The sequence below is a fragment of the Salmo salar genome, chromosome ssa13, assembly GCF_905237065.1.
Source record: "Salmo salar chromosome ssa13, Ssal_v3.1, whole genome shotgun sequence".
Classification (NCBI taxonomy): Eukaryota; Metazoa; Chordata; class Actinopteri; order Salmoniformes; family Salmonidae; genus Salmo; species Salmo salar.
This window is the reverse complement of record NC_059454.1, coordinates 30,292,104-30,523,608: the sequence shown is the minus strand read 5'-3', so window position 1 is coordinate 30,523,608 and position 231,505 is coordinate 30,292,104. Positions and strand designations below refer to the sequence as shown.

The window sequence follows — 231,505 nt, the reverse complement described above, 5'->3', positions numbered from 1 at the left end:
ATACTGTCTGAAGTCACTATGTGGTAGGGATTAACCAATGATGTGTATATAAATCCTGATTTGCTGATGCTATGTATGGGCTACTGAGATGCTTTGGCACTCCCCAGAAGAAGCAGTCCTTCATGTAGATGCGTTAGCTGACAATGTCATGAAAACAAAGTGTACGTTTGTTGTAATTCTGGATGGCCAGATAACCCACATGGCAGTTTCTTGTCATTGTTTCTATCTTAAGTGGCTCATTTCATCTTGTTCATGATACCATGCCGTGTTTTGAGGTGTTTTTACTGATTTCATGTCAATATGGCTAAAATTCATTAGCTAGCTAACCAACAACTGTGTCAATGTATTTGAGAGAAAAGTGTTATATGCCTACCCTGTCTGTTTTGCCCCATAGTTGCGCATGCATCTGTTTTGTTGCTAAACAACCAACCCCTCTATTCATGTATGTGGTAAGGATTAACCAATGTATATAAACCCTGGATTGCTGATCTTATGTATTGGCCAATGAAACGCTTTAAAGCCACTAGTCGGCCATTTTGGCACTCCGCCAAAAAAGCAGTCCTCATCTTTATGGTGCGTTGGCTTCAAAACAGTGCCCCCTGTCAGTCTAGTCAGTGTATATACAAATTATGACAGTGCTGCAGTATGAGTCGTAATACTTATAAAACCTAGCGGTCAAACGGAAATGTTCCAATTGTTTTTCAACCATTTCCCATAGGGGATTTGAAAAACTCTTAAAATAAGGGCTGTGTTTCATGTAGACTTACCCTGGTGTGATGTTTTGATAACCATGTAAATTTCTCTAGGACAAGGTGAGTTTTATCAGTATATTCACCTGTATTTACCTCCCAAAAATGAAATGCTAAATTCCTGCTAATTTGGCTATCATAAAGAACTACAAATTCCATGATGATCTGGACAAGCGTGCCAAATCAAGGCAAAGTTAAGAATCTCTGGATGAACTATCTGTTAGCTAAATGTAGTATTGAATAAATTAGCAACATTTCTTTTTGAGTAGACAATTCTGTCTTGTGCACTTTTTAAATTGACACAATACATGTTAGCAAAGGCGTCAGCTAGAGATGACGGAGGGATTTTGTACTTTTGCATGATGTCTACTTTGATGCTAATTAGCATTTTCCAGTCAGAGTACATTAAATATATATATAATTTTTATTTAACCTTTAACAAGGCAAATTTACTAAAAAGAGGAGAATATATTGATAAAAATCATGTCCGAGAGAGATTTACATGGAAATCAAAACGTCACGCCAGGGTAAGCCTACACGTAACCACCCTGATTTAAAGTTTTTCAAAAATCCCATATGGGGACAAACGATTTAAACCATATTCCTGTTTGACCGCTAGAGTAGTTGAGGACTTGGTGGACTGTATATTCTTTAGGGTTAGGTTTTAATTGGCACTATGTGTTCTCTCCCAGGTGCTTGTAAGAGCACAGATGACAGACCGGTAGGATTCCAGTTGAGGTGGTTTAATGATGTTGATTCACATAGAGCAGCACAGTGTATGGCTTGACAATTGTGTTAACCAAGGGGATGTGTGGTTTTGAAAAGGGGGAAATTAAATACAATAGTAAATGGCAGGTATAGGCTTAATACAAACTCAAATTACATAACCTATTGTAGCCATATTATTTATAGCTTATCTGCTGCACAGGGCAATACAACCCTACAACATGGCTGTGACTTCACGAATGATCAGAGGAGTGCAACCACAGCACTACTGCGCAGTACCATCATCCTCACACAACTGCATGAACTTGAATGTATAATGCATCCACAAGGCTCATTGCTAAAAAAAAAAAAAAAAACACCCACATAATCTATACAGTATACATCCATATAACCACAGGGAATATTAGACTGGACACTGAAATGCTAAACGTCTGAAAAGAGTTGACAGAAACAACAGGGTTAGCAAGCTTAGTTGCTAGCTCATGGTAAAAACGCTAATTAGCCTAAGAAGGAAGTGCGTTCACAACACATGAATTGTAAGAACTATGACCTCACATTTCTGAAGGATGCATACCGGCCTTGGCTAAAACAAAGAATGCTAACTAATGGTAATCACAGGAGAGATGGCTGGATCTTATCATGGCTTCTGTACTTTCTCTACTTACTTCCTTTTTCTCAGTTAGAGATTGCCCAGCATGCTCTGCTCCACATCACCAGTGGGCGGAGCTACAGCTCTCCTATGATTAACTAATATTTACTCTGAATAGTCTTTCATACTGCCGCCCCCAAATTGCAACGTCAATTTGCTCCTGAGAAAGGCTAACGGCTTTTGAGAGGGGTTACTGCAGGCGTACTGTCATCGTCTTCTCTGTCCGGGAGAGCTGGGAGGACTACCAATGGGACAACAGGACGGGTGTATGTTCTGTCCTTGATCTTGACCTCGGCAGACTTCACATGACCATCAGCTCTTGGGTGAACTTTAATGATACGTCCGATAGGCCAGAGGGCTCTCAGAAGCTGGGGGTCCAACAACATAACCACCACATCCCTTTTGAGTTCGTCAGGGATGGCATGCCACTTCTGTCGGGCTTGCAGGCTCAGTAGTTAGTGCCTGATGTAGCTGGCCCAGAAGTGATCCATCAGTATCTGGCAGTGTCTCCATTGATGTCTGCTGAGGAGCTCAGTCTCCGGGTACACCACTTGTGGCAGGGATTCGTCTGGCTGCCCCATCAACAGGAGGTTAGGAGTCACAGGTTCCAGGTCTGCGATACTGCAGTGCACGTAGCCCAAGGGCTTCGAATTCAGGACACCCTTCACTTCAATGAGGACAGTTCTGAGCACTTCTTCGGTCACTGACTAGGCACCCACTGTAGTTATGAGGGCAGTGGTAACGGAGCCAATCTCTCTCTCTCCAAAACTCCTCCGAAGTGCAAACTGCAGGGGACTTAAAGCGAAAGGCAATCTTCTGTTTTGCAAGCTGCTCTTGCAGGTTAGGAGACAAATCAGCGAAGGCCTCACGCAGCTCCTTCTCTCCTCCCTGGAAGTTCATTCCCTGGTCAGAGAACAGCTCAGGTGGCGTCCCCCGGTGGGCGATGAATCTTCTAAGGGCCATCAAAAAGGAGTCAGCATCGATGTTGGTCATGAAGTCCAAGTATACAGTCGTGGCCAAAAGTTTTGAGAATTACATAAATATTAATTTCCACAACTATTGCTGCTTCAGTGTCTTTAGATATTTTTGTCAGATGTTACTATGGAATACTGAAGTATAGTTACAAGCATTTCATAAGTGTCAAAGGATTTTATTGACAATTACATGAAGTTGATGCAAAGAGTCAATATTTGCAGTGTTGACCCTTCTTTTTCAAGACCTCTGCAATCCACCCTGGCATGCTGTCAATTAACTTCTGGGTCACATCCTGACTGATGGCAGCCCATTCTTGCATATTCAATGCTTGGAGTTTGTCAGAATTTGTGGGTTTTTGTTTGTCCACCCGCCTCTTGAGGATTGACCACAAGTTCTCAATGGGATTAAGGTCTGGGGAGTTTCCTGGCCATGGACCCAAAATATCGATGTTTTGTTCCCCGAGCCACTTAGTTATCACTTTTCCCTTATGGCAAGGTGCTCCATCATGCTGGAAAAGGCATTGTTCGTCACCAAACTGTTCCTGAATGGTTGGGAGAAGTTTATCTCGGAAGATGTGTTGGTACCATTCTTTATTCATGGCTGTGTTCTTAGGCAAAATTGTGAGTGAGCCCACTCCCTTGGCTGAGAAGCAACCCCACACATGAATGGTCTCAGAATGCTTTACTGTTGGCATGACACAGGACTTATGGTAGCGCTCACCTTGTCTTCTCCGGACAAGCTTTTTTCCAGATGCCCCAAACAATCAGAAAGGGATTCATCAGAGAAATTACTTTACCCCAGTCCTCAGCAGTCCAATCCCTGTACCTTTTGCAGAATATCAGTCTTTCCCTGGTGTTTTTCCTGGAGAGAAGTGGCTTCTTTGCTGCCTTTCTTGACACCAGGCCATCCTCCAAAAGTCTTTGCCTCACGTGCGTGCAGATGCACTCACACCTGCCTGCTGCCATTCCTGAGCAAGCTCTGTACTGGGGGTGCCCCGATCCCGCAGCTAAATCAACTTTAGGAGACGGTGCTGGCACTTGCTGGACTTTCTTGGGCGCCCTGAAGCCTTCTTCACAACAATTGAACCGCTCTCCTTGAAGTTCTTGATGATCCAATAAATGGTTGATTTAGGTGCAATCTTACTGGCAGCAATATCCTTGCCTGTGAAGCCCTTTTTGTGCAAAGCAATGTTGGCACGTGTTTCCTTGCAGGTAACCATGGTTGACAGAGGAACAACAATGATTCCAAGCACCACCCTCCTTTTGAAACTTCCAGTCTGTTATTCGAACTCAATCAGCATGACAGAGTGATCTCCAGCCTTGTCCTCGTCAACTCACACCTGTGTTAACGAGAGAATCACTGACATGATGTCAGCTGGTCCTTTTGTGGCAGGGCTGAAATGCAGTGGAAATGTTTTTGGGGGATTCAGTTCATTTGCATGGCGAAGAGGGACTTTGCAATTAATTGCAATTCATCTGATCACTCTTAATAACATTCTGGAGCACATTGCCATCATACAAACTGAGGCAGCAGACTTTGTGAAAATTAATATTTGTGTCATTCTCAAAACTTTTGGCCACGACTGTACACCCTTCATGGTGAGACACTTGAAGATTATCCCCCATCTCTTCTCGACGCGCCATGTGGTGTACTGGCTCACATCTGGGTCTTGGGGACCAGCAACTGCAGTGACACGGCAGAAGGTGGGCTTCTGGGAGCAGACGTGTTCTCTTCACAATGAACGTTTGGTTTAGCTGGCCACTCGTCTGGACTTTGAATGAGAAACGGTGGTCCTTGGCTCCATCTGTTGGACTCCGCAAGGTCTTTCAGAGTCTTGCCTCTTGTGATGTCATCAGCGGGATTCCTCGCCAAATCCACATAGCACCATGCACGGAGGTCTATAAGTTCTTGAATCTCGGCCACCCGGGTGCCTACAAAAACTTTAAAGCTTCAGGATTTCCTCTGCAGCCACATCAGAAATGTTGTGGAATATGTCCACAGCGTGGTCTGGTCTATCTTCAAGGTAAGCTCTTTCTGTCGCAGCTTGGCAAGCTGGGCTCCAGTGACGGCTGCACAGAGCTCCAGTCTTGGCATGGAATGTAGTCGCTAAGGAGAAACTCTGGATCTGGCCATCAGGAATGACAGGTAGGTCTTGTTGTGACTATCTTCTGTCCTCAGGTATGCGACAGACCCGTAGGCCTTCTCTAATGCGTCACAGAACACATGGACCTCTCTGGTGACACTCGACTGGTAGACATCTGCAGGTACGTAGCACCTAGGCAGGGTGATGCGTGGCAGGATCTGTAGCTCTCCTTCCCAATTGTTCCAAGCCTGGAGAAGATATTGAATAAGAAGAGGGTCATCCCAGTCCCAATGTTTATGCCAGAGGTGCTGGACCAACACTTTGGCTCAGGTGGTGTACACCCGGAGAACCCAACCTCACTGGTTCGATGGGGATGATCAAATGAGGATGATCTGCACCAATGAGGACTAGAGTCATGGCTTTGATGAACAACTGTAGGGGGAGACCAACCAAGTGCTTGTACCTCTTCTGAAGTTTGGTTACTGGATAGGAATGGTCTGCTAGTCCAAGGCGGGTTGCGGTGAAAGCCCTTTGATTTGGAAACTGGTCTTGGATTGCGAGGCAGGAGTTACCACAGAGGGTATGGATGTCCAGGCGAATGGTTCTGAGGGCTAGTTATTCTGTGTTCCCCTGTAACCCAAGCTTCTGTGCAACATCTGGAAGGAGCATGGTATGCTCGGACCCGTCGTCCAGAATAGCGATCACCTTCAGTAGGATGTGATTACAATCAGCTGGTCTGTCCAAGTAGAGCACCTCTGTGACTGTGCTTACCAGGCAGCTCTCCTCTTTTGGTGCCTCTTTGGGGGTTCTGGCAGTGACCTTGTGAAGGACTTGTAGATGTGTTTCCTTGCAGAGACCGCAGGACTTGTTGTGGGTGCACTAGGACGCCTGATGGCCCCTTCCACAGTGCCAGCACTTCTTGTTGGTCTTGATCATCCACTCTGTTACTTGCTCCTTGGTGAGCGTCTGGATGGCTGAGCACTGGTTGAGATAGTGCTCAGGGTTGTTGCAATAAGGACAGTATATTTCTTCTTGCAGCCAAACTATTGAAAGCTGAGGCAGCGGATCCACTCTCCGGGTTCTCTTTAGTTCCGTGAAGAATGGATGTTGCACGTTTCGCCCTTCTGACTTCTGCCCAAGTCTGTCCTTATGCACTTTTCTTGATGACTGGCCATCATATTCTTGACACCAGGACATACTGTAACCACTCTGAGACCTCAAGTAAGGTGTATGTAGTACCTGGCTGATGAAACATGTGACAGCGGAAGTCTGACCTCATCTCGGATGGTAGCTTGCTGAGTAGGCATGCCACATGAGACTCACACATCAGCTCGATGTCGCCATCTGGACCCAGTGTCCGGAGCATGCCCACTGAGGATTAGACCTGTAGTTCAAACTTCTCAAAGGCAGCTGTATCTCCAAGGCGTACATCGGGAGAGTCCATGACACTGGCTATCTTCTTCAGAGTGACATGGTGTGGCTGTCCAAACTTCTCGTTCAGGACTGCCATGGTGTCTGAGTAAGGCATGGGGGAGTTGAGATATGAATCTACCACTAGGCAGGCTTCTTCTAGCTTTAGGTGATCCACTAGGATCTGATACGTGAAGAGCTTGTTCCCGTCAGCTGGCAGGATCTGACTTGGGTCTCGGCAGTTGAAGTTAGAGTTGGTTGGCCTTGGCCCTCTGTAGGTCTGCACTGCTGCTGCGGCAGTGGAGCCTCTAGAGGGCTGCGGATGGGGTTGAGGTTATGGCCCAGGTATCCATGGAACTTGACCTGTTCAGTGACCTGGTGGGTGCTCTGGTTGCATTTGGCTGGCATCTCTTCATGGCTCATAGGCTGCTGCTTGAGGGAGAGCCCTTGGAGGAAAAGACTGCTGGGTCACTGCACCGACGTAACGCTGTGAGGGTGCAGCACTGGCCTGGTGAGGAGGTTGATTATAGTCCACATCAGGGTGGTAGCTTGACTCTCTGGGACACGGTAAAGGTGTAGCCGTTCTTGGAGGGTGGCCTGGAGTCTTGACTACTGATGCTGGTCTGCTCTGCTTAGCAGCAGCGGAAGTAGCCTGATCCCTCATGACTTTGAGCTCACTCATCATCTTATTCCCTCGTCTACCAGCAAGCTCCTCGCGCAGTGGCAAGGGCCGAACCTAATCGGGAGGAAGATGGGCCCGGTGACCTACGAGGTGCTGCACCCGGACAAGGGTAAGGAGAAGCAAACCTACCATGTAAACCTCCTCAAGGCCTGGGAGGAGAGAGAAGAACTGTCCAAGGGGATGTCCCTCCTGGTCCACAGAGTAGAAGAAGAGGACTTGTCGGATGGGGTCCCAGAGGCATGGAAGGGACGAGTAGAGGTCATACACTTTAAAGCAAGATGAGCTGAAGCAGCTGTTTGGCAAGTATCCGGCCCTCTTCAGTTAGAGGCCAAGAAGAACAAAGGTCATGGAACACGTCATCCGTTTGAAGCCTGACCAGAACCCTGTGCGCCAGCATCCTTACCCTGTGCCTGAGAGGCTGGTGGTAGCCCTCAAGGAAGAGGTCCACACCATGATAGAAATGGATGTTGTCGAGCCATCGTCAAGTGAATGGAGCAGCCACATTGTCAGTGTCCCAAAGAAGGATGGCTTTTTGCGCGTCTGCGTGGACTTCTGTAAGGGGAATGCCATCTCCCAGTTTGATGCCTACCCCATGCCCCACATTGACAACTTACTGGAGAGAATAGGTAGAGCTCATTACATCACCACATTTGGATCTCTGCAAAGGGTACTGGCAGGTGCCCCTGGACGAACACTGCCTTCTGGATGCCGATGGGCCTGTTCCAGTTTAAAGTTATGCCGTTTGACTTTCCAGAGGCTGATGGACAAGGTCCTCCAGGACTGTGACGATTGCTGTGCTGGCCACTTGGACAACGTGGTGATCTACAGCCATTCCTGGGAGGAGCACATACAGCATCTTAGCATAGTCCTGGGGAAGATCCATGATGCGGGCCTCACGCTTAACCTCCTGAATGTCAGTGGGCAAACCAGGTATTTGAAAATCAAGGAGGAGTGCCTGGCTATAAAGTGGGCACTAGATAGCCTCCGGTACTACCTTCTTGGGATAGAATTTGACCTGCACACGGACCACAGAGCCCTGACCTGGATCCAGACCATGAAGGACCGGAATTCTCGCGTGACCAGGTGGTATCTAGAGCTCTGACCCTTCTGGTTCTGTGTACATCACAAGAGAGGAAAATAAAATGTCAAGGTGGACTATTTCTCCCTGCTCCCGAACTTGGTCGCTTCGGGAGTGGAGGAAGGTAATGTGACGGAGAAGTCCGTCACTGGCCCCGAGCAGCATTTGGTAAGCTAACACACCCACACACACTCATCTCCCCGTCCTTGCTCCGTTTTCAGCTACCTTAGCAATGTGGGTCGACACACAAGTTAACTTAGAGATCTTAATTCATACATTACACACATTATTTTTACCTCCCTTCAGTAACAGTTTGGAATAGTGTAAGGAATACGCAGACGAGCTTTCATTTTTAATTTAAGTGCCGTTTATTGTACTTACCAATGTTATGGATGAGCGAGCTGTTTGTTTGTATCTGATCCTCTGTCTTTGTAGCTTCCGGGTATGCTGAAATAAGGACTTGAACTATCGGCAATCGGGCTTGGTTTGTAGTGCCTGTCCCGAATGCCATTCATGTGAATGGGCGTATTGGAAGACTCCATGTCAGTAGTGATGGGATTCTGTAAATGTGTTATTGTGCTATATTGTATTATGATAAACCGATTGCAATGGGTCAATGAAGATAATTCATGATATGTTTAGCTGAGTGGAAAATCTAGGCTTTGGAATCACGTGGTCGATGCATTATACACTCAAGTTCATGCAGTTGTGTGAGGATGATGGTGCTGCTCAGTAGTGCTGTGTAGTTGCACTCTTGATCATTCATTAGTGAAGTCACAGCCATGTTGTTAGGTTGTATTGCCATGTGCAGCAGAACCTATTGTAGCCATATTATTTATAGCTTATTTATCTACAAGATTACGAGGTAGGCTATGTGAGCCATAGATGGCACTCTTCACCACACCATAGCACAGCATGGTATGATGTACAGTATTACTAAGACATCAAAACTATGAAATAACACATATGGAATCATCTAGTAACCAAAAATGTGTTAAACAAATCAAAATATATTTTAGATTCTTCAAAGTACTCACCATTCGCCTTAATGACAGCTTTGCACACTCTTTGCATTCTCTCAACCAGCTTCACCTGGAATGCTTTTTCCAACACTCTTGAAGAGTTCCCACATATGCTGAGCACTTGTTGGCTGCTTTTCCTTCACTCTGCGGTCCAACTCATCCCAAACCATCTCAATTGGGTTGAGGTCACGTGATTGTGGAGGCCATGTAATCTGATGTAGCACTCCATCACTTTCCTTCTTTGTCAAATAGCCCTTACACAGCCTACAGGTGTGTTGGGTCATTGTCCTATTGAAACACAAATTCTACTCTCACTAAGCGCAAAACAGATGGGATGGTGTATCGCTGCAGAATGCTGTGGTAGCCATGCTAGTTAAGTGTTTCTTGAATTCTAAATAAATCACTGACAATGTCACCAGCAAAGCACCATCACACCACCACCTCCGTGCTTCACAGTGGGAACCACACATGTGGAGATCATCCGTTCACTTACTCTGCGTCTCACAAAGACACAGGGGTTGGAAACAAAAATCTCAAATTTGTACACATCAGACCAAAGGACAGATTTCCACTGGTCTAATGTCCGCTGCTCATGTTTCTTGGCCCAAGCAAGTTTCTTCTTATTGGTGTCCTTTAGTAGTGGCTTCTTTGCAGCCATTCAACCATGAAGGCCTGATTCACGCAGTCCCCTCTGAACAGTTGATGTTGATGTTTCTGTTACTTGAACTCTGAAGCATTTATTTGGACTGCAATTTCTGAGGCTCGTAACTCTAATGAACGTATTCTCTGCAGCAGAGGTAACTCTGGGTCTTCCTTTTCTGTGGCGGTCCTCATGAGAGCCAGTTTCATTATAATGCTTGATGGTTTTTGCGACTGCACTTGAAGAAACTTTCAAAGTTCTTGAAATGTTCCGTATGACTGACCTTCATGTCTTACAGTAATGATGGACTGTCGTTTCTCTGCTTATTTGAGCTGTTCTTGCCATAATATGGACTTGGTCTTTTGCCAAATAGGGCTATCTTCTGTATACCACCCCTACCTTGTCACAACACAACCGACTGGCTCAAACGCATTAAGAAGGAAAGAAATTCCCCAAATTAACTTTTAACAAGGCACCTGTTAATTGAAATGCATTCCAGGTGATTAGCTCATGAAGCTGGTTGAGAGAATGCCAAGAGTGTGCAAAGCTGTCATCAAGGCAAAGGGTGGCTACTTTGAAAAATCTAAAATATATTTTGATTTGTTTAACACTTGTTTGTTTACTACATGATTCCATATGTGTTATTTCATAGTTTTGATGTCTTCACTATTATTCTACAATGTAGAAAATAGTAAAATAAAGAAATCCCTTCAATGAGGAGGTGTGTTCAATCTTTCGAGTGATACTGTGTATAGATAATCGTTTTTTTTATTTTTTATATACAGATGGTTCAAAGGATCCATGCAGTGGTAAGGTGGGGGCAGGGAAGTATATACACAAACAAAAAGGTGTAATGGGTTCAGACTCAAAATGTCACATAAAGCTTGCTTCATTATTTGATGTTAAAGATCATGTTAAATATTGGACCCGCTATATAGACGATTGCTTTATGATCTGGACGGGTTCCTAAATTAAATGAATTTCTTAATTACATTAACTCTAGAGTACAATCCATTTCCTTAACTATGGAAAATAAACATACATTTCTTAGATTTGTTACAAAGAAGGGACAATATCTAAGTTCTAGAGTTTACAGAAAACCTACAGATAAAAATACTATATTGACAGCTGATAGTTATCACCCTCTCCCCTAAAAATAGGTTTACTAGTAAACCAACTTCATAGACTGCGTCGCATCTGTGACACAGAGGAAGAATATGTTCCGGAACTCCAATTTGAGCAGCAGCAGATGAAAAATGAGCTCCTACAAATATTGAAATTTACATGGTTTTTAGAGTGAAGTACATCGGAAAAAAGCAAAAGAAAACTGCAAGACTGAATAGGAGAAAAAACAAGCAACAAACAAAGAAGATAGGCTTTTGAAAAATAACTATTTTTCATAAAATTGTAGTTATCTTAGCTAGCTGAATTGTTTACCAGTTGCTAAGCAGTTGCTAGGGACTCTTTTGGAAGAAGCTAGCTAGCTAACGAAGAACAACAAAGAATATCTAGTTAACAGAAGAAAAGAAAGAGAAAATCAGGACAGAAGAAAAAGGATATCAAAGTGAAACAGTTCTCTAAAGACACAAGAGACAATAATACAAGAAACAACACTTCTGTAGCTTGTCAACTATGTGTCTGTCTATCCCTGTTCTCTCCCCTCTGCACAGGCCATACAAACGCTTCACACCGCGTGGCCGCTGCCACTCTAACCTGGTGGTCCCAGCGCGCACGACCCACGTGGAGTTCCAGGTCTCCGGCAGCCTCTGGAACTGCCGGTCTGCAGCCAACAAGGCTGAGTTCATCTCAGCCTATGCTACCCTCCAGTCCCTAGACTTCCTGGCGCTGACGGAAACATGGATTACCACAGATAACACTGCTACTCCTACTGCTCTCTCTTCATCTGCCCACGTGTTCTCGCATACCCCTAGAGCATCGAGCCAGCGGGGTGGTGGCACTGGAATCCTCATCTCTCCCAAGTGGACATTCTCTCTTTCTCCCCTGACCCATCTGTCTATCTCCTCATTTGAATTCCATGCTGTCACAGTTACCAACCTCTTTAAGGAATACCTAGGATAGGATAAAGTAATCCTTCTACCCCCCCCCCTTAAAAGATTTAGAAGCACTATTGTAAAGTGGTTGTTCCACTGGATATCATAAGGTGAATGCACCAATTTGTAAGTCGCTCTGGATAAGAGCGTCTGCTAAATGACTTAAATGTAATGTAATATGATAGACAATCAAATTCTCTCCTTGAGCGTTTTGGCTTGAGAAGATACTCGATACCTGACTTGATAAAGCTCAAAAACAACTTAAGTTTGAACAGTTACTTAATAAATCCCAACAAAAACATACACTTTTTTCTATAAACTGTATACTTACTTTCAATGATCGCCATCATGGCATTGTCTATTATCAATAAACATTGGCACATATCATCAGACTCCTCTTTAAATTCTGCCTTCCAGAATCCACCTTTACTCACCTATAAAGTATCAAGAAATCTATCAAATATATTGGTTAAATCCGATGTGGTCAGAGAGAGAAAAGAGGCATTCAGAAAAGGATGCTTCCCCTGTAGATCTTGTATCTCTTGTAGCACCATAAGGAAATGTTCTAACTTGGTATGCACTCAAGACTTCTAGGACCTATGAGATAAAGTAATGTGTAAATTGCAATACGAAATTAGTTATTTATATGTTAGTGTTCTTGTTATAAGATTTATATTGGAAAAACATCCCGTGCCTTGGTGCTCGCTCCCATACCCTATAATGATTTATTTCTTTGTTACTAATTTGTCTACAGGTAGACCAGAAAAGCCACATCCCTGATTGGCAGATGAGTGGCAACAGGGATTAAAAGCACCTGCTGCTCATCTGTTCTCTACAAATGCTGTTTTGAATTAAAATCAAATTGTACCTACACTGAAGAAGGCTGTAAAGTCGAAACGTCTGTGTATGCTATCCCCAATGCAGTGAAAATAATTAAGAACACTGAATAATGAAGTAAGCTTTGTGACATATTTTTGAGTGCGAACCCAGTACGCCTTTTTGTTTGTCTGAATTTGCAGGTTTTACGTACCAGCCAAGGTTCTTGGAGAGCGCGATGGTTCTCTTTTGATTAGGCAGGGGTGTATATCCCAGATTTCAATGTTAGATTATATGTCAGTGTATGCGGCTGAGTTGATGGCCATGACTATAGGTCTGAGATGGGTGGAGGAGGTGAAACCACTCAGTGGTGATCTTCTCTGATTCGGCTGCAGTGTTGAGTAGTGTGAAGACGGGCAGGTCGGATAGGGGAGACTTGTTTGTGGAGATGATGGTGTTGTTAATGGGATTGGAGAGGATGGTAGTGGTGGGAAGTTTTTGCTGGGTTCCCGCCCATATGGGTGTGGAGGTAAAGGAGAAGGCCCATGTGGTGGCTAAGAGTGCTGTGAGGAGAGAGAGGGTAGATATTCAGGTCCCGCTGGGCCGCATGGAAGTCAAGTCCTTGATCTAAGCAGAAGCGCTCGATCTTTGACAAACGGACTGGGACGTTAGTTGTAAGGGGAGGCAATTTTATCAGGTGCACAGGTCAGTAAAGGAAGAGATAAGGAGTATGCGATGTAGGAGAGAGGAAGTTGTGTGGAGTAGACTATGGGTTTGGCACACAGGTTTGAATGGCACATTGTGAATGATAAGGAGACATGAAACATGTCTGTGTGATGAGTGTTTGGTGGAGGAAACAGTGGAGTATGTGTTGATATTTTGTGAACTGTATGATGTAGAAAGGGTTATAGAGGGTGGTGTAGTGGGGGGATGGAAGTGGTGTCTTAGGCTCTTTCACTTAGAGGAACAGGACTAAAGATTATTTAACGTTGGTAGGCCGTGACTGGCCTCACACTCCAGTACAGTAGGTGGCGGTGTATGCACCTTAAAAGTTGGATGCGATCCGCCAATCCAATCCCAAAGAAGAAGAACCACTACCAGTAGATGGCGATAGGATTGTTGTTAATGACAGGGTAGTTTTCGTCACAGGCTGGGAGAACAGACAGCTGTTGTAAAGATGGCGTTGGAGAGGTTGCACAGGGAGAAATGTTTGGAGAACGGGAGTGATTGGAGAAGGTGGCGGAAAGGGAAATAAGGAAGAAAGTGGAGCATATTATGAGTAAACATGGCGTGTGGGATTACACAGGCCTTCTGAAAGATCTGGTGAAGGAGAAGATGATGGACAAGGAAAAAAGGAGGACAGTGGAAATGGTTATGAGGGAATTTGGAATGAGGGATTTCACAGAACTCTTGGAAGAACTTGAGGAAATTGAGTGACGAGAGTGAGGATGAATTAGATGTGGTGGCAGATGCAGTGATGACTGAGAAGAAGTTGAGTGTAGAGGGAAGCAATATGGCGAGGAAGGTTGGTGTCAAGGTGCAAAAAGAGGGATACATGTTCCAGTAGCTCAGCTATGGAACCTGACAAGAGTGTGGATGAAGTTCCTGCAGTGAGGACCGCTGAGTTCGGGCCTCGGTCCGAGGATGTAAAGGATGATTCTGGCCCCGTGGGAGTAAGATTTGTGGAGAGAATGGACCCTTGCATTTTGGTTGATCCATAAGTGGTGGTAGGTTGGGTGGAGAAGAGGTTGGAGAATGTTGAGTTGGTGAGAGTAACTAGGAGTGGACTAGTGATGATTTATTGTGTTTTTTCAGTCCAGAGGGAGCGATTTTGGACAATAAATGTGACTTGCTTTGCTCTCCAGAGCAGGGCACCATTGAAAGGAGTGATAACTGGGGTGGCATTAAATGTTAAGGAAGATCAGTTGAAAGTGAAGATTTCCGGTGTCTGTGACGCTCGCCGTTTGATCCGGTGGAGAGTGTGGGTAAACGGAGAAGACGTTGTCTGTCCTGTTGAGTTTTGATGTAAGGTCTTAACAGCAGGTAGCCTAGTGGTTCTCGAGCATTGGGCCAGTAACCGAAAGGTTGCTAGATCGAATCCCCGAGCTGACAAGGTAAAAATCTGTCGTTCTGCCCCTGAACAAGGCAGTTAACCCACCGTTCCTAGGCCGTCATTGTAAATAAGAATTTGTTCTTAACTGACTTGCCTAGTTAAATAAAGCTTTAAAAAAATGTAAATGTTTTACCTTATCTGGAAAATGTAAGTTATCCCGTGAGAGCGTTTGTTCCTAAAATACTTTGGTGTTTTAGGTGTCAGGTTTATGGGCATGTTGCAGCACTATGAAGGAGGGAGAATCCTTGATGTGAGAAGTGTGCAGGAGGGCATGAAACAAAGAAATGTGTAGTGTCGGTGGAGAAAGTTGTGGGGGTGCCCATGGGTCTTGAGATGGGAGGTGTCCGGTGAGAGAAAGGCAGGTTGAGGTTGCTAGGGTCAGAGTAGTACAGAAAGTGTTGTAGAGTTATGGGAAGAATATGTGCTTCAGTAAGGTAGGTTTATTGGCATTCATAGCTATGGTTGCAATTGCATTGCAGAAGTGGATCAAAAGTCACAGAAAATAGAGGTTGTGGGGCCGTGGCAGAGAAATGCTTGGGATTGCGAGGTTTTACTTCAGAACAGTTGCAGGGGGTGTTGAGTGGTCTGGAGTAGGATTAGATGGATTAGATGGGGTAAATAGTGGAATGAGGTGTTTTTGTATTTTGTTTTTAGAGAGGGCTAATAGTTGGCAGGGTAACTTTTCCTTTTCCCCAATTGTATAGTACCGTATCACAAATAATTTAATATAGGAAGTTCCCTGTGGCTCAGTTGGTAGAGCATGGTGTTTGCAACGCCAGCATGGTGTGTGCAACGCCAGGGTTGTGGGTTTGATTCCCACAGGGGGCCAGTACAAAAAAAAAAATGCATGAAATGAAATGTATGCATTCACTACTGTAAGTCGCTCTGGATAAGAGCGTCTGCTAAATGACTAAAATGTAAAATGTAGGAAGGCCGTGAATGGCCTCACACTCCAGAACAGTAGGTGGCGGTGTATGCAACTTAAATTTGATGCGATCAGCCAACACTATCCCGAAGAAGAAGTCACAGGCCGCTGCAGGGATACAGCTGGATACTATTGAACGTCAGACAGTTTTCTACCAGGAAGCCGAAGATCGTATAAGTGAAGAAGAGGCAGTTCGAGGGAACAGTAATGGAGAAGCTTTGATCCAACGTTTCCCACGCCACTTCGACACGAAGTGATTTTCATAGCAGGTTAAGAGAGCATTTTCGGCCCCAATTCTTCGTGGCATATCATAACGGCGTGTTACCTCAAACGGTGAGCTACCTTGAAGGCGTTGATGTAAAGTAGCTAGCTAGGCTAGTTTGCTTGATAGTCATCAGACACGCTAGCTAGCGCTTAAAAGTTAGCTTGGACAGCTAGTCCGGCTTTCTCCGTTGAAGCTGGTTAGTTAGCTACATTTTTAGCCTGACAGATATGCTATCAGATAGCTCACTAGATAGTTAGCCTGAACTAGTTAGGTAGCATGCTTAACTAGTTAGCATGCATAGCTAGCTAGGTACATGTTGTGTTGCTGTTAATTGAACTAACGTTTAGGTAAATACAGTAGGTTGTAAACCGACGCCGAAAAGTGGTTGCTCGATCTACGTCGAGGAAGGAGAGTATTGTTTAGTAATCGACAATGAAATAAGCTTATGGTTACTGTTGAATTTGTTGGCACCTTAAATTCTTGAACATTTTCTCAGAAAAAGTAACAAGTTCCAACTCTGTCTGCTCAGGCAAAAACGTGTAAACTTGGAACCAATCAGTACTCCCATACGTACCTCTCATGATGAAGGCAACCAATGGCCTGCTTCTACCTAGCTAAAATGGAAATACAGCCTCACATGAAATAGTGATCCGTATGTCAGCCGTCTGTGTGTTAAGTCAGAGGGACTAACTAACTTTAGCTCCCAAAGACCGAAGGAAGTAAGATAAATATTATTTTGAGTGCACTTGAAATATGCAGCATGCTATACGAATGGTCTTGATGTGCCTGCTTCCGAAGCTAGTGTTTCATGAGCTATTTCTCAGTGAATTCAATTTTGAATCATGTTTTGGCATAATTGTTTAATTTCAAGTAACTAGTTGCAGGCTCAAATCAAATGTATTTGTCACATACACATGGTTAGCAGATGTTAATGCGAGTGTAACGAAATGCTTGTGCTTCTAGTTTCGACCATGCAGTAATATCTAACAAGTAATCTAACCTAACAATTCCACAACAACTACCTTATACACACAAGTGTAAAGGAATGAATACGAATATGTACATAAAAATATATGAATGAGTGATAGCCGACCGGCATAGGCAAGATGGTATAGAGTACAGTATATACATATGAGATGAGTAATGAAGGGTATGTAAACATTATATAAAGTGGCATTGTTTAAAGTGGCTAGTGATACATTTAATTACATCAAGATGGCAAGATGCAGTAGATGGTATAGCGTACTGTATATGCATATGAGGTGAGTAATGTAGGGTATGTAAACATTATTTAAAGTGGCTAGTGATAAGTTGATGAATTTTTCCATTATTAAAGTGGCTAGAGTTGAGTCAGTATGTTGGCAGCAGCCACTCAATGTTATTGATGGCTGTTTAACAGTCTGATGGCCTTGAGATAGAAGCTGTTTTTCAGTCTCTCGGTCCCCGCTTTGATGCACCTGTACTGACCTCGCCTTCTGGATGATAGCGGGGTGAACAGGCAGTGGCTCGGGTGGTTGTTGTCCTTGATGATCTTTTTGGCCTTCCTGTGACATCGGGTGGCGTAGGTGTCCTGGAGGGCAGGTAGTTTGCACCCGGTGATGCGTTGTGCAGATCTCACTACCCTCTGGAGAGCCTTCCGGTTATGGGCGGAGCAGCTGCCGTACCAGGCAGTGATACAGCCCGACAGGATGCTCTCGATTGTGCATCTGTAAAAGTTTGTGAATGTGTTTGGTGACAAGACGAAATTCTTCAGACTCCTGAGGTTGAAAGCATTCATTCAAACAGCACTCTCGTGAGTTTTGCCAGCAGCTCTTCGCAATGCTTGCTGTTTATGACTTCAAGCCTGTCAACTCCCAAGATTAGGCTGGTGTAACCGATATGAAATGGCTAGCTAGTTAGCGGGTGCACGCTAAGAGCGTTTCAAACGTCACTCGCTCTGAGACTTGGAGTAGTTTCTCTTGCTCTACATGGGTAACGCTGCTTCGAGGGTGGCTGTTGTCGATGTGTTCCTGGTTTGAGCCCAGGTAGGAGCGAGGAGAGGGACGGAAGCTATACTGTTACACTGGCAATACTAAAGTGCCTATAAGAACATCCAATAGTCAAAGGTATATGAAATACAAATCGTATAGAGAGAAATAGTCCTATAACTACAACCTAAAACTTCTTACTTGGGAATATTGAAGACATGTTAAGAGGAATCACCAGCTTTCATATGTTCTCATGTTCTGAGCAAGGAACTTAAACGTTAACTTTTTTACATGGCACATATTGCACTTTTACTTTCTTCTCCAACACTTTGTTTTTGCATTACCAAATTGAACATTTTTCATTATTTATTTGAGGCTAAATTGATTTTATTGATGTATTATATTAAGTTAAAATTAGTGTTCATTCAGTATTGTTGTAATTGTCATTATCATAAATAAATACAAATCGGCCGATTAATCGGTATCAGCTTTTTTTTTGGGCCCCCCAATAATCGGTACCGGCGTTGAAAAATCATAATCGGTCGACTTCTAATTGAATATGTCCGTAAACACACCAGCCAGCTGGTCTGCGCATGCTCTGAGGACGCGGCCCGGGATGCCGTCTGGACCTGCAGCCTTGCGAGGGTTAACATGTTTAAATGTTTTACTCACGTTGGCTACAGTGAAGGAGAGCCCGCAGGTTTTGGTAGCGGGCCGTGTCAGTGGCACTGTATTGTCCTCAAAGCGAGCAAAGAATTTGTTTAGTCTGTCTGGGAGCAAGGCATCTTGGTCCGTGACGGGGCTGGTTTTTCTTTTGTAGTCCGTGATTGACTGTAGACCCTGCCACATACGTCTCGTGTCTGAGCCGTTAAACATTCAATCATATAATTTTCATATAAATCCAAACAAAATAATGTAGATAGAAAGATGGCATGTATGCTAGAATGGAGGTTTAAAAACGACAGCTGCATATGTATATTAGCCAATACATATGGCATAACATAAGCGTACCTTGCAATGCGAACTTTTCTAAAAACAGTTGTACAATGCACTCTGCAATTAAATGACAAGAGTTTGATTTCTAAACCAGATACTTTCTCAAATAGAAACTGCCCAATACTAGGGCTGGGAATTGCCAGGTACCTCACCATATAAACTCAGCAAAAAAAAGAACTGTCCTCTCACTGTCAACTGCGTGTATTTTCAGCAAACCTAACATGTCTAAATATTTGTATGAACATGAATCAACAACTGAGACATAAACTGAACAAGTTCCACAGACATGTGACTAACAGAAATGGAATAATGTGTCCCTGAACAAAGGGGGGGGGGGTCAAAATCAAAAGTAAGTCAGAATCTGGTGTGGCCACCAGCTGCATTAAGTACTGCAGTGCATCTCCTCCTCATGGACTGCACCAGATTTGCCAGTTCTTGCTGTGAGATGTTACTCCACTCTTCCACCAAGGCAACTGCAAGTTCCCAGACATTACTGGGGGAAACGGCCCTAGCCCTCACCCTCCGATCGAACAGGTCCCAGAGGTGCTCAATGGGATTGAGATCTGGGCTTCTCGCTGGCCATGGCAGAACACTGATATTCCTGTCTTGCAGGAAATCACGCACAGAACGAACAGTATGGCTGGTGGTATTGTCATGCTGGAGGGTCATGTCAGGATGAGCCTGCAGGAAGGGTACCACATGAGGGACCCTGTAACGCACAGCGTTGAGATTGCCTGCAATGACAACAAGCTCAGTCTGATTATGCTGTGACACACCGCTCCAGACCATGACGTACCCTCCACTTCCAAATCGATCCCGCTCCAGAGTACAGGCCTCTGTGTAATGCGCATTCCTTCAACGATAAACGCATTCCTCACCCCTGGTGAGACAAAACCGTGACTCGTCAGTGAAGAGCACTTTTTGCCAGTCCTGTCTGGTCCAGCGACGGTGGGTTTGTGCCCATAGGCGACGTTGTTGCCGGTGATGTCTGAGGACCTGCCTTATAGCAGGCCTACAAGCCCTCAGTCCAGCCTCTCTCAGCTTATTGCGGATAGTCTGAGCACTGATGGAGGGATTGTGCGTTCCTGGTGTAACTCGCGCAGTTGTTGTTGCCATCCTGTACCTGTCCCGCAGGTGTGATATTTGGATGTACCGATCCTGTGCAGGTGTTGTTACACGTGGTCTGCCACTGCGAGGACGACCAGCTGTCCATCCTGTCTCCCGTAGCGCTGTCTTAGGCGTCTCACAGTACGGATATTGCAATCTATTGCCCTGGCCACATCTGCGGTCCTCATGCCTCCATGCAGGATGCCTAAGGCACGTTCACGCAGATGAGCAGGGGCCCGATGAGAAAGGCCTCTTTAGTGTCCTAAGTTTTCATAACTGTGACCTTAATTGCCTACCGTCTGTAAGCTGTTAGTGTCTTAACGACTGTTCCACAGGTGCTTGTTCATTAATTGTTTATGGTTCATTGACCAAGCATGGGAAACAGTATTTAAACCCTTTACAATGAAGATCTGTGAAGTTAATTTGTAAAAAATCCAAATATCTTTGAAAGACAGGGTCCTGAAAAAGATGGGTTTATTATCAAGATACTTAGTTGAAGTCGGAAGTTTACATACACCTTAGCCAAATACATGTAACCTCTCTAGGGGGTGTGGGACGATAGCGTCCCACCTGGCCAACATCCAGTGAAATTGCAGAGCGCCAAATTCAAAAACAGAAATACTCGTTATAAAAATTCATAAAACATACAAGTGTTATACATCGGTTTAAAGATTAACTTCTTGTTAATCCAACCACGGTGTCAGATTTCAAAAAGGCTTTACGGGGAAGCATACCATGCGATTATCTGAGAACAGCACCCAGCAGACAAATCATTAAAAACAGTTACCAGCCAAGTAGAGAATTTACACAAGTCAGAAATGGCAATAAAATGAATCACTTACCTTTGATCTTCATATGGTTGCACTCACAAGACTCCCATTTACTCAAATGTTCGTTTTGTTCGATAAAGTCCCTCTTTATATCCAAAATCTCAGTTTTGTTCGCGTTTTGTCCAGTAATCCACAGGCTCAAAGGCAGTGACAAAAGGCAGACGAAAAATCCGAAAAGTATCAGTAAAGTTCGTAGAAACATGTCAAACGATGTTTATAATCAATCCTCAGGTTGTTTTTAGTCATAATAATCAATATTTCAACCGGACAAAAGCTTCTTCAATATAAAATGAAAACAAGAAATGCGTGCTCTCGGTTGCGCACATGAAAAACCTCGGACACAGTGTCCACTCATTCAGTGGTCTTACACCCTCATTTTTCAGAATACAAGCCTGAAACAATTTCTAAAGACTGTTGACATCTAGTGGAAGCCATAGGAAGTGCAATTTGAGTCCTAAGTCGATGTAATCTGTATAGGCAGCCAATGGAAAACTACAAACATAAAAAAAAATCCCACTTCCTGGATGGATTTTTCTCAGGTTTTCGCCTGCCATATCTGTTATGTTATACTCACAGATATTATTTTAACAGTTCTGGAAACTTTAATGTTTTCTATCCAAATCTACCAATTATATTCATATCCTAGCTTCTGGGCCTGAGTAACAGGCAGTTTACTTTGGGCACGCTTTTCATCCAGAGGTGAAAAATAGTGCCCCCTACCCTAGTGAGGTTAAACTCAGTTTTTCACAATTCCTGACATTTAATCCTAGTAAAAATTCCCTGTCTTAGTTCAGTTAGGATTACCACTTTATTTTAAGAATGTGAAATGTCAGAATAAAAGTAGAGTGATTTATTTCAGCTTTTATTTCTTTCCTCACTTTCCCAGTGGGTCAGAAGTTTACATACACTCAATTAGTATTTAGTAGCATTGCCTTTACATTGTTTAACTTGGGTCAAACATTTTGGGTAGCCTTCCACAAGCTTCCCACAATAAGTTAGGTGAATTTTGGCCCATTTCTCCTGACAGAGCTTGTGTAACTGAGTCAGGTTTGAAGGCCTGCTTGCTAGCACACGCTTGTTCAGTTCTGCCCACAAATTTTCTGTAGGATGAGGTCAGAGCTTTGTGATGGCCACTCCAATACCTTGACTTTGTTGTCCTTAAGCCTTTTGCCACAACTTTGGAAGTGTGCTTGGGCCATTGTCCATTTGGAAGACCCATTTGCGACCAAGCTTTAACTTCCTGACTGATGTCTTGAGATGTTGCTTCAATATATCCACATAATTTTCCCATGTCATGATGCCATCTATTTTGTGAAGTGCACCAGTCCCTCCTGCAGCAAATCACCCCCACAACATGATGCTGCCACCCCGTGTTTCACGGTTGGGATGGTGCTCTTCGGCTTGCAAGCCTCACCATTTTTCCTCTAAACATAACAATGATCATTATGGCCAAACAGTTCTATTTTTTTTTAGTCAGACCAGAGAACATTTCTCCAGAAGTACGATCTTTGTCCCCATGTGCAGCTGCAAACCGTAGTCTGTATTTTTTATGGCGGTTTTGGAGCAGTGGCTTCTTCCTTGCTGAGTGGCCTTTCAGGTTGTCGATATAGGACTCGTTTTACTGTGGATATAGATACTTTTGTACCGGTTTCCTCCAGCATCTTCACAAGGTCCTTTGCTGTTGTTCTGGGATTGATTTGCACTTTTCGCACCAGGAGACAGAACACGTCTTGTTCCTGAGCGGTATGACGGCTGCGTGGTCCCATGGTGTTTATACTTGCGTACTATTGTTTGTACAGATGAACGTGGTACCTTCAGGCGTTTGGAAATTGCTCCCAAGGATGAACCAGACTTGTAGAGGTCTACAATTCTTTTTCTGACATCTTGGCTCATTTCTTTAGATTTTCCTATGATGTCAAGCAAAGAGGCACTGAGTTTGAAGGTAGGCCTTGAAATACATCCACAGGAACACCTCCAATTGACTCAAATTATGTCAATTAGCCTATCAGAAGCTTCTAAAGCCATGACATCACTTTCTGGAGTTTTCCAAACTGTTTAAAGGCTCAGTCAATTTAGTGTATGAACTAATGACCCACTGGAATTGTGAAATAATCTGTCTGTAAACAATTGTTGGGAAAATTACGTGTCATGCACAAAGCAGATGTCCTAACCGACTTGCCAAAACTATTGTTTGTTAGCAAGAAATTTGTGGAGTGGTTGAAAAACGAGTTTTAATGACTCCAACCTAAGTGTATGTAAACTTCCGACTTCAACTGTAGGTCCCGATACAATATGTATTGCGATTCTATATGTATTGTAATTGATACTGTGATTTTGTGATTTGATGTTCCAAACATATTTCTCACCATATGTCTGCTGCAGAGAGACTAGAGCCATGAGAAAATGAGTTTTGATCAGTCATGGAAAATGTGTCTTGAAAAGAAATGGTTTCCCTATTTAAAAAGATGGATAACAAGCTATGTAGGAAAAATAAGGGTTTTGATGCAGGATACAGCCAACTAGCGCAAAAATAATTTACGATACCGTACTGTTGAGATTAGTGTTTTTTGAGGTCGGTTCTAATAAAAAATAATCACTTTTTTTAGACATGAAATGCATTGTTGGTTTAACGCTATAACACAAAATACAACATTAACAGTCCCATGGTGGTAGTGACAGCCAATTTATGCACATTACTTATTAACCATTTTTTTATTCACATTACTTTAATAAAATCTTTCAGTTGTGTATATTACATTTGTTTTATTTGATGACTATTTCATTCCAAGTCATCTCTATAGAGTTTCTGTCTGACAAAATCACTATTTTGTAATTCTCCAAAGTAAATAAGGCATACTTTCATGGCTGCTGAATACCAACTATCAATCACTTACATGTAATTTCTGCTAGTGATAATTTGCGACGCAACAGCTGTTCTCTGTATCCCCTCACAGTTGTGCATTCTTCTCTCTTTTTCGTAGCAGTTGTAAAAGAAACACAGACCAGACGCGCAATGCATTATAGTCAATTACCACATTTTATGCGCTATGTAGAATATTGGCCTGTTGAAAACTACAACTCCCTACTACATCGCACTGTTCAGGCTGGATCTGATTTATCTCCAGAGAAACTGTGCTGTCTGCACATTGAACTCGTAGAAAAACCTGAACAAAACGGAATTCAAATAACTGAACTGTCAATTTATTATATATATTTTTTTACTAATCACCAAAACTTAGATTAGTGCTGAGCGATTAACCAATCATAAAAAATGATATCCCGATATGCAACATATTTTTATCACTGCCCAATACCATAGTTGGCATGCATTGGAATATAAGGTATGGAGAATGATAAAGACCTTATAGGATTATAGAAAAAGCAGTTGGGAAATTAATGTTTCTTTTGGTTTTAGATTAACTTTCATTATGCGGCGCACAATTAACCAAGCGTCGTCCGGGTTAGGTCAGGGTTTGGCCGGACTTAACCCAGCGTCGTCCGGGTTAGGTCAGGGTTTGGCCGGCCGAGATGTCCTATCGCGCTCTAGCTACTCCTGTGGTGGGCCTGGCGCATGCACGCTGACACGATCGTCAGTTGTACGGCCTTTCTTCCGACACATTGGTGTGGCTGGATTCCGGGTTCGGCGAGCAGTGTGTCAAGAAGCAGTGAGGCTTGGCAGGGTCGTGTGGCTCTCCGTACAGGAGTTACAGCGACAGGACAAGAATTTGGATATTGGGGAGAAAATTGGGTAAAAAGTAAGAAGAAAAAAAACACTTTCATACTCATCTTCTAAGAGTTGATGGTGCCAATCCAATCATTGTTCTGCTAAATATGACTGAGCTTGAGACATGTTTTTCATAATGTACGTTTTATGCATATACATTCGAACAAAGAACACAATCACAAATAGTGTTTCACCATTTATTGAATATGTAGACCAAAAGCAAAGGTGTCTCAGGCAGCATTTGAAATATCTAAATATACCAATCAATGTATATCAAGTGCAGTGGAGGGCACAATCTTAGTGTTGCAGTCCAGAAATGAGATCATTACCATTTGTCAAAAGCCTGGGTCTCTGATGGAGGCTGTAGAACTGTCATCAACGAGTGCTTCAGTATTTCCCCCTTCTCTCTAGGAGAATTTGTGTGCCCAGGCACCATAGGCATATCGAAATGATCCCACCCTGGTCACCGATGTAGAGAGGGACAAGTGCCTTAGCAGAATGCAATCTAAAGCTTGTGTGGTCCAAAGATGACAACTCTACCATCTATGGCAAAAGCCTGGAGGGACAATATAATTCTCACCACTGCATGTAACAATAGTAGAATCTGTTTGTCACTTGTCAGACTGATTCTACATTGAATTTGAGATGCTCATAAACAAGCTTGTGTATCTGCAGTTGGTGGTGTTCAACTTTAAAATGCACTATACTGTGAAAGACAACAGGAAAATACATGTGGTCCCAATGTCTAAATAGGGAGGGCAGAGCTTGTTCAAACTGCAGTAGGATAGTTCTCCTCACAGGTGAATGAATCAGCCCATGCTTGGTGAATAGCACTTGGTTGATCTCTGGGAGCAGGACACAGGAGAGCTGGATAGATCATGTGAGACAAGAATAATTCAAATAAATCACCACAGCAAAGGAATGTAGTTCGTGATCTAGAAAATGTACATCCTGGCAGTCTGAGGCAGGGTGCTCTGCAATCATCCTCCAACTATTGACTGGGATAATGTGGCATATCTTGTCATTATGAATTTAATTAGTGGGTCCTGCCTTGACGACTGTATTAGCTTTACAATACTTGTCCTATAGATTTTTGTAATCTTAAATTATTACTTGGAATAAACTGACAGCTAAAATGCTCCTTGTCCCGGAATGACATGCTAGCTAGTGATAAAGCTATCTTCTCCTGCTAGCTAGCAATAGATCTACTTGTTGTAATTAGCTAGCAAGATAGTAAAGTAGCTAAGGTTGTTTGGAGTCATTTTACAGCTTGCATTGATGGTATAATGATTCTGTAACTACAACTAAATAAAATACTTTACCTGATAGAGCAGTTTGTCGAACGGAGATCTCTCGAGCAGTCACCAACTGTCTACTGCCTTTGGTATGGATCATGTCATTGGCAGACGTGATTAGCAACAATAGTACCATGGATAGTACACGTGTTGTGATTGGTTTACAGTGTAGTACTCGGCAGTGTTTGCCTGTCCAGCTAGCAAACATAAAATGTAGGTATTTAGGAAAAATTTGGAAGAATTGACATTGCCAACCAACAGAAATGTGTTAAGAAGAAATAAATACACACTTGTGTAAAAACCAGCTCCTCCATTGACAGTGATCAATCATCTCAAAAACGAAAGCGGGGTTTAATAACCTTGCCGTAGAGATGCACTAGTACTAGCCAAGTTACTTGTCATACCAGCAGTGGTTAGACTATTTTGGAAAAGCGAGCTAGCTAACTTAGCTGTAACAGATAGCTAGCAAGGTAGCTATATCTCGCTATTAGTACTGCAGTAGCTAGCTAGCAAGTAAACAATGTGTTGACTGGATTGCGATCATACTTCACTTTATATGTAACTAGCTAGCTATCTAGCTAACGTAATGCTGAAAGAATGATCAACGCAATATGATATGTAGCTAGTAATACTTCATGGGTAATGTAATCTGCACAGTCGGTGTTTCTATGCAATTTCTTGAGCCTCCATACATACAGATACAAGGTCTTTTCAAAGTTTGTCATATACCACTGACTAGCTTGATACTTTGTATGCTAAATGTTGCACATACATGCTATAACGTTACCAAAAAGACAAAATGCTTAAGTTTATCTTGCATGAGTACTAGGTACACTGACCTTGCGTTCTAAGCTAGCCGCTGTATCATTTGGCGTTTGTCAACAGTAGCCCAAAGCTGAAGCTTATAGACTCATATCATATAAGGTTCAACTCTGGGCTATGTGAACAGTAAAAGAGACACACTTTTGAAGGCAACCGGTTACCCTGCCTTGTTGACTGTGTAGACCTGACGCCTCCATTTCTGTCCCCTCTTGGCCTGTGTTTCCTATCAGACTGTGAGCTGAGATGGAAACTGGAGAGCAGGTTGGAGTGGAGGCTGTCCCCTACTGCTGTTCTGACTTCGATGGTGGGGAGACCCCTGCCCGTGGCCTGGCCATCCGCACCAGAAAGACCCGCAGCCTGAGCACCTCATCTGCCACTGCTTGCGACTACAGGTACCGTATTATCACGTTTTCACTTCACCGTGTAGAATACTAAAATAAACGATGAAACAATCAAATTTAAAGTCACTCTTGGTTTTCTCAATACCCTATTTTTTGGTTATTCACTTTGACTTTTTCATTTTCAATGTGTATGCGCAAATTGTATATGCACACTTCTGGGAGTGCAAGGTTTCTCCCCAAAGAATGTAACTGTAGCACTGCGCCACCCTGTGGATTGGCTGCACCACTATGTATATATATATATATATAAAAACGCAACATGTAAATTGTTGGTCCCGTGTTTAATGGGATAATATTAATGACCCCAGAAGTGTTCCATACGCACAAAGCTTATTTCTCTCCAATTTTGTGCACATTTGTTTACATCCCTGTTAGTGGCAATGTTTCCTTTGCCAAGGTAATCATCCACCTGACAGGTGTGGCATGTGAATAAGCTGATTAAACAGCATGATCATTACCCAGGTGCAGCTTGTGTTGGGGACAATAAAAGGCCACTCTAAAATGTGCAGTTACGTCACACAACACGGTGCCACAGATATCTCAAGTTGAGGGAGCGTGTAATTGGCATTCTGACAGCAGGAATGTCCACCAGAGCTGTTGCCAGAGAATGTTACTTTCTCTACCATAAGCTGCCTCCTCGCTGTTTTAAAGAATTTGACAGTACGTCCAACCGGCCTCACAACCGCAGACCACACCACCCCAGGACCTCCACATCCGGCTGCTTCACCTGCGGGATCGTCTGAGACCAGCTGCTCGGACAGCTGATGAAACTGAGGAGTGTTTCTGTCTGTTGTCAAGCCCTTTTGTGGGGGAAAACTCATTCGGATTGGCTGGGCCTGGCTCCCCAGTGGGTGGGCCTATGCTCACCCATGCCTGCACTGCTGCCTAGTCATGTGAAATCCATAGATTAGGGCCTAATGAATTTTAAATTGAATGATTTCCTTATATAAACTGTAACTCAGTGAAATTGTTGCGTTTTATATTTTTGTTTTGTGCACAAGTTTTTGTACTGTTCATTTTAGGCCAGGCACCACATCCCAATAGGGTAAAAACAATTGCTCTAGTATGGACAAAATAGCAGATACAGGCAGTTACAAACTTTTAGCCCCCCCTGTGCCGTTCTCAGCAGCACCACTACCTTGTTTGAGAATCCTGCATGCTACAACCATGACTGAACATCTGGTGTTGGCAAAAGGTTACTGTGTGTTAGTGTTTTAGCGACTGAGAATGAGGCATCTGTCGTATGGTAGTGAGTATGACAGTTGAATCAACATAAGAGATTTCCTGGTGAGCAATACTTTTCAGATAACACACAGACCCATAATTGCCACTTTCACACTTAATTTATTCCGTCTTGGTAGGCCTAAATGTGCTAGCCTCTCCTTTGCAGTGTGGTTTGAGGTTGACAGAGTCCATATACGCAACCCATTACGACATGTCCGTGGTTTGAAATTGCACCATCTCAAATGTGAAATACTGTACAGTCCCTCAGACAACCAGAGCAGAGGGTTCCAGGAAACGACACATCAAGTGTGCTTCCCCACGGTGGATGATGCAAAGAGTGGAGGGAGTGTGTGTGATGGCAACTACCAGCTGAGCCCTCCGTGAATTATCATTGTCTTAAGCCTCACACACACACAGTGTGTTTGTCTGCAGCCTGTAGTGTAGTAACAGATGGCAAACTTTTAGAACCAGACAGCTAATAGGATTTGCTAACCTGAGTCACGTGACCTGACTGACCAGACGGCCTTCTGAGAGGGGAGGGTCCTCTTATCCAGCGCCATCAGAGCAGGTGAACTCTTAGCCCAATTGGAAATGGCCTTTCACCCCTAATACAATCTAAGTTCTAAAACAAGTACTGGTATTTTAATGAATTTTAGAAAATATGAGTTCAGGATTTTTCCACTGCTGCACTCGAGGCTGGCTGGTCTATCTGTATTTGAGAACTTAGATAAAAGGTCACTGTGTGTGAAACTGAATGTTTCTTTGGTTGCAGCCTAATTTATTATGTTCCTATTTCATTATTTGCTGTTGCATTATTTCCAAAGCTGAGGTTGGACATTAAAGTTTTAATCAGTGTTTGAGATAAATAGTATTTCTCAATTGGTATAGCTTAGAAATTTCAGATGGGTGATGAGGGTGTTGCATAATATCAAATTTAATTTGACTTCCTTCCTAAATAATGTGTATTACCAGCCCTAGAAATTAATCCTACCTGTATCTGAAGACATGTTAATAGCTTCCAACATCTCCTGAAAATTGCCCCCCCCCCTTAACAACACAAAATGTAAGTAGAATTGTCAAAATATAATACTTAGAGCGGCAATTATTTTGCAACCTCTCATGGTAAATCAAAGGGTATGAAAGGGTATCCTGAGGCGTCTCGGCACATTTACACTACCGTTCAAAAGTTAACACCTACTCATTCAAGAGTTTTTCTTTACCATTTTCTACATTGCAGAATAATAGTGAGGATATCAAAACTATGAAGTAACACACGGAGTCATGTAGTAACCAAAAAGTGTTCAACAAATTAATATATTTGAGGTTCTTCAAATAGCCACACTTTATCTAAATGACAGCTTTGCTCACTCTTGGCATTTTCTCAACCAGCTTCATGAGGTAGTCACCTGGAATGCATTTCAATTGACAGGTGTGCCTTGCTAATTTAATTTGTGGAATGCCTTAATGCGTTTGATCCAGTCAGTTGTGTTGTGACAAGGTAAGGGGGGGTATACAGGGAGAGCCCTATTTGGCAAAAGACCAAGTCCATATTATGGCAAGAACAGTTCAAATAAGCAAAGAGAAACGACAGTCCATCATTACTTTAAGACATGAAGGTGAGTCAATACGGAACATTTCAAGAACTTTGACATTTTCTTCAAGTGCTGTCGCAAAAACCATGAAGCACTATGGTGAAACTGGATCTCATGAGGACCGCCATAGGAAAGGAAGACCCAGAGTTAACTCTGCTGCAGAGGATGTTAGTTACCAACCTCAGAAATTGCAGCCCAAATAAATGCTTCAGAGTTCAAGTAACGGACACATCTCAACATCAACTGTTCAGAGGAGACTGCATGAATCAGGCCTTCATGGTCGAATTGTTGCAAAGAAACCACTACTAAAGGACGCTGAAAAGACTTGCTTTGGCCGAGAAACACGAGCAATGGACATTAGACCGGAGGAAATGTTTCAAAATTTGAGATTTTTGGTTTCAACCGCCATGTCTTTGTGAGACGCGAGAGGTGTGTGTGTGTGTGTGTCTGAACGGGTGATCTCCTCATGTGTATTTCCCACCGTAAAGCATGGAGGAGGTGTTATGGTGTGGGGGTGCTTTGCTGGTGACACTGATTTATCTGTGATTTATTTAGAATTCAAGGCACACACAACCAGCATGGCTACCGCAGCATTCTGCAGCGATACGCCATCCCGTCTGGTTTGCACTTAATAGGACTATCATTTATTTTCAACAGGACAATGACCCAACACACCTCCAGGCTGTGTAAGGGCTATTTGACCAAGAAGGAGAGTGATGGAGTGCTGCATCAGATGACCTGGCCTCCACAATCACCAAACCTCAACCCAATTGAGATGGTTTGGGATGAGTTGGACCACAGAGTGAAGGAAAAGCAGCCAAGAAGTGCTCAGCATATGTGGGAACTCCTTCAAGAATTTAAATATAAAAGCTTCACTTATTCAAAAGTTTTACTTGAACCCTAAATGGTTCTCAAGTAGATTACTAAGAAAAGCTCATCCGTTGTTTAAAAATGCCCTTTTTGCCTTTGTACAGATTGCCATGTCTCATTTTCGATTAATTGAAAATTATATACTTTGAAAAAAGTCTCTTTTTCAAACAAGCTTTGCAGACCTGGCTACAATTTAAATTTCATCCCCCTGAAAAGATAGAAGAAATAAACTCAGCAAAAAAAGAAACGTCCCTTTATCAGGACCCTGTCTTTCAAAGATAATTCGTAAAAATCCAAATAACTTCACAGATCTTCATTGTAAAGGGTTTGAACACTGTTTCCCATGCTTGTTCAATGAACCATAAACAATTAATGAACATGCACCTGTGGAACGGTCGTTAAGACACTAACAGCTTACAGACGGTAGGCAATTAAGGTCACAGTTATGAAAACTTAGGACACTAAAGAGGCCTTTCTACGGACTCTGAAAAACACCAAAAGAAAGATGCCCAGGGCCCCTGCTCATCTGCGTGAACGTGCCTTAGGCATGCTGCAAGGAGGCATGAGGACTGCAGATGTGGCCACGGCAATAAATTGCAATGTCCATACTGTGATACGCCTAAGCCTGCGCTACAGGATGGACAGCTGATCGTCCTCGCAGTGGCAGACCACGTATAACAACACCTGTACAGGATCGGTACATCCGAACATCACACCTGCGGTACAGGTACAGGATGGCAACATCTGCCCGAGTTACACCAGGAATGCACAATCCCTCCATCATTGCTCAGACTGTCCGCAATAGGCTGAGAGAGGCTGGACTGAGGGCTTGTTCTAAGGCAGGTCCTCACCAGACATCACCGGCAACAACGTTCTCTATGGGCACAAACCCACCATTTCTGGACCCGACAGGACTTGCCATTACAGGCAATCTCAACGCTGTGCGTTACAGGGAAGACATCCTCCTCCCTCATGTGGTACCCTTCCTGTAGGCTCATCCTGACATGACCCTCCAGCATGACAATGCCACCAGCCATACTGCTCGTTCTGTGTGTGATTTCCTGCAAGACAGGAATATCAGTGTTCTGCCATGGCCAGCGAGGAGCCCGGATCTCAATCCCATTGAGCACCTCTGGGACCTGTTCGATCGGAGGGTGAGGGCTAGGGCCGTTCCCCCCAGAAATGTCCGGGAACTTGCAGGTGCCTTGGTGGAAGAGTGGGGTAACGTCTCACAGCAAGAACTGGCAAATCTGGTGCAGTCCATGAGGAGGAGATGCGCTGCAGTACTTAATGCAGCTGGTGGCCACACCACATTCTGACTTACTTTTGATTTTGATCCCCCCCTCCCCTTTGTTCCGGGACACATTATTCCATTTCTGTTAGTCACATGTCTGCGGAACTTGTTCAGTTTATGTCTCAGTTGTTGACTCTTGTTATATTCATACAAATATTTACACATGTTCATTTTGCTGAAAATAAACGCAGTTGACAGTGAGAGGACGTTTCTTTTTTTGGTCAGTTTGTTATGGCTGAACTCAAATGTGCTGTTTGATAAAATACCTGTTATGGGAAAGATGTTTGAAAAGGGTATTTTGTTCTTAAATTATATTGTAAATTGTAATGGTAGAGTTATGTCCTTCATGGAGTTATCAGAATTGTACAGGAAGGTCTGCTCATTCCAAGAGTACAACCAATTGATTACAGCGTTACCCCAAAAATGGAGGATGCAGGTGGCAGTGGGAGGAGGTAGGGAACTGGTCTGTCTGCCCAATATAAAGGATCAAAACTGGCGGAGGATACTTCCCTAGCATAAATAGGGAAGTATACCAGTTTCATTTGAGGACCAGGATGTTGACAACTGTGCCACAGATTGCAAAATAGTTGGGAAGAGATTTTTTATGTACCTATTCCATGATACAAGGTGTATGAGTTGATATATAAAACCACGCCAGATTCAAGACTTTGTGCTTTTCAGCTAAAATTATTAAATAGAATTCTTGCCACCAGCAAAATGTGGAATATTTGGGGCATAAAATCATCGAAGCTTTGCAGATTTTGTTGTGAGGATACAGAATCAATAGACCGTTTATTTTGGTATTGGTCTCAGGTTCAGGAATGGCTGAAAATGCATGGCATTGATCTAAAATTGACCCTAGAAATCGTACTGTTAGGAGATCTGGAGAGATCGGGTCAGTCAATTACTAAATACTCTTAATAAAAGTATTTATCTTCAACTCGCAATCTATGGTTTCAATTAGATAGAATGGAATTGTACGTTAAACATCACAGCACAGTTGAAAGGTATGTGTTGCGTATAAATCCGAAGAAGGTGGCCAGCAGAGATAGGTGGGATGGGCTGAGGGTTGGGATGTGGAATTGGAGACAAGTGGGAGTGGAGTTGCAGTGCGGGAGATGGAATAATGGTCAAAGATAAAAGTAAAAAAAATTATGTTTGAATGACATTGGGGGGCAGTGTTTTTACAGCTAATGCCGGTTTGCCTGAGGCTGATGCTGTGCAGGTGTTTATACACATGCAAATACATACTCTCTCATTCAAATAAATGCTTGAATGGTTAGTCTGTTGGATGACTGGTATAGTGTAGTTGTTGAGCGGCTTCACTGCAAGTATATTGTATGTTTCGGATAATGATTATATAAAAAAAAAATAAATTGAAGTCTGTTGGAAAAGCATTCCAGGTGAAGCTGCTTTAGAGAATGCCAAGAGTGTGCAAAGCTCTCAAGGAAAGGGTGGCTACTTTGAAGAATCTCTTTTTGTTTAGCACTTTTTTGGGTACTACATGATTCCATATGTGCTATTTCATAGTTTTGATGTCTTCACTATTCTACAATGTAAAAAATAAAGAAACCCTTGAATGAGTAGGTGTTCAATACATTTTTGATTGGTAGTGTATAGTTATTACTTTCTGATTTATTTTTTTTAATTTTTTAAGTAGCTATTTTCACCTAAACACAGGGAAGGAACAAGAAGGGTTTGATTTGAGGAAGAAGTCTGGAATTATTTTCATTTTGGTTGTTATCAGTATAAAAATAATCACTTGCCTTTTTCTCTTTGTCATTCAAATGTTTCAGGAGAAATCAATCTCTACATGGACCAAGTCCTGTGACCACTTTTGGACCGAAAGCATGTATGCTGCAGAATCCACACGCAGTCATGTAAGTCCCTAACAACTGAAGTTTTTAAATTACACATGGTGCTTGTGATTCTTACCAACTGTGGGGAGGGAAGAGTCACTTATTTTCCACACAGTTAATTAGCATGTATTGAGTAATTGTTTAGTGCATGCTTTTTCGAGCAGTAGTTCAATCAATTATTAGTCAAAAAATCTAAAATTGACTTCACTCCACCCTGACTTGATATTTCATTAAGAATATTTTATATATTCTGGATAAAATCTCTTCCTGCTAAATGGTTATTGAAAAAAAAAAACTAATTTTGTTAACATCGCCTTAGAAGGAAGTCAGAACCATGCCACGCTTTTGTCTGCTGCTATTGATTGGCGCAATTTCCTGTGCTTAAGATTTATGTGTATCATAACATATTTGAATCCAACCCATAACTCAATATAAATTGCCTAAGGTAAGAAACTTGGATCACTTTCATTGAGGGCCAAAATAGTTTGAATGACTCCTAAATGGTATGTGGACTCAAGTGGAAACTTTTTTCATTTGTAATTACACTGAACCAGTCAGACAACATGGACTGTTAAGCTGCACCCAATAAGTAAATTCTTCTCCATTCCATTGGGGTCAAGCTAGGCTTTGTTTGTCAACCGACATAACATGGTTAAGGTTATACTCTGCAGCTTTCCCATGCTGAAGATGGATCTATGACAGAACAGAGAGCCGGTGAAGTGATCAGCACGCTTCTGTATACATCTGGCCCTTCTTTTGACACTGTTAACAAACCTCCAAACGAGCTTTAATGCCATACAACACTCCTTCCGTGGCCTCCAACTGCTCTTAAATGCTAGTAAAACGAAATGCATGCTCTTCAGCCGATCGCTCCGCCCGCCTGCCTGACTAGCATCACTACTCTGGACGGTTCTGACTTAGAATATGTGGACAACTATAAGTACCTGGGTGTCTGGCTAGACTGTAAACTCTCCTTCCAGACTCACATTAAGCATCTCCAATCCAAAATTAAATCTAGAATCGGCTTCCTATTTCGCAAAAAAGCCTCCTTCACTCATGCTGCCAAATATACCCTTGTAAAACAAGACACGTTCATCTGTACAAACAATAGTACGCAAGTATAAACACCATGGGACCATGCAACCGTCATACCGCTCAGGAAGGAGACGCATTCCGTCTCCTGGTGCGAAAAGTGCAAATCAATCCCAGAACAACTGTAAAGGACCTTGTGAAGATGCTGGAGGAAACGGGTACAGAGGTATCTATATCCACAGCAAAACAAGTCCTATATTGACATAACCTGAATGTCCGCTCAGCAAGGAAGAAGCCACTGCTCAAAAACTGCCATAAAAAAGCCAGACTACGGTTTGAAACTGCACATGGGGACAAAGATCGTACTTTTTGGACAAATGTCCTCTGGTCTGATGAAACAAAAACAGAACTGTTTGGCCATAATGACCGTCGTTCTGTTTGTAGGAAATAAGGGGAAGTTTAAAGCTTGGTCGCAAATGGGTCTTCCAAAAGGACAATGACCCCAAGCATACTTTCAAAGTTGTAGAAAAATGGCTTAAGGACAACAAATTCAAGGTATTGGAGTGGCCATCACAAAGCCCTGACCTCAATCCTATAGAAAATGTGTGGGCAGAACTGAAAAAGCGTGTTTGAGCAAGGAGGCCTTCAAAACCTGACTCAGTTACACCAGCTCTGTCAGGAGGAATGGGCCAAAATTCACCCAACTTATTGTGGGAAGCTTGTGGAAGGCTACCTGAAATGTTTGACCCAAGTTAAACAATTTAAAGGCATTGCTACCAAATACTAATTGAGTGTATGTAAACTTCTGACCCACTGGGAATGTGATGAAATAAATAAATAAAAGCTGAAATAAATCGTTCTCTCTATTATTCTGACATTCCACATTCTTAAAATAAAGTGGTGATCCTAACTGACCTAAAACAGGACATTTCTACTAGGATTAAATGTCAGGAATTGTGAAACTGAGTTTAAATGTATTTGGCTAAGGTGTATGTAAAATTCTGACTTCAACTATACAGTGAGGGGGGAAAAGTATTTAATCCCCTGCTGATTTTGTACGTTTTCCCACTGACAAAGAAAGGATCAGTCTATAATTTTAATGGTAGGTTTATTTGAACAGTGAGAGACAAAATAACAAAAAAATACAGAAAAATAAACCTACCATTACCATTTCTTTGTCAGTGGGAAAACGTACAAAATCAGCAGGGGATCAAATACCTTTTTCCCTCATTGTGTGTATACATACATACATACATACATACATACATACATTTTTGCTATTTTATACAAAATAGAAAACTGAAATTACATTTACATAAGTATTCAGACCCCTTACTCGTACTTTGTTGAAGCACCTTTGACAGTGATTACACCCTCCAGTCTTCTTGGGTATGACACTACAAGCTTGGCACACCTGTATTTGGGGAGTTTCTCCCGTTCTTCACTGCAGATCCTCTCAAGCTCTCAGGTTGGATAGGGAGTGTCGCTATTCAGCTATTTTCAGGTCTCAGATGTTTGATTGGGTTCAAATCCATCCCCTGGCTGGGTCACTCAAGGATATTCAGAGACTTGTCCAGAAGCCACTCCTGCGTTGTCTTGGCTGTGTGCTTAGGGTTGTTGTCTTGTTGGAAGGTGAACCTTCGCCCCAGTCTGAGGTCCTGAGAGCTCTGTAGCAGGTTTTCAACAAGGATCTCTCTGTACTTTGTTCCGTTCATCTTTCCCTCGATCCTGACTAGTCTCCCAGTCCCTGCCACTGAAAAACATCCCCACAGCATGATTCTGCCACCACCATGCTTCACCGTAGGGATGGTGCCAGGTTCCCTCCAGATGTGACGCTTGGCATTTAGGTCAGAGTTCAATCTTGGTTTCATCAGACCAGAGAATCTCTTGTTTCTCATGGTCAGTCTTTAGGTGCCTTTTGGCAAACTCTAAGTGGGCCTTTTACTGAGGAGTGGCTTCCGTCTAGCCACTACCATAAAGGCCTGATTGGTGGAGTGCTGTAGAGATGGTTGTCATTCTGGAAGGTTCTCCCATCTCCACTGAAGAGCTCTGCCGGTGTGACCATCGGGTTCTTTGTCACCTCCCTGACCAAGGACTTTCTCCCCCTATTGCTCAGTTTGGCCGGGCGGCCAGCTCTGGGAAGAGTCTTGGTGATTCCAAACTTCTTCCATTTAAGAATGATGGAGGTCACTGTGTTCTTGGGGACCTTCAATGCTGCAGACATTTTTTGGTACCCTTCCCCAGATCTATGCCTCGACACAATCCTGTTTCGGTGCTCTACGGACAATTCCTTCGACCTCATGGCTTGGTTTTTGCTCTGACATGCACTGTCAACTGATCTTATATAGACAGGTGTGTGTGCCTTTCCAAATCATGTTCAATCAGTTGAATTTACCACAAGTGGACTCCTATCAAGTTGTAATAACATCTCAATGATGATCAATGGAATCAGGATGCACCTGAGCTTAATTTAGTCTCATAGCAAAGGGTCAGAATTTCTTTTTTACGTTTGCAAAAATTTCTAAACCTGTTTTTGCTTTGTCATTATTGGGTATTGTGTGTAGATTGCTGAGGATTTAAACATTTTTTTAATTGATTTTAGAATAAGGCTGTAACGTAGCAATGTGGAAAAAGTCAAGGGGTTGGAATACTTTCCGACGGCACTGTATACCGAAGTATGTGGACAACCCTTCAAATTAGTGGATTCGGCTATTTCAGCCATACCCGTTACTGACAGGTGTCTAAAATCGAGCACACAGCCATACAATCTCCATAGACAAACATTGGCAGTAGAATAGCCTTACTGAAGAGCTCAGTGACTTTCAACGTGGCATCCTATACCTTTCCAACAAGTCAGTTCGTCAAATTTCTGCCCTGTTAGAGCTTCCCCGTTCAACTGTAAGTGCTGTTATTGTGAATTGGAAATGTTGTTGCACCTAGACATCTCGGCTGCAAAGTGGTAGGCCACACAGGCTCGAAGAATGGAACCACAGTGCTGAAGCAGTGCTAAAAATCGTCTGTCCTCGGTTGCAACACTCACTACCAAGTTCCATGCAAGGTTCATACAGAAATGTTTTGTCAAGATCGGTGTAGAAGATCTTGACTGGCCTGCACAGAGCCCTGACCTCAACTCCATCGAACAGCTTTGGGATGAACTGGAACGCCGACTGCAAGCCAGGCCGAATCGCCTCCAACATCAGTGCCCGACCTCACTAATGCTCTTGTGGCTGCTGTGGGGACTTGCCTCCATTCAGTGTTCCAACATCTAGTGGGAAAGCCTTATCAGAGGAGTGGAGGCTGTTATAGCAGCAAAGGGGGGACCAACTCCATATTAATGCCTGTGATTTTGGAATGAGATGTTCGACGAGAAAGTGTCCACTTACTTTTGGTCATGTAGTGTAAAACACAGGACAATTACTTTTTTTAGACTACACTGGGCCTTTAAGACACTGGTCAGACACTCTGAGCCAGGAGTAAAAATCTATTCATCAAAGTTTCTCAGCTGGTGAACAAGACAATTTGAGATTGTGGAAAATGTGATTATGCTCTATGACATTGTTGCAAATTATGGGGAATAACCAATCTCGAGGAGGCATCGCCGGCTGTAGATTTGTTTTGTGATTTTGCGTTCCAAAGGGACAACTTGAAATAGTGATACATGGTGTAGTTTAATTAAATTGAAACGAAAGTGTGATGTGACGGTATATCATGTGAAATAGGCCTTCAAATCATTGTCAAAACTGCAGGATATTATGTTGCATGTACATTACTGTTAAAAAGTTTGGGGTCACTTAGAAATTTTCTTTATGGGTTGATCATTCAGAAATATACAAATATTATTCCAAATCAATTGTTGGTATTGCACGGGAAACGCTCACTTATTGCCTTATCGATAATCAAGACTTCTGCTTGTTACTCTTCATGGACAGCTCATGAGGTCTCCTCAATATCTGCCGAATAGGCTTCAGGTTTAGTTTTTATTTTTACCCATAAGAGTATAAGTAAAATATCTCTATTCTCAGCACTTACGACTGGTTTTCTACTCTGAGGCGCTTTGTGGATACAGGCTGAGATCACACATTGTGGGATAGTCTGCGTACAGCACATGAAAGACTCTTACCAAAGCAGTTTGGCTGCCCCTTAGAGATTGGCCAGAGCCTCACTTGGCCCTTGACTCGGGCCATCATGTAACTTGGTTATTATACTGTCTGCTTTAAGCAGCAATAATAGATGGATTGTGACTACATACGTTCACACACACACATGCATATTAACTCCACACACTTACATAAATACACTTTCACACTCTTTACATGCCATGCTGCTACTCTATCTATCCTGATTGCGTAGTCACTTTTACCCCTACCTACATCTACATATTACCTCAACTACCTCGTACCACTTCACTTCGTCTCATTATTGTTATTTTATACTATTTACTTATTTTGTAGCAAATTTGTCTAAATGCTCTTAACTCTGCATTGTTGGGAGAAGGCTCGTAAGTAAGCGTTTCAAGATAGTCTACATCTGTCGTATTCGTCGCATGTGACAAATAGAATTAGATTGGATCAGCATCTTCAGGTGCAAAGCCTGTGGGCTGGCTATAAGTAGCAGAGAGAGCCTATAAAACCGATACAGCCTGCCTATCAGCAGTGTTGGAGAAAGAACTCAATTTCTTGCGTAAAAGTATAGATACTTTTACTTGAGTAACGTTCTATTAAAAAGCTGAGTCACCCAATAAAATACTACTTGAGTAAAAGTCTAAAAGGATTTGTTTTTAAATTTACTTAAGTATCAAAAGTATACATTTCAAATTCCTTATCAAGCGAACAACACGTGATCATCATTTTCTAATTTTTACTTATAGCCAGGGGCACACTCCAACACTATTTACAAAAGATGCATTTGTGTTTAGTGTGTCCGCCAGACCAGAGGCAGTAGGGATGACCACGTGTTCTCTTGATAAGTGCATCAATTTCAGTTTTCCTGACCTGCTAAGCATTCAAGATGTAACTAGTACTTTGAGTTGTCATGGAAAATGTTTGGAGTAAAAAGTACAATATTTTATTTAGTAATGTAGTCAAGTAAAAAAAAGAATATAAATGAAGTACAGATACTTAAGTACTTTACACCACTGCCTACCAGTACTCCTTGATAAATACATAACTGAGTAGCAGTGTAGGTTGATGGTGTGCTTTAGAGGGAAGACAAACATGAGCGGGTGGTCATCCTTTCCTCTTACCACAGAACATCAGACTGCATTTTCTATTCATTTCCCGGCTTTTCTACATGTTGATGAAACTCAAAATATGCTATTCTGTTCTTTTGAAATATATTTTTATTAGCATAATAATGTCTTACTTTATGATGGTGTAGGCTTATATTTAAATTGAATCATAAGATGCTCTAAGGGTGTGGCTATTGAACTCGTTTAGGCCTGGCTATTCTAGTGTTTAATTGGTTCTTTAGCCATGACTGGGAATGAAGGAGGAATTTCTCTTGCAGAGGTGAACGTGTGTGTGTGTGGTCTCTTCATTCACTATTTGACAATTGATTATATTGTCACCCCTCAGACTATTATAAAGGTAATCTTGTCTTTAGATAACATCTGTTATTAAATGTGTGAAATTTGTTTAGGTTTAGTTTCGATGGGCCATTATCAGCTGGACAGGCAACTGACGTCCTCCTAAAAATGCTTAACACATTCTGTTTATCTCAATTCTTACAATGTCAGTGTGTTAAATAGACTTATTTAGGAAAAGTCAAGGACTGGGGGAGATATGACTTAGAAAATGGCAGAGATATTACATTTTCAAAATGGAATGAAGTTCAGAAGATGTTGGTGGGTGTAGGGTGAATTAGTCTGTTCATGACTCAATGCTATAAGCAATAAGACCTTTAACTTTTTCCTGGTAAGCCATTTCCTTGTCTGGGTGGGTGTGTCCATTTTAAACTATGTAAGAGAGATCGACATAGTGACACTGGGGACTGTGTAGTGATGGACTATAGAGAGAATCCACGCCCAGAGAGATCCACACCCTTAATATATCTGGTATGACAAAGAGCAGTCTTTGACAGGCACTTGTTTTGGGATGGCCCTTTTATGTAACAAAATATTTGTTTACAATTTAACTCTTCTAAAATGTGTATTTGAATACAATGCTTAAATTTAGTTTTTTTTCTTCAACATAGCAGTATGTGGTAGTTGAAAGTATTTTGTTCTTACTGTATATGCCCTAGGAAACCTTTTTAGGTTGGCCTACCTGGGGAAAATCCACTTGACAATTGGCTAGCTGTGTTATGATATAGAACAATGAGAGGGTAGTCTTCCCTTAAAGGGGCAGGTCTGTAGTGGTTGTGGGCGTTACTTGTGATGTCATCTTTCAGGTCTGTCTTAAGATGAGTGAGCGGTTTGGGTCACTGGCAGAATAGAGATTTAGCTTTAAGACGTTGTTGTGTGGACAAATATAGACACAGCAATTCAAGAAGAATTAGTGACTAGTGTGGCTTTCCTGGTGTTTTGATGAGGGGGAGCGATTGAAGACAGCTCATGGGAAGACTGTACAGAGCAGAATGAATTGTTTTGCTTTAGATAGTGGAATCGGTAGACTGAAGAGCAGGTAGCAAGGCAAAACCTGGCAGTTATTGCCCTCCCCTCATCACATGCAGACAGACATGAAATTCAACCAGTGTGTGCAACAGCAAGCTCTGGAGAACAGCAACAACAAAGTGTGGAAATGGTAAGAATATTCTCGTTCCTCTCTCGGTCTGCTGACAGCGTTTCTCAACAGGAACATGGTGGTGCCAGTAATGTTTGACTGAATTTTTAACCTGCATTGTCTTCTATTGTTAGCAGTAAGTTTTGTTTTAACGCATTTTCTATGTGAAACATCTATCTCAAAAGAACACTTTGATCTCACACAAGGTCTACAGACCACCTAACCACAGAACAATGAGACAGATATTTCACTGGCTGTGTAAATGTGAAGCATCCGCTTGGCGTTTCTACTCACTACCAAATATGGTAGTGAGAGGAAGCCCAGTGGCCGGCAGTGGTGGAAGGAGATGGATTTTGGCCGACATTCTGCGCATTTTCTCATCGACTTAAACATTTTATCTTAATACAGTTTTCTGTTCCCAAAGCTAGAATCCGTTATGAGCAGAGTGGATTAAGTTTTGTAGACTTTACCCTTTGCCAAATTTAAAAATAATTGTTTAGGAGTGCAAAGGTGAATTGAGTCGTATCACACGTGTACATCAGAGTAGTCATTCCCTAACAGAAATATGCAGTTGCATGCTAGAACGGGCCAATAGGATTTCGCTTGCTCGTCCACTTCCTTGTTAGTTCTGCACACTGACTAATTTGTTCCCATTGGAAACGACAGGCTGTGGTCTATCTTGGCTTAGTTATAAAAACATCTTTGGTCTAACTATGGTTTTCCCTAAATTAGGCTACTTTGTAGATTAGTTTGGGTTTTTGTTTGAATCGGCCATTTGAGTTTTCAGTTAAGGTAATGTCTAATCAGCTCACAAAGTCTACAATGACTGATAAAGCCAATCACAGGCAAGTGAAATGATAAATTACAAGTGCAAGTTCTACCGCTTACCAATTGATAAAGTATTTGAGTGTATCTGTAAACCTTCAAAAATGTACATGACATTGGAAATGTGAAACAAATACAACAGTGGAAATTGACAAGAAAAATACTTCCTTATTATGTAGTGATGGGGGAATCATTTTTGACTATGTATCGTTTTGACTATCGCAATATTATTTTTTAGCTTGTTGGCTGTACCTGCACCAAAACAGTATTTTTCCTTCATAGCTTGTTCTCCATTTTATTTTTAAATAGGGAGCCAATACGTTTTCAGCACTTATTTCCATGACTGATCAAAATCGTTCTCATGGCTCTCTCTTGTCCCTCTGCAGCAGACATATGGTGAGCAATATGTTTGGACCATCGTATAGCAATACATATTGTATCAGCACCTTAGTACCGTGATAATATTGTATCGTGAGGGCCCTGGCAATTCCCAGCCCTAGTATTATGACACCAAAGCATTTAAAATCTGAAACCCTTAATCAGGGTGTTACTCCTGCACCTTGGTTGGAACGCAAGGTCCCTGTGATGAGTGTAAATGTACTGGTCCCTGTCTTGACCCTTTTGAACTCTGATGTTGCTAGACTAAGCCCTGGCCAATAATAGTATAGGTGTTAAGCAGCCCTGCCTCTTATCCAACTGGGCAAACACAAACCGTATGAAGTAACACTGAGCCAACAAGAGCTCGAAACATAGCTATTGAGAGCTCACCGTGCCCAAACCAGAAATGTTCCACAGCCGCAAAGCTTACAGGTTACAGTAGTGTGCAACCATGATATAATTACAAATGTGCTAACTATTTATTTATTTACATACTGTACCTCAAGATGTCAAGGTGAACAATGACTTGATAAACTATTGCTCTTAGCTGTATGTTTACAAATGGTGCTCCACCAAAATTGTATAATTTTGGAAAGCCCGATTGGGTCAATGAGTCATGCATGTCTCTCTATTAAGGAACAACATTTCAATGTTGCTCTTTATTGCTGCAATCTTTTTGATCAAATGATGAGTGATCAAATTGTCCAGTCAATTATTACCATTTGAAAAGATATTGATTAAATGTGGTCGTTCTCGCCATGTAGGCACATTCAGGACCCAGCCAGTCAGAGGCTGACGTGGAACAAGCCTCCCAAAAGTGTCCTTGTCATCAAGAAGATCCAGGATGCTAGTCTACTGCAGCCTTTCAAAGAGCTCTGTGTGTTCCTCACAGAGGTAGGACATCTGCACCTTTTTCTTTTGCTGAGTCCATCTAGTCTCATGTTATAGCTTCCTGCACCTTAGCGGCCTGTGTGGTATATTACTTCCGTTTCATGAGAAAGTCTGCAATGAAGTCCCTGAAAACAGAAGTATTAGTGACTGAGAATTTGTATACTTTTTTTACCCCACTAGAAAGGAAAGCTGCTTGTAAACTGTAGTCGGAATATCCTTTCAACCGATTCTTCTTCTAAAGGGTGATTGCGTGTTGCTAATGCATGTGTTTATACTTGTGCGTTGTTCTAGCAGAAAAACATGATTGTTTATGTGGAGAGCAAGGTTCTGGCGGACACAGCCATTGCGGGCGATGAGAGCTTTGGGGCCGTCATCCAGAAGTTCTGTACCTTCAGAGAAGGTGAGGAGACCACTAGCCATCAGAGGACTGGGTTGTATTGATTAGTGCACACCGTAGCACTTTTATTTACATCAGAAAACGAGTAGGCATTATCTTATGGGAGAGGTTTAGGGGCGGCAAGTAGCCTAGCGGTTAAGAGCATTGGGACAGTAACCAAAAGGTCGTTGGTTCGAATCCATGAGCTGGCAAGGTGGAAAAATATGCAAGACTGTTAACGCCCAACAACAACTGTTCCCTGGGTGCCGAAGACGTGGATGTCGATTTAAGGCAGCCCCCTGCACCTCTGGTTCAGAGGGGTTGGGTTAAATGTTGAAGACACATTTCAGTTGAATGCATTCAGTTGTGCAACTGACTAGGTATCCCCTTTCCCTAGTTCCTTCCTATTTTAGTCAGTTTTCTTCCATTTGGTGCCTAGTGAATACGATCCTGATTGATGATAGATTGATCTGTGTGACTCTCTAGCTAGTGATGTAGTCAGGATTGTCTATGGAGCTCTAACTTTAAGTAGAATAGCTTTCTCTTACGGACATGATCCTAATGTGTTTGTATGCACTGTTCAGATCTTGATGACATTTCCAATCGAGTGGATTTCATCATCTGTCTTGGTGGAGATGGGACCTTACTTTACGCATCGTCACTCTTCCAGGTATACATTTACAATATTAACATCTTGTGGTATAGTAAACACATTCATTTATACATTTTTGAGTGTACTCTGTGTGAATTGTACTAGAATAATTCAGCAACTTGGTTGTGTATTGATTTGTATCAATTTAGCTTATTCCATAGCGTGTGTATGCTCCTGTGTTTTCAGGAGAGCGTTCCACCTGTTATGGCCTTTCACCTGGGTTCTCTGGGCTTCCTCACACCTTTCAAATTTGACACCTACCAGTCTCAGGTCACCCAAATCATTGAGGGTACGTTGAGTGTTTTTTTTCCCTTCTTTAGCCTCTGCCTTATCTAATTTCAATAACAGGAGCCATGCTCTCATAATTTCTAGCAGGTAGGTTAACCTCTTTGTGCTACTCTTGGTTTAACGTGTGTGTGTCTCTTTCGGTGTGTGTGTTTCTGCTGAGCAGGTAACACCGCCATCATCCTGCGCAGTCGCCTGCGGGTGAGAGTGGTGAAGGAGAGCCGAGAGAAGAAGAGCATCATCATGACGAACGGTGACAGTGAGGGCAGCCGCAAATCCATGCAGTACCAGGTGAGGTCTGCACCATACACCTGGCTGGTTATGAAATCCTAGTTTTATGGTTCGTACCACAATAGGTTCCTAGCGTCATGATGACTTGGCACATCTCATGCTTATTGTCTTTACTGTGTGGTCACTGGGTGTTCACCTATTGTTGCGGCGTGTTGAACAAACATGCAGTCATCGGGTGCATGTAGCAGACATGAGGCGTTTCCTCTGGTAATGTTCCCACTGCCACAGGCCTGGCCACAGATCCCAGTGGGATGATAAAACACCAGGAAGGTTCAAATGTACCACCTTTTCTGGGGTGTGTAGGGTGGCAGCAGTCAGGTCTTGTTTCACTTCCTCCTTATTTGTTTGATGTAATCCGTCACAGGGATTTGTTTTTCTGAAGGTTCTAACAATCCACGCTTTTTGCTTCCATTTTGGCCTATGGTGCTATCACATCATGGGGTTGATGTACGTGAGCTACGTGGGATGTTTGAGTTGTCATCGTACACACAGTCCCTACTTCCAACTAAGTGGACTTTGACAAGTCATAACATATGGCTGTGTTGAAAAAGGGTTCCCAAAGTGACTAACAACTTGGCTAGTGCAGTATCTCTGGTTAACATGGCTCTGGGTGTCTTGGTCCAACAGGTGCTAAATGAGGTGGTGGTGGACAGAGGCCCGTCGTCCTACCTTTCCAACGTGGACCTCTTCCTAGACGGACACCTCATCACCACGGTACAGGGAGACGGTGAGTAGTAAATTCCTCAACCTGCTGCTACTGGGTTAAAGGATTACACCCCATCCGTTTTGGCTGCTTCACTTTTATTTCCCTCTTAGATGTTTCACTAATATAAATACACTTTTATTGTTAATGCATCTCTGACTTTAAGTTGTACTTGAGTTTAGATGATGTAACTGGTCGCCATACTATTGTTTGTGCTACTGCTTACTGCCTGTGTTCAAGCCCAGAGTGCAAACAAGCACCAGTGGTACTGATGGTCTATTAGTGCTGCAGACTGTTGGACTGCAGCTTGCCTTGTTAGTAGAGCATAGACTTAACTCTACCATCTGTCCTTGACTACTGCCTAGTAACTCCCTCTCTGGAAGCCTCAGGGTCTGATGTCAGAAGTATTTCCCTTGTCTTCGGGAACGGTTTACTGAGTTTTGGAACTGCTTTCAGCTCCTTGGTGTTTTTAGGCGTGTGTCACTTGAGTGTTTTAGGGGGTGTGCTCAAAGAAGTGTCTGTGTGTTGTCTCAGGTGTGATAGTGTCCACTCCCACGGGCAGCACGGCATACGCGGTGGCGGCTGGAGCCTCCATGATCCACCCCAACGTGCCGGCCATCATGATCACCCCCATCTGCCCCCACTCATTGTCCTTCAGACCCATCGTAGTGCCTGCTGGGGTGGAACTCAAGGTAAACACACACGCATACAGAACCAGTCAAAAGTTTATTTTTACTGTTTTCTTTATTGTAAAATAATAGGGAAGACATCAACTATTAAATAACACTTATGAAATCATGTAGTGACCAAAAGTGTTAAACAAATCAAAATATATTTGAGTTTCTTCAAAGTAGCCACCCTTTGCCTTGATGACAGCTTTGCACTCTCTCAACCAGCTTCACCTGGAATGCTTTTCCAACAATCTTGAAGGAGTTCCCACGTATGCTGAGCACTTGTTGGCTGCCTTTCCTTCACTCTGTGGTCCAACTCATCCCAAGCCATCTCAATTGGGTTGAGGTCTGGTGATTGTGGAGGCCAGGTCATCTGATGCAGCACCCCATCACTCTCCTTCTGGGTCAAATAGCCCTTACACAGCCTGGAGGTGTGTTTGGTCATTGTCCTGTTGAAAATAGATGATAGTCCGGATGGCGTATCGCTACAGAATGCTGTGGTAGCCGTGCTGGTTAAGTGTGCCTTGAATTTTAAATAAATCACTGACAATGTCACCAGCAAAGCACCATCACACCTCCTCCTCTATGCTTCACAGTGGTAATCACACATGCAGAGATCATCCGTTCACCTACTCTGCGTCTCACAAAGACACCATGTTTAGAACCAAAAATCAAAAATTTGTACTCATCAGACCAAAGGACAGTTTTCCCCCAGTCTAATGTCTGTTGCTCGTGCTTGGGCCAAGAAACAAGTCTCCTTCTTATTGGTGTCATTTAGTAGTGGTTTCTTTACAGCAGTTCGACCATGAGGGCCTGATTCACGCAGTCTCTTCTGAGCAGTTGATGTTGAGATGTCTGTTACTTGAACTCTGGGAAGCATTTATTTGGCCTGCAATTTCTGAGGCTGGTAACTCCAATGAACTTATCCTCTGCAGAGGTAACTCTGGGACTTCCTTTCCTGTGGAGGTCCTCATGAGAGCCATTTTCATCATTGCGCTTGATGGTTTTTGCGACTGCACTTGAATAAACGTTCAAAGTTCTTGAAATGTTCCGTATGACTGACCTTCATGTCTTAACCTCTCTGGGCGTCCCACCCTAGTCAACAGCCAGTGGAATGCCGTGGCGCGATATTCAAATACCTTAGAAATGCTATTACTTAAATTTCTCAAACATATGACTATTTTACACCATTTGAAAGATAAGACTCTCCTTTATATAACCACACTGTCCGATTTCAAAAAGGCTTTACAACGAAAGCAAAACATTAGATTATGTCAGCAGAGTACCCAGCCAGAAATAATCAGACACCCATTTTTCAAGCTAGCATATAATGTCACAAAAACCCAAACCATAGCTAAATGCAGCACTAACCTTTGATGATCTTCATCAGATGACACTCCTAGGACATTGTTATACAATACATGCATGTTTTGTTCAATCAAGTTAATATTTATATCAAAAAACAGCTTTTTACATTAGCATGTGACTAGCATGTGACTAGCATTCCCACCGAACACTTCCGGTGAATTTACTAAATTACTCACGATAAACGTTCACAAAAAACATAACAATTATTAAAAAATTATAGATACAGAACTCCTTTATGCAATCGCAGTGTCCGATTTTAAAATAGCTTTTCGGTGAAAGCACATTTTGCAATATTCTGAGTAGATAGCCCGGCCATCACAGGCTAGCTATTTTGACAGCCACCAAGTTTGGTACTCACCAAACTCAGATTTACTATAAGAAAAATTGGATTACCTTTGCTGTTCTTCGTCAGAATGCACTCCCAGGACTTCTAATTCAACAACAAATGTTAGTTTGGTTCCAAATAATCCATAGTTATATCCAAATAGCAGCGTTTTGTTTGTGCGTTCAAGACACTATCCGAAGGGTGACGCGCCCGGCGCGTATCGTGACAAAAAATGTCAAAATATTCCATTACCGTACTTCGAAGCATGTCAAACGCTGTTTAAAATCAATTTTTATGCGATTTTTCTCGTAAAATAGCGATAATATTCCGACCGGGAGTCGTTGTTTTCGTTCAAAGACTGAGAAAGTAAAATGGACTCTTCACGTGCATGCGTGCGCCCGTCTCATTGTTCTCAGATCGACCACTTACCAAATGTTTTTGGTAAGTGGTCTACTGTTTTTCAGCCATGGACTGCAAAGTCATCATTCAACGTTCTGGCGCCTTCTGAGAGCCTATGGGAGCCTTAGAAAATGTCACGTTACAGCAGAGATCCTCTGTTTTGGAAAGAGATGACAAAGAAGGCCAAGAAATGGTCAGAGAGGGCGCTTCCTGTTTAGAATCTTCTCAGGTTTTGGCCTGCCATATGACTTCTGTTATACTCACAGACACCATTCAAACAGTTTTAGAAACTTTAGGGTGTTTTCTATCCAAATCAAAAAATTATATGCATATTCTAGTTACTGGGCAGGAGTAGTAACCAGATTAAATCGGGTATGTTTTTTATCCGGCCGTGCAAATACTGCCCCCTATCCCCAACAGGTTAAAGTAATGGACTGTCGTTTCTCTGCTTATTTGAGCTGTTCTTGCCATGATATGGACTTGGTCTTTTACAAAATAGGGCTATCTTCTGTATACAACCCCTACCTTGTCACAACACAACTGATTGGCTCAAACGCATTAAGAAGGAAAGAAATTCCACATTAACTTTTAACAAGCCACGCCTGTTAATTGAAATGAATTCCAGGTGACTAGCTCATGAAGCTGGTTGAGAGAATGCCAAGTGTGCGACGCTGTCATCAAGGCAAAGGGTGGCTACTTTGAAGAATCTCAAATATAACATTTTCATTTGTTTAACACTTTTTTGGTTACTACATGATTCCATATGTTATTTAATAGTTTTGATGTCTTCACTATTATTCTACAATGTCGAAAATGGTAAAAAATAATAACACACACACATTCAACGTAGATATTATCTATTTACCGCTCCTCTCCACAAGCCATTAGCATTTACTGCTCCTCTCCAGAACACATTTGCGTAAGACAACACAGGCAATAACCGGTAAGAAATGACCAGTCTGACACACAGCTAGCACAATGCGTACCCTTCAGTTGTCACAGGTGATGGGAATTTGGAATGAGGGAATTGCTTGTAATACACACACACTTTAACAGAGCATTTTCTGCTGAAGACTTTTTGTTGTCTTTGACTGGTTGTTTTTCTGCTCCGTCTGTCACGCTCAGATCATGCTGTCACGTGACGCCAGAAATACGGCCTGGGTGTCGTTTGACGGGAGGAAGAGACAAGAGATCTGCCATGGAGACAGGTGGGCAACCTTTTGACCCCTCAATCACTGCAATCACCACCGAACATCAAACAAATGCTGATGAACATAGCCTGACACACTTCCGCAAGTCGCCTGAATACACACACTTATGTAATTATATTGACCCGTTTCATGGACTCAAGCCAAGAAGGTCATGTCACACGATGTTCAGTACAGGTTTTCCTTTATTTAGGCAGAGAGAATTATTCCTTGTTGCTGAAATGCTCGCAGCCCATGTCATTGATTTACCTGTAACAGCGTCAGTCTGTCATTTTCAAGTAATTCTTTGGGTGATTGTGAATACCTGGCATGCCTCCCACTCAATACTTGACTGCCTTTGCTCTTTATCTCCCTATTGTCTCATCTCCAGCATTACCATCACTACTTCCTGCTTCCCTGTTCCCTCCATCTGTTTCCGGGACCCCGTGAACGACTGGTTTGAGAGCCTGAGCCAATGTTTACACTGGAATGTGAGGAAGAAGCAGAACTACCTCAGCTCAGAGGAGGAAGAGTTCTGAGGCCAACAAACTCGCCTCCCGGTGACGCTATGTTGACCTTTTGGGTGCGTTCCAGATATACAGATTCTGCACAGTTCTTCACGGATGAAATCCGATCTTTATAATACCTGGACAAGTGTTTTAACATACTAGGATACGACGTCAACATGATATTTTGATATCCTATATCTGGAATGCACCCATTTACTTCAGTTGGATTCCATCAGGTAAATTTGCAACTAATATCCTCCGGAGATGATTTGCATTATTTTGTTTTGGTTCTAGAATGAATCATACCTTACTGTTAAGAATTTCACGCCCTTTGAAAAAGATTGTCGAAATTGCCTTTTTATGCCAACAACCAGATAGTCTCACGGGTTAACTTAAACCTGGATTGTTTTCAGTCAGACATGCGACACAGTAATACTGAGCTAGGGATCAAAACCATGATATCAAACCTCCTGATAATGATTGTTAAACTTGGCCGATGAGATATAATGTGGTCTGTTTTATCACTTTGTCTATTGTTTCGTGGCGTCTACAAGCTATCGGGGACAAACCTCGGCCCTCTTAAACCATGGACGTTGTTTTGTTTAGCTTGAGCGACGTGAATGCTAAGGGGCTCCCAAGCTCCTCAACATATAAAACAGATATCGTGACTATTGTCAGTGGGGTTGTTCGTCAAGAACCAATGTTCTTGGAGATGATGGGGATAAGGAATTAAATGTATGTATTTTTTTTATACAATCCCTAACAAAATTAGGTATTATTATTATTATTATTATTATTATTATTATTATTATTATTATTACTACTACTACTTCAGGAATAGCAGAATAATTGCATCTACTCTGCAATAATGAACTAAATGTGTAGATTGTGCCTTCAACTCGTAACTATTACATAGATAATTGCTTATTAAGGTTTACATAACTTTAATTTTCTTAATGGTATTTACAGCTTAGTGCAAGTGTAGCATAACTATATCTTCAGTATTCCTCTCTCTGCAGTTTGTCTGCAGTGCAAGCCATTTCAGAAGCTTCAGTACATGTTCATCTTACGTTAACTACTTTGTCTACAGCAACGTTGTAGTTTCTGACCATTTTAAATGCCAGAACATTATGGAACAAACATTAAGAACTAAAGTCCATTCCAGGTGAGATGAGACCACAACTTGATTGTATTCATAGCCTCACTGTAAAGCCATAGATCTACTATGTCGTTCATTTCAAGGTAATTCCGTTGTTCACAATGAAGGCAATTGTGATTCTACAGGGTTTTACCACCCAAGGCAGGGGTAGGGCAACCCTGGTCCCGGAGTGCCGTGGATACCTCAGGTTTTTTAGTTTACGTATTTATTTTTGCTTTAGACTTGGGAGGACAGGTAGATGGAATTTAGCCCATCAATGATACTGAATAATTAGCTCAGTTGGCGAGGTGATGAGTCTGGTGTGGTGCCTGGATGGACCTAAACCCTGCTGTGCCTGTGGCACTCCAGGACCAGGGTTGTCCGCCCCTGACCTATGGTGTCAGACTTATTGCAGTATGATGAGAGATTGAAGGCATTCATATACCAGTAGTAGGTGTTGGCCTACCTTACCAAATGAGACTAATTCTCACCCCCTCTGACTGCCCAGCTCAGAAATACCGACTTGATAATATAATAAAATATGTTATGATGGTTTGAGGGTTTTTCTTCTATCCTAATTGGCTTTTCGGGGGGTGGTAAAAGATACGATGTGATAAAATGGACATGTTTTTCATATAACATTTTCTCAAGGAGTTATAATCTTGAACTATCAGATGCTCATTTTAGAGACAACCAATTATAGTTTATATGAATTTAATACCTTGTGAATTTGCGTGCTAAATGTACTTGTTCGATGAGCAAGTGACATTTCCCCCAATGGAAAAAGTGGTTTAAGCTCTGGATACCAGCGCACCACACTCTGCAAGAGGACCAGCTCATTCTAACTAGTCAATCAATCATTCCTTTATTTTCTCATTTATGATGCTTCAATAAGATGTTTTTTTTATATAACCTATATGTTTATTAACCAGTTTGCACTGTATCATTGCTGAAATATAAATCTCTTTGGTACTTTTTCTATATTGATATTATTGATTGTCTTAAGGCTTCAGTGCAGGTTAGTTTCACAATCTATTCTCTTAAAGTAGAAAAATATGAATTTCCTCTAACAATTGAATTTGGAGTGGAGTCTGTTCATCAAGATTGAATGACAGTCCCTTCAGTTGTTAGGGGATATCGTTTTATAAGAGCAAACATTTGAAAGAAATGTGTTTTTCTTTATTTGCTACTATACTTTGTTTTTCAGTGAGTACAGTATCCTCTACTGAAGTAATGGCAGTCGTGGACTTTGCCTTACAAACCAGCCGATAGATAACGAAAGAACCAAGATTTTTACACTGAAATCATTTAAGCTTCCCCAATGTGTGATACCTTTATGGTTCCTTTTGATGCTTTCTATGTCAAGTCTAATCTTCAAGTGCTTCTCACTGTGTTTTGTAGACTTCTACATCTCTGTGGTCCTATAACTCTTTTGTAATGGTACGTTTTGTAAATATTGTTTCTGAAATGAATTCTGCTATTTTTCCAGAGCACTTTAATAAACCGAGAGCCAATGAATTGTCGGGAAAGTGTGAATTTATTTGTTTGGTATTATTGGTGTGCCTTGTTGAGACATTAATTTGCTGCATATTGGTTTCATCTGATGAATTTTAACCCTTTTGTAGGTGTCCAGGAACAAGGAAATAGACAACACAACCTACGATTTATTACCCATTGAATATTTGAGGAAGTAATCTCTTTCCCAACAGTGCACTCCTCTTCCTGTATTTCTTTTTTTTTTTTAATTAAGCAATAAAGGAGTTTACTGCAACGATTTTGTTTTGTAATTTTGAGAACCTGTAGTTTACAAAAACACAATGGGTGGTCAACCAAATGTATTATAGTGCAGCAAAAAACCTAAATAGATGATCATGTCAACTGGCTATCAACAATGTGAGCAACTTTTAATTGATATAAGGATTAATCAACTTCAGTCAATATATTTCCTTTTAAGAGCATAGAAAATTGAAATGTCAAATAGTTAATACATTAACGTATATAAAAGAATAGATCTTATCCACAAACGGATACATCTCAAATGCTAATAAAAAGTTGGCCGTATAAAACTTAGCAATCAATTACATAGATGGGGCTGTATTACAATACCACTCTGAATAATTTTTTGATTTATATTACTACAAGCACGCTAAGGTAAGTGATCATTTGCTAAAAGGATTATGGTAAAAGCAGCAGACCCTAAAAATAAAATAATTGTGCTGAATAACTGCACTGATTTAGTATTTCTGTAATTCTTTCAGTGATCAGAAGTTGGATTGTGCATGCTGTGGCCGAGCATCTCACTGTATGTGTTGTAGGCACACTGAAGGGTAAGCGTCAGCCACAATCCTCCAGAAGTAGGTAAAATGTGATGAAAAAGTGACCGTGTGTAGTACACTAGACTCGCATAATAAATTATAACCAGTGGTGATGCTCATCAGCTTTTATAAAATAATCAGTTTACAATATTTTGCATGACAGATTCTTGTCTGTCACAGGCAGTGGAATCATCCAGTAAAAACAGACCAGTCAGATGGCCATTTGAGTGCATTTCTCTCCAGTTCCTAACTTCAAACATTGGTTAGAACCAGAGTTGTTACAAAATGATTGAGAAATTTACAAACAGCTAATCCGTCCTGTGTAACCGTAGCCATTTCCTTCTCACAAAGGCAATTTACACTTGTCCGTTAACACTGGAGAGAGAGAGAAACATAAGTACCCTGATTAGTTAGTCACACAAACCATGTTTCAATCCAGTTTTCATACCCTAAATAAAAAAAATCCCCACAGCTGTGAAGGAAACAGGAAGTGTCGGTACAATTTTATACATGTTGACCGAATTTGTTCGTTTGAAATGGTGGCATTTTTGTGTCGGTAAAATGTAATTATACAACAAACTGCGGTGGAAACGATTTATTGCGCAATTGTTCATAGAATAACCATGTCGAGGTCAATTTGCAGTCACACGATGCTATGATGTGGTCCTCCAACTACGATTTGAAAAAGCATACACACATTATTAGATGAAATAAATTATGAACTTCACAGGGCGATGAAAGTGTAAGGGGATGTGCTTGATGCTACTTTCCAATAAATATTAATACAATTTATAGTTTGAGGTTAATACATAAGTTGGAGCTATTTACTTTTTTAAATATTGTCCCATGAACATTGTGTAATTTACTGATGGTAACTAGCCCCATAGGGATATCGAATGTCAAACCAACTTGACCATGGGCATTACAATCGGATTGTGTGCAGCTGCACTCGGATTTGATTATTACTTGGATGCTGTGGGCATGTGGAAAGGTTTGAAAGAAACCAACCCAAGGAAAACTTACTTTACCCTTCATTCCGTGACCATTGTTTTTCCAACTCCGTTTTGGACAAGACTGACTTTATGATCCAAATGATCTTCTTTACACTTTGTGGTCAATTTTGACACTATTAAATGTTAAGTAATGACTAGAATTGATGCCATACAGGCCGTTTTCAAAAATAAGTTGCTTTTTAGGGGCAGTCGCTCTAAGCCAGAAGTGTTTATGTGCACTATGTCATCACGCACAGCCTTCTATCCGCAACAAGTCAGTTTGATGGAAATAAACCTCTAGTGGGAAAATTAACTTTTTTTATGCAGATTTGATAATAGCATGAAATTCTGTTGCAAATTGGATGGAAACCTTCCAACAAAAACAAGTAGTTGGTCTATTTTTCGATTTCCGTCAGAAGTTCTTGGAATGACTTTTACTGTGCCCATAACAAAAATGTGTTTCTACAAATGATCCTTAAATGTGTCAAAACATTGTTTGAAGTTATGTTTGTGTGTCATCTATGAGCCTTGTTCTTGTCTAGCCTGAATATCCTGAACTTCCAGTGACTTCTCGTAAACAAGCAATGGATCAGGTGAAGGAAAAATAAGCTATACTCTACTCACTCCTCTCCAGGCCCTGGCCAGAGCTGCGCGCCAATCGGAAGAGAGCCCAGAAGAGCACGCCCTTGATCAGCACTGAGATCACTGCTCCTGTCACAGCAGCGGTCTCCAGTGTGTACATCTTGTCCTGCCCCCAATGTGTACTGATCTGAAATCAGAAGACTGGTCATTTGAAGTGGATCTCTGAGCCAACCACCCACCACACTTCCTCCAAAGACCTGATTCGGGATCAGTTCAACCATTGGCTTTCACAGCTCACCCTGTACATCAGGTACAGGAAGTAGGCTACCTCTGGCACATTCTGAAGGATGAAGACCCAGACCAACTGCTTGGGTTCTTTTAAAACCTGGAACAAAGGATGGATTAACCTGTTATTGCGCCATACTTGTTTTACATGAAGTATGCACCTCATAAGTGGAACTCCAGTCTCCTTTTCACCTCTGAACACCTGATTTTCTTAACAAAAGGCACATCTTAATAGGTGGTACAGGTAAGTCATGACATAGCACAAGTGTGGGGGGTGGGGCTTTCCTCTTTTGTTCTCTATAGTGCTTCTATTGTTCCTCAAGCAAGTGGGGAGGCCGATGACATCACAGATTCCCATCAGACCAACTCCTTGAATGCCCTACTCATTGAAATTGTCTAAACACTTTCTTGCTCAAAATGTTTTTTTGTTTTTTTTTACCCTTTAGTGTGTGTACTTTACTGTATTTATACTTCGAATAAATGTAAATGTAATGTAAATGAATATCACTGGAGGACATCTTTAAAGGTTAACATTCTTTCCTTCTATTGAGTTCACATGCTTTATGCATAGTATTGTGTAATATTGTATTGTGAGTTATTTCTGTACTATTCTTCACATACTCATACTGTTTATGCACTTGTAGCTACTCATATTTTCAGTGCACACCAATGATTCCTTTTTTAAATTTGTATTCTCTTGATACTTGTTACCGCAGTCGTGGGGGCTATCGCAGTGAGTAAGGCAGGCCCAGACCACTCCAAAGCCGAAGATGATGTGGTTTGTGAGGGACATGGTTGTGCCTGACATCATGATCAGGATGCAAAGGCACAGCTGACAGAGAAATGTCAAAACCAGCCAAAGGTTAAACCAACTACCGATCCAGTACACCTCCATCCCAAATACCCTGGTACCCTGAAGTCAATCACATATATCTGCACCACAGATCAAGGCCACACCTCGTTAGAATGACACCATCTGTCGGAAGACAACGGCCTTCGGGTGCCAGACGTGTTATGATTAATGTGGAATGCGGCAGTGCCTGAGCGTGTAGGTAAAATGTAACCATGGAGAAGCACAGGTTGAGCAGGAAGTACTGCTCCTGGATGGTCTCCAGAGCTCCGCCCACCCGGAAGGCCATCATGTTGGGCCTCTGGATGAGCAGCGTGGCGCACAGGACATGGGCCACCACGACCACACACAGGATGCATACAAACTGCACCTTCCACAAAAGCGCACACACAGGCCTTTTCTTAATTGCATACTCCTTGACCATCACTCCTCGTCTCCTCAAAACCTATTGGAGGAGAAGGTAAGAGGGGCGGTACCTCTGGATTTCTCATCCAATGGGTTTTTCAGAAGGAGATGAGAGGCCATCGAGTCACTACTGCCGCTACCAAAGCAGTACCTGTGGCATAAAGACATGCACAGTCATATATATGGTCATTATTGAGCTGTGTTCAATAGGAAGAAACGTTTTGAAACAAGGAGTTACTACCTGAACTTGTCCAATGAGCGCTCAGATTGTTATTTTCTGTTGAAAAACGTTTTGCTATGGTGTACCGTACTGAACATGACCCTTTAAAAAGAGGTTGGTTTAATTTTGTAGGTCCACATGCAACATACCACAAGCAAGTTCTTTTTATCCTGGACTGGAAGCACCATGAAGTTGACCACAGAGCGCATCATGACCATCAACACACTGAGGACAAACACTATCAGCCTGTTCTCCTGCAGGATGCCCCTGGTGATGTAGTACAGTGGGGGGAAAAAAGTATTTGATCCCCTGCTGATTTTGTACATTTGCCCACTTACAAAGAAATGATCAGTCTATAATTTTAATGGTAGGTTTATTTGAACAGTGAGAGACAGAATAACAACAACAAAATACGGAAAAACGCATGTCAAAAATGTTAAAAATGGATTTGCATTTTAATGAGGGAAATAAGTATTTGACCCCTCTGCAAAACATGACTTAGTACTTGGTGGCAAAACCCTTGTTGGCAATCACAGAGGTCAGACGTTTCTTGTAGTTGGCCACCAGGTTTGCACTCATCTCAGGAGGGATTTTGTCCCACTCCTCTTTGCAGATCTTCTCCAAGTCATTAAGGTTTCAAGGCTGACGTTTGGCAACTCGAACCTTCAGCTCCCTCCACAGATTTTCTATGGGATTAAGGTCTGGAGACTGGCTAGGCCACTCCAGGACATTAATGTGCTTCTTCTTGAGCCACTCCTTTGTTGCCTTGGCCGTGTGTTTTGGGTCATTGTCATGCTGGAATGCCCATCCACGACCCATTTTTAATGCCCTGGCTGAGGGAAGGAGGTTCTCACCCAAGATTTGACAGTACATGGCCCCGTCCATCGTCCCTTTGATGCAGTGAAGTTGTCCTGTCCCCTTAGCAGAAAAACACCCCCAAAGCGTAATGTTTCAACCTCCATGTTTGACGGTGGAGATGGTGTTCTTGGGGTCATAGGCAGCATTCCTCCTCCTCCAAACACGGCGAGTTGAGTTGATGCCAAAGAGCTCCATTTTGGTCTCATCTGACCACAACACTTTCACCAGTTGTCCTCTGAGTCATTCAGATGTTCATTGGCAAACTTCAGACGGGCATGTATATGTATTCTTGAGCAGGGGGACCTTGCGGGCGCTGCAGGATTTCAGTCCTTCACGGCGTAGTGTGTTACCAATTGTTTTCTTGGTGACTATGGTCCCAGCTGCCTTGAGATCATTGACAAGATCCTCCCGTGTAGTTCTGGGCTGATTCCTCACCGTTCTCATGATCATTGCAACTCCACGAGGTGAGATCTTGCATGGAGCCCCAGGCCGAGGGATATTGGCAGTTCTTTTGTGTTTCTTCCATCTCCGAATAATCGCACCAAATGTTGTCACCTTCTCACCAAGCTGCTTGGCGATGGTCTTGTAGCCCATTCCAGCCTTGTGTAGGTCTACAATCTTGTCCCTGACATCCTTGGAGAGCTCTTTGGTCTTGGCCATGGTGGAGAGTTTGGAATCTGATTGATTGATTGCTTCTGTGGACAGGTGTCTTTTTTACAGGTAACAAGCTGCGGTTAGGAGCACTCCCTTTAAGAGTGTGCTCCTAATCTCAGCTCGTTACCTGTATAAAAGACACCTGGGAGCCAGAAATCTGATTCAGAATTCTGATTCAATTCTGATTGAGAGGGGGTCAAATACTTATTTCCCTCATTAAAATGCAAATCAATTTATAACATTTTTGACGTGTTTTTCTGTATTTTTTGTTGTTGTTATTTTGTCTCTCACTGTTCAAATAAACCTACCATTAAAATTATAGACCAATAATTTCTTTGTCAGTGGGCAAACGTACAAAATCAGCAGGGGATCAAATACTTTTTCCCCCCACTGTATATGCAGAACACTGGAGGAACGGAAAGAAGACTGTATCACACAGTCTTTGGTGTAGGCGGCATAATCAGGATTTCACCATAGCACACAATGTTGACATGGGGGATGATCTGAGTCGGGGGTTGCATTTCTTTTCTCTGGACATTTCATCATGTGTTCATGCCTGGACACTTCTGCTTTCAGGAGGGGCAGGGGTGGCTGTTGATTAGGTCATACGTTTCCAATCTGTTGCTATTGCCACTAATGTAAGTCACGCCACTTACAAATTCCAACCAGTTGGATGAGGGATACAGTGAAGTCGTCCTCATAGCTGTACTTTGCCTATAGATGTTTGTCAGTGTGAGGGCCAGAGTGCCATCAAAGAGGCGATGATGAAGCAGAAGTAAAACTTCAAGCATGAGAGCTCTGACTAAGGCTTTATCTCTAGGGTCAAGAGAAAGCAAAGCATATTGGCTTTGTTCACTGACACCTAGGCCCTATTCAATCAAAACCTGGAAAATTCCTGAGTAAGACAGTCATTCTTGTGCTGTGAAAATTCTGATTTATGATTCATGTGATAATACAAAAATGTGGCACTAAAAGGAACTTATCCAAAGCTTTTCTTGCAGTTCAGGAAGAATGTTGAACTGAATAAATAGTTAAATGTGACAAAAAGGTCTCTCTACTCCGTGTATAAGGAGAACAGGTGGGACGTATACTGACCGGGCCACGTGGTGATGGGATCAGTTCCTGGTGCCTTGGTCTCAGGTTTGGGGATGGAAGATCTGAGCCCTCCCATTGCTAAACAATGGACTGAAATAGGAATATACAGTATGTGGATATTAGTTACAGTACAAGATGGTAACAAGTTCACATGTATATTGTATGGCTGATACATAATAATATGTTAATTGAACCATGATATTACTTAAATAAACATATGACTGTATGCTTTTATTCTGGGCTTGGAGAAATGTGCACTGATTTGCCCAATTTTGGGGAATTTTACTCACTAGCACTCCTAGAGCATAATGTGTTGCGGAATACACCTTCAACGCCTTGATTACACCGTTAGCGTCATTGTGCAAAATAGTATGCAGCATCATCTGGATATTTGTGCAACAAAAGTTCAACATTCACCTTCTTCCACCATTTCTGTCAAGCTATCTACACATACAGTTTGACACATACGTTTGATAAATCCAACAAATGCCCCACACAGAGCGTGCGACAACTGTCTCTGCGACGAAATGCTGTAAGGCAAACACAGCGTTCCATTGGAATGATGATCGAGGCGTAACTCCGCAGTTTACATAGGGGTACACACCTTGTAAATAAACACACCTGTGTGCACATGACTGCAGTACTGTATGGAGGTGTAAAAAAAAACTTGTGACTTGAGGACGCTGGACACAATTTCATAGATGTGATGTTAGTTTTATGTTGATAAGATGAGTATCTCCATTTCTAAGTGAAACAGCAGCTAGAGAATCTTATCTTGTTCTTGATGTTTCTATATCTCTGCAAGCACTCAGGCCCACATTTTCTTCTGAATAAACATTTCTTTTTTGGGGGGTTCTGTAGCACCGCTAGTACCCGTGGCTATGGTTGGGGACCACAACAAAATTTGAACTCATCATGGGTGGCTGCATTGGCTCGCAGGTCTGCATACCCACAACTATACTGTTACGTTCCCCAGTTTCTGTGTTGTGGTTTGTGTATTTTCATGTATGTATTTCAGGAAATGGCTTCCTGAAATTCTCCAAGCAGCTGATTGGTCGGCCCCCATTGTTAATTGGAGAGCTGACCCCGCCCCCTCGTCAGGACGCAGCTGTCTCCAATTACCAACTCCTTCTGAAGCTATATAAGCCAGTGTTTTGAGCGTGAGCGCGAGAAAAAAAATATGTTGGTTGTTACTAAGCGATTTGGTATGTACTATGTTAGTTGTTGCTGAGGGAGCTGATTGGTTATGTCTGTTATGTGTCAAATAGAACTGTTTTTGATTATTGGAATTGTTACTTACATTTGTTATTCTGTTTCATTTGTTCCCAGGGGGGAAGGGGAAGGCACCTAGGGAGTGCTTAGGCAAGAGGCCCGCGGCCATACATAACCTGTAGTAGTTTGTCTATGCACACTAGGAAAGACCTGGGTGGACCATCCCCTGTATTTATGTTGGTGCACCAGGTGGTGCTAGTTAGGTAAGTAGTGGGTAGGCAGGTAAGGTAGGAGAGGGGGCTTTGATATTTACTTTCTTTGCTTTGGTTCCGTCCAGCCCCTTTTCCCCAAACTTACCGTGCGACGGAATAAATTCCCTGTAAACGGTATTCTCTGCCTTTTGTCATCCTTACTCACACCTACAGTCCCATACCTTTCACACCACGGAGAGTTGAGTTGTAGCAGGGTGTTGCGTTCCCTCTTCCGAGAGGCGTGCGTAACATATACCCACACATATATTTTGCCATGAGGCAGAGAAAAATGTAGCAATGTTATAACTAATTTCATGCAGTTCTATGAATTTTGCCATGGGGCACAGAGAAATGTTCCTTTTACAGTTCATTTCCTGCAATTCTACACATTTTGTCATAGGGTGGAAAGAAAGGTTTGCAGTTTTTATTATGATATCTCACTGGGTGACTAACAAAATCAATGATGGCCCCCAGGTTGGTAACTTGACCATGATTACAGCAAATTTAGCTAGCTGGCTACAAGATTAATTTACAATCTAAAAAATGTTAGCTAATTGTGTGACTAAGTGACTGACAAGAAAACTGCTGAAGCACAACCAAATTTTGAAATTGCATCTTGTGTATTCTTCTATTCTAACTCTAAACAAGTTAAAATAAAAACTCCACTTTGTCCATGATAGCCAACAGATGCTCATCATAACACACCCCTTCTTACATGTGTCTCATGGACAATCAATGGACCTACAAAATGGGGGTCGGCCGCCAGTACAATAAAACATTTTTTTAGCACAACCACTTAAAGAGATTGAACTTGTAACATATTCTACAAATTGAAATTAATAACATGTCATATGAATTTAAAAAAAATACCCACATCATACAAATTGAAAATATACAGTGCATTCGGAAAGTATTCAGACCCCTTGACTTTTTCCACATTTTGTTACGTTACCGCCTTATTCTAAAATGAAGTAAGTTGTTGCTGCTTAATCTACACACAATAACCCATAATGACAAAGCAAAACCGGGTTTAGAAATTTTAGCAAATGTATTAAAAGTAAAAAAATGTAACATTTACATAAGTATTCAGACTCAGTACTTTGTCGAAGCACTTTTGGTAGCTATTACAGCCTCGAGTCTTCTTGGGTACAACGCTACAAGCTTGGCACACCTGTATTTGGAGTTTGTACATTCTTCTCTGCAGATCCTCAAGCTCTGTCAGGTTGGATAGGGAGTGTTGTTACACAGCTATTTTCAGGTCTCTCCAGAGAGATTAGATCAGGTTCAAGTACGGGCTCTGGCTGGGCCACTCAAGGACATTGAGTGTTGTCCCGAAGCCACTCCTGCGTTGTCTTGGCTGTGTGCTTAGGGTCGTTGTCCTGTTGGAAGGTGAGGTCCTGAGCGCTCCGGAGTAAGTTTTTATCAAGGATCTCTCTATACTTTGCTCCGTTCATCTTTCCTTCAATTCTGACTAGTCTCCCAAAATTAAAAAAAATCCCCACCGCATGATGCTGCCACCACCATGCTTAACCATAGGGATGGTGCCAGGTTTCCTCCAGACTTGGCATTCAGGCCAAAGAGTTCAATATTGGTTTCATCAGACCAAAGAATTCAGAGACCTGAATCTTGTTTCTCATGAGAGTCCTATATATGGCTTTTGGCAAACTCCAAGCGGGCTGTCATGTGCCTTTTACTGAGGAGTGGCTTCCATCTGGCCACTCTACCATAAAGGCCTGATTGGTGGAGTGCAGCAGAGATGGTTGTCCTTCTGGAAGGTTCTCCCATCTCAGAGAAACTCTGGAGCCCTGTCAGTGTTACCATCGGGTTCTTGGTCAAGTCCCTGACCAGGGCTCTTCTTCCCCCCCATTGCTCAATTTGGCCAGGTAGACTCCAATCAAGTTGTAGAAACATCTCAATGACGATCAATGGAAACAGGATGAACCTGAGCTCAATTTCGATTATCATAGCAAAAGGTCTGAATACTTATGGAAATAAGGTATTTCTGTTTTTAACTTTAAATAAATGTAGAAAAAAGTCTAAAAACATGTTTAGGTTTTGTCATTATGGGGTGTAGATTGATTAGGATTCTTATTTATTTAATCCATTTTAGAATAAAACTGTAACATAACAAAATGTGGAAAAAGTCAAGGGGTCTGAATACTTTCTGAATGCACTGTATATATTTGTTGGCAGAACATAACATATCATATGAAATGGTGTACCATTGAGAATGATAGAGGCCTATAGTGGCCAAAAGGTGGTAGTAGTATGGGCAGCGCCATTGATGACTTCCACCATTTTAATGCAGTCAACTGGGTGGGACTTCCAACCTCACTGGTTGATCCCTCCAGGTGACCCTGTTGGAGTCATGTCCAACCTGGTCATCAGGAGGGATCAGCCAATTTTGAAGAAGAAAATGGATTACTTAAAAAATGGTAATCGCCTTAATGGCGCTGCCTATGCTGTCACAGACACTAAAATGGCACAGATACAAAGATGAGTCCTCTTTATCTCTATGTGTTACACACTTTTTAGGGACCAGTTTTGAGTGCTGATTTCAAAGCCACTGGCTGAAATTATACAAAACCTTTGTATTGTCTTTGTTTACATTGTCAAATGCACTGATCAGTGGATTGGGGAGTCATTATGCCCCCTTGTGGTCAAACATTTCCAGTGGAACCTCATCAGAGTTGTGTTCAAGATTAAACCAAAGATTTATAACTAAACCAAGATAGATCACTGTCTGTCGTTTCTAATGGACAGAACAAGGAAGCAGATGGGCAGAGCCCAGCACACGCTAGCAAGATCCTATTGGCGCGTTCTAGTCTGTGTCTGCATATTTCCATTAGGCCTACTCAAATCACAATGCAAATAGTCCGGGTAACCATTTGGTTACCTGTTCAGGAGTCTTATGGCTTGGGGGTAAAAACTGTTGAAGCCTTTTTGTCCTAGACTTGGCACTCCGGTACCACTTGCCATGTGGTAGTAGAGAGAACAGTCTATGACTGGGGTGGCTGGGGTCTTTGACAATTTTCAGGGCCTTCCTCTGACACCGCCTGGTGTAGAGGTGCGCATGTGCAATAACAAAATTCGCCTTTGCACTCCTTCTACACTGCACAATTTTTTTACACCTTTTGCACAGGGTAAAGTCTACATAACTTAGCCCACTATGTTCATAGCAGATTTGAGTTTTGGGAACAGAAAACTGTATTGAGAGCAAATGTTTCATCGATGAGAAAATGTGCAGAATGTCGGTCAAAATCCATGTCCTTCCATCTTCTCCCACTGCTCGCCACTGGGCTTCCTTTCACTACCATATTTGGTAGTGAGTGGAAACGCCAAGCGGATGCTTCATATTTATACGTCCAGTGAATTATCTGTCTAATTGTTCTGTGATTTAACGTTTCGCAAGTTGAGATGAATGCAGAGTTTGCAAATGCAAAGTGTCTTTTAAATGTACGTTATAAACATAGACAACTTCCACTATTAACATGCAATTTCGCTCTGGTCCTTGTATTATCTATTCAAAACGATATTTTAAGGACACCTTTGTTATTTTTAAGGTGGGAAATGCTGCAGCTGAGTTGTGGTTTCGATAGTCGGCTCAAACCAACGATAAACTCTGCGAAAGTAATTGGAAGTCCAACAAGCCGTGGGTGGTGTCGGATTCCACTAGATACCACAGCCACAAGTCAGGTTCCACAGCCAACAAAATTGGCTTAAAAAAAGTAGCCTTTTGGTCTTCATTTAATGTTAGACATAAGGTTAGCAGTGTGGTTAAGATTAGGTTTAAAAGATAAGTTGTAGAAATGGGCTGGGTTTAGCCATAATTATGACTTTGTCGCTGCGTTAACTAGTGTCGACCGGTGGTGTCCTTATGCTAGCGATTGTTTTGAATTTACAGTAACAACTGGAAATCGGAGTTGCATAGATGTGACCACTTGGTAAGGTAATTCCTAATTCCCATATTTACTGCATCTACAAGCTGATTTTTAAAAATTATTTTACCAATGAAGAACGCGTTCATGTAATGAATGAGTATGTTCACGAGCTGGCTATTTGACAGGCACAAGCGCATTCACATTTAAGCTAACGTTAGCTAGCACTGGTTAATTTTGCTTGTCAACTATACTGAACAAAAATATAAACGCAACAATTAACGATTTTGCTGAGTTACAGTTCATTTAAGGAAATCAGTCAATTGAAATAAATAAATTAGGCCTAGTCTATAGATTTCACATGACCGGGCAGGGGCGCAGCCATGTGTGCGTGCGTCTACAGTGGCTTGCGAAAGTATTCACCCCCTTGGCATTTTTCCTATTTTGTTACCTACAACCTGGAATTAAAATGGCGGGGGGGTTTGTTGTATCATTTGATTTACACAACATGCCTACAACTTTGAAGATGCTAAATATTTTTCATTGTGAAACAAACAAGAAATAAGACAAAAAAACTGAACTTGAGCGTGCATAACTATTCACCCCCCCCTAAAAAAGTCAATACTTTGTTAGAGCCACCTTTCGAAATAATTATTGCTGCAAGTCTCTTGGGGTATGTCTCTATAAGCTTGGCAGATGCAGCCACTGGAATTTTTGCCCGTTCTTGAAGGCAAAACTGCCCCAGCTCCTTCAAGTTGGATGGGTTCCACTGGTGTACAGCAATCTTTTAGTCATACCACAAATTCTCAATTGGATTGAGGTCTGGGCTTTGACTAGGCCATGTCCTGTTGGAAGGTGAACCTCCGTCGCAGTTTCAAATCTTTGGAAGACTGAAACAGGTTTTCCTCAAGAATTTCACTGTATTTAGCACCATCCATTATTCCTTCAATTCTGAGTTTCCCAGTCCCTGCCGATGAAAGAAACCCTCACAGCATGATGCTGCCACTACCATGCTACACTGTGGGGATGTTGTTCTCGGGGTGATGAGAGGTGTTGGGTTTGCGCCAGACATAGCATTTTCCTTGATGACCAAAAAGCAAAATTTTAGTCTCATCTGACCAGAGTACCTTCTTCCATAAGTTTGGGGAGTCTTCCACATGCCTTTTGGCAAACACCAAATGTGTTTGCTTATTTCTTTCTTTAACCTCTCTGGGCTAGGCGGGACGAATTCGTCCCACCTACGTAACAGCCACTTGCAGCCTGTGGCGCGATTTTCAAAACCTTAAAAATCCTATTACTTAAATTTCTCAAACATATGACTATTTTACAGCTATTTAAAGACAAGACTCTCGTTAATCTAACCACACTGTCCGATTTCAAAAAGGCTTTACAACGAAAGCAAAACATTAGATTATGTCAGCAGAGTACCAAGCCAGAAATAATCAGACACCCATTTTTCAAGCCAGCATATAATGTCACCAAAACCCAGAAGACAGCTAAATGCAGCACTCACCTTTGATGATCTTCATCAGATGACAACCCTAGGACATTGTTATACAATACATGCATGTTTTGTTCAATCAAGTTCATATTTATATCAAAAACCAGCTTTTTACATTAGCATGTGACGTTCAGAACTAGCATACCCCCGCAAACTTCTGGGGAATTCGCTAACATTTTACTAAATTACTCACGATAAACGTTCACAAAAAGCATAACAATTATTTTAAGAATTATAGATACAGACCTCCTCTATGCACTCGATATGTCCGATTTTAAAATAGCTTTTTGGTGAAAGCACATTTTGCAATATTCTAAGTACATAGCCCAGGCATCACGGGCTCGCTATTTAGACACCCGGCAAGTTTAGCACTCACCATAATCATATTTACTATTATAAAAGTTTGATTTACCCTTTGTTGTCTTCGTCAGAATGCACACCCAGGACTGCTACTTCAATAACAAATGTTGGTTTGGTCCAAAATAATCCATCGTTATATCCGAATATGGGCGTTTTGTTCGTGCGTTCCAGACACTATCCGAAATGGTAAAGAAGTGTCGCGCGCATGGCGCAATTCGTGACAATAAAATTCTAAATATTCCATTACCGTACTTCGAAGCATGTCAACCGCTGTTTAAAATCTATTTTTACGCAATTTTTCTCGTAGAAAAGCGATAATATTCCGACAGGGAATCTCCTTTTCGGCAAACAGAGGAAAAAATCACAAAGGCGGGGGCGGTCGGGTCACGCGCATAAGCCCAGAGTCCCTTGATCGGCCACTTGAGAAAGGCGATAATGTGTTTCAGCCTGGGGCTGGAATGACGACATTCTGTTTTTTCCCGGGCTCTGAGCGCCTATGGACGACGTGGGAAGTGTCACGTTAGAGCAGAGATCCTTAGTAAATGATAGAGATGGAAAAGAAGTTCAAGAAATGGTCAGACAGGCCACTTCCTGTAAAGGAATCTCTCAGGTTTTGACCTGCCATTTGAGTTCTGTTATACTCACAGACACCATTCAAACAGTTTTAGAAACTTTAGGGTGTTTTCTATCCATATGTAATAAGTATATGCATATTCTAGTTACTGGGTAGGAGTGGTAACCAGATTAAATCGGGTATGTTTTTTATCCAGCCGTGTCAATACTGCCCCCTAGCCCTAACAGGTTATGCAATGGCTTTTTTCTGGCCACTCTTCAGTAAAGCCCAGCTCTGTGGAGTGTACAGCTTAAAGTGGTCCTATGGACAGATACTCCAATCACTTATGGATTTGATGGTGCTCCGTGGGATGTTCAAAGTTTCGGATATTTTTTTTATAACCAAACCCTGAGCTGTACTTCTCCACAACTTTGTCCTTGACCTGTTTGGAGAGCTCCTTGGTCTTCATGGTGCTGCTTGCTTAGTGGTGTTGCAGACTCTGAGGCCTTTCAGAACAGGTGTATATATACTGAGATCATGTGACAGATCATTTGACACTTAGATTGCACACAGGTGGACTTTATTTAACTAATTATGTGACTTCTGAAGGTAATTGGTTGCACCAGATCTTATTTAGGGGCTTCATAGCAAAGGGGTTGAATACTTATGCACGCACCACTTTTCCTTTTTTTTTTTATTTGTAGATTTTTTTTTAAACACGTTTAAAAATATATATATATAATTTCACCAATTTGTACTATTTTGTGTATGTCCATTACATGAAATCCATTTAAATTACAGGTTGTAATGCAACAAAATAGGAAAAATGCCAAGGGGATGAATACTTTTGCAAGGCACTGTGGGTTTGTGTTGCTTCACAATCCCCGCTGTTCAGTAAGGTGTATTTTTGTCAGGGTTTTTAAAATCGAATTTTACTGCTTGCATCAGTTACTTGATGTGGAATAGAGTTCCATGTAGTTATGGCTCTATGTAGTACTGTGCGCCTCCCATAGTCTGTTCTGGACTTGGGGACTGTGAAGAGACCTCTTGTGGCATGTCTTGTGGGGTATGCATGGGTGTCCGAGCTGTGCGGCAGTCGTTCAAACAGACAGCTCGGTCCATTTCAACATGTCAATACCTCTCATAAATAGAAGTAGTTAAGAAGTCGATCTCTCCTCCACTTTGAGCCAGGAGAGATTGACATGCATATTATTGATGTTAGCTGTCTGTGTACATCCAAGGGCCTGTTGTGCTGCCCTGTTCTGAGCCAATTGAAATTTTCCTAAGTCCCTTTTTGTGGCACCCGACCACACGACTGAACAGTAGTCCAGGTGCGACAAAACTAGGGCCTGTAGGACCTGCCTTGTTGATAGTGCTATAAAGAAGGTAGAGCAATGCTTTATTATGGACAGACTTCTCCCCATCTTAGCTATTGTTGTATCAATATGTTTTGACCATGACAGTTTACAATCCAGGGTTAATCCAAGCAGTTTAGTCACTTCAACTTGCTCAAGTTCCACATTATTTATTACAAGATTCAGTTGAGGTTTAGGGTTTAGTGAAAGATTTGTCCCAAATACAATGCTTTTAGTTTTAGAAATATTTAGGACCAACTTATTCCTTGCCACCCACTCTGAAACTAACTGCAGCTCTTTGTAAGGGTTGCAGTCATTTCAGTAACTGTAGTAGCTGACGTGTATTGTGTTTAGTCATCTGCATACATAGACACACTGGCTTTACTCAAAGACAGTAGCATGTTGTTAGTAAAGATTGAAAAAAAGTAAGGGGCCGAGACAGCTGCCCTGGGGAATTCCTGATTCTACCTGGATTATGTTTGAGAAGCTTCCATTAAAGAACACCCTATGTGTTCTGTTAGACAGATTATGATCGATAATGGCAAAAGCCGCAATGAAGTCAAACCCCACAATCCTTTTTATCATCAATTTCTCTCTGCCAATCATCAGTCATTTGTGTAAGTGCTTGTTTAAAGTCCTTCCCTATAAGCGTTTTGAAAGTCTTTTGTCAATTTATTTACTGTAAAATAGCATTGTAACTGGTCAAACACAATGTTTTCCAAACATTTACTATGGGTTGGTAACAGGCTGATTGGTCAACTATTTGAGCCAGTAAAGGGTGCTTTACTATTCTTAGGTAGCAGAAGGGCTTTTGCTTCCCTCCAGGCCTGGGGGCACACACTTTCTAGTACAGTAGTTCCTCCTTTAAAAGTTGCGACCTTGCACCCAGCGTCACAGCTTCATTGCTCCAGACCACCACAAGGGGGAGCTAGAGCACTCATTATGCATTTGGGTCCCAAGGTTTTTATATGACCAATCATATCGAGTGGTTCCAATTACGAATTTTGACGCGAGCCACCCGTCCCAGGGTGAAGATGGCTGACAAAATGTACAATTGAGAGGAATATGTTAGTTAATGTAGAGACAAACGTTTGTGCATATTTTTTTGTCATGAAGTTAATTTACGAAAATCGCTATTTAGCAAGTTCTCTGACTAGCTAACGTTAGCCAGCTAGCTAGTGTTGGGAGAATGAATTTGTAATTTGTGCTGTTTAATGTTTTAGGGACTACTGAGAAAACCAGCAAACCATGCTGTCGTCTTGTGAAACAGTGGATGTAAAGAATCTAGCTAGCTAAAGCATTTACTGCAAATTGAATGTACAATTGTGTAAGCTTGCCTTGCAATGCAGCTGAAGTAGCTAACTATTTATTTGCTTATTGTGTAGTGGAGGATAAAAAATAACTGTATGCCTATGGATGTGTAGCTAGCTACAGTATGTAGCCCGATCTGTGTATGGACTAGAGTTCGACCGATTATGATTTTTCAACACCGATACCGTTTATTGGAGGACCAAAAAAATCCGATACGATTAATCGGCCGATTTATTTATTTATATATATATATATATATATATATTTGTAATAATAACAATTACAACAATACTGAATGAACACTTATTTTAGCTTAATATAATACATAAATAAAATCAATTTAGTTTCAAATAAATAATGAAACATGTTCAATTTGGTTTAAATAATGCAAAAACACAGTGTTGGAGAAGAACGTAAAAGTGCAATGTAAAAAAGCTAACGTTTAAGTTCTTTGCTCAGAACATGAGACCAGAAGTTTTAGGTTGTAGTTATTATAAGACTATTTCTCTCTATACCATTTGTATTTCATTTACCTTTGACTATTGGATGTTCTTTTTTTGTTGTTGAATATTTTATTTTTGCATTTTCCAATTAAGAACATTCAAAACAAAAGTGAAAAGATATTAGACAACAATAGGACAAAGTGACAGTAACAGACGAGCGTAACAAAAAAAAAAAAATATATACAAACATACAATAAATAAATCATAATAAAGAGTAAAATAAAAAATAATAATAATGAGACATTGGATCATATGGTCACCTGCCGTTAGCTACATATTATGCATTACGTGTGAACATTATATAAGGATTATATAGAGATTCAATCAATGTGATGTGGGGGGAGATTCTCCATATAGTCAATAAAAGGTTGCCAAATTCTGTAAAATGTCTTTAACTTATTCCTCAAGCAGTAAGTGATTTTCTCCAGTGGGATACAACTAACTTCCGATAGCCACATTGCAACTGGCAGGGAGGAATCTGATTTCCATTTCAAGGCAATACATTTCTTGGCAATCGCTAGCAATATTTCTGTTAGCTTTATAGTATGGCTTCGCCTAAGATTGGTGTTACTAAAGTTACCCAGTAGACAGACCTCCGGGTCTAAAGGGAATGCAACCCCGTGAATAGAGGATATGGTATCGCATACCCCCTGCCAGAAACTGTGTAGTTTTGAATGTTCCTTCATCTGAGCCACATCTAAAACATAGGGAGGAGATATCAGGGTTGAACTTGTGCAGTCTAGATGGGGTGATATAGAGCTGATGGAGGAAATTAAACTGGATCAGTCTGTATCTGGAGTTCAATGTGGATGTAACACCATCCCTGCATAGGTCACTCCATAGACCCTCATCAAGATCAATACCCAGATCTTTTTCCCATCTAAGTAGGGGTTTATCTAGCTCAGGCAGTGTTAGTCCTGACATAAGAGCATCGTCAACACAGGAAATGGTCTTGAATAGTGGTTGGTCTACATGGCAGAGTTGTTCAATAGGTGACATCTTAGGTGGGTTCCATTGTCCCTCGAGTCACCCTAATAAAGTTTTGTAGTTGTAGGTAGCTAAAGAAGTCCCTGTTAAGCAAGTGGTATTTCTGTTTCAGCTGATCAAAAGACATACGTTCTCCCTCCTCATAACAATGTTCCAGAAGAGTGATCCCCTTATCAGACCATGGTCTAAAGTTACTATTCTGGAAAAACATAGGAATCAATCTATTGTTCCATAAAGGGGTTTTAGGGGAAAGGAATCCCCCTCGTCTGAACAGCTCATGCAGTTTGCACCATGCCAGGACAGGTTGTCTGTGATGGTTTTTATAGATTTTCTGTCCCATTTGTAAAACAATTCTGTCCCAGTGTCATCATTTACCTCAAGCTTTTCAATGTTCAACCATGAGGGAGAGGGACCATTGTCAAACATCTGAGCCAGAAACCTAGACCAGTAGTACATTCTAAAATTGGGGAGGTTTAAGCCCCCTTGACCGTAATCAAGGGTCAGTTTATCCAGGCCAACCCTAGGGGTTTTGCTGTGCCAGATAAACCGTCTGGTCAGCTTGTCGAGAGAGGAAAATAATGCTGCGGGAACAGGGATGGGGAGAGATTGAAACAAATATAGAAATCTGGGCAGGATATTCATTTTAATTACATTTATTCTACCCAGTAGAGTGAGAGGCAAGTCCATCCATTTACACAGGTCACCCTCCACCTTTTGCAACAAGCTGGCCAGATTGAGTTTATAGAGGTTGTTCAGATTACCATCCACCATTATGCCCAAATATGTGAAGCCCATAGCCGATCATCTAAAAGGAAACTTGTGCTTGATGGTATGATGGTCAAAGACAGACAACGGTAAGATTTCGCTTTTATCAAAATTGACCTTATATCCAGAGAAAGAACTATAACACTGTAGTACGATCTGCAAGTGAGAGAGGGAGTGTTCTGGGTTTGTTAGAAATAAGATAAGGTCGTCCTCAAAGAGTGATAACTTATGGGTATGGGGGCCCACCTCAAAGCCATGTATGTCAGGGCACGTTCTAATAGCCTCAGCCAACGGTTCGATGGCGAAGGCAAAGAGGTGGGGGCTAATTGGGCAACCTTGTCTGTTCCCCCTATAGAGAGGGAAAGAGGAGGAAGTAATCCCATTGGTAGAAATCCTAGCTTTAGGAGATTTGTAGAGTGATTTTTATCAAATTTACAAACACGGTACCTAAACCAAACTTTTCCAAGACGCGAAAGAGGTATGGCCATTCAACCCTATCAAAGGCCTTTTCAGCGTCGAGGGAGACTGCGACTCTAGGTATTTTATTTCTGTTAGCAAGGTGAATTATATCAAAGAACCTTCTGAGATTATTGGAGGACAATCTATTAATTATGAAGCCAGTCTGATCTGGGTTGACCAACATGGGAAGACATGACTCCAGTCTCTTAGATAGCATCTTGGTGACCATTTTACAATCTGTGTTAAGGAGAGAGATTGGTCTATAGGAGGCGCACTTTAGCGGGTTTTTCACTTTCTTGTGGATTACAGTAATCACTGCTTGAGAGAAAGACTCTGGAAAGCAGTTGTCTTCCCCGGCTTTTTAAAGTACCTCCATAAGGTAGGGGACCAACAGCTCCCTAAATTCTTTATAGAACTCTGGAGGGAAGCCATCCTCCCGAGGAGATTTATTAGAAGGTAAGGATTTAATGGCCTCCAACAATTCAGGAACTGAGAAGTGTTCAGTCAGGCGCTCTCTGTTTTCCTCTTACAGGCATGGGAGGTTGAGAGAGGAGAGAACGGAGTCGATCTCTGATAGATCATCGCTTGATTGGGAAGTGTAGAGGTCTTCATAGTATTTCTTAAAAGTATTATTAATTTCAGTAGGGTTGAAAGATATCTCAGCACTCAGTTCCGCACCGTGTTTTCTCTTCAGCCCTTTAGTATAGGAAATTATCTGTCACCTCAGATATGCTTTCAATGTGTCCCAAAGAATGAAACTGTCAGGAGCGGAGGGTTTGTTTGTCAAAGTAAAAATATTGATCTGCTCTTTGATGAATGCACAAAATTCAGGTTGCTTTAGGAGTGTAGAATTTAGTCTCCATCTATATGCTCCATTTACCTTGGTAGGAATGGAGATTGATAATACCAGAGGAGAATGGTCACTAAGCAATCTGGGGAGATACTCCATATCTAACACTCTCTGAAACAGTTGGGTCGATAGTAAAAAGTTATCTATGTGTGTGTGTGTTGTGTGAATAAAAAGAGTAGTCCCTATCCTGTGGGTGCAACTGTCTCCAGATGTCTAGTAAATTGAGATCTTTCATGAATGACATGGTGAGCTTGCCGGCTTTGGTAAGAAGTGAGGGTTTATCAGAGGATCTATCAAGAACTGTATCTAAACAAAAATTGAAATCTCCTCCAACCAGTAGCCATCCTGGTGTTGCTTGAGCGACCTGAAGGAAGACATTCTGTATAAACATATGGTCATCGAAGTTAGGAGCATAAATATTCAACAGGGTCCAAGACTCTGAAAACATATGCCCCTGCACCAAAACAAACCTGCCCGAGGGATCAGAGATGGTGTTGTTGACGCAGAAGGGGATGTGTCTACTTATCAAAATTGCAGTTCCTCTTGCTTTGGAGTTAGAGGACGCAGAAACTTGTCCTACCCATCCCCTCTACAATTTCTTGTGTTCACTGGCTGTAAGATGTGTTTCTTGTAAAAACACAATGTCAGCCTTTAATTTCTTAAGGTATGTATAGACTATTTTCCTTTTAATCGAGCTGTTAAGACCTTTTACGTTGAATGTGACATATTTTAGTGGTTTAAGCATAGGTTGGGTTTCAAATATGTAACTGAATGGAAATCTCTCATATGTAAATAGTCAGGAAATGTTTCAACTTTGGTTTGAACACAGAACTGACCTATGTGTCTCTTTAGGAAGGAAACAACAGTAAACATGGAAAAAAGAAAGAAGAAAAAATCCCACCCACCCCGATTGTTAGACTAAAACAACAATCCCAACAATCAAACGTGAATACACTTGTAGAGATACGTTGCTGCTCGCTTTCCATCTTGCTCTTACTAGCTAAACCTTGGCGTAAACTAAAACCTGCGAGCTCTCAAAGTTGAAAACAAATGTTGTGAATAGACATTTATGGCTGAATATTTACTGCCCACGGTAAGGGCTGCTTGAGTCTCTTTTCGGGAGAGGAGAAACATAAATGGGGGGGAAAGCAGTGGGCCTAAGCCCACTTATTTGCTTCGCCCAGTGGATATTGACTAACCCAAAATATACTCTCCTGTAAATGTAATAGAACTCACCCCGGGGGAAAAACGGTTAGTTGAAAATGTACAAATCAATTATAGCGACCGGATAGCGGGGTAAACGGATCCAAATACCAAGAAGATATCAGCAGTTCAGTCCGGATAAGAGAGAACAAACAAACTGCATCTTATCCCCCAGAGAGACCGTCCTGGTTCAGACGCGGTTCAGTTCTTTGAGAAAAGTGAACACTTCTCCCGGTGTGTTGAAGAGATGGCTTCGGCCTTTGTACTGAACTTTCATCCTCGCAGGGTGGATGAGGTAGCCGGTGATGTTTTTCTCCTTCAGTGCTTTGGCGGCAGGTCTGAACTGCTTGCGACGTCTGGCGAGATCCGCGCTCATATCCGGGAAAAGGCTGACCCTCTTGCTATCGATGGTGATGTCCCCTTTGGCTCTTGTGAGTTGCAGTATCTTCTCTCTGTCTTGGAAACGGAGGAACCTGATCAGGACGGCCCGTGGGGGATCATCTGGCCGGGGTTTCGGCGCTGATGTTCTGTGGGCGCGTTCGATTTCCAGCGGCTTGGTGAAGTTGATTATGCCTAGGACATCCGGGATCCATTGAGTGAAGAAACGGACCTGGTCACGGCCCTCGCTGTTCTCTTTCAATCCCACCACACGGATATTACTACGTTTGCTCTGGTTCTCCATCTGGTCTACCTTGTTTTTGAGGTAGGCATTGTCCCTCTGTAGTTGTATCATAACCTGGTCATGTCGAGCGATGGTATCTTCAACTGTGCTAATGAGCAACTCAGCCTCAGTCGTTCTCAAAAGGAGATCATTCATTAAGGATTTCAGGTCGTCAATGGAAGAATGGAGTTCAGCCGATTTCTTGTCAATTTTCATAGAAAGACCTTTGTTACCAACCTGAATTTCCCGGAGGAGATTAGCCAGCATGTCGGCAGGCTCGCAAGAGGCTGAGAGCAACAGTCTGGAACTGTCATCTGAGTTATGAGGGCTAATGCTAATCTTGCTAGCTGTAGCGTTATTGTTATCTTGGGAATCAACAACGTTTTGGTCGTCCTTCTTGCCTCGGTCGGAGGTCATATTTAGGTTATTTAGGTAATAATAGAATAACTTTGAAGAGCTCGGTTTGTCAACGTCTGCTCAGCTCCAACACCCACTATTGGATGTTCTTATAGGCACTATAGTATTGCCAGCCTTATCTCGGGTGTTGATAGGCTTGAAGTCATAAACAGCGCTGTGCTTCAAGTATTGCGAAGAGCTGCTGGCAAATGCAGGAAAGTGCTGTTTGAATGAATGCTTACGAGCCTGCTGCTGCCTACCACTGCTTAGTCAGACTGCTCTATCAAATATCAAATCATAGACTTAATTATAATATAATAAACACACAGAAATACGAGCCTTAGGTCATTAATATGGTCAAATCTGGAAACTATAATTTCGAAAACAAAATATTTATTCTTTCAGGGAAATACGGAACCGTTCCGTATTTTATCGAACGGGTGGCATCCCTAAGTCTATATATTGCTGTTACATTGCACAACCTTCAATGTTATGTAATAATTATGTAAAATTCTGGCTAATTAATTACAGTCTTTGTTAGGAAGAAATGGTCTTCACACAGTTCGCAAAGAGCCAGGCAGCCCAAACTGCTGCATATAATCTGACTCTGCTTGCACAGAACGCAAGAGAAGTGACACAATTTCCCTAGTTAGTATTGCCTGCTAACATGAATTTCTTTTAACTAAATATGCAGGTTTAAAAAAACATACTTGTGTATTGATTTTAAGAAAGGCATTGATGTTTATGGTTAGGTACATTGGTACAACGTCAGTGCTTTTTTCGCAAAAGCGCTTGTTAAATCATCACCTGTTTGGCGAAGTAGGCTGTGATCCGATGATAAATTAACAGGCACCACATTGATTATATGCAACGCAGGACAAGCTAGTTAAACTAGTAATATCATCAACCATGTGTAGTTAACTAGTGATTATGTTAAGATTGGTTGTTTTTTATAAGATAAGTTTGATGCTAGTTAGCAACTTACCTTGGCTCCTTTCTGCACTCGCGTAACAGGTGGTCAGCCTGTCACGCAGTCTCCTCGTGGAGTGCAATGAAATCGGCCATAATTGGTGTCCAAAAATGCCGATTACCGATTGTTATGAAAACTTGAAATCGGCCCTAATTAATCGGCCATGCCGATTAATCGGTCGACCTCTAGTATGGACACTAAAACGTTTAGTATGAATATTAGTTTAGTATGAATATTAGTTCAGAACCTATCTATGAACCTCAGCTATCTTAGTTGTTGTATCAACTTCAAGTCTGAATGGCATTAATGAAGCCTATGTGTAACCGGTGTGAAATGGCTAGCTAGTTAGCGGGGTGCGCGCTAATAGCATTTCAACCGGTGACGTCACTCACTCTGAGTCCTTGAAGTAGTTGTTCCCCTTGCTCTGCAACAGCTGCGGCTTTTGTGGAGCGATGGGTAACAATGCTTCGGGGGTGGCTGTTGTCGATGTGTGCAGAGGGTCCCTGGTTCGAGCCCAGGTAGGGGTAGGGGCGAGGAGAGGACGGAAGCTATACTGTTACATATGGATAGAGTAGAATATAATAACTTTGTTGTGCCAAAGATGCAAGTCCTATATACATGTACTGTAGTTATTACCACGCATGAGATTCCCACATTGTAGCCTGTACATTGAATATATTCAATGATCATGTACTCTTCCTTGGCAAATAAAGATGCAGTTCAGGTATGAATCTCTGAGACATTCTTTTTCAGTCACATCAAACTGTGTCTGCATGTATGTATTACAATTATACACCTCAATAGTGTTTACCGCTCCTGGGATATCAATGATTACACATTGTAACTATGCAATAGACTAGAAACCTGATTGATTTGTAATTCATATAGAAAAATAACTATGCATATTGAACTCCCTTCATCTACATTAATCTGGGGACACAGGATAGTATTTCAATAAGATACTTAATTTCAACTAGTGGAGAATGTGAAACGCTTTATTGAAAGAAGTTAATTATCCAGGTGTTATAAATGCATTATAATTATGATAATTGTAATATTATAAATACAAGTTCAATCTGTACTTCAATGCACATATGGTGTGCATTATAAAACGAGGAAGAAAGATGAGGTGGGGAGAGAGGTGTAGGAGACAGAAAGGGAAAGTGGTAAGAACAGCGGCAGACAGCATATGATTAATGAATTACAGTGCTACCCTAATATTCTCTCAGTTCATCACAATTGTGGTGTCTCCTAACCAACCTTGGGCCCCCAGTTGGCCCGAAGGTTATCTTAACCTCTATGGGCTAGGCGGGACGAATTCGTCCCACCTACGTAACAGCCACTTTAAGCCTGTGGCACGATTTTCAAAACCTTAAAAATCCTATTACTTCAATTTCTCAAACATATTACTATTTTACAGCTATTTAAAGACAAGACTCTCGTTAATCTAACCACACTGTCCGATTTCAAAAAGGCTTTACAACGAAAGCAAAACATTAGATTATGTCAGCAGAGTACCAAACCAGAAAAAACCAGTTCATATTTATATCAAAAACCAGCTTTTTACATTAGCATGTGACGTTCAGAACTAGCATACCCCCCGCAAACTTCCGGGGAATTCGCTAACATTTTACTAAATTACTCACGATAAACGTTCACAAAAAGCATAACAATTATTTTAAGAATTATAGATACAGACCTCCTCTATGCACTCGATATGTCCGATTTTAAAATAGCTTTTTGGTGAAAGCACATTTTGCAATATTCTAAGTACATAGCCCAGGCATCACGGGCTAGCTATTTAGACACCCGGCAAGTTTAGCACTAACCATAATCATATTTACTATTATAAAAGTTTGATTACCTTTTGTTGTCTTCGTCAGAATGCACTCCCAGGACTGCTACTTCAATAACAAATGTTGGTTTGGTCCAAAATAATCCATAGTTATATCCGAATATGGGCGTTTTGTTCGTGCGTTCCAGACACTATCCGAAATGGTAAAGAAGGGTCGTGCGCATAGCGCAATTCGTGACAAAAAAATTCTAAATATTCCATTACCGTACTTCGAAGCATGTCAACCGCTGTTTAAAATCAATTTTTACGCCATTTTTCTCGTAGAAAAGCGATAATATTCCGACAGGGAATCTCCTTTTCGGCAAACAGAGGAAAAAATCACAAAGGCGGGGGCGGTCGGGTCACGCGCCTAAGCCCAGAGTCCCTTGATCGGCCACTTGAGAAAGGCGATCAAGTGTTTCAGCCTGGGGCTGGGATGACGACATTCAGGTTTTTCCCGGGCTCTGAGCGCCTATGGACGACGTAGGAAGTGTCACGTTAGAGCAGAGATCCTTAGTAAAAGATAGAGATGGAAAAGAAGTTCAAGAAATGGTCAGACAGGCCACTTCTTGTAAAGGAATCTCTCAGGTTTTGACCTGCCATTTGAGTTCTGTTATACTCACAGACACCATTCAAACAGTTTTAGAAACTTTAGGGTGTTTTCTATCCATATGTAATAAGTATATGCATATTGTAGTTACTGGGTAGGAGTGGTAACCAGATTAAATCGGGTATGTTTTTTATCCAGACGTGTCAATACTGCCCCCTAGCCCTAACAGGTTAAGAGCGGGTGAGGTGGCGATGATGGGACTCGCTTCCTCTCTCACATCAAAACATACCTGCTTATTTTTTATAGATATGAAAACAATAACTGAGATATGACTGTTCAATCTAAAGCAGCGGATGTCATTTTTAGAATACGTCAATACAGCCCAGTGCTGCTTACCTGAGATGCCATCTTCGTAGGTGTCCGCTTTGACTTCCTTTGTGTCGGAAAAAAGTTGCTTTCATAACAATTATTTTTGATTGAAAATATAAAAGGTTTTGCTCTTGACAAAAATACACAAATGTACCTCCATAGCATATAACAATTTGCCTGTGAATAACCACACCTTCATACAAACGTGCTACTGTATGTAGAATTCTTGACGCACAACCGAAGATGCTGCCATATCCTGCCAGCACGCCCACAAGCGAACCACTCAGGAGCAGAATGATGACACGTGGAAGAGGGAAAGGAATGAGATGGGAACAACAATTTGTTGCAAATTGGGGAGGGGGGCTAATAACTGAACAATAGACTATTCAACCTTTTACTAAAGAATAGTCTAATAGCCAACTAGGTGTGAACCCCCCTCCCCTCCTATCACAGACCAGATTTGCCATAACGACCAAGGGGAGCTTGCTACTCAATGTAATAAAGTAATGACTTTTCAAATAAGTTACCTTACACGTTATGTTGGCTGACAATTTGTTAGCTACGCTGTCCTTACGAACCACATAGCATATCATTACAGCAGTATGTACCAGTATGTTAGCTAGCTACCTACCTAACGTTAGTAGTTATACATCAAACTTGCCAGTATATTAACTATAGGCTATCTTAACTACCCAATGTTTATTGACTTGATTACTCTCATCATTCTTAGCTAAATGGTATAGTCGTTGTGCTTTCTCAATGGACATTCGGGTGCTTTCGTAAATTCGCTATGTCTATCTATAGGCTGGACAATAGAACGAGTCAAAATTCACCCCAAGGTTGAAAAATGGCTTCAGCTAGGGGGCAGTATTTGCACGGCCGGATAAAAACGTACCCGATTTAAACTGGTTACTACTCTTGCCCAGAAACGAGAATATGCATATAATTAGTAGATTTGGATAGAAAACACTCTAAAGTTTCTACAACTGTTTGAATGGTGTCTGTGAGTATAACAGAACTCATATGGCAGGCAAAAACCTGAGAAGATTCCATACAGGAAGTGCCCTGTCTGACAATTTGTTATCCTTCTGTTGCATCTCTATCGAAAATACAGCATCTCTGCTGTAACGTGACATTTTCTAAGGCTTCCATTGGCTCTCAGAAGGCGCCAGAAATTGGAATGTCGTGTCTCCTGTCTCTGGGCGAAGAACAGCAGGATAATTTGTGAGTGGTCAGGCTGGGAACAGGGAACAGCGCGTTCATAAGAATTCTCAATTTTTTTCTTTCAGCCTTTGAATGAATACAACGTCGCCCGGTTGGAATATTATCGCTATTTTACGAGAAAAATAGCATAAAAATTGATTTTAAACAGCGTTTGACATGCTTCGAAGTACAGTAATGAAATATTTTGTCACGAAATGCGCTCGCGCGTCACCCTTCGGATAGTGACTTGAACGCACAAACAAAACGGAGCTATTTGGATATAACTATGGATTATTTGGAACCAAAACAACATTTCTTGTTGAAGTAGAAGTCCTGGGAGTGCATTCTGACGAAGAACAGCAAAGGTAATCCCATTTTTCTTATAGTAAATCTGAGTTTGGTGAGGGCCAAACTTGGTGGGTGTCAAATTAGCTAGGCCGGGCTATGTACTCCGAATATTGCAAAATGTGCTTTCCCCGAAAAACTATTTTAAAATCTGACACCGCGATTGCATAAAGGAGTTCTGTATCTATAATTCTTAAAATAATTTATGTATTTTGTGATCGTTAATCGTGAGTAATTTAGTAAATTCACAGGAAGTTTTCGGTGGGTATGCTAGTTTTGAACATCACATGCTTATGTAAAAAGCTGTTTTTTGATATAAATATGAACTTGATTGAACAAAACATGCATGTATTGTATAACATAATGTCCTAGGAGTGTCATCTGATGAAGATCATCAAAGGTTAGTGCTGCATTTAGCTGTGGTTTTGGTTTTTGTGACATATGTGCTTGCTTTGAAAATGGCTGTGTGATTATTTTTGGCAGGGTACTCTGCTGACATAATCTAATGATGTTTTGCTTTCGCTGTAAAGCCTTTTTGAAATCGGACAATGTGGTTAGATTAACCTGTTAGGGCTAGGGGGCAGTATTGACACGGCTGGATAAAAAACGTACCCGATTTAATCTGGTTACTACTCCTGCCCAGTAACTAGAATATGCATATAATTATTGGCTTTGGATAGAAAACACCCTAAAGTTTCTAAAACTGTTTGAATGGTGTCTGTGAGTATAACAGAGCTCATATGGCAGGCAAAAACCTGAGAAGATTTCATGCAGGAAGTGGCCTGTCTGACAAGGTGTCGTTCTTCTTGTCTCTGTTTATTGAAGAGTGAGGATCTTAGCTGTAACGTGACACTTCCTACGGCTGCCATAGGCTCTCAGAAGGCGGCAAAATGCTGAATCGTGGCTTTGCAGGCTCTGGCTGAAAAAAAAGTAGCGCGTTTGGGTAGTGGCTGGTTACAGTACTGTGAGACTCAGGCACGTGCCCGCGTCGACCGAAAGCTTTGTTTTCTTTCCTCTGTTTAGCTAAATGGAGATTCCCGGTCGGAATATTATCGCTTTTTTACGAGATAAATGGCATAAAAATGGATTTTAAACAGCGGTTGACATGCTTCGAAGTACGGTAATGGAATATTTAGATTTTTCTTGTCACGAATTGCGCCATGCGCACGACCCTGATTTACCATTTCGGATAGTTTCTGGAACGCACGAACAAAACGCCGCTATTCGCATATAACGATGGATTATTTTGGACCAAACCAACATTTGTTATTGAAGTAGCAGTCCTGGGAGTGCATTCTGATGAAGACAACAAAAGGTAATCAAACTTTTGTAATAGTAAATCTGATTTTGGTGAAGGCTAAACTTGCCGGGTGTCTAAATAGCTAGCCCGTGATGGCTGGGCTATGTACTTAGAATATTGCAAAATGTGCTTTCACCAAAAAGCTATTTTAAAATCGGACATATCGAGTGCATAGAGGAGTTCTGTATCTATAATTCTTAAAATAATTGTTATGCTTTTTGTGAACGTTTATCGTGAGTAATTTAGTAAATTGTTAGTAAATTCCCCGTATGCTAGTTCTGAACGTCACATGCCAATGTAAAAAGCTGGTTTTTGATATAAATATGAACTTGATTGAACAAAACATGCATGTATTGTATAACATAATGTACTAGGGTTGTCATCTGATGAAGATCATCAAAGGTTAGTGCTGCATTTAGCTGTGGTTTGGGTTTTTGTGACATTATATGCTAGCTTGAAAAATGGGTGTCTGATTATTTCTGGCTGGGTACTCTGCTGACATAATCTAATGTTTTGCTTTCGTTGTAAAGCCTTTTTGAAATCGGACAGTGTGGTTAGATTAACGAGAGTCTTGTCTTTAAATAGCTGTAAAATAGTCATATGTTTGAGAAATTGAAGTAATTGCATTTCTAAGGTATTTGAAAATTGCGCCACTGGATTAGACTGGCTGTTGCGTAGGTGGGACGAATTCGTCCCGCCTAGCCCCGAGAGGTTAACGAGAGTCTTGTCTTTAAAATGGTGTAAAATAGTCATATGTTTGAGAAATTGAAGTTATAGCATTTTTGAGGTATTTGTATTTCGCGCCACGCGATTCCACTGGCTGTTGACTAGGTGGGACGCTTTCTAAATAATTAGAAAGAGGAGATTCTCATGATTAAAATGGCGTCTGACTTGAATAAAATCTAAATATATACATTGCGAGATATTTGGCAAAATAGACAGACATGCCTATATTTCCCCCATATTTTTGTTGTTTACATTTTAACTATAAAATAACGTGAGCAGGTCTCATTGCCAACAATAGTGAAGCAGGCATTGTGACGTTGAACAATAAGCTGGGAATAGAACTTTCGGAAGGCGAGTTGGTGCCACGGTCCTCAATAGAACTAATAGGAGCTGGCAGGGTGAAAAATGCACTAAAATAAGGCCTGTTTTTTCACGATTAGTTCAAAACGACGGCAAGCAGCTGGGAAATATGGTCATATTATGAAACTGGGCTCCACGGCGGATGCAATGAACTAGTTTTTATCAGAAAAGAACGTTGTTAAAAATGTCATGTGTCAAGCCTACTATCTACACGGATTTCAGAGCACTCTTGTCTGAGTGTACCAGAGCACAGTAGCCTAATAAACAAATAACCACATTTCTTTAATAAAATTAAGATAAAAAAATGCTCTTTCAAAATGCAGATGTTGATTTAGTTATGGATCTATAGCAAATTACTATGGGAATAAATATCACTGATTTACAGAAATATTTGAACAAAGTTGTCTAATGAAGGCAAACAATTTAGAATCCTCCAATCCTGTAGCCTACTCCCGACAATCGCGTTGTACACCGCCGTATTTTCCATTCCATCCTAACGAAAACCCTTAGGGTTTCGTTTTTTCTCTGAATGGAAACACCATAATATGAATCAAATTAATTAAGCCACATTTCTTAAAATCAATCCCATATACTATGTTATTACAAAAAAGGTTTTACATTCTCTGGTAATGCCAATATAGAATACTATCAAATGCTTCTCAAAGATGCCCTCTGGTGGTCAAACTAGCACTAACTTGCAGTAACAGAAGAAATGGCTGAGAATTGCCACAGAATGCTGCAGCAGCACGCAGGGTGTGCCTCAGTATGACACAACTTTTAAAGGAGGAACCACCGTAGGCTTAAATTGAAAATATGGTAAATAGGAGTGGAAATATTGTTCGCTATTATCCTCAGTAATTTTCCATCCAAGTTGTCAGATCCCCGTGGCTTGCAGACAACAGTATTTTTTTCACTTCTTCCACACTCACTTAAACAGAATTCAAAATTACAATGCTTGTCTTTCATAAATTGATCAGATATATTTGGATTTGTAATGTCAGCGTTTGTTGCTGGCATGTCATGCCTATGTTTGCAAATCTTGCCAATTAAAAAATCATTAAAGTAGTTGGCAATATCAGCCGGTTTTGTGATGAATGAGCCATCTGATTCAATGAATGATGGAGCTGAGTTTGCTTTTTTCCCAAAAATTTAATTTAAGGTGCTCCAAAGCTTTTTACTATCATTCTTTGTCATTTATCTTTGTTTCATAGTGTAGTTTCTTCTTTTTATTCAGTTTATTTACATGATTTCTCAATTTGCAATATGTTTGCCAAACGGTTGTGCAGCCAGGCTTATTTGCCATTCCTATTGCCTCATTCCTCTCAACCACACCATTTTTACATTTCTCATCAATCCACGGGGATTTAACTTCTTACATCTAGACGTTCCGCTAGCGGAACACCTGCTCCAATATCCAATGATAGGCGTGGCGCGAATTACAAATTCCTCAAAAATACAAAAACTTCAATTTTTCAAACATATGACTATTTCACAGCATTTTAAAGACAAGACTCTCCTTTATCTAACCACACTGTCCGATTTCAAAAAGGCTTTACAGCGAAAGCAAAACATTAGATTATGTCAGCAGAGTACCCAGCCAGAAATAATCAGACACCCATTTTTCAAGCTAGCATATAATGTCACAAAAACCCAAACCACAGCTAAATGCAGCACTAACCTTTGATGATCTTCATCAGATGACAACCCTAGGACATTATGTTATACAATACATGCATGTTTTGTTCAATCAAGTTCATATTTATATCAAAAACCAGCTTTTTACATTAGCATGTGACGTTCAGAACTAGCATACCCCCCGCAAACTTCCGGGGAATTTACTAACAATTTACTAAATTACTCACGATAAACGTTCACAAAAAGCATAACAATTATTTTAAGAATTATAGATACAGAACTCCTCTATGCACTCGATATGTCCGATTTTAAAATAGCTTTTTGGTGAAAGCACATTTTGCAATATTCTAAGTACATAGCCCAGCCATCACGGGCTAGCTATTTAGACACCCAGCAAGTTTAGCCTTCACCAAAATCAGATTTACTATTATAAAAGTTTGATTTACCTTTTGTTGTCTTCGTCAGAATGCACTCCCAGGACTGCTACTTCAATAACAAATGTTGGTTTGGTCCCAAATAATCCATCGTTATATCCGAATAGCGGCGTTTTGTTTGTGCGTTCCAGAAAATATCCGAAATGGTAAATCAGGGTGGTGCGCATGGCGCAATTCGTGACAAAAAAATTCTAAATATTCCATTACCGTACTTCGAAGCATGTCAACCGCTGTTTAAAATCAATTTTTATGCAATTTATCTCGTAAAAAAGTGATAATATTCCGACCGGGAATCTCCTTTTCGGCAAACAGAGGAAAAATCACAAAGACGGGGGCGGCCAGGGCACGCGCCTAAGCCCACAGTCCCTTGATCAGCCACTTGAGAAAGGCGATAATGTGTTTCAGCCTGGGGCTGGGATGACGACATTCAGGTTTTTCCCGGGCTCTGAGCGCCCATGGAAGATGTAGGAAGTGTCACGTTAGAGCAGAGATCCTTTGTAAAAGATAGAGATGGCAAAGAAGTTCAAGAAATGGTCAGACAGGCCACTTCCTGTAAAGGAATCTCTCAGGTTTTGACCTGCCATTTGAGTTCTGTTATACTCACAGACACCATTCAAACAGTTTTAGAAACTTTGGAGTGTTTTCTATCCAAAGCCAATAATTATATGCATATTCTAGTTACTGGGCAGGAGTAGTAACCAGATTAAATCGGGTACGTTTTTTATCCAGCCGTGAAAATACTGCCCCCTAGCCATAACAGGTTAAGTCATTTTCTTAATGGTTGCATGCTTATCAGTTTTTCACAATTCCTGACATTTAATCCTAGTAAAAATTCCCTGTCTTAGGTCAGTTAGGATCACCACTTTATTTTAAGAATGTGAAATGTCAGAATAATAGTAGAGAGAATGATTTATTTCAGCTTTTATTTCTTTCATCACATTCCCAGTGGGTCAGAAGTTTACATACACTCAATTAGTATTTGGTAGCATTGCCTTTAAAATGTTTAACTTGTGTCAAATGTTTCGGGTAGCCTTCCACAAGCTTCCCACAATATGTTGGGTGATTTTGGCCCATTCCTCCAGACAGAGCTGGTGTAACTGAGTCAGGTTTGTAGGCCTCCTTTTTCTATAGGATGAGGTCAGGGCTTTGTGATGGCCACTCCAATACCTTGACTTTGTTGTCCTTAAGCCATTTTAAGCCATTTTCCACAACTTTGTAAGTATGCTTGGGGCCATTGTCCATTTGGAAGACCCATTTGTGACAAAGCTTTAACTTCCTGACTGATGTCTTTAGATGTTGCTTCAATATATCCACATACTTTTCCTTCCTCATGATGCCATCTATTTTGTGAAGTGCCCCAGTCCCTCCTGCAGCAAAGCACCCCCACAACATGATGCTGCCACCCCCGTGCTTCATGATTGGAATGGTGTTCTTCAGCTTGCAAGCATCCCATTTTTTCCTCCAAATACAACGATTGTCATTATGGCCAAACAGTTATATTTTTGTATCATCAGACCAGAGGACATTTCTCCAAAAAGTACGATCTTTGTCCCCGTGTGCAGTTGCAAACCGTAGTCTGGCTTTTTTATGGCAGTTTTGGAGCAGTGGCTTCTTCCTTGCTGAGCGGCCTTTCAGGTTATGTCGATATAGGACTCGTTTTACTGTGGATATAGATACTTTTGTACCTGTTTCCTCCAGCATCTTCACAAGGTCCTTTGCTGTTGTTCTGGGATTGATTTGCACTTTTCGCACCAAAGTACGTTCATCTCTACGAGACAGAACGCGTCTCCTTCCTGAGTGGTATGACAGCTGCATGGTCCCATGGTGTTTATACTTGCGTACTATTGTTTGTACAGATGAACGTGGTTCCTTCAGGCATTTGGAAATTGCTCCCAAGGATGAACCAGACTTGTGGAGGTCTACAATTTATTTTCTGAGGTCTTGGCTGATTTTCTTTTGATTTTCCCATGATGTCAAGCAAAGAGGCACTGAGTTGGAAGGTAGGCCTTGAAATACATCCACAGGTACACCTCCAATTGACTCAAATTATGTCAATTAGCCTATCAGAAGCTTCTAAAGCCACTTTCTGGAATTTTCCAAGCTGTGTAAAGGCTCAGTCAACTTAGTGTATGTAACCTTCTGACCCACTGGAATAACTTGTGTCATGCACAAAGTAGATGTCTTAACCGTCTTGCCAAAACTATAGTTTGTTAACAAGACATTTGTGGAGTGGTTGAAAAACGAGTTTTAATGACTTCAACCTAAGTTTATGTAAACTTCCGACTTCAACTGTAAGTAGACATAATTGCAAATGATTACATCCTTCCAATAGAAAAAAAAACTATTTAGTTACGAATTGAACTTCATATGGGATGATTTCACTGAACAACAAAAGAAAGGGAATATTGAATGATCCCCAATGATCCATCGCATCTCCCAAAAACATTTTCAACATACATCTGTAGAATGATAGTCTAGAAACTAAAGATTTCGTTGTCTTCCTCTCAGGCTTCCATGTCTTCTTCCTGGACCTCCTCAATGTCCACCTCTTGAACATCAGACTCTGAGGGCTCATCTTCACTGTCACTTTCCAACCGTGTTGAGGATGGCTCATTGTCAGGCTCAAAAAGTCTCAAATTTGCCTGGATGGCCACCAATTTTTCAACCCTTGTATTGGTCAGCCTGTTGCGTGCTTAGGTGTCTGTGTTCCCAAACAAGGACCAGTTGCGATCTGAGGCAGCTGATGTTGGTGGGATTTGGAGGATGATGGAGGAAACAGGGGAGAGAGCCTCAGATCCACAAAGTCCCTTCCACCAGGTGGCTGATGAGATATGTTGGTACGACTGCCATATTGCATCTCCATCCCAAAGCCCTTGCTTGGAAGTGTACTTCGCCAGACTGCCAAGAACCTTGCCCTCATGTAGGCCAAGGTGGCGAGACACGGTAGTGATGACACCATAGGCCTTGTTGAACTCCGCACCAGACAGGATGCTCTTGCCAGCATACCCTGTGGTCCAACATGTACACTGTGGTGTGCATGGGCTTCAGGCAGAAGTCTTCACGCTTTTTTATGTATTTCAGAACTGTAGTTTCCTCTGCTTGTAGCAACAGTGAAGTGGGAAGGACAGTATGGATTTCTTCTCTTACATCTGCAAGCGGAGTCTGAACATCAGACAGAATGGCATTGTCTCTCTCAATCCGCACAATCGCTACTGCTATAGGTTTCAGGCTGCTTTACAACTCTCTCCCAAAATACATCATCCAGGAGGATCCCTTGATGGGGCTGTCCATATCGGCAGACTGTGATATGGCCATTTCTTGGAGAGACTCCTTCCCCTCCAGGAGGCTGTCAAACATGATGACAACACCACCCCAACGGGTGTTGCTGGGCAGCTTCAATGTGGTGCTCTTATTCTTCTCACTTTGCTTGGTGAGGTAGATTGCTGCTATAACTTGATGACCCTTCACATACCTAACCATTTCCTTGACTCTCTTTAGAGTGTATCCATTGTTTTCAGTGTCATGATGTCCTTGAGGAGCAGATTCAATGCATGAGCAGCACAGCCAATGGATGTGATGTGAGGGTAGGACTCCTCCACTTTAGACCAAGCAGCCTTCATGTTCGCAGCATTGTCTGTCAACAGTGCAAATACCTTCTGATTCCAGGAGGACCGTGGTGTCTGATTCATCATTTTCACCTCAAATAGATGTAGAGGGACTTTTTTCAGAGGTTGCTTGTTGTGAGCGCTTGAGGGAACCTTATGCACTTGGCCTGATGATTCTGCATCTTTGTTGCATTCTTCACATATGATTTGGCCCAGTATCTGCAAATATACACAGCTTTTCCTTCTACATTATCTGCAGTGAAATGTCTCCATACATCAGATAGAGACCCGTGGCGTTTTCCTGTGAAGATTGGAAAAGTTAGATTAAACAACTCCTTTGTAAGATAAATGTTTTACAATGAAACATGTATGGAAACAGGTGAATTAACACTCATCAGTTAGCAGGCTCAAGCAAGCTAAAACCCACATGGTAGCAAAAACTAACTAGCAGAAATTGTTAACAAATTAGAAATGATTTAAACACACTTTGCTGTAGGCTACTATTTACTAGTTAACAAAAAAATCATGTATGTCATATAAAATATATTCACCCCACCCAGTATTGTAATCAAAACGAACCAGAAAGCATGTAGTCCTTGGCTCAGACAGTGTAGTAGTGTGGGCTCAATAGCATCTCATTAGTGTGCAAGATCTTGAGAGTGCACTGTACATGTGATTGAAGAGTGCACTGCACATGCAGAGGGTTGAAATTTCATTTAATTGGGGTTAGTTTAACCAAAATATGCCACAATAATTGCCTTATGTGTATCCCACATAAAAGGTTGTTATAAGCTAACTTTTTGATGAATTTAAGTAAAATTCCCCAAATTCCAGTGCTTAACTTTCCATGGAAAATTTCCCGGAAAGTTTCCGACCCTTTGCAACCCTACTCACCACTCATGGCTTTTAATAGCCATGTCTTGTGGATAGGTAGACCAACTCTTGGTTTGCGTTGTTAGAAGCTTGTGCCCGGCAGTATTGCCTTTAATGTCTAGTGTATCATTTTGAAAACCAATAAAGACTGTATATGGGTTAAGTAACTTTTGTCCCTTTTAGGATGATTTAAAAATGGCATAATGCTAGAAGACTGTCAACTATATTCATTCCTTGTGTTTTAGCTGTGTTGCAGAGACCACCACTTCTACAGTCATGCTGAACACACTGTTGGATAGACACACAGACTGACGATGGACTGACCAGTCCTCTCCACCAGTCCCCTCCCCCTCATCTCTGTATTTGTGCTTGCTGGATCCTGGTCAGTGGATCCTCGGGCGCTGTGCATCATGGCGTCCAACGGTTGGGCTGGAAGACATTCCCTGTGGCGGTTCCTTTCTCCGTTTCGAAGCAGGCAGGAGCGTGTGGTGCTGGCACGCAGCGATAGCATGCCGGGGGAACACGTGCTGAAGATCACCATCACAGAGACCACGATAATCGAGGCAGATTCAGGGGTGTGGAACTCCAAGTCGCTGGTCTACCTGGGCCTGTGGTACTTCTTCAGCTTCTGCACACTTTTCCTCAACAAGTACATCCTATCTCTGCTAGAGGGGGAGCCAAGCATGCTGGGTAAGGAACAGGCATCCACACACACACTCAATTTCAAATTGTCAATACTCCAATCAATAGATGATAGTTGGTTGATTCTAATCAGTGTACTAAGGGCCTCAGGGGTAGAGGACTCAATTCCTACATGTTGTTGTACCATGGTTTATTGGTTTTAATTGATTTGTAGGCGCTGTTCAAATGGTCTCCACCACCATCATAGGCTTTCTGAAGATGTATGTGCCTTGCTGCCTATACCAGCACAAGTCCAGGACTGAGTACCCCCCCAACTTCCTCATGATCATGCTGTTTGTGGGGCTCATGAGGTGGGTCTGCACTCTGACTCTACTTTCAGCTGCATTGTTGAAGTTATTTGGTTGGTTTGTTTCCTTTTGTTAAGTTGGACTAATACATAACTAGCTTTTATTTCCATAATGACTAATGTTAATTGATCAATGTTTATTTTGTGATCATTTGAGTGTTGTTTCCATAGTAGGAGTATCAGTGCTACCAAAATGGTTGTTGAACTTTAATGGCCACTAAATGGGTATATTTTAGGGAAGTGAGATGCTGCACCTCAATATCAGCTCCTCTATCATTACAGATAAACAGTTTGACAATCTGGAAAATTGAAACGGACTTTGTGTAGCAGAGGTTCAGGTTCAGAGTGGATGTAGTGTGGGATTGTCTTCTGGTCTGAATGCCACTGACCTGTTCCGTTCTGTAGGTTCACCAGTGTGGTGCTGGGTCTGGTGAGCCTGAAGAATGTGGCCGTTTCCTTTGCCGAGACGGTGAAGAGCTCTGCGCCCATCTTCACTGTCATCATGTCAAGGCTGATCTTGGGGGAATACACAGGTAAAGCACATACACACAGTGAAGTGTCTGGCTGAGTTCCAATCCAGAAAACCCTTCACTATCCCCTTATATGCACCCTTCATTATGTTCTTAGGATTCGGTCAGGGTTTCATTCTGTAAACATTCCCGTCTCTAGTATCAAATCAAATTGTATTTGTCACATGTTTCGTAAACAATAGGTGTAGACTAACAGTGAAATGCTTACTTACGGGTCCTTCCCAACAATGCAGAGAGAATTTTTTTTAAAGATAATAACACAAGGAATAAATACACAATGAGTAACGATAACTTGGCTATATACACGAGGTACCAGTACCGAGTTGATGTTCAGGGGTACGAGGTAATGGAGGTAGATACAGTGCATTTGACATTGTTCCACATTTTGTTCATTACAGCCTTATTGTGAAATGGATTAAATAAAAAAAATCCTCATCAATTTACACACAATACCCAATAATGACAAAGCGAAAAAATGTTTTTAAAAATGTTAGCAAATGTATTAAAAATAATAAACATATACCTTATTTGCATAAGAATTCAGACCCTTTGCTATGAGACTAAATTAAGCTCAGGTGCATCCTGATTCTATTGATCATCCTTGATATGTTTCTACTACTTGATTGGAGACCACCTGTGGTAAATTAAATTGATTGGACATGATTTGGAGAGGCACACACCTGTCCATATACGTGCCTGTCCATATCAGTGCATGTCAGAGCAAAAACCAAGCCATGAGGTCGAAGGAATTGTCCGTAGAGCTCCGGGACAGGATTGTGTTGAGGCACAGATCTGGGGAAGGGTACCAAAAAATGTCTGCAGCATTGAAGGTGCCCAAGAACACAGTGGCCTCTATCATTCTTAAATGGAAGAAGTTTGGAACCACCAAGACTCTTCCTAGAGCTGGCTGCCTGGGCCAAACTGAGCAATTGTGGGAGAAGGGGAGGTGACCATGAACCCGATGGTCACTCTGACAGAGCTCCAAAGTTACTCCGTGGAGATGGGAGAACCTTCCAGAAGGACGACCATCTCGCCACACTCCACCAAACAGGCCTTTATGGTAGAGTGGCCAGACAGAAGCCACTCCTCAGTAAAAGGCACACGACAGCCTGCTTGGAGTTTGCCAAAAGGCACCTAAAGATTCTCAGACCATGAGAAACAAGATTCTCTGGTATGATGAAACCAAGATTTAACTCTTTGGCTTGAGTGCCAAGCGTTACATCTGTAGGAAACCTGGCACCATCCCAACGGTGAAACGTGGTGGCAGCATCATGCTGTGGGAATGTTTTTCAGCGGCAGGGACTGGGAGACTAGTCAGGATCGAGGCAAAGATGAACGGAACAACGTACAGAGAGATCCTTGATGAAAACCTGCTCCAGAGCGCTCAGGACCTCAGACTGAGGCAAAGGTTCACCTTCTAACAGGAAAATGACCCTAAGAACACAGCCAAGACAACACAGGAGTGGCTTTGGGTCAAGTCTCTGAATGTCCTTGAGTGGCCCAGCCAGAGCCTGGACTTGAACCCAATCTAACAATTCTGGAGAGACCTGAAAATAGCTGTGCAGCAACGCTCCCCATCCAACCTGACAGCGCTTGAGAGGATCTGCAAAGAATGGGAGAAACTCCCCAAATACAGGTGTGTCAAGCTTGTAGCGTCGTACCCAAGAAGACTCGAGGCTGTAATCGCTGCCAGAGGTGCTTCAACAAAGTACTGAGTAAAGGGTCTGAATACTTATGTAAATTAAATTTTTCTGGTTTATATTTGTAATAAATTAGCGAATTGTTTTTTAAAAACTGTTTTTGCTTTGTCATTATGGGTTATTGTGTGTAGATTGAGGAAGGGAAAAAACTATTTCATACATTTTAGAATAAAGCTGTAACGTAACAAAAATGTGGAAAAAGTCAAGGGGTCTGAATACTTTCCGAAGGCACAGTATATTTTATATATACAATATATATATATATATATATATTCACACACACTACTGTTCAAAAGTTTGGAGTCACTTAAAAATTTCCTTGTTTTTGAAAGAAAAGCAAAAAATGTTGTCCATTAAAGTAACATCAAATTGATCAGAAATACAGTGTAGACATTGTTAATGTTGTAAATGACTATTGTAGCTGAAAACGTATGATTTTAGTGGAATATCTACATAGGTGTTGTTAGGTTCTTATTTTTAGAGTAAATAACTCGACGGACACTAGAAAAGCTTAACCAAGTGTAATTCTTCCCAAAGGGTTGATACAGCTGCATTCAGACATCACGTTTCCAGTACTCCAATTTAGACACTCCTTCTCTCCAATACTTATTTTTTATGGTATGACAGGAAGACGAAGTGATAGAGTAATAAACCGTTCTGTCTCCCTTAAAACCTCTCTGGGCTAGGTCGGACGTTTGCGTCCCACCCTAGTCAACAGCCAGTGGAATCGCGTGGCGCGAAATACAAATACCGTAATTTCCGGACTATAAGCCGCAACTTTTTTCCCATGCTTTGAACCTCGCGGCTTATACAATGACGCGGCTAATATATGGATTTTTCACGCTTTCAAATTTTTTCTCTCCAAAAAAACACATTCTGTTACATGCTCAGTTTTTTGGCGGCATGAAGCTTTCATTAGACCAATGAAATTGCCGAACGGGTTAAGGTCAAACAACTTTTTTGTTTACTGTTTAGATTAAATCGAGCGCTCTCAAACTTCCCATCATTCTGATTACGGTAGTCATTTTGTCACCCTCATCATGGCAAAGACACAGAGAAATGCATATGATGGAGCTTTCAAGTTGAAGGCGATTGATCTGACTGTTGGAATAGGAAATAGAGCTGCTGCACGGGAGCTTGGTCTTAATGAGTCGATGATAAGACATTGGAAACAGCACCGTGAGGAATTGACTCAGTGCAAAAAGACAACTAAAGCTTACTGCAAATGTTTTATTTTTTGTTATAAGCCGTGTTTCGTTAAAGCCCATTTATTTTTGTTACAAGCCGTGTTTCGTTAAAGCCTGTGTAAAGTCCATTTGTTTCAATGTACCGGTAGGCACCTGCGGCTTATACACATGTGCGGCTTATTTATGTTCAAAATAATATATATTTTTTAATTCAGTGGGTGCGGCTTATATTCAGGTGCGCTCAATAGTCCGGAAATTACGGTACCTCAAAAATGCTATAACTTCAATTTCTCAAACATATGACTATTTTACACCATTTTAAAGACTAGACTCTCGTTAATCTAACCACATTGTCCGATTTCAAAAAGGCTTTACAGCGAAAGCAAAACATCATTAGATTATGTCAGGAGAGTACCCTGCCAAAAATAATCACACAGCCATTTTCAAAGCAAGCATATATGTCACAAAAACCAAAACCACAGCTAAATGCAGCACTAACCTTTGATGATCTTCCTAGGACATTATGTTATACAATACATGCATGTTTTGTTCAATCAAGTTCATATTTATATCAAAAACCAGCTTTTTACATTAGCATGTGATGTTCAGAACTAGCATACCCACCGAAACCTTCCGGTGAATTTACTCAATTACTCATGATAAACGTTGACAAAATACATAACAATTATTTTTTAAATTATAGATACAGAACTCCTTTATGCAAACGCTATGTCCGATTTTAAAATAGCTTTTCGGCGAAAGCACATTTTGCAATATTCTGAGTACATAGCTCGGACATCACGGCTAGCTATTTTGACACCCACCAAGTTTGGGGCTCACTAAACTCAGAATTACTATTAGAAAAATTGGATTACCTTTGCTGTTCTTCGTCAGAATGCACTCCCAGGACTTCTACTTAACAACAAATGTTCTTTTGGTTCCAAATAATCCATAGTTATATCCAAATACCGCCGTTTTGTTCGTGCGTTCAGGTCACTATCCGAAGGGTAATGCGCAAGCGCATTTCGTGACAAAAAAAATCAAAATATTCCATTACCGTACTTAGAAGCATGTCAAACGCTGTTTAAAATCAATTTTTATGCTATTTTTCTCGTAAAATAGCGATAATATTCCAACCGGGCAACGTGGTATTCATTCAAAGGCTGAAATAAAAAAATGGAGTAGTCTCGTGAACGCGCATCTCAGTCTCACTGTCCCCAGGGCTGACCACTTACAAACTCTGCTGCTGTTCTTTGCCCAGAGACAGCAGACACCCCATTCCACTTTCTGGCGGCTTTAGTGAGCCAATGGAAGCCTTAGAAAGTGTCACATTACAGCACAGATGCTGTATTTTCGATAGAGATGCAACAGAAGGACAACAAATTGTCAGACAGGGCACTGTATGGAATCTTCTCAGGTTTTGGCCTGCCATATGAGTTCTGTTATATTCACAGACACCATTCAAACAGTTTTAGAAACTTTAGAGTGTTTTCTATCCAAATCTACTAATTATATGCATATTCTTGTTTCTGGGCAAGAGTAGTAACCAGTTTAAATCGGGTACGTTTTTTATCCGGCCGTGCAAATACTACCCCCTAGCCCCAACAGGTTAAGGTGACCTGACCTCAACCCCCTTGATGTCTAATCCAAAGCTCTCCACCCGTATCACCTATTGCACTCCCGTGACTTGTTCCCGTCCACCCAGCACATTCCAAAGCCATCTGTCTCCTACAGATTACCATTAACTTCTGATGTAACAACCATGCTCTATCACCCCGCAGATACTATAGTATTACTTCTGATCTATCATGTCTTTAGTATAGTAATGTTCAAAGTTTACCCAGAATCCAACAGCGTACAGAGGCCCATTATCAGCAACCATCACTCCTGTGTTCCAATGGCACGTTGTGTTAGCTAATCCAAGTTTATCATCTTAAAAGGCTAATTGATCATTAGAAAACCCTTTTGCAATTATGTTAGCACAGCTGAAAACGGTTGTCCTGATTTAAATAAGCAATAAAACTGGCCTTCTTTAGATTAGTTGAGTATCTGGAGCATCAGCATTTGTGGGTTCAATTACAGGCTCAAAATGGCCAGAAACAAAGACCTCTCTTCTGAACCTCGTCAGTATATTCTTGTTCTGAGAAATGAAGGCTATTCCATGCGAGAAATTGCCAGACGAGCCATTTAGCTCGCATCACCGGGCTGCTGGGTTTCACTTTGTATTCCTTGATAGTTTGCTAACACCGCAACATCGGACGAGTGTAAGAGCCAACTTTGTAGGATTCGATCTTAGTCCGTTACTGATGCTTTGCCTGTTTGATGGCCCGTCGGAGGTCGTAACGGGATTTCTTAAAAGCGTCCGGATTAGTGTCCCTCTCCTTGAAAGGGGCAGCTCGAGCCTTTATCTCAGTGTGGATGCTGCCTGTAAACCATGGCTTCTGATTGGGATATGTATGTTCGGTTAATGTGGGGACGACGTCATCGATGCACTTATTAATGAAGTATGACTATGTCCTTAAGTGTTGTGACTATGTCCTTAAGCTGACGTGTGTGTGTGTGTGTGTGTGTGTGTGTGTGTGTGTACGTACGTACGTACGTAAACTACTGTAGGTATGTGGGTGAACCTGTCCCTGTTTCCTGTCATGGCTGGTCTGGCCCTCTGCACTGCATCAGAGATCAGTTTCAACATGCTGGGCTTCTCCGCAGCCCTCTCCACCAACATCATGGACTGGTAGACACACACACACACACACACACAGTAACACAATAGTACCAGCTTTGATAACTTTTCTCACATTTCACAGTTTTGTCTTTTCAAGGTAATGTAACACCACATGTTTTCATTGTTCTCTTCATATTCCCTTTCAGTTTACAGAATGTTTTTTCAAAGAAGCTACTAAGTGGGGACACCTACAAATTCAGGTAAGTTGTTTTTAGTTCTTCCATATTATAGTAAATGAATGTAGGTATATTATGCCCAGTTTTATATCCTGTACTAGATTATAATGCCTGTTTAATTGTATCATAGGAATACAAAAGCACAATACATCAGTTTTTTAACAGATGTGTAAAGAATGTGAGGAGTTGAGGAATTTGATGTTGACTGTAGATTATAGTATGTGAAATCGGTACTGAATAAAATGCTTGTTCCTGTGTCCTGTTTAGCCCTCCAGATCTGCAGTTCTACACCAGTGCAGCTGCAGTCATTATGCTCATACCTGCCTGGGTCTTCCTCATGGTCAGTCACATAAACAGTACAGTGCCTTCAGAAAGTATTCACATACCTTGACTTTTTCCACATTTGGTTGTTACAGCCTGAATTTAAAATGGATTAAATGGAGATGTGTCACTGTTCTACACACAATTACTCCATAATGTCAAAGTGGAATTTCGTTTTTAGAATTGTTAACAAGTGAATTAAAAATGAAAAGCTGAAATGTCTAGAGTGAATAAGCATTGAACCCCTTTGTGATGGCAAGCCTAAATAAATTTGGGAGTAAAAATGTTCTTAACAAGTCACATACTAAGTTGCATGCATGCACTCTGTGTTGCAATAAGTGTTTAACATGATTTTTGAATGATTACCTCGTCTCTGTACCCCACACATACAATTATCTGTAAGGTCCTTAAGTTGAGCAGTGAATTTCAAACACAGATTCAACCACAAAGACCAGGGAGGTTTTCCAATCCCTCGCAAAGAAAGGCACCTAATTTGTAGATGGGTACAAACATTTAAAAGCAGACATTGAATATCCCTTTGATCATGGTGAAGTTGTTAATTACACTTTTGATGGTGTATAAATACACCCTGTACAAAAGAACAGTTCCTTTAACTCATTGCAAACTTTAATCAAAAAAGGCACAGTAAAAATAAAGAGAATTGAATATCCCTTGACAGGTGAAGTGTATAAGGAAAATAATGTCACGACAAAGACACAGGTGTCCTTCCTAACTCAGTTGCCGGAGAGGAAGGAAACCGCTCAGGGATTTCACGATGAGACCAATGGTGACTTTAAAACAGTTAGAGTTTAATGGCTGTGATAGGAGAACACTGAGGATAGATCAACAACATTGTAGTTACTCCACAATACTAACCTAAATGACAAAGTGAAAAGGAAGCTTGTACAGAATAGAAATATTACAAAACATGCATCCTGTTTGCAAATAAGGCACTAAAGTAAAACTGCAAAAAATGTGGCAAAGCAATTTATAACATTGTGTAATCGCTGCCAAAGGTGACTCTAACATGTATTGACTCAGGGGTGTGAATACTTATGTAAATTAGATATCTCATTTTCAATAAATCTGCTCAAATGTGTAAAAACATGTTTTCACTTTGTCATTATGGGTACTGTGTGTAGATGGGTGAATAAAAATATATTTAATCCATTTTGATTTCAGGCTGTAACACAACAAAATGTGGAATCAGTGGTATGAATACTTTCTGAAGGCACTATACTACTGTACTATTGAGTATATTGCATTTGTAAATGGCCTAATACAGAAGCTTGTCTGTTCTACGAAATATATTCCCAAATGTATTCTCAAATATTTTATTTTCTCTGTTACACTGTGTGCTCTGAACTGATATGCATGATTGTTGCTGACAATCCGATGTTCAGAAGAAGAATTTGTCTATAATGCGCATCACCGCGCGGCACTCAACTCAACACTGGTGTGTAGCTGCTGGCAAAGCAATTCAAAGCCTATACTTCATCACTCAGAATGCAACTTTCCAGTGCTACTATTCTTCTCATGTAGGCTGTTGTTGTTAAAACTAAATCAGACAACTCCATTGTAGAATAGTTGACCTATTTACCTGGTCAGCCAGTGTGTTCTATGTGAGAGAAATACTCCTCAAGGCGCATTCAATTTGCGAGAGCCATACGGAGGAAAACATGTATTTTGACAAGCGGTCAATGCACAACTATTCTTAATGCAATCGTGGGAAAACACTTTTGAAGACAGTTTTGGCCTTTGTTAAGTCAAGAGGGGGTCCCAGTTTTCTATTGCTACCACATTTATTTCTAAACTCCTTCAATTGCACAAGTGGCATTGTTTTTACAAATGCAGTTACAACCAGTGTTTGAAGCATTGTTAGGTGTAGCTTGTGGTATAAATTCTATAGGAAGAGAGACTGCAGATTCTTTCAAACAACAACTTTATTATAAGATTGACAAAAAATGAAGCAATTAACCATTACTAAGAATAGTTCAGAGTTGAATGCTCAACAAACTGAGTTGTCTCTCTCCTCTTATAGAAAGTACATTCTTTAATCTTTGTGACAGTTAGCAGATGTGCAGAAACAGGCCCTGGGAACAGAGTTTTAAAAAGTAATTTAGCTCTTCTGTGTAGATCAAGATGGCTAACATCGCCACCATTCTCTGTTCTTCCTGCCGATCGTAAACACAGGTCGTCACATACTGAGGTCATGCCCAAGTGGCTCATAAATCTTAGATTTATGACTACAGTACGAGTCAAAAGTTTGGACACACCTACTCATTCCAGGGTTTTTCTTTATTTTGAATATGATGTCTGGCAAGTTTCTTTGTCTTTTTACACAAATAACAAATTAACTATATACTGTTCAACACAAAACCCTCAAAACAAAGTTTTAGCGATTGTTTCATTGCGGCGTGATACAAAGTTGGACTATTTGTAAACATCATTCGTGCTCTCGCCCATATACTAACAATTTTAATATGTTACCTATTAGAATACACTGTCTTTGAATCTCGCAAAGATTATCCAACCCCAATATCAGCTCCAATTCTGTCGCCATTTAACATTATCCGGGTATTGTTACTGGTCCTATGGTCAGAGACATGGGTAGTAAGTAGTCTTATTGCTTTCGATTCTGTCCGTTTCCCCACTAAATATAATACTTTTCCTGTCGTAAATGTAGCCAATTTCAACTCTATTTTCTCTACACTCACTTTTCCAATGACCAACGGCCCCACACCTAAAACAGGGTGACTTTCACTGTGACTGTATTCACCACACACACGGCTGCCAAGTGAGCGGAATTGGATTCTACTCAAAACCTCCTTTACTATTTCATTCCAATGAAAAATGTTTCAAACCTCTCGTCAAAGCATACGTACACATTTTATCAACATACTCACATACCCAAGCTGTGTTCGAATACAATTACATACCGGCCATGTTCAACGGGTGTTGAGCATTAGTAAATTCAACAGTTATTCTGCGCTCTGGCACATTCAGACTAGAATGCTCTGAAATCGGAGCACATAGCCAGAGCGAATTTACGAAGCACCCGATTTTACAATGTTCATTGAGAACGCACAATGACAATACCATTTAGCTAAGCTAAGAATGATGTAAATAATACACGTTGGGTAGTTAGCATATAGTTAATATACCAATTTAACACTCAGAGTGCAAAATTGGGGCCCACTATACATGTTACTGCACAGTAGGCTGTCTTTGGGTATGGTCCCTGTCAGCCAATTCTGTTCATAATATAAAGCTCTTGTCAATGGTGAGAAATTTGCGGTGCAATGTAAGCCAGTCTGTGACATAAAACTGCCTTTCTGTTTCCAACAACTGCCAGCAGTTGACAAAATGTGGTCAATAGGGTCATAATGTGACCGGTCAATATCCTGTATGTCCCATGCATAGTACCAATCACATGTTGAGACCGTGTCGAACAGCATCATGAGATGACATGTCTCATGAGGCTGTACAACACTGAGGCCTTGTCCTTTGCAAAGAATATTATCCCCAATTTACAGAAAGGTCTCTTCCTGACAAATTTACAGGACAACATGCAGAGTAAATTAATTGACGAATGTGTTATCAACTTTAACAGGCAGGGGCATCGTGAGCAACTCTTTCATAGTCACTCCCGAGGCTCCCACAGTGCTGACTGATTCATTTGACATGGGAGGTTCGGACATTGCAGCGCCAGTGTCTACTAGAAAATTGACACAAAGCAATAGTGTTTAATTAGGAACGTCTCCCTTTCTTATAATTCAAATGATATACTCCCGGTCAAAAGTATGGGGTCACTTAGAAATGTCCTTGTTTTCCATGAAAACATACATGAAATGAGTTAATTGAGAACACACATATAGGCACACTTGATCTCGCACGCCCAACAAAAGATAAGAAGGTAGGCTACTGAACATAAAGCAAAAAGTTGGTTATTAGAGTTTTTGACTATTCCGTTTAATACAATAGATAACGAATTGCCTACAAAACAAAGACAAATGTTTTGAAATAATCTGGCATAAATTTGATAGAAGCGGGACAATTTATTTTCCAGTCAATGCTGGAGCCTAAACTATAGCCTATTATGTTTAGGAAGTTCATGTCCATGGAAAAACGACTGTGCAGGGTCCACAATGCAGCTCTCTACCCTGGAGTATATTGTATAGCCTAGTGTGTACCGGCCTACATTTGTTTTGAATATACACTGAACAAAAATATAAACACAACATACAACAATTTCAAAGATTTTACTGAGTTACAGTTCATATCAGGAAATCAGTCAATTTAAATAAATTCATTAGGCCCTAATCTATGGATTTCACATGACTGGGAATAGAGATATGCATCTGTTGGTCACAGACCTTAAAAAAAGTAAGGGTGTGGGTCAGAAAACCAGTCAGTTATCTGGTGTAACCACCATTTGTCTCATGCAGCACGACACATCTCATTCGCATAGAGTTGATCAGCCTGTTGATTGTGACCTGTGGAATGTTGTTCCATTCCTCTTCATTGGCTGTGCGAAGTTGCTGGATATTGGTGGGAACTGGAACACGCAGTCGTACATGTCAATCCAAAGCATCCCAAACATGCTCAATAGGTGACATGTCTGGTGAACATGCAGGCAATGGAAGAGCTGGGACATTTTCAGCTTCCAGGAATTGTGTACAGATCCTTGTGACATGGGGCCGTGCATTATCATGCTGAAACATGAGGTGATGGCAGTGGATGAATGGCACGACAGTGGGCCTCAGGATCTCATCACGGTATCTTTGTGCATTCAAATTGCCATTGATAAAATGTAATTGTGTTTGTTGTCTTTAGCTTATGCCTGTCCATACAATAACCCCACCGCCACCATGGGGTACTCTGTTCACAACGTTGACATCAGCAAACCGCTCTCCCACACAACGCCACACACGCTGTCTGCCATCTGCCCGGTAAAGTTGATACCGGGATTCATCCATGAACAGCACACTTCTCCAGCGTGCCAGTGGCCATCTGCATTGCTTGCTGTTTGGGGCTTTTGGCTGGGTTTCTGTATAGCACTTTGTAACATCGGCTGATGTAAAAAGGGCTTTATAAATACATTTCATTGATTGATCAAAGGTGAGCATTTGCCCATTGAAGTCGGTAACCAAGCCAAACTGCAGTTAAGTCAAGACCCTGGTGAGGACAATGAGCACGCTTCCCTGAGACGGTTTCTGACAGTTTGTGCAGAAATACTTTAGTTGTGCAAATCCACAGTTTCATCAGCTATCCGGGTGGCTGGTCTCAGACAATTCCGCAGGTGATGAAGCTGGATGTGGAGGTCCTGGGCTGGCATGGTTACACGTGGTCTGCAGTTGTGAGCTGGTTGGACGTACTGCCAAATTCTCTAAAACGACGTTGGCCCATTGAACATTGAATGCTGAACATTCAATTCTCTGATAACCGGTCTGGTGGACATTCCTACAGTCAGCATGCCAATTGCAAGCTCACTTAACTTGAGACATCTGTGGCATTGTTTTGTGACAAAACGGCACATTTTAAAGGGGCCTTTTCTAGTCCCCAGCACAAGGTGCACCTAATGATCATGCTGTTTAATCAGCTTTTTTATATGCCACACCTGTCAGATGGATGGATTATCTTGGCAAAGGAGAAATGCTCAATAACAGGGATGTAAATGAATTTGTGCACAACATTTTAGAGAAATAAGCTTTTTGTGCGTATGGCACATTTCTATGATCTTTTATTTCAGCTTATGAAACATGGCACCAACACTTTACAAGTTGCGTTTATATTTTTGTTCAGTGTAGTATTGTATTGTGCAGCTAAAGCTACTGATGGCAGATACAAATGATAAAATACTATTACTATCATAATGATCACCAAAATACTGGTATTATATTGACAAATTGTTGTTTTAAAAACAAGCAATGAAAATTCTGTTTGCCTTTTTAAGTTGGAATAAAAGTGGTAAGCTAGCAATTTACCTGATATTTGGTTTGGGGGAGTGCCAACAGTTTGAAGATGTTCTCCCATGTTCCTTTGTGTTTCCAGGACATTTCAGTGATTGGGAAGAGTGGGCGTTCGTTCAGCTGGAGTCCAGACATCGTTCTGCTGCTGCTGTTTGATGGGGCCCTGTTCCACCTGCAGAGTGTCACCGCCTACGCCCTCATGGGACGCATATCTCCCGTCACCTTTAGGTAGGAGTCTGACACACACAGGCAGGGGGCATCTCAATACAGTTAGCCATCATTCCCATCAGTTATTTTACCTCAGTACAGATGAAGGAAAGTGGATAAGGATAGAGAGCCACGTGAATTTATTGAGAAGCCCCCACACCCACTCACTTTCAGGTGGGACTATTGCACTTTCAGGTAGCACTATTATCCTTGACAGTCATTGCATTTAGACAGGCAGGCAGTCTGTCACAGTCACATTCAATAAATATTTATTGCGGCCTGCAGCAGCGTCTAACACCCTCACCTTGCCTCCACAGTGTAGCCAGCACAGTGAAGCACGCCTTGTCTGTCTGGCTGAGCATCATCTTGTTCAGCAACCACATCACGGTGCTCAGCGCTGCCGGCACAGCCCTAGTGTTTGTGGGCGTGCTGCTGTACAACAAGGCCAAGCAGTTTCAGAGACACACCTTAAAGGCCCTGGCCCACGCCCAGGCTCAGGGCCACAACTACAAACCACTACTGCAGGATCACAAGCTCAAAGCATCGGACCGATAGACTCCCCAGGAGACCAAGGGGGAGAGACCAAAGAGGTCTCTTCTCTCTAACTTTGATCATGTAGAACCTGATACGCAGACGATTTGACTAGACCATGTTTTGACTCGCGCCAGTATTACGACGAATGAGGGAAGTCAAAGGTCATCATAGCATGGTAGAAGGATCTGTCACTCAAGTGAGGTTTCGTTCAGTAGGAATGGTCCATTTGAGAGGCTGGTTTCTCTTGAGGTTTCATTCGGCCTCACTTTGATCCATTCTCTGATACCTATGTGAACTTGTCTTAGTGTGTGGTCTGACCGCGGACCACTGTTTGACTGTGGACTGGTGCAGGTGTGAGCAAACTTTTTGGCTTGAGGGCCACATCCGGATTTCTAAATTGAACGGAGGCCACACAGATTTATTTTTGTTTGTCAAAATCAATTTTTGGGCCAGAAACATTCCAGTTATTTTTAAATGTATAGGTCCATTTATATTTCGACATACTTTCTATCTAGTTTTAGACGTTCAAGTGTGGCCTGGAGTGTTTTATTTTTTAACCCAAAACAATTTCCCCCCTCCCCAAAAAACAACTTATTTTAATTTGTTTATTTTTCCCTCCTGTGGGTCGGATTGAATGGGCTCATGGGCCGGATCCGGCCAGGCCGTTGTTTGCCCACCCCTGGGGCCTCATTTATCAAAGTTGCATGCACACAAAAAAAGACTAAACTTTCCTGCGCCAGTTAGGCCTCAAAGTTTGGTGTTTATCCATTTTGAACTTGACGGGAAAGTGTGAGTATCTCCACGCAAATCTCAAGCCAAGCGTACACACTACTTCTAGTGGTTGATCAACTATATTGTAAGCAAATATTGTTATTTCTTTCTTGTCTGTGTGCCAGAGCGCAGAATAACTGAGGAATTTACGAACGCCCGTTGAATATGGCCGGTGTCAGTAAACGTCGGCAAAAAGCATAATTAAATTGTTGCCAGCAGCACCGTTAGTCACCAACCCTCTGGATAACATAAGAACAGCCTAACTAGCTCTGCTAGGGCCAGTAAAATGGTCAGAGTGAGCTGTTCTCTCATTTGTGTCTGTAAATAGTTAGCAAGCTAGCCAAAATTAGCCAGTTAGCTTAGGTGCTTGACTGCCATTGTGTGGTCAGAACGCTCAGATCAACCCTACTGCTTGGCCAGAACATCCAGTGTGCACTCTGAGAGCGAAACACTCTGAATTTACGAACGGACAATCTGACAACGCTTTGAATTTACGATCGCCCTCTGAGCACCTCCTCTGAGCACCCCCTCTGACACTCTAGATTGAATTTACGAACACACCCTTAATCTCCGAGCATATACCAAGGCAGGAGATAGAAACACAATCATGTATTTATAAAGAAAATATTTAACAACAATTTGTATTTTGCATGGAAGTGTGGGCTGTAGGAAGCATTTAGTTTTAAATTGTTCAATAGACAAATCTTGCAGAATGTGCGACTAGTGTTTGGCACTCGCTATAGGCGGTATGCATTTTTTGTAAAGAATTGTCACTACAAAAGATTAAAACATTCTGCCCACACCTCTACAGAAATGTGTTCACATTTGCCATTGCGCTTTCTTTTGCAACTATCATGGCCCAGTTCCAACATCTCCAAATCAAACAGCAAATGAAGGCGTTGTTGTTACCATAAGTGAATCAATAGGTTTTCCAGGCGAGGTTGTTCACGAACACACAAATATAGTGTATCAATGAAAACGTGATTATGTTCCGTGCCACAGTTTGATAAATGGCAATAATTTTGTTGCACAGGCAAATCAGTGCCGGACTACCGCATTTTGGCCCCCATAATTGTTTTAAATAGTAATAATTCTGTTTAATAATGCTAAACAAGTTTTAAAGCTAATTTCCTCCAATTCTATGCTATTTGACATGGGTCAGTGATAAAAATTTGCTTTTTTGTAGCTCATCTCATGCTATTGTTCACATTTTCTCCATGAGGCTGAGAGAAAATGTTGCAGTTTAAAGCTTATTTCCTGCAATTGTACAGATTTGTTCTATAATTTGCTGTCTTGGGGGCTCCTGACCTCCAGGGGATCCACAACCCAAAAAAGGTTCTGGGCCCCTGGGCATGTGCCCTGTTTGACCGTTTGGTAATCCGGCCCTGACGTAAATCCTAGAATCTCCCAAGTATGCCAGAATTGAGTAAGAAATGTATGCATAGTTGATAAATGAGGCCCCTGGTCTGGTGTGTTTAAACAAGCACTCGGCCAGATGGCCAGACCTTCAGACTTCACTTCACTGTTACACTGTCAATTCCTTTTGTTGTTCCATTCCTTCGCCTGTTTTCAAACAATGTGAAAATTCAGGATTTCTCTCAATGTTCATTGGTGGAAGTGGTTCAATACAAGCCTATTTTTTTCTGCATACTTGCCTTTATGATTTTATTTTTTCCATTGGTCTTAAAATAAATAATGGTTATGGGCACATATTCTCGTTGACAAAACAGCTTTATTCTCCAGATTCATTAGCCACCGTCCATCATAATGTAGAACAGTTAAGGCATTTATTAATTCCAATAGGGCATTAGCTCAGCTGTTTACCAACTATTCACAAGTGAAAAGCAAATATTTGAGGCATTAGCCTGACTACAAAGGTGTGTCTTACCCTCAGGGGAGAAGAGGTAGAGAGTTTGTTTTCCCAAAGCTCACTTTTGACACTGAACTTCTCACAGCAATGTGAAATATTTGAAAGCCTTGAGTGCAGTCTGCGGAGATCATATCATCTGCAGTTCTTACAAATTCACCTATAAAAAAAATATTCTCAAAACTTGCTTTGACACTATTGTTGTTTGTTCTTTTTCTTGCACGAAACCTGAAAGATTCCTTCAGTTTATTTATAGAGAGATTGATTTGGGATGTTGTGGCATTGTGTAGCCTTCCACACCCATCTCTTACTTTATGTGCCACATTGAATCCTGTTATTTGCTATGAGTCAGTTGAATATTTGGCTTTAAAAGGGACTTCACTGTATGGTGCCAATGACTTGATGTACTTTATTTAAAGTGCTGTCCTTCAAGTAGTGCTGTATTTCAAGTACTGTACATGAAACTGTTATTTGCCTTGAGTACATTCCTTTATTGTCTTTGCATTCTTTTTTAACAGCACATTTAATTTTAGTCATTCGGGTTGTGAAACGCCCAAGGTCTCAACCATTTTAACCATTTCCTCTGTCATTTCTCTATATTACCATTTGGGTGATGTAATCTAATATTTGCATTAAACAAGCTCAATTATATCAATTCTGTTGAGGAATCTACAAGGACTGATTTACTCCATTGCCTGCCTGTAGACAGAGAATAAGCGAGCAGACAGTGGGTGTACATCTCCTGCATTCTATCCTGGTTCTCGTCCTTGCCTTGTAACTGAATAATACCGGCATAACCAGGTGTGTGACTTCCCTGGCTATTTTAGCAATTAAGCACCAGGGAGAAACAAAAACCAGCAGTACATCGGCCCCCAAGGACGGGCATCTTCATTACAGAAACCGTTTAAGAACTAATCGGAAGCAAAATAAAGCAAAACAAGAGTTTCTATTGGACAAATTCAGGTAGGTCCCTCCCTTCTGTTTGCTTCCGTTTAAAAAAAAAATGTTAAACAAAATTGGCATAATGAATACGCCCCTGGAGTTGTGCACCCCTGACACGGCTGGAATTCAATTCTTGCAGATTTGTTTGGTGTGTTTGATTTACACCCCAGAGTATCCTGGATAGATGGAGTTGCCAACTTAATTAGAAAATGGCAGTCCTGTGGATTGAAAGAGCTAGGTGCAAGGTTTCGATTCCAACCTAATCTTATTCAACCTCACTATTGAGCATAGGTTTAGTGAAACTGGATCTAATTTGTTGTCCTTTGTCTATAGTGAAAGTGTGGTCAGTTGGATAGGATAAAGCGAAACTACAGAACTGACTACATTTTGTAAGGGGAAGCTGACATAAAAAGGAAATGTGTCTGTTTGCTTGAGTGAATGGCACTGGCATTTCCTTGGTTTTGTTATGGTGTGGTGCTTTTCTCAGACTAACAACAAGTTCAGCAAAGGAAAGTTCCCAATATGTGGATGTCTCAAGTTTGGACAGATCATTTATGTGAATTTGACTACAATGTAATCTTGTGTTCCCTGACTATTGTAATCAATCAATGTTTATAGCTACAAGTTGCAAGTTCTTTCTGACTCCTGTTGACTGATTTTGTTTTCTTAATTATTTTACAAGTGCCACTTTACTTGCACATGAATTGTGCCTTTAGGGCTATTTCTCTGAATTCATGTTCTTGCCAAAATGTGATTTTCACTGATGGTCCAGTGTTGATATGATTACTGTAATTAAGATTTTTACTGTAGACTTCAAAATGTTTAACCGATGGGCTATATCGAATGCTACATAATTTCTACTGTTAAGTGAAATTCTCACCAGGTGACCTTTTTCATCTCATTCTCTGAGAATTTGCTCAGAAACTCGTTTTTTGGTTGTATTTTCTAAGTACTGTATCACTCGTGAAAGAGAGGCCTCTGTCGTTTTTTAAAGAAACCTGTGGACTAAGATTTCATGTTGATGCATTCCCCAAAATGATTGTGTTGGTTGTCATATGAACCAGACATAGTTTTACACTGATTTATCACCACTTTTGTAATTTAATAGCAATATGTCACAATTCACAATATTATACCTCAATCTGTGAGTCACAAGGATGAAAGGGAAAAGTATTGTGTAGGAGTAAGCAGAGATTGACATTCAAGTCTGAAAGGCACTAAACCATCGGGCAAGACAGGAGTTTTGGCTGCCTGAAGGTTATGATCACTTGCAGAAAATGCAAATGAGCTATTTACTTGCAGAAATGCCACCTAAACATAGGGTAACAATCAAAAAATCAGTACTGGAATTCAGAGCTGGCTCAACTTGCCTGACTGCCATAAATACCACAAATTGTCTGTATTTCACTTATACAAATGGGAGGAACCAGAATGATCTGTTTTTAGACTACTGGAATTATTTTCAGTTTGGTTATTTTCACATTAAAAAAAAATTGCCTACTCAATGGGGCAACCTCAGGGCAGGCTTGCACGACTACTCAATTCACTTGCCCCAGGCAATAGGGCAACCCTTAATGTCAATCCCCGGTAAGGGATGAAAATATATCAAAATAGACCTACTGCTAATATAACAAAAAAAATATTGTGAAAAGGGGTAATGTTCACTAAAATTGTCAATGAGGATCCTAATTGTATATTTTGGGGAGCTGTTCATGTTAATTTTATCTGAGATGTAATGATGTTTAATAATCGATAATGTTATGCACATGATTAATAAAATATATTTTTCTTCTGCATTATGTTTTTTGTTTGCTTGTACTGTATCTGTCGTTTTGCACCTAGAAACAGTTGCAACTCCTGTCCAGGTGGTGGCAGTAAGGCAGTAGCTTCAAAAACCAGCGAAGAAATATTAGCTGGAAGTAATTGTATGACCTTTAGAAGAAGAAGAAGGAAGCGTTTGAGTCTTCCGGTTGTGCAAGATTGCGCGGAGCATATTTCAGGTTTGTTTAATCGTTTGTAATGCAAAGGATTAAAACGTTTTCAGTTAACCCGCTTCAGATTTATTGAGAGGAGACGAATTTCAATTAAATTTTCTCCTGAAAAAACTAAAACGTATTGTCACCAGCTCCTTCAGGTCTCGCCAATGCTAATGTTAGCTTATTAGCATACTTTAGCACCTGACCGGAGCTCTTCTATCTATCTATCTATCTATCTATCTATCTATCGAGCTCTGACTAGCTTACTAGTTACAAGACGAATGCAGCTAGGTACACTTTCAGATGTTAACTAACGTCCGCCACGTATTTGTATACAGTAGGTACTAGTAATTGAGAATTTTGCTTACGCTACTGTTAGCTGTAAGCTATAGTACGTTAATTGGTATCACGTAACGTTTAGAGTTGGTTTATTTATGACAACGGGCTTAGCTTGCTAACTGGTGAATTAAAGCTAGTTAGGCAGTAAGGAGTGTCGGCGAGTAACTTTTCATAGATTCAGTTCACATTTAGCATTACACAGTGCGGTTTCACGCAACGTGTGTGTAGATATCTCTATTTGACTTTGACTTCTCTCCCCCCTTCTATCACACCGACGTTTTCCTTCCATTTTTGGGATTTTTTAAAATTTTGTACCAGTGAAACTGCTATGGATAAGATACGAGGCGCTACTCAGGTAACAACAGAAATTATAGGCTACAAACTTGAGCCTCCTCTCCCATACAACCCTTATACGATGGAACCTTTTTTCTATATCCTGGGCAAGACCCATCTTGACTATTACACATCAAATTCTTATTCGTACAACCCTCTTGTCCCGAGGTGTGAAATTGTTTGTGTGGCTATGTACACCTTTGCGCAAATCATGAAAAGCATGCATTGAACTGTGGAATGTACTGTCCAAAGGCTACATGCAGGCCTACATCACATGCCTAATGAACAGAAATGAAATCTTTGCACATGAATACCACAGTTGCCACTAACATGACACCAGTGCACACTGCTCTTCCATTGCCTTCCATGTTAGTCTGAAGCAGGGGGTCTCTGTCTCTGTAGCAGGCGGTGGCGAGCGGGTGCTGATGGGGGACGAAAAGGACACCTGGAAAGTGAAAACACTCGACGAAATTCTCCAAGAGAAGAAACGCAGACGGGAGCTGGAGGAGAGTACGGAGCCCAAACGTCTGAAAAATGTAAACGGAAGAGAAAGGCTGTGGTGCCCCAAACGGACCCTAGTACCCCCTATACACTTGGGGAGATCTGAAAATAGATTGGGATAAGGAATGTGGAAATGGCTCCACCTTGCCCCCCTGATAAACTAGGTGAAATGTTTGCCATATTACTTACACACATCCGATAGCTCAGATCTCCACCTGACAAGGGTCTAGGGGTTGATTTGGGGCACATTGTTTCTCTTCCCCCATCAGAGGATGCTGGTTCCCATTTTGACTTGATCATGTTTATCGAAATGTATCACAGACTGGAGCTATACCTGTACCAGTGCCTCAAACTTTATCGTGATCTTACCATATGTGCAATCAATCATTGTTATGGTTAACATACTTTTTTTTTTAACATGATTTTTTTGGGGAATGGGTATAATGTCCCCTCTTTCTCATGTCTTGTCCAGTGCGTTCCGTGCCCTGTTCCACAGACGGATGATCGGGAAGCCAAACGGGACACTCCGGAAGAAGGAGAACTACAGGATAAAAAAATGGAAATAACAATCCGGAATTCCCCGTACATACGGGAAGATTCCACAGAGGACAGGTAAAGGGGATACGAAAAAAGAGCTTTGGGAATTGGGGTCACGTTCAGGCGGGCCAGATAATGGAGAAAAAATGTGTTTCAAAACTGAACTTATTCCTTTTGAATACATTTTCTCCCATTTTTGTCCCAACTGAACGCCACCCTGCTATGCACAGGGGCAGCCTGTTTGTTGAGTCGTTGGCACTAGACAGTCTTCCCAATTCCAGGGGAGAAGAGGATGAATCGCTGGCAATAAAGCCTCCCCAGCAAATAACCAGAAAAGACAAATCTCACCACAGAAAGGAGGAGAAAAGAAAGGACAAGAGACGCCGCCGCAGTCACTCTGCTGAAGGAGGTACGTTGCCATCCTGGGACGTGTATCGCTGTAGAATGCTGCATAGGGACTGGATCATGTAGTGTTAAACTGTATTTATGCATATGTAGCACCTATTAGCACTCTATCACATTTTGTATTTATCACAGCAGCAGGGAAACGCGTTCGGCCCAAAGACAAGGACAGGGAGAGTGAGCGCAGAAAGCGGCAGTGGGAGGAGCAAGACAAGGCCCGGCGAGACTGGGAGAGGCAGAAACGCAGGGAACAGGCCAGAGCACAATCCCGCAGAGAGAGGTGACCACCGACTACTGTGACCATACACACACGCACACACACAGTTGGGTGTATTAGCGTGGATTGTTTTATCAAATATGTACAACAGAACAAATCACTTGTGTTCAAACATATGAAGTTCTCAACATGTCTGTTAATCAGTGGCATCTCATACTGTACACCTCTATCAGAATATGACCCCCAAGAGTGGGGCAAGTTGGAACAAAAGTTTCAAGAGCAAAGACTACCAAAAAAAAACATCTGCATTTTTTTTTTATTAATGCATATTGCCCCACTGTCTTGTGATGTCATATTGCTTAGTCTACTTTTAAACTTGCAGATCCTCAGTCACTGCTCAGTCATCACGTTTACTGTGCAGTTACCTGTCACACTGTATACTGTACTCTTCCCCGTCACACTGTATACTGTACTCTTCCCCTTCCCTGAAGCAGACATTAACGGTGTGGGGTGGGTGACTTTTGGGTTTCTGGAGAGCTCCTGACAGGATTCCCCCGTCTTCCCCGGACTACAGGGACAGGTTGGAGCAGGTGGAGCGCCAGCGCGAGAGGGACCGCAAGCTCCGTGAGCAGCAACAGAAGGAGCAGCGTGAGCAGAAGGAGAGGGAGAGAAGGGCAGAGGTGCGCCGGAAAGAGCGCGAGGTGCGGCGAGAAGGTCAGGCTTCACACATGCATATTCGCACACACACATAAGATTAAAGTTTATAGCTTTAGAGTGTGTGTGAATGATGTACGTCTTTTGATGTATCTAAGGGCACGCTGTTGGTGAAGGAAGCTAAATGTGTTGTCCCCCTCTGACAGTTCCGGGCCCCCACCGTGCGCTGCCCGATGAGTACGGTGACAAGCCCAAACAGAGCCACCGCAGTCGCAGCCCCAACCAGGCTCCCCGGGATAGACTGGAGCAAAACAGCGAGCCGCACAGAACTGGTGGTGAGACTAACCAATGAAGTTGTTTTTAGATAATATTGCTTTGGTGGTAGTTAGCGTCAAAATAAATTAAATCCATGACTTATAATGCGGTGCTTGTGTTTGTGGTCCAGCGGCAAAGGATGAGAAGCCTGAGGACAAGGACCTTCTCTCTGACCTCCAGGACATCAGTGACAGCGAGAGGAAGACCAGTACAGGAGAGTCCTCCTTAGGTAGACACACTCATTTACAGTCGCAACATACCCCACTGTCATTTTACACCAGATTGGCATCACAAAAAAGGAATGAAACAAAAGCAAACTACCACTGATTTAATCAGTAACAGAGTTCTGTTTATAGATATTCAGTCGACACATCTTGTTATGTCCATGTGGGTAGTTTGGTGGTGACAGAGTGGACTTCCCTTTCCTAGTTTCAGGGTCAGGCTCTGATGATGAGGAGGAGAATGATGATGGATCTAGCAGCGAGGAAGAGGAATCGGGTTCGGGCTCAGGAGAATCTGACCAGACTGCAGGTCTGCTGAATTTGTCTGTCTCTGTTATTGTGATTTGTGTGTGTGATCGTGTGCGTGTCTTATCCCTGACTACCATTACGGTGTTGTCACGGTGACATGGCTCTGACCCACCCATTGTCTGTGTTTCAGGTGACGTGAGTGAAGACGAGCGGTCTGAGGAGGAGTTTGAGGAAGAAAGAGGGAACAGCAACCATATTGCCCCAGGTAGGCATTTCACACCCCATTTGTCTGGTGGCAGTCATTTGAACAGGTATTATTATGTCATGTCTAAGTGTAAAGCTTGTTTTGACTGGTCTTGAAGCTTGTTTATCTAAAAGGTTAGGAGGTATACTCAACCAGCTGCTAGATACTATTTTGTTATTTTTCTATAAGTTATAACTGCCCCCTCATTAACCATCCCAGTGCCTGAGTCCCGATTTGACCATGACACTGAGGAAAGTGGAGAGGAGGAGGAAGAGGACGAGGAGGAGGAGGAAGCAGGGGAGGGAGATGTTACCCCCCAGTCGGTGTCTCACTCCCACTCAGCCACCCCTGAACCTGAGGAGAACTACATCCCTGACTCTCCTCCCATCTCCCCGGTGGAGCTAAAGAAGGAGCTGCCCAAGTACCTGCCAGCTCTACAGGTCTGTGTTTGGCAGCACACCACACCTGGGTCAAATACATGTTTGTTTTATTTCAAATACCTGAGGAGCGCTTGACCTAGCTTACCCAGTATATTGGGGTCCATTAGAATATTTCAAGAAATGCTCAAGTATTTGACAGAAAACGAAAACAAATTTGACCCATACCTGTACACACACGCAAATCATATAGAGACGTATTGATTGACATTGGTTTCTTGTCTTTTCCAGGGGTGTCGCAGTGTCGAGGAGTTCCAGTGTCTTAATCGTATCGAGGAAGGGACCTACGGCGTGGTGTACAGGGCCAAGGACAAAAAAACAGGTACAGTTCATTCGGAAAGTATTCAGACACCTTCACTTTTTCCACATTTTGTTACTTTACAGCCTTATTCTTATTTCCTCATCATTCTACACTTTTTTTTTTGCAAATGTATTAAAAATTGAAGAACAGAAATACCTTACTTACATAAGTATTCAGACTCTTTGCTATGAGACTTGAAATTGAGCTCAGGTGCATCCTGTTTCCATTGATCATCCTTGAGATGTTTCTACATCTTGATTGGAGTCCACCTGTGGTAAATTCAGTTGATTGGATATGATTTGGAAAGGCACATACCTGTTTATATAAGGTCCCACAGTTGACAGTGCATGACAGAGCAAAAACCAAACCATGGGGTTGAAGGAATTGTCTGTAGAGTTCCGAGAAAGAATTGTCGAGTCACAGATCTGGGGAAGGGTACCAAAAACTTTCTGCAGCATTGAAGGCCCCCAGGAACACAGTGGCCTCCATCATTCTTAAATGGAAGAACTTTGGAACCACCAAGACTTTTCCTAGAGCTGGCCGCCCGGCCAAATTGAGCGATCGGGGGAGAAGGGCTTTGGTCAAGGAGGTGACCAAGAACCGATGGTCATCTGAAAGAGCTCCAGAGTTCCTCTGTGGAGATGGGAGAACCTTCCAGAAGGACAACAACTCTGCAGAATTCCACCAATCAGGTCTTTATGCTAGTGCCCAGACGGAAGCCACTCCTCAGTAAAAGGCACATGACAGCCCGCTTGGAATTTGCCAAATGGCACCTAAAGGACTCTCAGACCAGGAGAAACAAGATTCTCTGGTCTGATTAAACCAACATTGAAATCTTAGGCCTGAATGCCAAGTATCACATCTGGAGGAAACCTGGCACCATCCCAATGGTGAAGCAAGGTGGTGGCAGCGTCATGCTGTGGGGATGTTTTTCAGCGGCAGGGACTGTGAGACTAGTCGGGATCGAGGGAAAGATGAACGGAGCAAAATACAGAGAGATCCTTGATGAAAACCTGCTCAGGACCTTTGACTGGGGCGAAGGTTCCCCTTCCAGCAGGACAACAACCCTAAGCACACAGCCAAGACAATGCAGGAGTGGCTTCGGGACAAGTCTCTGAATGTCCTTGAGTGGCCCAGCCAGAGCCCGGACTTGAACCCGGTCAAACATATCTGGAGAGACCTGAAAATAGGTGTGCAGCAATGCTCCCCATTCAACCTGACAGAGCTTGACAGGATCTGCAGAGAAGAATGGGAGAAACTCCCCAAATACAAGTGTGCCAAGCTTGTAATCGCTGCCAAAGGTGCTTCAACAAAGTACTGAGTAAATGGTCTGAATACTTACGTGATATTTATTTTTATTACATTTGCCAACACTTCTAAAAACCTGTTTTTGCTTTGTCATTATGGGGTATTGTGTGTAGATTGAGGGGGGAAAAAACCTATTTAATCCATTTTAGAATAAGGCTGTAACGTAACAAAATGTTGAAAAAGTCAAGGGGTATGAATTCATTCCAAAGTCACTGTGGGCTACCTTGCAATCGATTTCCAATCCATCCCTGGACTCGGACACACACTAAAACACACCTTTCCCTTTCAGATGAGATTGTGGCCTTGAAGCGTTTGAAGATGGAGAAGGAGAAAGAAGGTTTCCCCATCACGTCTCTGAGAGAGATCAACACCATTCTGAAGGCCCAGCACCCCAACATCGTCACTGTCAGGGTGAGGAGCATAGAAATACATATTGGTCTTCTATTTCTATGGTGAGTGGCACACACCTGATTTAGAGGAAGCCCCCCTCCAATATTTCGAAATTAGTTTTGTATAGCTTCTTTCATCTGAAAGGGTAGCACAAATTCAAGTAATAAAATGGATAAGAGCAATGTATACTAGTGCTAGCTGAACTCGTACTTAATCACGTTTTCTCCCATGTTAGGAAATCGTTGTTGGAAGCAACATGGACAAGATCTACATTGTTATGAACTACGTGGAGCACGACCTGAAGAGCTTGATGGAGACCATGAAACAGCCTTTCCTGCCAGGTAACTTTGTGGGATACAGTTTGAGTTGGACTTAATGCGGTATGCAAATGTCCACCAGCCATTTTCCCATATCATGTGGCTAGGTAAGTGGTGCTCTGTTTGGAATAGAAATGAAATGTGAGCTCTGGTGGGTTCCCTTTGTTTACCTAGCAAATGTTGTCATGCTTCTGTGGTGACCATGCTACCACAAGGGTTAGTACTTCTTCCCAGACGATGTGGTCTGGGGTTTAAATGATTGTTTTAATGTTTATGAACTCATGTCTCTTGTTTCCTCTTTTTCGTTGGCCTCAGGTGAAGTGAAGACCCTGATGATCCAACTGCTGCGAGGCGTCCGCCATCTCCACGACAACTGGATCCTCCACCGCGACCTGAAGACCTCCAACCTGCTGCTCAGCCACAAGGGGATCCTTAAGGTGCCATAGATATCTTCTTGTATTATGTTATGCTATGTCCCATTTATATTAAAACCACTGTGGGTTGGGAACTTCAGATGAGGATTAGGTCATCCATGGCTCGGATGAAGAAATACTTGGCTCTAGGCTTGTTGATGACAAAGAATAATGACGTTAATGTGTGTGAGAGGGTGTGCTTGCCTCATAGGCATCTTTGTGATGTTTGTTGCGCTCTTCTAGGTGGGGGACTTTGGTCTGGCCCGTGAGTATGGTTCTCCCCTGAAGCCCTATACGCCTGTGGTGGTGACACTGTGGTACCGTTCTCCAGAGCTGCTGCTGGGAGCCAAAGTGAGTCGGAACTTGAGCACAGATCTGGAATCAGTTTACCCTCCCCAAATCCTAATGATAAATTGTTGGATGACATGCAAAACCGATCTTTTGATCAGTGTCTCGGGCAACATAGCCACACAGTAATTAACCTCGTTCCCAGGCTATTGAGCACATTGCATATAAGCCTGGTACATCAATGATTCAAATTTGGCCTTGGTGGGAATGACCATAGAATTATATGGGAGTGACATTACTGAGTGAAGTATTTGTCATAACATTTTTGCGAATCACATGACTGTGAGGTGTAGGTAGCTCTGTGCTTGTGGTGTACTAGCATATGGGGAGGGTTAGGGGGAAGGTGTTGTGGGAAACGATTGGTTGATAGATGAAGCCTATGCACCGGGAGCTTCTGATGGTCTTTCTATATTGGCTAATGAAGGCCAAGTTTGGCGTGTTGGTCTACCAGACTCTTTGCATTTGGGCGGAAGTGGCTGGGAACGAGATTACACACCTGCATTCGGAGACACAAGAATACTATGTCAAAATACCTCTGCTCTACAAAGACGCAAAACAACTGAGTCAAAATGTCTCAAACATCAAAGACCCTCTACAGTCAAAATGGTCCCATTCTAAACCCTAAACAAGTCCCTACCTGACTGAGAACCTTGCCACAGCCAGACAACGCAACACATACTTCATACACCTTCAAATATTGTAGAAGTATGGTTCTGAACATATCCCAAGACTACATATACGCAGCACCAAGTCAAGGCTTGCCCTCGCCCAGACTAAACACTCCAACCCAGACTCATGTAGTGCTGTCTGTTCCTTGGAATACTGTGGTTTTAGCATGTTTTTCTCTCCACAGGAGTACTCCACAGCTGTGGACTTGTGGTCTGTGGGCTGCATATTTGGAGAGCTCCTTACCCAGAAACCTCTCTTCCCTGGAAAATCTGAAATCGACCAAATTAACAAGATATTTAAGGTTAGCTAATTTTGATCAAGAAGTCCCATTTTCATACTGTCTGGAACGTAATAGCACTTTACCCCACTCCTACAGTACCAGTCAAAAGTTTGGACACCACTACTCATCCCAGGGTTTTTCCTTATTTTTCCTTTTTTCTACATTGTAGACTAATAGTGAAGACATCAAAACTATGAAATAACACATGGAATCATGTAGTAACCAAAAAAGTATTAAACATATCAAAATATATTTAAGGTTCTTGAAAGTAGCCACCTTATGCCTTTGACAGCTTGCACGCTCTTGGCATTCTCTCAACCAGCTTCATGAGGTAGTCACCTGGAATGCATTTCAATTAACAGGTGTGCCTTGTTAAAAGTTAATTTGTGAAATTTCTTTCCTTAATGTTTGAGCCAATCGGTTGTGTTGTGACAAGGTAGGGGTGGTATACAGAAGATAGCCATATTTGGTAAAAGACAAAGTCCATATTATGGCAAGAACAGCTCAAATAAGCAAAGAGAAACGACAGTTCGTCATTACTTTAAGACATCAGGGTCAGTAAATCTGGAACAGTTCAAGACCTTTGACATTTTCTTCAAGTGCAGTCGAATAAACCATAATGCAATATTTTGAAACTGGCTATCATGAGGACCGTCACAGGAATGGAAGACCCAGAGTTACCTCTGCTGCAGAGGATAAGTTTATTAGAGTTACCAGCCTCAGATTGCAGTCCAAATAAATGCTTCACAGAGTTCAAGTAACAGACACATCTCAACATCTACTGTTCAGAGGAGACTGCTTGAATCAGTCCTTTATGGTCAAATTGCTGCAAAGAAAACACTACTAGAGGACACCAATAAGAAGAGACTTACTTGGGCCAAGAAACACGAGCAATGGAAATCTGTCCTTTGGTCTGAGGAGTTCACATTTGAGATTTTTTTGTTGTTGAGACGCAGCGTAGGTGATGGGATGATGTCCGCAAATGTGGTTCCCACCATGATGCATGGAGGTGTGGGGGTGCTTTGCTGGTGATACTGTCTGATTTATTTAGAATTCAAGGCACAGTTAACCAGCATGGCTACCACAGCATTCTGCAGAGATATGCTCTCCTCTGGTTTGCGCTTAGTGGGACTATCATTTGTTTTTCAACAGCACAATGACCCAACACACCTCTAGGCTGTGTAAAGGCTATTTGACCAAGAAAGATAGTGATGGAGTGCTGCATCAGATGACCTGGCCTCCACAATCACCCAACCGTAACCCAATTGAGATAGTTTGGGATGATTTAGACCACAGAGTGAAGGTAAACCAGCCATCAAAATCAAGTCAAATTGTATTTGTCACATGCGCCGACTACAACAAGGTGTAGACCTTACAGTGAAACGCTAACTTACAAGCCCTTAACCAACAACGCAGTTTTAAGAAAATAAAAAGGGTTAAAGTATTTACTAAGAAAGTTAAGTAAAAAAATGTACTAAGGAGCAACAATAAAATAACAGTAGCGAGGCTATATACAGTAACGGTTAGTTGAGGTAATATGTACATGTAGGTAGAGGTAAAGTGACAATGCATGGATAATAAACAAGAGTAGCAGCAGTGTAAAAATGGGAGGAGGGGACAAGGCAAATAGTCCGGGTAGCCATTTGTTTAGCTGTTAAGTCTTATGGCTTGTTAAGAAGCCTTTTGGACCTAGACTTGGCTCTCTGTCACTGCTTGCCGTGTGGTAGCAGAGAGAAAGTCTTTTACTAGGGTGGCTGGAGTCTTTGGCAATTTTTTGGGCCTTTCTCTGACACCGCTGGGTATGGAGGTACTGGATGGCAGGAAGCTTGGCCCCAGTGATGTACTGGCAAGGCACTAGCCTTCTGTAGTGCCTTGTGGTTGGAGGCCGAGCAGTTGCCGTACCAGGCGGTGATGCAACCAGTCATGATTCGATGGTGCAGCTGTATAACTTTTTGAGGATCTGAGGACCCATGCCAAATCTTTTCAGTCTCCTTTGGGGGAATAGGCATTGTCGTGCCGTCTTCACGACTGTCTTGGTGTGTTTGGACCATGTTAGTTTGGTGATGTGGACACCAAGGAACTTGAAGCTCTCAACCTGCTCCACTACAGCTCTGTTGATGAGAATGGGGGCATACTCGCTCCTCCTTTTCTGTAGTCCACAATCATCTCTTTTTTTTCTTGATCACGTTGAGGGAGAGATTGTTATCCTGGCACCACATGGCCAGGTCTCTGACCTCCTCCCTATAGGCTGTCTTGTTGGTGATCAGGCCTACTACTGTTGTCATCAGCAAACTTAATGATGGTGTTGGAGTCGTGCTTGGCCATGCGGTCATGGGTGAACAGGGAGTACAAGAGGGGACTGAGCACGCATCCCTGAGGGGCCTCTGTGTTGAGGATCAGCGTGTTGTTACCTACCCTTATCACCTGGGGGAGGCCCGTCAGGAAGTCCAGGATCTGGTTGCAGAGGGACGTGTTTAGTCCCAGGGTCCTTAGCTTAGTTATGAGCTTTGAGGGCACTATGGTGTTGAACGCTGAGCTGTAGTCAATGAATAGCATTCTCACGTAGGTGTTCCTTTTATCCAGGTGTGAAAGGGCAGTGTGGAGTGCAATAGAGATGGCATCATCTGTGGATCTGTTGGGGCGGTATGCAAATTGGTGTTGCTTGACTTGAAGCTAGCATAGAAGTTATTTGGCTCATCTGATAGGCTTGTGTCACTGGGCAGCTCGCGGCTGTGCTTCCCTTTGTAGTCCGTAATAGTTTGCAAGCCCTGCCACATCTGACGAGCGTTGGAGCCGGTGTGCTCAGCATATGTGGGAACTCCTTCGAGACTTGGAAAAGCATTCCAGGTGAAGCTGGTTGAGAGTGCCAATAGTGTGCAAAGCTGTCAAGGCAAAGGGTGACTACTTTGAAGAATATCAAATATATTTTGATTTAACTTTTTTGGTGTCTTCATGATTCCATGTGTTCATAGTTTTGATGTCTTCACTATTATTCTACAATGTGAACATTGTTTTAAAAAAAAAAGAAAGAAAAACCCTTGAATGAGTAGGTGTGTCCAAACTTTTGACTGGTACTGTACATCTGCATACATTCTTGATAGCCACCACGTTTTTGTGAGTTTTGCAGTTTTTATGATCTCCCCACAGGGTTGCAGAGTTAGGAATATAATATAGTCGGATTAAATGGATTTAATTTGACGGCACAATCTATTTTTCAGAAAGTGACTGCGGTTCAATGACCCAGTCTCTTTTAGACAGTGTGACGTAAAACTCAGATTAAAACATGTGGTCTTAACTGTGCTCCAGTACTCCTCACTTAGCAGTTCAGAACATACCAGACAAAATGGGGACCACCCTTCATATACACATAATATCTCTGTCTGTGTGTTGATGCGTGTTCTCACCAGGACTTGGGGTCGCCCAGCGAGAAGATTTGGCCGGGCTACAACGAACTCCCTGCCGTGAAGAAGATGACTTTCACAGAGTACCCCTACAACAACATGCGCAAGCGCTTCGGAGCCCTGCTTTCAGACCAGGGCTTCGACCTCATGAACAAGTACGTCTACTCAACTTCAGACTTGCACTTACCCCTAACCATTTCAACCACATGATTAGTTACAACACCATTCATTACTAACCTATTAAAAAAAACCTGACCTAACTCACCTTTACACCAAACCTCAGACTTACTCGAAATTCAACCTCAACTGTGCAGTGTATCTAAAGTGAGAGAATGCATTTTTTTTGTACCTTATTCTTAATTATCCATCAACCTGAAAGACTTGTGTGTCTGTGCCAATGTGGTCTTTGCTCTTTCAGCAGGGGGGATTTAACATCAGCATTGCTATGCCTTGATGTAATGTGTCTGCTGTCAGGCCTGCCCTGTGATATGCTCTCCATGTCTTCTGCTTCAGTCACTGCACTCTTGGCAAGCTGACTATAAACAGGACAGAGAAGTAGTGTTTTGGCATTGCATCAAAGTACCTCAGCCCTCCTCCAGACCTGTATTGCATTTCACAGCTTTGGTTTTTATCTTTGCTTGCCTGTGTCTCACAACTGCATTAAAGCAGGGCCTTTCATAAATTAATGTTAGGATATTTTACACGCAACTGACCGAAGACTGAACACACTCGCATCATCGGCGAAGAAAAGTAGCAGGCGAGCCAGCAAGATGGAGAGAGGTTGAGGGAGGCAGAAAGAACCATGTGCATATGTCTTGGTAATCTGTATCTCACATATTTACCAAAGTATCCTTAAGTTCACCTTTATTTAAATGCACAACTTTCCCTAGGCCTTTATAGCATATCATCTAGTTAGGCTATAACACGGCAAAGCATATGTTTTGTGATAACTGCACAGTGAATTACATTTTGTAAGATTGTTTTTCAGTTAGGGTTTTTTTTCTAAACGCTAACGATCTCAATTTAGTTTAAACATTCACACCCCTATTATTTGCGTCATACACCTGTAATGGGTGGCCATGTATGGCCAAGGGAGGGGCTGGGGTCAGCTTTTGGGTGAAGTTTGACACCAGTCCAACTGAGTGGAATGCTGCAACAGTCACATGACCCAGGAAGTGCAGTGACCCCTGGCCAGTGGCTGCTAGCCGTCTCATTAGACCTTGACCCCCTGTGGTCTATGTTTGGACTGGAGGCTGGACCTCCTTCAGCCGCAGAACTGGACTGGTGTAAGTCTGTTCATTGAGTGTGTAGGCTTTCCGGATGGACATGGCAGTCCTGTTTCAGTTTGGAACATCACACTCCTCCATGGCACCAGGCTGTAGGGGGAGAGTTTAGGACTGTGACCTGATTTTTGACCTTGCAGAGGAAGTATGCATCTCAATTAGGGATGTCCCTGACAAAAAAAAGTTGTCTGTTCTTTTGACCAATCGATTGGTATTTTTTCATATACACTGCTCAAGAAAATAAAGGGAACACTTAAACAACACAATGTAACTCCAAGTCAATCACACTTCTGTGAAATCAAACTGTCCACTTAGGAAGCAACACTGATTGACAATAAATTTCACATGCTGTTGTGCAAATGGAATAAACAACAGGTGGAAATTATAGGCAATTAGCAAGACACCCCCAATAAAGGAGTGGTTCTGCAGGTGGTGACCACAGACCACTTCTCAGTTCCTATGCTTCCTGGCTGATGTTTTGGTCACTTTCGAATGCAGGCGGTGCTTTCACTCTAGTGGTAGCATGAGACGGAGTCTACAACCCACACAAGTGGCTCAGGTAGTGCAGCTCATCCAGGATGGCACATCAATGCAAGCTGTGGCAAGAAGGTTTGCTGTGTCTGTCAGCGTAGTGTCCAGAGCATGGAGGCGCTACCAGGAGACAGGCCAGTACATCAGGAGATGTGGAGGAGGCCGTAGGAGGGCAACAACCCAGCAGCAGGACCGCTACCTCCGCCTTTGTGCAAGGAGGAGCACTGCCAGAGCCCTGCAAAATTTACATTTACATTTTAGTCATTTAGCAGACGCTCTTATCCAGAGCGACTTACAGTAGTGAATGCATACATTTCATTTCATACATTTTGTTTTTTCTGTGCTGGCCCCCCGTGGGAATCGAACCCACAACCCTGGCGTTGCAAACACCATGCTCTACCAACTGAGCTACAGGGGAGGCTGACCTCCAGCAGGCCACAAATGTGCATGTGTCTGCTCAAACGGTCAGAAACAGACTCCATGAGGGTGGTATCAGGGCCCGACGTCCACAGGTGGGGGTTGTGCTTACAGCCCAACACCGTGCAGGACGTTTGGCATTTGCCAGAGAACACCAAGATTGGCAAATTCGCCACTGGCGCCCTGTGCGCTTCACAGATGAAAGCAGGTTCACACTGAGCACATGTGACAGAGTCTGGAGACGCCGTGGAGAACGTTCTGCTGCCTGCAACATCCTCCAGCATGACCGGTTTGGCGGTGGGTCAGTCATGGTGTGGGGTGGCATTTCTTTGGGGGGCCGCACAGCCCTCCATGTGCTCGCTAGAGGTAGCCTGACTGCCATTAGGTACCGAGATGAGATCCTCAGACCCCTTGTGAGACCATATGCTGGTGCGGTTGGCCCTGGGTTCCTCCTAATGCAAGACAATGCTAGACCTCATGTGGCTGGAGTGTGTCAGTGCAAGAGGAAGGCATTGATGCTATGGACTGGCCCGCCCGTTCCCCAGACCTGAATCCAATTGAGCACATCTGGGACATCATGTCTCGCTCCATCCACCAACGCCACGTTGCACCACAGACTGTCCAGGAGTTGGCGGATGCTTTAGTCCAGGTCTGGGAGGAGATCCCTCAGGAGACCATCCGCCACCTCATCAGGAGCATGCCCTGGCGTTGTAGGGAGGTCATACACGCACGTGGAGGCCACACACACTACTGAGCCTCATTTTGACTTGTTTTAAGGACATTACATCAAAGTTGGATCAGCCTGTAGTGTGGTTTTCCACTTTAATTTTGAGTGCGACTCCAAATCCAGACCTCCATGGGTTGATAAATTGGATTTCCATTGATTATTTTTGTGTGATTTTGTTGTCAGCACATTCAACTATGTAAAGAAAAAAGTATTTAATAAGATTATTTCATTCATTCAGATCTAGGATGTGTTATTTTAGTGTTCCCTTTATCTTTTTGAGCAGTGTATTTGACACATCCTATGTGTTTTAATCAAATCAACTATATTCACTGAGCTTGTCTGATGCTTTAAGCACACTGTTTGATTAAATAATTAAGACACACAAATGACTAGAGGGAGTCCGACTAGCAATTGATTTGATTGTGCCGGGCTGGGCTCAGACTTGCTCCGCTGTGTAAAAATAAATAAGACAGTGACTGACCAGCACCCGTTGTCTTTCTCCTCCCTGTTGCAGACCACCATAGAACATCAGTGTTTATCGCACTGTCCATGTTACTGAAGCTGCAACATAATTAGACATTTCTGACAGAAAAATTCTGTTACCGAAATCTCTAATTTGTTAAGGAAAAACATTCCTTATTCCCTCAACCCCCGCTCTCATTTACATGACATATGTATGCATCGCGTGCACGTGTCCGAAGAGCTATTCGCACAGGATTAGTATTACTAGAGAAGCTTGGTTGTAATTATTACTCCAGAATGTCTGTTATTTCAGAGGACAATTCGGACGTGATTTAGTTATTTCCAAATTGCCCCCTGTAATAGACAGTTATGACGGAAGCCTGGAGATTTTTATTCTAGCCGTCAAGATACATTATTTCAACATGTCCAGGTGATAACTCAAGCTTGGTTTGGTATGGTTTAGAAACCATCTTTCGTGTAGTGTCGCCATAATATTTAAATTGAGGAAGTGTGATCATAATCATTAGGGGATTTTAGCGATCCGCACTACGTCCTAAATGCCTTCAGATGTGAGTTGAACAGTGCAATTGCGCTTGCGATGCATTTTAAGTCTATGGATGAGGAAGTCTAACGCTTAGATCACACCGACAGTCGTTGCGCAAAATAGTATGCATCATCATCTGGATATGTATGCAACAAAAGTTCAACATTCACCTTCTGCTACCATTTCTGTCAAGCATACAGTTTGACGTATACACCACACCGAACGCACTGCAACTGCCTCTGCAACACAATGCTGCAAGGCAAACGCAGCGTTTAATTGGACATTAAATGTAATTCTGGTGTACCAAAATGTAATGACTCTGTCAGTGTGATTTTAAGTGTAAATATTAACAGCAAGGGATGCATCAAATAAGCGCAATTTTGATGCATTTGGCAATATTCAATTAATACACACAAAACATAAACAAAAGCATTCACTGTAAACATTGATGGGCTACATGTAGGCCATTTCATATATCGTTTATGCGAACTTAGTTAAATTTATCGAATCAGTTATTTTTTTCATGCGCAAACCGCAAGCAACACCTGTCAAAGTTTCTCACCAGTCAGACATTTTCTCTCAAAACACAAGGATGTTGATTAGCACAGGTCTAGTATTATCAGAGGACCTTGGAGTTGGCCAAAAAACAGTAGGCTATGCTGGCTGGAATTGTTACTCTCCTGCCATGTAAAAATTACTGACATGGTGGATTCAAACGGGACTCAAATTACAGATGTGGTGTTTTGTGCTCGTGCACATCATTTGTTACCCGACCTCCCCATTAAAACTAATCCAGTCCGAATCGGGCACAATGGGGCCTGACCTATATCATAACGCCTACTACCTATGATCATAATAATCCTAGTAATAACAATAAGAAGGAGATCAAGAAAAAGGAGCGTAATTGTTATTATAAATATGATTTTGGAACAGTGTAAACACTAAATGATAAATAATACCAGAGGCTGTTCTAAGGGAAAGTGTAAATCCTTTATTACAGTGACGATTATTCTAGTTATTTTTTTTAAGCTGAATTTGTGAAATTGTTTACTTGACATGTCGTTGCATGAGGGTTGGTGCTCACGGAATCAGTACGCTATTAAACAAACAGGCAACAGAAGGAGGACCTGTCTTATTTCTGTAGATATATTGATGTATAAAGCCAGGCATATTTAACAGATAGGTCTATAATCAATAACCTCATTAAGGTTGGGTTTCCTCTCATTTTTCATCGACAGTAAGGCAAGGGCTGTTTTCTGGTCTCATTCTGTTGCTGCCTCTGCCGTATTGTTCTCAACACCATTATGCTGGTTAACTTTGCTATTAGGCACATAGCAACATGGTCTAGGGAAAGGCGCCAATTCAACAGAGCACAGATGTGCTTCTGAAACGAGGACAGCGACCACTATCCATCGCGGGAGAAGGCACATTTTGTTATAAAGTAATTATTTTTATTAGTGTTGCACCATTTGTTATGTAATATAACTGTATACAGTTTCAGTAGCATATGTTGTAGACTAATGGGACTGTGCCATCCCCACGGCATCACAATAGATCAGTCCACTCACAGGCGCAAATCAGACAGGTGTCTTGTACACAATACTGTATTTAAAACATTTTTGCTACTGCTTCGCTAAATAAATCTTGGTCGATCGACCAGTCGACTAAATAGGGTCAGCCCTAATCTCAATAGTTTTTAAAGGGGACTTCTTCTCCTCATCGGCTTCTCTCCAACTTCTGTCTTTTGCCTGTCCAGTTATTTTACAACTCTTGGAAGGCGTTCAATTCAAAACAGCTTTATTAATCCCGGAAGGTCAAAATTTCATTGTCAGGCTTGTTGCTTTCACTTACCCTGTGTTCAGATGAGATGAGGGAAAGGACGCCGCTTTAGACTATGGAGAGGGACCCTATGTGCTCTGTGAAATCTTTAATACAGATGACAGAAGTGCTGCCATTTTCAGTGACCTCTGCCACCCCTGGCCTTGACTTTTTCCCTTTCCCCAAGGTTCCTCACCTACTGCCCCAGCAAGAGGATCCTGTCGGATGAGGCACTGAAGCACGAGTATTTCCGGGAGACGCCGCAGCCCATCGACCCGTCCATGTTCCCCACCTGGCCCGCCAAGAGCGAGCAACAGAGGGTGAAGAGGGGCACCAGCCCGCGCCCCCCCGAGGGAGGCCTGGGCTACAGTCAGCTGGTGAGGCTGGGTTGAACTCTACATCCCTATGTCGTCCAGGGTTTAACATCTGAGCTCAGTTTCTGTCATACACAGATTATAGACCTACAGCACTCTGTGTTGTCGAGACATCCTCCCACTGCTTACTACTTATGGTTCTAGAATACATTATTTTCGTGGCATAACAGCAATGTACCTCATCAGCTAACGTGTGTGGCTTGTCGTCTCTCCAGGGTGACGATGACCTGAAAGACACCGGCTTCCATCTAACCACCAGCAACCAAGGGGCTTCTGCTGTGGGCCCAGGGTTCAGCCTCAAGTTCTGAGCTGCACATGGAGGACAGGACACCCTGTGTATGCAAAAAGAGAGACTAGCATGGTCACCTGACCAGACAATGAATCATAGGACATGTAGGTTTTAATGTGGCTGGGCTTATTGTGGGAATGGCCTCGGGTGTCAGGGGTCAGGGGTCAGCTTACTGCCCTCACTATGACCCTGTGAGGGTACAGACTGGTCATTACATGACATGAACCACGGACAAATCCGCTTAATGTCTCTTTCCGTATGGATGAATCCCAACAGTTTAACCGTCACTTCTTTTAACATTCTCGACTCGTGACAAGTGCATCGAAACCGAACTACAATTTGTCAGTAGCTTAGCTCATGTCTTTTTGTTTTGTTTTCCGTGTTTTTTTTACACTGCGGAAAAGGATCAGATTTTAAGTGGATGGTATTTCCTGAGTACTGGAGCTACTGTATAATAATGAAGCAACGTTAGATCCATGTCAATCCATCATATTGTAAGGACTTAACTGTGTGACTGACGGCTAACATACCAGGACATGTTTTTGCTAGAAATAAAATGTAAAACTCTTTTGCTGGCATTTATAAATGCTGTCTGAGCTAAGCAAACAGCACCACACACTGCCTGCCAAAGGAAAAAAGAAAGGACGTAGAGTCCAACAAAAATTCCAGCCTTGAACCCGGCTCTATAGTAACCGTCCAAGAGTGATGTCCTCTTTTGCACTGCACACTTTGTCTCAGGACATTTCGGGGAAAGAGCTCCTGATTGTATTTGTTGTTGAAGTGGCTCGTGATTTTTAGGACTAAACCATCAAGTTATTTGATTTCTAGCTAGAGGAAAATAAACCGTACATTCTCATTCTTGGGATACGGCTGGCTGCTTGGACTGGAACAGTTGAAAAACCTTCCCTCGTATGGGTACTCCTTAGAATCAGCAGAAATGGACATGCATTAATCAGTTTATCTGCGAGTCCCCTCTAAGCCCTTCTGTGGAGTATTACACCTGATGTGTCAAATGAGCAGGCAAAGCATTGGGGCCACCTAAAGGATAACTAAGCTAGCTGGATGTCTTAGGTGTTTCATATCTGAATAAAGGTCGAAACAGTTCATATGACTGCAAACAATGTTTTTGGTTTACGCAACTTTGATCCAGAGCATCCCAAATATGGTGACGTGTCTGGTGAGTATGTAGGCCATGGAAGAACTGGGACATTTTCAGCTTCCAGGAATTGTGTACAGATTCTTGCGACATGGGGCCGTGCATTATCATGCTGAAACATGAGGTGATGGCGGCGGATGAATGGCACGACAGTGGGCCTCAGGATCTCATCACGGTATCTTTGTGCATTCAAATTGCCATCGATAAAATGTAATTGTGTTTGTTGTCTGTAGCTTATGCCTGTCCATACAATAACCCCACCGCCACCATGGGGTACTCTGTTCACAACGTTGACATCAGCAAACCGCTCTCCCACACAGCGCCATACACGCTGTTTGCATCTGCCCGGTAAAGTTCAAACCGGGATTCTTTCGTGAAGAGCACACTTCTCCAGTGGCCATCGAAGGTGAGCATTTGCCCACTGAAGTCAGTTACGACGCCGAACTGCAGTCAGGTTTAGACCCTGGTGAGGACGATGAGCTTCCCTGAGACAGTTTCTGACAGTTTGTGCTAAAAGTTTCCGGTTGAGCAAACCCCCAATTTCATTAGCTGTCCGGTCTGATGATCCCCAGGTGAAGAAGCCGGATGTGGATGTCCTGGGCTGGCATGGTTATAAGTGATCTGCGGTTGTGAGGCCGGTTAAACGTACTACCAAATTCGAATAAATGACATCGGAGGCGGCTTATCGTAGAGAAATTAACAGTTCTGGTGGACATTCCTGCAGTCAGCATGCCAATTTTACGCTCCCTCAACTTGAGACATCTGTGGCATGTGTGTGTGAAACACAACTGCTCATTTTAGTGGGCTTTTATTGTCCCCAGCACAAGGTGCGTCTGTTTTAATGATCATGCTGTTTAATCAGCTTCTTGATATTCCACACCTGTCAGGTGGATAGTGAGCATTTCTCCTTTGCTAAGATAATCTAACAGGGATGTAAATTAATGTGTGCCCAAATTGAGAGAAATGAGCTTTTTATGCATATGGAACTTTTCTTTGATCTTTTATTTCAGCTCATGAAACCAACATTATGTTTTTGTGTACTGTAGGTGTCATGCATTGATGGAGTAGCTTTTAGAATGCATTACCCATGGCATAAAGTTGCCAGGCTAGTTACATTTATTTGAAATTCCTGTACAATATTTAGAAAAGTTTGAGGCTACTAGCTACCCTGTAAGTGTCAGTGAGCTCTAACTTCAATGAACATTATTGTTCACATAATACATAACAGAAACAATGCCAGTAGTGTATCTAATACTCACTTGGACACAATGTAGTTTTACATCTAGATTCAATATACTACTTACCACAGAACAAAAGGGTTTATTGTGCACATATGAAAATGCATTACAAAAAAACAGACCTAAAACATGATTGTTTTGAGGGTATTGTTTAGACAATGTACATTAAAATATGTGCCCGAGTGAGGTCCCTGTTTTGAACAAGCAATGTTTGAGTGAAGGTGCGCTTTGAAATATAATTCCTAGAACAGACATCCCATTCAAGTCAATGTGTGAAAATGCAGTTGTCTAAGGGCTTTTCCTCTTCTGGTCATTCTGTTTCTATGGTTGTGTTCTCTGTGCTAATAACCAGTGCTTCTATGTGTGGATGGGGGCATCACCCTCAGAAGCGCACTCGTACCCTCCAGGAGTAGTTGGTGAGGACCTTGTTCTTTTTCCTCACGATGCAGGTGTATGTGCCCTCGTTGATGGCGTTGGCCACGATACTGATGTGGTCGTCTTTTAGGGAGATGTAGCCAGGGTGGGAGTACTCCAAAATCTCTCCGTCCTTGTACCAGCTACAGAAACAGTACAAATACATTTAAATTCAGTCCATTGTTGGTATGATATCATGATTCATTAGAAGTGATATTGGGCTAAATAAGACACTCACTATACTTTGCCTGCCTTTGCTGCAATTTTCTTCCCACATCGGAAGGTGAGCTTCTTCCCCTCAGCCACCAGCTTGTGTTTGGTCCGTTGGGGGGTGGGGGTGGGGGCCACGGTGGGGAAGGGGAACTCTGAAGAAAGTTAGGGAACACAAGGTTAAAGGCTGGGGTATCCACTTCTGTATAGTCTTAGTATTAACCAGACATGACTCAGTGTGGTATGGCTTTAATTTCACAAAAGGATGTTAATGTCTTTTCATGAAATGTTTACTCCAAAAAGTAAACAAAGCGCCCAGAATATGTCTTCTTAGTAAATGTTTAATCTGATCTGAGTAGGAATTTAGGATCATACTTAAAATTATCCCCCAAGACTTACACACTCAAACTATCTGCCTACATGTGTATCAAAAAACTTCATGGCAACTCCATTGTAGATGTTTAAGGACATTCTCTATCTAGTTAATTTACCCAAGTGCTACGGCCATTCGATGAGTGTAAACACGATGTTGTGCCTCATGATCAGTTGAAAGTCTGTTTAAAAGGCAGCCACTAGTTTGGGCCGCAGAATTCCCAAATTGACCTTCCGCGTCTCTAACACTCAAGCCACAGTCTGAAATTCCAGTGGTTTGGAGTCATACTGGAATTTTCCACAGCCGTACAATGTCTCCCAATCAACAATGAGGAACAGATTAGGAGCCAGGAATGGTATCCTTTCTCCTCTCCACATTCTCCCTTGTTACACATATAAATCGGACAAACCCACAATCTATGGCTGCCGTGGCGAGGAGGAGTCATATCCTGTTGTGCAACCGGAGGCCTCGGCCCTGGTGAGACCGGTTGCGGAGGTTATGTGAATTTAAGCTGTTGAGGTGCTTCACTAAGATGCTCTGCTCGCTTACTATAAAGCAGACCAAAATACATCCAGAGGTAATTATTTCTGAATGAGTCACATCCAGTGGCAAGTATCTAATCTAACTTTAAATCAGAAGGGCTGCAAACCCTCATCATGGTTTTGTTGGCTGCGTTACGATGCATTGGCAAATGGTACAGATGCGATTCCATGCACCAGTAGATTGGGAGTAATCTTTTTTTCCTTTGCAGTGCTGCTCTTACCATAACAGAAATCACAGCTGGAGGGGCAGTGCTTCTGCATGAGCTTGCGCTTGCTGTCGCAATAGCCTTTTCGCGCCCAGGCTGGACAGATAAATAATCTATCCAAACATCCTACAGGGGAGGAGGAAAGAGAGGGATGAGAGTGCTAATTTCAGTCTACAGAAAGGAATTTGGGATGACAATCTGCCTTCACATTTATGACTCACTCACTGTATTACAGGTTCAACAATAGTCATTAAGGCCATGTTTACTTGCAGCAGGTAGTAAATCAATTATTTGTGAAGCATCTATATAGTGCTTAGGAAGATATCATGAATAGTCTATAAAGCCTGTATAAATTGGTTGTTTAAAGTGGGACCATTATTTTAAATAAGGATTTATTTCATTTGAAAGATATGCTACTGGTGATTTGTTTTGTGCTACAAAACAATATGACACTGTTTATTCTGTCTGTTCTCCAGGGCTTTTTGATTGTGGGTGCTTAGCTTTACCATAGAGTCGGTGCAGGCCCCACACCTCGTCTTGTGTGATGAGCTTGCGCCCCGTTAGAGTTGCGTTCAGGTGCATGATGGCCTTGGGGTTCAGGGAGTGCATGAGGCCCAGGACGTGGCCAATCTCGTGAGCCGCTACATGGACCAAGTCTGTCAGCCATACCCCTGCACAAACCAACAACACAAAACTGTTCATTCTGTCTTAGTAATTGGGGTGCATCATAATAGTCGAAAGTAGCTAAAGTCCTTTCCCTCATCCACTGAACTATACACATGAAAGCTAGTTCCGAGTGGCATAACAACATATGGCTTTCACCTATACCTGCTACTGAGACACAGTTGATCTAACAACAACGGCAAAATCTAACTACGCTTCTAAGTTCAGTATCTTCCAACCATTACACATTTAGGCACAGTATTACACTGTGGACTATTCCAGCTTCAAGACATAATTACCAACTACAGTGTCCACCATTTTCACTTTTCAACCCTGTGCATCTGATTAATTCAACTGGACATCCAGCAAGTAGTTGTGGTGCTGAGTGCACAACAGCAGCTTACAAAAATCAGGAAAGAGATCACCCAAGGTGCCTGCCTTTTTTCCAGCTGAAGCGCATGTTTCCCAGAATCCAATACTCATGGTCGTCAAAGTGGATCTCGCCCGTCGGAGGGAAGAAAGCATGTGCCAGTTCGCCAGTGATGCCGTCGAAACAGTGGTGCAAGTAGGACTGCAGACAGTCTGTGTGGTTGATGGGGTAGAAGCCTGCCAAAAAGAGACAGAGCTGTGCCTCAGACAGCGCAACCAAGAGGGGAAACTCCAGACTCTCTCATTCTACATACAATAGAGTCTAGAAGATGATGGATTTCAAACTTCTTAACACCACTGAGGATGACTGTCATTTTTCACACTTGCATCAAGTATTTATGCTGGAACAAGACTCCCAGATCATGGTGCTCCCACTCTGATGGCTTCGGCATGATTTAGATCATTTTAAAATGATTACACATGCTTGGAAGGTGTACAGGACTCTTTATCAAACAAATAGAGCCATGAATCATGCTGAACATTAGATAACTAGACAGTAGAGGGAGATTTGTTCATTTCAAATGCTGAGGGCATTTCAGACACATGTCACTGTATAGGCCTTCTGCTAGATTATATGCCAGTCATCATGCCTGATATACTTTAGGTGGGGGCACAACAACATATACCTATCTTGATGTCTGCCTCCTGGTCAGCGGGCACCTCTCTAAAGCTGAAGGGCGAGACATCACTCCACATAGTGAAGGCTTTGGCAATGCCCCGGCGCGTGTCACTGGCATTCATCAGGCTCCTTGGGAAAGAGAGCAGCCTGCACAGACACAATGCCATTATCTGGGGAACCCACATAGCATATTACAACAGCAGAAATCAGTAAAAGCAATTGGCGCTATCATAAAGCTCTGACAGCTGTCCCTCGTAAATATGGCTGAAGTCAATTCAAACAGCATTTCTTTTTAGACAGTAAATGTTTGGTAAGAAAGGAGGGTGAAATAAAATCTCCAAACTTGTAAGTGAGCTTGAACTTGTCCCATTTGAGTTTCTCAGGGGTGAGGGTGTAGCGCTTGTTCCTGGAGAGGTGGAGAACCTGCGTGCGGGCATCTTTGCGAATCCCAATCATTAACACACCAGAGGTGTGAACTTCTTCCTTGGACAAAAAAATTGTAGATTAACCGCCTGAGATTTGGCGTGACCAGTTAGGAGCGAGGAGAGGAGTTTCAACCTACTGGACACATGTCACCTCAACATCCAGATGTCATTTATATTTATGATCGGGATCTGGATTCCCAGCAAACAAATGTTGGTTTCCAGAACTTTGTGTGACAGTTATTTGTCAAAAGATAACCTTTAGGAAACGTTACAGATAAATTCTGGGTTCACTGGGTTGGCCTTAAGTGACTCTTTTAAAAAAATGTATACTGAACATAAATATAAACGCAACATGTAAATTATTAGTCCCATGTTTCATAAGCTGAAATAAAAGATCCCAGAAATGTTCCATACACACAAAAAGCTTATTTCTCTAAAATGTTGTGCACAAATTTGTTTACATCCCTGTTAGTGAGCATTTCTCCTTTGCCAAGATAATCCATCCACTTGACAGGTGTGGCATATCAAGAAGCTGATTAAACAGCACGATCATTACACAGGTGCACCTTGTGCAGGGGACAATAAAAGGCCATTCTAAAGTGTGAAGTTTTGTCACACAACACAATGCCACACATGTTGCCAGAAAAATGAATGTTAATTTATCTTCCTCCAACATCGTTTTAGAGAATTTGACAGAAAGTCCAACTGGCCTCACAACCGCAGACCACGTGTATGGCGTCGTGTGGGTGAGCAGTTTGCTGGTGTCAACGTTGTGAACTGAGTGTCCCATGGCGGCAGCGGAGTTATGGTATGGGCAGGCATAAGCTACAGACAATGAATACAATTGCATTTTATCTATGTCAATTTGAATGCACAAAGATACTGTGACAAGATCCTGAGGCCCATTGTCGTGCCATTCATCCGCCGCCATCACCTCATGTTTCAGCATGATAATGCACGGCCCCATGTCACAAGGGTCTGTAAACAATTCCTGGAAGTTGAACATTTCCATGGTCTGCATACTCGCCAGACATGTCACTCATTGAGCATGTTTGGAATGCTCTTGATCGACGTGTACAACAGCGTTTTCCAGATCAACTTGTACGACAATGTTTTCCAGTTTCCACCAATATCCAGAAACTTTGCACAGTCATTGAAGAAGAGTGGGACAACAGGCCACAATCAACAGCCTGATCAACTCTATGTGAAGGAGATATGTCTCGCTGCTTGAGGCAAATGGTGATCACACCAGAGACTGATTTGGTTTTCTGATCCACACCCCTACTTTTGTTTTTAAAGGTATCGGTGACCAACAGATGCATATCTGTATTCCCAGTCATGTGAACTCCATAGATTAGGACCAAATTAATTTAGTGCAATTGACTGATTTCCTTATTTGAACTGTAACCAAGTAAAATCTTTGAAATTGTTGCATGGAGCGTTTAGATTTTTGTTCAGTAGATAATTAACCTAGTGTTTGCCTTTGTGTTTATGAACTACACATAGCTAGTGCTTAGTATTTTAGCACTGTTAGTGTTCCTGTCTTTGTGGCTGACTGACAGATTATTATGATATGACTGACTTGATCCAGTGTCTGAACCAGACCAAAGAACCAAGCACCAGGAGAATATTGCTAACAACATGAGATGGAAGAACAAAAGTATTCATGGAAGGAACTTGAGAAACTGGACAAAAACGGTGGAGATCCCTAAGAATTAAAAAGTAAAAATTGTAACACTTTACTTGAAGGGGGTATACATAAAGCATGCATAATACCTTTATACTAGTCATTGTGTCTGCAGTATCATTCATTAAAAAATGTATAACACAATTTAACGTCATTTGTTTTTTTACTGCCACAGTACCCAACCCTCTGACACACTTCAAGTAGCAGGCTGAGAGCAGCACAGAGTTAATGTTGTACTGTAATCTACTTACACTGTTAGTTGAACTGACAGTTGTGATTCATGGTGTTAATTTATACAGTGTTTATAGTTATAATGTTCAAAATCTAAACAATCAACAGTTCCATGCTACAAGGGTTCTGGTTTGATGAGACCAGCTTAGGATACTCAACTCGATTGTAATTCTGCTGTTTCTAGAGGCTATTATCCCAATGCCTTGCATGTGAATGTTACATGTTACATTTTCATGCAAGGGCATTCCATTTTGTAGAAAAAGGAAGTGGTCAGCAGTAAAACTGCTTTCCAAACTTTAAGTATGATACATTTTGCAGATACAATATGTCTGATGGCCCTTTGGGGAGGGGCAAATGAGACTCTCCAAATAATAACACCAGGATTCTATTCTTGTTTTACAGCTGTGAAAGGCCAGCTATAGGTGCTTACTGTTTAAGAGTGTTTAGAAATATGTTGTGACTTTGTTTTTATATAATACTAATAGAATGTGAAATATACAGTTACAGTATACACTACCGTTCAAAAGTTTGGGGTCACTTAGAAATGTCCTTATTTTTGAAAGAAAAACACGTTTTTTTGTCCATTTAAAATAACATCAAATTGATCAGAAATACAGTGTAGACATTGTTTATGTTGTAAATGACTATTGTAGCTGGAAACGGCAGATTTCTTATGGAATATCTACATAGGCGTACAGAGGCCCATTATCAGCAACCATCACTCCTGTGTTCCAATGGCACGTTGTATTAGCTAATCTAAGCTTATCATTTTTAAAGGCTAAAAGCTGTGCTAATTATGTTAGCACAACTGAAATCTGTTGTTCTGATTAAAGAAGCAATAAAACTGGCCTTCAGACTAGTTGAGTATCTGGAGCATCAGCATTTGAGGGTTCAATTACAGGCTCAAAATGGCCAGAAACAAAGAACTTTCTTCTGAAACTCGTCAATCTAAACACCAGTCTCAACTCTTTGCAACTCTGTCTAGAAGGCCAGTATCCCGGAGTCGCCTCTTCACTGTTGACGTTGAGACTTGTGTTTTGCAGGTACTATTTAATGAAGCTGCTAGTTGAGGACTTGTGAGGCGTCTGTTTCTCAAATAGACACTCTAATGAACTTGTCCTCTTGCTCAGTTGTGCACCGGGGCCACCCACTCCTCTTTCTATTCTGGTTAGAGTCAGTTTGCACTGTTCTGTGAAGAAAGTAGTACACAGCCTTGTACGAGATCTTCAGTTTCTTGGCAATTTCTCGCATGGAATAGCCTTCATTTCTCAGAACAAGAATAAACTGACAAGTTTCAGAAGAAAGGACTTTGTTTCTGGCCATTTTGAGCCTGTAATCGAACCCACAAATTCTGATGCTCCAGATACTCAACTAGTCTAAAGAAGGACAGTTTTATTGCTTCTTTAATCAGAACAACAGTTTTCAGCTGTGCTAACATAATTGCAAAAGGGTTTTCTAATGATCAATTAGCCTTTTAAAATGATAAACTTGGATTAGCTAACACAACGTACCATTGGAACACAGGAGTGATGGTTGCTGATAATGGGCCTCTGTACGCCTATGTAGATATTCCATAAGAAATCGGCTGTTTCCAGCTACAATTGTCATTTACAACATTAACAATGTCTACATTGTATTTCTGATCAATTTGATGTTATTTTAATGGACAAAAGAAATTGCTTTTCTTTCAAAAATAAGGACATTTCTAAGTGACCCCAAACTTTTGAATGGTAGTTTACACTTTGACTGATTATCCAATAACTTTAGGTGACTTTGTTATCGGGGACTTTTATGACAAGTGAATAAGCTAATTTAGCCTATCCACAGATCTACTCCACAGTCCTTATCGTCAACAATAAGGGATTGGACCAACATGACCTGACCAAGTTCAACATTTACATACAAATACAGTGGAAATACAACCCCCCAAAAAAGCTTTTTCTAAAAATATGAATTTATACTATTAAAATATCTGTATGAAAATGTAATATTTTTTCTCAGAGAAATAATGTGGACACTATATGTAAAGGACGCCACGCAGCTGATTCTGCCCATACCTGGCGCTAACTCGGGACCTCTGCCATGCTAGCACACGTGACCGCCCTCCTGAAGTGTCCTACCAGTTGGAAAAAGCTAGATATTCGCTGGCACAAGTGGGGACACTTCAGGCTGAGAAGTAAGTTTCACACATCCCCATGTGCTACATATGCATTCCTTTTTTAATGTTCCTCAATCCTCAGGAAAACAAGGGCTTTGCCAAGAGCTGAGGCCTAGACACCCAGACGAACACCAGAGGAGCCCTGCAGAAGACTGAAGTCTTCCTGCCACACTTATAACAGAGTCAAGGAAACACACTACAAAAGAAGAGGACATAGCCTAGAAGCTGGAGCAATGTGAGAACAGTCCATGATTTCTATAAACTACATGTTGTTCTAAGCTGTACCATTTGCTACACCATTTCTTCCTATGGAAAACAACTGAAAATGTTCCAAAACAAGCGCACTGGAGATAACCTTTAGAACCTGCTCATTCAGTGCTCAACCAACATGCTAAGCTCCTCTTACTGTGCTCTCCTTTGAAGATTCCCAAACTGTTTGCCCCTGCTTTATTAATCAAGGATTCTGAGAAGTCTGCATTTGACTTAGTGTGAATTAATGAACAATATAAGATACTTTTAGAATAGCTAACTTGGTATAAGTGAGGGTTAAGACTTCATCCAGCCAGATCAAAACATTTTTATTGTGGCTACAATGCAATAAGAATAGTTGTTTTTTCCTCAACTGGGACAAGAATCAGGGCAAAACCAACCAAATTCTTAATTATTCTACAGAGATTGCATATCATACAAGCAAGTCTGGCTCTTGTGATGATATGTCTCAATCAAAGAAAATGTCATAATGGATTTTTGTCCCTTATTCTATACTAACTGTAGGCTATTGGATAGGTAGCCTATTGTAAAGGCTTACAATTATATTCATTGCATGCACCATCAAAACTAAAGAATTCCTCCAAATTATATAATATGAATAGGCTAAATTATAAATTACATGTATAATTACTGATTATATGAAGGAATTTCTGTCTGATGAAGTTTAACCAAAAATGTGATTCATATTACAATTACATTTTATTTATTTATTATTTGCTAATTTGTCACCAAGCAGATGTCTTGGTAGACACTGAAAAAAACAAGTTGAAATAAAATGAAAATATTGTTGCCCTAAACGGGTTTAATCATCCAAAATCTTTATCTTAACTTATTCCAGCATAACCTGTCCAGTATAGAAACTGAATGAAGTATTCAGCAGTGCAATTAAAGGAGGTATCAAGTTAGAAAGTGGAATTTTCACACCATACCTCTATTCTCCAGGTGGGAAATGCCGTGGTTTCTTGCATCCCTTCAAACAGAACCCCAAGCAACGCCACAGCCAGCAGAAGAGCACTGAAGTCGCCTCTTTGTAAACTTCTGAACGTCTGACACACCATCGTTGCGATATCGCCTTCCAGAAAAATTCCCTAAACAAAGACAGACTAGTCAGTTTCACCACCATCGATCCGCATGGATATCAATGGCCATCCAATGCATCCTTTTATTTGACAAATGAATTTTAAATTGAGGATAACGGAGGATAACGGTGTTAAGGCTGGAATCCTTGGTCACCCGCCGCCAGCTCCAGGCTGCATCAAACTTTGCAGCTTTCTGTACAACCTTCGGCCGCAGCGCTATTCCGCAGTCTGCCAAATGGTTTCACATTACTTTAAATGGAGGTCAGAGTTTGACAAGTTTAAATGGAAAGGAAACCAGCTGCACGTAGTCGACAATCGTAAAACTATTTTGATATAACTATTATTTTTGCATGCTTATTAATCTAGAAGTTCATTACAGAGATTTGATCATGGATTTAAAAAATGTAGGCCTGCTCAAATACCTATGTGTGGGTCTCTCATTTTAGCTGAGGAATACGCATAGGGCAATAGGTTGACTTTGATTTATATTGAACCTTATTTCAATATTTTCGGACTCTTAATTAAAAATTCCATATTTTTTGTTCTAATTGCATAGGAAAATAGTATATCTGTGACAGGCGTGATGCAAGCAACAAATATTTCTCAAATTGTATTTTAATTGGAGTAAATTACCTACATCAAATTAATTGTGAAAATGTATGCAGGTCTTTGTAAAACTCGTGCGTTTGTGAAGGCCCAAAACACGCAATTTGAGTCTGGGCTGCATTCGTATTCAGCAACGTTCGAAAATAATTGGAAAACAAATTGCTTCACAAGTGTTTTTTTTTTAAAGTATGGTATTTGCCCCGAATTTAGTTGAACGTTTTCCCCCGTTTACGAATCTGTGTGGGATAGTGAGAGATCGCACTGAACCACCACCAGAGAACCAATAACTTCCTGGCCTGCCTTAGTATTTCTAATACATCCGTTGTTGCGAGTGTACAAAATAAGCGATATTTTAAATCCCAATTTTTTCCAGTTATTTTTCTTATTTTATTTAAATGTTCTTATTGAGGAATGGCTTCTTCTTGCACATGTCATCAACAACACCCGGAACGCAGATCACATTGAAGTAAGTTTCTAACGGCGCCTATTTACGTCTGCACTCACTCAAGAGGGTTGGACGAAATGTCGTCCGTCGGGGTTAACCGTGATCAGCCAGTGAAATATTCTCGAAATTGACACGTAGCAAGTTTACCAAGGGAGTAGGGTCAGCCCTGTGGTTAGGTAGCGGTCACATAAATATGTTGTTACATGGCGTGAAATAGTTTATCGGATAACGGATGCATAAAACAGGTAAAGTCTTGTTTCGGACATTTAATTTGGCCCTGGCGTTTGGCTTGCTAATAGCACACTGGATAGTTAGCTTTAATCTTTTAATCTATGTAGTTGACTATCCAGCAGTGCAATGCTGTAAATGGCAATTTTGCGAGGTTGTAGGGAGCAAACAATGTGGCCATCCAACAGGTGTGTTGTACAATTCACAACATGGTGCATTGAAATTCAGGTGATCCAACTAGCATATTTCTAGCTACTCGGGAACTACTGGAAATAAACAGACTCGTTTGCTACCTACGTCTTAGCATGTAGTAGCACGCTTTAATCCTGCTCAACAACAACAAAACATTCTGGTCTCACGCTCTTGCAACCCTTCAATTATGACGGACAATACAATAACTACCCCATACTGGTTTTCAATAACTTAAAGAGCCTACATTCTGATGCTCTTCTTCATTAAATGAGATGTTCATTGTACATAAATGACATTCTGTGTGTGACCTCTGTAATTCTGTTACAGGTTTACCTTCTGTTTCTTTGTTTTGTGGACACTGGCAGAGGTATGGCTGTGGGGCAGAAACCAAGCAGTGCAGAGACATTTGTTTTGGCTGGATTGAATGGACATGGAGAGACAAGTCACACCGGTTTGAATGACACTGTGCAGAATCACACCGCCGACCACCAGAGCTCGGGGAGGGCCAGAGTCGCGTCTGACATGAGGTACAAGTGTGCTGCTTATGTGCTGGCCCTGCGGCCGTGGAGTTTCAGCGCCTCCCTCACACCGGTGGCTCTGGGCAGTGCCCTGGCCTACAAGCTGGAGGGCTCTGTGGACTTGGTCATCCTCATGGTGTGTGCCGTGGCAGTGCTGGTGGTGCACGGGGCAGGGAATCTGGTTAACACTTACTATGACTTCTCCAAAGGGATCGACCACAAGAAGAGCGACGATAGGACTCTGGTGGATGAGATCCTGGCGCCGCAGGACGTGGTCATGTTCGGAGCGCTGCTCTACTCTCTGGGCTGCTTGTGTGCCACCCTGCTCTACTTTCTCTCCACGTTGAGGATGGAGCATCTGGCCCTTATTTATTTTGGAGGGCTCTCCAGCTCTTTTCTGTACACGGGAGGTGAGCTTGGCATTAACCTGTTTCAAAATGTACTGACATTATTTCCCTCACTTTATTTACAAGTACACACACACTAATATCCAGATTCTTACGATACCTTTCTTGTCCGGTTTTCAGGCATTGGTCTTAAGTACGTGGCCCTGGGGGACGTGGTGATCCTGATCACGTTTGGCCCCCTGGCGGTCATGTTTGCCCATGCTGTGCAGGTGGGCTACCTGTCTGTCCTGCCTCTGGTCTACGCCGTTCCCCTGGCCCTCAACACAGAGGCTATCCTACACAGCAACAATACCAGAGACATGGACTCTGACAAACAGGCGGGCATCGTCACTCTGGCCATTCTCATCGGGCCAACGTTGTCCTACATCCTCTTCAACCTCCTGCTGTTTGTCCCTTATGTGCTCTTCTGCATCCTGGCCACCCACTACACCATCAGCATGGCCCTGCCCCTGCTCACGTTGCCTATGGCCTTCCCCCTAGAGAGGCAGTTCCGCAGCCAGTGCTATTCCAAGATTCCCCAAAAGACAGCCAAGCTCAACCTCCTGATGGGACTTTTCTATGTCTTTGGGATCATTCTGGCACCTCAAGGCAGCTTACCGCTACTGTGATTGAATTGTAGCTTCTTTTATAGCTTTTTTTGTTGTTGAAATGCAGACTAGTTTATGTACATCTTTGTATTTGTAATTGTTTACTTGAGTTCAAAGGCTTTAATGTATTGTCTAATTTATACGTCCAGAGAAACAGTTTAGTTACTCTTCTTTAATACTGACAGATATAACCAGATGCGTAACTGGTCCAGTATTTTGCATAGTTTTGTGTATCGATTGAAGTCTGAGATGTGTTCAGACTCATTTGGTATAAGACTACAGTACAGAGGACATTTCAAGTCCTGATGCCTCAAAATGAGGACAGACGTTGAAGAAACGGTTGCCATGGGTTGCGGCGGGCCCTCAGACTTGCTACCGGTGATGCAATTCTTCAAAATGTCAATAAACCAAATCTAAACCATTTAATCTCTGTAAATTGAAATTAAATGTCAGTTTTCTTTGGTTATGTTAGGACAATAGCCTGATTTATTAGTCAGGGTTTGAGGTTAAAATTATGAATTGCAATAATGTTTTTATTTGTGTTCAGACTCATTTGGTATAAGACTACAGTACAGAGGACATTTCAAGTCCTGATGCCTCATCTCAGACTTTTATTTGGGGGGCCTTGTAATTATCAGGTTTTGCAGTCAAGGTTTGGGAATTTCCATTTTATTTTGTTAGACAGAGGACTGCAACCATTAATTGATTCAGTCTATAAACAAATACAAATGAACGTACATGGAAATGCCCCCAAATGGTCCAAATCTCAGCCTGATTTGCATCGGACCAGTTAGTGATCTTTTAGGATTTTACTATTAAATGTATGGTTTGGGAAGTTATGGATTCATTAAGAAATGACATCTATTGTCTTTGTCTTTCTTGTTCCTCACATAATGACATTTCAAATTGGGTTGTCATAAGAGAAAAAAATGCAAAAAAATGTAATGTTTTTATTTACTTCAGGTTCTTGCTGTCAGAATTTGATATAGAAATAATTTTGACTATTTCAGAGAAGACTATAGTTTTACATTTTATTAAAGGTTTTGAAATATGCAATGTAAATAGGGCCAGTGCCCATACTCTGCCACAGCTTTCTGTTGAGCTCCAAACTTCAGGTTTGAATAAGACCTCAATTCACATATTGGAGCCAGTGCTTATCATTAGATATGCAAGCCCACAGTGTTAATCCTCTGGAAGCCAGGAGGTTTTGCTCCCCCTCGGGCTTGTGCGTTGGAGGAGATCTTCGTGGGATATACTCAGCCTTGTCTCAGGGTAGTATGTTGGTGGTCTGTTTGTCTCTCTAGTGGTGTGGGAACTGTGCTTTGGCAAAGTGGGTGGGGGTATTGTCGGATGGGGCCACTGTCCCCCGACCCACCCTGTCTCAGTCTCCAGTATCTATGCTGTAATACTCTATGTGCCGGGGGGCTAGGTCAGTCTTTTATATCTGGTGTAATTCTCCTGTCTTATCTGGTGTCCTGTGTGAATTTAAGTATGCTGCCTCTAATTCTCCCTCCCGTCCCGGAGGACCGGAGCCCTACGATCATGCCTCAGGACTACCTGGCCCGATGACTCCTGGCAGTCCCCAGTCCACCTGGTCGTGCTGCTGCTTCAGTTTCAACTGTTCTGCCTGTTGCTATGGAACCCTGACATATTCACCGGACGTGCTACCTTGTCCCGGACCTGCTATTTTCGACTCTCTACTGCACCTGCTGTCTCGACCTCTGAATGCCCGGCTATGAAAAGCCAAGTGACATTTCCTCCTGAGGTACTGACCTGTTGCACCCTCTAAAACCACTATAATTATTATTTGACCCTGCTGGTCATCTATGAACGTTTGAACATCTTGAAGAACAATCTGACCTTAATGGCCATGTACTCTTATAATCTCCACTCGGCACAGCCAGAACAGGACTGGCCAGCCATCAGAGCCTGGTTCCTCTCTAGGGTTCTTCCTAGGTTCCTTCCTTTCTAGGGAGTTTTTCCTAGCCACCGTGCTTCTACATCTGCATTGCTTGCTGTTAGGGGTTTTAGGCAGGGTTTCTGTATAACACTTTGTGACATCTGCTGATGTAAAAAGGGTTTTATAAATACATTTGATTGATTGACTTGTATCCATTTGTAAATAACTTGTGTTTTATATGGAACAGGACTGGGACATGACAGTTGGACTTGTCAGCCAAACTACTCAGTCTGATGGTAAGAATTTGCATCATGTTAACTTACTAAATGTAGAAATGCCTTTATAGACGGTGTTGTCAAAAGCCATACCGGTATAACTTAAAAGAGCAATCTGTAGTTGCTACATAAATGTTTTAAAACAAATAATTAATAAATTAATATTGTACCCATTGATTCTTGAAGAATATAACTTAGAAATGCCTCATGAGCTTAGTTCAATTGTTGTACCCCATCAGAAGCCAACATAAACCAATGTTTGTAAATAAAGTCAATGTAAACCAACACTATACACTGAGTGTACAAAACATGAACACCAGCTCTTTCCATGACAGACTGACGAGGGGAAAGTTATGATCCCTTATTGATGACACTTGTTAAATTCACTTTAATCAGTGTAGATGAAGGGGATGGGACAGGTTAAAGAAGGATTTTAAAGCCTTGAGACAATTAAGGCCTTGAGACATTAATTGTGTGTGTGCCATTCATAGGGTGAATGGGAAAGAAAAAATATTTAAGTGCCTTTGAACGGGGTATGGTAGTAGGTGCCAGGTGCACCGGTTTGTGTCAAGAACTGCAACGCTGCTGGGTTTTTCACGCTCAACTGTTTCCCGTGCAACTCGATATTAGGAAGGTGTTCTTAATGTTTTGTACACTGTGTATACCTTCACTACACGGGTAAAACTAATGTTGAAAACATGGATGGTCAGCCCTTGCATCCATAGCTCTGTCTATTAATTTGAGAGTGGTTACATTTCTCCAACCCCATCCCTCAACCTTTTACCAAAACAGGGGCGGGGATGAGCTTTGTTTTTGTTTCAACTGCAGATTGCCTCTTTAAAAGGCTATTTATCGTCCCACCCTACCATTTAGTATAGAACTTTAGTATGGAACTACCATTTAGTATAGAACCCCCTCTACTTATCGCCTATCTGAATAAAAGGTACAAAGGGAGAACATTTTTTATTTGGTCAACCAAACCACAGACAACCTTTTGCAGTTCTAATGCTTCAGCCTCACCAGGTGCATAACAGCCATCCACCATTTCAATGCTTTACAACTGAAGTTGTATTTAATAATAAACAACAACTTTACAAATACATAAATATGCCACTCAGCAGATGCTTGTATCCAAAGCAAAGTTTAATGAGTGCATACCAGTATGTGATCCCTGCAGGAATTGAACCCTCCACCTTGTCATTGCTAGCGCCAAACTCTTATAAACTGAGCCACACTGGACCAAATGCTCTTTCATCCATCTTTCCTTTCTTCCTTGAGACAATTATTGATCTGGTTAGGCTGGGGCCGGTTCAAGAATATCTATTCCATCTCAAAAAAATGATTATACTCTCCTTGAAAAAAATGATCTAAACTCCATGATAAGAGAATCATCATGTCTCCTCTATTTCATTACATTTCTATCTGCACCACTCAGAATGCTTCCAACACCTAAGTTAAGCCCCTGCTCTCATGTGGCTCTGTCATCATCCACTCATGAGCAGTTTGTCATATGCAAGTCAATTTTGTGTTTGTACCATATGTGTTCATGATGAAGAGGGCATGAGGTTATGTTCGGCTAAGGACAGAGATGGTTTATGATACAGGCCTTGCTAAGAACAGGATGTCTAGCCTCATCAGTGTGCTCTGCAGCAGAGCGAGATAATTGACCCATTAAAAGCACAGACGCTGAGATGGGAATAGTGACGCGCTCGCGCAATGTTTTGTCTGGATTTCTACCGTTGCTTATTACACCATTATTCAACTCTACTATTGGATAATGGTGTCCCGTCATTTCATTACACCTCTCTCTGAAATTATTAATAAGCAGAGGTCTAAAGTAATAAATTACAACTACTCTTGTTACTGTTATTGAGTAGCTTTTCTTGTACTTTTTTTTGTAATTCTACTTCTTGAGTAAAATGTCATTTAAGTAACAGTATTTCTACTTGAGTAGGATATTTCAGTACTCTTTCCACCCTTGTTGACAGGTGACACCATTGACTCGACATCAATATTTGTCTTAACATCAAATGAAAATTATAATTTTGAAACACTGCCTCTCAAATAATTTTCATACACATAGGTAGGGACCAGGAAATATTGTCCCAATGTGGAGACATTACCATGTGTTGACATGGAAAAGCTTAAACAGATAGGCTGCGTTTACACTAACGTGGTCTCGGGGCATTTCGTCTTATTCTGTACGTAAATCTGTGACACTCCATTTAGTATGATATATTAGGTTACATTATGAATGGAATAGCGGTCGTACAATATCATACATCTTACCTGGACGTAAAATAACATACGAATTGGATGGGGTAACTTACCATACATCTTGGAAGACGAGACCAGGTTTCTTGTTGTGCTGTAACAACAAAGAATTACGGGGAGAATTTACGTTGGTGGTTAGTGGAACTAACAACAAAAGTTAGGATTATTTGAAAAGGTTAGAACTAAAATCACAAAGGTTAGGTGAATTTACGTAGCCGATTAGGTGAATTGACCTAAACTTAGAATAAGGGCAAAGGTTAGCTAAAGTTGTCCCAGACGAACCTCGAACATGCAACCTTTAGATTGCTAGAAGATCGCCGATTACGCCGAACCACCCTCTTTAACCCTACTTTTGTTTCTGTCTATAGTAACTAAATCATTAGTAGGTATCAAGTCCTGGAGGTGCTCAGAAGTACATAAAGTGCTTCATATTGAAGGCTGTTTAAACAGGCAGCTCAATTGTGATCTATTGCCCAATTATTGGCAAAATATTTGATCTGATTAGTCAAAAGACCAATTAATGGAGAAAAAAAAGATTAGGCTGCCGGTGTAAATGTAGTCGTAGTTATCTGATCTTGACCACATGAACAAAAATGTTTTTTTTAAAAGACACTATATGGATTGAATCCTGGCCTGAATGAGGAAAACTCATTTGGGCAGAATTCCAGGGATCTTTCTCAATTATTCTTCCTCAATTACTTACGGAGGTGATAAGGAAGGCCTAAATTCAATCGGATCGAGCAATAACCAGTCTAGGCTATATAGAAATGACGTTCAAATGGAAAATTATTAAATTGAGGATTATATCAGTTTAATTGAGGTGTAGATTACATCTCACATTCCAGCGTTCGAACTTGTAAACAAGGTTACAAGGGATTTCCGTTCAGCCAATGGCAATGTCCGCTTTAGGTATAATGCCGGGAGCCGCTTGTGGATTTTTAGAAAAAGTTACAATTTAACCTGGACCTCAGTCTCAAAATAAGCATCAGCCAATTAAAATTGTTGATTTACTCGCACGTGATAGAACGCTACATTGTAGCTGGTCCCATCAAATAACCTGGCACACGTTAGCCCTATGCTAACCTCACCAGGTGGCAGTGTAGACAATTAGGCCTAAGAACTGGCACACCGCAGCATTTAGCTGAACACACTACTACTGATGTGTTCAAGGTAAACAATTAAATGTTGTCATTCAACGAGCATGAAACTTCAGTCACAAACCGTGGTTAAATTGAGCCAGAGTTACCTGGAGCGGGGCTCCTGCACCTTGGGCCCAAGGGAGAGCCAGGTGGATTCGAGCTCCAGCACATGACATATCCAAATATTAAAGTATGATAAACCATCAAGTCAATCAATCAGTTTATCCAACTCAAAATAATACCTTTACCCAACTCAAATTACCCCAATTTACACTTATTGTGAGTAAACTAAATTTGAGAAAACATGAATATGCTATTTGAGTTGGATAAACATATTTCAAGTTAGATGGGTGACATGCCAATTACATGTTGGGAGGAGACAGTGACTGATTAAGCACAGAACACAATCCTTATAAAACAGTTCCATATTTATTGCAAAATATTTTTGTACAGAATACAACTGAAAAAAACATGAACATAAGAATGGACAGTAAGGCCAACATCAGAACTCCAAGTGCTGTACACACACACACCAATAGTAACATTTGTTGCTAAATATTATGTATGTACTTCTCATAGCAAACCTCTAGTGGTATATTTCCAAACCTCCTGGCTCTTCTAAAGTATTATTACCTTTACCTGTGCACAGAGACTACTCACATGACCCTAGATGACAATCTTTGATGATCTAATTCATTCAATCAGAAATGCTCGCTATACTCATCATGACAACAAACAAAAAAATGTTTGGGCTCCACATTTTTTTGATTGATATACTTTGGATCAGAATTCTTTAATATCAGTTGTTAATCAGAAGCGCCGTCTGAAATGACATCCTATTCCCTATGTAGTGCACCACCTTTTACCAGAGCCACGCACATCCTTTTGAAGATTTGGCACTGGTGTAACGTTAGTAGTACTTCTGAGTAAACCTTACTTTCCCTCTCTCCCACGCAGCTTTACAAGGCAGAGTAAGACAGATTACATTTTTATGACATTCAAATGTACATCTTAATTGGCTCTCCCAAAGTTGGGATCTAATGTTACAAAACCCCTGTCACTGGAAGTTTACAATAGAAAAATGAAATAGAAGATTAAAATATATCAATTTTTTTTAATGCATAAGCCCTTCGGAAAACAAACCAAACATTACAAAGGATGATTAACGATAAAGTACAATCCAAAATGCTTTGCCAAACACAGATTGGGGAGGGTTTCTTCTAGGTAGGATGACTATGATGTTAAACAGGTGCACTACAGATGCAAAATTAACAATTATTAAATGTTTACAAAGACATCTGTTTGAGAGAAAAAAGATACATGACAAGAAAACAGAGTCCAAAGGCTGCCAAAAATCCACATTGTGACGAAATAAGAAAGAAAAAGCAAATACATGCTCATTATTTTTCTGGCTCAGCTTTGGTAGAAGTTCACACACCTCGCTTGATCATTAATCCTTCCTGTTCTGTATTGGAGGATTGATTCATCATCGTGTACAGTATCATTGTTCTTCCTCTATTTAGAGGACACAAAGGCCTCCAGAAGTCAAAAGTCATTCTGTCCAAAAAGAGTCCAAAGTTGACCTAAACATAATGACAAACCTCTCTGCACCACCAAATGGGCTGAGCCCTGTCTGAGGCTGAGTGTGATGATGCTAGCAAGCGGGTCTGTGGGCGGCTAATGCACTCGCTGTGTAGTACAATACTACACACTGAGGAGTAGGACAGACGCTCAGGTTCAGATGAACAACAGACACAGGCTTCGATTATGCTTTTGATACAGATCTATAAAGAACAAAGCCGATGGGTATCTGGGTGATGGTATAATGAAAATTAGTTGCACTGCGTCATCTGACAAAGTCTTTCCTTTAAAGCAGCACGCAAACCACTCTCTACGATGGTGTAATTTAAACATAAATTTCATACCTAAAGCAGGAAAGGTATGTTGGACCGAAGTGAAGTTATCCACAGGTCTATTCTGCTATAAAGGTTCTAGCTGTTGTGTTACCAGACATCAACTACAAGTCCCTTAATGAACACACACCAAATTGTCAGATGGCTCCAACGTAAAAAGGGTTGACAAAAAAAAACATTCCGTAACCTTTTTGATACTAGAAGTGTTTCAATGAATCAGGACCCTGAGTAGAGAAGGACATAGGCTTGGGTGAAATTTCAGCAGAAATCCTTTTTTTACTGAGCAAACACCAAAAATAATATGACTTTAGCTAAATAGAAACACCTTTAGACATAAATAACTCAGTACTAATTACTGGTACTCTTAAAACCACACATCTAACCAAACCCACAACACAGTCTTCAGCTTAGAATATGCATATACTCATGCATATATAAAGTGTGTATTTTCCCCTTGCGTACGTACGGCAAGCGGGAGGGGCTATACAGAGGAGCCTTTAGTTATACCATCACCCTCAGGAGACTAACACTGATAACAAAGAGCTTCATACGAAGGAGAGCAAACATAATACACCGGAATCAAGACAGGGAGACATCAGCCAGTTCTCTGCAGCCTTGTAAACAGGGGAGGCAAGACAGGCAAACAGGGGGAACAGGGTGGGATGCAATCTAACAGGGAGTAACAGACATCCTCTTAGAGCAGCACAGGTGAGGGACTATTCAGAGGGACTTCCTCCCTGGTTCGTAGGGATGTCCTCCTTGTGGACCAATGGGAATGGAGCTTGCAGCGCTACTGCCTCCTCCTGACGCAACCCGCTGCAGCTGCTACACACTGAGAACCACGGACAAAGTATTGCAGAGCATTTCAGGGGCCATGACTGGATTTTTTCCATGAAGAAACAGGCAACAACAAAACAAAAAAATCAAGTCAGTACAACCATATCCAGCTCGTTGACACTGCTGGGAACCCTGGTGGAACATCACGCAACGGAACACAACAAAGCACAGCAGCTGAGGAAGGATGGACGATCAAGTGGCTAATCCCAAAGGACTGAGGAGCAGACTGACTGGGCCACTCCTCGAGGGGGAGGGGAAGAGAGGAAGAAAGGAGGAGGGCCTGGTTCAGACGAAGAGCTGGATGCGCTCCCGGATGGTCTGCCTGCAGATGGGGCAGGTCTTGAGGGCGGCGCTGCAGTCGATGCAGGAGGCATGGCCGCACTGGAAAACCAGCTTGATATGGTTGTCAATGCAGATGGGGCAGGTGATGCGCTCCTCCATCTGGCGGTAGCGTGACTGCAGCTGCTCCAGCAGGTTGTGCTGCTCGGAGTTCTCTGAGCCCGGGCTGCAGTCCACCTCTGTCTGGTCTGGAGGAGAGGAAGGAGATGCACATCATTCACTTCAACATCACAGAGTATTGTGATCTGTACTAGTATTAGTATGACCCGGACATCTTCTATTTATCAATTTCTACCAATGCTCCTCACCGACACACATCAATAAAAATCTGAAAACAAGACAGGCCTTCTACTCATCTGTGGTATCATTACCTTGTCTTATTTTCTTGGTGATTGTGACCTGGCATTTGATGCATTTCTTCATTCGATGAGCACACTCTGTGGAGAGATTAGGGAGAAGCACAAGAGAGTTACCTCAGATCCCAAACATCAAGACCTCAAACCTAAAATAAGGTTCAGAGTACAATTGTGGGAACATCAAAGGCCAGTTTCCCCAGACACAGACTAAACCTAGTCCTGGACTAAAACCACTTTCAATGGATGCATTTTAGTCCAGGACTATCCTTAATGCTCCAGATGCCCCCCCCCACACACCATCACAGGCCACCCACACCAGAGCTTGACATAATTTTTTTTTGCCACTTACCCTTCTGACAAGTACGACTGATATTTTTTACTTGTCCGAAAGCTGAAGTCACTTGTCCCAACAAATAAAAAAGGTCCCTAACACCATCGGCCAAAAGGGTGACTGAAAATGAGTGAAGTACATAGGAGGAATCTGAAATAATTTTCTAAGCTTGCCCATAGACCACATGTCAAAGTCGTTCCATGGAGGGCCGAGTGTCTGCGGGTTTTTGCTTCTCCCTTGTAATTAATTGATTGAATAAAAGTCACTGATTAGTAAGGAGCTCCCCTCACCTGGTTGTCTAGGTCTTTATTGAAAGATAAAACCAAAAACTAGCAGACACTTGGCACTCCATGGAATGAGTTTGACACCCCTGCCATAGACAATATTATTGCCCCCTAGCGAACATCCAAAATAATCTACATTAAAAAAAAGATAAAAAGAAAGAAGACCGCTACACATTTGGCTGGCATGCTACTGGAGGGACGAGAGCAATCATGACAATGACCAAATATATTTAGTGGAGCCAAATCTTTTCGAAAAGCCAATTCCACTCTGGTGTAGCTGTGGAACGAAAGAGACGTGTAGTAGCCTAGGCCTATCTGGCTATCCGTGTGTGCCAAAGCGTGCAGATGGAACGAGTGACACGGTCAACGAGCCTCGCTGGCTGTGCGTCTTGTCATGGGCTGCAGAGCAACTCTGCTGTCCTCAGAACTGGATTATATTATAAACGGATTTGCATTTTTGCCTCCTCCTCCTTTCTTATTAGGCCTAGGCTACTCTGTGTTGTAGGTAGGTTGCACATTGCTAGAATAATATGACAATAGGCCTAGGCCAACTAGGAATTTCTTTCATAAGCTTTCCTCAGCTGTAGCCTATTTCTTTTGATTCCTCATTAGATTTTTCCATTTTGGTATTGTTTGCTCAATTTTACTTCTTGTGGCCTAAAATATTTGTCATTTAAAATAAATCTGTGAATGTGAATAGCATAGACTCCGACGTTCGTAATTATTCCCATTTAAAAGCTGCAACTTTAGGACATTAAACACTTTATTGGAATATTTTTGAAAATACTATTCATAACTTTAATTTGTCTTAATGCTTTTATGATATTTCAGTTAGTAGGATTAGGCTTTTGGTCATTGGGTCGCAATGGCAAGGAAGGATTTTTTTTCTGGCCTCGCAACTGTAACATTTGTTCAAATTTGTAATTTGATCTTTATATCTATTGATTCTTCTCGCTCTCATTATTACCTTAGGCCTCACCTTAACCTGTTTAGGATAGGGGGCAGTATTTTCACGTCCGGATAAAAAACGTACCCGATTTAATCTGGTTATTACTCCTGCCCAGAAACTAGAATATGCATATAATTATTTTATTTGGATAGAAAACACCCTAAAGTTTCTAAAACTGTTTGAATGGTGTCTGTGAGTATAACAGAACTCATATGGCAGGCCAAAACCTGAGAAGATTCCATACAGGAATTGCCCTCTCTGACCATTTCTTGGCCTTCTATAGCCTCTTCATGGAAAATAGAGGATCTCTGCTGTAACGTGACATTTTCTAAGGCTCCCATAGGCTCTCAGAAGGCGCCAGAACGGGGAATGATGACTCTGCAGTCCCTGGGCGAAAAACAGTAGGGGATTTGGAAAGTGGTCGATCTGGGAACAATGACACGAGTGCGCGCGTGCATGTGACGACTCCATTTTACTTCTTTCAGTCTTTGAACGGATACAACGTCTCCCGGTCGGAATATTATCGCTATTTTACGAGAAAAATGATTTTAAACAGCGTTTGACATGCTTCGAAGTACGGTAATGGAATATTTAGAACATTTTTGTCACGATACGCACCAGCGCGTCCCCCTTCGGATAGTGTCTTGAACGCAAGAACAGAACGCAGCTATTTGGATATAACTATGGATTATTTGGAACCAAAACAACATTGGGTGTTGAAGTAGAAGTCCTGGGAGTGCATTCTGACGAAGAACAGCAAAGGTAATCCAATTTTTCTTATAGTAAATCTGAGTTTGGTGAGTGCCAAACTTGGTGGGTGTCAAAATAGCTAGCCATGATGGCCGGGCTATCTACTCAGAATATTGCAAAATGTGCTTTCACCGAAAAGCTATTTTAAAATCGGACACCGTGATTGCATAAAGGAGTTCTGTATCTATAATTCTTAAAATAATTGTTATGTGTTTTGTGAACGTTTATCGTGAGTAATTTAGTAAATTCACCGGAAGTTTTCGGTGGGTATGCTAGTTCTGAACGTCACATGCTAATGTAAAAAGCTGGTTTTTGATATAAATATGAACTTGATTGAACAAAACATGCATGTATTGTATAACATAATGTCCTAGGAGTGTCATCTGATGAAGATCATCAAAGGTTAGTGCTGCATTTAGCTGTGGTTTTGGTTTTTGTGACATTATATGCTAGCTTGAAAAATGGGTGTGTGATTATTTCTGGCTGGGTACTCTCTTGACATAATCTAATGTTTTGCTTTTGTTGTAAAGCCTTTTTGAAATCGGACAATGTGGTTAGATAAAGGAGAGTCTTGTCTTTAAAATGGTGTAAAATAGTCATATGTTTGAAAAATTGAAGTTTTGGGATTTTTGAGGAGTTTGTAAATCGCGCCACGCTCTATCATTGGATATTGGCGAGGCGTTCTGCTAGCGGAACATCTAGATGTAAGAGGTTAAACAATGTAAAACTTTCTGAGATGACTAATTCATTCTTTGATCATGAAATTGCAGGGCAGGACAGATCTAACATGCATTAAACTGAAAGAGTGACTTAATAGGCCAAGCCATATTCATGTCAAATGGAGAGAAAATAGAACATTTGGGATCCTACAACAATAAGACACTGGAGTATTGGATATAGGCAATTTACTGAGAATGTCAACCATGAACGCCCTGCTGTGCACTGCAGCATCGCCGCGGCCTTATCCAATTCTGATTGGACTAATTGTTTGATATTGTAATTTTTTACTTGTCCATTTAGACAACTGAAATCTATATTCTGGTTGTCCGACTTTTTTTATTTTTATTGCCCCGGACAAGCCTTAATGTCGAGCTCTGTACACTATCCATCTACCTTCGCAGGCAACAATGTGCTGGCAGGGGCAGAAGAGGACGAGCAGGGCCAGCTCGGAGCAGATGAGGCACTCGCTGGGCCCCGGCAGGGCGGGCATGGCCAGGTTGGTCATGGTGTTGGGCGTTGTGTGGACCCGCCGCAGGCTGGTGCTGCTCAGTGACGTGCCACACGTGATGGCCTGCAGCCGCTGCAACCTAAAAGGAACGGATGGATAGAAGACTGATTTGGTACACATACTGTATGATTAGAGGACAAATCCTATCTTCTTTCTTTTGGTTAGTTATTTGTTCTGGTCTTTTCTTTATCACTTATTTAAAGGCCATTTATGTCTGATTGGGGCTTTAATCTCCAAGCTGAGCCATCGGAGTGAGGAGTGTGAGAGGTGTTGTTATAATAGTCACTGGCTGCTGTATGTACCGGTACTTCTCGGAGAAGCTCTTGATGAGCTGCAGCACGGCTGTATCCGCCACCAAGTCCAGGGGGCTCTTGCCCTTGTGGTTCGCATAGTTGATGTCGGCGCCCTCCTGTGCCAGGAAACAGGCGATGGCCGCACCCACGCTCAGCTCCGTGTTACCCATCAGCCCCGAGCTACTCAGCTACACAGGAGACATGAAGAGGGGGGGGGAAGGAGGGGAAGAAGAAAGATTAAAGGCTCATCAGAACTCAATTATCTGGTAAATTAAAGGAATCACAAACGTGAGCTTGAAAGCCGCACACATAAGATATAGCAGAGAGAGACAGACAGTACAGTGCACAACAACCACAAGATTACTGGGGACATAAGATTATACTAAAGCTAGTAATTGATCATTAGTATAAATTCATCAATAATCTTCTATTAATTATAGTAATCAGTGGCATGTCAGAGATGCAAGCTGCACACCTGTTTACTAAATTCAAAGGGCATGTCTGGTCCTCATACACAGACAAGAGTACCGCAAGGGTGTGTTGTCACTAAACCCAATGCACCCCAGCTGGACAAATCCAGAACCCCCCCCTCTCCTTTGCTGACAATGTGAATACAGGGTACTAAGACTGGCCACCTTGAGATGGCCAGTGTATGTGTGTATTTGTGTTTGTTTACCCCATCCATCCACCAAGCCCCAAAAAAGGCTTGGCGGTTGGCCAGCATTGTTTGAGCGCTGCAGTGTTTGGGGTCGTGCCGATATGAGAGGATGCCCTTCGGCAGTGGCAGCTAGAACACAATGCTGATGATTTTCATTTACATAAAGCTCTTCTCAAAATAACATCGCTTTATGTTGTAATTGTGCAGTTATTGGGGGGTAACTAATTCCTTCCACCAACAATCTGTTGCACCTACCTGGGGGTGTAGTCATATAAGGCTCTGTTGTTACCTTGTCCATATTGTAAAAGATAATTAATTCCCAATAACCTACCTAGGTAATAGAAGGAACACATTTTTTGAATATAGGTGAGGAGTGATTGTGCCTATATGAAGCTGGGGGAGAAGATCTCTCACACCGCCCTTCTCCTGACCTGGTCTCCATCTTTATGTGCTTTAGCCAACTCCATTGACTACCATTGTGAACAATAGTCAGAGGAGTTTGGCTAAAGCACATCTGGGACCAGGCTACCCGGTTAAGGATGTGATCAGGACAACATAGAAAAACTAGCCTGTTGGAACTAGTCTGATCGCTGTGTTCACCATTCTAGGAAAAGCAAGATTTTGGCTAGGGGATAGGTCAGTTTCAAATGTATATGAATGGAGGACAATGCTAGAAAAGCAGGAATTCCTGACTAATCAAGAAGGATCACACCCCTCCTCACAGTCCTACCTGACAGTAGAGCGAGGACGATGATGAGCCCGGGCCCCCCTCTCCTCTCTCCTGCGTGGTGGTTGTGGTGCTGGAGGTGGCCGGGGTGAGCTTGGCATTGGCATTGGCCAGCTGCGGGCGGCTAAGGGCCACGTGCATGGCCGTGTCCCCGTCCTCGTCCTCCACGTTGACGTCGGCGCCCTCGGCCACTAGCAGCTGCACCAAGTCCCCGTGGCCCTGCGTCACCGCCAGCTGCAACGGCGTCTGGTTGCGGTTGTTGCGGATGTTGATGTCGCAGCGGCCCTGAGAGAGGGTGGGTCAGGGAAACTTAGTTTGTGTGCTCGTTCTGAAGCGTAAAGGTACACGTTGATTTAATATAACTTTGTGATCATCTTTAGGTATTGCTGTCATTTAAACAATTTTGGAAGGCTAAGAAGGTACAAATGTTAGATTGTATGCGTTTGCTTTTTATGTCACTGTCCTGTGACTGCCTGGTATCTGTAAGTATTTTACTGTGCTGATGTGTTCCTATTATGCTGTACTGTACTAACATTGTGCACGGAGGGGTCAATTGGCTGGAAGAATACAATATTAAGGACAAATGGCTGAGTTCGCTTTTCTGGGGCAGAAAAAGGTGAATATGCTGGTGTTTCTTGTCAGAAACCTTTAGGCCTAAGATATGGTAAAAAACAACTAGACCTAATGGTTCCTCATAGCACTTTTTAATCTAATTTTAAATGGAGAATATATTCAAATCCAGATGCATCTTATTCAAAAGACATAGCCTATAGGATAGGCTAAAATATATTATTTTGTTTAGGCTACTTTATTTACTTTGTTACTTGTAGTTCTTTATTTAAGATTTGTATAGTTAGATAGGAAAAAGGCATATCCTAATAGGCCTATTTGTTTCTTTTGGATAAGCCAATGTTCATTCGTTTTTAAGTGTTATAAAGAAAGTTCCAAATAATAATTTAGTTTTATCTGATTGTATATCTAGGATTTTTACAGTTCGATAGGCAAAAGGCAATGCCTAAGGATAATGGGCCTATTCGTTTTTAGCCCAATGTTCATTTAAGTGTTATAAAGAATGTTATAAGCTAAATAATAATTTGTTTTATCTGATTGTTGTTGACTTTTATATAAATGCCAAATTTTTAAGCTATTGAAAATACAGACTCATCATTAATTAATTTTTTTGTTCCTGATTATTGTAAGTGCTGCTGCGAGAGCACTTAAACTAATATTTATAATATTGTCGGTTTAACTTAAAGTAACGTTTATGCGACTTTAATTGACAGTAGGCCTAGCATATGTGTAGGCCTATATTATTGGCTGTTTGGTTTGCAAGGAGGGATTTTTTTCCAACAGCACAATTGTTCTAGTACTTGTAATGTTTAGTCTGGCATTTCTGTCCCAGTTTCAAAGGATGCTGTCAATGCAGAATTAAGGAAAGGTTCTTGGAAAGTTCATTTTAAGCCAACAAGTCGTTGAAAGTGTTGCATGGAAACAACTCTTCTAGCTGTTCCACATCCAAACATGTCATATCTGTTAACAGCCACCAGGAGGAGGTCTCCTTCATAACTCTGGGGAGCAGAGAGCAAAGGAGAGACAGAAAGATACAGAGATATACAGGCTGGGGGAAACCCCTTTTTAGCCCCGTTCCTTACTTCTTTTACAAGGATCTCGGCCACGTCTCGGTGGTTGTTGAGGGCGGCCAGGTGCAGAGCTGAGAAGCCGTCCTCCTTCTTGACGTCCACCAGCTGACGCGCCCGAGCCAAGATCTTCTCCGTGGCCCTGTGGAAACAAATGTCCTTGGGTTCAGATGGAGTATATTGTGCACTACTCATATAATGTACATGTTTCGTGCCTTGGGGACAGAAGAGTGCTTTATGGATTATAATCACACACACACACACACACACACACACACACACACACACACACACACACACACACACACACACACACACACACACACACACACACACACACACACACACACACACACACACACACAAACCCTGGAATCAGAGAGACTGTGTTGTGACGTAGGTCAATGTGTCACATCGGTAGCTTAAGGGGCATTTGGATGATGGCACAGACAGCTGTTTCAGTATCTAGAACTAAGCAGTCATAAGAAGGAAAGGAAACGACACAGCCAGCGAGCCCCAACATGGGTCAGGCATTTCCATTAGGCAGTGTTAAGCGTTTTACTAAGGAGCAGCAGCTCTGAACAGCATTGACCTCCAGCTCTCGGCTGAACTTGCATTAAAGGATTGCCGTTGCTCATTCCTAACACCCTCCTCCTCCCCCATCATACTTCTCACTCTACCATCAGTCACTTCCTCCACCATTCCCACACTCAGATAAATCTTCCTCAAGCACTTATCATAATTCACTCTAATCCACACCACATATTCGTGCCACAAAATGTTTTCTATAACTACTTCCACAGACTTTCGGCAATCTCCATAGTGTGCAAAATGAGACGTGGTGGAGAGACTGATCTGGGGCTTTGAGGACGAATAGGACGGGTGTATTGAATAATCCTGCTTTGTTATTCAAGCACTGGGTTTTGATATTGCAGTACGTCGAGGGGCTGGCTGGCTGTAAAGCAGGGCTGTCCGTGTCCATCCTCTGCGCCGGCTGCTTTATGGCGTGTGAAATTGAACTCAACAGACCTTAGTTAGTCAGTGCCCCAGTCCCTTAGCCCTGGCCTTTACAGTATTATTCAGTTCTCGGGCCACTGCAGACAGGCAGGCTCTTTCCCGTATAGTCAGTTGTTTTTAACTTGCATCTCATTTTTAATAATCTAATGTCAACATGAAGTGTTTGCATCTCCAAGTTACTGTTAAATAATTTGAAATGTCATGAGGCATCTATGAATTATATTCTTCAAGAAAAATTGAAATGACCACTACTAAACAGCAGAGTAGACATTTGAGTGTCGACTCTTGACTGGGTAACCGTTTAGTGTAAGTAATTACAGTAGTGAACCGTAAAAAGAACGGTCAGAGGATGCATAGTCAAATTATTTCTGCTGCGGAGTGCAATAAGGAGGTTTAATGCAGCATTATTTATGACAGCAACAAAGTGCTGCTAATTGCAGCCCTCATTAACACACGCTCATCTGTTTCAGACGCATTACTGTACACGACCAGCAGAGCTGGCTGGGACGAAACAAAAGGGCTGGGAATTGCCAGGGACCTCACGAAAAGATATTATCATGATGCTTAGGTGCCGACACGATATGTAATGCGTTTCTCATGATACTTAGTTTGCCGACATGATATGTAATGCGATTCTCATGGCTCTACATGTATTGCGATTCGATACCGAGATTTCATTGCGATTTGATGTTCCATACATATTGCTCACTATGTCTGCTGCATAGAGACAAGAGAGCATGATAAAAGCTTGATCAGTCATGGAAATAAAAGTGCTGAAAACATGATGGCTCACTATTTAAAAAAAGATGGAGAACAAGATATACGATGAAAAATACCAGAGTTTTGGCGCAGGTACAGCAATTTTAAAAAATGTTTACAAATCAATATAATATCATCCAAAATAATGTTGCGATATGTAACTGTATAGATTCCCTCCCCATCCCTAGGAAACAACCAGCAGATGGGCATGGTCAGCCAGCGTTGCTAGAAGCAGCTCACCACATACTGTACTACTGGTGGGGGGGGACATCCAGGTCATTTGTACCTGCAGTGCGGATCACATAGGGAGGAGGGGGAGGCAGGATGGAGGGTGGATAGGGAGGTTATCACGGCTGCCTCCCTCACTCCTCCATCAAAACCGCATCACTCAGATCCCCCCTACCCCTCCCCACTTCACAAGCTCATAGTCCCGCCCCCTCCCCTTGCAGCCCTTGGAGTGTTTCTGATTGGATTTTTGCCCAATCACTCCGTCGCATCTTACCTCGCAGCCCCTCGGTTTAGATTTCTGCATCATTTCCATAATAACCCCTGCACATTCATGAATATTCCCATATCTACGAGCCATTACTGTCTTAACATGAGCTCATACAGCACAACTTGAGAGCATTCCAACGCTATGATAATGACTTCACTACAGAGCAAATGTATTTTTGGGTTCTCGTCGTTTGGTATTAATCGTGGGCTCATTGGGGAAATAAACATCGCTTTTAAGTGACATTGATTTGAGGAGGTGAAAAGAAATGTGTGTTCATTTGCTGAGTAATTATGTGATGTAGTTAGAGGGACAGAGGAAGTCATCTCAGATGTTTAATGTTGCTGTGGTTGGACTGTGTGTGACGGATAAGGCCTAGCTGGGGTGCGTGGGGACAGATGGACTGGCCTTTGGCTGGGAGCCTGGCTGGGGACTCGGGAAGGAGCACTGAGACCCCAGGTCACCAGATAGAGAGATGAAGAGAGAGATTGAGGAAGATTGGAGAGAGGGAGGGAGGGTGAGAAAAGACAGCGGCGAGCGAGAGAGGGAAAGAGAGAGAAAGGGCCTCTATGAGGCTCTCTGTCTCATTGTCTGCCTGTGTCTGGGGAGCTCCAGTACTCCTCTGGCTGCCTGCCTCTGCCTTCCGAGGATCCTTTTAGAACTAGGCTCTTTTTCCATTTCCTCAGATAAACTAAATAAATACCTTCACTCAAATAAACAAACGCACATTTCTATTGACAAAAACACCGGAGAGGAGCGAGAGAAAAATGTTAGAATTATGACTAAACTCTAACCGCTTTAAGGTTGCTGCTTTGGGGTAAAATGAAATGAAATGTATGAAATGTATGCATTCACTACTGTAAGTCGCTCTGGATAAGAGCGTCTGCTAAATGACTAAAATGTAAATGTAAAACAAACCCAAATAACTAAACAATGAAAGAAACACAGACACTTGGGCATCTTTCAGCAAAAAACCCTAAAAGGCCAAAAGCCAAAGCGAGTTGGTTCTACTTTTAGCAATAAATATACTTTAAAAAAAAATATGTATTCCGTTGTTCTCCAAGTGTTTGTAAATGATTTGCCTGAATCATGCTTTCCACCCTGCATTGGATGATACGGTGTTTTCACAGTGGAGGGAGAAGGGGCTCACAACAATTGGTAATTTATACATGGATGGCCAGTTAGCTTAATTTCAACAATTACAGGGAAAGTTCAATTATGCCAACAACACATTTTTTCAGATACCTCCAAATCAGGAATGTCTTAAGGACACATATCCCACAGTATGGCATTAAGCCAAATAACCCTACATTAGATAGCCTGATCCTTGTCAAACCCCATTCAAAAGGGTCGGTCTCTAAACTGTATGATGTGCTACAGGCCCACATAGAGGTATCCACAGACACTGTTAAAAGGGCTTGGGAACAAGAACTTGGTTCAGAAATCTCAGATGAGGACTGGGTAGAAGCTCTCAGGAATATAAACCACAGTTCAGTGAATGCCAGACACAACCTTGTTCAGTTTAAGGTGATACACAGGTTACATTACTCAGAAGTAAAACTGTATAAAATATTCCTGGACACCTCACCACTGTGTGAGAGGAGCAAGCAGGATGAGGGGACGTTGACCCACTTATTTTGGACATGTCCTAAGTTACATGCTTACTGGGCTCTCATTTCTGATGACTTATCTAAAGCCTTCGATAGAGTTCTAGCCCCCGATCCATTGATCGCTGTGTTTGGTTACAGTTGATGGGAATAACCAGGAGGGGAAGGCTGTCTCTCTTTGTACTCTATTAGCCAAAAGGTTCATATTGCAATTTTGGAAATTGGAGACTGTACCTACCATTGAAATGTGGTTATGGGATTTAGGGAATGTAGTACATATGGAAAAGATACGATACAGTACCTCCAATAGAAGTCCAATGTTTTACAAAATATGGCAGCCGATACTGGATAAATGGTCTAGTCCTGCTTCATAACTGGGTTGATTATCTGCTGCTACTCTGTGCTGTGCTCCACTCAATATTTATTTTTGGCTTAACTACAGTGCTTGTAATGACTATATGCTGTCTTATACATGTACCACGTAATAGGATTTTGTTTTATTTTGTGTATGTGTGAGTTAAGTTTAGTTTTGTCCTCTAAATTGGCCATACCATTCAAAAGTACAATGAATGTCAATGTTTGTATTGCTGTCTTTTTTAATAAATGTTTTATTGGAAAATAATAAACATATCATAAAAAAATTAAAAAGTGTTTCTAAATCTCCTCTATACCTCAGCATACATACATACATACATACATACATACATACATACATACATACATACATACATACATACATACATACATACATACATGTATGTGTACATTTATGGAATAGAGATACAAGCAGTATAGGGCAGATGTGTGTGTGTTTACTGTGGAGTTTAGGCTCGGGGGTGTAGTTGTTATTTAGTCCCCCCAGAGCTGCGGGAGTGAGCTGTGCCAATGTGATGAGAGAACCTGGGTCATACAACTACTAGTAGCAATAACATCTGCTAAATATGTGTATGTGACCAATAACATTTGATTTGATTTGGGGAGGAGGGTCCTGGCTTGTGGCACAAATCCCATACTGATAATATAATTTTTCGTGCTTCAGGTTCAAATCATCTGTATGTGACTTTGTTGAGCTTCACAATCAACTGTAGAAGCTTTTGGATGCTTTGGACATGTTTGCTGCCAAACCTTGTCCATAGACTGCTTACAGGGTAAGGAAACCAATATGTAATTTGGGTGAACTATACCTTTAACAGTAACACAAGTGTCTTGCTATATGGTGTTGGGTTAAGCAAAGCCAGTTGCTCTAGACCAGTGGTTCCCAACTCCAGTCCTCCAGTACCCCCAACAGCACACATTTATGTTGTAGCCCCAGACAAGCACACCTGATTGAATAGTTGACATCTTGAATCAGGTGTGCTTGTCTAGGGTTACAATAGAAATGTGTACTGTTGGGGGTACTTGAGGACTGGAGTTGGGAACCACTGGTTAAGCCATGACTAACAGACTGTTCTGATGCCAATAGAATGTCTAACAGTAGCGTTCTGATGTACTTCAATCACTTGTTGGGTCTATAAGCATTTGTTCAGTCCTATTATTCAGTCCTATCACCCTGAACAAGGCACCGTGATGCCCATACGTTGGTGGTTTACCCAATACATTTACTGGGAGCTTGTATAGAGTGTGCAACTCTTTATTTTTTATAGCCTAGTTTTCACTGTTTGTCAGCACCTTTACTAACTTTTTTGGGGTGTGCGCCAGCTCAAGCTTTTCACTAGACTCTGGGGTTTAAAGGCCTGATGAAGAGCGAAACTGAAAGCAATGTTACATTTTTAAACACTGTTGGGCTGGGTATTCTAGTCATTGCCGAAACAAAAGTATTTCACCCTGGCTTTGGTAACTAAACTGATTTCAGATCAAAGTCAGTGTGGACTCTTTGCCAACACTAGGGTTTTTTGTATCTGAAGTGAGAGCTGCGCCTTCTGTCTGTATCTAGTATGTACTTACTCAATGCAACACCGCTACCCTGATTGTTTGAGCACAAACTACCTGTTCATCATCACAAACTGGATGGACAAAGAATGTAGCCTAGCCATGAATGTGTGTGGGACGTCTTGAGTGTCTTCTCTCTCTGTGTTAATTGTGCTGGTGGGAAGGGAAGGAGGGCAAGAGACAGGAGAGCCTGGCTGTTCTCAGTGCTGAGGCTCATGGGAACAGAAGCTGTGTGGGAGCTTCCCATCTCAGCCTGGTGTGTGTGTGTGTGTGTGTGTGTGTGTTAGGGCTGGACGGTATACGGTATATTGATGCAGGGACCGGTTTGGGTTTTTACTTTACCTTCTATACCGGTATTTTAATGTTTCATTCACTCTCTGCCCTTTCTCTCCGTGCCACTTTCCACACAGACCTAGCCACGCCCCCTGTCACTCAAGGTGCGCATTTGATGTTCCTGAACCACGAGACACTTGCGTTCAGTCTGCCTGGTCAATGCAGCACATGCAACACTGTTGATGACAATAATGCTGTTTTCACTTTGCTTCTTAATATAAATCCACTAGCATTCTATAATGACACTATTAGTTTGTTTCGCTTACATCAGCAAACAGCTATTTCTTCTTTCCTTATAGCAAGTTGCCCTAAATCTTGTGAGATGCTAATTGTTAGCCGCTAATGCTAATAGCTAGCTACCTAGCAAATAAATGTACTGAGTAAGAGCAAACGTAGCTAGCTAATACAGCCTGATAATACCAGTGATGGTGTAGACCTAAATCAGCATGTTGTTTGTGCAACAGTATCTTCTAAATCAATGAGGAATATGCAAAGCAAGAATATGTTAGCTACATGAAGTAGGTAAGAGAAAATTGCAATGTAGCCAAATAGGGTCCCCTAAGAAACACTTATCAGCACTTTAGTTCCTACCCTGTCACAAAAACTCCTCTCTGGCATTTTAATTCGTTAGAAGTCATTCTATTTCCATGATTCCAACAGTTTTGCTCTAATTGGCAAGTCAAATCGCAATTGCAACATTTGGTTAAAGATTAGTCCTAGATTATTTGCCCATATTGTGCAGCCCTACGTGGCAGTGTGTAAATTATCTCAATTGAGCAGTGGTGTAAAGTACTTACCGGTAAGTAAAAATACTTTCAAGTACTACTTAAGTCATTTTTTTGGTATCTTTACTTTACTCTTTTTTATTTTTGACAGCTTTTACTTTTACTTCACTACATTCCTTAAGAAAATACTGTACTTTTTACTCCATACATTTTCCCTGACACCTAAAAGTACTTGATACATTTTGAATGCTTAGCAGGACAGGAAAATGGTCCAATTCACACACTTGTCAAGAAAACATCCCTGGTCATCTACTGCCTCTGATCTGGAGGACTCACTAAACACATGCTTTGTTTGTAAATTATGTCTGAGTGTTGGAGTGTGCCCCTGGCTATACATAAATAAATAAAAACAAGAAAATGGTTTGCTTAATATAAGGAATTTGAAATGATTTATACTTTTACTTTTGATACTTAATTACATTTACTTTTGATACTTAAGTATATTTAAAACCAAATACTTTTAGACTTCTACTAAAGTAGTATTTTACTGGGTGACTTTCACTTTTAGTTGAATCATTTTCTATTAGCACTACCTTTACTTTTACTCAAGTATGACAATTGGGTACTTTTTCCACCACTGCAATTGAGTGCAGGAAATGCAGAAATTATAAAAGTGCTGAGATTTGTTTTGGTTGAAGTTGAATTGAACAGTATAAAACAATCAGAATGGAGAAAGACTCATTGAAATCACTTAGAATGTATGTGTTGCCATCCTAGGATCACTCACTACTCATAAAGCAAATGTACAACTTTTATTATTCAAAAACGAAAAATACCATCAAATACCGTCCAACTTTTTTTTAAATACCGTGATATAATATTTTGGCCATATCGCCCAGCCCTAGTTTGTGTGTGGTGTATAGTCTAGTAGTATGTGTGTGTAGTGTATAGTCTAGTAGTATGTGTGTGTAGTGTATAGTCTAGTAGTATGTGTGTGTAGTGTATAGTCTAGTAGTATGTGTGTGTAGTGTATAGTCTAGTAGTATGTGTGTGTAGTGTATAGTCTAGTAGTATGTGTGTGTAGTGTATAGTCTAGTAGTATGTGTGTGTAGTGTATAGTCTAGTAGTATGTGTGTGTAGTGTATAGTCTAGTAGTATGTGTGTGTAGTGTATAGTCTAGTAGTATGTGTGTGTAGTGTATAGTCTAGTAGTAGTAGTGTTGATTGTACTCACAGCTTGTTGCCTTTAAGGGTGGCGTGGTGTGTGTAGTGTGTATGGGGTAGTGTGTAGTGTACAGCAGTAGTGAGGTACTCACAGCTTGTTGCCTTTGAGGGCTGCGTGGTGCAGCAGGTTGAAGCCGCGGTTGTTCTGCTGGGTGAAGTCGATGTTGGGCACCACCGCCAGGATCTCAATGATGTTCCGGAAGTCTTTGGCGATGGCATCGTGCAGTGGCGTGTCTCCATATGAGTCCTGGTGGGATAGCAGGAGAAAGAAGTTAGCCCTATAATAAATGATATGTGGTCAGTTTAGAGGATGGTAGCCCCTAAAGGAGAGGGTTATAACTTGGGCAGGGAGAGCTGATCCTAAATCTGTACAGCATCTTGTCCTAATAGCAGTCCTGGAGGGAAGTGAGATATGGAATATGGCTGTAACGGTACACATATTCATACAAAACCATCCGGTACAGGGACCTCGGTTCAGTCAGCACTGTGAACCCAAATTGATTTAAAAAATATATATATATAACAAATAAGAACACTAGGCTTATAGGCTATGCATACGCTGCGTTGTATGCCTCGAGTAAATCTGAGCTGAAAAAAAACATTTCTGGCTTATTCGGTTAAAAGAACTAGAGCCTATGCGCATGTTGTAATCTAAATTCAAATCTTAATTGGCGCATTTCAAATTGTCCTTTTGTGAGGCGCAGACAGGAACTCGTTCTGTACAATGGCGAGTGGTGGGGTCGATAAACCAGGAGGATTCTCCATTATCGTTTAAATCTCCAGTTGGGAACATTCTGGCTTCCCAGTAGATTACAACGGCGATGGAAAGAGAGAGTACGTCACCACTGCTCCACGAGAATAGCCAATGCAGCTGCCAACACCTCAAACATGTTGCACATTTATGCCGACAACACCCAGTATCCTACTACCCGAACAAGACATAACACACAACTCCAGGCAGCCATTCCACTCCAACTGAGCACAAGCGGAAAAATTAAATATCCCGAGCCGTACCCAAAACCAGAGACTTGTTGTGAGGCATAAGGAGCTGTTTCGAGGTGTGGCCGTTTGAGGAAAGCCCAGACAGAGAGCTGGAGAGACGTCTAAATGTCTTTAATGAGCTCAACAACTGGACCCAAGTGAGCAGAAAAATCACACAGCCCTTATAGAAAAATGAATCAGGCTGGGAGTGAATGTGTCCATCTTAGATAACATAGTACTTTATTAATCACACAAAGGGAAAATGTAATTGTACAGGCCAATAGATATACCAACAATAAATACACAGTAAAAACACAACAAATGACAAAGACACTAAAAGCAGCACATAATTCAGAAAGTATTCAGACCCCTTGACTTCTTCCACTTTTTGTTACATTACAGCCTTATTCTAAAATGTATTAAAATAATAATAATTCTCAATATACACAAAATACCCCATAATGACAAAGTGACAACAGGTTTTTAGAATTTTTTGCAAATGTATTAAAAATAAAAACATAAATACCTTATTTACATAAGTATTCAGACCCTTTGCTATGAGACTCGAAATTGAGCTCTGGTGCATCCTGTTTCAATTGACCATCCTTGAGATGTTTCTACAACTTGATTGGAGTCCACATGTGGTAAATTCAATTGATTGGACATGATTTGGAAAGGCACACACCTGTCTACATAAGGTCCCACAGTTGACAGTGCATGTCAGAGCAAAAACCAAGCCATGAGGTCGAAGGAATTGTCCATAGAGCTCCGAGACAGGATTGTGTTGAGGCACAGATCTGGGGAAGGGTACAAACATTTCTGCAGCGTTGAAGGTCCCCAAGAACACAGTGGCCTCCATCCTTCTTACATGGAAGAAGTTTGGAACCACCAAGACTCTTCCTAGAGCTGGCTGCCAAGCCAAACTGAGCAACTGGGGGAGAAAGTCCTTGGTCAGGGAGGTGACCAAGAACCCAATGGTTCCTCTGTAGAGATGAGAGAACCTCTGCAGCACTCCACCAATCAGGCCTTTATGGTGGAGTGGCCAGACGGAAGCCACTCCTCAGTAAAAGGCACACGACAGCCCGCTTGGAGTTTGCCAAAAAGGCACCTAAAGGGCTCTGACCATGAGAAAAAAGATTCTCTGGTCTGACGAAACCAAGATTGAACCCTTTGGCCTGAATGCCAAGCGTCACGTCTGGAGGAAACCTGGCACCATCCCTATGGTGAAGCATGGGAGAAAGGGAAAGGGGGATACCTAGTCAGTTGCACAACTGAATGCATTCAACTGAAACGTGTCTTCTGCATTTAATCCAACCCCTCTAAATCAGAGATGTGCGGGGGGCTGCCTTAATTGACATCCATGTCATCGGTGCCCGGGGAACAGTGGGTTAACTGCCTTGCTCAGGGGCAGAATGACAGATTTTTACCTTGTCGGCTTGAGGATTCGATCCAGCAACCTTTCGGTTACTGGCCCAACGCTCCTACCCGCCAGGCTACCTGCCGCCCCGCATGGTGTTGGCAGTATCATGCTGTGGGAATGTTTTTCAGCGGCAGTGACTGGGAGACTAGTCAGGATCAAGGGAAAGATGAACGGAGCAAAGTACAGAGAGATCCTTGATGAAAACCTGCTCCAGAGCCCCCAGGACCTCAGACTGAGGCAAAGGTTCACCTTCTAACAGGACAATGACCCTAAGAACACAGCCAAGACAACGAAGGAGTGGCTTTGGGACAAGTCTCTGAATGTCCTTGAGTGGCCCAGCCAGAGCCTGGACTTGAACCCGATCTAACAACTCTGGATAAACCTGAAAATAGATGCGCAGCAATGCTCCCTATCCAACCTGACAGCACTTGAGAAGATCTGCAGAGGAGAATGGGAGAAACTCCCCAAATACAGGTGTGTCAAGCTTGTAGCGTCATACCCAAGAAGACAAGGCTGTAATCGCTGTCAAAGGTGCTTCAACAAAGTACAGAGTAAAGGGTCTGAATACTTATGTAAATGTATATTTCAGTTCTTTATTTTTAATAAATTAGCTAATTCTTTAAAAAAAACTGTTTTTGCTTTGTCATTATGGGGTATTGTGTGTAGATTGATGAGGGGGAAAAAACAATTTAATACATTTTAGAATAAGGCTCTAACGTAACAAAATATTGAAAAAGTCAAGTGGTCTGAATACTTCCCAAAGGCACACACACACACATATATATACATATATACATACATATACATATACACACACATACGTATGTATGTATGTATGTATGTATGTATGTATGTATGTATGTATTTTGAACGGTAGTGTGTGTGTGTGTGTGTACGTACGTACGCACGCACGCACGCACACACACACACACACACACACACACACACACACACACACACACACTACCGTTCAAAAGTTTGGGGTCACTTAGAAATGTCCTTGTTTTTGAAAGTAAAGCAAAAATTTTGTCCATTAAAATAACATCAAATTGATCAGAAATACAGTGTAGATATTGTTAATGTTGTAAATTTCTATTGTAGCTGGAAACTGCAGATTTTTTATGGAATATCTACATGGTGTTGTTAGGTTCTTATTTTTAGAGTAAATAACTCGACGGACACTAGAAAAGCTTAACCAAGTGTAATTCTTCCCAAAGGGTTGATACAGCTGCATTCAGACATCAGGTTTCCAGCACTCCAATTTAGACACTCCTTCTCTCCAATCCTTATTTTTTATGGTCTGACAGGAAGACGAAGTGATAGAGTAATAAACTGTTCTGTCTCCCTTAAGGTGACCTGACCTCAAGCCCCTTGATGTCTAATCCAAAGCTCTCCACCCGTATCACCTACTGCACTCCCATGACTTGTTCCCGTCCACCCAGCACATTCCAAAGCCATCTGTCTCCTACAGATTACCATTAACTTCTGATGTAACAACCATGCTCTATCACCCCGCAGATACTATAGTATTACTTCTGATCTATCATGTCTCTAGTATAGTAATGTTCAAAGTTTACCCAGAATCCAACAGCGTACAGAGGCCCATTATCAGCAACCATCACTCCTGTGTTCCAATGGCACGTTGTGTTAGCTATTCCAAGTTTATCATTTTAAAAGGCTAATTGATCATTAGAAAACCCTTTTGCAATTATGTTAGCAGAGCTGAAAACTGTTGTTCTGTTAAAAGAAGCAATAAAACTGGCCTTCTTTAGACTAGTTGAGTATCTGGAGCATCAACATTTGTGGGTTCAATTACATGCTCAACATGGCCAGAAACAAAGAACTTTCTTCTGAACCTCTTCAGTATATTCTTATTCTGAGAAATTACGGCTATTCCAAGAGAGAAATTGCAAAAAAACTGAAGATCTCGTACAATGCGGTGTTCTACTCTCTTCACAGAACAGCGCAAACTGGCTCAACCAGAATAGAAAGATGAATGGGAGGCCCCAGTGAACAACTGAGCAAGAGGACAAGTACATTAGAGTGTCAGAACAACAATTTTCAGCTGTGCTAACATAATTGCAAAAGGGTTTTCTAATGATCAATTCGCCTTTTAAAATTATAAACTTGGATTAGCTAACACAACGTGCCATTGGAACACAGGAGTGATGGTTGCTGATAATGGGCCTCTGTACGCCTATGTAGATATTTCATAAAAAATCCGCCGTTTCCAGCTACAATAGTCATTTACCTCATTAACAATGTCAACACTGTATTTCTGATCAATTTTATGTTATTTTAATGGACAAAAAACGAGCTTTTCTTTAAAAAACAAGGACATTTCTAAGTGACCCCAAACTTTTGAACGGTAGTATATATAAAGTGTTTGTTAAAAAGCTCCATAGCAGAAGGTAAAAAGGATCTGTTTTTGCCTTGGTAAAATAAATCTGTCTGCCATTGCACTCTCTATGCTTGTGAGAGTGTGTTTGTGCGTGAACGTGTGTGTTTTGTATGTATGGGCAGTGAGCATGACAGGTGAAAGCATGAACAAAAGTAGTGAATTATATAGGGAAAAGGATGCCATTTCAGGCACAGGTAATCTTATTAGTCGGTACTGACCTGTAGGTTGATGTCGGCCAAGTGTTCTGACAGCACGCGCACCACGTCGGTGAAGCCCTTGTTGACGGCTATGTGCAGCGCTGTGCACATGGAGTTGTTCAGTAGGTTCACGTTGGCCCCTTTGCTCAGCAGCAGCCGCGCAATCTCCGCCTGGTTCCTGACAAACACACACACACACACACACACACACACACACACACACAAACAAACACACACACACACACACACACACACACACACACACACACACACACTTAGGCCTAAGCATAATAATATTTCATATCTAGTTAGCATATTAATTTCAATATGCATTACTCAATGCATTTTCATCTAATTGTTGTGTTTTTTATTTATTTACTCATTCTGATAATGAATTTCAGCTCTGGCAATATTTACCAATGAGTTCCACACCAATAAAGCCTCACTGGATTGGACTGAATTGAAAACGGAGAGCGAACCACTAAAACACGCAGGCCTGAATAACAAACCCTCTGCACGAGGCTCATAAAGGATCCATCCCAAAGCTGATGCTTGTTTACATGCCATGTAACCACTGAGAGACCCAAGGGATACTTGTAAATCCCATCGATGGCTCATTTTCTCATAGATGGAATCTAAAGCTGCCTATCTAATCCCTGTTCTCTGTCGTGTGGAGGATTAGGGACAAAAGTAATGCCTGTCTGTGTCTGTTTCTGTGTGTGTGTGTGGAGTGATTTTACTGAACCCAATGCACCCCAGCTGGAGAAATGGACAAGCCCAAATCCAATTAAATCCGGATAACCCCTCCCCATAACCTGTTTGCTCACAATGTGAATACAGGGTTTAGACGGCCACCTTCAGATGGCCTGTGTCTGTGTGTGCTCCTCTCACCCAAAGGCTGTGTAGTGCAGGGCGGTATCTCCGTCCTCATCCTTCACCTTGATGGAGCTGTTGGCCTGCAGCAGAGCCAGGACCACCTCCATGTGGCCCTGGTGGGCTGCCACCTGCAGCGCCGTCTTGCCCTGGTTCTTTATATCCACCTGGAGAGATGTATCACACACAATCACATTAAGAGATGTAACACACACACAGTCTGCGGTGGGAGGTGGGGAGTGAGCGCACCTTGTCAGGGTATTTCTGCACTAGCTCTCTGACTTTGTTGGCACTGCCATGCGCTGCCTCGATGACCAGCCGGCTGGGGTTGTCCTGCTCTGTAGACTGAGACAGCAGCTTTTCCAGGACTGAAATGACTGTGTCTGGAGATGAAAGAAAGAAAGAGAGAGAGAGAGAGAGAGAGAAGGAGAGAAGGTCAGGAATAGAGGCCAAAGAAAAAAGGGGCAGAGGGAGAGTGAAAAAAGACAATGTAGAGGAATGAAGAGCAAGGGAAGGAGAAAGAAGAGAGAGTGTGTGACATGTTAGTGATGGATTCGAGAGCGTAGGAAACAGTTTGTGCTACGTTGCCCTCCAGGCCCCTCTAAACCCAGAAAGCACATACATACACACAGAGTTACCAAGACGGTTTGTAAAGTCAAGTCAAAGTACAATCATTGGAATGAGTCAAAATGTCCTCGTGCACCCTAACCCAGCATTATGAGCCTCTCGTCCCCACTTTCTGTGCCATCATTATGAATATGACGGACACAGAAAGAGGGGGGATTGAGTCAGGGCACTCAAGACTGGTAGGAGAACCACACATTCCTATACACACATGAGGAGCAGTAGAGGCACATATGCTGTTGAGGCCTGTGGAGCTTCCCTCCAACATTTGTTTTATTTAAAAAAAAATATTTAACCTTTATTTAACTAGGAAAGTCAGTTAAGAACAAATTCTTATTTACAACATGCAGGGACATGATACGGAGAGAGAAACCAGACATTTCAGAGACATGCAAATTAAACCCGTTGGCCATGCATGCGGAGACAGTGACCAGGAGAAACAGCGTTATGATTGGCTGTCTATGCAACAGACAGCCACTGTCACAATCCTTGGCCAGTAGTACATGCATGGCTTGCAGCAAGAGTGCTGGAAGAAGAGGGAGGTGTGGAGAGGGGGAATAAGGGGAAGGAAGGACAAAAAGCAGAGGTCGCTGGATGACTGTTGGATAAGAGGCCCCCTTCCTCCTGTTTGCGAGGTCTAAGTAGTCCTTACTTCCGGATTCATTGGGGTTTTCAGCAGTCATGAGGTTGGCATCCATCTCCATGGTTTGGGCTGAGAGGCACGCCGGGTTAAAGGTCCACGTCTGGCCGCCGAAGGCCACGCGCAGGTCCCCATCTGCGTACACCTTCAGCACCTTGCCCATCTGCCCCAGGGCCTGATCGGAGGAGAAAGGAGGGGGTGTAAAAAACAGGAGGAGGAAGAAGGGTGGGAGGGCAGAGGAGAGAGAGGGAGATAAGGAAGGAGAGGGGGGAGAGTGAAAAGACAGTGGTATTGACAGTGTTAGGACACCAGATAGGTAAGCAGGCCTATGGATTCTTTCCCATTACACTTTTCTCACTTTGTTGCCTTTCCATCACGACCACTGATATGACAAGATTTTAGGTATAAACACTTATCACTGGCCAAGAATGAGAGGAGAAGGAGCGTTTCAAAGAACCTCCATCAAACTATGATTCATCTTGCCATCTCAAATGCACTCTTTTCAGTTACCCATGCCACTCAGGGAAATTCTCAGGGCTTTTATTTATAGGTAAATAATCATGATGCTTTGTTTTCGCAGAAGCCTTAAAGGCCCAGTGAAGTGAAAACTAGCTTTTCCTGTGTTTTATACTATATATTCCCACACTATGAGGTTGGAAAAATACTGTGAAATTGTGAAAATGATAATGCCCCTTTAGTGTAAGAGCTGTTTGAAAAGACCGGCTGAAATGTTAGCCTGTTTTGGTGGGAGATGAGATACACCAGGCGGTAAATTAGTTAATAGACTAAAGGCATCTGCATGCTTCCAGCCGAAACAGTTCGGTAGAGTTTGTGCATATATTATGATGACATTTTGTGACGTTTTTGTTCGTTTTGGACTTCGGTGAGGGTAATGACAATTTCTTTGTTGTCATTCAACAAGAGATGATTCGTTTTCATGCACATTTCTTCATAAAGAAATACTGCACCAAACATCTTTGATGTAAAATTGCTAAGATTGACTAAGATCTCTTCTGCAAAAACGTCAACATTTATGAGATTTCTTGAGTAATCTTAGATTAATTCTGACTATTTTGAGGAAGTGTATACTGGCTATGGCATCTCAAAATGGACAAACAGTAACTATTGCTGCTTTTTTCAAGTGAAGAGGTCTTTTAAGGGAGTATGCGAGCACACTCGTTCAGTTCGGCTAGCCGAGTTCGGCTAGGTACCTGCTTAACTGAAGCATGCTGATGTCTTAATAAGAAAGAGAGTTCGAAACCTCTCTGCCAATAACAGCTAGTTTTCAGTTTCCATCTCCCCACTCAGGCTACAGGAAGTTAGCGTCAGGCTACAGATACAGTGTGGGAAAAAAGTATTTGATCCCCTGCTGATTTTGTACGTTTGCCCATTGACAAAGAAATGATCAGTCTATAATTTTAATGGTAGGTTTATTTGAACAGTGAGAGACAGAATAACAACAAAAAAATCCTGAAAAACGCATGTCAAAAATGTTATAAATTGATTTGCATTTTAATGAGGGAAATAAGTATTTGACCCCCTCTCAATCAGAAAGATTTCTGGCTCCCAGGTGTCATTTATACAGGTAACGAGCTGAGATTAGGAGCACACTCTTAAAGGGAGTGCTCCTAATCTCAGTTTGTTACCTGTATAAAAGACACCTGTCCACAGAAGCAATCAATCAATCAGATTCCAAACTCTCCACCATGACCAAGACCAAAGAGCTCTCCAAGGATGTCAGGGACAAGATTGTAGACCTACACAAGGCTGGAATGGGCTACAAGACCATAGCCAAGCAGCTTGGTGAGAAGGTGACAACATTTGGTGCGATTATTCGCAAATGGAAGAAACACAAAATAACTGTCAATATCCCTCGGCCTGGGGCTCCATGCAAGATCTCACCTCGTGGAGTTGCAATGATCATGAGAACGGTGAGGAATCAGCACACAACTACACGGGAGGATCTTGTCAATGATCTCAAGGCAGCTGGGACCATAGTCACCAAGAAAACAATTGGTAACACACTACGCCGTGAAGGACTGAAATCCTGCAGCCCCCGCAAGGTCCCCCTGCTCAAGAATACATATACATGCCCATCTGAAGTTTGCCAATGAACATCTGAATGACTCAGATGACAACTGGTGAAAGTGTTGTGGTCAGATGAGACCAAAATGGAGCTCTTTGGCATCAACTCAACTCGCCGTGTTTGGAGGAGGAGGAATGCTGCCTATGACCCCAAGAACAACATCTCCACCGTCAAACATGGAGGTGGAAACATTATGCTTTGGGGGTGTTTTTCTGCTAAGGGGACAGGACAACTTCACCGCATCAAAGGGACGATGGACGGGGCCATGTACCGTCAAATCTTGGGTGAGAACCTCCTTCCCTCAGCCAGGGCATTGAAAATGGGTCGTGGATGGGTATTCCAGTGTCATGACGTTGGCCTGTGGGTAAGGTTTATGACCCCCCCATAAATACCTTTCTCCCTTCCCCTCTCTTTTTGACCCTACCGAAGGACTGCTGTCCTGAAGGACTGCTGTCCTGTTAAATATAGAGAGTCTGGGAACATCAAACAAATGGGGAAAGGAACCATATTTTGGTAATAAAACCAGTTGGAAATATGCTTTGGAACGTAATGAGTATGGATGTCAGTTCGGTTGTCATCTGAGACATTATGACTGATGACAGGACGACATAAACTGTACCTGGGAAAGTATACACCCTCTAGTTATCAGTCACATGGAATTGTTATGCAATTGAAATGTTTGATATTGAAATTGTTTGTTAGGAGATTAAATGTAATTTTAGCTTCCAAATGAGAGAATTGGGTTTTCATAAGGAAAGTGCCCTGCTTGATCAGTGGCCCACCCCTGTGAAGAGACAGGGGTTATAAACGATGAAACATATCCTTCCCCCTCTCCACTATCTAAGCCTTTGACGAAAAGATAACCACATGTTCCAGTACGTGAGGTCTGCAGCCTCTACGTTAGAAGGAAACACGTCAAGTACAGAACTAAGCCAACCTCGGCGTGAGCTTTGGTGGCGAATGGTATGAACTTTGAGCTTATTCACTACAGAAGTGATACTTCCTAGCCGTTGAGTTAGCAGCAGCCGCTGTAGACGTGGACTAGGAAAGGACGGACAACGGATCCAGTCTAACAAACAGACGAAGATACCACCACGTATCCAATTTACCACCAGAGACATTCTTCCGAGGACAGGAAGATCTGTTGGCCAACCCGGCCAACATCTACGACCAATCTACCGAAGCGCAGCTCAGAGTAAATATTTATTGCATTTTCCTTTTCCAAATGGGCGGTAATTTAGTAATGCATAAGATAATGTATTTACGATAGCATAGCTGCTGTTTCGTTGTTCCTAAGTCTTCCCGCTCTTTCATTCAAGCCCAACCCCCTTTCCTTTGTGTAACCAGCCATCATACAGGTTCCGTCCACCAGGGATGTTTTCTGTATGACATCATTTGTATCCTGTGTATTTGTAATTCTGTGTGATTAGTTTAGGTATTTAGTAAATAAATAATTAAACCCAATTTTGTATTGCTGATTCAACTTGTTAGCCAGGGTTCGTGAAGATAGCCAAGAATTTACAACTTTCATTATGAGACTGAAAATAAGATAAGGGTTAATATTGACTGCTATCGATGTAAAATTTTACTAAGTATTTTAAGAGTTTATTCGGAAGATAACGACTTTCTAGTTAATTACATTTACATGATTAGCTTAATCAGGTAATATTAATTACAGAGAAAGAATTTTATAGGTTAGCATGTCATATCACTTAATCCGGCATAGCCAAAGACACGACACCAGCATGACAATGACCCAAAACACACGGCCAAGGCAACAAAGGAGTGGCTCAAGAAGAAGCACATTAAGGTCCTGGAGTGGCCTAGCCAGTCTCCAGACCTTAATCCCATAGAAAATCTGTGGAGGGAGCTGAAGGTTCGAGTTGCCAAACGTCAGCCTCGAAACCTTAATGACTTGGAGAAGATCTGCAAAGAGGAGTGGGACAAAATCCCTCCTGAGATGTGTGCAAACCTGGTGGCCAACTACAAGAAACGTCAGACCTCTGTGATTGCCAACAAGGGTTTTGCCACCAAGTACTAAGTCATGTTTTGCAGAGGGGTCAAATACTTATTTCCCTCATTAAAATGCAAATAATTTTATAACATTTTTGACATGTGTTTTTCTGGATTGTTTTGTTGTTATTCTGTCTCTCACTGTTGAAATAAACCTACCATTAAAATGATAGACTGACCATTTCTTTGTAAGTGGGCAAATGTACAAAATCAGCAGGGGATCAAATACTTTTTCCCCCCACTGTAGTTAGCCTCAGCCTATGTCAACGTACTGGTGTCATGCTGTCTGTCCATTCTCCGTGGCCAGCCTGAAGCCTCTTTACACTGTCAATGTCTTCTAGTACTCGCACCAGCTCGCCCACACCAAACGTGTTGACCTACGGCAAGAAAGGGGAAGAAGACAGCGAATTGTTAGCGATGTGATGCTAATGCTAATCTGTCAGCATCCAGGACACCTACAGCACCCGATGTCAGAGGAAGGCCAAAAAGATCATCAAGGACATCAACCACCCGAGCCACGGCCTGTTCACCCCGCTGCCATCCAGAAGGTGAGGTCAGTTCAGGTGCATCAAAGCTGGGACTGAGAGACTGAAAAACAACTTCTAACTCAAGGCCATCAGACTGTTAAATAGCCATCACTAGCCGGCTACCACCCGGTTACTCAACCCTGCACCTTAGACATGGAATCACTGGCCACTTTAATAATGGAACACTAGTCACTTTAATAATGTTTACATACTGATTTACTCTTTTCATATGTACATAATGTATTCTATTTTTGTATTTTAGTCAATGCCCCTCGTCCTAATAGTCATAGTCATTGCTCGTCCTAATATTTATATATTTCTTAATTCGATACTTTTACTTTTAGATTTGCGTGTATTGTTGTAAATTGTTAGATACTACTGCACTGTTGGAGCTAGAAACACAAGCATTTCGCTACACCCATTATAACATCTGCTAAATATGTGTATGTGACCAATACAATTTGATTTGATTAGCATCACATCGCTAGCTAATGCCAGTATAAGACCATGCTGTGAGCCTGTATTCATTTCTCACTGGTAGAACTAGAGTACCTTGGTCAGGGCACCTGGGTGGAAAGTCCAGCGGATGTTGTTGCTGTACTGGACTCTGACATCTCCCCGGTCAGTGATTCTGTGTACCGTCCCGATTTTGCAGATGTACTGTAAACACACAAATCAGATTTGATTTGCAGTCGCCGATTGTGGCCGGCCTTGGCATTGTCATTTCGCTGGCTCAATTGATTTGAAAGTAATACGTGCTTGTTGATTTTGTTTTATTGCACACCAGAGACCATTCACGCCGGCAACGTTACATAAACCTGGGTTCAAAGGTTCAAAATGGGGATACGGTACTCAGAATTTGAACCAGTACTTGCCTAACATAGCACATGCAGTGACAACGTGGCATACACTTCAAAGTAGTTCTACGACTGGAGAAAGCTTGGAATGAGGTAAGACTCTTTTGATAAGATTATGTCAGAGAAATTCCACCAATTGACTTGGAGAGAGTTTAGTTTAGTACCTCTGCCATTTTGGGGTTCCACCCTCCGTGGCCCTCTTGCATCTGTCTGAGGATGTCTATTTCCAGGAGACACTTCACCTTGTCCCCCTGGTTGAAGGTGTGGCCTTCTGCACTCTCCTGCCTCTGCAGTTCTGCATGCTCACCTGTGTACACACAAACCATAGATAAAAACACACACACACACGTGACAACATACTCTACTGCAGGGCTTTCATATTGATCTGTAGGATACATACACTACCGGTCAAAAGTTTTAGAACACCTACTCATTCAAGAGTTTTTCTTTATTTTTACTATATTCTACATTGTAGAATAATAGTGAAGACATCAAAACTATGAAATAACACACATGGAATCATGTAGTAACCAAAAAAAGTATTAAACAAATCAAAATATATTTTAGATTTTAGATTCTTCAAATAGCTACTCTTTTCCTTGATGACAGCTTTGCACACTTTTGGCATTCTCTCAATCAGCTTCACCTGGAATAGTTTTCCAACAGTCTTGAAGGAGTTGCCACATATGCTGAGTACTTGCTGGCTGCTTTTCCTTCACTCTGCAGTCCGACTCATCCCAACCATCTCAATTTGGTTGAGGTCGGGATTGTGGAGGCCAGGTCATCTGATGCAGCACTCCATGACTCTCCTTCTTGGTAAAATAGCCCTTACACAGCCTGGGGGTGTGTTGGGTCATTGTCCTGTTGAAAAACAAGTGATAATCCCACTAAGCCCAAACCAGATGGGATGGCGTATCACTGCGCCTTGAATTCTAAATAAATCACTGACAGTGTCACCAGCAAGGCACCCCCACACCATAACACCTCCTCCTCCATGCTTTACGGTGGGAAATACACATGCGGAGATCATCCGTTCACCCACACCGCGTCTCACAAAGACAGGGCGGTTGTAACCAAAAATCTTGTGTTTCTTGGCCCAAGCAAGTCTCTTCTTCTCATTGGTGTCATTTAGTAGTGGTTTCTTTGCAACAATTTGACCATGAAGGCCTGATTCACACGGCCTCTTCTGAACATTTGGTGTTGAGATGTGTCTGTTACTTGAACTCTGTGAAGCATTTATTTTTGCTCCAATTTCTGAGGCTGGTAACTCTAATGAACTTATAGTCTGGAGCAGAGGTAACTCTGGGTCTTCCATCCCTGTGGCGGTCCTCATGAGAGCCAGTTTCATCATAGCACTTGATGGTTTTTGCGACTGCACTTGAATAAATGTTCAAAGTTCTAGAAATGTTCCGTATTCACTGACCTTCATGTCTTAAAGTAATGATGGACTGTCGTTTCTCTTTGCTTATTTGAGCTGTTCTTGCCATAATATGGACTTGGTCTTTTCAGATAGGGCTATCTTCTGTATAACCCCCCTACCTTGTCACAACAGATTGTCTGACTGTCTCAAACACATTAAGAATGAAATAGATTTTAAAAATGTACTTTTAAGAAGGCACACCTGTTAATTGAAATGCATTCCAGATGACTACCTCATGAAGCTGGTTGAGAGAATGCAAAGAGTGTGCAAAGCTGTCATCAAGGCAAAGGGTGGCTATTTAAAGAATCTCAAATATAAAATACATTTTCATTTGTTTAACACTTTTTTGGTTACTACATGATTCCATATGTGTTATTTCCCAGTTTTGATGTCTTCACTATTTTTCTATAATGTAGAAAATTTGTAAAAAATAAAGAAAAACCCTTGAATGAGTAGGTGTTCTAAAACTTTTGTTCGGTAGTGTATACAATTTGATGAATTACGAAAACAAGCATGCTTCTTTAACAACAGGCAGAAACTTAAAGTCTATCCCCCTTGGTTCATACCAAGCTTTGGTAGGTGGTCTTTGTAGTAGAAGCCTCCCTGGACGTCCGACACGTATTTGAGGTCTACCTTGCCCTTGTGACCCAATCGGTAGACGTTGGTGGTGCCATTGGACCAGGTGACACTAGCCACACTGCGACCAGACTCTGTGTCCCAGCCACGGATGTCCACCACCTTTCCAACCTTACCCTCTCCTCCTGCACACGCACACGCGGTGTAGGAGTATGAGAGAAGTGAAAAACCGAAGAGAGCAAGTAAAATAGGCTTATTGGGGAAAAATTAAGAATAATGAGAAGATAGTTAGGGTGAATATATCAAGCACAATGGAAACAATTATATTTTGTGTAGTTTGATTACGTGCATAGGTAGGACATTACCCCTTCAAAGACACAATAGGTATGTTCGTAAATGCATTTTGGAGTGCCAGACTGTGATCAGAGTGCGCTTTGGGTGTTTGTAAATTCAGAGCGTTGTCAGACTGTCCGTAAGTAAATTCAGAGTGTTTCGCTCTCTGAGCGTTCAGAGCGCACACTGGACACTCCGGCAGAGGGGTAGGGTTGATCCGAGCGTTTTGACCTCAACAGCAGTAAAGCACCCAAGCTAACTGGCTAGCTTGCTAACTAGTTCCAGACACAAATGAGAGAACACCTCACTCTGACCATTTTACTGGTCCTAGCAGAGCTGGTTAGGCTGTTTTCATGTTATCCAGAGGGTTGGTGACTGTAACTGTGCTGAAGGCAACAATTGAGTTATATTTTTGGCTGACATTTACTGACACCAGTCATATTCAATGGGTGTTGCGAGTTCATAAATTAATCAGTTATTCTGCGCTCACTGACAAGAGTGCTCTGAAATCAGAGTAGATAGCCAGGATGAATTTACAAACACACCCAATGTTAAAACAGGAGATGGTGCCCATCAGTGTTTCACATCCACATGTTCAATCTTATTGTGGGAACACACTGCACAAAGACCATACTCTGGTACAGGAATCTTGTCAATTATAGACTTGGCTAATTCAACATCACATACTGAAAGTAAGAAACAACAAGTAGGATCATGACTCCAATCTGTGCTCTGGATGCTGAAAAGGTTTTCAAAGACCAATCTAAATGGATAATCCAAACAAGGTTTCTCCAATCATCCCTTTGACTCTGGTTAGAAGTGAGAGATCAAACAAAGAAGAACACAAAACAAAGCAAACTGAGAGGCTGGGGCTAGCACCCCTCACATTCTCAACTACTGTACCGGACACAAGATGCAATACAATAAAATACATTGATTTACTACCACGACGATACGCATCTACTTTATTACATACTGACTTGCTTCAAGGTAAAATGTCATCAAATACTACATTCAGTTTCCACCACAAACATAGAGAACCTGACATTGTATAGCCTAGTTTATGCAGGTTAACAGTTACATCAAGGATTATAATGTAATCAAGGATTACACAGCCTGCCAGGTAACTTCAGTTCAGGACAGGACTCAGGTAAGGGACAGCCTCTCCTCTAAGCATACCCAGAATGTCCCTATGCACTTACCGCATGCTGCTTAAAGATTGATGATGACTGACTTAGACCCCAGTGGTTCACTTTCAAAGACACCATAGGACATTTTGACTCATTCGCCAGTGCTTTAGCACAGAGAGGACCCAATGCCATTCCCGGTTCTGACCCCACATGAGGTAATACAAAGAGCTAATGACAGATTTCTCCAGCCTTAGAGGCAATGATATTCAAGGGTTTTGAAATTGAAAGGAACAATTATCAAACTTTCCACAGACTGCAAAGAGTTAATTTAGTACTTGTATGGAAAATCTGTTTCTTTCCTAATAATTTGCCATTGAGAGACAAATTCTCTTGACTCTAAATGTTATGCGAACCCACAGAAACCCAACAGCACAGTAGCCACAAAGGCCATGTCCCAAAATTAACTAAATAACCCCAAAGACAATTTTTTTCCTCCCCGGAGTTGCAGCACATTCTATAATTAGAATTCATGTGACTTCTTGGTATATTCAACTACACTAGAGGGGAAACGGTACGAAAGGAAAAATAAACCTGATCGTTAAGAAACAACTGTTAAACAGACTCAATGAGACACTTTTGGGTTGGGAAAGAATCTTGAAGCACAAACACACCAGTTCACACTGTCACTTTGCAGGGTAATTAGAGAACATTAGAGTATAATGGAATGAGGTTAAGGGGTCATGGTGAAACAGTTGAAACAACAACATTGCCACACTGGTAAACAAGAGGCCCTGGTCACTATGGATGGATTTCTCCGCTCACTCCCTCACCGTCTTGGTTTCCCCAGTCCCAGTCAGGTCCGCGTACCACTTTCACCCCTTGAAAGATTCCTTTGAGGATGATCCGTGGGAGATTCTGCCTCGGGGCCAAGCACACTCTGTGAAAGGCAAAAAGTACAAACCACATTCTCAATGAAACACTATGGCAAGAAGATAGCATTATGACTTGTGATACAACATCATGGAGTGTATCCAGAATGTTCTGTCCAAATGACATTGTACAGTTTCAGAAACATAACCACTGACTGACAGAAGCTTGTTCGAAATGCTTCTCTTATCGGCCTCCAGAAAAACCGAAGCTAAAACCCTTTAAAACGTATAGCTATCGCGAATAAGTAAGCCAACCGTCTGGCCTACATTATAGTCCAACTAAGTGGCACAGGCAAACAGCCCAGATATAACAGCTCTCTGGCTTAGAGACACGCTATGTCACAGACACTAGCCTGAAAGTCAGAGAGGGTTATAAGATACAGCAATGTTGGGGCTATGTTACTGAGACACAGTCAGAAGACACTTGAATCAGTAAGGGTGGTGGGGAGACAAAGGGGAGTCTATTCTGTGGTGGATGCTTGCCAAGGGGAGATGGCATACATGCGCTCGATTGCTCATCCAAATTAAGGAGAGGTCTTTGTTTTTGATGGGTCGTTCAGCATCGCTGAGGGCTGAGAGGTGTCCTAAACTGAAAACACATGCTGCAAAACCCTTAAATTACTCAACAGGGGACATCAATGTCATCACAACCACAAGACCAAGCAGAATATGGCTGCCAAAAACCCAGACCTGTTTAACAGGTTCAAGCAGGCAGTTATATCAAATTCCTCAGAAATCAGAAAGGGGGAGGGGTCTAGGAGGAGCCGTACCTTATGGTAAAGATTTGGTCAGATCTCAAAGGGGCAAATTAACTGCCTATTCCCATACTTTCTCTGCGAGGTCAGCATTGAGGTTTCATTCTGCCATGCAGCTTGGGGAAAGACTGGATACTTGACTTGAATTTCTCTCAATCCACTATAATCAAAGTAAAACAATCCTCCCGTGGGTGTTCTTCCTCTGGGATGAAGAGAGGCTTTGCTACACCTACGCGTCACTCTCCCTTCGGCTGCGAGTGGTGTCCAATGCAAACGTGGGGGAAAAAAACGAAGCTAGCCCTGGTTATCTTCCGAACTAATCAGGTCAGATTGTGAGGCACGTTGGCCTTAGAAGAAGAAGCCGGTGGCACCTTTGCTTCTTGGAGGCTGACTGTAGACTGACAGTAAATCCTGGTGTGGGCTGTGTGGCCACGGACAATGGGGGGGTGAGGTGGCATGTGTCTAAAATCAGAGATTTGAGGACTAATCCCTAGACAGAAGCGCAATCAGGAAGCACAATGTCAGACAGCACAGCTAAGATAGTGCATGTTACAAAAATACATCCGCGTCACCACGGAGATAACATATGGCCCTTATTAAGCTTTCTGTGCCAAATGGTCCTGTGAGCATACATACGGGTGTACATATATACAGTTGAAGTCTGAAGTTTACATACACTTAGGTTGGAGTTATTAAAACTCGTTTTTCAACCACTCCACAAATTTCTAGTTTTGGCAATCTACTTTGTGCATTACACAAGTAATTTTTCTAACCATTGTTAACAAACAGATTATTTCACTTATATTCACTGTATCACAATTCCAGTGGGTCAGAAGTTTACATACACTAAGTTGACTTTGCCTTTAAACAGCTTGGAAAATTCCAGAAAATTATGTCATGGCTTTAGAAGCTTCTGATAGGCTAATTGACATAATTTGAGTCAATTGGAGGTGTACCTGTGGATGTATTTCAAGGCCTACCTTCAAACTCAGTGTCTCTTTGCTTGACATTATGGGAAAATGACAAAAATCAGCAAAGACCTCAGAAAAACAATTGCAGACCTCCACAAGTCTGGTTCATCTTTGGGAGTAATTTCCAAACGCCTGAATGTACCACGTTCATCTGTACAAACAATAGTACGCAAGTATAAACACCATGGGACCACGCAGCCGTCATACTGCTCAGGAAGGAGATGCATTCTGTCTCCTAGAGATGAACGTACTTTGGTGCAAGAAGTGCAAATCAATCCCAGAACAACACCAAAAGGACCTTGTGAAGATGCTGGAGGAAACAAGTACAAAAGTATCTATATCCACAGTAAAACGAGTCCTATATCGACATAACCTGAAAGGACGCTCAGCAAGAAAGAAGCCACTGCTCCAAAACCGCCATAAAATGCCAGACTACGGTTTGCAACTTCACATGGGGACAAAGATTGTATTTTTTGGACAAATGTCCTCTGGTCTGATGAAACAAAAATAGAACTGTTTGACCATAATGACCATCGTTATGTTTGGAGGAAAAAGGGGGAGGCTTGCAAGTCGAAGAACACCATTCCAATCATGAAGCACGGGAGTGGCAGCATCATGTTGTGGGGGTGCTTTGCTGCAGGAGGGACTGGTACACTTCACAAAATAAATGGCATCATGAGGGAGGAAAATTATGTGGATATATTGAAGCAACATCTCAAGATATCAGTCAGGAAGTTAAAGCTTGGTTGCAAATGGGTCTTCCAAATGGACAATGACCCCAAGCATACTTCCAAAGTTGTGGCAAAATGGCTTAAGGACTACAAAGTCAAGGTATTTGAGTGGCCATCACAAAGCCCTGACCCCTCAATCATATAGGAAATTTGTGGGCAGAACTGAAAAAGCGTGTGCGAGCAAGGAGGCCTTCAAACCTGACTCAGTTACACCAGCTCTGTCAGGGGGAATGGGCCAAAATTCACCCAACTTATTGTGGGAGCTTGTGAAAGGCTACCCAAAATGTTTGACCGAAGTTAAACAATTTAAAGGCAATTCTACCAAATACTAATTGAGTGTATGTAAACTTCTGACCCACTGGGAATGTGATGAAAGAAATAAAAGCCTAAATAAAATCACTACTATTATTCTGACGTTTCACATTCTTAAAATAAAGTGTTGATCCTAACTGAACTAAGTCAGGGAATTTTTACTAGGATTAAATGTCAGGAATTGTGAAAAACTGAGTTTAAATGTATTTGGCTAAGGTGTATGTAAACTTCCAACTTCAACTATAGGCCTTTGCTGCAGACACTGCGTTTACTGTGTACGGCCACAGGCGGTGAGAGGGTTGGTACGCAACATGATTTTCAGAGAATTCCATGGAAAGATGATGATGCGGTGGGGATAAGACCTGAATAAAACAATGCTGGCTTATACAGCAGGATTTCCTGAGTTGGTAGATTGGTAGATTAGGGTGGAGGTTGTTAATGGGCTGCTTTCAACAATAGATGTTAGCCAGATTAAAAACACCACTTTAAGGAATTTATGGGTCCAGATACCATTGGGCAAAATATGTAATCCTGCCTGACCAACGGTCTCTCTGAGATAGAGGATGTGAGATACAGACTGAGATAGAGGATGTGGTGAGCTGAAACATGACCAGTAGGAGGTAGAGAGATGCTGAATTGCCAGATATGCAGGATAAGGATTAAACTGAGCCTACTTGACAGGGCCTCTGCATCTGTGTGTGTGTGTGTGTGTGTGTGTGTGTGTGTGTGTGTGTGTGTGTGTGTGTGTGTGTGTGTGTGTGTGTGTGTGTGAGAGAGAGAGAGTATGTGTGTGTGCCGGAGACGATTAGCCAACCGCAAAGTTGTTGTTGCGTTTCCACCCCCCCCCTCAGTAAACATATGGACACCCATATGCTGCACAGGGCACCGTCAACACGCCATAACCTACACACACACGTCAAGACGATACACACCACTTACCATGAACAACGGTGACCAAACATGTCATTGTGAACACTTGGTTATTATACACACATGTGACAAAACACTCTACAAAACACATACACTACATTATTAGAGTGTATCCAGATGACCCAGCCTCTATCCAGATGATCACAGACTGGGCACACACATGGTAATGAACATCCTGTATTAAGGAAAATCACAGAACATCCACTGGCACCTCACTTCCAAATCTGTATTCACACTCAGCCACTATTAATTACCTCACAACACACTTCAATGAGGAAGGTGAGACTTGTGAGGGAAAAAAACATGTATTTTCAGGATCTATTAGATATTAGGTACCTATATAATTATCTGTAGCTTCATAATAGGATCTTAGTATTGGAACTTAGTGATCGTAAAGAGCTCTCTGCTTAAAGGAATAAAGAAGGCATATTGCTGTGCACATATGGAGGGTTGAAACTACAAGATAGTTTCACCACTTCCCCCGCCTCAGGGATGGTTCCTCTCTTCCACGTTCACTCACCGCAGCTGGTCTGGGCGTGTAGTTAAGGACATGGGATAGAGATAAACTTGAGGAACAGAATAGACCTGTATTGTTTCCAATCATCGTTGCTTCTGAGTAACTTGGTCACAAGGCATAAGACAAAGAAGAAACCACAGTAGCTTATGATGCCCCGATCTGCTGGGGAGGGGTGGAACCAACCATGACTAAGCAGTTTTGGGGTTTCTATATAAACCTCTTGCATCTTCTGTATTATTGGGCTCCCAATGATCACCTACGGGTGGTCGTTGACCAGCTCCATTATTGCAATAATTAAATCGGTATTATAGGTTGATTGTTTGAAGAAATTGAAAGTCTTTTCTCTTGCTTGATTAGAATTTACATGACATTTTGCTAACATGCTAATCCCATTATTAAGTGGGTTAATTACAATACAACAAAACTCTGGCACTGCAGGTCCTGTACTACTCAATAAGAACCCTCCGAACCCATGGCAGTGTGTGCCTAACAGTGGCTCTCTCTCTGCTTTAAACCCTCAGCTGAGCCACCTGCTCGGCTACTCTCTCCGTCTCCGACATTAAATTAATCCCATTAGCTGTGCTGCTGAGCCCAGATCCAATCCCTCTATCACAATTGATGAGCAAAATAAAGCAGGGCCTCCCTCATCATAGAAGCCAGCCAACTTCTCGGCTCCCCCAATATCAATTTGGGACAGATTGAATGCCTGCATTTTCTTAAGACGGACCAGGTCTTATGAGATGCGAGACAGACTGTAGCGCTTTGGATGACATCACTGAGGACTCTCTCACTAACTAACTCACTCACACACACACACACACACTTCAGAAAGTATTCATACCCCTTGACTTATTCCACATTTGAATGTGTTTCAGCCTGAATTCAAAATGGATTCTACCTACATGTACATATTACCTCGACACCAATGCCCCCGCACATTGACTCTGTACGGGTACCCCCTGTATATAGCCCCGCTATTGTGATTTACTGCTACTCTTTAATTATTTGTTATTCTTATCTCTTACTTTTTTTCTGTATATTCTTAAAACTGTATTGTTGGTTAAGGGCTTGTAAGTAAGCATTTCATTGTTGTACAAATTGTATTTGTCACATGTAACAAATACAATTTGACTTTAGTTGATTAAATACTCCATAATGAACAAGGGAAAACATGTTTTTTGAAATCTTGGCAAATTTATTGAAAATGAAATACAGAAATATCTAAGTTACCTAAGTATTCACACCCCTGAGTCAATACTTTGTAGAATCACCTTTGGCAGCGATTACAGCTGTGAGTCTTTCTGGTTAAATCTCTAAGAGCTTTCCACACCTGGATTGTGCAACATTTGCCCATTTATCTTTTCAAAATTCTTCAAGCTCTGTCAAATTGGTTGTTGATCATTGCTAGACAACCATTAACAGGTCTTGCTATAGATGTTCAAGTAGATTTAAATCAAAACTGTAAGGCCACTCAGGAACATTCACTGTATACTCACTGGTCTTTGTGGTTGAATCAGTGTTTGAAATTCACTGCTCGACTGAGGGACCTTACAGATAATTGTATGTGTGGGGTACAGAGATGAAGTAATCATTCAAAAATCATGTTAAACACTATTATTGCACACAGAGTGAGTCCATGCAACTTATTATGTGATTATCATGCAACTTATTATGTTATTATTGTTAAGCAAACTTTTACTCCTGAACTTATTTAGGCTTGCCATAACAAAGGGGTTGAATACTTATTGACTCAAGACATTTCAGCTTTTAATTAATTTGTAAAAACAATTTAAAACATAAGTCCACTTTGACATTATGGGTTATTACGTGTAGGCCAGTGACAAGAAATCTCAATTTAATCAATTTTAAATTCAGGCTGTAACACAACAACATGTGGAAAAAGTTAAGGGTGTGAGTACTTTCTGAAGGCTCTGTATAGAGGGGCTCTGTTGTGTTTTGCCCCATGCACAACAAGCATGAAGAAGAACGAGGGGTTGCGGGCGTGACTTTCATATGATGTTTTTCCCCTTTGCTTTAGAGCTGGGTCTTGGAGCAGCAACAGTCAGTGTTCTGTTGAATTTATCTTCACTGTGTGTAATGAATGACATCACAAATACATCTAAACCAGAACTGTGATCAAATGGTTGGATATAAACTTTGACTAATTTATTCACCATTTCCCTACCTTGATCTACTCCTGTATCTCCTAGAATAAGGCTGTAACGTAAAAAAAATGTGGAAAAAGTGAAGGGGTCTGAATACTTTCCGAATGCACTGCATTTGCAAACTTGCACAACTTACAATATGTTACGAATTTACAAAACGTATGATATGTTACGAATTCCAATTTGTTGTGGCTAACGTTAGCTATGTGGCTAGGTTGCTAACGTTAACTAGCTGGCTAACGTTAGCTAGGGGTTAGGAGTTAGGTTAAAGTTAGGGGAAGGGTTAGCTAAAATTGTTGCTATACGTTCGCATTATACATACACCCCGACAAACCACCCTCCTTTTGTTTTTGCCTTAATTAACCTTCGGTCTTTTATAACCATACCAAACGTGACATATCATACTAACTTGAGTGTCCCGGATTTACTATGAGACCAGGCTGATCAATAAACTGTTGAATTCATAATGAAACCTTATACGGATACGCTTTTTGCAACGAACGAGTGCAATGTTTCGTAATCTTGTACGGTAAATATGGAATGTTGTGTGTGTAAGTATGTCTAAAATGCTAATGATGTGATCTAATGAAGTATGGATGAGTTTTGGTATGATGAGGTGTAGAAATATAAATGACTGGCTATATTTCGTGCATATGGCATATTTGGTCAAAGGAGAACTGAAACCGACTCAGCCTCCTGCTTGACACCAATCTAGCGAATTCAAAACAACGCCAATGGGATTCATAGTTCAAATAAACTAATTACGATTCAGTGGGTTTCTCTAAAGACGTCTGCTCTACCACATGAGCTGTGTGACTACAAAAGGCATAAGTGTCTGAATTAGGCTAAGTAGCGAGGCCTAAACAGAACTGAGAAAGACCATCAATGGCTCTTTGTATCATCCATTTCTTCTAATCTGTTACCAAGAAGTAAAACTGTCCACGTGAGATTAGTTTCTCCAAATCCTCAGTGGTAATGGCGGGAAAACATTATTCATCTAAATAAACAGATTCATCTAAATGAATGTTCTGTCGGGATGAGGGTTGCGTAAGAGCCCGTCTGTTCACTCAATGGTTTTCCTCGTCACGTCTGCACTCCATTCATCACGTTACTGTATGTCCTCTCTAGCCAAGGCCAGAGAAGTCTAAAGGGTCCATCACATCACTGCAGGGCAACTGACTTTAGCTGAGTCACATTCTTTCATTCCACTTAAGACTAAATACTCCATTACTTAAAGATGTCTCAGAGAGATGGCTCTGAGATTCATAATGTGTTAGTATTGGGGTGACAGAGATCCCTCCAAAGAACCACTTCATATTCAAACCATTCCCTCTGTTTTTTGTGAGTGCAGATCAATTCCTGCATGGACCGCACGCACTAAACGTGTGTTGACCATCAGCCATTTTGGGTCAAATCCCCCCATTTCAAAACCTCCATTATCATTCATGCACAGGACTCAACTACTGCGATATCTAATCCTGCATTTGCCTTTACGTGTCTTAAGTTAATGTGTGTGTGTGGGAGTAATTTCATCAATAGTGAACTAACTAAATAATAGGCTTTTATTTCCCTCACCACAAAGTGGCAGTGTGGTGGTCTGTGTGTTTACTACTATCCCATCACCACACCCACCATATGTATCAATCTTCTTACTTGTAATAAGCAGAGGATATATATTTGAAAAAGGTAGAGATTTGCAGTCTCATCAGGTAGCTAGCGTAAGTCCTACTCTGGGGTTGAGTAGTTTGTAAACAACCTGCAAATAACAAGACCAATAAGACGATTAGATCTTAGTGGTCTTATGGGAAACACTGCTGTCCGCTAGTGTTTTCAAAGGACAGAAATAAAACATTTGGCCTTGTGTTACCTCTCTGGACAGCTTTCCGGCCCTCAAGTCCAGACTTAACTACTTTGTTTCAAATAAAGAGTTAAGTATAAATCCGACCTTATAACTTTTTCACTCCAGACTTAGCCCATCTCTTTATGTGATAACGCAAGGTAATTACCTTTAAGTTTAAATCAAACAACCTTGAACATTTTAAAAACCAAACAACCTTAATCAAATCACATTTACCACAATAGGAGAAATGAGTAAATGGCAAGCATCCCGTCACTGAATCTACAAAATGAATCTTTACTCATTCAAGTGAGTGGGATGAATCCCTGCCTTCCACTAAGAAAGCACTGGCCACTGTTCTTGGCCTGAAGTCTCCAGGAACAGCAGAGCCATCCATCCTGAGGAATGTCTGAAGGGCTCTCTTCTAATGAAGGACGTTGCTGAGCCAAACAGCATACATGCCCAATGTTTAATCAATACCGTAGAGAAACTGAGGTGGGAGTCGAAGTGAGAGGGGAAGGAGTCTCTGTCAGACTGTATTGTACTGCAGTAGTTCCCAAAATTGTTTGGTTATTGTACCACCAACTGAATTTTGCTCTGCCCCCAGAAGTACCCCCTCATGTGCATTTTACCAGTAGGCCGATGGTCTCATGAGTCTTCTCAAGTACCCCCTGTGGATAGGTCAAGTACACCCAGAGGTCCTAGTACCCCTGGTTGGGAACCACTGCTGTACTGTACACAGGGTTCTACACTAACCTTTTACACTGGTGGCACCAACTATTTTTGCCATCTTTTAAATTAGCATGCCCTTGTGTTCTTACATTGATTTTGATATATTTACTATGACAGCAAAGAAAAGAGACTGTTAAAATAAAGTGCAAAATGTATTTATTGCCGATTTCAAAGTGCCATGTGTTCTTTCCTGCGAAATCCTGCAGAGGGCAGAATTGGAAAACGATACTTGATACCAAAACGATAACACAAAAAATATATATATATTTCCCCCAGTTTTTACAGGTTTTCGCTCTCAAAATGGGATGTTCGAAGTCCATAACAATGCTTTAACCATATTCTTTGTTGTTTTGTAGTTACCCTTTAATTCAGGTGTGCACCAGCCAGACAGTTGTGTTTGGCCAGCAGTGTTTCTGTAGCACACTTGTGATGGAATTTTCAAAAGAAAATGGTCACTGGATTGACGCAAATAATTATGATTATGCCAGGTAGACATAGGCTATTTTGTAGTTACCTTTTAATTGCCTTTCAATCTGCCTGAAAACTGTTATCATTAGCATCGCTAACAGCTACACAAAGTGGTAGCCATATAGGCCCTACGCGCACTGCACACATCAGGGCTCGACATTCAGGTAAATTTGCCAGTGTCACACCGGGCCAGTGCCAACTTAAAGCTACTGGCTCGAATGAAAAAAATACTGGCCCGGGTCAAGAGCTGACAGGAAAGCAAATTATGCTTTCATAGATTTAAGAATATATTACCTTTCATTTACAGGCTGAGCAAGTAGCCTTTACAGGGTCAAATTCAAGGACATTTTCAAGCACTTAATTGTATTTTTCAAGGACCAAGATTGTATATTTGTTGTAATAGCCTACAGAAAAAACACCCTTCAATTGAAACAGCGGGAAACAAAAGAAAGTGCCTTCATCTCTCATTAAAACGGATCAGAAATGAAATCATGGAATAATTATATTGGAGCAGTAGAACTTCTAAATCAGCTACCATAACTTCAATGACTTTTCAAAAGACCAAATAGCCAAGATTTTCAAGGTACGCCATTCCATGATGACTGAATTGCACATCGCAAATATTCAACCAAGACTTATAACTTTTTAAATATCTGGTTTGCATACCCATTCTTGCCTCATAACTTGGAACATCTTTCCTACCGCTGTCGTTCTTCGTTGAGTTGCTCAATTATATAGCCTAGGTTAAAAATAGCATTATTACAATATTTCTTTCACTGGCCCAAGTGGCCCACTGATGGGGATGATCGACCTCCCCTGTAAGTCGATCTCTGACGCTTCATACAGTTGGGTTTATTTTTGGTGAATTGCACATTACTGTTTGAATAAAACATGATAAAGAGAGCAAATTGTGATCCAAAAACGAACATGACCAGGTAAAAAAAACGTTTTTGCTGGAACCCTTGCGACCAAATAAAAATGTGTGTTGCACTGCCAAGTCAAACAGTTGCAAATGCGACTGTTTTAGTTGCAGTATTGAACCCTGATACAGAATATGAGAGCTGGCCGTCAGTGTCAAATACATTTGATCTATTCTCTCGTTATGAGAGAAAAATGTAAACTGGGGGGGTCCTACTATCTGCTTATTGGGTTTGTTTGAATTTCAAGATGAAGACTAATTCATACAGGCTTTTCAGTAGTTCAGGCTACTCTAACCCTAAGAACAGGACAACCAGTTTTAAATGAATAGCCATAAACCTAAGCAGCAGGGGCATACAGCCATTGAAGGGTTGGTAAGCTTGTTCTCTGACACAGTTCCTCTATCTTCACCTAATGTCTTTCGCAATGTCTATGATCTCCAAAAGGCGTCACTCATTTGAGGAAACTAATTATGCAATGAAATGTGTGCCGATCACAGATAAGAGGGAATCGGTTCCACATAAGGAATTACTGTACTATTGGCCAACAGTATTCTGCTTGGCATCACTGAACACATTCGCTTAAGTGTCGTTCTCCCATTTTGAGTTTTAGCTCCTGGCCAGATGATCAGCCCATGTCTGTGTAATACTAAGTGTATTATACTACATGAATGGAGAATTCTTGAGAAATTCAGTCTCAAGCTTCAAAAAGCCCAGAAACACACTCACCAGCGAGCACAAAGGAATACAGGGGTTTGAGCTGGCTCTTCACTGGTGGACTAGTAGAAGAATTCTGTGCCCCATTTTAAATTCAGTGTGCCATGAGTATCACCCAATATTATAAAAGGAACTGTCCACCCAGCTGACATTCAGACAGTGCCTGTAGGGGCTGGGAGCTTTACTGTGAACTGATAAGTATGGACTGGATGGGGAGAGAGGAGGGGATAATTCACGTACTTGTATAAAAGTGATAATGCCCTCGAAGCCATTGTTTGGAGGATATATTGGCACGGTTTTCCGGCCCTCGACATCGTCTTGGGCCTAACAACAGCCATGCCAATATATCCTCCAAAGATCGGCAAATCTCTGGCATGATCACTTAATTAGAGAAGGCGGGCAGAGGAGACAATGGGAATCAACTTAGGGGAGTCGGAGACACAGGGACAATTAGAACGGTCCCTCTCAAGTTAATCTGGCACAAGTTATTATTTGAAAAGTAAAACAAATTGTAATCAAATTCAGCAAATCACAAACTGTATTTTGAAGCGAATTTTAATAGAAATCAACCCAAGTGAATCTGGAGACAGGGTTTTGAAGGAATGGAGAGTTTGGGGGGGGGGGCATGGTACTCACGGTTGGGAATGGGCTGTCTCATAGCGCTCAAATGCGTGGCCCAGGTCGTGTTTGTTGTTCATGTAGCACTGCGTGCACAAGTCGTAGTCAAAGCACACCTTGCACTTCCAGCGCATCCCCATGATGCCATGCTTCTTGCAGCTGTCGCAGATGATGTTGGAGTGGCGCACACCTGAGACAGAGAAAAGGGGAGAGAGAGAGAGAGAGCGAGAAAGTCAGAGCGAGGTTGAAGGAGGTTAAGACAAGCCAGTCCAGAATTAGTTAAAAGTACAGCAAATGAGAAGAATTGACTGATGACAGAGATGACGAGAAATGCTGATCTTCCTCCCCCTCCTCACTCTCTTTCTCCTTCTCTTTGCTTTCGCTCCATTAATTGAAGCCTTATTGACTTCTGAGGCAGAAGAATTCTGTTTTAATGGAGCAAAATGCAGATGAATCCTGCATTAGCACTTGGCATTCGAATCTAATACAGCCGATTCTAAAACAGGGCTGTATTGCCTGTCTCCTGCTTGAGTCGAGAGAAATGGAGATGGAGAGAGATGCCCTTTGCTCTGCGTTGCTGAGTAAACATGAGCTTGAGGAACCTTGCTTGAGACACAAAGATGAGACCAATACCTAAAAATAACAAATGATATACAAACAATACATTAGATACAGTGCATTTGGAAAGTATTCAGACCCCTTCCCTTTTTCCACATTTTGTTACATTACAGTCTTATTCTAAAAATTATTAAATTCATTTTTTCATTCATCAATCTACATACAATACCCCATAATGACAAAGAGAAAACAGGTTTAGACATTTTTGCACATTTATAAAAAATAAAAAAACAGAAATACCCTATTTACGTAAATATTCAGAAATTTCTTATGACACTCCAAATTAAGCTCAGATGCATCCTGTTTCCTGTTTTTATATGTTGCTGTATTACGTTCCCCTAATCCTACCACCCCTCCCCTAATTGGAGTAAACCAATGGACAACAACACTTAGGCTTCTACTTCCAGCTTAGTCATACAATATACATTTTACGGACACAATGTATTTGACAATAGTTCACTTTTTATTTTATTTTGATCCCCTCTGTCAGCTACCCTCAACCCCTCCCATTTATCTCTGAAGACCATCCAGTTTTGATTTCTATTTGCAATATATTTTTTAACTGTGCTGTTTCACAAAAGTTCTGAACCTATAAACATTTTACGGACCCAGTATATTTTACATTAGTTATCTTGTTGTTTTTAGTCTCCCCCTTCAGCTCCACTCAACGCTTCCAATCTATCTCCTATTAACACCATCCAGTTTTGATTTCCATTTCCCATATATTTTTCTAATCTGCTATGATGTTTCACAGAAGTTCTGAACCTTTCTATTCTCATAGTTTCTACAGATTGTAAATTAAAGATTTTTTTTTCTCTAAAAGTATTATATTATTGATCGATTGACTATAAACTTTTCAAATCACCCAGCAGTGCTATTTACAGAGTTAGCTCCAGGTAAATGTTGCAATTCTTCAGCCATTCCTGAACCTGCGACCAAAAACAAGCTACATGTGGACATTACCAAAACAAATTATCTCATGATTCTGTCTCTTCGTAGCAAAATCTGCAGAGCTGGGATGGTTGTATCCCCCATATATATATATATATATATATATATATATATATATATATATATACATACATATATTATATATACATATATTATATATATATATATATATATACATATATACATACATATATTATATATACATATATTATATATATATACACACATATATATACACACATATATATATATACACACACACACACACACACACACACACACACACACACACACACACACACACACACACACACACACACAGTTGAAGTCGGAAGTTTACATACACTGGAGTCATTAAAACTCGTTTTTCAACCACTCTACAAATGTATAGTTTTGGCAAGTTGGTTAGGAGATCTACTTTGTGCACGACAAGTAATTTTTCCAACAATTGTTTACAGACAGATTATTTCACTTATAATTCACTGTATCACAATTCCAGTGGGTCAAAAGTTTACATACACTAAGTTGACTGTGCCTTTAATCAGCTTGGAAAAGTCCAGAAAATTATGTCATGGCTTTAGAAGCTTCTGATAGGCTAATTGACATCATTTGAATCAATTGTAGGTATACCAGTTGATGTATTTCAAGGCCTACCTTCAAATTCAGTGCCTCTTTGCTTGACATCATGGGAAAATCAAAATAAATCAGCCAAGACCTCAGAACAAAAATTACAGACCTCCACAAGTCTGGTTCATTCTTGGGAACAATTTCCAAATGCCTGAAGGTACCACGTTCATCTGTACAAACAGTAGTACGCAAGTATAAACACCATGGGACCACGGAGCCGTCATACCGCTCAGGAAGGAGGCGCGTTCTGTGTCCTAGAGATGAACGTATTTTGGTGTGAAATGTGCTAATAAATCCCAGAACAACAGCAAAGGACCTTGTGAAGAATGCTGGAGGAAACAGGTACAAAAGTATCTATATCCACAGTAAAATGAGTCATATATCGACAAACAAAGGCCACTCAGAAAGGAAGAAGCCACTGCTCTAAAACCGCCATAAAAAAGCCAGACTACGGTTTGCAACTGCACATGGGGACAAAGATCGTACTTTTTGGAGTAATGTCCTCTGGTCTGATGAAACAAAAATAGAACTGTTTGGCCATAATAAACATCGTTATGTTTGGAGGAAAAAGAGGGAGGCATGCAAGCCGAAGAACACCATCCCAACCGTGAAGCACGGGGGTGGCAGCATCATGTTGTCGGGGTGCTTTGCTGCAGGAGGGACTGGTACACTTCACAAAATAAATGGCATCATGAGGGAGGAAAATTATGTGGATATATTGAACAACATCTCAAGATATCAGTCAGGAAGTTAAAGCTTGGTTACAAATGGGTCTTCCAAATGGACAATGACCCCAAGCATACTTCCAAAGTTATGGCAAAATGGCTTAAGGACAACACAGTCAAGGTATTTGAGTGGCCATCACAAAGCCCTGACCTCAATCCTATAGAAAATTTGTGGGCAGAACTGAAAAAGCGTGTGCGAGCAAGGAGGCCTACAAACCTGACTCAGTTACACCAGCTCTGTCAGGAGGAATGGGCCAAAAATGCACCCAACTTATTGTGGGAAGCTTGTGGAAGGCTACCAGAAACATTTGACCCCAGTTAAACAATTTAAAGGCAATGCTACCAAATACTAATTGAGTGTATGTAAACTTCTGACCCACTGGGAATGTTATGAAAGAAATAAAAGCTGAAATAAATAATTCTCTCTACTATTATTCTGACATTTCACATTCTTAAAATAAAGTGGTGATCCTAACTGACCTAAAACAGGGAATTTTTACTAGGATTAAATGTCAGGAATTGTGAAAAACTGAGTTTAAATGCATTTGGCTAAGGTGTATGTAAATTTCCGACTTCAACTGTATGTAACTGTAATATATAAATATATTTTAAAAACATTCTATTGGTTGCAAGAATTTGGTATAATTTTGGTATCATTTAAATTGGAAAATTCGAAGTTTTCAATCCGGCATCGTTTTGTGTATCAGCTCATAAACCACGTGCCATGAAATCGGTACATCGAAAATCTATTCCCAACTATTTTGCAATCTATATGGCACAGCTGTCAATGTTTTGGTCCTTAAATGAAACTGGTATACATTTTTATTTATCTCCATTTTCTTTAACCAATTTTGGTCTTTAATGCAGGGTCGACAGACAAGTTCCTTACTTTTTCCCCCCTTCCAATTGCATCTTCCATTTTTGCGGTAATGCTGCAATTAGGATGCCTGTATTTTTGTAGGGACTGTGTAATTAAGTGTAATTAATAACTTAACCATTCTCAAAGGGATATTCAATGGTCTGTCTTTTTTTACACTGAACAAAAATATAAACGCAACATGTAAAGTGTTGGTCCCATGTTTCATGAGCTGAAATAAAAGATTCCAGAAATGTTCCATAGACACAAAAAGCGTATTTCTCGCAAATATTGTACACAAATGTGTTTATACCCGTTAGTGAGCATTTCTCCTTTGCCAAGATAATCCAGCCACTGGACAGGTGTGGCATATCAAGAAGCTGATTAAACAGCATGATCATTACACAGGTTTTGGAAAATTTGGCAGTACGTCCAACCGGCCTCAGAACCGCAGACCACGTGCAACCACGCCAGCCCAGGACCTCCACATCCGGCTTCTTCACCTGCGGGATCGTCTGAGACCAGCCACCTGATGAAACTGTGGGTTTGCACAATCGAAGAATTTCTGCACAAACTGTCAAAAACCCTCTCAGGGAAGCTCATCTGCGTGCTCATCGTCCTCACCAGGGTCTTGACCTGACTGCAGTTTGGCGTCATAACTGACTTCAGGGAGCAAATACTCACCTTCGATGGCCACTGGTACGCTGGAGAAGTGTGCTCTTCATGGATGAATCCCAGTTTCAACTGTACCGGGCAGATGGCGTGTATGGCGTCGTGTGGGCGAGCGGTTTGCTGACGTCAATGCTGTGAACAGAGTGCCCCATGGTGGCGGTGGGGTTATGATATGGACAGGCATAAGCTACGGACAATGAACAAAATTGCATTTTATCAATGGCAATTTTAATGCACAGGGATACCTTGACGAGATCCTGTGGCCCATTGTCGTGCTATCCATCTGCTGCCATCACTTTATGTTTCAGCATGATAATGCACAGCCCCATATTGCAAGAATATGTACACAATTCCGGGAAGCTGAAAATGTCCCAGTTTTTCCATGGCCTGCATACTCACCAGACATGTCACCGATTGAGCATGTTCGGGATGCTCTGGATCGATGTGTAAGACAGCATGTTCCAGTTCACAACAATATCCAGCAACTTCGCACAACCATTGAAGAGGAGTGGGACAACAATCCACAGGTCATAATCAACAGCCTGATCAACTCTATGCAAAGGAGATGTCGCGCTGCATGAGGCAAATGGTGGTCACACCAGAAACGGACTGTTTTTTTTTATCCATGTCCCAACCTTTAAAACAAAGTTATCTGTGACCAACAGATGCATCTGTATTCCCAGTCATGTGAAATCCATAAATTAGGCCTAATGAATTTATTTCAATTGACGGATTTCCTTATATGAACATTAACTCCGTACAGTCTTTGAATTCTTGCAAGTTGCGTATATATTTTTGTTCAGTGTATATTTACCCATCGACCAATAGGTGCCCTTCTTTGTGAGTCCATGCAACTTATTATGTGACTTGTTACGCACATTTTAACTCCTGAACTTATGTACCGTAATTTCCGGACTATTAAGCACACCTGAATATAAGCCGCACCCACTGAATTAAATTTTTTATTTTCAACATAAATAAGCCGCACATGTCTATAAGCCGCAGGTGCCTACCGGTACATTGAAACAAATGAACATTACACAGGCTTTAACGAAACACGGCTTGTAACAAAAATAAATAGGCTTTAACGAAACACGGCTTGTAACAAAAATAAATAGGCTTTATCGAAACACAGCTTGTAACACAAAATAAAAAATTAGCAGTAAGCTTTAGTTGTCTTTTTGCACTGAGTCAATTCCTCACGCTGCTGTTTCCAAAGTCTTATCATCGACTCATTAAGACCAAGCTCCCGTGCAGCATCTCTATTTCCTTTTCCAACAGCCAGATCAATCGCCTTCAACTTGAAAGCTGCATCATATGCATTTCTCCGTGTGTTTGCCATGATGAGGGTGACAAAATGACTACCGTAATCAGAATGATGGGAAGTTTGAGAGCGCTCAATTTAATCTAAACAGTAAACAAAAAAGTTGTTTGACCTTAACCCGTTCGGCAATTTCATTGGTCTAATGAAAGCTTCATGCCGGCAAAAAACTGAACACATCACAGAATGTGTTTTTTTGGAGAAAAAAAAATTGAAAGCGGGAAAAATCCATATATTAGCCGCGTCATTGTTTAAGCCGCGAGGTTCAAAGCCTGGGAAAAAAGTTACGGCTTATAGTCCGGAATTTACGGTAAGCTTGCCATAACAAAGGGGTTGAATAATTATTAACGCAAGACATTTCAGCTTTTCATTTTTTATTAATTTGTAAAAATGTCACAAAATTCCACTTTGACATTATGGGTATAGTGTGTAGGCCAGTGCCAAAAAAATGGCAATTTTATCAATTTTAAATGCAGGCTGTAACACAGCAAAATGTGGAAAAAGTCAAGGGGTGTGAATACATTCTGAAGGCACTGTACAGTATATACACTGCATTCAGAAAGCATTCAGACCCCTTGACTTTTTCCACATTTTGCTATGTTACAACCTTATTCTAAAATGTATTAAACCATTTTTTCCCCCTCATCAATCTTCACACAATACCCCATAATGACAAAGCAAAAACAGGTTTTTAGACATTTCTGCAAATGTATAAAAAAAAATTTTTTTTAAATGTATATGACATTTACATAAGTATTCAGACCCTTTACTCAGTACTTTGTTGAAGCACCTTTGGCAGCAATTACAGCCTCAAGTCTTCTTGGGTATAATGCTACAAGCTTGGCACACCTGTATTTGGGGAGTTTCTCCCAATCTTTTCTGCAGATCGTCTCAAGCTCTGTCAGGTTGGATGGGGAGTGCTGCTGCACAGCTATTTTCAGGTGTTCGATCGGGTTCAAGTCCAGGCTCTGGCTGGGCCTCTCAAGGACATTCAGAGACTTGTCCCAAAGCCACTCCTGCATCGTATTGGTTGTTTGCTTAGGGTCATTGTCCTGTTGGAAGGTGAAGCTTCGCCCCAGTCTGAGGTCCTGAGCGCTCTGGAGCAGGTTTTCATCATTGATCTCTCTGTACTTTGCTTAGCTAATCTTTCCCTTGATCCTGACTAGTCTCCCAGTTCCTGCCGCTGAAAAACATCCCCACAGCACGATGCTGCCACCACCATGCTTCACCGTAGGGATGGTGCCAGGTTTCCTCCAGACGTGACGCTTGGCATTCAGGCCAAAGAGTTCAATGTTGGTTTCATCAGACCAGAGAATCTTGTTTCTCATGGTCAGAGCCCTTTAGGTGCCTTTTGGCAAACTCCAAGCGGGCTGTCGTGCCTTTTACTGAGGAGTGGCTTCCGTCAGGCAAAGGCCTGATTGGTGGAGTGCTCCAGAGATGGTTGTCCTGCTAGAAGGTTCTCCCATCTCCACAGAAGAAACTCTGGAGCGCTGTCAGAGTGACCATCGGGTTCTTGGTCACCTCCATGACCAAGGCCTTTCTCCCCCGATTGCTCAAATTGGCCGGGCGGCCAGCTCTAGAAAGAGTCTTGGTGGTTCCAAACTTCTCCCATTTAAGAATGGAGGCCACTCTGTTCTTGGGGACCTTCAATGCTGCAGACATTTTTTGGTATCCTTCCCCAGATCCGTACCTCGACACAATCCTGTCTCGGAGCTCTACAGACAATTCCTTTGACTTCATAGCTTGGTTTTTGTTCTGACATGCACTGTCAACTGTGGGAACTTATATAGACAGGTGTGTGCCTTTCCAAATCATGTCCAATCAATTGAATTTACCACAGGTGGACTCCAATCAAGGATGATCAATGGAAACAGGATGCACCTGAGCTCAATTTCGATTCTCATAGCAAAGGGTCTGAATACTTATATTTATATTTTTTATTTTTAATACATTTGCAAAAAATTGTAAAAACCCATTTTCACTTTGTCATTATGGGGTATTGTGTGTAGATTGATGACGTAAACAATTTAGTCATTTTTAGAGTGAGGCTGTAATGTAACAAAATGTGAAGGGGTCTGAATACTTTCCAAATTCACTGTAAGTACATAGCCTATATGTGTGTAAACAGCTGAGGTGGGGTGCTATGCTCACCAATCTGGGCATTGTCGTAGAGCAGCAGGTCGTAGGAGCCTTGGTATCCTGTGCGGTAGTTGGTACGCGTGCCGCTGTCCCACTGCACCACCACCGTCTTATCGGGCGTGGTGGTGCTTCCTTGCCGCCCGATCTCCACCACTGTGCCCACGTGACCCTCACTGTCGTCCTGGTTCCCCCACTTCCAGTCCAGGCCGCGCACCACGCGCATGCCCACCTCCATGCTGCCTCTCGGGCCAGCCGGGCCCAAGGGCCGCGGCCTGGTGGGGTCGCTTCCGCTGCTGCTGTTGTTGCGCCTCCGGGGCCTGTGAAGGGCAGGCCGGACCCGCACAGAGGGCAGGGAGGGCACCACGGGTAGCACCAGGGGCTCCGGGACTAGATCAGGGGTGACTGACGGGAGAAGGAGAGAGAAAGAAAAAGATGTCTAATCAATTGGGGCGCCGTCTACTAGCAGAGATGTGAATGAGAACCGGCATTTGAGTTTTCATTTTGTGACAAATAGTTATTGCAGCCAAGCATCTTTTTCCGTAAATAGGCTAGCTCAGATTGGCCATTCACCACCACTTCTTCATTGGTAAACAATTTCATGATCTTGACAATTTTTTTTAAAAGAAGTCAGCCTAAGCCCTAAAACAATGGTCTCAATCATAGAATTAGAACACTAGAATGGACATGGACCGTCTTATGATGGGAAAAATGTCAGCCATGTTTGTCAGGGAATTGGTAAAACATGGTTTGCCAGTGCTGTGATAAGATCATAGAAATAGAATGGGCTTGGAACCTCTAACCCTGGCAATATGACTGGTAAACTCATGGGTACACTCGCAATGTCTGCCTGGTATTGTGATGCAATAATTTCCATGGTAATGTCGAATGTTCATTCAAATGATGCTAACTGATGTGGCTCACGCAATGGAATGTATTTTTTTGTAATGTCAGTTGAGTTGATTCAACAAATCACATTCCAGATTGATGGGTTCCCTTTCCTGCTTTTACATCCGGCTTTTCTTCTAGGTAAAAAAAAACAAAAGGTTAAGACAATGTAATAATTCCATGTGAAAGCGCTCTAAATAAACAAATTAATGGGACCAGTGCCATTGATAACTATTAACGCCGTTGCTAACTAGCAACGCAAGTCCCATGAAATTGCAAAGAGTTATGGGAAATTATAACCACGTTGTCTTAACCTTGTAATCTTGGCCTCCAGTCCACCCGTTATGCCATCTTTTTACCCCTTTTTCTCCGCAATTTCATGATATCCAAATTGAATATCCCATCGCTGCAACTCCCATACGGACTCGTGAGAGGCGAAGGTCGAGAGCCATGTGTCCTCCAAAAAACGACCCAGCACTCCTTCCCGGCCCGCCACAAGAAGTCGCTAAAGCGCAATAGGACAAGGACATCTCGGCCGTCTAAACCCTCCCCTAACCTGGACGACGCTGGGCCAATTGTCCGCCGCCTCATGGGTCTCCCGGGTCTGTACTGATGCAGTGTCTTAGACCGCTGCGCCACTCAGGAGGCTATCCATTATGCAATCATTGACTTGAATTCCATTCTATTTCTATTGATAAGATAAATAAATAATGAATTAAGAATTTGGTTGTGTTAGTAAATTCATTTTGGCGTGCCAGAGTGCGCTCTGGGCGTTTGTAAATTCAGAGCATTGTCAGATTGTCTGTTCTTAAATTCAGAGCGTTTTGTTCTCGGAACATTCAGAGCGCACACTGGACGCTCTCGGAGTAGGGTTGATCCAAGCGTTCTGACCTCACTACGACAGTCGAGCACCTGAGCTAACTGGCTAACGTTGGCTAGCTACTTCCAGACACAAATGAAAAAACAACTCACTGACCATTTTCCTCGCCCTTGCAGAGCTGGTTAGGCTGTTTTCATGTTATCCAGAGCATTGGTGACTGTAACTGTGCTGCTGGTAACAATTTAATAATGTTTTTTTGCTGACGTTTACCGACACCGGCCATATTCCCTGTGGCTCAGTTGGTAGAGCATGGTGTTTGCAACGCCAGCATGGTGTGTGCAACGCCAGGGTTGTGGGTTCGATTCCCACGGGGGGACAGTAAAAAAAAAAAAAAAGACAAAAAAATAATGCATGAAATGAAATGTATGCATTCACTACTGTAAGTCGCTCTGGATAAGAGTGTCTGCTAAATGACTAAAATGTAAATGTATATTCAACAGGTGTTGAGCGTTCATAAATTCATCAGTTAGTCTGTGCTCTGGCACACTCAGATGAGAGCGCTCTGAAATTGGAGTAGATGGCCGGAGTGAATTTACGAAACGCACCTTTAATCTGCACTCTGTTTGTTAGCTAGCTAGCCAGACAGTTATGATTCCATCATTTTTCCAAATTAACTGTCAATATGCTAACACTCCATTCAAACAATGCAGTCAATCCAGAGCCATTCATTGGCTGAAATCAGTTGATTGGACTTTGACGCGTTGTAAATGCAACAAGTACTGTATCATATAATAGCTTTTCAAGAAAACAAAAATGTTGAACTGTATGGTCTTTTTACATATATTTTAGAGGCTATATATACACACAGTACCAGTCAAAAGTTTGGGCACACCTAGTCATTCAAGGGTTTTTCTTTATTTTGACTATATTCTACATTGTAGAATAGTAGTGAAGACATCTAAACTATGAAATAACACATATGGAATCATGTAGTAACCAAAAAAGTGTTAAACAAATCAAAATATATTTCATATGAGATTCTTCAAAGTAGACAGCTTTGCACACACTCTTGGCATTCTCTCAACCAGCTTCACCTGGAATGCTTTTCCAACCATCTTGAGGGAGTTCCCACATATGCTGAGCACTTGTTGGCTGCTTTTCCTTCACTCTGCGGTCCAACACATATTGCCCCCCCCCCCCGCACATTGTTGTGACTAAGACAAAGATCAGATCAAATTTTATGACAAATTTATGCAGAAATCCAGGTAATTCCAAAGGGTTTACATACTTTTTCTTGCCACTGTATATATCACAGAACAATTGTTTAAAACCCATATAAGCCGTATTTATAATTATATGACAATATTATTGGATAAAAATAATTCTATTACACATTTTCTGATAGATCACATGCCTTACTTAAATTTTCCTGCGTAAATAAAATCCCAATTATGCCTCTACTGCCATTCATTCCAATGAAGTTCGTTTGGATTTCTCCCTGACCAATATGGCTGCCATGGTCTCAATACTCAGAGAGCTTTACACCATTCGCAGAGATACTGTCAGTGACACTGCAGCAGCATGCCTTTTGTCTCATTAACCCATGTACTGAAGCCCTGTGATTTTATCCTGTCCCTTCTTCAACATTCACTGAGCCCCATGCTGTGTGACATGGGCTGACTCAGAGAGGAGCAGCTGGACATTAGACTCCCCTAACTGCTTTCCTCTGTACCCCTGACATGACACAGCAGCCACAGTCTGCCACACAGTCATGCCCTCATAATGACACTATGGCATGTAGCATTAGCGCCCGGCAGCCACTTGAAACCCAACAAACGCAGGAAAGAAGTGCTTATTCATGTGGAGGACTGAGTCGGCAGAATGGCATGAACCTTCACAAATAAGAGAGGTATGCCAATCAGACAGCCCACTAGTCAGACAGCCAGCCGGTCAGGCTGCATACATGGCCTACTTTAGCTCTGTCTTGAATAGGGAAAGGGGATATCTAAACTATACATACAAAAGAATGTGGACACCCTTCAAATTTGTGGATTCGGCTATTTCAGCCACACACCCATTGCTGACAGGTGTATAAAATCGAGTACACAGCCATGCAATCGACATAGACAAACATTGGCAGTAGAATGGCCTTACTGAAGAGCTCAGTGACTTTCAAAGTGGCACCGTCATAGAATGCCACCTTTCCAATAAGTCAGTTCATCAAATTTCTGCCCTGCTAGAGCTGCCCCAGTCAACTGTAAGTGCTGTTATTGTGAAGTGGCAATATCAAGGAGCAACAACAGATTATCCACGAAGTGGTACGCCACACAAGCTCCCAGTAGGGGACCAGAGTGCTGAAGCGCATAAAAAACGTCTTTCCTCAGTTGCAACACTCACTACCGAGTTCCAAACTGCCTCTGGAAGCAACGTCAGCACAAGAACTATTCGTCGGGAGCTTCATGAAATGGGTTTCCATGGCCGAGCAGGCGCATACAAGCCTAAGATCACCCTGCGCAATGCCAAGCGTCTAAGATCACCACGTGCAATGCGTCAGCTGGAGTGGTGTAAAGCTCACCGCCATTGGACTCCGGAGCAGTGGAAACGTGTTCTCTGGAGTGATGAATCACGCTTACCAACTGGCAGTCCGATGGACGAATCTGGGTTTGGCGGATGCCAGGGGAACACTACCTGCCCGAATGCGTAGTGCCAACTGTAAAGTTTGGTGGAGGAGGAATAGTGGTCTGGGAGTGTTTTCATGGTTCGGGCTAGGCCCCTTAGATCCAGTGAAGGGGAATCTTAACGCTACAGAATACAATGACATTCTAGACGATTCTGTGCTTCCAACTTTGTGGCAACAGTTTGGGTAAGGCCTTTCCTGTTTCAGCATGACAATGCCCCCGTGCACAAAGTGAGGTCCATACAGAAATGGTTTGTTAAGATTGGTGTGGAAGAACTCTACTGGCCTGTACAGAGCCCTGACCTTTAACCCTTCGAACATCTTTGGGATGAATTGGAACGCCGACTGAGAGACAGGCCTAATCGCCCAACATCAGTGTCCGATCTCACTAATGCTCTTGTGGCTGAATGGAAGCAAGTCCCCGCAGCAATGCTCCAACATCTAGTGGAAAGGCTTCCCAGAAGAGTGGAGGCTGTTATAGCAGCAAAGGGAGGATCAAGTCTATATTAATGCCCATGATTATGGAAAGAGATGTTCGACGAGCACGTCTACATACTTTTGGTCATGTAGTGTAGTCAGTTGAATCCATTCATAACGGAATGGATTCAACCAAAATGTGTCTTTTGCTTTTAACTCAACCCCTCTGAATTAGAGAGGTCCGGCCTTAATCGACGTCATCGGGAACCGGGGAGAAGTTGTTGTTGGGGGTTAACTGCCTTGCTTAAGGACAGAATGGCAGATTTTTCCACCTTGGAGATTCAAACCAGCGACCTTTTGGTTACTGGCCCAATGCTCTTAACCACTAGGAGGAATGTCTCAGCTGACAGGTTGTTGAAACACTGTCTGTCTACACAGCCACAACAAGAGGCTAAAGCACAGTCACCTTTTTTAAACCGCTGAGTTAACCACGGTCAATGAATTTACAATGCTATTTAGCAATGGTATTGAACCAGTTTCCCTACCGTTGTTAAGGCGGGGGAGGCCTACCTCGGTTGTCCCTCGGCCAACAAATGCTTGGCTTTGGTTGATCATGTTGGTGATGGCATTCCTGGATGCTGCTTCGGTCTGTGTCTACAGTACACAGGGGAATCGAGGGGGTGCGACTGCATAGATAGAGGCAGGCAGTCCAGCCGCCTGTAGATGTGGAGCACACTAGATCAGCCTGTCTCTCTGCATCCTCCTCATCTGCCTGCCTGGGCTGCCTACTGTGGGCTTGCAGCCTTTACGTAACGGCCTACAGAATTTTGTTTGTGCATTTGTGTGAGGACAAGAAAAAAAGCAGAGACGAATCCAAGAAAAACAGGCCTGTCACAAATGGATCGGAAAGTGAAACACACTCAAATTTGACATATTCCCTTGTTAAAACCAAGCATGTAGCCTAATCTACAGAAGTTCTGAACTTTTGACAGCTCTCCCTTTAAATTGTCACATCTCACTGGAAAGACTATTTCACACTCACAGCTTCCAATAACAGAGAGAACCTGCAACCATTATCTACCCATGCATACAACACTACCTATGAAGCTTTATGCTTACAAACGACATTTATTCACCCTGGGTGATACAACTGACAGTGTAGACCAAATGCCTTTTTTGTTAATCCCATGATAAGTATTCAGATACTTGGTTTAGTATAGGCCTAATCCATCTTAATCCAGCAGCAATAGGCCGAACAAAATTATTATACTAAATTTGAGATTATATTTGTATGTTTACAGGGATTACTGTGTATTAAAGGTATCTGCTTAAGCGTGAAAACATGTGGAGTGGGGGGTTCATACTCACTTTCTCCAGCCCTAAAATCACAGTTTAGCCTGCCTTCACTGGATTAATAGCTCTGGCCAGTCATCTGACACTGTGTTAAAGGGGAGCCTCAGGGTGAGTATCGATAGTCTAAAGTAGCTTCCTGTCCTTGGCTCCTCTTCTCCTTTTGCTCTGATCTACCGGTGAGGTGAAAGCAATAAATTAGAAATCCTAGCAGTTCTTTCAGATCACCCTTGATACAGGAAAATAAACTAGGAGAAAGAGATCGTCTAGGCCAGTTGCTTTCTACTGCAGGTGGTCCGAATGTTTTTAACATATGTTTCTTCCAAAAAGAATAGGCCTCACAGTTGGGACATGGGAGTATTAGACTAATGGAATTATAAGCAATTTTACATTACTTTTCACAAAGCAAATAGTTTATAATAATAATAATAAAACCTTTAATCTGTTATATTCACTGATAAAATTGACTGGTTGTCCTAAAGAGATTGACAGTGATTTGTTGGTCCCCGGAACAGAAAAGGTTGGGATAATTGAAATGACTGAGATGCATCCTTTGGATGGAGAGATCTATGGAGATTAGGGAAAGGAGACATTTGCCTACCAATCTCCCTCCATGCTTGTGCATCTTGATCAGGCAGGGATTTCACCGGCCTGCCAGAGCATACTGATATCTAATCAGAATTAAATTGGACTAGGACTGACTGTGCCAAGTACACTCCCAGCATGGATGAATCTGGGGGTGACTACCTACACAACAAGCCCTTATCCTGGCTTTAGAAGAACACTGTTCCACAGTGGGAGCTTAGCTCAACCCAGTAGGATACAGTGGCTAGTTGGCTGACATCGGACCAAAGAAGAAAAACTGGGAATCGATATTCACAATCAATGGGTTACATTTGTGGCATGCTAAACGGATCTTCCCACAAAGGTGTGCAGCAGACTTCTGGGTGGACCACGTTTAGGACCTAATCAATAAATCAACATGAAAAAGGAGTAGGACTGCCATAAAGGACAACCAGGTTATTCAAAAGGATTCTCAGCCACCAAATTGTACCCGCCTATAATTACTGTAAGGCCTATGGCAGAATGGGCAAGCAAGAGCGCAAGCAAGCCAAAAACCAACAACACCAACACAGCAAAGGTCCATATTATGTTGTGGGCCCTACAGGGGCCTGTGGTTGGGTGATTCGCATGAAACCAGTTTTAGCCATTGCAGTAACAAATCATTAGAAAACCATGATGCATCTGCCACAATCAACTATCATTCTGAAGACTAAGATGCTTAGTTTATGGCAGTCTTAAATGTTTTCAAAATTTCCCTAGAACTTTGTACATTTTCATCCCAAAATTGTCGTCATTACCGAAATGCGCCCAGTTTAAATTCTTGGGTCACTTATAAAATGTTACTTTAGAAAAATATAATTTTTTTGAATAAAACAAAATTTGTTGCTGTAGTTTGTCCATAATTCATACAAATGTTATACTACTTGAAGTCTACATTAAACTATAATATTTATTACGTAAAAACACTGCATCTGTGGCCATGTTTCTCAGTACCGCAACACTTTTTCAAGTTGCTGTAAAAACTCCAATATTTTATTTCTAAATATTATTATTCAACCATGATGCATCATCTAGAGGAGTAGTCTTTAGATGAGCACAAGTTCATTTAATTACTTCACTTATATGCCTTCAGAATGAGGATCTTATTCTTAAACACCCCCTTTACGACACCTGACCTTCTCATTACCGAAATTACTAAAAAGCTCAAATTGGGAAATCTTAGAGAACCATTACCTTACCAACATGGAAGGATGAATAGGGTTTATTGATGTGGTCAATTGTTTGCTGACTCATAATGGTTGTCTGCTATTACTTGCAGCTCAGGGTCTTTCATTACCGAAACACACATTTTTCACAAACACATAATATTTGGGGTCCATTTCGGTAATGAGAACCTTAATTTCAGTAAGGATAATAAGCTAATTTTAATGTATAGTCAATGGGTGTGCTGTGCTGGTAACTTGAATGATTTACTAGGACCACTACTTATACCTATAGTATATATTTTTTGTGAAACATCAGTTATTTGATTAAGTAGGGGTTGTCAGGAAATATGGGTGTATAAACCCCATTTTAAATGTACTTAAAGCCACAATCTGGAGTTTGCATTTTAGCACTAAAAGGAGGATATCCTTCATTTTGACATGTGTGTTTTTGGTCCATACCCCACATACAATACCAGTCAAAAGTTTGAACACACCTACTCATTCAAGGGTTTTTCTTTAATTTTACTATTTTCTACATTGTAAAATAATAGTGAAGACATCAAAACTATTAAATAACATGTAGTAGTATCCAAAAAAAGTGTTAAACAAATCAAATAATATTTTATATTCTTCGAAGTAGCCACCCTTTGCCTTGATGACAGCTTTGCACAATCTTGGCATTCTCTCAACCAGCTTCATGAGGTAGTCACCTGTAATGGATTTCAATTAACAGGTGTGCCTTGTTAATTTGTGGAATTTCTTTCATTCATAATGCGTTTGAGCCAATCAGTTGTGTTGTGACAAGGTAGGGGTGGTATACAGAAGATAGGGCTATTTGATAAAAGACCAAGTCCATATTATGGCAAGAACAGCTCAAATAAGCAACGAGAAACGACAGTCCATCATTACTAAGACATGAAGGTCAGTCAAACCGGAAAATTTCAAGAACTTTGAACATTTCTTCAAGTGCAGTTACAAAAACCATCAAGCGCTATGATGAAAATGGCTCTCATGAGGACCGCCACAGGAAAGGAAGACCCAGAATTACCTCTGCTGCAGAGGATAAGTTCATTAGAGTTACCAGCCTCAGAAATTGTAGCCCAAATACATGCTTCACAGAGTTCAAGTAACAGACACATCTCAACATCAACTGTTCAGAGGAGAGTGCGTGAATCAGGCCTTCATGGTCGAATTGCTGCAAAGAAACCATTACTAAAGGACACCAATGAGAAGAAGAGACTTTCTTAGACCGGTGGAAATTTGTCCTTTGGTCTGCTGAGTCCAAATGTGAGATTTTTGGTTCCAACCGCTGTGTTTTTGTGAGATGTAGAGTAGGTGAACGGATTATCTCCACATGTGTGATTCCCATCGTGAAGTCTGGAGGAGGTGGTGTGATTGTGTGGGGGTGCTTTGCTGGTGACACTGTCGGAGAGTAATTTATTTACACCATACCATCTGGTTTGCGCTTAGTGGGACTATCATTTGTTTTTCAACAGGATAATGACTCAACACACCTCCAGGCTGTGCAAGGGCTATTTGACCAAGAAGGAGATTGATGGAGTGCTGCATTAGATGACCTGGCCTCCACCATCACCCGACCTCAACCCAATTGAGATGGTTTGGGATGAGTTGGACCACAGAGTGAAGGAAAAGCAGCCAACAAGTTCTCAGCATATGTGGGAACTCCTTCAAGACTGTTGGAAAAGCATTTCAGGTGAAGCTGGTTCAGAGAATGCCAAGAGTATGCAAAGCTATCAGCAAGGCAAAGGGCCTTGCTGATAGAATCGAAAATCAAAAATATATTTTGATTTGTTTAACACTTGTTTGGTTACTACATCATTCCATATGTGTTATTTCATAGTTTTGATGTCTTCACTATTATTCTACAAAGTAGAAAATAGTACAACTAAAGAAAAACCCTTGAATGAGTAGGTGTTTCCAAACTTTTGACTGGTACTGTATTTAGATACTTTATAGGCATATCATATTATGCAATTTGCCCATAGGATCCCATTCAATTTAAAAATACATCTAACATACCTTAGAACTACAAATATCCACATCCTAATACACCAAAATTACCTGTAAAGACCTTGGAGAAATTACTTTTTCTAAAAAAGTAACTTCATGCTTAAGTTCACTTTTGAAAGTACATGCAAGTAATTAGAGTACCTATTCTAAAATAAGGTATTTTAGTCAATTGCATTAAAATCAGTGATTTTAGAATTATGCAAGTCATTTGGGATTAACAAATGACACAGTTTGATGATGGATGGGTTACTAAATCTCTAAGAGCTCAGTACAGTTTTTCAATGGATGGGTTACTAAATCTCTAAGAGCTCACTACAGTTTTTCAATGGCAAACTACCAAAACATACATTCTCATTTCCAAAACCTGCCAATCATTACCGTAATGCACCAATATTTAGGAAATATTAGGAAAAATAAAATGTATACTTTAGTAATTTTGACTTAATCTGAAAGTGTGCCTTTTGTTCTTTATCCAAATATGTGCCCATAAAAATAACATGTAGGCTATACACAAGTAATTATGACAAAAACAAATATTCAGAAAAGATTGTGTTGCGGTAATGAGAAATGTACACTACCGTTCAAAATTTGGGGTCACTTAGAAATGTCCTTGTTTTTGAAAGAAAAGCACATTTTTTGTCCATTAAAATAACATCAAATTGATCAGAAATACAGTGTAGACATTGTTAATGTTGTAAATTACTATTGTAGCTGGAAATGGCAGATTTTTTATGGAATATCTACATAGGCCCATTATCAGCAACTATCACTCCTGTGTTCCAATGGTACGTTGTGTTAGCTAATCCAAGTTTATCACTTTAAAAGTCTAATTGATCATTAGAAAACCCTTTTCAATTATGTTAGCACAGCTGAAAACTGTTGTGCTAATTAAAGAAGCAATAAAACTGGCCTTCTTTAGACTGGTTGAGTATCTGGAGCATCAGCATTTGTGGGTTCGATTACAGGCTCAAAATGGCCAGAAACAAAGTCCTTTCTTCTGAAACTCGTCAGTCTATTCTTGTTCTGAGAAATGAAGGCTATTCCATGAAATTTCCAAGAAACTGAAGATCTAGTACAACGCTGTGTAGTACTCCCCTCACAGAACAGCACAAACTGTGTCTAACCAGAATAGAAAGAGGAGTGAGAGGCCCCGGTGCATAACTGAGCAAGAGGACAAGTACATTAGTGTCTAGTTCGAGAAACAGACGCCTCACAAGTCCTCAACTGGCAGCTTCATTAAACAGTACCCGCAAAACACCAGTCTCAACATCAAACGTGAAGAGACGACTCTGGGATGTTAGCCTTGTGAAGCTGACGTCACCAACACACACACACACACACACACACTGACGCTCGGACAGAGACAGAAATAGCATACCTCCAAGGTAATACTCTCTAGGTGCATAATAAGAGTGTAAATTAAAGGGCATTTTCTGATAACAGTGCACAAGACACATAGCCTACCCAAGTCTCCAACCCTGTATAGGTGGATTAATAAAAAACATTACTAATGAAATCACTATTTTCAAAGAGAGTGGCCCTTTGCCACAATTCTAAGCATTATATATGAGGCAAGGTGCATGGACTGAATGCAAGTTGACACAGATTTATCAATAGCGAAATATTCAAAGTTACCCAAGCATAAATGACATTTTTCGGATTCTTTGCCCGTCTGTAACAACAAATATCGGAAGAAAAATGCTATATCTGTCCAATGCTTTACTGTGAACATTTGATTGACTTGACTAAATTTCAACAGTGTGATAATGTGAAGCACTGGTAAAGGTAGGATTGAGTGCCCACACGGCCATGTTATCATATTCTATCACACTAACATCTGATGCCCATCTACATCTAGACCGCTGTAATAATGTGCTTTATTTACATTCTATATGGATAATCATTTATTTAAATCATATAGGCCTATGCTAGGGCTAGGCATACACACATTTTGAAGTAGGTAGGCCTTTGTATATAGGCTGTGTGTATTGCTAGAATTAGGCTAGAAACTTGGTGGAATCTTGATGGAACTGACGCATGTCAGAAACATCTGGTGACACAGGGTTTTCTGAAAATTAATAAGGATACTGGATAAACAACCCATCTGGCAAGATTACATCACCTAGCTCACCCTGGCTAAAACACTGGACCAACTTCATTTGCCGTTTTCCATTTCAGGCTCGTGACTTCCCTGGTTTTGATTTAATGTAGCTTGCTGTACAAGGTAATTATTGACTGTTTACATTGTATCAGTATATGCCAACTGGAGTAAAGCAGTGTATATATATATATTTTTTTAATTTTTTTTATAATTTGGTGTGTATTTAGATTTAAGTCATATTGAAAATTGCCAGAATGTGGCAAAAACTCAATGTACTCTCACTGGACGCCCTGTGGCTGAGAAAGAAGCCATTTTTGCATCCCAGAGCCTCTGAACCATTATCACAAACCACATAACAATCCTAAACACAATATCTAAACAGAAGCCTGAACAGTACCCAATCCTACTGAGTATTCTATTTCTGTATTATATCATTGCTCCAAATAATGCAACATTGAGTCAGCATATCCACTAGTTGGTAAAAAGAGAGAAGTAAACTCACTCCCCATGACCTTCATCCCACTCCTGAACATCTCAAAGAGCTCTATTCCAGAGTCGCAGGACACCATGAGCAGCTTTGTGCTGTGTCACTGCCTTGTGAATGTGACTGTCTTAGCACTATGGACCAGTCATCCTGCTATTAGAGGAATAAACATGTTCAAGCAGTTTCTGTCCTACAGTATTTGCTTTGAGGTGAAGTTTGCTCTTTGTTTTTGGAACAGAACATGCTGGACTCACTATCTGTGACAAAAAACAAGGTAAAGAAAGTCTGTCAAAGGGTTGTAGCAATAGACCCATGGTAGTCCTGTATCACTAACTGCATTCATATCACTGATGAGTTACAGAAGTAGGCCTACTGATGATAGCTTTGAATATTTAGAGTAGGCCCTTAGATCAACCCACATTGAGGGAATTAAATTACACGTGTAAAATTATTTTCATAGCTGGATGGCAGGTAGCCTAGTGGTTAGAGCATTGGACTAGTAACCGAAAAGTTGCAAGATCGAATCCCCGAGCTGACAAGGTAAAAATCTGTCGTTCTGCCCCTGAACAAGGCAGTTAACCCACTGTTCCTAGGCCGTCATTGAAAATAAGAATTTGTTCTTAACTGACTTGCCTAGTTAAATAAAATAAATGATCAAATAGCATACCTTTCACGTGAGAAATTTGTCTAACTCAAAATGTATAAACAGTTTTCCGAGATTTGCCATCTCAAACAATAAAATATTATTATTAATAATATATAATATTAAAATATTTCACTGGTCCACCTTTCATTGTGCCCTACTGGAAAAAAGACAGTCCTGTCCTATTTATCGATAAAGAAAAAAAATCTAATAAGATGGTCCATGCTCCATTTCAGAATAAAATAAATACACAAACGTTTCCAGGTTACAGCCATGTTTTCAAAAGACACTCCCCTAATTTTAGTGATCCTTCAAACCGAAACAATTAAATAGCTATAGCAACATTAAAAGCAATACATGCACTGCATTACCAGAAATGTGATAAGGCAAAACATTACTGTCAGAATTTCCAAATATCATTCTCATGTCGCCCTGAAACTAGCGCCAATTTTGTGAAATATTGTGTCACGGCTACAAATTGTGGCTCGGTTCACAGGTTTACCTGTTGGAATAGACGCGTGCGACACAGTCAGCGAGAGACAAAAAAACGGGGGAGGAGGAGAGGAGGCAGCGGCGACAGCCTCCTCAGATCAGCGCAAGATGGTGAGGAGAAAGAGACCATGCAGCGGTTCCACCAGCTGCCTAGGAACACCTCCAGTGCGAGAGATTGAGAGGGGGGAGGATCCTGGGGCTAGAGCGCTGTGCTGTGGTGGAGGGGGACTGGACCAGCAGAATGGACCAGCAGAGGAGAAGGTGAAGGAGGAGGTAGCAGCCCAGTAACAAGAGGTGATGTAGCAGCAGGCATACAGCGTTACGGCAGCAGCATCCTCCCTGTAGCCAGCCTGGGTGTGGGGAACCGGAACGAGACAGGCAGAGAAGCTGAGTGAAGAGGGTCTTTCTGGAGGATGCGGCCAGCGTTTAGTCCTTTGTGTGCAGTGTCAGCAGGGATTATCAGAGGAGGGCAGTGAGGAAATTAGCTGCCCAGGCAGGCCATTCGGGTTGGCGTGTATGCATGCACACGTACACACCCACTCTCACACACAGGCGGACAGGATTCTCTTCAGCTGCTAAATCCGTTGTTACTGTCGAACACCAGTGACACACACGGGTATGCGTTGTCTCCCTCATCAACACACTATGCCTGTGTGCGTATTTTACACACTGCGCTGCACAGCTTCCATTCCATACCCAGGGACACCTCTCTCTCTCTTTCTGCTGCCAGTGAACAGACGGCCGGAGAACCGAGATGAGGGGGAGGGGCAGCGAGAGCAGGGGGAAGGGAGGGGCAGTGTGTTTGGAGAAAGGCTGTGCTTTTCTGTGTTAGAAAAGGGGCAGGATGGATGGGGACTTGAAGGATGAGCACCTGGCACTGGTTCCAATTTTCAATCACGGACTGTGAGTAGACCTGAGTGTGTTTGTGTGTGTGTGTTGAGGTATAGCAAGGGAAGTGGAAGAGGAATGGGGATAGTGTGTGTTCTCACAGCCTTGAACAGCACAGTAATACAGTAATGGGCACAGCTGTGGAGGGCATGGACCGGACAGTGCATTTTGCAGCCAGCCATTCTACTAACAGTCACTGGCTCATGAACAAGCTACCTAATATGCAGCTGGCATTCCTACTGCCAACTAGCCAATGAAAAGGAGGAACAGGGGGTTGTGGTGCGCCACACAGCAGATTGAGATTGACGGGGCCACAGTGGAGAGGGTCAAAAGCTTCAAGTTCCTCAGCGTGCACATCACTGACGACCTGAAATGGTCCCTTCACACAGACAGTGTGGTGAAGAAGGCGCAACAGTGCCTCTTCAAATTCAGGAGACTGAAAAAATTTGGCTTGGCCCCTAAGACCATCAAACTTCTACAGATGCACCATTGAGAGCATCCTGTCTGGCTGTATCACCGCTTGGTATGGCAATTGCACCTTCCGCAAACCGCAGGGCTCTCCAGAGGGTGGTGCGGTCAGCCGAATGCATGAGGGCACACTGCCTGCCCTCCAGAACTTAAACAGTCCCGTGTCACATGAAGGCAAAGAAGATAATCAAGGACCTCAGCCACCCCGCTACCATGTAGAAGAAGGAGACAGTAAAGGTGCTTCAAAGCTGGGACCGGGAGACTGATTGAAGCTGTTTATCTCCAGGCCATCAGTGTGTTAAATAGTCACCACTAGCCGGCCTCCGCCCAGTGCCCTGCCCTGAACCTTAGTCAGTTACTAGCCGGATACCTCCGGATAAAAGTCCCTTCAAATAGACACACCCCAGGGGTCTCGTTAATGCAGAATTCGGTGTTTTTCACACAGAAAAAAAAGAGATCAAAATATACCTTTTCCCTCCGAACAGCCTCAACTCTTTAAGGTGTTGAAAGTGTTCCACAGGGATGCAGGCCCATGTTTACGCCAATGCTTCCCGCAGACTTTTTCAAGTTGGCTGGATGTCCTTTCAGAATAATGGGCAAAATGTTGCACAATCCAGGTGTGGAAAGCACTTAGAGACTTACCCAGAAAGACTCACAGCTGCAATAGAAGGGCCAAATATGAATCTACAAAGTATTGACTCAATGGTGTTGATATTTATGTAAACGAGATATATATATTTCATTTGGAATACATTTGCAAACATTTCTAAAAACATGTTTTCACTTTGTCATTATGAGGTATTGTGTGGAGATGGGTGAGATACAGGCTGTAACATCAAAATGTGGAATAAGTCAAAATGGTATGAATAGTTTCTGAAGGCACTGTATGTATGTATGCATGCATGTATGCATGTATGCATGTATGTATGTATGGTTGAAGTCGTAAGTTTACATACACTTAGGTTGGAGTCATTTAAACTAGTTTTTAACCACTCCACAAATTTCCTGTTAACAAACTATAGTTTTGGCAAGTCGGTTAGGACATCTACTTTGTGCATGACACAAGTAATTTTTCCAACAATTCCTTACAGACAGATTATTTCACTTATAATACACTGTATAACAATTCCAGTGGGTCAGAAGTTTACATACACTAAGTTGACTGTGCTTTTAAACAGCTTGGAAAATTCCAGAAAATATTGTCACGGCTTTAGAAGCTTCTGATAGGCTAATTGACATCATTCGCGTCAATTGGACGTGTACCTGTGGATGTATTTCAAGGCCTACCGTCAAACTCAGCGCCTCTTTGCTTGACATCATGGGAAAATCTAAAGAAATCAGCCAAGACCTCAGAAAAACTATTGTAGTCCTCCACAAGTCTGGTTCATCCTTGGGAGCAATTTCCAAATGCCTGAAGGTACCACGTTCATCTGAACAAACAATAGTATGCAAGTATAAACACCATGGGACCACGCAGCCGTTATAGCGCTCAGGAAGGAGACGCGTTCTGTCTCCTAGAAATGAACGTACTTTGGTGCGAAAAGTGCAAATCAATTACAGAACAACAGCAAAGGACCTTGTCAAGGAAACCGGTACAAAAGTATTGATATCCACAGTAAAAACGAGTCCTATATCGACATAACCTGAAAGGCCGCTCAGCAAGGAAGAAGCCACTGCTCCAAAACCGCCATAAAAAAGCCAGACTACGGTGTGCAACTGAACATGGGGACAAAGATCATACTTTTTGGAGAAATGTCCTCTGGTCTGATGTAACAAAAATAGAACTGTTTGGCCATAATGACCATTGTTATGTTTGGAGGAAAAAGGGGGAGGCTTGCAAGCCGAAGAACACCATCCCAACCGTGAAGCACGGGGGTGGCAGCATCATGTTGTGGGGGTGCTTTGCTGCAGGAGGGACTGGTGCACTTCATAAAATAGATGGCATCATGAGAAGGGAAAATTATGTGGATATATTGAAGCAACATCTCAAGACATCAGTCAGGAAGTTAAAGCTTGGTCGCAAATGGGTCTTCCAAATGGACAATGACCCCAAGCATGCTTCCAAAGTTGTGGCAAAATGGCTTAACGACAACAAAGTCAAGGTATTGGAGTGGCCATCAGTGACCTCAATCCTATAGAAAATTTGTGGGCAGAACTGAAAAAGCGTATGCGAGCAAGGAGGCCTACAAACCTGACTCAGTTACACCAGCTCTGTCAGGAGGAATGGGCCAAAATGCACCCAACTTATTGTGGGAAGCTTGTGGAAGGCCACCCGAAACATTTGACCCAAGTTAAACAATTTAAAGGCAATGCTACCAAATACTAATTGAGTGCATGTAAACTTCTGACTCACTGGGGATGTGATGAAAGAAATAAAAACTGAAATAAATCATTCTCTACTATAATTCTGACATTTCACATTCTTAAATAAAGTGGTGATCCTAACTGACCTAAGACAGGGATTTTTTACTAGGATAAAATGTCAGGAATTGTGAAAAACTGCATTTAAATTTATTTGGCTAAGGTGTATGTAAACTTCCAACTTCAACTGTACATGATTCCATGTGTTATTTCATAGTTTTGATGTCTTCACTATTATTATACAATGTATAAAATAGTAAAAATAAAGAAAAACCATTGAATGAGTAGGTGTGTCCAAACTTTTGACTGGTAATGTACATTTTGGGGGATTTGTGTGCCCATGAAAACTGTTTTCACCCCATCACATAAGGAGACACGAAATGTAGTTATACTTCATTTCTGAGATCTCTATACAAAAAAACTGTCCAACCGCTAGAGCCAGGATTCTTACAGTGTTAAAGTTCAGTGTCTAATTTAACTGATTAATGCTTAATATATGCTATAACGACAACTTACACTGTCATAAATGCTAGGACAGAAAAGTAATGTTTTATGTCACACAATTTTGGACAAATCCATCAAGACACCAACCATGAGAAAGGGTTAAACAGGTTTTAAATCAACTGGTGAATTTGATTGAATATAGCTATGAATAAATCTTAATGTAATGACATGAGAAAAAAATCTGATTATTATAAATGACTTATGAGCAGCTGTAACAAGTTGTCCAGTGTAGGAAATCCTCACTGGTACCCTAGTTTATAGAAAGACCCACACACAAGTCATATTTCTTCTGGCTGAGGAGTATGCAAATCAATGGGTCACCCCAGAGAGGGGTCATTGCAAATCAGGGGCATTGGGCAATGTTATCATCAAAATCTGGAGTTTATCTTTAAGTTATGACACTTCTGATACCAGTGAAGAAGCAGGCTCACACCTGCTATTGAAACCAAACATAGTGTGTAAGGTAAGAGGGGTAAGGTCACATAATTGTCCTTATGGTGCGATGTTAGGCTAAACAGAGATTTTCATGTATATTTTTTTTAACCTTTATTTAACTAGGAAAGTCAGTTAAAAACTAATTCTTATTTTCAATGATGGCCTAACTGCCTTGTTCAGGGGAAGAATGACAGATTTTTACCTTGTCAACTCAGGGATTCGATCTTGCAACCTTTCAGTTACTTGTCCAAAGCTCTAACCACTAGGCTACCTGCCACCCCTGATAAAGGCTTTGGGCTAACTAAAGGCATAGGCCTACTTATTATGTAGCTGACTTCATTTATGCAATACAACCATATTGAGGCTTTGAGGCTATTCTTTGGCAGCAGGTCTAATGTTGCTAGTTTAGCCAATCAGCCTACAAAAATGTAATGAACGTTGCACCAAATGAACATAAACTACTTGACTGACACACAATGTAAACACTTTGGCAACTCCTGAATTTCAGGAGGTATAGGTGTAACGTTAGACCCACGTGGGTTTTAAATGTGTGAAAGTAAGTGGATATACATTAAAGTGCAATCCACATAGCTGCTTAAAATGCCGTAATTCTATCCTTTTCAATGGCCATAATGACATTAGGCGACAACAGCTGCCATGCATGGACTGAGGTTTATTGATTACGTCGTGAAAACGTTTACCGTTTAAGATCCAAACAGAACCATCCTGAACGAAACGGGGCGGGACCTACCTGCATTTATCCAATAGAAACGTTTTCCGTTTGGAGTCAACGGTTTCTGTTACAAAACGTTTACGAACAGACGAAACGTTTTGCAACAGAATCGCCTTAATGGATCAGTTACACCCCTGATATGCATTACGTTAGCTACATTCATTGGTACAGCTGGTAGTCCTGATAAGCTAACGTTAGCTAGCTAGCACACATTTAGCTAGCTAACTCTAAAAACTTCTAGCTAACATTTTAGCTAAGCTACTAGTTCGAAAAAAATGTTTTGTCGTGCTTTCCTTACCCGACTTCAAATATTTAATCGGTGTTAACGTGTAACTCCATATGGGTGTCTATGGTCATGGTTGACGTCTGCTGTGCTCAGGACGGAAGTTGATTGGCTAACTAGCAAGTAGCAACCTAGCCAGTCAGCCACACGCCCATACCAAAGATTTCTTAGAACTAACCCAAGATAGACCACAGCCTGTCGTTTCCAATGGGGGCAAATGAACCATAGTGGGCAGAACAACCAAGGAGGTGGGCCGAGCCAGGCACTAGCTAGCGTGATCCTATTGGCGCGTTCTAGCATCTATTTGCATATTTCGGTTAGGGAACTCTAAAGTGGGCGTGTGCATTAACTCAATTTGCCCTTGAACTCCTTCTAAACAAGCAATTTTAAAAACTTTGGCAAAGGGTAAAGTCTACTAAACTTAGTCCACTGTCCGTAACAGAGTCTAGTTTGGGGAACAGAAAACTGTACTGAGATCAAATGTTTCATAGATGAGAAAATAAGCAGAACGTTGGCCAAAATCCTCTCCTTTTTAATGTTTTTTTAAAACATGATCAACTTTAAAGCTTTAAAACCAAAGCTCACTGATACTTTTCGCTTTCAAGAGATACATAAATGTGTTTGCATTCTCTGGCTTTGTTCCATTTATGATTTTTTTTTAATTTTTATTATATATATTTATTTAAAAATTAAATGGACTAAATATGGACATGTTTCGTTTAGATTGTTCTTCTCCTTTTCAGTTCTGTTTTAATTTGTTTAAAAGCTGTCTCAGTGGAAAACAAAATATTTTCAATTGTCATTTGGCAACGGGTTTTCTAATTTGTGCTCCATCTTCTCCCACCGCCAGCCACTGGGTTTCCTCTTATCATCATATTTGGTGGTGAGTGAAAAAGCCAACTGGATGCTTCAGATTTACACATCCGGTGAAACATCTGGCTCATTGTTCTATCTGTGCCCATACAATGAATTGTGGAGGAAATACAGTGCGTCAGTTCTTGATTTCTCATGCACAGAAATTTATGGTTGGCTAACCCCTGCATAAAATGTATCTATTCATGTATTGCATGTACACATGTTTCCTGTAAACATTCAATAACAATAGCCTGCTCAGAGGAACATAGTTTGTCACCTATCTAGTAACGTAATTTAACTAGCAGATTGACTTCTTGATCAGACCGACAGCATCATTGATTCAATGCTGGGTAATAAATTCTGCAGTCAAATTTTTTCAACATTAGTGCTGAATGATTAACCGAAATGTCTGTTATTTTGGGGGTTTTAAATAACTAATTGACCTACATTGGTGAAATTATTTGAACTCTATTTCGTAGGTTTTTTTTCTGTGAGCTTGATGCTAGTTTCTGTAAAGATAAATCTGATCAAACCGTGCCATGTAGTAGGGAGTTGAAGTTTCAAACAGGCCAATATTCTACATAGTTTAGCACAGAAAACGTGGTAATTCACTACAATGACCATAATCCATTGCCTGCTCACTTACTGTCGGATCTGTGTGGAGCAGACAGAGAAGAGAGAACGCGTGAGGGACAGAAAGCAGTTGCTTTGCATGGTATCACTCAGTGGTGGAAAAAGTACATCATTGTCATACTTGAGTAAAAGTAAAAATACCTTAGTAGAAAATGACTCAAGTAAAAGTGAGTCACCCAATAAAATACTAATTTATCAAAGTTTTCGGTTTTAAATACTTAAGTATCAAAAGCAAATGTAATTGCTAAAATATACTTAAGTATCAAAAGTAAAAGTATAATTTTACATTCCTTATATTAAGCAAAGCAGACGGCCCAATTTTCTAGTTTTGATTCATTTACGGATAGCCAGGGGCACTCAAACACTCAGACATAATTTACAAATGAAGCATTTGTGTTTAGTGAGTCTGCCAGATAAGAGGCAGTAGGGATGACCAGAGATGTTCTCTTGATGTGTGAATTGGACAATTTTCCTGTCCTGCTAAGCATTCGAAATGTAACGAGTACTTTTGGGTGTCAGGGAAAATGTATGGAGTAAAAAGTACATCATTTTATATACAGTGGCTTGCAAAAGTATTCACCCCCTTGGTATTTTTCCTATTTTGTTGCCTTACAACCTAGAATTAAAATTTATTTTTGGGGGGGTTTGTTGATTTACACAACATGCCTACCACTTTGAAGATGCAAAATCAATACTTTGTAGAGGCACCTTTTGCAGCAATTACAGCTGCAAGTCTCTTGGGGTATGGCTCTATAAGCTGGGCACATCTAGCCACTGGGATTTTTGCCCATTCTTCAAGGCAGCGGAACCTGTACATCAGGTTCCGCTGGTGTACAGCAATCTTTAAGCCATACCACAGATTTTCAATTGGATTGAGGTCTGGACTTTGACTAGGCCACTCCAAGACTTTTAAAATGTTTCCCCTTAAACCACTCGAGTGTTGCTTTAGCAGTATGCTTAGGGTCATTGTTCTGCTGGAAGGTGAACCTCCGTCCCAGTCTCAAATCTCTGGAAGACGTAAATAGCTTTCCCTCAAGAATTTCCCTGTATTTAGCGCCATTCATCATTCCTTCAATTCTGACCAGTTTCCCAGTCCCTGCCGATGAAAAACACCCCCACAGCATGATGCTGCCTCTACCATGCTTCACTGTGGGGATGATATTCTCGGGGTGATGTGAGGTGTTGTGTTTGCCCCAGACATAGCGTTTTCCTTGATGGCCAAAAAACTCAATTTTAGTCTCATCTGACCAGAGTACCTTCTTTCATATGTTTTGGGAGTCTCCCACGTGCCTTTTGGAGAACACTAAACGTGTTTGCTTATTTTTTTCTTTAAGCAATGGCTTTTTTTCTGGCCATGCTTCCGTAAAGCCCAGCTCTGTGGAGTGTACGGCTTAAAGTGGTCCTATGGACAGATACTCCAATCTCAGCTATGGAGCTTTGCAGCTCCTTCAGGGTTATCTTTGGTCTCTTTGTTGCCTCTCTGATTAATGCCCTCCTTGCCTGGTCCGTGAGTTTTGGTGGGCAGCCCTCTCTTGGCAGGTTTGTTGTGGTGCCATATCCTTTCCATTCTTTAATAATGGATTTAATGGTGCTCAGTGGGATGTTCAAAGTTTCAGATATTTTTTTATAACCCAACCCTGATCTGTACTTCTCCACAACTTTGTCCCTGACCTGTTTTGAGACCTCCTTGGTCTTCATGGTGCTGCTTGCTTAGTGGTGTTGCAGACTCTGGGGGCCTTTCAGAACAGGTGTATATATACTGAGATCATGTGACAGATCATGTGACACTTAGATTGCACACAGGTGGACTTTATTTAACTAATTATGTGACTTCTGAAGGTAATTGGTTGCACCAGATCTTATTTAGGGGCTTCATAGCAAAGGGGGTGAATACATATGCACGCACCACTTTTCCTTTTATAATTTTTTGAAACAAGACATTTTTTTTATTTCACTTCACCAGTTTGGTCTATATTGTGTATGTCCATTACACGAAATCCAAATAAAAATCCATTTAAATTACAGGTTGTAATGCAACAAAATAGGAAAAACGCCAAGGGGGTGAATACTTTTGCAAGACACTTTCGGAATGTAGTGGAGTAAAAGCTGTCAAAAATATAAATAGTAAAGTACAAATACCCCCAGAAAACTACTTGAGTAGTACTTTTTACTTAAGTACTTTACACCACTGGTATCGCTACCTGAAAATACATTATATAAGTGTTTGATACTTTGGCATTCAGCAGTCATATAAAAGCATGCCTTTTTTACTTTGAAGAACTACTAAAATAGTGAATTTGTCAGACAGCATAGGCAGCAGCTCTATAGAGATGAGATGACTTGGAATGAAAAAATAAATGTATCAAATAAAACAAATATTAATGTGAATAAATTATGGTTAATAAGTGATAAGCAGTAATGGGCAGACACTACTTTTCTTTTATTTTGTGTTATAGCATTCAACCCACAAAATGCATAGTGCATTTACTGTCTACAAAATTATTGAAATTGCAAACAGTGATTATTTTAATAATTGAACATAAACGACTTCAAAAAGCACAAATTGTTCAGCACTATTCATTATGTAATCCAACATTTTTACTAGATGTGTGCCCTCCAAGGACCATTCATGGCTGCACCCCTGCCGAGTCATGTGAAATCCATAGATTAAGGCCCAATTTATTGATTTAAATTGACTGCTTTCCTTATATGATCTGTAACTCAGTAAATTCTTTGAAATTGTTGCATGTTGCGTTTTTAGTTTTGTTCAGTATACTTCAGCTTGAGGCAGCAACTAAGCAAGCCACCTAGCTAGTCAACCTCCGTAGGTAACTAGCTAAACGCTGCATCAACCTTTCGCTTGACTTCTCTCTTCAAAACAAAAGTGCCATTGAAGCGTCGTTCTCACAACTAACAAAATAAACACATCAAATTGCGAAGAGTGGCGGTCCAGGCTAGTTGAGGTTAAAGTGGAAATAGCGCTCTCTGATGGTGGCAGAAAAACAGACCATGTGTTCTGGACATTTTTAAAAAATCATTCGTTTTTTTTGTGCCATCAAATGACTCCATACAAGTTGTACTCCATTCCATTCCCTTGTCATGTTACACCAAATCTGTTTATTTAAAAAAGGTGCATCCAGATCACTATACTATTCATTACCACTTTGTTGATTCGGTCTGTCTATAGTTAATCTACAGGTACTTTACAACTGAGAGAGAATTAGTCGTTTTCAACGTTATTACGAACAATGCAATGATGTTCAAACAATGTTCTTTCAGCAACAGTAACTGAGTGATGCAAGTGCTTTATCACAGGAGTCCAACAGAGGGAGTATGTGTTGCTTGTGGCCATGGTCCCCAAAATGTTTTTGCACTATGACCCACCCAAAGGGGTGCCACAACTTCTGAGTCTTTATTCTCATCCATGCTTTCCCACTCTACTGCACATATTATTATGCATATATATATATATATATATATATATATTTAAATAAATTACGTAAAATATAACATCTCATCTTGTACAATGAGTTCCAAATATTTGCGCATCATTGCTTTATGGCATATTTTATATGCACAACAGGACACCAAAAATGCAGTATTTTTAAAAAATACACTAAAAACAAGAGCAGAACTACAGCCCAATACAGTAATTACAGATAAGTTTAGGTGGGATGCACAACCAGTACATAGCACTTATGCTAATCTCCATATAGCCCAAGCCCACTCATGTGGTTTTGGAATTGTGTGCTAAGCTGAAGCCCACCCCTCATTGTGAGGGACCTGCTGTTGGGTTGGCCCAGTCAGTCCCTGACGCTCTGAGGCTTGGTTAAGGTGGTTACTATGGTGAATAAGTCCCATCTGTAGAGAGTCTACAGAGGATATCTGAATGTCTAGCATCTGTTTGATGCTACAGAGCCCTGTACAGTTTTAATATATATGTCTTCTGTGAATTCGTAAGGGCAGACAAATTTAAAAGACTAATAGAAAATATCTATATTTATTTGATGGTGGTTCTAAATCAGGGCTCTCCAACCCTATTCCTGGAGAGCTACCATCCTGTAGGTTCACTCCAACCCTCACCTAGCACACCTGATTCTAATAATTAGCTGGTTGATAAACTGAACTAGGTTAGTTACAACTAGGGTAGGAGCATAAACCTACAGGAGGGTAGTTCTCCAGGAACAGGATTGGAGGCACCTTAATTGGGGATGACGGGCTCGTGGTAATGGCTAGAGTGGAACGATATCAAATACATCAAACACATAGTTTCAATGTGTTTGATACCATTCCATTTGCGCCGTCCTGGCCATTATTATGAGCCATCCTCCAGTGTGTTCTACATGATCTTATGCTGAGCCACACTGTCTGCGTTTACACAGACAGCCCAATTCTAATATTGTTTCACAACAGATCTTTTTCAGATCTGATTGATCAAAAGACCCATTAGTGAAAAAAATATCAGAATTGGGCTGCCTGTGTAAATGCAGCAATAGTCCTTTATCTGGCTTCGGTACACTGGCAATTGTGTTTGGCATGGTGCACTGGGGAAGTGGAGACTCTTTGTGCAATGGCGATGGGCTTATCCTGTCTGCGGTGAATGGCCAGTTGGATAAAACTCTGCCGAAAGTGGTGTAGGGCTTCTTAACCACCAACTGTTTGGTCCTCTTGCAGAATATTTCCTGGTACTGCACATCTCCTGGAAAAGACATGGTTGTGGTGTTAGCATTTTACACTTTTTGTGGAAGGGATGTAGGGCAACACGCCTTTGGTGGCAAAGGCATCAACCGAATGGGACCAGCTAGCGTATTGTTTAGGGAACATTGAGAGCTGCTTTTGAGAGGAAAGTGAATGGGCTGGAGCGGGCTCAAGGAAGTGTGAAAAGTCTTTGAAAGGAAGTCCTTACACAGTATGAATTGTTGTGTATGGGAGATTGAGGAGAAATGTTACCTTAATCGCTCTCATACACAATGGTGTAAAGTACTTAAGTAGTTTTTAGGGGTATCTGTACTTTACTATTTATATTTTTGACAGCTTTTACTCCACTACATTTCTAAAGAAAGTAATGTACCTCTTACTCCAAAAATGTCCTACACCCAAAAGTATTTGTTACATTTCGAATGCTTAGCAGAACAGGAAAATGGTCCAATTCACACACATCAAGAGAACATCCCTGGTCATCCCTAATGCCTCTGATCTGGCAGACTCAAACACATGCTTCATTTGTAAATGTTGTCTGAGTGTTGGAACGTGCCCCTGGCTAACCGTAAATAAAAATGGTGCCGTCTGGGTTTCTTAATATAATGAATTTGAAATGATTTATACTTTAACTTTTGATACTTAAGTATATCTAAAACCAAAACACTTTTAGACTTTTACTCAGGTAGTATTGTACTGGGTGACTTTCACTTTTGAGTCATTTTCTATTAAGGTATTTTTACCTTTACTCAAGTATGACAATTGGGTCATTTTTCCACCACTAACAATATATTTACTGTCTAAGCAGAACCAAAATCCCTTTCCTCATCTCAAAATACTCTCTGTAAACACCCCCCAGCCCATTGACTTTGACAAATTATTCTTGTCAATAGTAGCCCTTTGCATGGGAATTTTGTAGACATGTCTTTGTATTTATTGTGTTTTCTGCAGAGAGAAGAATGAGGTGGTTCTGTCATTACTGTTGTAGTTTCAGTGTCCCTTGCTGGTTTCTGTCCCACAATCTTGTTGTGCTCCATAACGGCAAGGTGTGTCCACTCCCTCATGCTTGTGTTCCCAAAATGCCCGTGCATTGGGGTATTTTAACAGCAGGACACTGTGGAATGACTCCAGATAACCAGAGTTTTCCAAAAAGAAAAAGGTAAAAAGAGAGGAGGGGTAAACTATGGTCAGGAAGGTACTCTGTGGTCCTGAAGCTACCTCTAAACCCATAACACAAACACTACCCAATTCATGTTAATACCATACTTACTGTGAATTGACCTAACTTGCCTTCACCTTGTGCTGAGTTAGCGCGCATCATGGTGGAAGATTCTATACCACCTGCAACAAAATATAGAACAATACACAACTTAACCATCCCAACAATTGTATTGATCTCTATTAGACTGGCTAACTAAGCATACCGAACATGGACATTTCAATATTGTCAGTTTGCTGTTAGCTAACTAGCGTCACTAAATTGGCACCACGATTGTTAGCCAACTATAGACGGTTTATACACATTCATCATTAATACCAACACACGAACAGAGCGTGAGTTAGCTATATCGACAATTCTATTTTTAATAACATAGTGTTTACAACACAAGGGTGAATGGGTCGCTACCAAATTGAAATACCAAATAAGAGTAACATTAGCTAGCATCAGAATGAACAAACATGTTCACCCTGCTAAAGGTAACTTAGCTAGCTACCAGTCTAGCAGTGATTACCATGGCAACCATAAGCATAATTGATTGACAGTGTACACTAAAAGATAACTTAGCGATATGATTTAACGTTAGCTGATGGCTTTCAGAGTTCAATAGGACTGTAACGTTAGCTAGCTAACTTACCCAGCTATTCCAACTAGGCTAGCTAACGTTAGGTTAATTCT

The 231,505-nt window shown here is 41.7% G+C and overlaps 6 protein-coding genes, 1 long non-coding RNA gene and 1 other non-coding gene across 39 annotated transcripts in view; 4 read left to right on the top strand and 4 right to left on the bottom strand.

Moving 5' to 3' along the window:
- Positions 1-16,010: 16,010 nt before the first annotated feature.
- On the top strand, positions 16,011-53,432 carry nadka (NAD kinase a). Of its 6 annotated transcripts, none has more exons than XM_014135409.2 (12): positions 16,011-16,252; positions 27,156-27,317; positions 34,103-34,186; positions 43,884-44,013; positions 44,305-44,410; positions 44,971-45,056; positions 45,225-45,327; positions 45,490-45,614; positions 46,242-46,341; positions 46,852-47,009; positions 50,206-50,288; positions 50,659-53,432. In XM_014135409.2, the coding sequence occupies exons 2-12, from the start codon at positions 27,169-27,171 to the stop codon at positions 50,804-50,806; spliced, it is 1,272 nt and encodes a 423-aa protein (XP_013990884.1). In that variant the 5' UTR covers positions 16,011-16,252; positions 27,156-27,168; the 3' UTR covers positions 50,807-53,432. The 6 variants fall into 6 exon arrangements, with proteins under 6 accessions (XP_013990884.1, XP_013990883.1, XP_045549097.1 ...); XM_014135408.2 differs by having other exon boundaries at positions 44,302-44,410; XM_045693141.1 differs by lacking the exons at positions 16,011-16,252; positions 27,156-27,317 and adding an exon at positions 28,933-29,118.
- Positions 53,433-65,279: 11,847 nt separating this feature from the next.
- On the top strand, positions 65,280-110,335 carry LOC106566879 (solute carrier family 35 member E2A). Of its 2 annotated transcripts, none has more exons than XM_014135407.2 (9): positions 65,280-65,577; positions 90,865-91,309; positions 91,476-91,611; positions 92,013-92,140; positions 97,638-97,758; positions 97,896-97,949; positions 98,193-98,265; positions 104,301-104,446; positions 104,743-110,335. In XM_014135407.2, exons 2-9 carry the CDS (start codon positions 91,030-91,032, stop codon positions 104,978-104,980), a joined length of 1,176 nt encoding a protein of 391 aa, XP_013990882.1. In that variant the 5' UTR covers positions 65,280-65,577; positions 90,865-91,029; the 3' UTR covers positions 104,981-110,335. The 2 variants fall into 2 exon arrangements, with proteins under 2 accessions (XP_013990882.1, XP_013990881.1); XM_014135406.2 differs by having other exon boundaries at positions 65,283-65,582.
- Positions 110,336-110,449: 114 nt separating this feature from the next.
- Positions 110,450-129,404, top strand: LOC106566878 (cyclin-dependent kinase 11B). 17 transcript variants are annotated; one of them, XM_045693133.1, is made up of 21 exons: positions 110,477-110,539; positions 111,173-111,209; positions 111,590-111,723; positions 112,161-112,300; positions 112,507-112,634; positions 112,763-112,907; positions 113,380-113,558; positions 113,705-113,833; positions 113,944-114,042; positions 114,243-114,344; positions 114,474-114,548; positions 114,747-114,967; positions 115,196-115,286; positions 116,863-116,984; positions 117,199-117,304; positions 117,596-117,717; positions 117,937-118,044; positions 118,895-119,011; positions 122,398-122,546; positions 128,361-128,550; positions 128,763-129,404. In XM_045693133.1, exons 3-21 carry the CDS (start codon positions 111,613-111,615, stop codon positions 128,853-128,855), a joined length of 2,427 nt encoding a protein of 808 aa, XP_045549089.1. In that variant the 5' UTR covers positions 110,477-110,539; positions 111,173-111,209; positions 111,590-111,612; the 3' UTR covers positions 128,856-129,404. The 17 variants fall into 17 exon arrangements, with proteins under 17 accessions (XP_013990878.2, XP_045549087.1, XP_013990877.2 ...); XM_014135395.2 differs by having other exon boundaries at positions 112,456-112,634; XM_014135397.2 differs by having other exon boundaries at positions 110,517-110,539; positions 111,593-111,723; positions 112,456-112,634.
- trnaa-ugc (transfer RNA alanine (anticodon UGC)) lies at positions 124,551-124,626 on the bottom strand. Its single transcript has one exon. It is a non-coding gene; the product is annotated as a tRNA-Ala (tRNA).
- A 1,892-nt stretch (positions 129,405-131,296) lies between the features above and the next one.
- On the bottom strand, positions 131,297-140,756 carry LOC106566877 (matrix metalloproteinase-23). 3 transcript variants are annotated; one of them, XM_045693137.1, is made up of 9 exons: positions 140,691-140,756; positions 140,387-140,545; positions 135,030-135,169; positions 134,694-134,833; positions 134,077-134,244; positions 133,482-133,646; positions 132,991-133,101; positions 131,883-132,009; positions 131,297-131,787 (listed from the first exon to the last, which is right to left on the bottom strand). In XM_045693137.1, the coding sequence occupies exons 2-9, from the start codon at positions 140,513-140,515 to the stop codon at positions 131,613-131,615; spliced, it is 1,155 nt and encodes a 384-aa protein (XP_045549093.1). In that variant the 5' UTR covers positions 140,516-140,545; positions 140,691-140,756; the 3' UTR covers positions 131,297-131,612. The 3 variants fall into 3 exon arrangements, with proteins under 3 accessions (XP_045549093.1, XP_045549094.1, XP_013990868.1); XM_045693138.1 differs by having other exon boundaries at positions 135,030-135,165; positions 140,691-140,709; XM_014135393.2 differs by having other exon boundaries at positions 135,030-135,165; positions 140,387-140,727.
- Positions 140,757-141,370: 614 nt separating this feature from the next.
- Positions 141,371-143,940, top strand: LOC106566876 (ubiA prenyltransferase domain-containing protein 1). Of its 3 annotated transcripts, none has more exons than XM_014135389.2 (3): positions 141,371-141,608; positions 142,335-142,935; positions 143,053-143,940. In XM_014135389.2, the coding sequence occupies exons 2-3, from the start codon at positions 142,377-142,379 to the stop codon at positions 143,538-143,540; spliced, it is 1,047 nt and encodes a 348-aa protein (XP_013990864.1). In that variant the 5' UTR covers positions 141,371-141,608; positions 142,335-142,376; the 3' UTR covers positions 143,541-143,940. The 3 variants fall into 3 exon arrangements, with proteins under 3 accessions (XP_013990864.1, XP_013990866.1, XP_013990863.1); XM_014135391.2 differs by lacking the exon at positions 141,371-141,608 and adding an exon at positions 141,625-141,832 and having other exon boundaries at positions 142,373-142,935; XM_014135388.2 differs by lacking the exon at positions 141,371-141,608 and adding an exon at positions 141,625-141,832.
- A 5,577-nt stretch (positions 143,941-149,517) lies between these two features.
- On the bottom strand, positions 149,518-223,640 carry LOC106566874 (E3 ubiquitin-protein ligase MIB2). Of its 4 annotated transcripts, none has more exons than XM_014135383.2 (19): positions 223,438-223,640; positions 204,094-204,483; positions 196,191-196,362; positions 184,404-184,510; positions 182,101-182,295; positions 180,279-180,421; positions 179,810-179,917; positions 179,003-179,107; positions 174,644-174,806; positions 173,617-173,750; positions 173,386-173,534; positions 172,516-172,672; positions 167,588-167,742; positions 159,425-159,551; positions 157,776-158,057; positions 156,397-156,575; positions 155,980-156,173; positions 152,568-152,633; positions 149,518-152,384 (listed from the first exon to the last, which is right to left on the bottom strand). In XM_014135383.2, the coding sequence occupies exons 2-19, from the start codon at positions 204,314-204,316 to the stop codon at positions 152,143-152,145; spliced, it is 2,901 nt and encodes a 966-aa protein (XP_013990858.2). In that variant the 5' UTR covers positions 204,317-204,483; positions 223,438-223,640; the 3' UTR covers positions 149,518-152,142. The 4 variants fall into 4 exon arrangements, with proteins under 4 accessions (XP_013990858.2, XP_013990859.2, XP_045549084.1 ...); XM_014135384.2 differs by lacking the exon at positions 223,438-223,640 and adding an exon at positions 217,761-218,488; XM_045693128.1 differs by lacking the exon at positions 223,438-223,640 and adding an exon at positions 216,634-216,781.
- Positions 223,641-227,329: 3,689 nt separating this feature from the next.
- LOC106566873 (uncharacterized) overlaps positions 227,330-231,505 on the bottom strand; it is a 4,669-nt gene continuing 493 nt past the window's right edge. Inside the window, exons 1-4 of one of the 3 annotated variants that reach the window (XR_001319960.2) lie at positions 231,465-231,505; positions 230,879-230,949; positions 230,589-230,733; positions 227,330-229,609 (exon numbers count right to left, since the gene is read on the bottom strand). The exon at positions 231,465-231,505 is cut by the window's right edge and continues 488 nt beyond it. This is a non-coding gene — a long non-coding RNA (uncharacterized lncRNA). Of the gene's footprint in view, positions 229,610-230,588; positions 230,950-231,464 lie in introns of all 3 variants that reach the window. The other 2 variants (XR_001319959.2, XR_001319958.2) reach the window with 2 other exon arrangements.

Excerpts from the sequence above, each read along its gene's own strand:
- nadka (XM_014135408.2), top strand. The coding sequence starts at position 27,169 with ATGGAAACTGGAGAGCAGGTTGGAGTGGAGGCTGTCCCCTACTGCTGT. Across the intron at positions 44,014-44,301 it reads TCTGTGTGTTCCTCACAGAG|CAGAAAAACATGATTGTTTA; the intron begins GTAGGACATCTG and ends GCGTTGTTCTAG. Across the intron at positions 45,328-45,489 it reads GGTCACCCAAATCATTGAGG|GTAACACCGCCATCATCCTG; the intron begins GTACGTTGAGTG and ends TCTGCTGAGCAG.
- LOC106566879 (XM_014135407.2), top strand. The coding sequence starts at position 91,030 with ATGGCGTCCAACGGTTGGGCTGGAAGACATTCCCTGTGGCGGTTCCTT. Across the intron at positions 92,141-97,637 it reads GATCTTGGGGGAATACACAG|GTATGTGGGTGAACCTGTCC; the intron begins GTAAAGCACATA and ends AAACTACTGTAG. Across the intron at positions 98,266-104,300 it reads CTGCCTGGGTCTTCCTCATG|GACATTTCAGTGATTGGGAA; the intron begins GTCAGTCACATA and ends TTGTGTTTCCAG.
- LOC106566878 (XM_014135394.2), top strand. The coding sequence starts at position 110,467 with ATGACCTTTAGAAGAAGAAGAAGGAAGCGTTTGAGTCTTCCGGTTGTG. Across the intron at positions 111,724-112,160 it reads AGCCCAAACGTCTGAAAAAT|TGCGTTCCGTGCCCTGTTCC; the intron begins GTAAACGGAAGA and ends TGTCTTGTCCAG. Across the intron at positions 117,718-117,936 it reads GCCACAAGGGGATCCTTAAG|GTGGGGGACTTTGGTCTGGC; the intron begins GTGCCATAGATA and ends GCGCTCTTCTAG.
- LOC106566877 (XM_045693137.1), bottom strand. The coding sequence starts at position 140,515 with ATGGTGTGTCAGACGTTCAGAAGTTTACAAAGAGGCGACTTCAGTGCT. Across the intron at positions 134,245-134,693 it reads GGAGGCAGACATCAAGATAG|GCTTCTACCCCATCAACCAC; the intron begins GTATATGTTGTT and ends TCTTTTTGGCAG. Across the intron at positions 133,647-134,076 it reads GCGCTTCAGCTGGAAAAAAG|GGGTATGGCTGACAGACTTG; the intron begins GCAGGCACCTTG and ends TGGTTTGTGCAG.
- LOC106566876 (XM_014135389.2), top strand. The coding sequence starts at position 142,377 with ATGGCTGTGGGGCAGAAACCAAGCAGTGCAGAGACATTTGTTTTGGCT. Across the intron at positions 142,936-143,052 it reads CTCTTTTCTGTACACGGGAG|GCATTGGTCTTAAGTACGTG; the intron begins GTGAGCTTGGCA and ends TCCGGTTTTCAG.
- LOC106566874 (XM_045693128.1), bottom strand. The coding sequence starts at position 216,700 with ATGGTGTCCTGCGACTCTGGAATAGAGCTCTTTGAGATGTTCAGGAGT. Across the intron at positions 182,296-184,403 it reads GGACTGGGGAAACCAAGACG|GAGGAGAGGGTAAGGTTGGA; the intron begins GTGAGGGAGTGA and ends GTGCGTGTGCAG. Across the intron at positions 172,673-173,385 it reads CTGCACTACACAGCCTTTGG|GAACCAGGCGGAGATTGCGC; the intron begins GTGAGAGGAGCA and ends TGTGTTTGTCAG.